At 33.7% G+C, this 288,358-nt stretch overlaps 3 protein-coding genes, 1 long non-coding RNA gene, 1 other non-coding gene and 1 pseudogene across 5 annotated transcripts in view; 5 read left to right on the top strand and 1 right to left on the bottom strand.

The window, feature by feature from the left end:
- The first annotated feature begins 80,590 nt into the window (after positions 1-80,590).
- Positions 80,591-80,664, top strand: TRNAT-AGU (transfer RNA threonine (anticodon AGU)). The gene has a single exon. It is a non-coding gene; the product is annotated as a tRNA-Thr (tRNA).
- Positions 80,665-105,618: 24,954 nt separating this feature from the next.
- Positions 105,619-225,184, top strand: LOC146995438 (uncharacterized). Its single transcript, XM_085824533.1, has 4 exons — positions 105,619-105,748; positions 211,051-211,170; positions 215,904-216,119; positions 224,893-225,184. The coding sequence occupies exons 1-4, from the start codon at positions 105,681-105,683 to the stop codon at positions 224,894-224,896; spliced, it is 408 nt and encodes a 135-aa protein (XP_085680659.1). The 5' UTR covers positions 105,619-105,680; the 3' UTR covers positions 224,897-225,184.
- Positions 225,185-236,978: 11,794 nt separating this feature from the next.
- On the top strand, positions 236,979-237,725 carry LOC118201778 (uncharacterized; annotated as a pseudogene).
- An 18,354-nt stretch (positions 237,726-256,079) lies between these two features.
- Positions 256,080-265,450, top strand: LOC146995437 (uncharacterized). The gene is made up of 2 exons (XM_085823849.1): positions 256,080-256,337; positions 263,120-265,450. The coding sequence occupies exons 1-2, from the start codon at positions 256,153-256,155 to the stop codon at positions 263,904-263,906; spliced, it is 972 nt and encodes a 323-aa protein (XP_085679975.1). The 5' UTR covers positions 256,080-256,152; the 3' UTR covers positions 263,907-265,450.
- Positions 265,451-276,516: 11,066 nt separating this feature from the next.
- Positions 276,517-285,022, bottom strand: LOC118201781 (uncharacterized). Its single transcript, XR_004760307.2, has 2 exons — positions 284,106-285,022; positions 276,517-276,722 (listed from the first exon to the last, which is right to left on the bottom strand). It is a non-coding gene; the product is annotated as an uncharacterized LOC118201781 (long non-coding RNA).
- The window catches only part of LOC118201780 (uncharacterized), a 17,474-nt gene continuing 7,581 nt past the window's right edge, over positions 278,466-288,358 (top strand). Inside the window, exon 1 of the mRNA XM_035373934.2 lies at positions 278,466-278,722. Within this exon, the coding sequence (XP_035229825.2) occupies positions 278,538-278,722 (185 nt within the window). The 5' untranslated portion in view covers positions 278,466-278,537. The remainder of the gene's footprint in view (positions 278,723-288,358) is intronic.

Genomic DNA, 288,358 nt, shown 5'->3' with positions numbered 1-288,358 from the left:
TTTAATAAATGTTCCGTTCAAAACTGAAGTTAAGAAATATACGCTATACATGTATTTTGAATTAGAAATGTAAAACAGGTAAGAAACCTAATTTATTGAAAAAGCAAGAAATGTTATGTCAAAATTAAACAAACAAAGTCAATTATATAATGGTTTTAGAATGCGTTTCAGAGAGTTACGTACATATTTTCACCGCCCACCAGCGGCCGAGCGGTAAAGTCGCTGAACGCTGGTAGTTCGGTCCGAGGTTCGAATCCCGCGAACGGGCTAGCTGCATGGGCGTTTTCGTGGTTTTCCCTATGTGTAACGTGTATACGAGCCAGTTTCTCTTAGAAAGTCCTCCACGAAGGCATCCCTCCTCTTAGGCAGATAGCCCTCGAGGCTTTGCCATAATCACACACACACACACGTACATATTTTCAACGCATAACAAAATGGTTCAATCTGAAATATTGAATATCATGAATGGCATATCATGAAATTTCACATTTGTTTTGAAAATATATAGGAGTGATCATATGGCAATGGCATTAATTCTGTATTAAATTTCCAAAAAAATAATAAAATGTTTTGATGTACGATATTCTAAAGATGGTGCTCTAGAAGATTATTTGATAGTTGTAATTCTCCCTCATAATATATTAGATATATACATGCATGGCTGTGTGTAAATGCATTATACATTTTTAAAATTAAACAAAAACAACTGAAATTGTCATCCGTGTGTGTTTCAGTTGCAAATTTTTCTCAGAATAATCAGATTTTGCTTTCGATGCGAAGAAATACAAAAGATATTCGAGTATAAATTTTTAAATTTGTCTTAGCGAAATACAGATGCAGCTTTAAATATATCAACACTTTATTTTTTAAATGATTATTAGTTTGAGAATTTTCTAATAAATTTGCATAAAACGAATATCAGTTATATGAAATAAAATAAAATAAGATATTAAGCGCCAGAATTTCAAAACATTCCTTTATTAAAATAGGTTTTTCTTTTCAATAAAATTTAATCTGAAAATGTAGAATTTTTATTTTAGTTATAATATAAAATTATTATTTCAGTTATATACAATTAATTATCAAATTTTTAAATAATACAAATTTTATGTACTCAAGCAGCTGTCAAATTTTGCTTTTGTAACTTTGTTAATATATTCTTCTGTATTGGCAACGCAAGTTAATTTTGGGCAGATGTTTTTAAAAAATTAATCCTCACTATTATTTGAATTTTCATCGTAATAAATAAACCACTTTATGAGAAATATTATGCAATAGAAGGAAACCAAAAGAAATCTTCATTGAGAATAAAAAAAAAAAAAAAAACTCGCATATTAAAAAAAACTGTAAATAAAAAAAAAATGCTGCAAATTATGAAAAAAATCTGTGGTTATTCATATATAACTCCGTTTCTATAAAATTTTGTATTGTTTCTCCTTCATTTTTACTTCCTTGTACGAAGTAAAAAGGAAATATTGTAATCACGAAAAGCTTCAGGCAGCATATTTCAACTAAAATATCCACTTTGATCGCTTTCGAATGCAATTTAACGAGGTTTTTGCGTGATATCTGTACGTAAGGACAGAATAAAAGACTCTTTTCCTCCAAAAAAACTAAAAAACTACCTGAAGAGAATTTTTCGTGACGTCTGTACGAACGTACGTGCGTACGTACGTATCTCGCATAACTCAAAAACGAGTAGCCTCAGAGCGTTGAAATTTTGTATATAAGACTACTATAACATGTAGATGTGCACCTCGTATTTTGGTTTCAATCGGCCGCGCCAAACGTATATAAATATATTTATAAATATATCCACTCTGTTACCCGGCTCAGTGATCTCAGTTTCTTTACTCTTATATGTTTGTAAATCGTACATTTTTTGCTTTAAAAATGATTGAATTATGTTGTTTTTATCTTCCGGTTAGGGGTTTTATGCCTTTAGTAAATCTGTATGCAATATTTTTAGAATTATCAACAATTTTAAAATTGTTTAAGTGCCGCTAAGCCTAATTTGATGGTGGCCATTGCTCTTGTTTACATTTGAAACAGCTGAGTAGCGGATTTATTGCCAATCTAGAGAAACGTAGCTTCGCAACAACAAAAATAATGCCTTCATTTATTATTTAAATCATGCTTAATCCTTTCTGGAATTTTTTCGAGGAAATAAGCGTTTAAGATTTACTTCGTAATTTTTAATACAGATATTTTGAGTTTTTATGTATTTTTGCCTTGTCGCGAAGTGAAAAATGAATTAATTGAATGAGAAATACTCAATCGTCTGTCAAAAACAGTTTCTTTTTTGTTTTGTTTGCTTAATTTCTTTTATACATCGTTCTAGCTTTGTTATAGTATTTGAATAGAACATGTGACAACGATAAGATAATTCTTTAAATGATATAAATTTTGTGCATTCTGAGTTATAATATGAACGAAATATAATACTGTTAAGCAAACCTAGCGCCAGAGTGTCACTATGGTTAACAAAGTGAATTTTAAAGAATGCATTTATTCTATTGTGGTTTATGCGCTGTCGGCGAAGTAGGTTTAATTCAGTCTAATAAGTTTAAATGAAATGCAAGAAGAAATGCGTATAATTTAATATTCCGTACAAGGAAGTCATATGGTCTACACATCAGATTTTTTATTTATTAATTTACTGATTTATTTAATTAATGTATTTTACACAGGAAGTGTTTATGTTTACTTATTGTTGATCTTGAATTTTAGGATATTTTTCATATTTACATGCGTTTCTTTCAGGTGTTATTTGTAGATCACGTAATTCTGAATCGAATGATGGTGGAATTAAATATAACTCAGAGAGAACTGAAGATATGGCCAAAGGGCTTGCTGTTGGTCTTTTGAGACTTTCTTCATGGATATGCGTGAAATAAAATCTTCTGCAAATGGCAGTCGATTTCAAATAATATAATTTCTGAGAAAGAAAATCTTCCAAAGAACAAATTTAGTAGCCCAGTACATGTAAAGTGCGATGGACAATCGTCAAATGCAGGTGGGGATGAATTATCGCTGGATTAGGCCTCTTCTCTGCCCCGTCCCCTTTAAGTGGGAGAGAATATAATGAATTCTCACCGATCTGCTTTTGTGCCTTCTTGGAGGAAGTGGCAGGATATTCGGATCACATACTAAATTTCCTGAGTTGATATCCTGGTGAAGGCATAAATAATATTTCCTGCTTCAAATAAATCATTCTTTAAAACTTTTCATTAAAAATATATAAATAAATATATGAAAAAGTATAAATATAACACTGGAAATGCTAGAATTTCATACGCTGTTACAATATGCGGTATTTCAGTTTTCTTCAGTTTACTTATTATGGTAAACCCTCTCTCGACCATCGACGGCTCCACGATTTTCTATGGAAGTGATCGTTTTAGAGATGTAATTATATTTCTTTATTTTCTTAGAGTAATATTATATGTTAAATGCATATTACGATACAATACGTTAAAGTATATATAACATATTAAAGAACATAATATAATCTATTAAAGAAGTAAATTAATTTTTTTAAAAAAAGTATCTTTAGGGAGATCTATAGAGGAATCTTTAGGCAGATATTTTATCTTTAGGGATATATTTGATATGCGATACTTAAAAATGCTTTTAAAGAGTTATAATAAACTCGTGTTGAAAAGAGGAATAGAGTAATAAATGCTGAGAACTACTGAATACTTTTTCTTTAAACATATATCCATCTCTAGCTAAAAGGGCAGTTAGTTACTGAAATATTCTTCTCATAGGCAATAAATAAATTTCTAACTTTGAAGCAAAATTCAACAACTATAGTCACTATACGTGTATGTCGATACAACTTCAATAACACTTTGAGACGGAAGTGAAATAGTTTAGTAAAAAACATCAACTAAGGAAAGTACGTGTCGGCAGGGAAAATAAAGCGAAAACGAGAAAGGACAAAACTATCGAAAAAACATTTTAAATTCTTCTTCCAATTCGAAGTCGGAACGTGACCTTTTCTTTCAATTTGCATCTGGAAAACGAAAGAACTGTTTAATTCAATCTCAGTTAAAAGAAACGATCGACGATAAAGATGTCGTTTCCTGAGGTATATTATCTTCTTTCTTCTTTACATTGCTTGTATTCCTATCACCGTTTCCTTCCTTTATCTTACTATTTGCGTGTCCAGCATAGTAAATAGGGGTTACGATCGGTTAAGATTAATTCTTTTCTTTTTAACGTCTGCGACGTGAGGCTTTTTGATGAAAAGAAAGAGCTGTGAAACTAATAAACTCTGAAGAATACGTTTGTCTGAGAAATAGTTTGGATATGTTAAATTAAGATTAAATTATTATGAAATGGTTATTGCCATCATCATTAAACCTGTTTTTGAAGAGAAAGTGGTAATGTAATTTTTCTCCAATACGAAACTATTCGAAGAGTTTGGTTGTTTAACGTTTATTTTTGAGCAGCGATTAAACGATATCGAAAGAGTTTCGCGACTTTTGTTTCCTTCATTTATAGTGATTAGATTGGTGTACAGAAAGCATTACAGAATACTAAAAGTAATACTAAATAAAGATTTAAAATTATATCATATTTAAGCTGAGAAAAATAATGTTAAAAATAATAGCATAATAATGAAGAAATTCAGCTTATAAGATCGATGTCTTTTCGCTATCATGCAGCTGTATCAATCTTAGTAGTAAACCAGACGACTTCTGTCACAGACGTGAAGAAATAGAACACAGGGAAAGGATGTAAATGCCCTTTTAATTTACTTAAAACTCGGTAACAAAAATGCATGTACTTCGCGCTCAGAATAACGCAGACTACTTGCGGAAGGAACTTGGGAATAATTTAACAATAATTTCAGATGGAAAAGAGTAGTGCTAGACTATACAATTTACTTAAACTAACAGTCTGATTATGCAACCTACACTGGTGATAAACCTTAACAAAGGCTTAGCCCCAAATACGATTAACAGCTTGAAGGATGAAGTAGCAATGTGCGCTAGACTAGCGAAATCACATTCTGTCTAACCTTCTCTTTTCGCACGTTTAAATATCATCTTGACTTAATTTGAATTTTGGCGAGGAAATGCTATGGGAATAAGGAGTTCAGAAAAGATTCCAAAAATTAAAATAATTGGTTAGTCTAACTAAGCGAAAGATTAGCAATTAATATAAATGAATAAACATTTATAACACTGAAAAATTGCAAATATGCATCATTACATAGTAATTAACACAAAGAACAAGGATTTGATTGCTACTAACATAAATAAGTAGAAATATTATCTATATGTTACAGTTAGTACTATGTGCAAACATTTATGATTAATGCAATAATTAGCACCAATAATAAAAGCTTTATTCCTAGAAAAAATTGGCATGAATAAGCAAAAATTTGTCACTTACTTAAAAATCAGCAAAAATCAATTATTACCAGCATAAATAAAGCAAATATATTATCGATATATTGGGTCATATACAAAGTCTCTGCGCTTTTTTGAAACTAGATGGTATTGATACCTATATATCCGGCAGCACTCACCGGATTGTCTCAAACGAACATGTGCTTAAAAGGTGACATTCAGCTTCCATTGTTTGAGAAAATAATTTTCTAATTTGTTGCTTGTTCCAAAAGTTACATTGACTTGAAAATGAGTGAAATATCTGAAGAAATGGTATATGATGCTTTTTTATTATAAAAAAGATAAAAACGCTTCAAAAATATGCCGAAAAATTTGTGAAGTATACGTTGAGAATGTTCTGAGTGAACGAAGGAACCAGCAGTGGTTTGCTTGATTCCATTCCTGAGATTTCGATGTCAAGATTGGAAGGGAATTGTCCATTATGAGCTGCTGCAACCTGGCGAAACCATTAATTCGGCATTGTACTGTACACAAGTCGAAAGTTTAAACGAAGCATTCCAGAAAGGGCGGGCGACCAAACTTGGCCAACAGAAAAGGAGTTGTGTTCCATCATGACAATGCGCGGCTACGCCCATTTTTGATGACTCGGAACAGATTGATGAAACTTGGTTGGGAAGTTTCGATGCACCCACCATATAACCAGGATCTCTTACCATCTGACTACCCTTTGTTTCGGTCTCTGCAAAACTCTCTTGATGGTAAAAAATTGGCCGATCGAAGCACCGCTGAAAATCACTTGACCAGGTTTTTTGACGATACACCACAGAAGTCTACACCGATGGATTGTGAAGCTACCTGAAAAATGGCCAAAGGTCATAAATAATAATGGTCAATATGTAGTTGATTAAAATTAATTTTCAATAAAGAAAATATTTTTTCAAAAATGTACTAAGAAAGCGCGGAGACTTTTTATATGACCCAATACTATATTAGTTAAAACACAAAGTAAACATTTATCGCGTACTTAGCAGCTCGCATAAATAATCAAAACATTATCCCTAACAGGTAATTAACATAAATAAGCGAACATTTGTCACTTGAGTAAAAATAATACACAAATATTTATATATATATAATATATATAAATATTTATAAACAAATATTTATGGCTTACGTAATGTTTAGCATAAAAATTCAAAACTTTATCTCTAAAAAATAATTATCAAACATTTGTCACGTATATAATATTTGTCACGTATATAATCACGAGGTATTCACCAAGGGAAGAGACTCGTATTCACGTTACGCATAGGAAAAGCTTGAAAATTTCAATGCAGCCAGCAAATTCACAAGGATTCGACTGTCAGTGTTCAGCGACTTTTACGGTTCTGCCGCTAATGTTATTGCGAGGTATTAATTAGGTCAAACTAGCAAATATTAATCTCTCTATAGTAATTAGCCTAAGTGCACAAAATTGTATTGCGTAAATTCATTGTTAGTGATAAAGGTTTTCTTGATTTGTTAATTATTAAATTGAACATTTTCAGTTATTTACTACACTATGTTTACTGGAGTACTTTGAGCATTTAACGAAATTCAGGATGAAAGGTTTGTTCGAAGCACAGATTCACTGAAGGAGCATATTATAAAATTAATTAAAATAAAAAGATGTCAGTGTGACAGCAATTTGTTGGCTATATTTTCATATTTACACCTGGAAAATATGCATTTCGGAAATACGTTGAAAACAGAGAAAGAAATAATATAAGAAACAAATACTTTTCCTTTACTTACGAAGAATAACATCAGAAGCAGAGAGACATTAGAAACAAGGGCTGCTATTAATATTTGATTAGCATTCCTAATAAGTGATAAAAGACCTAGGACATTTTGTTGCAAGGACCTTTTTTTCCGTTGTGGGGAGTTTAGTCATGTAAATGCTTTTCTTCTAAAGAAAGCCTAAAATTCAGGGCATTATTTGAGAGTGCTGGTTTTCTCATTAATGCATTATCTTATATCATTAAATAATTTTTCTAAATTTTGGTACCATTAATTTTCTGTCATTTGACCTTACCCGAGAATTGCTATCATTAAAAGAAGGCATATGGACTTTCTCGGCGAGTTATTAAGACACATTGGATGCGTGGTAAATTATCAAACGAAGTAATCAATAAAGGAAAAGTTTTATTTCAGCAAAATTAGAAATATAATGAGGGGGAATTTCTGCAGGAGTTTAACTAATTAAAACTTCTTGGTACTAAACATTACAGCAAACTCTAAGAATTTAATTTTGATGTTTGTCGAAGTATACTCTCTGCTAATTCTTATTTTAAAACACAAGATAAAATTCAAAGGTAAAGCTAACCCAAAACTTTATTATCCACTTACAACTAAAAGTAGTAAGAAAATAGGTAACGGAATTTCTCGTCTATTATCAGCTACCGCGATTTAGCTACAAATATTCACAGAACTATAATTAAAGAAAATCGCACTAGTCTGAGTTGCTACACCATTAGATGTACGGACAAAACTTGGTTCCTCGACTGACTTCCACAGTTCTAATCTTCAGCTGTTTGGGCAGCTTCTTACATCAGTCGGCAATGCAACCAACGACGAGAATTTTATTAATTTTATTTGATAGGCTAATTTTAATATTACATCCCCGTTCAGTATGCCACTTGCCGTTGGTGTAAACAACTATTCTGAGTGAGTGAGTGAACTCGTTGTCTTTTGGAAAAGGCTAGCTATTAATAAAAGTTGAATTATGAATGCCACAAGATTATACGCATAGATTTTTATAACAGATGCTGTAAATGAGAACAATCAGCGTTAACGCAAAATATCCATCAACGCTAAAATGTCGTGTTGGAAACGGATAATTCCATTTCGAATACTTACAAAGTCCTGAGAGTCCTTTGGAAAGCTTTAGGTTTGCTTTTTGAGTTCCTCTAGTGAAATACAATATAAAAGTCATATTCATGGAATTAAAGATGCCTATAAAATAATCATTCAAATAGATTCAAATCATGTCACGAGTAGATAATTTCATGGTGGCACTAGGCTCGAATGCTGCTGTAAGTGACAAGTGAAAATGCTTGAATATCGCAAGAAATACATTATGTACTCTAGCTTTAAATTAAGTGTTTGAAAGTGTAGCAACAGGAACCTCTTCCAGTAGCACCTTAAATTGCTTACTTCAAAAAATAGCTAGAGGAACATCTTCCAGCAGTAACAGTAAATAATGTTTTAATCACATCATAAACTGCGTTCTGTAAAATGTAACGAGAGGAATATCTTTCTCTAGCACTGGTAATTCATGTTGGAGTTAACGGTAAATTATGTGCTTCAGAGATAACGAGAACATCTTCCAGTAGCATTGGTAAACGATGATCCATTAGCACCATAAACTGCGTACTTCAAAGGATAGCGAGAGGGACATATTCCAATAGCATCAGTATATTATATGCCAATAGCATTGTGCATTGAATATTTCAAAGCGTAGAAGAGAGGAAGATTTTCCTCTCGTCGAATAGTCAAATAATCTTGTCCATATTTACTTAGCTCAGTGGGTCCATTGTTTTCTATCGCACTGTGATGAGATTGCTCTCACATAAACGCTGACCATCTGCTTGGAAATGACTTTTAGAAACAAACTCTTATCTTTTTCGAAGTATCATTCGCACATCAGTACATGAACAGGATGTAGACATATTTCTCTTTGAAAAAAGGAAGTATATGTTGGGTGGTTTAATTTATATGATTATGGCGTGTTTTACGCGCGGGTTATCTGCTTAAAGGTAATGATACATTCGCGGAAGCTTTTCTGAGGGAAACTGGCTCGTATACATGTTACATGCGGGGTAAACCACGAAAACCTTCATGTAGACAGCTCATTCGCTGGGATTCGAATCCGGATCGCTGGTGAATTGTGCTTGTGTCAGCAATGAGATTTTATCGCTACATTTTTAAATATCCTTTTCTGTTGAGAGATTTTATACTGCGCTATCTACCAACACGTTTTTAATGTCGTCTTCAGATGCGACATGAATTGTACACGAAACCATAATTAGTATGTTCATGGGAAACTCAGCACACGTTCACCTAGACTTCGCATCCCTGGTCCTCAACGTAACTCATAAACTTTGTGTTTTCCGATATTTGGGGGCAATCTATAAAAATAGTACAAAATAAACGTATAGAGAGAACTATTGAAAGAAATAATATATGTGTTCTGAACTTCAATAATACGCTTTGTGAGTAAACTAGTCAGCGACATAAAAATGGTGATGAGCGAAATTGCAGTTTCTGATTTGTGGTTAATTTTCAAGCTGTGCGATTGGAGTTATCTTGAATAAAACACATACTTTAATATTAATAATAACACGTTTTGTTGCGTTTTATATTTATTATATATTTTGACTTCATTTCCACTTTTTCTTCTGTCGGTTCCCAGCAAAATACAAATTAGGTAATGCATATAAGTACCGCATTCTAGTGTGAAAGAGCTTTAAGCAGTTGTCAGCTGACCTCTGTTATTTCTCCCAGCTGAGGTTCTTCAGTCAGCTTAGTTAGTAGTTAGCTGCAGGTGAAAGTTTAAGGATGTGAGCCGAAGCTTATAACCGTGTTTTGCCTTATAATTTAATATTTGAAATTTACTTTTGCTTCTGCTTTAAAGCAACTGTCGATATTCTTTTATGTTATTGCAAAGATTCTGTAACTCTCAGGCGGAAGATTTAACAAAAAGGTTTATTTTAAACTTTCGTTAGAATTGGAGTTATTTTACTTAAGAGTTTATGATGAAACAAAATGTTGTACGATTACCTTTACTATTCAACATTTAATATTTAAAGTAGTTTAGATTCGTACAATTTCATTGATATTTAGTGTATTGGATAAAAAGGAATGTCAAGTAGCCGAAGTTCGGATATTTGTGACTCTACTGCATTCTGGTGTAATTCCCGTGTGTAATTTGCTGTTTGTTATTAATTTGTATCTATTGTCGAGGAACTGGTTATATGGCAAATTATAAAAAATATAGTAATTTAGTATGAAAGTATGTTGAAATTTGACCTCAGCATCGGTTTTCTAACATGTTATTAAACGTGTCGTACTTTTATTATTTTGGTAACATTTCTTGCATTGATTGGGCCCTGTTGCAAGAAAATGTCACACAGACTGACTCTGTTAAACAAAAGGCATTTGAATGGAACTCCAGATTTGGTATTATTATTATTACATTAAGGCGGTTTAATCAAGCTTCTTAATCAAGCTTCGCATGTAATTAGAAATTAATTCTAAATTTTTTAAACTTATGCGATTTACAAAATAGATGTCTACATATCTATTTATTACATAGTTTATTTATGTGAGACAGTGATTAACAAATGGTTTCTGAAAATTTAATTATTCGTTAAGAATCAAGCATAAATACATTCTTTAGGTTGCATAGTAAGAGTAGTTAACTGAGAAAAATAATCAATAATTATGAATTTAATTTAAAGTGGTGAAACAGAAGAAAACGTATTTTCATAATTAAATATCCGAGAGTGAGCGAGATTTGTTATTTTAAACAGAAATATATGCACTAACTGCATAAAACAACAAAGAAAAATGACTATTTGAAGTTTCAAATATGTTTAATAATAAATGTTTGAATTATTCTACTAATTACATTGCATATGTCGTATGAAATACGAAAAAAACTTAGATTCATGCTTATAGCATTTTCGAGGAAAAGGTCGCTAATAAATTAATCATCATGTGTTCAAAAGAACTATTTTAGTTTTGAGGAAGGAAATAAATTTGTTATACAGATAGATATAATTAAGTTAACTATATAAGCAAGGATATGAGAATAAACTTCAAACATTTTCGAAGATGAACACATTTTTCATAATAAAGATCATAACAAATGAAAGATTCGCGATATGAAATAAAAAAATAGTAATAAATAAACAAATATTAAAAATCACAGTTAGAATAAAATAAGTGTAAGTTTTGTGATGCTTCTTTGGCGAAATGAAGCAACTCCAATGATGGAACACAGCAATAACTTTTATTTAACACTCAAAAAAATGGCGACATACAAACAAGAAGAAAAAACATATTCTAACATTTAAAAATAAATTACATTCTTCGTGCGAGAGTCGCACGAGGCACTCGAGTCTGGTTTCAAATATTGCCATTCACAAATACCTTAATGTTCATCTATTTAAATTATTTAAACTACTAGATTTTAATATTATTTAAATCTATTACAACCTCTCCCCCAACGGAGAGACTTTTACCGAAGGGTAAAGTTCTGTAAATTTCGAAAGTTTATACGCTCGGCTTGCTCAATTGCTTAAAGAGAAAAGATAACTTCTCTCATAAGTTTCCAAATTTTCAGGCCGAAAATTTTAAGTTTTAAACAAACATTTTTCCACCACATTTAAATAGGAAGAAAATGGATGAAGAAATCTCTTCCATGTTGGACCAGTTCCTCGGCTATAATTCACAACAAAACCTTTCCTCAGTTCATCTGTGCCTTTCGCAAAATATTCAATTGTCATTTGCTTTCGACAATTGTTTTCTTCGTCTATTAGTAGCGGCTTTGATATTAAATCAAAAGCCGAAAGATGATGATAACGCTGCATTGCAAAATGATTCTCAATATTAATTTCTTTATCGTTTTTCAAATTTTCGTGAACATCTTCCACGTCTAATTCTGGTGATTTAACTTCTTCTTCAAATACATCTCTGGATGCTTTATTTTCTTCCTTCATCGGTTCCAAGATCTGCTCTTCAGCTATTTTTGTTTTCCTTTGAGCTCTAGTAGACACGGCATTAAAATGGTATCACTAAGTTTACGTTAAAGTGATAAACTAATAAAATAAGGCAGTTCAGTGTTAACAGGAAGTAATAACCTGATATCACTAATATTACGTTCAGTGATGAACTAATAAAATAAGGCAATTCAATATCAACAGGAAGTAATAACCTGTTATCACTAATATTGCGTTCAGTGATGAACTAATAAAATAAAGTAATTCTCAACAGGAAGTAATAACCTGGTATCACTAATATTGCGTTCAGTGATAAACTAATAAAATAAAGCAATTCAATATTAACAGGAAGTAATAATCTGGTATCACTAATATTATGTTCAGTGATGAACTAATGAAATAAAAATACGCACGATTATTCGATCTTGGTCGGTGCCTCCAAAATAATTAAGACTGTGATGCTTCTTTGGCGAAATGAAGCAACTCCAATGATGGAACACAGCAATAACTTTTATTTAACACTCAAAAAAAATGGCGACATACAAACAAGAAGAGAAAACATATTCTAACATTTAAAAATAAATTACATTCTTCGTGCGAGAGTCGCACGAGGCATTCGAGTCTGGTTTCAAATATTGCCATTCACAAATACCTTAATGTTCATCTATTTAAATTATTTAAACTACTAGATTTTAATATTATTTAAATCTGTTACAGTTTTCACCTGGAAAACTAACATTATTCAAATTATAGCAAATTTTCGAATTATTAGGACTGATAACTGTAAGCAGACTCGTAGTAATATTTCTTAATTTCCAACTGTAAGCTTGTTATGCAAACGTATTTACATTTAGTAATATAAACTTGCAATGTAAATTTTATTAAGCTTACTAAAGTACCCCTGGCTACTAAAGTAGCTCTGCTTACTAAAGCTTACTAGCCCTGGTTATTAAGCTTACTAAAGTAGCCTCTGCATCAACGGTGGAGACGCCTGTAGTAATATCTGTTTTTCTTTGCGTCACGTTAATTTGCTTACTTATGCTATACTACATTGTTACAACATAAATCGTTCAAGCAATTTAACAAATAACTTGTTCGTTCAGCTGCTCCAGGCTTGAAACAGAAAAGCTGTAACTTTTCCAGCAAGTTGTTTTTTCTAAGGTTGTTGCCAGCTACAAAACAAAAAGCACTTAAATTCTAAGGAATTTTCTCCTTCTTTAATGCATGCCTTCCCATTTAATTTTAAACATATCCCGCTACCAAACTGGATAGTCTGTATTTCGAATTCCAAAGGGGCACTGCGAATTTTTTAATTCGGCAACATTAGTAGAGTCTAAACGTGGCACTTGGAACAAAAATTTAGTGCAGGATAATTCGTCTTCATTTGAATTTGGTGACAGAGTCCCTTCTTCAACCTTCTGCCTCGCTTGAAAGGGGGAAAATATAAGAACATTTTATCCTTCCTTAAGCACTTTCACGTAGAAATCGGGAGGTCAAGATTTCGAATACCTGCGAGGACATTGCTGATTTTTCATGTTTGTTGTTTTAAAATAAACCTAATAGGCTCGAAATATTTCGAATGATAAAAGTTTATTTTTTGATGTGGGAAGTAGTCAATGATTAAGTAACAATACTTTCATATTTCTAAAAATTTTGTATTTGTTTCTGTGTCTAAACTATCATAACTTATAAAGTGTCTAAACTATCATAACTTATAAAGTGTCTAAAATGTCATAATTTATAATGAATCTGATAATTTTTACAAATATTTACACCTATAAAATAAGGCAAATTGGATTTTAAAATTAGGCAAAATTAAGCCTTAAATTGAAGTTGTTTTCATAAAACTAAGTTTCATAAAGTACCTTCTTACCAAAGAAATTAGAAAATGCAAAACTAGGAAGGAATGATCGCAATGAATCAAAATGAAACATGAAAATAAAGATATAAGTAATAAAACTTGTAACATTAATTGCTTAAATTAACCAGTTATTTATAATTTCAGCCTTCACTATAACTTCAACTTTCCGTTTCCTCACCAGAAATGTAAATGAGTTTAAAAGTATTTAAACTGAGGTTTTGGGATTGTAAGACAGAGCGTGTTTCTGCCTCTCGAGGGCACGCTACTAAATTTCGCCAGCTCTGATGAGATTGAAATCATTTGGCTTTGTGTTATAGCTGTCGTCATTTAAATCGTTACACGTGGGAAAAAGTTCTGAACCTATTTAGATTGAAGTTAATTGTGTAGTCGGGGACTACTAGTTTATATTTTAAATTTTGACTTTGACTGTTACTTTAAATTGCATTGCCACAAGTTATGGCTAATTATACGAGCACGGGACGTGAATTTTATGTTCAAAATATGATTTAAATAAAAAGATTTGTTTCAAACATTTTCAAGATTCTGTAGCTCATTTCAGACACAGCGATAACTTTCTTAACGTCTGTTAGAAGTTTGATGCTAGTTTATGCTCCCAAAGATATCCAAACTCTACAAATCGATTCTAATTTTAAACAGTTGCACGTTTCTAGTTCCAGTACGCATATATACAACTCGCAGACATGGGTACTTAAAAACATAACATGAAAACAAGAGTTTCGTTATCAGGCGCAATGGTGTTTCAATATCAGGATCACTTAGAACATAGAACCTGTGTTCTGAGATAGAAACCTTAATTTTACAAAGATACGTTGAACTATTGGAAATGTTTGTACCTAATTTCCTAGATGATTTATTGTGAATCTATTTGTGGTCTTCATTATTCCAGCATATGAGCTATGACATAAGCTGGTATTGAACAAACGTACGGCTTGCCATTCAGAGAACTTAACGTTCTTCGAACCCCGTTTTTTCAAGCACGGAGAAATTCAACAAGCATCCATAAAATACTACAGAACATCCAACAAGAAGTTCTAACGCAAGGTGGCAGAGGCTTATTACTATCAGTAACGAAACATCGCTATTGAACTGAACGCAAATAGTACTGACATTTCCTAATTCTAGAACATTAATTCCCCTTTTATAATGCCATGTTGCTGCCTGCATTTCTTATCATAATAAATTGTACCTTGCTCAATATATTTCAATTTTATTAGTAAATTTACACCTACCTTACGAAGTCATACACTCGATTAGTAATATATTTATGCTAACTGGATACCAAGAGATCAGTATTTCAGGACTTGTTTTCATATGGCGAAATATTGAGCCGCAAGGTGCTGCTAGAAAAAAAATTGTAAATTAATTTATTACCAAACCTTTTTGATAAAAGACTTATAAACTTTTAAAACGTGAAACTTTATTAAATTCTAGAGATATAACTGAATTTTTAGAGCAACTTATTTCAAGGAGATAGAATCTATCTTTTTTAAATCGCTGTTCTAAAATACAGTTTGTTCAGGGTATACATTGAAGAAGACGTCGTGTGTCTATCTATCACAGGAACATAGTCTGCAACTGTTTGCTGCCGTAGAAACGAGCCCTAAATAGTTTTTTGAAAATTATCTTACAGAATTGCTTTTTATTTTGTTCTCTTGGCGTTAATGAAGTTCTCTAAACTTTATCTATCGCCGTGCCAACATTCGTCAAAAGCGAAATGACAATAAAACATTCACTTGGCTCATTGTTTTTGAGAAATGTAAGACTATGCTGGTATAATAACAACTCTCATTTCTTTCAGATTTGATGGTAAAAATTTGAAGTGATCTTTCCAGTTTGACCTATAAATTATCAATATGTTACGAGACCGAGCTACCTTTGGAAGCAATGCAAACTTAGCAATTTGAGATTTTGTCAATTGTTCAAGGCAGTTTATTACTAATAACGTATTACGCCCAAAGGGGCGTTTTTTAACGTTTTGTGTGCTACCTTTATTCATTAAATATCATGTTCTTTGTACGTAAACCATAAAATCAATTTTAACAGCAACATCACAAAATAATTTTAAAAGAGCATTTCTTTAGAATTTCCGATACACGGTCTCGCGCTAGAGATATTTTTTTTTTTTTGTACAGCGTTGCCATTGTTCGCTTAAAGTTTTACAAAATATGAAATTTATAATAAAATAAATTCCAAGTTTGCTATTCCACATGCACATATTCGAGTGGAGGATTACGTTATTCAAAATTTCATGCCTCTAGATACCGTTGTTTTTTACAGTGCGAGAAAGATACATACATTCATACAAATTCTTCATTATTTAATTTCCTTAAATATAATGCAGGGATCTAATAGTTGGTGGCAACAATTTTAAAAGGAAACGCCGCTTATAGTGAATCAGGGGAAAATGCCATAACGAAATTAATAGCTTCTCTGGGGAAATTGCCCCCTGGGAGAATAATATTCCTAATATTGTAATTTCAGAAATATAATCTAAAACAATAAATATAATATTAGGAATATATAAATTATTATATAACACTCCACAATAATAAACCAGTTAGCTAGTCTGCTATAAATATAGTGAGAAATAAAATGTGTTATACGTTTGGCAGATTTTCGTACTTTAAATGTATCTGACTCATTTAAATTTGCACTACTGGTAGAGTTAATAACAAAAAATATCTGAATGGTTTCAGATTTTAACGGTCATTTAAAAGGCCTTTTTTAAGGTTTTTATGCTCTCGCTGAGCTCGCTGACTACCAGTCCGCTGTTACACTCTTACTAATCATTTATTTTATGTTTAAGCATTATTTTCATCGCATTTACGCCATATGCAATTCAACAGCAAAATTACAGAAATTTTAAAAGCAATATAGCAGTATACGTTTAGAATTCCCAATGCAGCTTTAACTGTTGTCACATATGTTTCAGCTTTTTTCAGTATTTTTTCAGTTGTTCGTATCAATGTTAAGTTCTATTACTAAGACGACTTTAGAAAACATTTTTTTTGTCTTTATATTATTAAAGTTTTGTCTGTTTCCTTTCTTATTAAATATCACTTTCTTGACGGTCACGTCAAAAAAATTCGATTCAACAGCAAAATCACAAAATATTTATAAATAGCATATTTTCAGAATTTTCGATAGGCAGTCCCACACAATGGAGATATTTTTTTTTCGTACAGTGTTGTCATTACTCGCTTTGAAATCGTTGAGTTTGATAATCAAAAATTCGTGAAAGTGTAACAAAATATGAAATTGATAATAATTGATAATAAATTCGAAGTTCAAAATTCGGGCCTCCAGTTGCCCATGTTCGAATGGAGAGCTACGGTTTTCAAAACTAGATGGCTCTAGGTACTGTTGTTTTTTCACAATGCGAGAGACACGCATACCTTCATTCAGATTCTTCATTATTTAAATTTTTTAAATATAATGCAGGGCGATAATATTTGGTGGCAACAGTTATAAAAGTGATAAACCATTTATAGTGATTCAAAGTAAAATGCCGCTTCGAGAGTAATGTCCCATTTGGGAGTAACGTCCCTTTTGGGATAAAAAAATAAAATAAAAATAGTGATATCTTAGCTTAATTAGAGTTCTTTGGAAACTAGAATTCTGGAGAACTGTGTAGCGACTATTCCCTGAGTTCTTGCGCATAAGAAACAACTCCGAAGAAGGATTAAATTATTCTTTTATTCCAACTCAAAACATATTTACTGCTGGCCCCTCTTGGGCGTACAAGTAGCTTCTACTTGGGCTTTAACTCAAAATATACAACATAAAACTAACCTAATGCTAAATAAATTTAATTCTCGTATTCTGTCGATCTCTTAGTTAAGGATAACCGGCGTATACTAGCAGGCACGTATCAAGTACAGCCGTAAAATAGCAAGCTTTAACTAATAGCAACAACGTGGCTGAAAGGCAGAACATGCCCTTCCTGAAGTAACTCCAACATCAGCTTAATACTCGTTTTTACCTTATTAGCATAAATCATAACACTGAAAACTCATTCCGGCAGGGAAACATAGGTGTGAAATTTGAACATAAAGGAAATGCTTGTTCCAAAATTAAAAATAACTATTAGAAAAATAAAGCAAACCCTACAGAATAAAAGTAGAGCAATGATTTAACACAAGAAAATAACGTGTTGCTTAACACTAAAAATTTGATAATAACGTGTTGCTTAACACTAAAAATTTGATGCGCGACTTTGCAGTTCCTGTGCTATTTTCCGATACTTGCAGTATTCAGGTGATAGAATATTATAGTCTCTGAGATGCATATAAAAGAAATTTTACAAGAAAAGACATAACTCGTTTATACACAAATTGTAAAGCTTAGAAATGGCGCTTCTCTGAACAATTTGGTAGTTCTTTGTTTTTGCATAGTGCAGATGATACAGGTTCTCAGAATTTTGTTAAAACTCGGAAAAAAAGAGTAAACAAATAACATTTTCTATAGCTTAACTTTGCTTCACTAGCATTGAATAATTTACGTACATTCTATGCAAATATTCACATTTAGATGATTTTTTTCGACAAAAGTTTTGTATTTGCTGTAACCAGACATGAAACTTGGGCACATTATTAGTCAAACTTTGACGTTAATAGTCACTTGGGTATTGACGAGTACAAATACTAAAGCGTTCTCTGTCAGATACATTTTTCCACACTATCTGCATCATCTTAAGTAATCCAATGTCTTCTAGCAAGAAATGATAAGAAAAATATACACAGAGCATCTAAATAGCTTCTTACAGTTACATCTATGTAAGTTGGGTTTTCTTAAGTGTAAAATTTTGAATAAATGTTTTCCTAAAATTGTTTTCTGAGCATTTTATTGTTATAAAAAGAAACAATTTGATAACTTTATATCTTTTCACTGGTAACCATGTTTGCATAATGATCAGGACATACATAAATAACATTCGATAACTTTAGTATCTTTTGTTTTTTAAGATTTTGTTTATGCCATAATAAAATTATTTTCTTTCGTAATAATCAAAACAGATCCCAAAATTTAATGTGAAACTATTTATAGCAGTTGGGTTGGATTCCCAAACTCTTTGAAGATTCCCAAAGCTGTAAACAGTTAAAGTTTAAGATCTTAACGAGGTCGTTAAAGACCTTTGTTGCTATTATTTGAATTCTGGCAGGAAAAAATGTAAGGGTTTTATTTATTTAAACTGACCAGTGATTTTATATTCACTATCTTTATTGTCAATCCTTTCCTTCCTTTCTCCTGCCAGAATACAAATTTTAGTTCGCGCGTTTCCAAACGAGGTAGACCAGCGGCCGAGCGGTAAAGTCGCTGAACACTGGTAGTTCGGTCCGAGGTTCGAATCCCGCGAACGGGCTGGCTGCATGGGTGTTTTCGTGGTTTTCCCCATGAGTAACGTGTATACGAGCCAGTTTCCCTTAGAAAGTCCTCCACGAAAGGCATCCCTCCTCTTAGGCAGATAGCCCTAGTGTGCTTTGCCAGAATTAAATACACCACACCACCACCACCACCAAACGAGGTAGAAAGAGATAGTATTTAAAGTGGAGTTTTAGATTGCCAAACACTATTGTGCTCCAATAGTGTTTGGCTCATCAGTATAAATTTGAGTAATTCACACGTTAATTCTCTCCGTGTAGTCTTTAGGGTAACTTACGATTAAGCTTAGTTTAATTTGAGTTCTTTATTTTTCAGTTACACCATAAATGCTGGCTAGTTTCGTAAGCTTAAGAAATGTCTTCTGTTCAATTATTTGAGTTCTTAATGAAAGAATCTTTTACGTATTTCTAACGTTTCTGTTTGATTAACAAGACATAGCAATAATTCGTTTAGTTCTTCAAGAGTCTCGACTTAGTTCATGCTTCCCAAAAGACAGAAACTCTGTGTTCGCCCATGCACACCTGTCATATAATCCGCGCATGCGCATCTGTAATGTTATAATCAGACGAGTTTGGGAATTGCCATCGACGGTGTATGAAGGCTGGTCACAGCTATGAGTTAATAATGAGTGATTGTAATTTAAATATGGGAATTAATAAAGAAATAAACCAGCGTCCTTATTATAGTGTGCGTTATTTGGGATGATTCCCAAACACTCTGCAACATTTTAAGTTAAGCTATTCTTAATTGCCACTGCTGAGAAGTTTAACTTTTCTTAAAACGAACACATCATTAACATGTTTTGAAAATCCAGACTAGATTGCTAATGATTACAATGCGTACATCAGGAAGATGACATGAAACAAACATCAAATTTGCATGAACGGTACTACATACTAAGATATACATTCCAGCGTATGCGCATAAAGCAGGTATAAGTAACGCCATCTACATTACGTATAAATGGGAAGATTTCCCAGTGGATGTTTCCTTTGGAAATTACATTTAAACGTTGGTTTGTTTCGCCTCGTGTAAGAACAAGAAACTACTACCAGCACGTTTCGAATTTCGTCCGCGGCAAGGATTTTGAACTGTCAGAACTACGGTTTGTTATTCCTCGATGCTGCAGCTCGGGATTCCATATAGTAATTCAAGCGAATAGGGAATACATGGATGAAAAAGGGCCGTATTAAAAAAAAGGGTCATATGTAATTTCAGAAATCCCAAGCTTTTACTCCTTAGAACACAGAGATGTTGTTGTGAGTATCATATTTTTGAGTAACAGTAAAATTCCTTTAAGATGATCACTCACTATTCCAGCTGAGAAGATAGTCACCTAAAGTCAGCATGAATAGAAAACTTAATAGTCATATTTAATTATGTTTCACGAAATACTGGTAACTTCCTTTTGAGAAATCTTAGGTAATTGTCATAAAAGGTTTCACTTTGTTTTTATTTTCAACAATCAGAAAATATTTACGTATTGTTAAATTAAACAACATTTAGCGAGGCCTTAAAGTCGAAAAATGTTCTGTCAAATTTTACAACAAAATTTGCACCTTCCGAAGTTGATCTTCCCTTAGACGACCACTTAGTTTAGCCCAGGGTTTCTAAAACTGTGAGTTGCGACCCCCGAGGAGCTACCGGGACCAGAAGCAGGAGGTCGCCAAAACTTTTAGCAGTTTTGATATTTCTTTAACTTTTTATAATAATTTTACAATTACCAAATATTTTTACACAATGTATCTGAAAAAGATAAAGATAAGTCAATACAGATAAAGAAAAAATGAAAATCTTTCGACGCGTTCTTTTTACAATATAAACGTTCATTTTCCTTACTTTGCACGTGACGCTGTCATTTCGTCTGTTACTTATTTAAAATTTTCACATTGTTCTATGTCTTAAAATTAGAAATTAAAGTTAATGACCGAAATCTGCAGTACAAGTGTACAAAATATTACAGTACAAATGAAAAATTGACAGTTTCACTCACGCGTGTGTCGGATTTGCGCAATACTTTTGGGGTCCCATAAAAGTTTTGTAAATATTATAGGGTCCTTGGGGTCGCGCAAAAATCTCAGTGGTAAAAAGAGGTCGCGACTGAAAAAAGTTTTAAGAAACCCTGTTTTAGCCTAATAATAAACTCAGCTTTGTACTTAACGGAATTTTTGGTATACTTTCGATAGCTCGAGTTTTATCGTTCTGTGTAAAATTTATCCTCGCAAAAAAGTTCTGTAAGCCAAGATAGCTAAGATAACAAAATTATAGTTTTAAGTTTATTTATCTTTCAGCAATAAATACAAATTAGTTTTAGGTTCCTAAAATATTCCTTTTCAGTCTTCTTTTCTATTAATATAACTAATCGTACCCTTTTGAAAGCTAACTAACATAGCAATATATTTCCATTTTATAAAAACTCTTTAGTACTGTTTAGTCCTTTTTAGAACTTAAGTTAAACATTTTAAGAAAACTGTTAACAAAACATTTTGTGAAAACTAACTAATTCAGTAGAATATTTATTTATGTCTAATAAAACGTCAGCTTTTTAACAAATATCAATGATAAAATTCTAAGGAAAATCTAAAAATTTCAAAAAGTACTGTACATTAAATTCTACGACGAGTGTTTTCACATTTTCAGAACGATTGCGAGAAATAATATAAAAACGCAAATGTTTTAAAATAAATATTTCTAACAACAGATTATTTTATTATATAAAATAAGAAATATCGTCTGCTACTTTTAAATTAATTCTTTCAAAATGTCGCATGTAAACGAGCTACAGATTTAAGGATATGATTTTGCGCTTCCCGAAGGGAAGTAATAACATTTAATACTTCAGAAACGTTGTGAAATGCATAGTATTAAAATATCTAAACGCAAAATGCGCAACATTATTCATCGGAAAAGGAAAAACTGACTTCAAAACGAATAGCCGAAAAAGGCTGCTATGTCTAATGTTTCTAAAGTTAAATCGTCGGTAACAAGAGATAATTTACTGACGCAGAAAATCAATTATCTTAAAATACATCTGCATTATAAAATAAATAAAATTAGATTTACAGCTTAAAAAAGTTAACACAGTGTTCACTGGCTTTTGCTGAGGAATGTGGTTCAACGCAGAAATATTTGTAGACACCTCTCTGAAAACTACATAGCAGAGATAAATGGGAATATATTGTGACCCTCGGTTAAGCATGAGTTTACCGAAATGAATGCAATAAGACATGTCTATTTATTATCGAAAAAGGAAACCTTGTTTCATAAATGAGAAGAATGTTGAAGTAAGGGGCTAATGATTATCGTTAGATTCTCTTACAATGGATAATTAAAAAAAATCTGATGTGTGCACCACATGACTTATCATTAACGGCCTTTACCAATATATTATGACTTTTAAATGCTTGAAAAATCGAGTAAGTTGTATCCAATAATATGAAAGTAATTGTGCATATGCTGTGATAGAAGTCAGAGGTTATTAGCGACGGAGGCTCCTGTGCTGCCATCCGTAGAATAAGTAAACTTTGAACAAATGAGGTGCTCGTGAGGCGCCATCTATTAGTAGGGATGAAAAGTATTTTAGTTGATTGGAGCTCTAGTTGCGCCATCTCTTGCAGGATGTATTCTAAAGCATTTTTAAAATTTCATAAAAATTATTCTTCTGATAAGCAATAATTGGAAAGTAAAATGATGAAAAACACAAATTTGCAGTACATTGAAACGTTTCACAAGAGCATAAACTATTTACACACAAAGTCTACCTGCTTTGGCAGGATGAAAGTCCATAGCGCTTTGTAATTTGATAAGTAAAACTATAAGTAAAGAAAATGAAGTAAAATCTTTGCTAAATAAGAAGAAAACGAAAATATATACATTACCACCGACTATTATGGTGAATAGTGCGAGGCCTCTTGTGGCGTTGTTCAATTGTGAAATCATAATTTCCTAGACTTGAATTTGATATTCTTAGAATGACTGTCACATTTCATAAAAAAGTTATGAGAAGCTTTTAGAATTTCAGAATCCGTGAGTTTAATTTTTAAGTCATTGTGAAGAGTGCTGTTTTGTTTCGAATCATATTATAACTCAGAATGCAGAAAATTTATATCATTTGAAGAATTCTCTAATCGTTGCCACATGTTCTATTCAAATACTATAATAAAGCTAGAACGATGTATAAAAGAAATTAAGCAAACAAAACAAAAAAGAAACAGTTCTTCACAGACGATTGAGTATTTCTCATTCAATTAATTCCGTTCTCACTTCCCGACAAGACAAAAATACATAAAAAGTCAAAATATCTATATTGAAAATTACGAAGTAAATCTTAAACACTTATTTCCTCGAATAAATTCCAGAATGGATTAAGCATGACTTAATTCGCAATAATAAAAGAAGGCGTTAATTTTGTTGTTGCGAAGCTTAGTTTCTCTAGATTTGCAACAAATCCGCTATTTTGCCAAGTTTAAAATGTAAACAAACATGTCCGCCATCGCAAAATTCATTAGACTTAGCTGCACTTAAACAGCTTTTAAATTGTTGATAACTCCAGAAATATTGCATGCAGATTTACTAAAGGGATAAAAACCTTAACCAAAAGATAAGAACAACATAATTCAAATCCTTTTTAAGGCACAAAAGGCAAAATTTACAAACATATAAGAGTAAAGAAACTGAGCTCACTGAGCTGTATAACAGAGTGGATATATATATAAATATATTTATATACGTTTGGTGCGGCCGATCGCAACCACAATACGAGGTGCACATCTACATGTTATAGCAGTCCTATATATAAAATTTCAACTTTCTGAGGATACTCTTTGTTGAGTAATGCGAGATACATACATACGTACAGATACCACGAAAAATTCTCTTCAGAATTCATTTTAAAGCAGTTTTATAATTTTTTGTAGGAAAAGAGTCTTTTATTCTGTCCTTAAGTACAGATGTCACGCAAAAACATCGTTAAATTGCATTCGATAACGGTCAAAATGAATATTTTCGTTGAAATATGCTGCCTGAAACTTTTCGCGATTACAATACTTCCTTTTTACTTCGTACATGGAAGTAAAAATGAAAAACCTAGTTTCATCAATGCAAAGAATGTTGAAGTAAGGGGGTTATGATTATCGTCAGATTCTCTTACAATGGATAATTAAAAATAAAAAAGTGGAAAAAACTTTAAAATCAACTCAATGTACTTATAAGAGAAGATTTTGTGTCCGAGACCGTTTTATCTCAGTGACTTTCAAAGTTTGAAACTTCATCAAGACAAAGCAACGAGTCGTACTTGGAAAAGTGCTACTACATTCCTTGAAAAAAATGAAGGTATTGCATATATGCCTTTTCAATGTATTTCTGAGAAGTCTCCTGAAGTTTCATTTACGGACTCTTTGCGCCTCTTGTCTCTTGAAAAGAGTTCTTCCTAAGCACTAACCCACCACATTTGATGGATTTTGAAAAGTACTAGAAGAGAAAAGAAATCGGTACCCCCTGGAAAATTTACAAAAATCTCTTTTATCATAGAAATTACGATGCAGATTTAAAATAAAAAAAGACTATTAGATCAAACATTTAAAAAATGCTCTTTACATTTAAAACAATCAAAATATCACCCTGAAGTCGTTTTAAAAATACGTACGCACCCTATCTTTGTAGGCTAAAACGTAGCCTTAGCTTGGCGTATATTTTTAATAAATCTTTATAGATTTTTTAGAACTAACTTACATGGAGTTTCTTCAGGAGCAAGAAAAATCTTTTATAGAAGCAACTTTTTTTCCTTTTCTGCTTCTGAAAAGGATTTTTGAGTTATGTCATTTTCGAAATCGAGAGAGTTTTGCTCAAAATCTACGCTTATCTAAAATTCGTTTTTTACTTAATATTAATTTTTACATTTTTATATTTCTCTTGCAGTTTGAAACTAAATTCAGTTCAAAATAAAAATTTAGAAACTTTACTCAGCAAAACGAAAAAGTATAGCATTTCCCGCTAAACTGCGTTTCTTTTCAGTATACTAACTTAGAAACAGTAGACTCTATATTCGTAGAAATAGCGCCGTTTTTCTCATTTAAAAGGTAATTAAAAGCCATGTGCAGCTGATTTCTGTGTGGAAAGATCACCACTAAAATTTGCAACATATTCCCATTTTGTGAACAGTCATCACATTACGTTGACTTTCATATCTTCTCGTTATGTTTGCTAAGTACTTATTACAAGTATGGCATAACCGTGATAATGAATTCCGAATTAGTGGGTGTTTTTTTTTTTTTTTTTTTTTTTTTTGGCGTGTATGATGAAACAGTAAATGCTGTTTACGATATGATATAAAGAATATTATTTCAGGAAATATCCTTGAACTAAGACAAACAAATTGCCTTGCGACTTCGTGAAGCGTAGTCTTTCTGATATTTGTCACAAGAAGGTAGAATCATAAAAATTACCGTTATTAAATGAAATTAATTGATACATGGGTTAAGTATTCATGAAGAAGGAGAACAAAATGGTGCAATAAAAGCCTCGTTAAATTTATTAAATTAAATGTACACGTATATAAGATTTCCATTATAATCTTGGAAGTACGCACATAAGAAATGAATTTTTAAAGTAATCTAAACCGTGAATGTATGATAATTTTTAATTAATTAGAAAAATTCAGGACTGTTTAAAACTGCATAAAATATCATATCCTAATATTAATGCAAAACACGTTTCTCGTTAAATACAATATTTTATATTAAGTAAATAAATTTTAAGAAAGCAAAGTAATAAAGATGCCTAATAAAAGATATGTATAAGTAATTTCTTCCAAATATTTGCATAAATTAAAAACAAAATATTGCTTTTAAAAGAAGTTTTAAGTACTATACTACTCATATTTAGGGAAATTTTATGCCCGTTATAAAAATGAAATGAAAACGTGTGTACATCCGTACGAGAACAGTTTATCAAGGTATTTAATTTTAAAATTAGAGATCATATTTAGAGGAAGTACATAAATTGAACAGCTAAATATTTCCAGTTTTACACAACTAATATAAAATATCAGTATAGAAAAATACTTCTGATACTAAAATTATACTAAATACTAAAATTCCGGGTCTAGGACTTTGAGTCGTCGCCATTTCACTGTGATCGTTTCGTCGTCGGGACGTTTCGCCGCTGGGACGTTTCGCCGTCAAAAGATATTTTTTTTTACATCACTGTATTTTATCTTGCCATATTATACTCGTATTAAATTTATTTAGTTTAATAATTCAGTTTACGTTTTGTATACGTAATAAAGCTTGCTTATAATATATATATAACTATATATATACTTGTAATAATAAAATTCCATAATCAAGAATACACTTAAAATTCTAAATGTATGTCCTTTTCATTTTTAATGGCGACGGTCTCTTATTTGAAAGTACGCGGAACTAAATCCACAGCCCCGTAGTCAAGTTGTTTTTCCCGCCTTTTTCTACACGTACAGTTATAGAATGTTCTGGAAGTATTTAAAGCGAACTGGATTGGCTGACGAGGCTGACGTCATTTCTTGGAAGCTCCGCCTTTCCAGAGGCTATAAAAAGACTCGCAAAAGAATATCGGGGCCTTTTTCTTAAATGTCACGATGCAGTAAACCCTTCATACAAAATGTTATTAGTAGTTCTTTTTTATTTACTCCGGATATCTGATTTTCTAACTGCTATTTCTCCTGACCAATAATAAATGGATCCTATTTTTTAAACTTATCGTCTGATAATTTAAGCTACGACTACATTTATGATTCTTCAACAATCTATTCATTCCTGACAAAAGCTGGTATATCACACATGTATATATATAAATATTTACAAATATTAGATATAAAAAAATTGCACATAGTTAGCTAGAAAATTATGTTAGTATCAAAGAGAACTGGGGCTAAATCTCTGATGTAACAGAAAGTATATTACCGATTTTAAAATTATGCAGGTACAATATTTACATGATTCGTCAAAATTTCTTCAAATTTTAATCGGCTAGTTCACTATTATATACATACAATACAGCTAATTATCACATCGAGAAAACACTTCCAAATTAATTTTTTTCCAGGAAAATACGTCATTAATTCTAGGTAATATTTAGTAATTCTAGAAGATGTGTTTAATTGCAAAAGTTTTTTTTTCTTTTAAAATTTAAGACAGCCAGAGGTAAACAATGGGTAAACAGAATTCTTAAATTAAATAAACTTAATGATATATTATGGCAAGATATAGGCATCTAAATAAAAATATCTCTTAAATATATAATAGGTAAACATAATTATTAAACTAAATCAGCTTGATATAATACGGCAAGATATAATACTGTTATGTAAAGAATAATATGTATTGACGGTGAAACGGCCCGACAGCGAAGCGGCCACGGTGAATAATCCCATTCCCTTTCTTGCAGACTGTCATAAAATACTATATTGACTAACATAAAGGAAGTTTTATTCACAGAATCTCGTAGAATTCATGTTCTAGAAAGATATATCTGTTATCTTCAGTATTGGCGCATAGCCAACTCGTAACATTATTTTCCATAACTAAAAAATGTTTATATTTTAAATCTAATATTTACATAAATAACATTTTATGTAAATATTAGATTATGATACTAATATAAAAATAAATTTTCACTGGGATATTTGCAACGTAATTTTAAAATTTGTAAACTTTTAGATTACTTGTGTGAAAACTATTTTCGCAAACAATTTGTAACAAAATTATAAATTAAGTAGTTTTACACTATAGTAAAACGCAATTAATTTAATGCGGAAAAAGACCTTGAATTTTCCTAAATTATTTAATAACGACACGTAAGACAAAATGCGTTATCAATTATGGCTAAGCATACGAGGTCTATCTGCCTAAAGGGGGGATACCTTCGTGGAGGACTTTCTAAGGGAAACTGGCTCGTATACACGTTGCACATGGGGAAAACCACGAAAACGCCCATGCAGCTAGCCCGTTCGCGGGATTCGAACCTCGGACCGAACTACCAGTGTTCAGCGTCTTTACCGCTCGGCCGCTCGTAAGACAAAATGAATACTACGATAGATTTTATAGAATTCTAAAATTTAATACCTGGCTCAGTTTTTAGTGCACGAGAATCAATTCGCTTTTTTTAATTTTCATAATGAGTATAAATTTTCCAAAATGAAAGGTTAGGGTAGAAAATGTAAAATTTCGTACACTTTATAATTTTTTTAAATTAAAAATTGCGCAACATGAATATCTGAGTTAATGTAAATATTTTTGTAACTGGAAGTATATGTCTGCAATTAAAGGTTGCGAAATAAAGGCCGGCTGACGAAGTTTGCGAACACAGTGCGTGTACAATATATTTTGGATTCCAAACGCAAATATTTTGACGACCATTGTTAGAATATATCACAAATTATCTTCAGAAACAAAAATAAGTAGCGCAATTTGCCTTAAGCTCAGTATCATCAATTTTAACCCACAGTCCCCATAATCAATCAAAACATCGTAGAATCAGATTTCAAAACAGTCAACTAATGTTTACACACTAAAGCGGAGTTTTATTTAAAAAAAAAAACTCAAAGAACACATCTTTATTCCTATCACTGATCTTTGTATTCTCCAAAGAGCATATTTCACAATGACAAATGACCACTGATTCGATTCATTCATCCCTTTGCAGATTCCCAGCGGTATAAACATTTTTCAACTATTGTTCGAAAAAGAAAGACAATGATTCTGAAATAGTTACTTTAATGACAGAACTCATTCAAAAGTTACTACACTCTCCAAATTTACTTAAAAGTCTCAATTAATCAAACTCTGAAATGATATTGGGGAATGATGGAAAATTACACCCACAAAACAATCAGAATAAAACAAAATTATTTATGCAGAATAAGAGAAAGAACACTGAAGGCGTAAAACATCAGTGATATTAGATAGCATCTGCCAGAAGAACTTTGCCAAGAAATACACCTCAAACCGACTTTTGTATTTTGAATTCGATCTCAATGACATCATTCAAATTTACTTCTAAACATTGTTCTTTAATGCCATTTATAACTTGTTTCTTCATTTCTAATGACATTTCGCATTTCTTTATTTCTAGCGCATTCGTTTTTGAAAACCTGTTTGAAAACTGATTTAAATTACCAGTACTTATACATTTTCTCATCGATCTTTTCCAAGAAACAAAAGCTGTTGGCAAATAATGCGATTTATCGGAAATATTTTAATAAGCTTAATATCACAACATACTCGCAACAATATCTTTGCTGTGGTTCTTTCGCTCATCCGATTAATACTCGATATGTCAGTTTAGTTTATGTAAAGAAGGATGTAAGTATACTGCTGTATCTCTGATGCTAGTTTAGTTTATATAAAGTAGGATGTAAGATTACTGTGTAGGTATTTATATTATTTTTCTAACAGTACGTTTTTAGTTTGAAAACAGCCTTTCCTTTGTACCCTCATTTTCTTGCATACGCTTTCCTGCTAGAATGAGTTTTCCATTTCACACTTTCTGCAAAGCAACGTATAAACTACTATTTAAGCTAAGGTCTGAGCTACTTCAGACAGAGCGTTTTGTGCCTTTCGACCACGTTAAAGGTTGCTATTTTACGACCCGGCATATTAATTGTCTGTTAACCTATGTCGGTGATATTAGCCAAAGAGCCAATTATGCATTAAATATCTCTGTTCAGCTTCGGCTGATTATTTAGCTTAGAATAAGTTTAGTTTTAAGTTTCACAATTTTGAGTTAAAACCTATTTGTATGCGCGAGTGGGGCATCTGTGAATACATTTGAGTTTGGTATTTTGACCTTTTCTCTGTTGTGGTTACCGATCCAGTAGTACTTAGCGAATAGTAGCTTACAGTTGTAGTAGTTTCTAGCATTCAAGCAACTCTCTTCTGGTACATCTTTGCCCTCTAATGACCGAGTGATTAAGACCACCGAATACTGGGGGGGGGGGGTCAATCCGAGTTCCATCTGAGAGGAACAACCTGGCATTTTGGTTGGTTTTCATTGTTTTTCGATGTGTGAGTACGAACCAGTTTCTTTTAAAAAAAACCTCCACTACGAAGGCGTCCTTTCTCTTAAGCAGAAAGCGTTTATGTGCTTTGGCCTAATCAAATAATCTGAGGGAATCCGCATTTGTTTTTTATGAAACTGAACCACAATTTCATCAGAAATTTCATTTTATTTCATAAAATTTTATTATAATATTAAGTAAGGTCTGCAAATGGATATTAACTCTTGGAGACTCATTTCCGCATACGTTTTTTTCTTTGGGAAGTAAACGTATGGATGGGAGCAAACATGACCAAAGACATATTCGAAAACATGACAGTCCTTTACCATAAATATAATAATAACCATAAATAAATAATAAATAAATAACCATAATAAAAGCGCCTGCAGATATTCGTATCGAAGTGGCAAAATATGCTAAATAAAAGGGGTCACACTTACAGAATCTTGTGTTTGTCCTTAGCTTCTAATTCAAACCCCTGTTTTGGGAGTGTTTTTTTTTCCTGAAACACATACTAAATTATGTCTGCAGGGAATTGTGATTAGAGAGCATTTTATTCTTCTCTTTTTGTTTTCTTATTTGAAGTTTCTTCGTTAATATATTCAATATTTTCATATTATTTCTTGCATTCTGTTCTCTCTTTGTAATGACACTTTAACCGTCTACTATGTTTTCATTGGTAAGCTGGTAAAAGAGAGATATCAGTCTTATCAGTCTTTGAAATAGTATATTATATTATATATTAAGGATTTGAATTGAGCGGAAGCCATTTGAAGCTCTAAGTCGATACTTGGTTTTTGAGTGAAATTGTTGTTCAAGCCGAAGTAAACAACCGTGAATTTCGGTATTCGAATCTTTAACTATTTGTGGTTAATTTAATTTATTTCATTTTGTTTTCCTATTATATTTAATTGGTTTTAATTATTAATTATGAATACCATTTGTGCTTATAATGATCTTGTGCTAGTCTTGATCCTCACTTTTTAAATGGAAGGATCACTTTGCAGTATCACTTCTGTGATATAGACACAAAATCCGTAGTCACTTTTTCGTCCAAATCGCTTTTCAACTAGAGGATGTGTCACCAAATATTAGTTTTAAAGAGTTAATGCAGGGAATATAAAAATGCATTGCAACACAAATAAAAGGATACCGCCATATATTATTTTTAAAAAAATAATATGGAGAATATTAAAATCTGTGGTAACACTTGACACTCTATCGGGAAATCTACAGATACACTGTTTTTTACTATTTAATGATTTTTGCTGTTGGATTTGATTTGGCATAAGTATGAAGAAAATGTTGTTTAATAAGTAAAGTTAAAAACACAAAAAGTTAATAATTTAAAGTAAAAAAATCGTGTGAGTCATCTTGTTAAAAAAGCTGCACTGAAAAACTGAAAAAAATGCATGGCAAAACTTAACACTCTATAGGCAGTCATAAAAATATGCTTGCTTCTTTTAAAATTATTGTGGTTTTGGTGAATTCCGATTTTGAATATTTCCGATTTATGTGGCTAAATCCAAACAAAGCGATGTTTAATGATTTAAAATTTTAAAACAATATGCCAGCAGGAGATAGTTCAAGACCACAGTGGGAACATGTTAGTTCAGCGAGAGCGTAACCTCAACAAACCCAGCTGATGCTATGTTAAAATCTGAATCATTTCAAAATTAAAAAAAAAAAAAATACCTATTTTATTTATTATTTTTTCCTGTTTATTTTTTATAGTGCTTAGGCACTTCTAATTTTAGAAATTAAGTGCTGAAAATTTTGACGCTGATTATACAAGTGCGCATGCTTAAAAGATTTAAAGATTATGGGGCTCGTCAAAATGGCATAGTAAAAGTATAGCGCAACCGCGCCACACCATTTTAATTCGGTTTGGTTAATTTAATTGTGGCAAAGGGCTTGAGGGTATCTGCCTAAGAAGAGGGATGCATTCGTGGAGAACTTCCTAAGGGAAATCTTGTTTCGTATACACGTTACACATAGCGAAAACCATCAAAATGCCCGTGCAGTCAGCCCGTTCGCCAGGATTTGCGCCCCGTGCAGAACAACCAGTGTTGAGCAATTTAGCCACTCGACCGGTGGTTCATTTTATTTCGTATTTAAGAATGCATTTTATTCATGTTTAAGATGCATCCGGAATTCATAAAAAGGTGTGTATTTCATTGCTTCATTGCATTCATTAGGGAAATTTTGCCTCCCCAATGATTGGCATACATTTTGATGAATTGTTTTGTCAGATAATCTCGAATCTTCAGCTCATATTTATTCAGGTTTTAATCAACCAAGCAACGATTTATGTTTATCTGAAGAAATAAGCAAAAATAAATCAGTGTCTTAAAATTCCTCAGCAACGAATATCGAAGACTGGGCGAGCGCTCAGCTAACTTTTGCAATCAATCAAAGAATCAGTAATCACAGATATACATAAAAAAATTAGCTTTCTGTCCAAACTTTAACTGCTGGAAAATGCAAATGTTAATATTGTTTTTTTTATTTATTTATAATATGTGTTGCTGTAAGTAATATTAGTGTCTGCCCATTTTCTGTGCGTTTTTTACATCCTTGTACGAAGAAAGGAAGTACTGTAATCGTGAAAAATTTCAGGTATCATATTTCAAAGAAAATATCCCTTTCGATCGATCTCGAATCCGTTTAAACAATGTTTTAGCATAGCGTATGTAAGTACGGGCAGAATAAAGGACTTTTTTTCCAAAACGGATTGAAAAATTAATGTAAAATAGATTCAGAAGAGATTTTTTCGTGATGACTGTACGTACGTACGTATGTATATATCTTGCAAAACTCATAAACGAGTAGCCTTAGAACGTTGAAATTTGTATATGGGACTCCTATAACATGTAGTTTTTCCCCCACCGTTTTTGGTTGCAATCAGTTATACTCCAACTGAAACTTTTTGACTTCTTCCTATGAATTGTTGCGACACTCTCGCTTACGATTTTCTCCTGACGAGACGCATTGCGGCTACCTTCTTTGTTCACTGAATATGGTTGGAGCTAACAAAAGTGTAGGGCGCATAAGACGCCCGTCCGTATGTGAACCAACTACTGTGAATCCGCAATTGCTATCCTCGATAATAAAAATTATCTTGAAACCTGCCATATACCTATTCTATTAGCCGCCTCGGTGAGCTCAGTTTTTCTTATTCTTATATGTTAATGAATTGTGTATTTTTTGCTTTAAATGGGATTAAATTATGTTCTTCTTATACTCCAGTTAAAGTTTTTATGCACAGAATAGTTGTAGAATTATCAACAATTTAAAAGTTTTTTAAGTGCTACTAAGCCTAATGAAACCAGCATTTGTTTAGATTTGAGAAGTCTAAGTAGAATAGTGAATTAAGTCAGTTTCTGCATATTCGGTGCCTTTTTGTTGAGTGAGACCAAAAGTAAATTTAAGTTTTGTACACCGAAAAATCTGCTTTCTTGTACGCTGGTTGAATTGCTTGTTTTTGAGTAGAAACTCAAATTTTAATCGTTTTATGCATTTTTTATGCAAATTTTAATCGTTTTATTTTATTGAGTTTATTGAGTTTATATGCATTTTTGCCTTGCCATGAAGTGAGAACTGAATTAATTGAATTAGATATATATCTATAATGAAATTTGAGAAAAATAAATTTAAATGAAATGCAGCAAAAATGTGTATAATTTAAATGCCGTACAAGGAAGCCATTTGGTGTCCACATCAATGTTTTTTTTAAATGATCTTGGTCAAAATATTGCTCGAATGAATCGAGCTTGATGGTAGCTCAGATATAAATTCTTATGGCCTGCGCTGGGAAGTGATGTAGCATTTCTAAAAGTTCTCAAAATTGCTGTAGTCGATAAACTATGGAAATTTTCTTATCGTTGATATTTTACTAAATGTTGCTTAAATTGCATCTGCAATGGTTATAAAAGAATATCTCGTATTCACTATACATATTAGAAGCTGCACATTTCCCAACACAGAAAATATTCTATACTCAGTTCTCAAACTTGTATCAAAAATTTACATTGTATTTTACTTATTATCCCCTCGATCATGAAAACTGGCTACCATCGAACCATGAAATTTGGTGGATATCCTGCTAAAGTTGCATCAGTCGTTCCTGTAGGAACCTGAACTGCTTTTCTATTTGCAACTCTGTCAATAAAACATTCACCAGTTTCACTGCACACTCCGCCAAATAACCACTGCTGATCCAAATAACCACTGTTCGATCCACTTCGTTTTTAAGTTTTATAATAAGGCTTTTGACGATTTCTACAATTTTGTTAGGCCTTCTGATTTTTCCAGAAGCTCTGTTTACAACTTCCTGCAGGTGGTAACTCTAATCCGTTCCTGATTTGTCGGCCATATCTAGCTGTTATTTGGAGAATTAGGAACTGTTTGTCCTAGACAGATGTGGTCTCCTGGATCATAACCGAATAGTCTGTGTAAGCCGCCCGGGTATCCGGACCTGCTTTCACCTGTCACCTTTTCTCCATTCAATAGATGACCATCTGTAAATTAACTCTAGTGTAGCCACAAATGTGATCCTACAGCTTTTAAACTCATTTATATTTTTTATAAAAACAAACATGAATTATCGAGAATCAGTCACAGTTACATCAAACGAAAGCGCGTATGCTGTGTGTGTATTGTGATATTACGCCCAAGTAGCACACGACGTTGCAAACTGGTCCGAGAGATAGCAAAGTGGTCTTGGTAACTTTTACGACGTCTTTACAACGTTGCGAAGACGCAAAATATTTGCCGTTGCATCTTGGCAATTTTTCGACGTCGTTCAAACGTCATGATAAAACCGCTTTTAGACGTTTTAGCATTTCTTTTAGTTCATCAGCATTATTTTTAGAATGAAAAGAGTCTAAATCTGCCCTTTCAAGAATCTGAAGTCCGCATAAGAGTTACGTTGCAATGTTTGATTACTTTATTTCATCTAAATATATTATCTATAGGTTCATCTAATGAAATGTAAATTAATATAAATACTTATTAAATTTAATTAGTATTAAAAATACGTGCTAAATAATTGTTTAAAATTTTGTCGGTTATAATGTCGTGCAATGTATGGATACACGGATTCGGTTATAACGTCCTATTTGCTATACCGTATATCATTCATATTAATCGGTTATTGTGTTCATGATACAGGTTGGTGCTCAGACTTTGCGCATATAATCGAAAAAAATAGTGTTAAGGAAACATTAGCATTACTATGAAATATTGTAATCTATAATTATGCGATACTTAATTGTGTAGTATCGAAGAACACTAAATATTTTTTTCTTGATTGAAAACTGCAGTTTTATTACTTGTCGTTTGGTATCTATTCTTCCAGACACTGTGTAATTCGCGTTTTTTTAAATATTGCCATTATGTATGTCTATTAGATTATCTCAATAAATGAATGTTGGAAATTAGGTTTTGTTCTTTATTAAATTTAAGTATATTCATTATATTTAAATAAGTATATTAAGTAAGTCATTTAAATATAGTATATTAATAACTTAAGTATATTCTTCGCTTAGATTTAATTGCTTGTGATAACAAAGAAATTCATATTAAATAGAAGCAAAATTTTTCATCGTGTGCTGTTTAACGAAGAGCTTACTTTAACGTACATAGCTTAGTATACTATATTATTTAAATTATTTCTGTACAGTATCAAATGGATAGTTATTGATTATAAAAAGTGCCTGAAATGATCATTGTAATCTAGCACTATTTTAAAATGTAGAAATTAAAAATAAGTAAATACATTTACATATGATCGAAAGAAACAACGGCATTACTTGTTAATACTGCAATCCATAATTATTGTACTTTTAAACAATTGCTTACTATTTAAAAAACACAAATATTCTTTTATTAATTGGAAATTTTAGTTCTGTTACCTTCCTACTGTAACAGTTTTAAATATTATTAAAATATTTTAGTTTAAATAATTTAAATAGATGTACATTAAGGTATTTGTGAATGGCAATATTTGAAACCAGACTCGAGTGCCACGTGCGACTCTCGCACGAAGAATGTAATTTATTTTTAAATGTTAGAAATCTTTTTTTTTTTTTTTTTTTTGTATGTCGCCATTTTGAATGCTAAATAAAGTTTTTTTTTCTGTGTTCCATCATTGGAGTTGCTTCATATTGCCAAAGAAGTATCACAATCATAATTATTTTGGAGGCACCGACCGAGATCGAATAATCGTGCGTATTTTTATTTTATTAGTTCATCACTGAACATAATATTAGGGATACCAGATTATTACTTCCTGTTAATATTGAATTGCTTTATGTTATTAGTTCATCACTGAACGCAATATTAGCGATACCAGTGTTACATCTAAACTCCGAACTATCAGCGCCTCCACATCTAAACTCTGAACTATCAGCACCATTACATCTAAACTCGAGAATAATCCTACGGAAGAACGTAGTTAGAACTCTGAATCCGAACTCGATTGACTGTTAGCTGGAGAGCGCGTAATTTCATGTAATCTAATAATTGTATATAACTGTATCTAAATAGAATATCTTTATTTATACAGAAGTGTCAGTTTTTATGCAAAAGCTTGGAATTATTTAGATATTTCATCGAATAAGAATTAGAATGGAACAAGCTCGGCTCCCGGGTGAAAGAAAAGGTAAGAGATTTCTTTTTACCTTTTAGAATTCTATTGAGAGATACAACAAATTTTGGCATCCCTGCCGGGACGCCCGAGCTAAGAATAAGAATTTAAATTAGACAATAAAGATTAAGAATACAATTATTGATTACATTTTGAATTTTTGAACTGTTAAGAACATGTCTGAAGAGATTTTAAATAAATTAAAAAAGAAGCGCGCAGCTCTCCGAACATCAGTAACGAAATCGCTTAAAGATTTGGAATCGCAGCTTTCGGAAATTGATCCGAAAATCCATGATTTGGAAGAAAATTTAGAAATATTAAAGAATAATTTCGAATCGCTTAAAAGTGTCGATACAGAATTAGAACCTCTTTTTAAAGTCGAAGAATTTGATGCTGAATTCCAAAAATCTGAAGAATATCGTCAAAAGGTCGTTAAATGCAGTTTCCGTACCTCCAAAAGAATCGACGAATTAAAACGCAAATCTACTGAAACGGTAGTAAATAACCAGTTCAGTACTGATAGTCAAAGAGAACCAAAACATAACGAGTCTGTTCGAATTAAATTACCTAAGTTAACTTTAATGAAATTCTACGGAGATATAAACAACTGGCTAACCTTTTGGAACAGTTTCGAGTCTGCCATTCATAAAAATGATTCATTAGATAAAATAGACAAATTTAATTATTTGAAAGCTCATTTAGGTGGTTCTGCTTTAAATACAGTCGAAGGATTACCGATTACTGCTGCTAATTACGATTCCGCAATTGATCTTCTAAAAGAAAGATTTGCGAAAACAGATGTGCTCATTTACACTCACATAAATAACATTTTGAACACTAAACCGTTGAAAATTTCGAATGATGTTCGCGCCTTTAGAAAATTTTATGATAATATTTCTATCGAATTAAGATGTTTAGAAAATTTGGGTCAGTCTCTCGAGAATTTATCAAGTGTGTTATGTCCAATAATTCTGAAATCACTTCCCCAAGATATTTTGCTTGAGATTAACAGAATGAGTAATGGAAGTGCATATTGTAATATTAAAAGCCTGTGCTTGATTATAGGTCAATGTTTAGATTCACGCGAAAGGGCGGAAGTCATAAATAAGAATTCAGAGCATTCGACAGCGAATAGTGGGCGCCGTCAGTCTGCGTATGCAGTCCAGAAAATAAACACTCGTCATTTCAGCGATGGAAAGAGCAATAAATTAGAAACGAAAGCTTCTTCTGCTTCTGATTTAGTGTCCACGGGTATTAAAGAAAAATTGATTAAGGCATGTGTTTTTTGCGGAGATTTTTCCCATTCAAGCCATAAATGTCCTATTGCCCAGAAACTAACTAATGACGAAAAGGTTGAAATACTACGCAAAAATGGCACTTGTTTTAGGTGTTTACAAAATAAGGGTCACATCAGCAAATTTTGTGATTCTAACATTTTTTGCACCCATTGTCACTCTAAGCATTCTACGATTATGTGCAACAGAATTAATTCCGAGAGTAAAAAGGGAACGATCAAAACTGTCCAGGAAGTTGAGAATAAAGTACTTTCGAATCAAAGCAACCGTTCTGAAGTTTATTTACAAACTTTGGTCGTAGGGGTAGCTGGGAAAACCTTAAAGGGTTATTTAAGATTGCTAATAGACACCGGAAGTCAGAACACGTACATAAGTCAATATGCTGCTAAAACGTTGAAATTAGAAAAGATAGGAACTGAAAGGGGTTATTTGGGGGTGTAGAAGTTTCGGAAGATCATAATCGTTATCAAATAGATTTAACTAGTTTGGATGGAAAGTACAGGTGTAAAATCGAAGCACTAGACCAGAGGAAAATTTGTTCGTCACTACCTAAGATCAAAGACGAAAAATTAATTAAAGTGATGGAAAAAAGGGGAATCCTTATCAACGACAATCATGTGAATGGAAATCTCTGTCTGTTTCAAGAAAATCCGGAAGAGATTCATATGCTGTTAGGAGCGGACACCGCAGCACAATTGTTCACTGAAAGAATTGAACATTTTGCGGGGGATTACGTAGCCTTTGAGACCAAGTTAGGCTGGACTTTAATGGGCAAGATTAAAGAGAATGCGAATACGTCGAGTTCCCTGTCCGTTCTTTCTTTATCCTTACATGTTTCCGATACAAATTTGTCCAATCTTTGGCGTTTAGACACCTTGGGGATTTCAAGTGAGGAAAACAAAACGAAAAGTGTCTTGGAAGAAGAAACTCGAAAACATTTCTTAAAAAGTGTAAAACGAGATAGCTCAGGGAGATATGAAGTAACATTACCCTTTATTTTAGATAAATCCGTCTTATCCAGTAACCGTACTACGGCAGAAAGACACCTCGTCAAAACCGAAAGTAAACTAATTAACACACGCAGAAGAAAAGATTACGAAGAAATATTTGATGAGTGGGAAGCGAAGGACATTATTGAGGTAGTGACTGAGGAAAAGGAGGAAGGAGTGCACTACTTGTCACACAGACCTGTAATAAAAGAGTCTAGTGAAACTACAAAGATACGGCCTGTTTTCAATGCATCTGCACGTTCTAAGAATTCACCCTCTCTCAATGATTGTTTGAGTAAAGGACCAAATTTAATAGAAATTATTCCACGTATATTGAATCGTTTTCGAAAATATCGCATAGGAGTGTCATCTGACATCGAAAAGGCCTTTTGTCAAATCAAAATAGCAGAAAAGGATAGAGATTTTTTAAGGTTTCTATGGTTCGATAATCAACATAAGTTTAAAATTTACAGACATAACCGAGTTGTTTTTGGACTCACATCAAGTCCGTTTCTGCTAGCCGCTACACTTAGTCACCTTTTGACTACAGTCCCAGAAAAATTTGTAGAAACTTCTAATATTTTGAAAGATTCATTTTACCTCGATAATTCGTTAATTAGCTTAAATCACGTAGATGAAGCTGAAAATTTCGTTCAAGAAGCAAGATTGATTTTGGCTTCAGGGCATTTCAATTTGAGATGTTGGCGATCAAATTTTCGCATTGACATGATCGATGAGATAGAGAGCAAGACGAAAGTTGTCCCAGTATTAGGATTAGTATGGGATTTAGAAAAAGATAGTTTGAGTTGCAAGATCGAAGAAACATTTAACTTGAGGGAACCTATTACCAAAAGAAAAGTTTTGTCAATTACCCAGAAAATTTTTGATCCCATTGGCTTTACTGCACCGATAACTGTAATTCCTAAGCTAATTTTGCAAGAAACATGGAACGAAAAGATTAAGTGGGATGAAGATCTTCCTCTTCCCCTAAGTGAGCAGTTTGGGACTTGGTTAAACCAATTGCCTCTGCTATCTCAGATTGAAATTCCTCGTTGGTTAAATATTGATTACGAAAACGAAGATACCGTAGTGCTCCACGTTTTTTCGGATGCTAGTAAAAGAGCCTATGCCACATGTGCATTTTTAAGAGCTGAAACCATCGAAGGTGTAAAGGTTCAGTTAGTAAGTGCGAGAAGTCGAATAGCCCCTATTAAGGAACTTACGATTCCACGGCTTGAACTTCTTTCCTGTCTGATAGGTGCCAGGCTTGCCAAAACAATTCTATCAGATTTGAAACTTAAGAATTGTAGAACAGTGTTCTGGAGTGATTCTTCTACAGCTTTGGGGTGGATAAGAAGGGATCAAGCATGGGGTACGTTTGTTCACAATCGAGTACAAGAAATAAGATCGCTTACCAGAATATCTAACTGGAGGCATGTACCTGGAAGTTTAAACCCAGCGGATCTCCCATCGAGAGGATGTACTATTGAGCAATTACAGAAATCGGCATGGTGGGAGGGCCCATCGTGGCTTTACTTACCAGAAGACGAGTGGCCCCATGTAGAAGAAAAGCCTGATGAAGAACTTATAAACAAGGAAAAAAGGAAAACGATTCTGACTCTTCTAGATCATGGAGACAATTTGGACCGGTACTACAAATACTTCTCTTCATATAGAAAAACCGTGAGAATGATCGCTTGGATTTTCAGGTTTTATCACAATTTAAAGAACAAAGATAAAAACCTTACTCCTGATGTCTCAGTTGATGAATTGGAGAATGCTGAAAAGGCACTTTGTAGATTGGTACAGAAAGAATCATTTACAGGCATAAACGATCCCGCTATTCGTGCGCTGAGACCAATCGTAGACCAAAATGGAATTTTAAGAGCCAAAACGAACGTCCTACAGCGTCAAGATAATGAAAACTTCCGATATCCTATTATTTTACCTTCAAAACACCTTCTTGTTGAGAGACTAATTTACGAGAAACATCTAGAACTCCAGCATGCTGGTGTCAGCACTTTGATGACAAATCTTAGAGAAAACTTTTGGATATTAAAATCCAGAAAAAGTATTCGAAATATTATCAGAAAATGTGTAAGATGTAAAAGATTTGTTTCACAAAGAGTGGAAGTCGAGCCAGGATTTCCACCCGAAGATCGAGTCAGAGAAGGGGCGACTTTTGAAGTCGTCGGTGTAGATCTAGCGGGTCCTCTCTATCTCCGTGAGGGGTCTAAAGCGTGGATAGTCTTGTATACATGTGCCATTTATAGAGCCATTCACCTCGAACTAGTTACTTCTCTATCTACAGAAACTTTCATCCAATCTTTACGTAGATTCATTGCCAGAAGAGGTAGACCTTATGTGATATATTCCGACAACGGAACTAATTTTGTAGGGACTAACAGTGTTCTTAAGAAAGTTAATAGGAACGCCATATGTTCAGCTGCTTCTATCCAAAGGATACGATGGAAGTTCAACCCTCCGACCGCCGCCTGGTGGGGAGGTTGGTGGGAGAGGCTTGTGCGAATGGTGAAAGATAATTTAAGAAGAGTGTTAGGTCGAACGTCCTTAAATTATGAAGAATTATACACTATATTATGTGACTGTGAACAAGTGATTAATTCGCGACCTATCACATATGTATCAGAGGATAATCAAGATCCATCACCACTGACCCCTATGATGTTTCTGCAAGAATTGCCGTCATCTGGAGTTCATGATATGGACTACGTAGATTCCAAAGAACTAAACCGTCGAGCCAAATACCGACAGAGAATAAGACATGATCTACGAAACAGATTTCGTAATGAATATCTTGGTCAGTTGAGACAACAGGCAATAAAGAAGGGAAAATTTCAACAGTTGCAAGTAGGCGATGTCGTTCTATTGGAAGACAGCCAGAGACGACGCATACATTGGCCTTTAGCCAAGATAGTCGAGCTTTTCCCCAGTAAAGACGGAATAGTTAGACTAGCGAGGGTCAAGACAAGAAATGGAATTCTGCTTCGTCCAGTGCCCCGGCTTTTCCCGTTGGAGATCTCTACTTCCGAATCCGTTGGCCCTCCGTTCCCCGACAGAGCACCTCGAGATAGAAACGACCATGCAACTGGTCAGGCTGATCAGGCTGCTAGTATTCCAGAACCTGCCTCAAGTCCTCGAGTGATGACCAGAGCTGGACGAGTTGTTCGGCTTCCTCATCGACTGGACCTGTGTGTATTGAGTTCCTCCGCATCGTCGGATCTCAATGGTGGGAGGAGATGTTACATCTAAATTCCGAACTATCAGCGCCTCCACATCTAAACTCTGAACTATCAGCACCATTACATCTAAACTCGAGAATAATCCTACGGAAGAACGTAGTTAGAACTCTGAATCCGAACTCGATTGACTGTTAGCTGGAGAGCGCGTAATTTCATGTAATCTAATAATTGTATATAACTGTATCTAAATATAATATCTTTATTTATACAGAAGTGTCAGTTTTTATGCAAAAGCTTGGAATTATTTAGATATTTCATCGAATAAGAATTCGAATGGAACAAGCTCGGCTCCCGGGTGAAAGAAAAGGTAAGAGATTTCTTTTTACCTTTTAGAATTCTATTGAGAGATACAACAACCAGATTATTACTTCCTGTTAATATTGAATTGTCTTATTTTATTACCGTATTGGATATTATTTTTAATATTCATTTTAGTTGTCCAGACAGTAGATATATATATTGCTCTATGTTGTTTTTCTTATTTTAGCCACAATTAATGTGGTAGAGCGAATGAACTTCATATAATTTAAATATTTCATTTTTGAGGTATACGTATTTAACAGAGTGCATTTAATTCCGTGATTCCTGACAGCATTAATTAATTAAAGTATTTGATTTGAGCTATTTTGAGGAGATATAATCATGTGACTGCAGATTTGAAAATAGTCGATTTAAAACAGAAAATTGTTGAAAGTAGAGTTTATGATGAAGTATTTGTCAAAGGAGTCTTAGACACAATAATAGAAGAACGGAAAGAGAGGGAGGAAAGAGAAGAACGTAGGAGACAGGAAGAAGCAGAAGAGCGGAGAAGGAACGAACAGTATGTATTAGAAAGATTAAGACTTGAAGCAGAGACAAAGTCTCAAACTACCGGACAGATCCGGCCGAAAACGGACCTGCGTCACCTTATGCAGAAATTCGATGACAAGAAAGGAGATATCAGTCTATATTTTCTATTGTTTGAAAGGCAAGCAGAATGGGCTAAAATTGATAAAGAAGAATTTGTATCTCATTTACTAGGACTACTTCCTTACGAAGTAACCCAGTTAATAGCTAGACAACCCTCCGATAAAGCTAAATACTATGAACACGTGAAGAATTTATTGTTAAGACGGTTTAAACTAAGCCCGGAAAAGTTTAGGCAGAAATTTATGAAACATCAAAAGAGTACCGAATCCACATGGGTGGATTTCAATTATGAAATACAAAATTATTGCAAAGAATGGGTGACTGGTCTAGGAGTTAAGACTTTTGATTAGTTGATAGATTTGATGGTGATTGACCAACTTAAACGTCGAGTTCCTCCTGAAATTCGAGATCATTTTCTTGATGAGTGGGTAGAGATGATTTCATCTAAAAAATTAGCTGAAAAACTTGATGCCTATGAAAACGTTTGCGGAAACTTTCAAAAAAGGCTTGTAGTGGATCGGCAAAAAGGAAGATACAATGCACTAACTCAAGGTAAATTGAGTTCAGATAATAAAAATAAAACTGAAAAAAAATTGTCATCAGGATTTAATTCGCAAAGCTGGTTTCATAAACCTAGAAGTCCACGTCCAGATGATAAATATGAAAAACGAAAGACGCCACAATGTGGCCACAGTGTGTGTCCTATCAAAATTTAAGGCCCCAATATCCAAAACATAAGAATAGTACTGAATCTCCTGTTAATCTTAACAGAATTATTGCAAAACCAGAGGATAAATTTCTATTACCTTATACTAGCATGGGTTACGTAAATGGTCATAAAATTCCTATAATAAGGGATTCAGGTGCTAGTATTGATATAGTTTGTCGCAAATACATCACGACGGAAATGCTGACAGGTGAAAATGTCTGGGTGCAACAGCCATTAGATTTGAATCCAACCTGTTTACCATTGGCTGAGATCGAATTAAATTGCGATTTTGGGCGAGCAATAACTAAGGCTGCCATTATTAGAAATAAACTCGACAAAGGAAAGTATTTATTAGGCAATCGAACTTTTGCACTGTTGAATAAACAAGGAAAGGAACCTAATAGTTATCCTCACCAGGTTAATGCCGTCTCTAGTAGAGCTCAAAGGAAAAGAAAAATAGTTGAAAGAAGATCTTGGAACCGATGAAGGAAGAAAATAAAGCATCCAAAGATATCTTTGAAGAATCCAAAGATATCTTTGAAGTTAAATCACCGGAATTAAACGTGGAAGATTTTCACGAAAATGTGAAAAACGATAAAGAAATTAATATTGAGAATCATTTTGCAATGCAACGTTATCATCATCTTTCGGCTTTCGATTTAATATCAAAGCCGCTACTAATAGACGAAGAAAACAATTGTTGAAAGCAAACTTACGAGTAAAACCATCAAAATGTAAATTTGCACAAGATCAAGTGAGATACCTAGGCCATGTTGTGGGACAAGGACAACGAACCCCGGATGAAGTAAACATCCTGGCTGTAAAGGAGTATCCTACACCTAAAACCAAAACGGAAGTACGTGCTTTCTTAGGACTAGTAGGGTATTATCTCCAGTACATACCGAGATTTTTGGAAATTGCTTCACCCCTCACGGACGCTTTGAAGGGCTTAACAAAAAAAAAAAAAAAAAAAAAAAAAAAAAAAAAAAAAGGAAATATACAATGGTCTGAAATATGTGACAAAGCTTTTAAAAATTTAAAAGATTTGCTATGCTAGAAACCAATTCTGTATGCTCCCGACTTTGATAAAAGTTTTATTATACAAACCGATGCCTCAGACAATGGCATGGGTATAGTACTATGCCAATTAGATGATGAACAACATGAACTTCCTATCTTGTATATAAGCAAAAAATTTACTAAATTTGAAAAGAATTATTGTACTACTGAAAAGGAGTGCGCTGCTATCATCTATGCTATCAAGAAACTACATTTTTATCTGAATGGTCAGCAAGAATTCTTGATTCAAACTGATCATAACCCTTTGGTCTGGCTACAATCCAACGCCAAATGTAACTCTAGATTGATGCGCTGGGCACTCTCATTGCAACCTCATAATTTTAAGGTCATTCATCGCAAAGAATCTTTGCACAAGAACGTAGATGTTCTGAGAAGAATTAAGTAATATAATAACTCTTAGTGTATGTAACCACGTTTAGAATTTATTTTATTATTTAATGCATGCTCAACTGATGTATTTGAATGTTCTCCATTTTTTTTCTATTTAAATGTGGTGTAAAAGTATTTGTTTAAAACTTAAAATTTTCTGCCTGAAAATTTGGAAATTTATAAGAGAAATTAACTTTTCTCTTTAAGTAATTAAGCAAACTGAGCTTACAAACTTTCGAATTTTACAGAACTTTTTCCTTCGGTAAAAGTCTCTCCGTTGGGGGAGAGGTTGTAACAGTTTTAAATATTATTAAAATATTGTAGTTTAAATAATTTAAATAGATGAATATTAAAATATTTATGAATGGCAATATTTGAAACCAGACTCGAGTGCCACGTGCGACTCTCGCACGAAGAATGTAATTTATTTTTAAATGTTAGAATTCTTTTTTCTTTTTTTGTTTGTTTGTCGCCATTTTGAGTGCTAAATAAAGTTTTTTTCTGTGTTCCATCATTGGGGTTGCTTCATATTGCCAAAGAAGAATCACACTACTGCTATTTATACTTTCAAACACTACTAATTCATGTTTTTTCTTAAATAGTGCTGTCATGTATATTGTTTATTAGGTTATTATTTCATTTTAGATATGAATATGGGAAGTTATTAGATTTAGGTATATTTTTGTATGAAATATTTTTGGTCACATTTATTAACTACTTTATACTGTCTTTCATTTGCATATCTTGGAAATATAGAAGTTAATGGTTATATTTTTTACTATGAAACGCGAATAAATTTATACTTGAGTTCAGTTAAAATACTGATTATGTTACCTTAAGAACCACTTCCTAATTTATCATGACAGGGGCAATTTTCAATAGTTTAAAGTACTGAAAATAATTAAGGCTATTATTAATTATGCATATTTAGTCTAAAGAGAAATTTTATTATATTCTGGTTTTCAGGAAATGATAAAATAGTTAAACTTTAGATGAATACAAGGAATACAAAATTTTAAAAAAGAAGAAAAATGTATTAATTATTAAGCTTATTTTTCTGCCTAAATCAATATGTAACACGAGGACATAATAACGACATTTCCACAACTTTTGCAAAAGGTAGAATTTTGCGAACATTTAGGCGTCGTTAAGACGTGGTTATACGATGCTTTCACAACCAAAATATCACCTACGAAAGACTCAATAACGACGTCTATGCGACAGAAACCTCATCTACAAAGACGTAATAAAGATGCAAAACAGTTGATGTTCGTGGACATCTGGGCGTCTTAAAGACGACATATTGCAACGTTTTTGCAACGACATCCGCGACGAGTTTGCAACGTCGTTACGACGTTGCTGTGCTACTTGGGCACTTATCTATAATTGGCTCTAAATGGCCCAGCTTGGTAACAGTTTTTCGATCGACGGGATAATTAATACATAAGTACCCTTACATTATTAAGATAAATTTATAATAATATATAAATTGAAAGGAAAAGAATTTGTTTGCCACGTTGGCCTATGGACATTTCATTGAGGCAATAAAATGAATACTGACTTAATTTAATTAATATTTTTAGAGTTAGCGCTGTATTTCTATTCTAGACATCCATTTTTCACCCTATAAGGTATTTCTCCCACTTCCCTAGCATGCCTTCGTGGTGTAGTGGTTCTGCACACTGAGCCGGTATTTTAGAGGTCCGTGGCTCGATTACCGACGAAGGCGGTTGAATATTTTTCATCTTTTCTGCTTCCAATTAACCTAATGACTCTACAACCTAACCGTGTAGATAAATCTTTATCTCGAATTTTAAAATTGAAGCCATCTCAGAACTGCATTTGTATTTTTATTTTACACGGCAACAACAACGTTCTTGTTTTTTTTTATAAATTAAAAAAAATATTGAAAATGATGAGGAATCATTATAGTGAAGAACCATCACTCTCCAACTTGCAGTTATTCGAACTGCTCATTCAAGTGATCAATTCAGTTTCAAGATCAAGATCTCATTGTATTCTTGGAAAGCAGGAACAATCTCTACATTAAGAAAACCTGGAATCAAATTTTGAAAGAAATTAAAATATTAATGAAACATAGCTATATGATAATGAATATATAGATAGTAAAAATGGTGTTACAAAAAGCATCGAAAGAAATCTAAATTTTAAAGGAAAGGGAAACAATGAGCAGCTATAAGCAGACACAAATCATGCTAATCAAATTGTAAATGCTGATGATGAAACTATGCGTTCTCTTCCAAAGATTATTATAATAAAACTAAAGGCACATTAAATCATGATGCTTTTGCAGGTTTCAAAACCAGACATTTCCCTGCATTTTTAATTTTATAAAATTCTTGCAACTTGAATTGACCTTCCGTTGTTTATTTTTTCATTTAATTTATTTGAATTTATTTTTGTTAACTTCCTTCCGGAACATCCTTGTGTTATTTACATACTGCATTGGAAAATTAGCTTTATTTTTTGAAAATTATAAAATCCATCAAACATTTTAAACAGAACTATTGTTTCTCGTTATTTATTTTTCTCGTTTCATCCATCAAACATTGGTGCAATCTCTATTGCTAACCACTGAATAATCTTTATTTACGTATGTATCTACATATGTATTGATGTATGTGTATGTATATATGCGTGCATAATGCATGCACACATAATGAATGAATGCATGCATGAATATATGTATGCATGATTTGTGTGCATGTATGTATGCATGCATGCACACATAATACTTGAATGTACAATTCAGGCATGCATGCTTGTATGTATTTATATGCATACCTATGTATGCACATACATTGTATGAAACTAAATCTTGTGAATTCAGTTGCTGGAAATTTTTAAAGCAATTAACTATAAATATTTCAAATTGATGTTTTGCTTCAGTATCAGCTTCTAGTATCAACTGCTGAATTGCTATTTTGCTCCCAGTATGTATCTGCGTGTTTGAAGTTGTATTTATGCTGAGTGAAGTTATTTTTGTCACAAATTATATGCTTATTCGTTGTTAGAATACGAGTGCAGTTTTTTTAATAAGTGAACTTATTTTTGGCGAGAAGTGATCGATACAGCTAAGAGTGAAAGACAGGCTTACTTCCTGCACTGTTACTTCCGTGTCTACTGTCTGGTGTCCACCGATAACATTGTGGCAAAATCAACGCGGACGAAAACGTCGCGGAGAAAACAACGCAAGTCGAAAACGTCGTGCTACAAAACATCGTAGGAGAAAACATCGCAAAGAGAAAACATTGCAGATCTAAAACATCGTAGTACGAAATATTGTCGTCGTAAATAAAGCGGTTCAAAACTTCGCAGTTTAAAAACATCGACGTCGAAAATATCGTGGTAAAAAATAAAGTATCTACAAATCATCGCATGACGATAACATCGCAGATATGCTTTTTTCAAGCTTTAATAATTGCAAATGGGTAATTTCATGACGATTTGTGAGCGCAAGATGGAAAGAAGGATAATTTTTACTTTCATATTTTTTATTCATACTAATAAATTTTTACTGGTAAAGTAAGAAGGAAACTTAAACATAGAAAATTAATGCAACTTATAGCACTTAACAGAACTTTAAACCGACATAGTTGACTAACAAAGGTCATTAATAAATCATTTTTATAAAGTTTTTACTGGTAATTTTTCATGAAAAGTATCATCTAAATTGCCTGCAAGTCGGCTTCTGTTTTGTTGCCGTTTCAAGACTGTTTGACGGCACAGCCTTCTCTAGTATCGCTCAACGGGCAGTATTCATGACAACTGAGAATATTCGAAAGTCAGCTAGAATTTTAACCCGCATTAAGCTCAACCTATTTGAGGAATAATATCGCCAAAATTCTACAAATACAAACTTAAGTGAAGACAAAATGCAGCAGCTAATTTCTTTAAAAAAAAACCATAATTAAAACCACAATCTATATAAAAACTCCTACAATTTTTATAAATGTAAAAACTAATTTATCCTTCAAACTGAAACTTATGAGACTCCGCAATACGAAGAAATCAAAAGAATGTTTAAAAACATTTTCTTCTGCCCAAATAAAACACATTTGTCTCCAGCGCTCTAACGTGTTGAATTTCGGCAAAATGTAAGACACTTATCTTTCAAATTTATTTAAACAACGCAATTATTATATTATTTAAATACTGAATGAACGCACTCAAAGTATACAAATTGTTAATATATCATTAATAAAAACGGCGATGTTTAGACAAGTGATTTCAGTTTAGGTTTTCACCCTCTATTCTGGTCATTGGTATATCCTCTATACCAATGGGTAATAGTACATGATTAGGTTTCTTGTTATTCTATAACCATGAAAAATATTTAGAAGATAAATTTTAGTATTATATAACTTGTATTTCATTTTAACTAGAAACGAATGGATTCTAATCAGAACTATGCTCTCCTCGGATATTCATCGGCATTTTTGTTTTTAAATACTCGTATTTATCCTAAAATGCAAAAAACTGTCTTATAGCTCATGAGGTTTTATTTTCCAGTAAATGTGGTTATTATATTATTAAAATATAAAAACTATATTTTAATGTAAAATTTACGATATAGTTAAAACTTATTTCATCCCTTTTGTAATAAAATAACGATATTTCAAGACAATTTCATTCAGGTCTGCCCAATTTCGTGTTTTCTTTTTGCAAGTACAAAGGCCTAACGCCTTTAGCGAAAACTCGTCAGAAATCCTATTAAAAGAATTATCCCCTTCACCTACGGACATTTGTGATTGACAGAACTGTCTCGAGTAACGTTACCTCAATTTTCCCTGAGATGCATTTAGGAGAGGAGAATGTTTACCTCCGGGTGGCTTCGGAAGATCAGAGTAGGCCTTAGAGCTACCTTTCAATCCGATGAAAGATATTTATTCAAATTGCTTTTTGGGTTGTACATACATTACACGGTACACTGAGATAAGGAAGATGCTTTACATGCAGAGACTCAAAGCATACACCACTAGGAGTTATTCACCGACACGACGCATTTACTGATGCGACGCTTGCAAATCTGTAAAGCAACCATTTCCTGAGCTAAGTACTACTTACCTTGCAAAGATTGTCAGCATTAGGTGCCTTTTATAGAAGGTGAATAGACCACTCTGAGATGTTTGAAGCTGTAAACTCTTCTACCCGATAGCAATTACTTAACTTTTTCAGTCGTTATTATTCACTTAGTTTGTAAAATCCGATTTCCAGAACTACTAGTGATCTTTGACAATACAGCTTTAAACAGTATTTGAATGCGCTTTGATCTTCAATATTTTTAGATTTTGATTTATCTTAAAATAAATATAAAGTTGACGGGTTTCGTCGTTGAATCAGCTTATTTATCCCTGTCTTAAGACTTATCCTTAAGTCTTACGTCTGTACGTTCTGCCTATTTACACTGTTTTGGTTCACACTATTCTTAGACTTTGATAGTTGTTAAACAAATTAAATAATACATATTTCAAGAGTTTCTTCAAGGATAGTTACATATATATATATGTTATGTACCAGCTTTTGTCCGGAATAAATAGACTGATGAAGAATCATAAATGCATTCGTAACTTAAATTATCAGACGATAAGTTTAAAAAACAGGATCCATTTATTATTATTCAGGATAAATAGCAGTTACAAAACCAGATATCCGGAGTAAATAAAAAGAATTACTAATAACTTTTTGTATGAAGTTTACTGCATCGTGACATTTAGGAAAAGCCCCCGATATTCTTTTGCGAGTCCTTTTATAGCCTTTGGAAAGGCGAAGCTTCCAAGAAATGACGTCAGACTCGTCCACCAATCCAGTTCGCTTTAAATATTTCCAGAACATTCTATAACTGTACGTGTAGAAAAGGCGGGAAAAACAACTTGACTACGGGGCTGTGCATTTAGTTCCACGTATTTTCAAATAAGAGAACATCGCCTTTAAAAATGAAAAGAACATACAGTTAGAATTTTAAGTGTATTCTTGACTATGGAATTTTATTATTACATATACGTATATAATGAGATATATGTATATAATGAGATATAGGTATATAAAGAGACTCTATAGAGTATATATATATATATAGAGAGAGAGATAATCGAAAGGTTGATGACATAGTAGAGACCGTGGGTTACGGATTGATGGGAATCGCTCCATAAGTTTTGATAAGACAAGTTGTGGCTAATTTGTGTTTGAAAGAGTCCTACTGTAGAGCCATTAGGTTTATCGAAGCCAGGAAACTAAACAAAATGCCTTCGCCGCAATCTGAATCCATGACTCCCTATTCTTAACTAGATGTGGTTCCAACTACACAACGAAGGGGCAAAATACCTTACAAGGTGCTTTCGAATCAGTAATGCCTTTACATCAAAATATGATATTTTTCAAAGGTTATAAAACAAATCTCATCTAAAAATTCTCTCTCGTATCAAAGTTACCGCAAAATACAGTGATGACGTTTGCCATTTAAAGAATGTCCGTCGAAACTATCGCGGTCGTAAACGACGCGGAGAAAGCAACGCAAGGCGGAAACGTCGCCATCATTGTGGGAGAAAGGAAAGCAAGGAGAAAACATCGCAATTTTAAAGCAACGGGGTATAAAACACCATTCGTCGAAAATAAAATGGTTTTAAAACATCAACGTAGATAATATTGTAATAAAAAAAAGAACCTGCAAAATATCGCATGATGATAACATTGCAGACATGTGTTTTTCAGATTTTAAAATTTATAAATGCATGTTCGCATAATGATTTGCGAAAGTTAAAATGAGTGAAAAATATTTTCGACTCCGTATTTTATATTTTTGGATTAATTAATAACATTTTGCTAAAAACGCAAACAAAAGAGCTTGCGGAAAGTGAAACGAAAATAATTTTGCACTTTGATAATTAATTGAACGATTTTAATATAGGTAAACTCTTGCATTTACTCAGCTTTCCTAATCCTTTTTAGACTATATTTTACATGAGAAACTGACAATACAATTTTATAAAGGAAAGGAATTAAGTAATGATCTTTAAATGTTAAATAGATAAATTTAAAATTAAGTGCTATTTGTAGCATTAATTTTTTGATCATTTTCAGTTTTTGCATGCTTAAATTTCCTTCTTTCTTTTTTAGGAAAAAAATATTAATTAGTCCAAAATATGAAATAGAGGAAAAAAGGTTCCTCATTCGTTTTTTGCGCTCGCAAATCATAATGCGAATATACATTTACAAATTTTGAAGCCTGAAAAACACCTGTCTGCGATGCTATCGTCATGCGATGTAAGTAAGTCAGGCCATGCAAGCGTTTTATATTTTACCACGATATTATCTATGACGATGTTTTTAGAGCACGGTTTTTTGATTCGCTTTATTTTCGACAAAGGTGTTTCTCAACTTTGTACGCACACTTGAAATTTTCTGTTGAGTTTAATGTGCCAGAATAACTTGTTATTCATGTAACGTATCAAGTCTTTCGTGTATGATGAAAACATTTTCTGTTTCAAACTTCAGTATAAATTTAGCAGAGAAACAAATAAGGGGGGAAAATAAAAGCTCTCTTTACAGCGTACTAGTACCAGAACTCTTATGCGGCTTTAAATTTACATCTGCTTCGTAGTAGACATATACAGGTCGGTCATAAAAACTCTTCCCCGACATTTCCGGGGAAGTTTTAATATTGGTTCCCGATATCACCCCTAGCGACCTATCCGCTCAGTCATAGTTCTATCGGTTTAGGATATGTACCCCTAGCGGCTTATCCGCTCAATCAATCGAAATGAAATTTCAGATGTTGTTATTTGAAGGTATGTAATCGAGATTGTGAGTATTTAAAATAACAGAGTTGTCACAATTAAGGTTACCGTGAAAAAAAAATCAAATCTTTAGAATAGTAACACCCACCTTTTTTACTGTTTAAATTGATCAGCACATTGAAAAGCCATAAATGGCCTTGGAATGATAGACTTATGACGAAAATTGTTGACATAACATATTTGCAAGAAAGAGCATTGTAAAGAACAATTTAAAGCGCTGAGAGGAGGTACATTGACGCATTTTGTATAATTCATAGGGATAGACAGTAGAAGCATCCATCACAGAACATCATGTGCAAAGTATTGTTTGTGGAAATCCTTTAATATCTTGTGAAAAACCTTTTCAATTGCAAAAATGTTTTATTGTGAGACAAATATTCATGCTTTAGTGCATTTGAATTAAAAAATAAATCGTGTTGTAAAAATTACAAAACCTCACAAGATTTTTACGGTTATAGAGTTTAGCATAAGCTAACGAGCTCTGAAAGACTGTATGAGGAATTATTCTCAGGTCTTAGAACAACAAAGTTAGAAGAAGGGTATAAACAGCCCCTTTTTCAATCACATACAGATGCACAGAACGGTCCCACTTGGGCGTACATAAGCCAATACTTATGGCTTAACTTAAACAAGTAATGCTGAACCTAAAACAAAATGGAGTTAAATTAGCTTAATGGAGTTACATTAGCTTAAAACAAAATGTGAATGAAACAAATGTGAAACGAAATTGATGAGCTAATTTCTCTCACTCAACTCTGTTTGAAACAAACACATTTTGTTTTCCAAAATAAATATTACAAGCAAACTGAGGAATTAGCCATGGGAAGCCCCTTCAGTCCCATCCTGGCTGATATCTACATGCATTATTATGAATCAAAATTGTTTGAAACTTTAAACTTCCCGGCATGGTTCCGCTACGTAGACGATACTTTTACTCTGTTTAAAGGTAATAAAGATGATTTAAATAAAGTTCTTTCAACAATGAATTCTATTGATCCTGCTATTCAGTTCACTTTTGAACTTGAGACTTGCAATTCTCTTCCTTTTCTCGACATTCTGGTCACACGTAACACATCCAACTTCAGTACTACGGTTTACCGTAAACCTTCATCGGTTTGCCTTCCACCACACTTTAAATCATGTCATCCGACTAAACAAAATTTAGCTTCATTTTATTCCTATGTTTTCCGTGCTCTTCAAGTTTGCTCCTCCAAACTAGCCCTTGATGAAGAACTAAAGTATTTAAAAGCAATAGCTATTGACAGGGGCTTTCCACCCAACATTATTAATCAAGCAGTTAAAAAATTCTCATCTCAACACACTAAAAGGCACAATCTTGTTTTAGGAGATTATAAAAATTCTGTTGTCATTCCCTTCTTTCCATCAATTAGCTATAAAGTTGCACATATTTTGCAGAAATTTAACTTTCGGGTTGTTTATTCTCCCATCAATAAAATTCCGAGTTCCATACTCAAGGACCCCATTCCGGATATGAATTCCTGGGGTATTTATAGGATTCCTTGCCAGTGTGGTTTAATTTACATTGGCCAAACTAAGAGAGCCTTAAAATTTCGCGTCAAGGAACATGAGGCATATGTTAGAAAAAAGGAAACACAGAAGTCTTCTGTTGCTCAACATTGTTGGTCCGAAAACCACACTTTCAGTTTTTCTGCTGCCAAAATTATTCAAAAAACATCTTCCATTGGAGAACTGGATTTTCTAGAGGCATTTCACATTCATAAAAATCTTTCTGTTCTAGTTAACGATCCTAATTCCAATCCAAATTTGCCTTCGGCCTTTAAAGAAATTATGTTTTAGTTCTGGTTTTACCAACAGATGGCGCCACTTGCTTATTCTTGTCCAGGCTTTCTTATCTTATCTAATCATTATTTCCTATCTTGTTCATTTGCGGTTTTGCAGCTGAAGATGGTGGTTCGGTAAAACCATCGAAACTAGTCCTGTGAAAACTTTGTAAATATAACGCTGATTTTTGTTGTTTGACTTCTGAATTAGTATTTATTCGGCGTGTTATTAACCCAATATATATTTTCATAATGAAAGACAGAAGCAACCTCAAACTCCAAGCATTTTAATTAAAATTCCTTTCAAAGAACAAATCTTAGCTTGTTTACTTTTATATTCGGAAAGTCAAATTCAGAAAAATATTAGAATGCATGTAAATATATACCTGTAAGTTGAAACTTGCAACTAAAAAGAAATAATCGCCGGTGAGGAATTTTGTAAATATATATCTTTTTAAATTTACGCAAAGTAAATATTTGTCAGGATTTCTAAATCACATTTTAGCTAATTTTTCACTTTCCTTATTACGGGTTTTGAAAAATAATGTTTCCTCAATCGTGCTTATTTCAGGAACATTATTATTATTATTATTTTTTTTTTTGAATGAAAGGAGTTTTTTAAATACAGGTATATTTTTTTTCGTGGTGAGCTGATATTAACTTCCCAGCAAATTTTTTTGTAGATTAAAAATGAGATTAATTCCCAAATTTCTTTTAAAAGTTATATATATATATTAACATACTCTTTTCGGTGGTTGAAAATTTACACTTTCAATTAAACACATAAATGAGTTTAAGTAATAAGTACTGAGAAAGTATTCTGGATAAAAATATGATATTTGATATTATTTTTCTCATTGTCTAGAAATCCGACTTGTTTCCAACTTTATGATTTTTTTATATGATATTAGCGGTTAAATTTTGACTTCTTAAGTTGTGTATGTATTCTAAAAATATAGCTTTAATATACCAAAAACTATTAATATAATACGAGTAGTTCGCAAACTATTAACTGCTAGCAAAATAAATAGGTTTGTTCTAACAAAGAACATATGTACAGAATAAACTTGTCCTCTCCTTCTCTTAATGTCATACTTACAAATGAAAACAACAAACAAAATTACATAGCAAAATGGTTTTGATATTATAAAAACGTCTTAACGAAAATGCATTAACAATTAATTAGTCAAGAAATTTAATAAAATGAGCATTTAATTACTTTAGTTTATTATCAATAGTGTTACGAATTTGGTATTTAAAAAGCTAATGTTAGTTCAATTATAAATTAAATGGTTTTATTTCTCGCGCAGTGCAGCGCGTGACGAATATTAAAAGAAAGCTAAGCCGGAAAAATTTAAAAATACAAGAGCGCATGCGTTAAATAAATAAATATCTCTTTTTGATTTCGAGAAAGTACTGGAAAATTCTAGCGCGTGATTTTAAAATCTTATAAAAGGAGGAAAACATCTCAGTTTGTAGGAGTTGATTAGTTTGTTGTTGTTTAGAAAACTGCCGTTGTTGATTATAGCGAATTCGCGGATTAGCGTTCTTTAGCTGTTTTGAATTACGTTCTATTGGACATTTGAGTAGTTAAAAGATAACTACTGTGAGATATTGTGATACTGCATGATAATTTGAGAAAATTTAAGCATTTCTGTTGTGATAATAATAAATTTTTGTTCATTTTTCATCGGACTTGTGCATTCATTTCATAACGAACCCGTACGCACGCAACAATTTTTGGTGTCAGAAGTGGGGTTTGAATGCCAATAACAAGAGGGATGGAAGAACAATTGAGACAGCTCATTACTGCTTTTGCTGCTTTCCAAGAAAAGATGGAAGCTGGCCAAACATCTTTTAAAGAAGAAATTAAAGAAAAAATGGATGCTGGTCAAAGGTCCGTTAAAGAAGAAATGAAATTGGGCCAGGAATCCCTCAAGGAAGAAATGAAAACGGCACAGGAACAAATGAAATTGGGCCAGGAATCTGTTAAGGAAGAGATGAAATCTCTTAAAAATGAGATGAAAGCAGGTCAAGACGAAATGAAAAGAGAAATTACCTGCGTAATAGAAAATAAATTTGAGGCTATGGAAGGCAGAATAGACGCGGTTGAAACTAAAGTTGGACAAATAGAAGAAAGAGTTTCTTCGGTAAAAGAACAAGTAGAAGAAAGAATTTCTTCTGTAAAAGAACATATAGAAGAGAGAGTTTCTGCCGTCGAACAACAAATTGATGATAGGGTTTCTGCTGCCGTAGCCAAAGAAGTTGACAGCCTAAAGAAGTGCATAGCGACGGTAGGAAACAATTCTGAAGGTTTCAAATTTTTATCGATGCCTGCTCGTTCCGTTCTGAAACTATCTACATATGATGGGAAGACCTCCTGGCAGGTGTATAGGACACAATTTTCTATCGTTGCGGATGCGAATGGATGGGATTCCCAAGCTAAGGCCTGTCATCTCGCCGCTTCTCTGAGAGCAGACGCAGCGGATATCCTGCAGACGCTTCCCGAAAATCAAAGGCTAGATTTCGAAGCTCTATCCGGCGCTTTAGAGCTGCGCTTCGGCGAGAAATGTTTAAAAGACTACAGCAGGCTCCAATTAAAATCTCGTCAACAGAAGCTCACCGAAACGCTTCAGGAGCTCGCCACGGATGTTGAAAGGCTGTCACATCACGCCTTTTCGGAGTGCTCGACAGAAACAAGGGAAATCCTGTCCCTGCAATATTTCATCGATGGCATCCGGGACCCTGAATTACAGAAAGCACTGCGAATGGCGGATGTTAAAGATCTGAAAAGCGCTTTAGTGTATGCCATGAAATTTGAGGCAGCTCAGCAAGCCACCCGTCGAGACCGCCATCCAGTCAGAGCTGCTCAAGTCCAGGAGCCAGGGGATCAAGTCACTGCTCGTCTAGACGATTTAACTAGACAACTGAACGCCTTGAGACAGAATATTGGTGACAAGAAACCGACCGTAAAGTGCTGGAACTGCGGTGCTGAAGGACGCATCCGACGAAACTGCAGAACACCCCAGGGCACGGATGCTAAGACCGCTCCTAACAAACAGCAGGGAAACTAATTAGTGGCCATCTCGCGGGGCGGAGGTTGCCAGATCATGAAAAGCCCCAGTTTAAAGCGCTTCAGATTTCTGCAGTGAGAGGCGGCAGTAATGGACTTTTCATAATAGGACATATTAATGGAGTTCCCTGCAATATGACGATAGATACAGGAGCCAACGTTACCATCATCCGAAAAGATTTGGCTCAACAACTGGGAAGCAAACTTATCTGGACGCCGCCCTGCGTTACCCTACAGACTGTGTCCGGTGAGAAGATCAACATCGATGGAAAAGTAAATGCTAACATCACGTTTGGAAGTGCCGCTTACCATCACACGGCATATGTAGCAGAGATCACTGATTCTTGCATACTCGGATTTGACTTTCTAAGGAAATACAATTTTTCCTTGGACTTTAAAAATAACGAATTGCATTCTACATCTGAGGACATAGCGTTATTTGGAGTCAATGATGAAGTTAAATCTGTCCATAAAATCATAGCACAAGACAATATCACAATACCGGCAAGAACAGAAGTTTTACTTCCTGGATCCATAGCCGAAAACAGAAATTTCCGCTACGGCATCATAGAATATCCCAATAACTGTAATAGCCCAAAAGGAGTACTAGTAGCCTCAACACTCGTCGACCTATCCAGAACGGTTATCCCGGTGAGAGTCGCCAATGTAACTGAGAAGGGGAAAATTATTAAGAAAGGTGAAGTGGTTGCAGCATGTACTCCAGTAACCACCGTTGAAAGAAAGAGTAACATCCAAGAATCCATGTCCTCAGAGAGAATTACATCGGAGTTATTGCAGAATGTGCAATTAAACGATAAAGAGAGGAATGCTGCCGATCGCGTCATTAAAGATCTTCAAGTTGTTTTCTCCCGCTCGTCTTCTGACGTGGGTCGAACTAGTTTGACACAACATAGAATAGATACCGGCGATCATCCCCCGATCAAGCAACATCCAAGACGTCTACCGTTTGCTAAACAGGAAGAGGTGCGAACACTGTTAAAAGATATGAAAGAAAGCGATGTCATCGAGCCTTCAGTAAGTCCATGGGCATCTCCCATCGTCCTAGTCAGAAAGAAAGACGGCTCAACAAGATTTTGCGTCGACTATCGCCGGTTGAATGAGGTTACGAAGAAAGACAGTTACCCTCTTCCTAGAATTGACGACATTCTAGACACTCTTTCTGGCAGCAAGTGGTTCTCAACACTTGATTTAAAGAGTGGGTATTGGCAGGTAGAAATACAGCCTGAAGACCGAGAAAAGACGGCATTTACTACGGGACAAGGGCTTTGGCAATTCTAGGTGATGCCGTTTGGACTGTGTAATGCGCCGGCAACATTCGAACATCTTATGGAAACTGTTTTGAAAGGCCTTTCCTACGAAGCCTGCCTCATATACCTGAACGACATCATCATCGTCGGAAAGAGTTTTGAAGAACATTTAGAAAATCTTAGGAAGGTGCTTCAGAAACTGAAAAAGAAGCCAATCTGAAGCTGAGTCCCGCAATGCAAATTGCGGAAATAAATGCAAATTGTTCCGAAAGGAAGTGACTTACCTGGGACATGTCATCTCTGCAAAAGGTGTGCGCACGGATCCTGAAAAGGTATCAGCCGTTAAATCCTGGAAACGTCCCGAAATGTCCATCAGCTGAGAAGCTTCCTAGGGCTTTGCACCTACTATAGGAAATTCGTGAAGGACTTTTCTTCCATCGCAAGACCCCTACACAAGCTGACAGAGAGCAACCAAAAGTTCTTGTGGACAAAAGAATGCGAGGATGCATTTAACAACTTAAAGGAGACTTTAACATCTGCTCCAATCCTGACGTATCCTCAGCTTGACCGACCATTTATTCTCGACACCGACGCGAGTAATGAAAGTGTTGGTGCTGTTTTGTCCCAAGAAATAGACGGCCAAGAACGTGTAGTGGCATACTGGAGCAAGTGCCTGTCTAAACCGGAGAGGAATTATTGTGTCACCAGGAAAGAGTTGCTCGCCATAGTCAAAGCTGTAGAACAGTTCCATCACTATCTATATGGCAGAAAATTCCTGCTCCGCACCGATCATGCATCATTGACCTGGCTTTTAAATTTCAAGAATCCTGAGGGTCAAATAGCCAGGTGGATACAGAGACTCCAAGAATATGACATCACTATCCGTCATCGTAAGGGATCATCACACGGAAACGCCGACGCCCTGTCTAGAAGACCTTGCCAAGAAAGCTGCCGATATTGTTCTAGGGTGGAAGCGAAATACGAGCTGCTGACTCCGGTCGCAAGACAAATTACAACATCAACATCGGCTGATCGAGAACCGTGGAGTGATGATGAAGTCAGGAAAGACCAGCTGGAAGACCGCGACATTAAACCCATAATTGATTTAATGGAGTCATCAAACAGAAAACCTACCTGGCAGGACATTTCTATCTGTAGTCCTACAACCAAACAATATTGGGCACTCTGGGATTCACTTCACATTCGAAACGGCGTCTTATACCGGAAATTCGAATCGGATGATGGGAAGATGTTCCGATGGCAACTTATACTTCCAAGATCCCGCATTCCTGATGTCCTTAAAGAGTTACATAGCACCCCTACTGGAGGTCACTTTGGAATAATGAAGACCTTGCAGAGAGTTCGTGAGCGCTTTTACTGGAATAATGCAAAGGATGACGTGCAAAAGTGGTGCCGATCTTGCGATGCCTGTGCAGGTCGGAAAGGACCGAGGAGACGCAGTCGAGGCAAGCTGCAACGTTACAACGTAGGGGCGCCTTTTAAACGTATCGCCTTTGACATCCTGGGACCTCTGCCACGAACTGCTGATGGCAACAAATACATACTCGTTGTCATTGATTACTTCACCAAGTGGCCTGAAGCTTATCCTATTCCTGATCAAGAGGCTGTCACAGTAACTGAGGTAATGATACAGCACTGGATTTCCAGGTTCGGAGTGCCTCTTCAGTTACATTCCGATCAGGGAAGGAATTTTGCCTCGGCAGTAATCAAAGAACTATGCAAACTACTCGGCATTGACAAAACTCAAACGACGCCATTGCATCCCCAGTCGGACGGCATGGTAGAGAGGTTCAATCGAACCATCCTTAGTAACCTCTCATTAGTGGTTTCCAGAAACCAACAGGACTGGGACAAGAAATTACCACTCTTTTTACTGGCTTACCGCAGTGCTGTCCACGAGACTACCGGCTATTCTCCATCACAGATGCTCTTCGGTCGTGACCTTCGTCTGCCTTGTGATCTATTGTTTGGCCGCCCTCCGGATGCTCCTTCATCGTCTGAGGAATATACTCAAGATCTCCAGGCCCGGTTTGAAGTGATGCACAACTTTGCACGAGAGCGAGTCAACTTGGCGACGGAGAAGATGAAGACCCGCTACGACACAAGAGCTACTGAACATCAGTTCCACGAAGGAGACAAGGTGTGGTTGTGGAATCCGACTCGACGGAAAGGACTTTGTCCGAAATTACAGTCACCTTGGGATGGCCCGTATACAGTCCTAAAAAGGCTGAATGACGTCGTGGTTCGGATTCGTAAGTCTTCGAACTCTAAGCCTAAAGTCGTTCATTACGACAGGTTAGCTCATTACTATGGCCATAGTACGTAATGTAAATAATTGTAAATAGTATCAGACCATGGTCCTTTTTGTTTATAAATGTGTATTTGATTAGATTTGTATTTAGTATTTGATTTGTATTTAGTATTTGTTTTGTATTTAGTATTTGATAGCATTTGATTTGTTTAAGTTAGTTATTGCATTTATTGTTTATATTGTTTGATATTGTAATGTAATGTTTATGCCTCAGTTGCATTTATGCCACAGTTGTAAGTTTAGCTTCCTGTCCAGGGATTGTACTGCCCGGGACGTGCAGTCCTTGGGAAGGGGGCAGTGTTACGAATTTGGTATTTAAAAAGCTAATGTTAGTTCAATTATAAATTAAATGGTTTTATTTCTCGCGCAGTGCAGCGCGTGACGAATATTAAAAGAAAGCTAAGCCGGAAAAATTTAAAATTACAAAAGCGCGTGCGTTAAATAAATAAATATCTCTTTTTGATTTCGAGAAAGTACTGGAAAATTCTAGCGCGTGATTTTAAAATCTTATAAAAGGAGGAAAACATCTAGTTTGTAGGAGTTGCTTAGTTTGTTGTTGTTTAGAAAACTGCCGTTGTTGATTATAGTGAATTCGCGGATTAGCGTTCTTTAGCTGTTTTGAATTACGTTCTATTGTACATTTAAGTAGTTAAAAGATAACTACTGTGAGATATTGTGATACTGCATGATAATTTGAGAAAATTTAAGCATTTCTGTTGTGATAATAATAAATTTTTGTTCATTTTTCATCGGACTTGTGCATTCATTTCATAACGAACCCGTACGCACGCAACAATAGGTAATTTTAATTCCCACAACTTTTGCTGTTTCTTAAGAATCTTTTGTTTCAATTATACCTCTGTTCGCTTTAGAAGTTTAGAAAATTTCTGATTAAGTGCAAAGTGAATTTTTGGGTCCCATTAGGAAAAAAATACGTTTTTTTACTAAGACTAGATGAAAACATTACCGCATTCTCACATAAAGCCAAACTATCAACAGTAAATCCAAAAAAAACGAAAGAGATTTTCGTGGACAAAGCAATAGTGATATAGGATTATATCAATTTCTATTGTTTTTTTCTATAAATGCAAATAATTTAATTGCACCTAATGCAGAATTTATTAAGATTATTAAATCAACTCATAAAAATTTTTCTGAATTTTAGTAAATCAAGTGTACAGTCATTAATCTTCTGTTTCATGATGACTCTTATTGAAATACGAGAGTAATATTAAAACAAAAAAGTTCTTCTCTTTGTTTTGAATTATCTTATTTATGTTTTTTATGCTATTCAATTTATATTGTTTGAACGAGCTTATTCCGTAAGTGTAAACACGCTTAAATGTGAAAGCAAATTGTTAACACTATTTTACTGTTAATTATAATGCGAGTTCTCTTTCTTGTGCATTTTCAACTATGATTTTGGATTATCGTGATTATTTGTTTTCAATTAGTTGATTGCGTGATCAGCTGCCTTAAAGTTTGTACAAGAAAGAAAGATATACAATGATTTTAATGAAGATAGCTAGTGCAATTTTCAAAACAAAATATTTACTGATTTTAATAATGTGTTTTCCTTTTTTATTACAGTAATTTCCTCATTCGTCTCAGTACAATGATTCTAGATTTGAGATTCGACAGAAATTATACAGCTAAGGTGAATGCTACAGCTTATTTTACCTATGTCTTTAATGTTTTCTTTATAGTCAAAAAAGCACTGAAAAGAAGTTAAAGATTTTAAAGCATTTAATTTTCCAGAGCATAAAAGCATCTAACTGTGGAAAAATTAAATATGGATAATGAAGACATATCTGTTTATTTCTTTCCTATAGATGTTCACTACTATATTATTTCTGCTATATTACTCTATGTTTTAATATGTATCAGAAATACTGATGTTAGATAAATTATCCATCGTTTCATTTTTCTTTTGTTTTTATTATAGAATTCTATAATAAGGGAACACAAAAGTTGTTCTGAAGCAGTCATCATTAACAACATTCCTGTATCAAAATTCGTATTTTTCATATTACCTATGTAATGTAACCTGTTTATTTTTCTTTAAAGTGCCACGACAAAAATCAAGAAAGATGCGTAACTATAATATCATAAGTTATAAAAAGGCCTGACATGTTAAACATGAACACTGAAGAATTTCGCTGCGAATTATTAGCACAGTTTCAAACTAAGCAAGACTATTGGATCTGAGATCTTCAAACTGCAATGTAACACCTCAAAAAATAATTTTAGATTTTAAAAAGTATAAAAGGCTGTAAAATGAAAGAAAAGTATTCCAGATAAGTTACGTATCATGTAATACTTAAAGAAATCTTTGGCAAATATAACAAAGCTTCATGAAAATTATTTATTAGACTATAAATTATATCATGAGTTAAATAAATTTTTATCAATAGATTGGATTAAATAGTAAAAATCATTATTAAGAACTACATTTACTCCTTTTAAATCACTTTATTAATCAAAAATAGGAAGATTAAATTTGAAAGTTAAATAGCTTACCGCTTCGCGGAATGGCAACAGATCGGTGCCTAGGCAGTAGAAGCATTTTATTTCAGGCAATGGCAACATATATTGCTTCTAAAGAGCCGAGGTTGTTGGATAACTCTGGAATATAAATATGTTACGGTTTGCCAAATACACATCCGCAGAAGATAAAAATGCTCTATTTCGAGCATTGCTTTTATATCGTCAACTCTGCAATCACATACATATAACATTTGCTCAAAATTCATAAAATGAATTAAAATTTCAAAAAGTTGGCTTTAAGGAACACGTGTTTAGGTGAAGAATTATGTTTGCTCAAAATATTGTGGGTCATATTCTGGAAGGTATTGGTGGTGGGTCTAGGGGTTCAAAGTTTTGTCGTTTTTCCACAGCGAGAAGAAAAAACTTACATACAGTGCATACAACTTACATACATACGCACATATACACGTAAACATACTTCTTTATTTGATAATAGAGATTTATCAGAAAAATTTATTACTTTCCTCCATTACTATTAGTATTTCGCATACCTTCAGGTGTAGACGTATCGCAAATTGGAAAAAGGCTACTTATTTAAGATTTAAACTTAAACAACATGTTTATTCAGTTACTAATATTTGAATGCAATTATGTACATAATCAACTGAAAACGCTGCAAATCATTTACAAAATATCATTTTGAAATACTTCAAATGTCAACTGCAACATCAATGAATCAAATCAAAGTTCAAATCTTTGTCTGATTAAGTGCTTTTGCTATCAGAACCATTCACATGAATGGAATGTTTTCAGTTCGATAAAAACTTTGTGTTCTAAAGTATCACGTGCATCTAAATTCTTTGGAAATTTATTTTCAGAAGTCCATTCTCTCACATAATAGTTAACTGCTGTCTGTAAAATTAGAAAAACAGGATTTAGAATGATTTCCAGAAGAGCATTAACATAATTACTCGAAAATATGCCCACTTTGGATATAGAAATCGCTTTACATTTGAAGATTAATTTTAAGAAATAAAACAATAGCTGAATAATGTATAAAAACAAAACTCTAGTGAAAATACATTTGATTGGGATTAAAAAGAAATACATATTAACTAATTAAGTGCAATAATTTACAATGGTATACAAGCAAATAATTAGAAACATCTATAGAGTCGTCAGGTTCATTCATTTCATTTAAACTTATTTCCTCGAAATTCATTAGAGATATATTTCTTATGCAATTAATTTAGTTCTCCCTTTACGACAAGGCAATATATAAAAACCTCAACATATCTTTGTTAAAAATTTAAAAATGTAGAAAAATTCAAAACATAGATGCAGTTAAAACAATTTAAAGAACAATTTTTACATCTATAATTAGATTTTCTACGCAAAAACAAGCAATTCGGCCAGCAGGCAAGAAGGCATATTTTTCGGTGCACAAAACTGAAAGTTTACTTTTGGTCTCACTCGGGAAAAAGACACTGAAGGCGTAGAAGCTGACTAAATTTGTTGTAAAAGCTGAGTCAATATATGGGATAATTTAATAACTTAAATGATAATTCCAGAATGTATTAAGCATAATTTAATTTGAAATAATAAAAGAAGACTTTATATTGTTGTTGTAAAGCTTATAACGTTGCGCGCCTCTAACTTGCACGCAATCAAGAGGTGACTGTGAAAGCTTGTATAAACCACAGAGTCTTGTAAAGGGTTTAAGTCCCTTTTTATTCAACGTAATGAATTACAATTGCGTTCTCTTGACGCTTACAAACGGTGCCAACTCGGCAGTCAAAATAAAAATAAGAACCTGAAAAGAAAGTAAAGACAATATTCTAACTACGAGGCTCTCTAAAATAACTAACTCACCGCGTTTTACAAAAGCCGCAGCTAATTCAGCAGACTTGAAGCTCACTGGAACAATTGCAACTACTTCCCGCCAAGCACATAGGCCGCAACGCGGGGTTCTTCAATTCTCGATTTCTACCTCCGCGCTCGCTAAGTAAGAATAACTCTCTCACCGAACTCGTTTCCTTCTATTTAAATCATACTACTTCCGCTGATAATTTGAATGCTTGCGCGTTCTACTCAAATTTACATATTCTGGCATTGGCAGTTCCAGGGGAAAGTAAGGCTTGACAGGAAAGATAGTTTAAACTTAAAATAAATGTTAGTTAAAATAAATATAAACCCTACAAGCTTAGTTTCTCTAGATTAGTAAAAAATCCACTATTCTGCTAAGTTTCAAATGTAAACAAATATGGCTGCTATGGCAAAAAAATTAGGCTTAGCCGCATTTAAAAAATTTTTTAATTGTTGAGAATTCTACAACTATAACATGCAGGCAACTATAACTAAAGGCATAAAAACTTTAAACTCAAGATAAGAACAATATAATTCAGTCATTTTTAAGGAAAGAATGCACAATTTAACAACACGTAAGTATAAAAACCTTATATCAAGGAGTCCAGTAACAGAGTGGGTATATATGTATGTGTATATGTATATTTATGCATATTTTATTTGGTACTGCCGATTGCAACCAAAAAGGGAGTGCACATCTACATGATACAGCAGTCCCATACAAAATTTCAACGTTCTCAAGTTATTCGTTTTTGATTTACGCGAGATAATATACATAGGTACATAAGTACCTATGTACGTACAGACGTTACGAAAAAATCTCTTCTGAATCCATTTTAAATCAGTTTTTTAATTCGTTTGGGGAAAAAGAATCGTTAAATTGCATTCGATAGCGGTCAAAATGGATATTTTCGTTGAAATATGTTACCCGAAAGTTTTCGCGATTACCATACTTCCTTTTTACTTTGTACAAGGAAGTAACAAAATATATATATACTTCGTACAAGGGAGTAAAAATTAGGCTTAGGCGCACTGAAACAACATTTAAATTGCTGTTAATTGTGCAACTATTGCATTCAGGTTAACTAAAGCTATAAAACCTTAACCAGAAGATAAGAACAAGTTAATTCAATAATTTTTAAAGAAAAAATGCACAATTTACCAACATATAAGAATAAAAAAGTAAGCTCACATAGCCGAGTAACAGAGTGGGTATATATATATATACACGTTTGGTGCGGTCGATTGCCACAAAAAAAGAGAGGCCTTTTGATTACAAAGATTTTTTCCTTTCGTATATTGTGGGATACTTTATATTCATTTGCTTGCTTGTTTAATTTTTGAATTTTGGTTCATATTTTTAAGATTCATTCTGAGTGTAGTTGAATTTGGAGCCATATGATTCGGATATGAGTGTTAACGTTTCAAACAGTACTGCTGAAATTTCACTTCAGGAAAATGCATTTTCGAAGCACTAAATGAGATAGCTCTCAAATACTCCATAAACCCGTGCAAAGATATGTAAATACTACTCCGGGGTCCAGGAGAGGTTGTTGTTAATAAGATGTAGGAGTCAGCGATTCAAAGAAAAACTGAAGTTAATAAGAAATAAATGTTTACTAACAAAACACGTGGTCACAAATTCCATAAATCAAACAAAGTAATAACAAAGTAAAATCATTGTATAACATGAACTAAACAAATATGCAAATAAGTTCATTGTTAGAAAATTTTAAATTTAAATTATTAGTTTAAATTTAAATTCGAAATTCTTAGACAACTTGAATATTTTTACAGCTGAGGACCTATAACTTGCGTCAGATCTTCGTTTTTTAAGGCTAACATATTTTCAGAATGCAAAGTTACCTACTTCTGCAAACGAAGTTTAAATATTACATAAAATGTAGCACGGAAATCTACGTAGTCACTGTTGATAGAACTATAATTTTTACAGGTATTTCCATTCTGTGTCTTATATTGTGCAGGAGTTCTTACAGTAACAAAAGTGTATTTACAATAAACAGAAATTTTAAGCTCCTAGAAGTTGCTAGTTGGAGTCCGTAAAAATGCAAGTCAGCGTCCTAGTGTGTCCTGTACATTTTCTATCGGATGTAAATCAGGAGAATATGGAAGCTACTTCATCCTAATGATTCCTTAGACACTAATACGGATTCATAAAAAAATTTCAAGAACCTCATTTTTGCATAGTTCAACATTCGTAGTTGTCCTGGTAAAAATGCGTAGTGCTGCCATTCAGGCAACCCATACTATGATATCACCTTCTTTACCGATGATTTTCGAGTATGATTTCAGGTGTTTTGCTTAGGGCTTGCTACCATTATGTTGCAACATATTTGGATTTACTTTTCAACAAGAGATACATTAAGACAAAACTTCCTTTCAGTTCGCGGTACTCCAATCAAGATGGTTTCTGCAACTAATTGCATTTTTCAGCCCGAATCAGTGGAACTAAAAGCATGAATTTCCTTCCGCTACAGTTCTCTTTTATATATCCTGTCGGTTACGGTGTACCTGGATAATTTAATTCCTTAACCTGGAGCGCAACCTGGTTTTGCAATCCGGGCTGACGTCAAATGTCTATCGTTTAACAGTTGTTGCAGCATAACTGTTCTTAGAGTCTAATTTCGCACATTTCTGACTTTGAACTGGTTGTCTTCATATATCATCAGTTTCTTTAAAGCATTTTCAAATTCCTTATAAGACGCTTTTGACCTCTGCCAGTGTCTTTACTGCTTCCATTCTCCCATCGCGCATAATTTCTCAGAATCCGTGGAAAGCCTTTCCAACGCGGAATTTCACCTTGCTTCAATCCGTTAAATGCCTTACTAACGAAAAGTTTCACCTTCTACAAGCCAAGCGTTTATCCAGCTACTCTTACAATCCTTGAAATTAGATTCTGAAATATGAGCTCGCATTCCTTTTCACACGTGCCGGAGGATTAGATTCTAAAATCTTATAAATATTTCTGTGTAAAGAAGGTGAATATCATTAAACTGCATTATAGTTCTAACCTACATCTATTAACAAATTAATTAACTTACAAATAAAAATAACATAAGCATTTAATAGAACTTAATTATAGTTATTCCTTTTATTATACTTGCAGTTATACCTTTTTATAATTATTCCTTTTATTTGTGAAGAAATACAAATAATTACTCCTTTTATTTAACTAATTATTCCTTTTATTTTTGGAGAAATATAAATATTTACAGAAATTCAAATTATCAGCTGGTATTATAAGTATTTTGGGCTTTCTGTAACTGTGACTGAATTAACCAACTATCACGCATCTTGTATAGCTAACTGTAAATGCTGCTACACGGCACTGATATCATTAATGAAAGAAAGACATCCAAGTACCTGTAAAGGGATACGGATTCAATGCAACGCGTTCTCTGTAATTTTAGATTAGATCTTAAACTTTCGCGTGCGTTTAATAGTTAAAAATCATAAATGCAACACATCGGAAAAAATTTAAAATGCTACGCCATACATATGTAATTATGAAATATTGTTATTTAAAAGGCAAATAATCTTCAAATCTATAGAAGGAGACAAAGGTATTAGTAAAGATTAACTTGCAACATGAAAACGGCAACACTATCTGGAGTTGTTAGGCCTGTTTAATAAAATCACAAAAATTCCGCATTTTTCGTCAAATAAACAGCAGAATAATTATTTTAACGATATTCTTAAGAAAGTCCCTGATAATTTTTTTTCTTGAATTACTGCTATTTAATCATCTATTGTCAAATGCAAAAGAAATAATTAATATTCTTTCCAATAATGCATAACATTTTACTTGACCTGGCAAAAGTTAAATGGTCCCAAACCATAACGGAAGTAAAGCAAATTATTGCTATGTCTGAAAGTAACTACAGAGACTTGGAAAGGTTTAAAATAAGCGTTTTTATTTAAACATGAACTTTGAACATAAATGAATGTTCGTGTGCTAACAAATTCAACACAGGTAGTGGCGATATAACTAAAGTATAAGACAAATTCAAATTTAAAGCACAAAACAGTAATCAAAGATTACACAATTAAATTTTAATTTAAGGGGGCGCAGAACTTCTAACAGACGTATCGAATTCAAATGTCGGCAGCACAAATGCAATGCAGAATAATTACAAACTTATCAGAGCTGGCAGGAACTAACGTAGCGCGCCGCGAAAGGCAGAACAATCTGTCTTACAATGCAAAAATCTCAGCTTAAATACTACCCAAATGATTTGCATTCTAGTCAGGAAACGCAAAGCATAAGCTACAGTAAAGGCTAAAATCATGAATAACTGACTAATTTCACGTAATAAATTTTAAAATGTAAGCACAATTTTTATCTCTTTATTGAAATTTTTTAAAGTTACAAACTTTACAGCTAACATTATTTGAGTCTAGAAACAAAATCATGTAGAAAGTTTGAAATTAAAACTTTCGATAGCAATATTTAGCGTCAAATGCTTTGCGTAGAGCATGCAAATATTAAGACTAAGGTACTTTTAAATTTTGAAAGCTTGTTTTCGAAGCGCTTCGTTTGTGAAGTAACTTTGCAAGCAATATACAAAGCATTCGAAAACGTTTGAAATTAACAAACTGATAGTGTGTTAAAATGAGTCCGTTCTTTGATAGCTTATACAAGCAGCGATACATCCATTGCAACTTTTATCCACGTAAAAGGATACACAGATTTCAGGGAAACTTTAATTATATACTGCAAATGATAGTTCTGGAATACAAGAAGTCTTAATGGCGTACTATAGGAAATGCTACAATGAATAAAAAAAGAGCTTTTCGAAGATCCTGATGAAATGAATCTGAAGCCGTTGCGAACATAATCCAACGAATCAATCTTTGATATTTTACTGCTATTAAAATGTTTCTTAATAGTTTTTATTCTTATTTTACAATTATTTTTTAAATTGTATCAAAGTATTATATATCTAATGAATTATTCTTTATGAAAACCGAGTTGTCTAGCGAATGTCTTAGCATTTTAAGCTCTCATAATGTTATTTCATAACCAAATAATGAACGAAACCAAACTATCAAATTAGAAGAAAACTATTTTATTAATGTAAATAAAATAATACACTTACAGTAATGTTTAAATTCTAACTCAAATTGAGGCTTCATATTAGTTCATAAAAATAAGTATCCAGCCGGAAAATTACAAAGTATAAAAAGTGTGACTTTACCCTCACATATAGCTTAATCGTGTCATTTTTGAGGCATTTTACATAAACTTGCCACTACATTAACCCATCACGATAATTCGCAAAATGCTGTTGCCAGTCAAAATTCCAAAATATTTAGTTTATATGTGGGGAAATTGCGCTTATTTTGAAGCAAAAATCAATTGCAATGCCTTTCCCGGAACTGGAAATCCAGACCTCACAATGTTAGCCGGATGTACGTCCAATTACCCCAAGAAGGCATGATGCAAAAAAGAAGAAAAATATCTTACCTATAATTCAGATCAGCGGTCGTGAAATCTTAGAACTTCACGGACCACTACATATATAATTTTATATTTGGCGGACCCTATCAGGCTTACAAGAAAGCCTCCACTTGGGCTTTAACTTGAGATGGAAAATAAGGAGCTAAACTAATTATAACTAAGTCAAACGTAGCCAAAGCTGTAGAGAAATAACTAACCGAGTTGGCCATTCATTAAATCTCACCGGCGAATAGTAACAGGCACGTAAGATTACGGCCGAACATAGTAAGGTAGGCTTAAAGCAAGGATGGCTCGAAGGCAGAACACATGAACGGAAGAGGCTGAACTTCCCATTCAATACTGCTTCTACTTTATTTACATAAAACACGATACTAAAATCTCATTCTAGTAGGGAATTGTAGATTGAAAACAAGAATTTAAAGGAAAGGTTTTCAAAATTCAAAATAATTATTATAAAATTAATATAATCCCTTCATAGTTAATGAAAGTATGTGAGGCTACTGTTAGCTAAACTGCTAGTCTATATCACTAGCAGAATAAATAAAGAATAATACTTGAATAAATACTTGTCGCAGAATAAATACTTGTCGCTTCTTGACAGCGGTACATTACAACTCATGGTATTATTATCAATAATATTAAAAAGAATTTTTACTGTTTCTTATATTTTGAACTTTTCCTTTAATGACTCAGTCTAGTAACGCGTTTTCAAATTGACTAAAACCTTAGTATTGTTTACATTGCTATGCCTTTGGAATTCCAATCACTGCATTGTAAAGACAAAAACACCTTCATTAACATGACCTTCGTTTTTAGAAATCAAGCTCCTTTTTCCGATTGCCTATGAAAAGGTCTAATCATTAAAACATAAAGACATTTATTCCCTCATTGAGATGCTATATTTGAGGAAAAATAATCGTCAAATAAAACCGTTTCAGTTAGGTTGTCTAGCAAGTTAATCACCATGCCATTCTTTCTCAGTCCCTTTTCCGCCAAAGAAAGAGATGGAAAATTAACTAGTGCAATGTGGTTTCTATTAGAAATTGTAATAACGGTAATTCAGTTTAAATGTATTTTCATTAAATCTCAAAAAGTTTAATACAATTAACGACTAGTTTATATTATTTTATCCATAATCGGTAAACAGACACAGTCAACTCCAGATTAACCAGAAACAAAATAACCAAGTTTTCGAGTAATCGGGTCTTCTTTAATGAACGCTAAGACTGTTTACTAAAGAATAGTGGAAAACGTGTTACGCAGACCATCAGAATAGAGCAAAATTTCTATTAAAAATAAAAAGAAGCAAAAGAAATGCGTAAATAACAACAATGACATGAGATGATGTCACGGAATTTAGAAATTAATTTATCCTCAGTTGTACTCAATTTAATTGTACCTGATTTGGAGACTATAGACACTGGCATTCACATTTTAAGAATAAATTTCTAGATCGTGAAATTAAATTAAGTGTAGAAATATTTATCTTTTGTTTTAAATTGATTCCCATCGAAACGCAACATTGTTCTTGTTCTAACGCTAACTGGGCAGACCTATCAAGGTGCGAAATATTGTCAAATTTCTCATATTACCCAGTGAATCAGCAGATAACCTAAATAATTACTTACTAGGCACTAGTTTATCATCGTTCTCCTTTCCCAGTATATGTACGATTATTTCGTTGTCATCCTTACGGAGTGAGACGATAACATAATTATCTGCATCCAAGCATTCACCTCCTTTTCACTGATACTGCTTTTCTCCGAATGTGTACGTAAGTTCTAGATGTCTGTCGCGAGTACTGGACGTGTTTTAAAACCAACACAATCTTCGTCACGCGACTCGTCATATATGAACATGATCAAAGGCCACAATTTACACCAAAATGTTTTAAAAGTAAATTAATGCCTCATATCTTTATAAGAAACAGAAAAGTAAATACGGCTTTCTTCAATATGACTTATTTCTGAACATCGTGAACACTGTGAAGATTCGTGTTCTTTGGTAACATCAAATGTACGAAACCTCTAAGATCTAAAGTGACATTGGTAACACTCTGATTTACGCAGAAGTTGCTTTTGCGAGAGATTATGAGACAAACAATTAGAAAGGGATGATGACAACAATCATCGGTGAGAAAAGCTTTATAAAATGGAAAGAGAAAGGGGAAGAGAAGGGAAAGGTTATAATTACTGGAACATGGCATAATTCACAAGGGCTATCTTTCTAAGGTGGAGGGGTGTTTTCACAGACAGCTTTCTAAGGAAACCTGGACCGTACTGTAGTTACATATAGAGGTACACCGCGAAAATAAATAAATAATAATAATAATAATAATATACATTTTTTTCTTGATTTACAACATTCATCGTTTCTCAGTTTAATTATTTTTTGCTTACTGTCTTTACATCAGAAGTACTAAATAACTTCTGATTTAATAAATGAAAAACATTTTTTACATAAATTTTATATTTAAAATTTTTGGATAAAGAAAAAGGTATTACGATTATGTATTTAGTTCTAATTGATACCCAAATAAAACCCAGTTTTTATTATTTTTTTTATATAACAGAAATTGTTTGAATTAAGGAATTTAAAATTAGAAATATGAAGTTTTTATAAGTTAAAATAAATTTAAGTTAAAAATAATAAAAATCTAATAATATAAAATATTAAATACTAAAAAATAAAAAAGCTTATAACTAACATCTAATAAACTTAAAAAGAAGTTTATTAGATGCAGTCAGAGAGATTTGAATCTAGGCAGAAAGCGAATGGATAACATCTGGATAACCTAAGAAATTTATATATTTAATTAATAAATTATTGTAGAAACATGTAGTTTGCGTTATTTGATTCACATTTTCTGCCGTCTATTTTAGACTACAAAAATAAAAATGTGATTTTTAGAGTTTTTTGTGCCCTGCATCTTTTAAACATCCATGTTCTCTTTTTTTTTAAGGACATTACATATGTCTAATGGGTGTGGTCTCAGGTAAGTAAGTATAAAAGAGCCGCCGTGTTTGGGAATTCGTATATGCAGTGGGAAGTGTTCTTTGCGCTCTGACATTTGCACGGGAAACGGGAAACCGCATGCATAAATAGGTCATGACGTTACGTATGTAAGAACAGTATGCTTTGGAAAAAAGAGAAATCATTTCCCCTTTATCTAAAAGAATACCATGGAGGAGACGTATGAGTATAAAAGCTATTCACTGATTATAAATATTTATTGATTTGAAAATTTTACAATTAGATATATATCGTTTCGTTTTTGAGGGTAGGAGGCGTAGCTTGAGCTTCGGTCGCTAGGAGCGGTCTCTGAGTTTGCATTCTGAGGCGGTCCCTGAATTTGTCGCCCCTCATCGTATATAAACAATAAAGTATCAACAAGTAAATAATATTAAAATGATATGCAGAGAAGTAAATTAAAACTCTACATTCATTAAGTAAACCTTTGATTCCAATATTTTGAAATTATATTATCAATATGTCTGTCTTTTTGTTTGCGAAACCATCGATGACATCGTATAGATTTATTTCAGTACTCCAGTTACTGTTACGTAAACAGTATAGAACATTTTCTTAAAGAAAACAGAACCTCAATATTTATTAACTATTTTTTAAATGATTTCTATTTCGAAATCTCTTCTCACAACTACCAAAACTTATATCAGTTATCATAAAATTTCGCAAGAGTACTAAAAGTTTTGCAACTTTGTTCTGGAGACCGTATTTTAGAATAAATTTCGAAAATTCGAAAGGATCGCCCTCCCACGTTTCCGCTTGGTTTCCATTTCAAAAACAGAAATAAAATTTCGAAACATTTGTTTCTAAATGAGAAATTCATTCGTATTCAGTATAATTCTTTCTTAACGAGAAATGAATGTCACTGTAATCACAATGTAGTTGACATTCGCAATTTTCTTTCAAACGTTCAGACAAAATAAAAAAGATAATAGCGGAAGTACGTAGATGTTGAAATCTCGTTGCCATTTATTTCAGTATTTTATCTAGAGTGAAAACTACTTTTATTCTTAATTCAATTCTGTATGGCAATTTAGAATCTCGTTATTTTTCAACTGTCTTGACGATCCACTTGAAGGACCCCTCTAATTCTTCACGCGGAAAATGCCGCTTTTTAAAATGCGCCGACTGGGCACACAAGCTACGCCACTGGAGAATGGGGGGGGGGATTACTGCAGTAATTACAATTTAAAGTTTAAATGAATTGAAGAAAGTCAGAATGCTTGAGTTACATTTTCTCACCATGATTTCTGATCCTAATTTCTCTCTATATTAACGTACTCATGCATGCGCTATGAGGAATTTTGTTTAAAGTGATAGAATAATTTGTCTTGAGTCTCGTACCACTAAGCGATCTTGACGATTTAGTTTCATGACATTATTAAAGAAGCTTAGCTTTTTGCTTTCATCGACAGAATTTTGATATGAACTATTCCTCGGTACCATCAACTATACGGAGAAAAGTTATAATAATAAGACTACGTATTTATTATTAAATAATGAAGAATCGGTATCTATGCATATATTACGGTAAAAACCCGAAGTCTGGTAAATCCTAGCTCTTGCCAGACTTCGGAATTTTACCGTAACATATAGTATATATATATATATATATATATATATATATATATGACTGATAGTACATATGCGGGTATACATACATATACACATACAGGTATATGTGCATACGTATGTATTTCTGCAAAATATCAACAATGCTATGTTTTAGAAATCCGCTGTAGCTATTTTTATTGTTGAAAACTTCTCACAAAATAGTTTTATTATCCGTCGCATAATTTTGATCTTTACTCCGTGAGTCAGAAAACGATCTACAAATCAGATTTTCATGGAATTTCTAACGTGATTTGTAGAACTTTAGAAGTGTTCAAAATCGTATTTGAATTTTTAGCTACAGTGCCGTTAGAAGAATAATTTCTCATGTAATTTATCGAATTATGGCGATGGTGGATGAACAATTAAAAGAACAATGATGGACTTTTAAATCAAAAGAATTAGTTCTTCATTGTATAAGGTCATGATTCTAAGTAACGATGAAATCGCGCTTTTAAAATAAACAGAAATTTACATTAATTCACTGCATTTTAAAGCCAAATTGGAAAGAGTAATTTTCTAATGGGTAGATTTAATTTTCTTTCATTATTATTTTTCCTATCGCAAATTCTGAAAATTATTAAATAAAATATACAAAAAAGCATTTTTCTAAATTTCATGGCTTTCATCAAACATACTAGAATCCCAATAACTTCATTGTGACAAAAAATAAAATTGTTGAGCTTTCATATAAGAATTTCATTGAATGAAATTTCAAGAGTGAATGAAAATGATAATAAAGAAATGACGTACATAAGATTGTTATAATTTTATATGTTACATTAATTAACACATTATTTCCTGCACATAAGTCGTTTCTTCTTCTCCCCGAGAACATGTAAAGGGAATGAGTTTAAAATAGGAATGAGAGTCAAGAAAAATTTTAAAAAGTTTGGCTTTAAAGAAATTTGGCAGTCTGTGTTAATGCAACTCCATTGTTATAAACTTTATTGAAAGCTCTTGTTAACAACTGGTTTGCGCATCAGTTATGGAAAATTAAGTTATTCCACGAACAGCACAGATAGGTTGCTAAGCTTTAAATTTAAATTTTGACTCACAAATGCTTTGAATCATTGTCCTTTCTCAATCCTGCAAGAAGCGGAAGTTGATTTTATCAGTTAATTTAGCTTCGTATTTCAAGCATATCAATTGATTTTTTTTCACTATCTGTAACTACTTCATGTTTTGATAGGCATTAAAATGTAAAGAAGTGACAATAATTTTTCCAGCAATTTAGGAGTTTCGTCTCAAAACCTACTGAATATAAAATGAAATATATAATAAGAAGTATTTCCAAATGTCATTGTGACAATAATTTTTCCAGCAATTTAGGAGTTTCGTCTCAAAACCTACTGAATATAAAATGAAATATATAATAAGAAGTATTTCCAAATGTCATTGTTTTCGTCAAATGCATTAGGAAGTAAAATACAATTTTTAGTTTTATTCATTTAGTTCACTTACACACTTATACGTCATATATTAGTTCACATTTGCACATTATGTATTAGTTCACATTTGTACATTATATATTAATTCACATTTATACATTATATATTAGTGCAGGTAGGCATTTATTTATGTTTTTGAATTCTTTTAGGGAAAATTTGCCATTTTAGTAGTCCCATGGTTTTACTTGTAGTCTTCTTTCTATATGATAAAATATGTTATGACAGATAAAATTTCTGATAATAAAATATTCAATTTTATGTATCTTTTATTTTTCAGCATGTTTACACTACGAATTATCAAATACCGATTTATCTGAAAATTGAGGAAGCTAGGTATCCACTTACTATATTATATAAATATTACATTATACTAAATATTACATATTTAAAATCACCTATCATTAGCTTATATTACAACCTGTTACTTGCAGTAATAATACGTGAAGAGCAAAATGTGATAATCGATATACGTCTCTCAGTTTGGAAATAACACAAAAATGGTGGTCTCAAGTATTAAAAAAATATGCAACTTAAAGAAGTTTAATGTACAGCATCGATTTTATTTTCAGCTATCTAGACAGTTATTATAATTCTGAGCAAATATCACACTTACCAACATTCTGATAATGGTGTAAAGTAAATTTGCTAGCTTATGATCAGTTAGGAGATAATTATGGTACGGAGAAGAGCTTCAATATTGATTTGAATTCAATATTGATTTCAATATTGATCAATATTGATTGCAGTTTTGGCAAAATAACTGCAGTAGCTATTGCAGCTATTATTATTTTAAGGGAATACAGATAATTGCTTATTCTTAAGTATCAGTTTATTGACTACAGTTTTGGAGGATGTTTATGTTTTTGTCAGTTAGTCTATCTTTGCAAGCTGGCAATGACCAATTAGAGACCTGTCGACCCGCGATGTTTTCTGTAGAGTGTTTATGTAAGGTCTCATTTTAGCTTTGGAAATTGATGAACTATATCTCAGGGACTCTGTTCGTTCTAATTTCAAAATATTACGTCAGTCTTTTTATTAACATTCCGTTTGAATTTCAGTGGGAGAATATTAACTTTTACTGCGCCCATAGATTTACAAATTACGTAATGTATTAGAATGCAATGTGAGGAAACAATCTTTCTTTCACTATAAAACACCTTTACTTAACAATCACTGAAGGGAATAATGTGAAATTGAAATTGCTAGCCCCTTAAAAGAGTTATAAACTATATACGAGTGCATAATGCTTTTATTGGATCTAGAAAACTTAATTTCAAGAATCCAGCTAATGATTAACAATAATAGTCACGTAGCATTATTTATGCATTTATATCTGCTTTCAAATCGCTCAGCTTGTTAATAAATAAAAGACAGTTAAAATTTGAAAGTAAAATGAAATATCTTAACAAATGATACACGATGGCCTAATGAAAATAAAAATATTTTATTTCAGGTAGTGGCAACACATTTCCTTTAATTCATGGAGGTTGTTGATTAAATATATCAAACAAATATCTTACACTTTGACAAGTATATTATGTTTTATCTTACTAATTTTACTTTACTTATCTAATAGGTTTCGTTATTGCAGAGTTTTTCAATGAGATTTGATACATCAGTGTCTTATGCTTTTCTTCAATCCGCTGAGTTTATTAATGAAAATTTCATTGAGTTCGCAGGAAACATAAAATAAATAAAAGAATAAATTCAAAATTCGGACTTTAAGGCAAACAAGAGTGAATTCATGTCTACGTTCAAAACTTGGAGTCTCTAGGTGACGTAGTACCAAGAACATAAAACTAGTCATCTTTGAAATCTGTAATAAAGGCTACTACTGATTTCGGATCCACTTTCGATCTATCAATATCAGGTACATTTAACATTTTTTCCGAGATTGGGTTTCGGAAATTTTTTAATAGACGTAATCTTCGTCTTCTCTGCCTTTCAGGCCCTTCCTTAGCTCTCTCTCGAAACACTTTCATATTTTGAACTTTGTTGATAATCTCACCTGTTGTGTGAGAGCATACATCTGGTTCTTTCTTTTAATTTGAATTTCAGTGTCTACTTCCATTGTTATGCATTATTCTTTTTCACACGTATTATTACTATTATCTTGCGGTTCTAAATCAACGATTGATTTGAGGTTAGTGCCGTCGTCTTTTGTATTAACCATGCATTCATCACTAATATTTATAATTTTTCGAAGTCCTCTTCAGCTATGTTATTAATCAATTACGTGGCAAAACTCAGTTAAGAAATCCCAGTTTTCTAGAACAACCTAATATATTTTCGTAAGGTGAATATTTTATTTCCTCGTGATATGTTTGTTTTTCATTGCTTGAACAAATTTTAATCCTTTCGACCATTTTTCTGTCTAATTTGTTTCCATCCATGTTGTCAGCATGTTCTAAACATCTTGGTTCGTGCGTTCGACAGAATCTTGCTACTGACTGTGTCTCGGTTTACCGTCAGATATTTTTATATCACGCCATATTTCACATAAATTTTTTATGATTTGGTTGCAAAATTTTCTCCCATTATCGGAATGGAGATTGTTCGGGGGTCGAAAAGTTGTGAAAATATCCAGAAGGTGATATGCTATTTCATTAGCTCTTTTACTGTGTAATTATCGAAGTAGGACGAATTTTGTAAGATTATAAGGTATTTCTCCCTCTTTCCTAGCGTGCCTTCGTGGTGTAGTGGTTCTGCACGCTGGGCCAGTATTCCAGAGGTCCGTGGTTCGATTCCCGGCGAAGGCGTTGTTAATTTTTCATCTCTCCGGCCTCCAAAAATTATCCTAACGTCTCTACAAGATGATCTTTATACACTAAAATGAATTTCATGTCACGATCAGGATTGGAATGCTTATCTGTTAGGTCGACTTGGCATCGAGAAGTTATTTCGCTATGCACAATTGGTTTGATTACAATCTTCTTTTTCACAGTTTTTTGTTTTTCTGACATGGTTCATATAGTCTCAAATACGTGACGATAAATTCTACTGCTACATTACTGTACTTGCGTTTGAGTTCCTTAATCATACGAATTTTTCCACCATGGCCAACTGCGATATGAGCATTGTGTATGACGTTGAAAACTTCATCGATTGCAACATAATACATGATTTTTGCTTTTTCTGCAGATAATGGTGTTATAAGTTTGTACTCTCCTCCAATATTTAAACTATCATAGCTTTTCAACTTTCTGTAGTAAACTGCTTGTTTTTCCTTCACACATTTTGCTTCTTTCACTTCATTTCTCTAAGAAATGTATTTCTCATTCGTTAAATAAAAGCCGTTATCGTTCTTATTTTTTTACAAATTGAGACAAAATGTCGTAAAATGTTTTCCGCGTAACATCACTCATTTCCTTTCAGCAAAATAAAGAACACAATACATGTTAAAATGGAAAAAACACTGATTCGGTTTTATATCGTAGCTGCTTACACTTGTTTGAACATGCTCGAAGCTAGACTTCAAATGGCGCAAATAAGGAGGGGCAGAAACAGAAAATTGTCGTGACGGAATTTATATTTGCAGGCTTATTCAAGGTCGATTTAAATCCCACGTTTCGGACTTTTACCGGAAAGCGTTGGTAACTCCTAGGTTTTAAGGTAAAGGCTTGGTAAAAAGCCGAAATGAAATCATATTAAAGCACACTTTGGACTCTTATCAAGCTCCTTTGATAAAAGCTAAGTTTTACCGATAAAACCTAAAATTTACCAGACCTCGGGCTTTTACGGTAACATATGTATACGTGTTCCACTTATAACTTAATATGCACTACAGATATACTTATACGCATAGATATACGCATCAAACACGTATATGCATATACAAAAGCGAAAAGTTAAAGGAAATTTATTGCGGAGTAAGGGGTAAAATCTGCTTCAAAATTTCACACAAACAAACATAGAAGCTAAATAAACTATATATAAATAATATTTTAATTAAAATTTCTACAACAAGTTACAAGGCTAAACTAAATTTGATTTCATGCAAAACTGCTTTAAACGTCTAGCTTCCAAGTGAATTTTTGGGTCTGCTTTACTAACAAAATTAGAAAACAAAATAAAGACATCAGAATAAAAAGAATTAAAAATGCATTGCTAACAATTATTAAGGTATGTATCTAAAGATAAACTTACTTATGGTTCTTGCGGAAATAACAGATAAAATGTAATTCAGTTAGTCACAGTTCCCCCATTTAAATTTTATTCTAGCACGTAGATCCGTTAATTTCAGGAATTCCTATTCAGTGTTCAAATCAATGATCCATTCGTAGAAATATCGCTTGCGAAGAACGCAAAAAAGCTCCTTTACGACTGATTCAAGTCGTTAATTTTTTTCTCTTAAACTCTTATTTCTTCTAAAAACCTAAACCTTTTTCTTCTAAAAACCTAAACTAAACTAAAACTCTTCTCATTAGAACTCTCTCATCTCTGTGGTCTCATTGTGCATTTCTTTCATTTGCATACTCCTTTTTCTTTTCATTCTTAAACTGGGGGGTAAGGGGTTTATTTCACCATTTCTGCTTCTGGATTTTCAATGCAAATATCTCATTTTGTTTAGTATTTAAAAATGTTTTGTTTTGCATTTCTTTCGTTAATTTTTTTTTGTTTCCGTTCTCGTGTTTTTGCATTTTATTTAGTACGTTTCTGTTAATGGGGCACTACTCATCAAACGTGCGGGAAATCTAATTAGAGGGCCTCATCCTTAACGATACGCGAAGCTTCATGAAAAAAAAAATGGGCTTTTAATTACAGTAATATATAATATTATAAATTATATGAAATGTTTAATATGCACGGTGCCGAATTTGTGCAACTCTTCAATGTTTTGATGAAAATCAGATAACTGATCAAATTCGTTATTGTGCCCAGTCATGACATTGAGCTTATTAAATACTACACAGATATTAGTGACGAAATATAAACAGGTCATCCTAGTTTTCAAAGTCTGTCACTCGTTTCAAAAGTTAAACAACAAACGGAAAACTGAAGATTATTCAGAAAGTATAATGTGTGTGTATCCTTGCTAAATTCCATAGTGCGATGGGCGCAATACATGCATCCGGCCGGATTTAATACTGTTGTTACTTTAATATTGTTATGACAATGTGATTGACGAAAGAGAAGTAAAGTAGTATATTCTTTATTGTGCGTATGTCTTTCATCAAACATATAAATAAACTGACGAAATCTATGTGTTATTACACAATTATTAGTTCATTTTTCACTCAGCCACAGAATTGTAATTAACCATAGATGATAGGAGAGGAACTGGTTAGTTAAAGGTTTCAGTTTGCAGATTTTTCATTACTGTTGGATAAAATGTTTTACATATTTTTATCGTCATTTAGGTGTGTGAGTTATTAAGGGGGATTAATTCTGAAAAGAGGGAAATATAAGGCTTAATTTCTCAAATTTGAGCATTTGAGAAAGATTTATTATAGAAAAAAATTATAAACTTTAAAAAAATAAGAAACTATTAAAAATTAAAATATTATCTAACATGCATATTCTTCGATGGTATATAAGACAGTAAATTTATAAGCAAATTGGTAATGGAAGAAAATGATTTACGAAAATGTTAGGATTCGAAATTCTTACTAAATGTCTTATTAACAATCTTCTTAAACCTCTGTATGACATCTTAGTCTCATCATGCAGATTTCGAATAATCATTTTATGAGACATAGCCTTCGAAACGTCTTAGGCTATTTTTATGCTTTGTGAATGTCAGAACATGAACTGGATTAAGATACAACAACATTCTAGGAAATTTATCACTTTTATACATTCCTACTAAAACCCCCTCTTTGCTTTATAAGCCTCAATCACCTATTTACTGCGCACTGTTTCAAGAATTTCTAGATCAATAACCTCTGAAAATATACTGGCAGTCGATGTCGAGAAACGATTTGAATATTGAAGAGAAGCGATTTAATGCTGAAAGAGATATAAAAGGATTTCGTATTTGTGAGATCTCAACAAATATGAAAATATAGTGTCTGGCGCAATCAATTCGAATTTTAATATCGCCCGCAGATTTTCGCGAAGGAACACAAAAATAAAATTTATTAAAGAAAACTTATGTAAATGATATGTTAACAATAATGTTCAGGCGTATGGAAAATATTACTCACACAGAATCTAAGGCACATACTTATGTGTTGGTTAAAATTTTTAGTGAAATTGCAGATTGTTAATTACATTTTTTAAAGATAAGAAAAATATCATAATCACCCATTGTTTCAATATTGGGAAAAAAGTCAAATAAAATGTACATATAGAAAACAATAATGTGTCCTTTCTAAATATTGTTGCGTGCGTACGGGTTCGTTATGAAATGAATGCACAAGTCCGATGAAAAATGAACAAAAATTTATTATTATCACAACAAAAATGCTTAAATTTTCTCAAATTATCATGCAGTATTACAATATCTCACAGTAGTTATCTTTTAACTACTCAAATATCCAATAGAACGTAATTCAAAACAGCTAAAGAACGCTAATCCGCGAATTCGCTACAATCAACAAGAGCAGTTTTCTAAACAACAACAAACTAAGCAACTACTACAAACTGAGATGTTTTCCTCCTTTTATAAGATTTTAAAATCACGCGCTAGAATTTTCCAGTACTTTCTCGAAATCAAAAAGAGATATTTATTTATTTAACGCACACGCTCTTGTATTTTTAATTTTTCCGGCTTACCTTTCTTTTAATATTCCTCATGCGCTGCACTGCGCGAGAAATAAAACCATTTAATTTATAATTGAACTAACATTAGCTTTTTAAATACCAAATTCGTAACAATATGTTTCTTCTTCTATTATCTTCAGCTACTCATTCTTATTTCATAACAATAGATAGAACTGTAAAATTGAAAATTTTAAGTTAAAAAAACACGCTTCATTATGCTTTTGTTATTTTTTCTACCTCATTAGCGATCAAACTCTGTCCGAAAATATGAAAATTTGAATGTCAGACTACTCGAATAGATACATTCGATTTTCACTCTGTATACCATATCATTAAATAAAATGCAATGTCAAGATGCAGTTAAATTTCAACCAGAGCTGCTTAATTAATTTGACTTCGTGGAGACTACTAAGATTTATAGAATGAGCAAAATGAAAACTCAATCGTGCCCTATCTGGGATTCGAAGAGTGGATCTTTCAGTTGCTAAATGAATGCTCTAAACGCTTACTCAACAACAGGATTCCTTGCATTTTCCTGGACATAAAGTGCGAGGGCTGAGAGACCAGATACCCAGTCTACGCATCCACTTGAGGACAATTCATTGTGAATTATGCTTTTAGTGCGAGTACCACTATTGAGACAATTAGGAATTACGAAGAGGGAAACATCAAAACTCAATCGTTCTCTCTCAGAGATTCAAACGATAGGCATTCAGGTTGTTAGCTGTACTTTCTAACTACTTGCATAACAATGGCACAAATGGAGAATGCGATAATTCTTTATGTTCTCTCTCACTTAAACGACGGTTGGGAAGAAGCATGATATTCACTAGAGCAAACTGAAATGATACGGAGTTATTCCATGCCTGAGTTCTATTTAAGGCGAAGTTGCGGAGATCATTAGGACTTTGCAATCATTTTTTCAAAACGAGGAAGCTTGAAAACGCAATAATAATTTTCCCAAGATTTGAGTGGCAGATCTCTAATTGCTAACCACATACAATACAAAGCACACATAAGGGAATGCGATTGTTACTTACATTCTTCCCCACCTGAAAAATGACGGGAAAGACACAAGAGCGAGTCAAGTCAAATCAAAGTGGTGACAAGTTATAATGACTATAGTTTTACTGTAGATCATTAAAGCAACTTGAAGCATTATAACAATGTACACTGCAAAAACGAAAGGGAGGACAATATATTTATATCTCTGGTTCTACTGGACCGATTGACGAAATTCAACTTGTGTTTTTTCTATCTCGAAAGCGCTTAATCTCTAAATCTAATACTTTAGGATATGTATTAGATTCCCATATAACATTGTTATAACATAGGTATTTTGACACAAAATCGGACTTTTTCTGAAATAGCACGTCGGTTTTTCTTCCATATTTCGATTCTACGAAAATTATGCCAAACTGCCAAGTGTTATGAAAATCGCACGAGTAGTTTTTAAAAATTTAACTCGTAAAATTTTACCTCTTCAATATTAATATTTGGTATATATTTATTAATCTCTCTTTTTAACTTATTGGATTCTTCCTTGCCCATTTCGAAATTTAGGTTCATTCCAAATAAATTTCGCCCATTTTTTAAATTTGTATTTTTAAATAATTTATATAATTTTTTGAAAAAGTTTTGAATTATATTCTATAACATTTTCATCATCATCTTAAAGTAGATGTATTTGTAAGCATACCGGCAAAAAATTAGAGTTTTTATTCAAACTTTTCTAGATATACGTGAATTTATATATTGGCGCGTTTTGAAATTTGGCATATTTGTTGAAAGCGATTATAACATCAAATGTGGTTTAGGCACTTTTTTAAAATTATTTGAAAGCAGGAACGAACTTATTTTTCCCCGCTCATGCACAATGTAAAAAGGGAAAGGAAAATAGTTTGCCATATATCAAGAAGTTCATCATGTGAATCATTCTTGGCAGAAACTGAAAAAAAATGTGCCAAGATAAAGTTTTGAATTTCTCCGTAAATTTCTCACCAAATTTTACAAAATGTAATATTTTGGCATAATTTGAGTAGTAGAATCGAAGTATGGAAATTGGTATGTCATTTCAGAAAATGTCCGATTTTGTATCAAAATCCTATATTAGAACAATGCTCTATACAAATCTAATATATATCCTACGTTGTGCTTTCGAGACATTAAAAACGCAATTTGAATTTCGGCTATCGGCTCTTTAGAACGGGAGGCATATAATCATTCTGTACCGCGCCACGCACATATGGAAAAATCTCTCCTCGTGTCTCGATATGGTTTCCGATTACATCATTTCCTATACGCTTAGGAACGCCTTGAGTTTGCTTGAGCTCGAGGGTACACCACCATACCGTTTGTTACATTTTGATAGGAGTACCGAAAAATTATTACGTGCGTTGTATTTTTGTCGCTATGAGATTATACCTCTTACAGGACTGTAGTGTGGTGAATTTAATATAAAAAGCGTAGTTCTGCTTTTCGCATGGAGGGAAAAAGTATTATTTCTTCTTATGCTACTCCGTAAATGTGCATTCATATTAAGTGCAGATTTTTTTAATAAATGTATTCTTAATTTAAAAATAAGTGTTGTGGTTATTAATTTTCATGATCATTATGCATCCATTCTCTGCAGTTGCTATCTCGGAAAGCATGAGACAAGTCAGTTTCCGGAAATACCGAAAACGACGTCGGGAGCTTACATGGTGCACAGTAAATTCACAATATTTGATAATCATACTTTGAATAAAAGTAGTGTTTGTAAGAGAAGGAAGTTTCTTTTCTTATACAGGTGTAAGCGTAGAAGTCAGCGACAAAACTGAATGCACTTCTCAAAGATTTTGAAACAACATTTTGAAAGAAACAGAATACAACAAAATTGCAATAATAATAATATACCTACTAGCATACGATGCCTTTATAGTTGGATCGAGATCGTCATGTTTTGGTTTTTGCGTTAAATTCAGGAACACAGCTATTTATATAATCTAAGTGCTTAAGATTACTTCTGATATAAATAGCATCTTTGAAAGATTTTATATTTCCATGAAACAGGAAGCTATTCATGAAAGCTACAGTTAAAGTTTTTCGTTTGAAAGAAAACAAACGATAATGTTCACGCCTCCGTATCACTCATGCGTGTCATTCATCGAAACCAAAACCGTATGAATCCCATCTTAGCTTTATTACTCCAAGAGAAAATGATGTCATCGAAAAAGTATGTCAAATCACAAGTACGGATTTCTCATTATGCGCGTGGCGCGGTACAGAATGTTAATATGCGAACGGGAGCTATAGAACTGTCCTTTTTTGAGCTGTGTACATGAAGAAATAACATATTCATTATTTTTATGAAGAATTTTAAAACTGAAATTCTCTAAATTTGAGCAGAATTTTAAATAAATGAAGTTGGAAGTCAAACTTCAAAATTCGAGCTTGAAGAGAAACATCACGTTCGGGTCCAGGAATATTAAGTTGGCAGCTCTAGATTCCACCCTCTTTCCATGAAGCGATGAAACCATATACTCACTTCAAGGATTCTTTATTTTTTTAAAAATAGAGATAACTGGTTGCGTTAGTCACCCTTCAAATGCATTTACTTTTTCTGTAAAAAAACTTATATTTGTAGATACAGTAGATTTATTGAAGTACGAACTTCTAGTAACTACCTGGATGTGCTTACATCACAAGAAGACGCTCAGGAAATTATAATTCCTTATAAGTTTCTCTATTTTAAGCGTGACTAGGGAGAGGCAGAAAGCCTAATCAATCAAATCTAGTTGTTGTCGAATTATCATCTGCTGCATTTTTAGTGTAGACTCCAGAGCTGGGACATTATAATATACGAAGCTAAAGAAAACCTGAGAAATGAAGTGTGGGTGGGCTTATTATAGATTATTAATATTAAGCAAATAGCCAAGCCATTGAGCAGCAGTAGCCGACGAGTTCTTCAATACTTTTAGCAATGCAATCCATTATTCATTTAGCGCAGAACACACGTCCAGATGAGCAGTAGTCATGGCTTGTCCGTTTATACGTGAGATTCCGTTCATACGGACGTCAACATCACAACTCAAACGACGCCGACTGCTCTCAAACTTCAACATGGAGAGGGATTATAAGAGAATAATATCCATCACCCATCAATCTCGAAGTTCGACTTTCCCACTGCGGAATCAAATTAACTCTTGCAAAACTTATTCTTTTAAAAATGTTATTTCTGTTTGCTTTTATTGTTTATACATTTTTATATACATATTCATATTATAGTAAATAGTCTTGCATGGTGGTTTCATTTATAAAATAATGCTGTACACTAATCATCTTTAAATATTGCAATTTGTTGTTCACCTGAAAATTTCCAAATTTCGATTAACCTAAAACTCAAGTTACGTAAAGTTTCTGGCCATTAATTACACAAATATGAGACTATTGTATAGAGAATTTCAGTTATTTTAGATTTCTTTCCTACAATTTTCCATTCTCACTTCGATTTAATGCTACCGATTTTCACTGCGGATCACGATTGAGATCACTATCGAACCTAATCTTTTGGGAGCTTATCTTCCATAAAGGAAATAGGTTAATGTACTTAGAAGCTAGGTGAATAAAATTCCACCCCCTTCCTCATTCAAGCTAAAAGCATTTGATTCGCTTTGTATTTTGGCGATTCAGAAAAGAGGGGATTGTTTAAAATACATTTGTAATTTAGGTTTACTTCTTTGTGCTATGAAAGCAAACAGAAAATGTCGCCTAAATCTCATATCGTACGCATGTGTCTTTATTCAGTTACTAACCAAGGTAGATTTATTTGTTCTAGAAAGTCATTTTTTTACTTTTCTTTTACTTTAGTCTGTTTCAATTTTTTTCTTTTGTTTTCCCCACACGGAAAGCAATTTGTACATTTTTGCTAATAATTATGTTTATTTGGATGTATTTTTATTTTCATATGTGTTATGTGTTGCTTTTATTTATTTATTTGTTCGTTTGCAGTATTTGAAAATTTTTGCTGTGTAGAGGAATTTGTGACTATTTATTTAAATTTTAAGTATTTATTTCGTTTAATCTTGCAATTCTGAACTAATCGATAATTGACAATGAATTGAGTTCAACTTGACTATGATATACAGGTTCAAACTTACCTTTGTAACAATTTTTCTGTTGTAAAGGGAAACCACTTTGTGTTATAAAAGGAAGTAATGTTTGGTTGATTTTCTATAATTTGGAACATTTCAGAAGTTTTCAGTAACTGGATACAATAAAATCATTGTAGCATTGATTTATTTTTCTAATAATGAGACGACTAGCCACGCAAGTGCTTAATATTACAAAAATGCAAAAAGTGCAAATCAAGTTTATAGAGACCAGGCGTGCTTGTTGCGCTAATTTAGCTCTCTTTGTAGGAAAAAAGTTAAAGAATAATAGGCAACAGTTTCAAGTATCTCTTCATCGGCTTTCATCGTTAACAATCATCCTCCAGACTGCAGTTCTATAACGTAAGTCCTAAATTATTAAACTCACCCTTATTTCGAGAAAGATAATTTTATACTTTGGACAAAGTGCTTAATTTTGATGAGAATAAATATAAATAAAAAAACCTGTTAGCCTTTTACTTCCTTGTACGAAGTAAAAAGGAAGTATTGTAATCGCGAAAAGTTTCAGGCAGCATATTTTAACGAAAATATCCCATTTTGACCTCTTTCAAATGCAATTTAACGATGTATTTCCGTGATATCTATATTTAAGGACAGAATAAAACACTCTTTTCCTCCAAAAAAAATTATAAAACTGGTTTAAAATGAATTCTGAAGAGAATTTTTCGTGGCGTCTGTACGAACGTATGTACGTACGTGTGTACGTATCTCGCATAACTCAAAAACGAGTAGCCTCAGAACGTTGAAATTTTGTATATAGGACTGCTATAACATGTAGATGTACACCTCGTATTTTGGTTGCAATCGGCCGCACCAAACGTATATAAATATATTTACATATATATCCACTCTGTTACCCAGCTCAGTTTTCTCAGTTTCTTTACCCTTATATGTTTGTAAATTGTACATTTTTTGCTTTAAAAATGATTGTATTATGTTGATTTTATCTTCCGGTTAAGGTTTTTATGCCTTTTGTAAATCTGTGTGCAATAGTTATCTTGTAAGGATCTTAAGTTTTACTAACGTTTATTTTTATTTTAAATCTTTACTATCACTTCTTATTTTCTACTTCCGGCCAGAGTTAAAAGCTTTAACTTATTTATGCAAATTTGTCTGGCGAACGCCAAGTACTTAAGTTGTGGCTTTTTGCCAAGCAAGAGAGGAAGGAGTTAGTAGAGGCAGGCCGCGTGCCTTAGCAGTTTACTCGGTTGCTGGTTGCCTTCCAGGCCAGAGGTTTAATCCTCTTGATAATTTTAAACGTATTGTAGTGTTAACAGTTCTCTGTACTACATACGGCTTCCTGTTAATATACGGCCAATCTTCCACGTAGGCCCTTGTTTATTATTCCAAAGTTAAGTTAGAGTTTAGTTAATATTTTTATATTCTTACGTTCAGACAAGTGGTTGGTCTCTGTATTCCGAAGTTCGGAAATTATTGTAAAGAGTGAAAAATAAAGGGTTTCGTATACCCTTCCTGTGTATCTTGTCTACTTCCCACGTTTATTGAACATAGCTTTAGTAAGCTCCCTGTTCCGAGTCAGGTCCATGAATGTTCCCCAAGCAAGTAAGGTGGAACACAGAACCTGATAATCTAATTGCATATTCATCTCTACCAGAGCCTGATTATTACCTAGACATGCAAGTCCGAAGCGTAAGATCCTATACTTTAGTCGGACTCCAAATCGTCCAACAGTTATGAAAAGTCCTCATAACTCTGCCTTTGCCTCATGGAAACTACAATAGTGGGCATGCTGTGCATCGGGTCATCTAGTTTCTTAACCAGCTCGTGCATGTAATAGTATACAGCCAAAAATAAATAATATGTTCCTCATATTCATACTCAAAATTTAATAATTCAGCAAAACGTACAGTTGAACCACTGTCAAGGGACACCCAAGTTTATATTTCCCATTAATGGAATGTTTTTAAATTAAGAGGATAAAATATTAATTAGTCATTTTCTCAAATATCTGCCATTTAAAATAAAAGCTTACAAAAAATATCAGCAAAGGAATTATCTACTTCTACCAAAGTTTCAAAAGGAAAATACTGAATTCACAAAGATAAAGGTACCGTCTTAAAACTTGAAGAACTGCGAAATACGAATAGTACAAGTAAATTAATGGTGAATTAGAAATCCCAAAACTCAATTTCCAACTTTTCCTCCGTCTTCTGTGAAAATGAGCTTTTATATCCGCTTTACATTTATGTCCTAATTTTGAATAATTCTTTTCTAAATCGTGATGAGATCGCTTGCTTTTACAATCTGCCACTGAATATAGGATACGTATCCCTATTCTTTCGTTTCATTCCTTATCGTTAATGTTAATGACAAGTTCTAAAGTGTCTTTATTCTTAATCTGATTATTCGACACAGAATTCGAAAGAAAAATCTGAAGAAATCGATGTTGCAGAAAAAAAGCAATGCATGTTTACCCAAACTTTCAGAATGCTTTTTTAGATGGAAAGGCGCTGATTAGAGAATGAATCAAAAACAAATAAAGAATGGGATAATTTTGAATTCCAGCAGCTACAAAAAGGCAAATTCTCGAGAAATTTTGGATCCACAGGTAATATCAAAAATGCAAAAAGAGAAGAATTTGATGAAGATAAATGATGTTCATTCGTTCTTATATGATTGGTGGTTTTATTCTGTATTCGCACGCAATATTCCTTTCAATAGATCTTTGTTGTAAGAAACTAGAAATATCATAGAAATATTGAGAAAATCTAACTTCAATATTTCGAACGTTTGTTTTGCAAAACTTTGAGTTAAACTTAAATATGTTACTAACTTAATTAACCAGAAAGTCAATGCTACACTACATGAATTTTCATTATGACACCAGAAAACAATTAATATGTTCTAAACGCTTACCAGACACGGTGGAAAATATTTAAAAAAATTAATTTCTTTGTTAATGGTTATATTATTTATCGCTATCGCTTGTTTTTAATTGACAGCAACATGCATTCACTGATAACTTATTTATTACACTTAGTATACATTACAATATAAACTTCAGACAAAAAAATGGATTTATAAATAATTTTTAAGCAGCAACAGAGAGTTTCCATGCCCAATATCTCATCGGGTAGACATTTTCTCCCAAGAAAAGGTTTTCCATGTTTTCTATGTCTTCTGTCTCCTATAATACATTTCAACACAGCGAGAAGCATGCATACATACATTCATATATACATACATATAGATTCTTAGTTATTCTAATAACACAGACTGAGATTATCATCCTGCATATTATTGTTTTCATAGAATAGGTAATCAAAAATAAGCAAATCTCCACGTTAAGAATACTGAATACACGATTTAACGTTTCGATATAATGGAGGCTGTATTAAAATACCGGAGAACGTTGATTGCTATAACGTTAATGAATAAGTTCCGATAAAAGCCATGAAAAAAAGTGACCTTTAGTACGAAACAAACTTCATCAAAATTGAATTAAGACGCTATTAGTAAATCTTATTAGCTGTAAAGTTAATTAAATCTCTCATTAATGACTTTGGTAAACCTCCAAAGCTTATTTTGCCTTATAAAAATAAATAAAATGAAAAATGCATTACGGTTCTACGCTGAAAAAAAAAGAAAGATTTAAGTCTGAATTTCCGAGAAACATTTTCACACAAACGATTAAAAGATAATAAAAGAAATTATTATGCAGTTACAAAAAAAATATTACGATCTTAATAATAACAGCAAATGTTTTTGTTATTTCAGTCAATATTTTTTAACTGGATTTCACAAAGAGATCGAGTTCTAACATAGGTTGATAGGGGTTGCAGGAAACGTCATTTATATGTAATCTAAATTATTCTGCCGAAAATGTATTGTATTTGTTTGAATGCATTTAATATACAGGGTGTCCAGGAACTAAGAACTCTGCTTTAAAGCTGCCTGGAGAAGAAACCAAACATTAGAAAATCCTTTAATTTAGTGGCGGTCTTTATGGGGGGATGGGAATGGCTTTCACCGATAAGACAAATTATTTACAAATAGCGTCGCTAGAAAGTGTTTTTCTTTAAACCTTAAATTACTGCTCTTAAATCTACTACTGTTTAAACAACTATGTTTATTAATATTTAAACTTGTAATATTTAGTTTACTACTAGTATTTTAACTACCGTCTTTGCTAATGAATAAAAACTACAATATTTGGGCAAAAAACTAAGTACTACTGTAAGGTATTTTCACCCTCCTTAGCGCTTGCCTTCATGGTGTAATTAGAAGCAAGTCTGGCTAGCAGTCCGGTTAATATACAGTTGCTTTAGAACTAAACTTATAGTGGTGAACGATAATTCGTCACCACTATAAGTTTGTGATTAATTCTCGTCTTGGAAAAAATAGGTGTAATTGTCGCAAATAATTCCATTGTAACACCTGATATAGTAAATAAAACAAGAGTTTTTGTAGTTAATCTCCTTTTCCTGCCCCTCAAAGAGTTAAAATACTAGTCTTTAGAATAAAAATTAATATGTTTAATTACTATGTAGGATCATAGAATTTTTCGATGTCAAGAAACTGAAGAAATCCGCAATGTCCTCGCAGGGATTTGAAATCCGAACCTCCCGATTAAGCGTCGGACGGGTTATCTTTTACGCCACGAAGGCAAGGTAAGGAGGACGAGTGTAAATTCCCTATAAAGGTTAGTTGAACTACTAATGTTTAAAACAATTACTGGTTAATTTTAGTTAAACTAACTTTAACTCTTTAAGTCTACTTCTAGTAGTTAAACTAGCATATTTATTATTAGTTAAACTATTAACATGTAAGATTTACTATTATTGTTTAAATTAGTGTGTTTATTGTAGTTAAGTATTAGCTTACGAATTTCCTACTAATGTTTAAACTACTGTGTTTACTGCTAGATAAAATACTCTTGTTCTGATTCCTAGTCAAATTAAAAATGCTTAGCTTCTAAGAAATGTGTTAATTGACTATTAGTTAAATTTCTAATATTTATGCAAGCTACTAGTTATTATTAGGTAAACTAACTGCATTTAAGTTCTGAGAAATATGCGAATTTACCATTAGTTAAACTATCATTAAACTTAGAAACTATTTATTAGTTAAAGAGTTGGTATTTATTTTCTAAGAAATATGGGGATTTACTGCTGTAACTAGTAATATTTACACTAATCACTACTTCTTGCTAGTTAAAATACTAGTACTACTTTTGTCTTTACGTTGTTTCAGTTAGTATTCTGGAACTGAAAGGAAAAGATGGATTGTTAATTTACCCTTTAAGACTAATTAATATTTCGATTAAATATAATTGAGTTTAACCATATAGAACGAAACGTGGAAAAAATCAATAAAAGATCATTATTAATAAGAAGAAATAGCATATTTATGTTACCCATCTGTAAGACTGCCAAACATCTGGACTATTCAGGACTGGAAAAAACCTCGACCTTTAAAGGTGAGAGGTTATCCATTTAGTTAGTCAGGTTCACTTTTCTCTACTCAAAAAGAAGTTTTTCAACTATGAACATTATTTGGTCTCCAGAAAGTGGTCGATTACGCATGGAAACAGTAAAGGAACATTTAAATTCAAAGATGAATTTCAGATTTTTATGTAGTGATTTTTATTAACGTATAAAATTCGATAAAAATAAGTCTAAAAAATGTATTATCTAGTGCAAAATATGCAAAGAACAAGAATCCAATCATCCGTATCAGACTAAATATTCTGCAAAATGTAGTGTGTGCGAAACCATCTGGCTTCGTATAGGCCAGGCGTGTCAAACTTAGTACATCAAATATGCCAAATAATCATTAGTATATAAGGTATTTATCCTGCCTTCCTAGCGGGCCTTCGTGGTGCAGTGGTTCTGCACGCTGGGCCGGTATTCCAGAGGTCCGTGGTTCGATTACCGGCGAAGGCCCATTTTTCATCTCTCCAGTTTTTCCAATTAACCTAATGTCTCTACAGTGGCGCCCAGACTAAAAGGGTTGTGGATGATGATTCTTCACACCCCGGATTTGTAGATTGGGCCCCCTAAAAACACCAGTCACCCTTTGAAAGGGGAGTATATAAGGTATTTTTCCCGCCTTCCAAGTGTGCCTTCGTGATGTAGTGGTTCTGCACGCTGGGCCGATATTCTAGAGGTCCGTGGTTCAATTCCCGGCGAAGGCGTTTGCCCATTTTTCATCTCTCCGGCTTTTCCAATTAACCTAATGTATCTTATAATTATAAATCGTGTGGACCGAAACAAAAAAAAATTTTATTTTCATATTTAATTATGAAGTGAATGAAAAAGAGAATAACTACATAAAATTTTATCTAATCTGTAGTTCTTTAAAAACAACATAAGGAAAGATTAGCATTTTGTCTTCCTTGATTAACATTTTGTCTTTCATTAGTTTTGGTTAACATTGATCTCGTTGGGATTTGTTTCTTTTCATTTATTGAGAACAGCTGTTAAGATGATACTTACTTTCAGCTATCAAAGTTTTTATACGTCTTGATATTGGATAGAATTTCACAATTTATTGATATATTTGAAATTATATTATTTGTACGAGCTGAACGAAAACCAGCACAAAAATGAATCAAAGATTCGAGTTTGACATGTCTGATGTAGAAAGTCAGGCGTCTTATTGCCCGGTCTTATGCCTTTAAAGACAGTAACTACGAACCCAAATCAAGGTTTACAATAAACCTTTTATTAAAACTTTCAAACTTAAAAAACTACGTATCTCGTGTATTACAACGTAAATCACCGCTGTCTGCGCATTTTAGCTAACATAATTCGTTAAGGTAAACTTACCTAATTATAGTATGAAAGTCACAAGGCAAAGACTTAATGTGAAGCGTTGGCTCAGGCCCTCTAGTCCCTACAGAAACGCGGCTAGCAAAAGTGAGTAAACACGGCAAGACACTCTAGGTAATCGAGGGGCTGGGTTTAAATGATATATAGGAAGGTTATGGGTTGAAGATAAAGATTATATGCGTTAATTTATTTGCATCCTATTAAGAGCCGAAGAATGTAGGAGTGACAGGAAAGATACAAATAATCAGTTATAAACATAAAAGCTTGCAAGTGTGCTTTTCAATATCTAACATTTTGTCTTCCTTGTCACACGATTTCCTTTTGCTCCTTCATGCCAATTGCTGTCTGTCATCCAAGCTTGTACAACTTATACATTTTAGGATTCTAACTACTGATATTAACTTTTCAAACACTGTTCTTGGATATGGGTGTTCGCAGAGTACGAGGGTAAGTTGAAAAATAAGTTTCCCTTGTCGACTGTGGTCAGAGTTGTGTATGAAAGTCAAAAAATAGAATGAGACATTAAAGATATGACATACCTTCATTTTTCCACATAGGTACCAAGTACATTGAGACATTTGTCATATCGCTTGATAAGCTTCAAAAAGCCCTCCAGGAAAAAATAAGGGCTTTGCATATGGAAGAAGCGTTGAACGGCTTGTTTCACTTCAGTATTGCTTCCAAGGCGCCTTCCCCCGAGATTTTTCTTTAAAGCCGGAAACAGATGGAAGTCGCTTGGTGCGAGATCAGGACAGTATGGCGGATAGTGTAGGCGCTCCCAACCAAGAGTTGCAATATGGTTTTGCGTTGCCGTCCCCGAATGTGGTCTGGCATTGTCATCCAACAGCAGAATGCCAGATGTGAGAAGGCCAGGCCGCTTTTTCGGAATCCCCTCTTTCAATTTCGACAGGGTGTCACAGTAGCGCGTAGCATTGATGGTTCCAACCTCCAAAACGTCCAGCAACAAAACTCCTTGGGCGTCTCAGAAAACTGTGAGGAGCACTTTACCTGCAGAGGGAGATGTCTTGAACTTCTTTTGGACAGGTGATGACGGATGTTTCCACTCCATAGATACGGCCTTCGATTCTGGCGTGAAATTGTGGACCCATGTTTCATCCCCCGTCACAATCCGAAGTCATTGCCATCTTCATGGTAACGCACGAGATGTTCTAGGCTGACCCCCATGCGTTGTTCCTTGTGTATCGAGGTCAATTGTCGGGGCACCCATCGTGCTGATACTTTTCTGTATCGAAGAATGTCGTGGATGATGTTTTGAGCTCGGTCATGTGAGATTCCAAGTTCTTCCGCTACTTCATCGATGGTGATACGTCGGTTCGCTCTAATCATTTCATCCACCTTCCTGACATTTGCATCTATAGTGGCTGTGCGCGTCCGTCTAGCTCTCGGTATGTCCTCCACTTGCTGACGTCCATCACTGAATGTGCGACACCATCTCCGCACCATTTGCTTCGACATCACACCTGGCCCATATACTTCCACGAGGCGGTTATGAATTTCTGTTTCTGATACTCCACGTGCCCATTCATAGCGAATAATCGGTCTCACTTCCTCCTTTGACCACGAATTCAAAACGCACCTTCTCTCCATACCTACCGGGGCTCAAATGAGAGGCTGGTCTCCACTTTGCGCAGGCACTGCAATAGCGCCATCTGCTTGATTTGTAGCGACCTCTACCCAATGGTGTATCGGTGATTTGCGCGTTTTCCTGCTGTGTCGCCTTTCGCCCATAGCCGTTCAACGCTTCTTCCATATGCAAAGCGTGAATTTTTCTTGGAGGACTTTTTGAAGCTTATCAAGCGATATGACAAGCGTCTCAACTTACTCGTACGAGAATAATAAAATAAAGGTATGTCATATCTTTAATGTCTCATTTTATTTTTTGACTTTCATACACAACTCTGACCACAGTCTACACGGGAAACTTATTTTTCAACTTACCCTCGTATTTCAAAGATGTGAAAGAGAATGAAAATAAATAATTATATCATTACATTTTTATTTAGTTTTTCATATTTTAGGGGGTGTCACAAGCAGATATAGAACAGAGCGGTCAAATTACACATTATCAAGAGTCGCTGATGGTGTTCAGAAACGTTCGAGCACTGCAATTAGATTTTATAAGCCCACATTTGGATCATTTTAAAAGCAGTAAAATAGGTTTTAAATTACACCAGAATTGTAAAAATTCTGAATTCAACAAGACGACTTTGCTAAACCTGCTGACTTATATTTCTCATAAAATAATGTTTTCTTTTGCTTTCGAATAAAAGAAAATATTTACTTGCAAGTAAAATTAAAATGTTAAAAGTGATTTATTTTAAAAGCTTGGGATCCTGCTTTGAAATTTTCAATGTAAAAAAAATTAAATAGAATTTATAATATCTAAACAAAAATTTAAAAATACATTATCTTTTGAAAACGTTAAAGAAAATAAATGCTCTGGAATCTCTAGTTTACCAGACAATTTTTTTCGGTTTCCATTAGATTTTACTTTTAATGCAGGCGACAGTAACAAGAAACAGAATTATAAATTTTGTAATCATGATATAAATTACAAAGAGCAAGAAATACTTATTATACTAATGGAATGAGAGTAGATAATACTTGTAGGAAAATGTTATTAAGAATTCGGGTTGCTTTTAAATAATTCACGATGTTTACCGCATTTTTATAAAATGGTAAAGAAATAGAGTATCTTGGGCCTTTATCAATTGGAAACAGTCTTTATTTTCTCAGGTAGTGAATTTTTACCTATTGAGAGAGAATATCAATCATCATCCAAATTCAGATATTTTTTATTTTGCGTTGTTGTGCTTCTTTATCTGTGCATAGACTAGATCAGATCTGCGAATTCGCCGCGGCCGAGAGAAAATGTGACGCGTCAACCGTTAACCAAGATCAAGATTATCTTTGAGGAGACTGATCGAGTTTACTCAGCTCTTTGGCATTTTTTACGAAGAATAGCCCACAGACGACGAATTCACATATCTGCTGCATCTGTTGTCCTACCATTAATCTCTCGATAAGGCTTTTGGGTTGTCAAATTTTAAGTGCCCCATCCTGGAAATAAAGCGGTGCTAACAATTATGCCTAATATGACTGCTTACAGAAACTTATCTTAGCCCAAAACTACTTAAACTACTTATCTAGCACAAAAATAACAAGATTTAATTTTCCTACTTGGTCTCAAGTTATACAAATTAGTTTTTAAAATGAGGTTGAAAACACCGAACACCTATGCTACAATTGAAAGTTGATGTGAGGCGCAGATGCCATCATTCTGTCAAGAGGATAGTTAGTATTGTCTTGCATCCCGCAAATCTAGCATTAGGGGAGATAATGTTCCCGTTCTGACTCAGGACATACACTGGTGTGCAAAAATTAAGGACGAGACGGTTTTTTCAATATAACTTTGTACAAAAGCTTTCCAAATCAACACATTTAATACCGTAAGATCCCCAATACATAAGGACATAAGTAATGTAAGCAACACTTACTAAAACAGAAATCAGAGGGATAAAAAGAAGCTTTATTGAAAAAGTAGCATAGAGCGCAATGTAAGATCAGTATTTCTGGCAAAGAGATTGCACGCCGTATAGCAGTTAAAATCACACCGATTTGTTGCCTCAGCGAGAAATGGCGAATAATTAATCTGTTAGACGACATCTGGATGCTTTTACTCGAGGTCGAATCATTGGGAAGTTGGAGGAAGGCCGCAGTGTGACAAGTGTGGCTGCAGAGTTCGGAATTGCTCACAGCATCGTTTCACGTCTTTGGAGACAACTTCAAATTACAGGAACAGCTATCCGGGGGTTTAGTAGTGGTCGTCCACGAGGAACCACACCCGCAGATGACCGGTATATTGCCTTACAAGCCAGAAGAAACAGACGGCAGACAGCGGGAGAAACATCCCTGTGATGGGTGTCCAGCAAGAAACATCCGGTCTTTAATAGGGGATATGATCTCCCCTGACTGCTAGGCAGGTTTCACAGCGTCTGCCCATGCTGGGAATGAGGGTGTCAATGAGTTGTTGAGGCATTGCTGCCCATTCGTCTTGCAGCGCCAATCGAAGCTCCGGAATCGTTACTGGTGGTAAGGTACGAGCTGCCAAGCGTCTGCCTAGAAAATCCCATACATGGCTGTTCGGCAGCTACTGTGCGATGATATAGTGCATTGTCGTCCATGAAAAGGAACTGCGGACCCATAGCGCCTCTAAAAAGACGCACATATGGAAGAAGAATCTCGTTACAATAACGGGTCCCGTTGACTGAACCTGCGTCGAAGATGTGAAGGTCTGTACGACTACCAAGCATGATGCCTCCCCAAACGAGAACACCGCCACCTCCATACCTGTCCCTTTCAATGATGTTCCAGGGATGATTGCGGCTTCCCCGCTCTCCCCAGATGAGTATGCGATGAGAATCGCTACTCAGACTGAATCTGCTCTCATCTGTAAAGAGTACTCGTCCCCATTCATTGTCTCTCCAATTCCGGTGTTCCCGGCACCACAGAGAACGCCTTCTCCGATGGGCAGGCGTTAGAGGTACACACCGTACAGGGCGTCGTGCAAACAGACCACCACCGTGCAGTCTTCTGGCCACGGTAAAACGCGATATCGGTCGTCCAGTCGCCTGTGTCGTGTGTCTAGCGATTTCTCCCGTTGTCTGCCGCCGATTTCTTCTGGCCTGTAAGGCAATATACCGGTCATCTGCTGGTGTGGTTCCTCGTGGACGACCACTACTAAACCCCCGGATATCTGTTCCTGTAGTTTGAAATTGTCTCCAAAGACGTGAAACGATGCTGTGAGCAATTCCGAACTCTGCAGCCACACTTGTCACACTGCGGCCTTCCTCCAACTTCCCAATGATTCGACCTCGGGTAAAAGCATCCAGATGTCGTCTAACAGATTGATTATTCGCCATTTCTCGCTGAGGCAACAAATCGGTGTGATTTTAACTGCTATACGGCGTGCAATCTCTTTGCCAGAAATACTGATCTCACACCGACAACATGCTTTATACTACTCAGACACTCCCCCATTACGTCTACCTGCATATCTGCGCATGTGCTACCGTACATCACCTTACTTAATCTCCTGATTGGTCTTTCTGTCCGCTCTGCCTCTTCGTTCAGCTGATATGCTAATTTTTCGACTTCGTCCTTAATTTTTGCACACCAGTGTAAATGCATAGTATTAATAATTATTACGTAACTTCAGGCACTCAAAATACTTTACAGCGGAAGACTATGTCACAAGTGTTATATCTGGAATCGTGGCATAAGGCTGTGTCCTGACCTAGACAAAACATTCTGCTTCTCTGCTGAGAGGAATTATAGCATCCCTCTTGCGCTTTTCCTTGGGTGTGTATGAGGTTTCCACACCCAAAAGTTGGCAAACTGGAAGATTCGGGGCTCCATTCAAGCGAAGATGCAATTAATTTTAGTGTTTCCCCAAACGAAACCCTAATATTTTCTGTACAGAAGTTCAAAACGCACGAGATAAGAATACATGAATTTATAAGTAAAGTTCGTGTAGGGTTGAAAGAGTATAAATATTAAATGGTTACCATTGTTGTGTGTTGTAATTTTGAAAGTATTGTGAAAGGTTTAATATCTGCTGCACGTAAAGAGTAAATCAAATTTGAACGTGGAAGGATCGAGGCATGTAGCAAAGCCTTTTGGAAGCTGTTACGATTTTTAATATTCCTTGCTCTACAATAACAAGGCATATTGAAAGTACCTCATCAAAGGAAAGTACCACCAAAAAGGACTGCGCAGTGGTCATCAGGTTCACTGAATGATCGAAAACACTTGCGTCTTAGCAGAAGTATCCATGTTAACAGACAAACGACACTGGGCGAAAAATCAGTGGGGGGAAGCACAAAAGAGATGTCTGTGAGGAACTCTGGTTTTGTTGTGGTATGTAATACTATAATCAAAGACCTATAAGGTATTTCTCCCGCCTTCCTCGCATGCCTTCTTGATATGGTGGTCTGCATGCTGGGCGCATATTCCAGATCTCCGTGGTTCGATTCCCTGCGAAGACGATGCTCATTTTTCATGTCTTCTGCTTCCAAAAAAAATCCTCATGTCTCTACAGTGGCGCCCGAACTAAAAGGGTGGTGGATGATGATTCTCCACACCCAGGATTTGGCGATTGGGTCCCCTAAAAACACCAGTCGCTCTTTAAAAGGGTTTATATATAAGGTGTTTCTTCCACTTTCCTAGCATGCCTTCGCGGTGTGGTGGTCTGTACGCTGATCGCGTATTCTAGAGGTCCATGGTTCGATTCGCGGCGAAGGCGTTGCTCACTTTTCAAGTCCCTTGCTTCCCAAAAACATCCTATTGTCTTTACAGACCAAATCAAGTACTTTTTCGTTTCTTAAGTCACGGCTTTGGATTCCGAGACTCGTCTAATCTCATTATCGTATACATTGTACCCTATATGAATGGAAGAACTATACCTAGATGAATGATTTGTTCCAATGTATCATATTTCCAGTCAGTTCGAGCTTAGTGCATTTCTTGTACTCGTTTCCGGTTGCTGACATTTTTGAGAGTAGAGATGAGTACGATTGATTAACGATTGAGATTTGTTGAAGACGTTTCAGAGTTTCCAACTGAGTGCATTCCTAGTTGATAATATTTCTGATAATAGGTTGAGCAGAATTGATTAACGGTTGAGATATCCTAATAATGTTTCCAATAAAGACAATAATGCTTCAAGTCATTGAATACAGACTATTCGCGAATAATTTGAAGGGCATTCTGAATGAGGATTTGGCTAACGGAAACTGCTGAAATAACTTGAAAAGAGGTACTCAGTCTTTACCAAGTTTTTCACTTTTTGTTTTCACTTTTCCATCTCCAACATTACTTTGTTTCTTCAGGATCATAAGTAAACATCAAGTCTCATCTTATAGTAGCAAGTATTACAGTTTGTTTTTACATTTATTTTTTATAGTCTCAGAATAGAGAAACTTTTAATATAATATTTAATTAAAAATCAAGTTTTACTTTATAGTAACAAGTATTAAAGTTTGCTTTTACATTTATTTTTTAACGTCTCAGGGTAGAGGAACTTTTAAAATAATTTTCCATCTGAATTCGTAGAGACCATTACAGTTCTTTAAGCCGGAAACATGAAAACTCAACTGTGCTTTCGATAAAAAGTGATAATCTGTCGCATTCTTCTCCGCCTAAATTGCGACAGGGAGAGGTTTGACTCCTAGTCGGTTAAATCCAGGTTGTGACAAACTATCGTCCACTATATTTAGTTATATTTATTTATATATATAGCCACAGTGAATACAATCAAATTTTTTGGAAGTAAGGAAAGTCAAACATCAACTATGGCCTCCCAGGAATTGAACGATGATCAAAATCTGTTAAGTGGAAGGGATAACCACCTATAAATTGAGAGCCCACACAGGAGAATGCAATAATTCCTCGTACGCTTTTCCAGTTAAAGGGAGACTGAGGAGAATCGCGAAACTGAGTCGATCAAATCAAAGTGATGACAAACTGACGTTGTTCTTACTTTTAGTTCTGGCGCCCCTGTACAAACTTTTAGAACCTTGGGAACTGAGAAACGTCGTAAACATTCAGCTATAATGTAACCGATATCCCATCATATATCTGGAATTTGCGAATGTCCACAACTGGTTCTCTGGGTATTCGTTCTTTTGGTTTTCGCTACACTTTTCATAAAGCGTAAAGAGCCTACGTGGAGAAAAGTTATAATTTTTATTTAAATCTTGCGAAATAAGCATCTAACAAAAACTAAATCAAATTTATAATGGACAAAATTCGCTATTTTCTTTCATTAAAATGGCAACTGATTTATGCATTGAAGTTCTTTTAATTTAAGAAATAGTGATTTTGGAAGTGAAAAGTTTTCTAAATTTATCTTTAATGAAAATTCTTTTCTCTCGCTTTCCATTTCATCTCATTTGTTAAAATTTTAAATCAAATATATCAGAAATTAAAAGCAATAATTACAATTACAGCGTGTTTCTCATTTCAGATACGCTTAGGTTACTAAAGGTAATCAAAATTAATTTATGTTACGAAAGATAGCTTCGTGAAAGATTTTCGAATTCAGCTTGATTGGTACTCATGTTATACATTGGAAAAACTGCTAAAATCTCGAAAGCTATCCTGCTAAGTTACTCAAATGTGCATGGAAGAATTATTAGCGATCTGCTATCTTACCAACTCAACGTCTGGTGAACTTTTATCAATAAATTAATGCTACTGTTTTGTCTAGTTTTTAATTGTCTGTAATGTTTAAAATTAGGCAAAACCAACCTTAGATTGGTTTAGAATTTGAAAGAAATTCTTTTGATTTTGAGGACGATCAACAAGAGTCTCTCTTTAGTGAATATTTTTCTTCTCAAGAAGAAGGCCCTTAATCTCTGATGTGATTTTTAATCCTGAAGAAAAGAATTCTCGAATTTTATAGATAAATTTTCAAAATCTATATAAATGTGAGGTTTCTTTTTTTCGAAGTTTTCCATGGGATGTTTTGCTTCCAGTCAGAGTTTTTTTTTTTTTTTTTTAATAATAATGCAAATTTATGGAACATCATGCAAATTTTGATGAATCTTACAGAATGTGAAAATTTTGAGCAAAGTATACTCAATTTGTACTTTAACGTGACTGTTTCTAAATTAAAAAAATTCTAAAATTATAATCATTAGGTCATAATTTACGATACGATCTCATTCTGTCGTACTCGTGCTGTATAATTATCAAAAATATATCCGGTAACAACTTCTGATTTTAACAAATCTTATTACAACGCCTTCACGTTTTTAGATAAAAAAAAGTATTCAGTCTCTTTTACATTTCAGTAATACCCCCCGCAGTATTATAAAACCGTATAAGCTGATGAACGATGCAATAAAAGCCGAAAGGGCACTCCAGAATTTAGCGGAGGCGGAGCCCGTAAAACCTAGTTTCACTTTCTATTGGACAATACGAATCTGTTACGTCACGGACACTTGAGAAAACTCTGGTTAAATGCGAGAGAGCTGAGCATGGTCTTTGAAAGCTGACATCAAGAAGCAAAGCTTATACAGAAGGGCTCTGGAAAAATTTGCAATGTGCAGAATATCACTTGCGGTCACTATTTTTTGTTTTCTTGTCACATTAGTGTCCTGCCACTTTAGGTAAGCAAATTATTTAATTATTTTTTAGTTAATATATTAAGTAAAGCGCTACCTAAATTCTATATATTTTCGTTCATTCTTTTCCTGAAGCGAAAAGAGTAAAATGATATAAAAAGATAAAAATGAAATGAAAGTAATTTTTGCACATTTCGTAAATCTGTATGTGCCGTTGCATAAACTTAGCTTAGATGTATGTGTTATTTTATGAGTATAACTCTGACTTAATGCAAAGGTTATGCACCTTTAAAAGTAACTGTATAAAAATGTAATAATTTATTTTCGAATACTCTCGTTCCTTTTTACAAAAATAATGCTTATTCCTATGCTCATCAAGCAATAATTTTGTTTTCCCAAAACGACGACTTTTATATAATGTTAACAAGAATAGCGTAAATAACACTAATTATATTCTCCCTTTTTATACGTAAATAAAGGTAATTTTAGTTTTTGAAAACCGATAAAAGATGCGCGTGTTATTTCTCTTTTTCATGTTAAAATAACAATGACCTGTAAATTTAAATCAAATTATTTAACTGAAATTATTATTCTTTTAAAACCATTTAATTCTAATTACATATATACGTCAAAATTACGAATAATTTTAGCAAATAATATAAAAGAAAAAAAATCTGAAATGTTTCAGATTTTAAATTACGTCCAAAGGGGCGTTTTTTAACATTTTGTGTGTTACCTTTCTTTATTAAATATCATGTTCCTCGCACTTAAACCATAAGATCCAGTGCAACAGCAATATCGCAAAATAGTTTTAAAACGAGCATATCTTTAGAATTTCCGATACGGAGACTCACGCGCTGGAGATAAAAATGTTTTTTCTGCACAACGTTGCCATTGCTCGCTTTGAAATCCTTGAGTTTGTTAATCAAAAATTCGTCAAAGTTTTAAAAAATAGGAAATCGATCATAAAACAAATTTCAAATTTCAAATTTGGTCTTCCACATGCTCATATTCGTTGGAGGATTACGTTATTCAAAATTCGATGACTCTATGTACCGTTGTTTTATCACAATACGAGAAATATACATACATTTATGCAGATTTTTCATTATTTAATTTCTTCAAATATAATGCAGGACTCTAACATTTTGTGGCAACAGTTTGAAAAGTGAACCGACATTTATGAGTCCGACGCATAATGCCAAAACGAAACTAATAGTCCTTCGGGATTCAAATCCCTTTGGACTAATAAAAAATAACACAAAGCATATTAGCTCCCTTACACTTGGTTTTATTTATAAGATTATGCAAAGCACTCGTGGGCTATTTGCCTAAGCGAACGGATGCATGCTAGAGGACTTCTAAGAGCAACTGGCTCGTATACATGTTTCACATAGATAAAAACCACTAAAATAGCCATGTATCCACCCAGTTCTCCAGAATTCCAGTTGTGGACTGAACTACCAGTATTCAGTGACATTACCGGCCTACTTTAAACTAGTTCTTTGGCAAGAACAGAATGAAATATTATTGTTATGCGAACTGATTACACCGAAAATACAAAATAAAATTATTTTTCCCGTTCCTATTTAATCACTCAATTAAATTTATTAAGCACATATTCTTAGTTTTTGTTTCATAGCAAGTAATTAAATTAATAAAAATGTAAACTAAATTAAACTCAGTTTTATTTCAGCTGTGATTAACCAAAGCTATAAGCACCATAAAAAGTCAGTAAAAATACGAAACAAATGCTTCATTTAAAAACATATTTTCATACTGTAACAGAGGAATATTAAAATAACGAGATTTAAGATTTTTCGACAGTACTTACTTTTTTTCGAAGACGTATGTTAGTTGCTTAGATCATGTAAATGTATGTATTATTTTATGAATACTATATTGACGTATTAGAATATTACATTCTGTAACAAGTAATTATACAAAAATATAATAATTCGCATGCAAATACTTTCTTTCTCTTACAATAATCCTCTTCATCGATTAACTATAATAAATCTTATGCAGGTAACAGGTGACGGAGGACGGGGATGCCTGGCGTATAACATAGGTAAACAGGCATATGTCCCACGTCCTCCACTATCTCGAAGAAGCAACTCGCTGGAGCCCCGTGAGGCTGCACCGGGAGTTTACATGGCCATACATAAATCTTATGCAAAGGGTTTGGTTTCGTTTGGTTTAATTAATTATGATAAAGCATTCTATCGCTATCTGCATAAGGAGAGGAATGGCTTCGTGGAGGGCTTTCTAAGGGAAACTGATTCGTATATACATTACACACGGGGAAAGCCATGAAAGGCCCTACGTCTGGAATCGAGCCCAGGTCGGAACTATTAGCGTTGAGAGATTTTTCCGTTGGCAGGCCTTATGCAAAGGCCTGCCTTATATAGATTATGCTAACACATATAATATGGGTAAAATGATAATTATAATTTTCTTCTTTAAAAACGAAAAAGCTGATGTGTATGCCACATGACTTTCTTGTGCAAAATATTAAATTACACACATTTTATTCTGCATTTCATTTAAACTTTTTTCCTCGGATTCCATTAGAGATATATTTCTCATTGAATTAACTTGGTTCTCACTTCGCGGCAAGGCAAAAATATATAAAAAATATATAAAATATAAGTATTTTCATTAACAATTGAAACATATAGAAAAACATAAAACACCAAATACAATTAAAACAATAAAAAAATTAATTTTTGCAATTAAAATTATAGTTTCTAGCAGAAACAAGCAATTCGACCAGCAGGCAAAAAGGCAGATTTTTCGGTGCACAAAACTAAAAGATTCCTTTTGGAATTAATTCATTGTTATGCTAAGATTCAAATGTACACAAATATGGCTACTATGGTAAAAAAACATTACACTTAGCCGCTCTTAAACAACTTTTAAATTGTTCATAATTCTACAATTATTGCATGCAAATTAACTAACAGCATAAAAACTTTAACCGAAAGATAAGAACAGCATAATTCAATCATTTTTAAAACAAAAAATGCACAATTTACCAAGATATAAGAATGAAAAACTGAGCTCATGGAGCCGAGTAACAGAGTGGGTATATATATATTAATATACTTTTGGTGCTGTTAATTGAAATCAGAGTACGATGTTCACAACTACATGCTATAACAGTCCTACAAGTTATAGTAGAAACTACATGTTATAGTACTCCTCCTTACTTCAATCTTTCAACGTTCTGAAGCTACTCGTTTTTGCTTCATCAAAGATAACAAGATAACGTATGCAAGATACATACGTACGTAGAAACGCCACGAATAAATCTCTTCTGAATCCATTTTAAATCAGTTTTATAATTCGTTTTGAGAAGGAGAATCCTTTATTCTGTCCTTATGTACAGATGTTACTCAAAAACATCGTTAAATTGCATTCGATAGCGTAATCGTTATTCTAGTTAATCCATTTTCTTATGATTTGGAACTGTACTGCGATTTCTTCTTTTCTTTAGCTCCCACCGGGATATAAAAGAGATATGAGTATTACTTGGAAGTTTTGGAAGCGACCTTGACTGTAGTATTGTTTTATTCTTTCGCCAAACTCCGCTGCTTAGTTATCCGGCGTTGGACATTTTGCTAGTCGGAGTCAATCGCGCGCTTTGTAAATTTGAGTCGACTCCTTTTAGTCTGTTTCCACTGTAATCTCCATAATCTAATTACTTTAAATTTTAAGTTCATATTTCTGTTAACTAAGATTTCGGATGCTGTGAAGGCGTAATCTAGCGCTCCTTGCCACAAGGAATTTCGTGGGCTTGGAATGACTACGTCGACAAGTGGACATATGCAACAACAATAATAAGAGTAATTTAATTTGCGAAGAAAGTGGTTATAGTAAGAATATAACAAATGGAATGGAATGCTCGTAACTATCACAATATTACTTCTTTAAAACAAAACGATATTACAATAAGAACACATAGTAATATTGACAGTATAATATCTGAAGGACAGTGTGTGGATATCTGACGATAATTGAACCAGACACGTCGCACAACGGGCACCTCAGAGGGCACTTCACATGAATGAGTTTTGACAGCAGTTTCCAAGACGAACAATGAAGAAGCAGGGGATGAAAAGACTCGTATTTCAAAATATCGAACCCATCGGCAATAGGCAAGGCTATATATAATGAGCTGGAACGTAAATAACAGGAGTAATGTGAAATCACATGTTTGGAAAGTTTCTTAAGTGTGAGAACACTTTCCACGTCCGAGTAGTTTAACGAAGAAAATGCACAAAATGTGTTATAAATAATAAATGCAAGGGGAAAAAAAGGAATGAAAATCTGATACAAAAATGTTGATACAAACTGATTAGTCTAAATAAATAAAAATAAAAGTAATACGGAAACATGATTTATTAATTAACTAGCCTTCAGAGGGAAAAGCTATATACAACACACAAAGGGAAAAATTAGGCGAATATTTTTAAAATTTCAGAACCTAGCGCTAAAGCTTTAAAGGGGGAAACACGGTACTTATTAATTCAGCATTAATTTACTTAGTTAATGTTTATTTTCACAATGATTACAAAAATAAGTAGTATATTAATCTAATGGAAATGCATGTCCTATTAAATTTTATTTAATACATTTGGGAGACGCTCAGTTTGATTTCGACAGTAAACAATAAAGATGATAAAAATTAAAATTCGGTAAAAGACAGAAAAATCGTGTCGCATTGAAAAAATACAGTTACATACTCGGTATGTAACAGCGTGATATGATTTGATTGGGTTTGTGTAATTATGGTAAAGTATCGAGGCCTATCTGCCTAATGGAAAAGATGCATTCGTGGAGGACTTTCTAAAGGAAACTGTCTCGTATGCATGTGCACACAGGGAAAACCACGAAAACGATTATGCAGCCCTCCCGTTCACCGAATTCGAACCTCAGCCCGAACTCGGTCCGAGGTTCGAATCTCGCGAACGGGCTGGCTGCATCGGCGTTTTCGTGGTTTTCCCCATGTGTAACGTGTATACGAGCCAGTTTTCCTTAGGCAGATAGCCCTAGTGTGCTTTGCCATTATTAAATAAATCAAATAAATAAAATCAACGAGTGTTCAGCCTCTTTATCGCTTGACCACGGGTGAGCGCAGAGTGATGTGGAATGGAAATAAGAGATTTTTAGAGAGACTAATTTTTGTCAAAGCTCCTTAATGATATATTTTATTTTAATTCTCAATATTATTTGTTATTGTGAAAAGAAAATTCAAATATGAAACTCCGTAAATTACAAACACTTCATTCCTAAGTAGTATCTCGAAATGTAAATGGTATAAAACTCTCCTGTAATGTGAATAAAATGTTGAATCCATATATGTAAAGATGATTGTCCTTTTCTTTGTAATTCACAGAAATCTACAAGTTATTCTGATCTTGATGAAATTTGGCATACTTGACCTTCAAAACAAGAGGAATATACCTGCTTACATAACATTTTACAAAACAGCCCAACGGGGTTCATACTCTATATGTATACAACATTTCTGCTAATTGAATGGAATTTTTATTAAAAATTCAGCGATTCACTCTGCAAAGCGCAAAGTGTTCTTGTTTAAATTTTAATCAAAAAACTGGGCGACATAAAAGAAGGTATTGCAACTAGCAACATATTTGCCTTTGGAGTTTAATAAATAAACTAACGATTTAAAAGAAATACATTACTACTGCCAATATAAAAATATTTTTATCTTCCAAGCATCAGTGTATTATCTTTTAGCAAAACATACGGTATTTAATTTTTCTTTTAATTTTATTTTATTAACAATTAAAAAACTAAGTGATTTAAAAGCAATAAAGCAGATTCATTTCAGTTACATTCAATAACTAGTTGGAGCCCTGAAATAATACTAGCTGGATTCATTAAAACATCTATCTATATAAAGAGCGTACGTTTGTTATGTGATCATGATTCATAAAAATATCCACAGTTATATTCCTATCTTGATTAAAATTTGGGAAATTGACCTCCGAAATAAGAGTAAGCTTGATTTTAGGTAAGCTAAACAAGTATAAGAAAATGTTGAAATTCATGGTTTTTTACGAACCTCAATTGTTTAATGATGGATTTTAAAATATTTACATAAAAAAATGACTCATATTTTAATAGATTGCTCAGCTTGTTCTAGGCAGAAGCTTCCAGCCTTTTTACGTCATGTACTCATTAATAAGGCTTTGCAATTTTAGAGTAACCCTAACGCTTTTCCCTTTCTATTTTCCTTCTTAGGCTACTTCCAGCATTATCGCAATATGTTTTACTATTATTTTAATACATAAAAAATTGTAATGAAAAAATTCAGGAAAATATAATCAGTAAGTTGTTCTTTCGCAGAAAATAATAAATTTGAGGCTGCTTTAAAGAAATCATTAAGACATATGAAATTCAATTGCCCCCACTTCGTTTGAACGACCTTTAGAAACATTTTGAGAGGATTATTATATTTTCTTTACTTCCTTTCTATGTTGAATCTCATTTTCTGACAAAAGATTGCAAATTCTTTAAATATTTCGATCTGATGTTTTTTCCTCCCCTTCTTCTTCTTCTTCTTTTTTTAATTGAAGCATTGATTCGTAAAAATTTAACTTTTGGATCTCATAATTAACATGTCAAGAACATTGAATAGAGTTATGGAATTCTTTTATAATCCTGAACTGTGTTTCTTTAGTTTTGAAAAATTAGTGGATACTTACGCAAGTCACTGAAGTCATTTATCATTGCGAAATTTCAAGCTTACGGAAAATGAGCGGTCTTCAGAAAATGCAGAAAATGCACAACTCAAAAACTTAATATCTGGTAGAAGTTGGTGAAAGTATTGGTATAAATAAAACTAAAGGCAAAATAATGAAATAACTTATTAACACTAAATCTTACAGAAAGGGTCTTAATTCAACTTTCATTTACAAAAATTTATTTCCATACCCAATATATTTCTTTAAAACTTTAAAATCCAGATGAACCGACACATAGCCATCAGCAGCAGATGAATTTTGACCTGTACATTCATTCTTTAAATGAAACTATGCTGTATCCAGCTTTTTTACTTCCAGTAAATTCACATTTATCATCGCTGTAAATCCAGCTGATTTAACGCATATCTCATTACGAACCATACGGTCTTCTCTCTGCACTTCATCATTGGATGATCTTTGCTCAAGTGAATTTTAATGTATTTTTAGGAGAAAGATGTCTGAAGATAAGCACACTTTTTTCGAATGCTTAACAAATCCTCAGAAATCAGAAACAGATATTTATTCAGGCAAGCAAGGCTGCATTCACAATACGTGGGCGTGTATCGGTCTGCTAATAAAGTTCCTTCAGCACTCGAATTGCATTTCAGCAAAAATATCTAGTCAACGGAAACATTCCCTCTTACATAGTCAACACATTAACATTTTGATAGAGTTTTGTAATTCTTCCCTATCCAGAAATAGCCTCTTAAACACATGAGTCAGTTTCCATTCAAAGACGTGATGGCCCAGATCTCCAGCCATTTAAAATATATGGATGTGTTCTTCCTTGAAGCTGATGGTGGTGTATTGAGAATACGGCAAAGCACACTAAGGCTATCTGCCTAAGGGGATGGATGCCTTCGTGGAGGACTTTCTAACTGTAATTGTCTCGTATACACGTTACACATTCCTTGAAGCTGAAGCGTTGTAGGTAATTTGGAATACGTCCACACCATCAGTGCAAAATCCGATAGCAGAAATATAGGTAAGGGTGACAATCCTAGAGAATTCAGATGGAGTGCTAAGACAGGTTGACCACCGTTTTTTGCTGAAGTGAATGCCTAAGATATATTGTTAAAAGCACATAGGCGGATACTAAGACAGAGTGGCCACTGTGTTAACGGTACACGCCAAATAATTAATGCTCGATATGGCCGTGTATCGTCAAAAGTTCCTATTAAACTCCTGACATAGCGCTTCTGTAGCGCCAGAGAGATCTTGCGTTGTATAATTGCGGATTCAGGACAATACCCGAATAGTCCTAATAAACCGCTCGGGTGTGCGGGCCAGTTTCCATCTGTCACCTGTCACAACTGGGAAAGAAGGAACACCGTCGTCAATGGTGATTAACTGGTGCTGACGAACCTTTTAGTTCAGGAGCCATTTAAAGAGTCAGTTGGTTTGGTTCAAGGTAAAAAACGCTAAAATTCTGCAATGTCCTTACCTGGACTCGAATTCCGGATCTTCTGATTACTAGATGGGTATTACTTTCAAAGAAACGAAGACAGGGGTAAGAAGATGCAAATTCTTGACATTCTTCCTCCCTTACGGAGATTAGGGAAGGCGAAGGACCCAGTCTAGAGATCTATTGGTAGAAACGAATAATAAATAATACAAAGAAATATGATAACTACGTCATTTTATAGTCAGTCAGTAGCATAGAGCTATTTAGAATTTTTGGAAGCTAGGGACGTGAGGAAAAATCAGTTATGCTCTGGTCAGGTTCGACTCAGCTAACTACGTGATTCTAACTGCGCCGTGAAGGCACGCGGTGAGGAAGGAAAAAGGTGTTCTATAATGTAACCATTTTTATCGACAGAGCACACTCGAGAAATGCGGTAATATTTACATAGTAGCAGATTTAACAGAACCAAAGAAATCAAATACTAAAATGGCTGTCTGTTCTAATGATACTTCATTGAATCCCGGAATAGATTCATAATGCACTGTTCTGGTTATTGTGTGGTAAAGTTTATTTTAATGAACCTTTTCGTATGTTAAAGCTTTTTCACACTTCTACTGTTTAGTCCACTTCATCTGAGAAAGTAACGGAAGGAAATTTAAGCAACGAGTGAGAATGTAAGTTAAGAAAGAGAATCTTTGACATTTGAGGCTTGCAACGCGTTTTCAAGTCTCACGTTGTTCAAGTCCACGTTCACGAATGTGAGTTCAAGTTCATGGACCTGAGGCTTGAAACCCGTAACTTACTGGAATGTTGATTGTTAGTGTGAGCTAATCTAACTTTCACAGGAAAACGAGTTAACACAAGAGTCAGATTTTTATTCTTACATGTTTCGATTTGTGGCTGCAAAGCTACTATTGTATTCTGAGGCTGAAAATATCAGAAGTTATGTTAGTTGCATTATCTTCAAGCTGAAGTACCAATGAATATTTGAGCTGTTTTTATATGTTTGTTGCCAAGTCTGGGTTGTAGGTTTCGAAGTCAAGATGGCATTAAATTTCATTCGCAATGTAGCAGGGAGTTAATCATAGTTTAGTTTAAGTGCATTCCTGTGTAACTAACTATCCCAAAATTTCAGAACAGATGCTTTTCCCACACTACGTACTACGGCAACATTTTGTTGTTTAATAACTTGTATCCCTCTACTTTTTCCAGTTTTTCTGTTTTGTATTAATGTACTACACTCTCAGACAGATATTTGGATAACTTTGCTAAAATATGGGTTGTTTCTAAAGTGACTCCCTTTTTTAGGTTAGGTTATTTAATTACGGCAAAGCCTCGAGGGCTATCTGCCTAAGGGAAGGGATGCCTTCGTGGAGGACTTTCTAAGGGGAACTGGCTCGTATGCACGTTACACATGAGGGAAAACCACGAAAACACCCATGCAGCCAGCCCGTTCGCGGGATTCGAACCTCGGACCGAACTACCAGTGATCAGCGACTTTACCGCTCGGCCGCTGGTGGGCTTCCCTTTTTTAAGGATAGAGAATGATGGGTATCGCGTGTTTCGAATCAGAAAAGAACGGCAGTAAATAATGCAAGTTTAGATACAAAAATTAACGAATGGCATTTATGTTTAAGTGAAGTGTTAGTTAATTTACTTTTGCCTCATTTCGCTATAAGGTTCTTTCATTGCCGACTATGTAGATCTAAGAAGGAAGCAGTTTTACTATAAAGTTTAAAGATTTGCGAATAAGACTGATTTACGAATAAAGATTTACGAGTACGTTTAAAGATTTACGAATATTGAGTGCTTGACCTGCGGTCCACTGCCTTGCCGAATTAAAGCAAAGTCTGCCGGCGACACTAATATTAGTCTTAGTACAGTAGACAGCAGTTAGATCCCGTTTTTGTAAGCGTGTGTTGGAATTTCTGTCACGGTCCTGGCAGGCTTTTTGTTTCGAGCCAAATTAGAAATAAATTGTTAAATTTATAGCCATTGTGATAGGAACCTTTGAGTTTTAAATTAAGTCCAAATTGACTGGTAATTTTATTTTTGCATATTTTAATCACTCACAAGTATTGAGGTAGACTAAATTTGAAGTGCTTTAATTCTGTTTTTTTTTTTTTTTTTTTTTTTTTTTTTTTTTAATAATCAGATAATCTGGTGGTGATAATCACCTCACAGAACATACGTACCAGCATATTGTCATTATAATTTGACCTAGCTAAGTTATTTGAAAACCGTAGCAACCATTACAATGTAAACCGATTTTAATTGTTCAACTATATTCCATTTCCTTGATATTACTTGCTCATGGTTAGTTATCCGAGAACTCAAATTCAAATTTCTCAAAACTCTTCTTTAATTTTTCCGATAAGCACATACATACCTCCCATTCATTTTCATTGACATTGAAAAAAAGCATTTCAAACTGTTCCCAAGAGGTAAAAATAAGCCCTCGTTTAACATTTCCTTCTAATTTAATTTAAAACTTAATCTTGCGCCTCTACTTCTATTAATGCTTTGCCGTCCTACAACTTTGCAATTTAAATCTTTTATCATGTAACTTTTAGAATTGTGTTTCTGCTTTAATTCAATAAAATGCAAGCGAATTTTCCCTCAATGCATGTGTCGTTTTCTACTAGATAACCATTATCACCTTTACCAAAATTAAATTAGCGACCTGCTCTTACGGCTTAATCTGAAATCCGATATATTGAAGCTAAGCATCGAAACTTGATTTTCTATTTCACGTACAACTTTGTGTCTCCATGTAGAATAATTTAGTAACATAATTTGCAGATTTACTAAAACGACACCAAACATGTTCCCAAAATTCGAGACATTAAAATTTCAGTTTATTGCTCATGTATTTCCAATTTAAAGGAAAGGGACAAAAAGAAAATCCATATTTAAACTGAAAGTAATATTTTATGAGCTAACAAGAGCTAACAAGTTGTTTCTTTCGGCAGAATTTTAAGTAACGTTATCTACTGATTTCGAGATGAAATGTAACTGTAAATGTAGTTTGTGTTAAAAACGATATTGAGACGGGAAGTGTACAGGAATGTAATGTTGCATGAAGAACGCCACATTACATAATATGCATGTGAAATGTGAAGCGTTCTCATTTCGATTATTTTGGGGTACCTCTCTGTACGACTACCTTAAGAGCCAGTACCTTTTTTAGCTAAAAGAGAGTTAACCCAGAAGGGCTATTAATTTCGTTTTGGAATTTTGCGTTGAAAACTTCAAATGTCCGTTTCACTTTTCAAATTGTTGCTACCTTAAATTATTTTCGCCCTGTATTATATTTAAAGAAGTTAAACAATGAAGAATCTGCATAAATGTGTGTACGTTTCTCGCATTGTGATAAAATTACGGTACCTAGAACCATCAGATTTTGAATAACGTACGCCTAGACCCGAATATGGGCATCTGGAAGCCCAAATTGGGAATTTGAAATTTATTTTATTATTGATTTCATATTTTGTAAAATATTTATGAGTTTTTGATTAAGAAACTTGACGATTTCAAATCTAGCAATGGCAATAGTGTACGGGGGGGGGGAACAATTTATCTTCAGCGCGCGGAACTCTGTATCGGAAATACTAAAGATATGCTCGTTTTAAAATTATTTTGCGATATTGCTGTTGAATTGAATCTTATGGTTTAAGTGCGAAAAACATAATACTTAATAAATAAAGGTAACACACACACAAAAAAACACTAATGATAAAAATAAATAAAAAAAATCTGAAAGGTTTTAGGTTTTAAATTACCTCCACAGGGGCGGTTTTTTTTAATGTTTTGTGTGTTACCTTAATTTATTAAAAATCATGTTAAAAGAATTCGTTAAAGTTGCCTAAAATCTGTATCATATCTACTACCTAAATTCAACAATTCGTCGGAGAAACATTTCTGGGAATTTTCGCTCTCGGAATATCTGATTGGTTGACTCACGCGAAAAACCGTTCTTTGAAGGAAATGTACGAAGGGAATAGCTTCGATGGAAGCATTTTCATCTCAGCTTCAAAATTGTACGCATAACTAGCCTGAATATAGGTTCCCAGTAATCAGCTAGGAATCCTCCGGTGGTAGGAGAAGCTTTTTTTCCGGAAGAGGTATCTCCTAGTTTCACGCGTCATTAGGTGGGTTAACCCCACAAAACCAATATGATAACTGTTTTCAAACCGAATTGTGAAACAATAGTGAGAAAATATGCCTTGATGTTCTTTGCAGGAACTAGATTAAAATTCTAATCTTCCTTAAATATGTCTATCTCATTATCTTCTTTTTATGGTCTAAAGGGCAGTATAAGCAATATTATGTTGTAAATTTTGATGTAAGGGTTAGCATATACAACTGGTAACTTGAAGATACGTGACTGTGAGGCAGAATTGATTTGTAAAATTTCTTTCCTTCCCAGAAACATCATGACTTTTACATAGCGCCGAGTGGGTTTCGTGAATCTCCCCAGTCATCCTTAAAGTGTGAAAGCATGCACGGAATTGCCGCATTCTTCTGCTGATGAAAGTGCTTAGCACATCTAGCTAACAAGGTGAAGTTTCCTGGTTTCGGAGGAAAGCTTTATATTTATTGTTGGTGATTTATTTCTAAGATGAGTTAAAAGAACCTCCTTCCTTCGCTTTCTCTTAGCCTCCCATAATTCTACTCCACAAGCCCGGGAACCCAGCAGTAAAGAATACGATAACTACGGTTAAATTTAACCTCAGGACTTTAACAAGTACCGGATTCTTTGTATCAGAGAAAGTTTCTAATGATGTTCAGCTTATATAAGAAGGAAAGTGAGTAGTATATGACTCGTTCAGATGTTAGGACAGATCGTGTAACCATCTGCCCTATATTTGGTCACCAGTTGCAAATGCTGTCGCAAAAAGACCAATTATTTTTGAACCATCTGTATATAGAGAGGTTCAACTGTCATATTCATATCTGTGCTCAAGAAAAAATTTTTTGTATATGATCTCGTTAGTGTTTCTCTTCTCGTGATGGTGGAAGACATCTAGAAGTTCGATTTATGCACTCTCCCAAGGTGGAAGTTCAAAATGCTGCACTGATTGGATGTACACATCAGACATATGAAATTCATGGATCATGGAGCGAACCCTAAGAGAAAAAGAAGGCACACAAGAAGGCCTAGCTTTAAACAAAAGATCACACTTGTCACCAAGCGAGGACATTTTGCAAGGATGTTCGTGGCTGGGATAGTATGTTTAAACAATAGTGAAGAGACAACTGTTCACGTTTCAATTGGAGTAATGATTCACATGAGTCAACATACAGACTATGGACAAGAGACGTTCCAGAGGCTCCAGAACTAATTCTCAGAGCCTGATCATGGACAGGATCTAACTTCAACAAAACTGAAGAATGTGCTCATCCATAAACAACTAAACCACAATCTAGTTTAGATCGTATATGCGCTCTATATATATTAGAAGCAAAGAGTATCTCTCATTCCCCCAGGATGTATTCGAAAGGACTTCCTTAACATTTAATATTTTCAAACCTTTCTTCCCAGATATAAGACATGAGGAAGGAAGATTAGTTTTAGATCAAACACACCTAAATATTTCGCTTCAAATTCAACTGGAACCAATGATCCACTAAGATGTAACTCAGATTAAGGATGGAGTCCTCTCTTTCCACAAAAGTGTACGCAAATAATCTTTTGTTTCGAAAACTAAGAACTATGAAAAGGGTTTGATTGCTTTCATCAAAAACATTATTAAAAAATAGGAGACGGTTTGCTAGTTACCAGATATTATTTGTAAGATGTTGTCTTTTGAACCGACCAGAAATTTTATTTTTTATATGAATTAAATACAGTTCATAAAATATCCTCTATGCTAAAGATTATCGAAAGATTTTAGGGTATTATCAAAAGCAAGTATTCAAGTAAAATTAACACAGTTCAACAGAATTTACTTAAGAAATCCAGTGTGTAAAGAAACAGTACAGATTGCAGGAAAATTAAAAGAAATATTCGTAAGATGGGTCAAAAAGTAATTTAAGTAGAAATTTCAATATATGCATTGTAAAAGAAATAATTGAATAAAATTTTGATGCAAGTTTTAGTTATGTATAAATAATAGTCTTTGTTAAAGCTCGGTAAATTTATAGCAGTCAATTTAGGATCGTCTTTCAAAAGGATAATAAAAACATTACTGTCAGGCTTTTAAAGTTAATCATTTACGTATCAGACTTTAAAAAATCTCCTCAACTTTCTTTTGCTTTTGTTCGGGACATTTTTAATTTTAATCATTTCTCTTTATTGATTTTTTTATTGTTTTTATAGAAATGCTTCAAGTATGTTTGGCTCCGCATGTGTCATTTTTCCCCCTGTCTATTATGCATGAAAAGAAAAAAATTGAATGATGATTATTAATTACACTTCAGTTTTTTATTTCGTCATAAAAACATTTTTAGCAACATTAATGTTGTCTGCTCTGACTTTCTTATTTGTTTAGTTTGCTCTTTTCTACATTTCTGTAAAATGAGCAAAATAAAATTAAAACAAAAATCCTGATTCTGGAACTGATTCAAGACAGGAATGATACTATTGCTCCCTATGGGTGCCTGACTTTCTCTTTAAATTATCGCTCTGGATGAACTGGAGGCAATGAGTAATATCTTGCAAATAATATAAAATACAGCGAAAACAATAGCTGTAAGTAAATAAAGATGAATGCAGGTATCAGGTAAATTCTGCTTAACTTTAGAGAAATATCGTAAATTTCGGATGGTACTCATAGAGTAAATATAAAACGCAGTTCTGTTAACTTCCTTTGAACTGCAAGTCCCGCAGCTGATTACCATCAGACTAATTCTGGAGAAACCGCATTTATATAGTATTGCACGAACTTCTGAAGGAAAAAAAGCCACTTTTCTACAGTTTCCAAAATCCATTTTCCGTTATTTCCAGAGCGTCGCCAGGTTGGTGGCAGATTTTGTTATGAAGACACGTTAGGAAGCTTTTTTTATCGTTAGAGGCTTTATCTATTTTGTAATAAATTTATATAAATTTAGTATTAAAATTTATATAAGTTAAATGTAATAAATTTACATAAACTGACCTAAAATAACTTACGTAAATCTTTAAATTTCTTACTAAGACTCTCAATAAAAATACATCATAGGGATGACTGAATCTGTTTGATCTTTATAAAGATCTATGGTCGAATGTCATCTCCATGGAGAGTAGTGTAGAATATTAAAAATTCTGTGATTCTTTACAGGAGGGTCAAATTCAAACAAGGGGCATTTCATAAAAATATTTAATGTGTCTAACTAGACATCTCATGATTTAAAACAGCATTTTAAGTTAAACCTATCCGATTTAAAAACAGAAAATTTATTTTTAAGACCTGCGTTTGTAGAGACATTAGGTTCATTCGAAGCAGGAGAGATGGAAAATGAGAAAGGCCTTCACCAAGAATCGAACCACGAACTCTAGAATACGCGCCCACCGTGCTGACCAGTACACTACGAAGGCATGCTAAGAAGGTGGGAGAAATACCTTATACGTTTCTAGCTTTACAATGAATCCCTTGGCTTTCCACTCAGTAAAAGAAAGGTTAAATTCGAAAGTTCAATATATTACGCTTTACTGAATGATAATACCCTATTGCGTGGAGATATTAAATGGCAATAGCAATACATTCCTTTCTAGTAGCCGAAAAGAGAGTTTTATTTTGAACAGTAAAAGCCTCTTCTTTCAAATTGCTTAGTTTGTTAAAAAATTCCCAAAATTTGTATAAAAATTAAATAAATTAAAATAAAATTCTAAATTCAAAATTCGGGTTTCGAGATGCTACGTTCGGGTGGAAAATTACGTGCATTAATCATTCGATGGCTCTAGGTGCCGTCGTTTTCCACAATATGAAGAACATGCATGCATACATACAGATTCTTCAATAATTACTTTTTTAAATAATGCATCTCGATAATATTTGGTAGCAGCAATTCGAAGCTATTCTGACACAAAAGTCATGCAGAGAAAAGGGAATTTTAAGACTAATGGTACCTCTGCTTCTAATAACTGCATAAAAATAATACAAAACATAACAATATAGTGAAATGAATATAAATATGTATAGAAGTGTGCAACAATATTTACCGATATAGTTAACTTTAATTGATTAAGAATTCTCTTATAATATCTAATTTGAGTTTCTAAATTTCATGTCACTAGCAATATACTAAATATCGTAATTTAGGAACATAAAAAAATTTTCTTCAATTTTTATCCTTCACATGTTCATTTCTCACCGCCCATTTCAATAATTCTAGGAAGAAAAGGGCAAGTTCTGGTCCTTCTTCATTCCTCTCATTCTTCTTAGAAGTGCATGGTAAAAGACATCATTATTTCAGGTTAATATGTCTTAAAAGAAAGAAGCTTCTTTCTGAAAAACTTGCCAGAGGGCGATTAACTGGTTAATAATACTTGGATCAGCTTTTAGATCGCATGCCCTGGTAGAAGTCGATAACGAGCGGAAGGAAATTTCTCTACTTCTAAAAATAAATTGCCACTTGAATTTCTTTCTTTTGATGTAACAGGAGAAAGGATAATAAAATGCTCAATAATTTTCCTGTTTTCCTTTAGATTCAATAATTTTATTTATAAAGGTCATCCCAAAAGTAATGAGGTTTACAGACACGAGTTGTTAAACCATGTTAAATTACTAATATATAAGATGTTTACGTAGATGTACCACTGAACAAAGACTCATCTGGATGAAGGTTCACCCATATAAATTGCGGTTTGCTAGCGCCGCCGGTACTAAATTTTTGTTTCAGTCGCCCCTCATAAAAATGGAACAGATCATCCGACATATCATGTTTTATGAGGGCACAAAAGGCAGAAGTTCAGCAAACACTGTAGAAAAACATGAAGGAAGTGAATGGAAAATCTCTTTTGAATACTCGCAAGGGCCAATACAACCTTAGCCTGAAATATCTTTCTTGATAATGATGTATTGAGAGCTGCTGTTAAAAGGCATAGCTGCAAATCTTGAAGTATGGAAACGAGATTCTCGGTGGAAAATCTGGAACTGCCGATAGATTTTCCTGTTGCACTGCGACGCCATTATAAATTGGTGTGAATTGAAGACTCTTGATATGCACACTGCCATAAAAGATTTTGGACCAATGCAAATTTTTCAAAATATAGATCTGAATTAAAGAAACATAAGATTCCTATTCTAGAAAAGCAGCAGCAAATTTTTAAGTATTAGCCCATAAAGTATTAATCCCTAGTCGTTTTAAGTATTAGCCCTAGTCGTGTGACAACTAGATTATGATTCCAAAGTAATAAACTAGCATGCGATTAACACTTAATACATTTTAGACATTGAAATCTTATTAGTTACTTGGCTGCAAATGCTTCTAAGGTACCAAAATCATATATTAAAGGATGTTATACACTGAATGAAAATAAATGGGAAAGAAATTAGAAAAGAATGGCTCTAAATAATATTAAATGGGGAAAAACAACCTCAAATTATTCCAAAGTCTCAACCAACCCCACAAGTGATAAACAATTAAACAATTATTAAAAAATTTAAATCAAACATCTCGATTAATTTTTATCATACGGGAATCACATATTTTCAGTTTAATTATTAGAACAAGTATAAACAGTTATTAAATGTACACAGAGTTAGATTTATTTAAGTTTTATAAACTATAAAAATGCTATAATATTGTTGCAAACTATAAATTCGTGACTGTCTCTTTAAATAAGCATACTATATGAACATTTACAATTAATTATAAATAATCATACTCATGATTGGTTATTTGCCTGACAGTGACATCAACAAGCCCACAAAATTCATCATAGTAAGGAGAACAAGACAGCGCCTCTCATTAACAAAGCCTTGAGCACCTCACAGGTGACAGTACGACTTCGGTTTTTTCAGCCCTCGATTTTGACGGAGAGCACCCCAGGGCGGACGGATGCTAGGGTCTTCCACCTCTCTTCCCCTATCACCAACCTCTTGAGAGAACTTTCGGCTAGCCGCATATTTAGACTGCCCCTATGCCTCACAGACACTATACTTTTACAAAAATCCATTCCTTCTCCGGGATTAGAACCCAGGTCCTTCGGCATCCCAGTAGGCTCTCCTAATCACTATACCGTTTGAGCGGATCGTAAATAAAAATGGCATGCAGTAAAATAAATAGCTACAAATAACTCAAAGAGAACGTTGAAATCGCAGTAAAATAAATAGCAATAAATAACTTGAAGAGAACCCTGAAATTAAGAAAATCTTCCTTAATGCGCAAGAAATATCACAAGTTCCTGAAATACCACACGCAATGAACTCTAAAATGCAATTTAGCTAACTTTCTTTAAACTACTAACTCACAAAGCTGACTTTAACCGACTCGTCCTGAATCTCAACGCTCCCTTATCTATATGGTGTTGAGTAGACTGCTGGAAGGTTCGAGAAAATTCGTTTCTAAAGCTTCAAAACCACGTTTTCTAGTAATTTGAAGTTGCCAGAAATTGCCAACAATTTCTTTGGCAATAAAAATTGTTTCTAAGGCTCTTCAGCAGCATATTTGCCTATATTTTGCTTTCTACTTGAGCTATTTTTTACAATTTTAGCATCGTGAGATTCCTTGTTGAAAGATCTATAATTCTGTACTTAACTTACTGTACACTTACATACAAATTATGTAACCATAGTGTACAAATTAGTACAAATTATGTAACCATATACAGTGTAAGATTCTCTTAGTGTATTTCTCAGTTACCGTAGAAAGTGACGAATGTTAAGAACGAATCTTAAACTTTAACTACTGTGACTTAAATTGTCGCATAACTAATGTGAGCGGTCTCTCAGACCACTTCTGCTAAAAACAAAAATATTGTTTTATTTTTCTTATTTGAATAAATGTTATTTAATTTCATATATTTAACTTTTTCATAAAGATATAAAGCAGTTTTTATACTTAAATCAGTTCATTAAAATAAAATATATACTATGATAATAATTCCTTCGCTTACGTATCTGGATGGAAGAAGTAAATTTTAAAATTCAACTTTTTTATTTTACATTAAAATTTGCGATAATAATGCTTTAATAAGAATATAGAAAATTAAATTTTCTTTTAAAAATTATCATTCCAGCTGCATTTTTAACATACTTTTCTACTGCATTGTAGACAACCTGGTTCTTTGCATGCTATACATTTGTAAGTTGTTTTCCTTTTATCGCTCGGTGGACAAATATAGCACGTTCTTTTTTTATCTAATTTATCGTCTTCGATAGCAATGTTTCCTTCATCATCATTTATTCCGAAAACTCTTCTTACTGTAAGTTTGGGTTCCTTAGGTAAAAACCATGAAGTTATCCTTCGTTTTACATGAGACTGCACCAACTGAATTGCTAATGAAATCTTTTTGCTTCATTTTCGGAGCCAATGGGATAAGATTAAAATAATACGAATGCATTTATTGCATAGATATCCAAGTTTCTGAAGACTATTGCCATAGGCCAACGTCGGGTTCGACGAGCAGTTGAATAGATTGAAAGAATAATATTGTGACTACGAGTTCGAACACCCTTGTTGGACTCTTGAATAGACCATTTGAATTCATTTTTTCCAATAAAAAAAATCTCTTGTTGAAGGAGAACATGGATTTTCATTTTCATCGGCAGATATTTCTGAATTTGTGTCGTGGTCGCTCTCAATCATTTATAATGGGAAGTTTTATCAGAGAACTGTAAGTTAGACCAATTTCAAACTATTTATTCAATTTGGTCTTGGGTAAGATATATAGAACGTTTCCTGCACGCATTTGAAGCCATTTCAATAATATTTATAAAAAATCGAAATATATAACAACAAAGAAAAGTGAACTTTATCGGCCGAAATTTGAATCGTATCTGCTGTGATCGGTCCCACAGACCGCTGAGGAGGGGGAAAATTTTATAAAATAAAAGAAGAAATAGAGCTAGCCAAATGGAACTTGGTATGCGACCTTGGACAACTGGTTTAGGAAGGTACTAAGAATGGCAGTATCCATTAATTATTCTAAGGGGTAGAAGCATTTAATAGAAAATGTCACGCGGCTCTGAGAGACCGCTCACAGCAGTTAAAGGTTAAGAAGTTAGCAAATAATCGCTTAAGTTCGGGTAACAAGAAACAACAAGATGGAAAGGTAACTAACTCTTTATTATTCCAATAAGATTTAACAAAACTCCGTCTTGGAGTGTACAATCAAAGCCGACACTTGGGCTTGAACTTAAGAGACTGAAAATTAAACTAAAACTAAGATTAACTAAAAAAAATATAGCCGAAGCTATCAAGATTCTAATCGAGTTGGCCCCTTAACTCTATTTAACTACGAAAGTTATCAAAGGCCTGAGTACGGCCGAGCGCAATAACAGCTTTGAGATAGAGAGTAGACAGAAGGCAGACGCGAGCAAATAAGAAACTCTGATTCTCTCTAACTCTGCAAGTAGATTTCGCGGTTTAAATACCGCTCCTACTCATTAAGTATTCAGACTGCTTCCAAAACTACGTTCTGCCCGGAAGTAGTAAGGTGAAGTTAAGAATTTGACAGGAAAGGAACTTTGACTTCAAATTTAACTGCTAATAAAATTAATATATAATCTTTACAACAGGAATCTTAAAACTCTTTCCTTAAATGGAAAAACTAAATAAATAAAACAATATCACCACAATACACCGAAAACAACAATTCAATAAAAAAGACTTAAATATTTACAGAAATTGAAAACGCTATAATAATAATTGTGACATTTAAAACAATATTGGGACTGAAAATTTATTTCCTACGACTAACAAGTGGAATAAAAAGCAGCGCTAATACTTCTGTTTAATAAAATTCAATATAACTTTATTTTTTAAGACAAAAATATTGGTAAAACAGATCCATAACGCTTTAATCTCAAGGAAATGCACAGCATACATACATTGCACGAAAGCTCACAAACCCATACTTAGCAGGGTTTATGCAACTAACCATTCGTTAGAGTTCAATGAACAGAAAATAATTTATTACATAATTTTCAAACTTTTTCTCCTTGGCTTGAAAAATAAAAAAATCGCAATTCATTGTCGCTTTAATAGGCGCATCGGGATTAAAATAGATTAAGTTCTTCTCTCACGACGTGAGTATTATAGTGAACCCTGTTTCCATCAGATGATGATCCTTCTGTCTTCCTTTCGATACGATCACGAAAATTAATTATGACCGTAACTCTGAACTCTTGGAAATATGTCGTCGGATATGATCCCTTATCTTAAGAATCTATAATGTGGATACAAGCATCGGTATCTTATTAAACGAGAGCTTTATGAAAAGGAAATTTACATATTTTAATGAATTTCAAATACCTATAACTTAAGAGCCTTTGGAGCTAATTAAGATATCAAAATACCTATTATAAGATAAATAAGTGTATTATTATTGTCTTAAACTGTCGATTATCTGTGCTAATTAAAGCGCGAATACCTGAATTAAAGGATAATCCAAAAATGATCTTCTCAAGTGTAAAATTGAATTCTACGGAAGTTTTGAAGAATGACTGCTTAAATATAGTTTTATTAAAATAATAACTGTCAAGAAAAATAAATTAGATTGTAATTTAACACATTTATCGCGCAGTCATATCAGTTTACTGTCTGTGCGATATTGCACTACAACTTTTACTTGTAAGGCAACATTTTTGTAACTGAAATAATTGAATAATAATTAGATGCTTATGTTCTAATTCTAATGGAATTACACTCCATTAAATACGCCTACATTAATGATAATAAAATTTATACAGGTTTTCAATTTTTAGTGTGGAAAAGCTGCAAAATAATTTAACACTTTTATTATTATGACTGTAATTAACAGCAATATATTATTTTATGAATAACGAATATATTCTTTCGGACAGTATGCAGAGTATTGTACAAAGCTGTATAAAATTCAATCCAATTTTCGGTTTCTTCAACTTGACATCTTCTTATTGTTATTCATATCATTATTATCACCATTATATTACTGTGCGATAATGATGCCATTCTATCAGACAAATGGAGAAACTTGCATCAAAAATCTCGAATTCAATTCCTTGATTCTTCAGTTTGTCATCTTCAAATTTTATCATTATAATCATCATCATTATTATATTACGTTACAATTATTTGTCAGCAATGATAACATTCCTTCAGACAGTATTGAGAATTATACGCATTATGAAACTGGAATCCAATTTCTTGATTCTTCAGCTTGGGATTTTTAAATTTTATTACAATGTAAGGTTTATCCTAAGTTTATAACAGTTAATTAAGTTAAATCTCCTTTCCTATCGAACCTAATTTCAGCTTACAAATTCCTTACCAGAATCTGTTTTTAGAATCGCGTTTAATACAAATGAGCAGGAGTAGTATTTATATCGAAGTTCCGCTGACTTCGACAGAGAGAATCAGAGTCTCTGACTAGCGCGTTTGCCTATTGGCCACATCTCTCTAAGCTGTTACTAGCTCAGCTGTATTAAGGGCCCTTGATAGCGTCGCTAGCTAATTCGATATTTAGGAGTCAACTACGTAGAATTGTGTTAGCTTCTACTAAATCTTTTTATTTAGTCAGTAGTTAAGTTCTTATTTCTTATAATTTTTAGTTTAAGCCCAAGTGGAGGCTTTGTTATACGTCCTGAGAAAGGGGCCATCTGTTAATCTTTATTATGAGCAATAAAGAGTAATTAACACTTTTTGAGTGTCACGTTTCTGTTACTGAACTATAACGATTATTCGCTTAGCTGTTCAATAGGTTCCTCCACACTTAGTCATTAGATAAAAAGATAGAACATCACAACTATCAGCAACATCATCATCGTATTATTTTGTGAAAAGGATGAAATTCTTCCGGACAGCATGGAAAACATTGTCCAGAGCATTAATATCATAAAACTCAAATACGATTTCTCGTTTCTTCAGTTTGTTGACTTTATTATTTGTATTTTTATTATTATCATCCTCATTATGATACTGTGTAAAGAAAATGATGACTTTTTAAGACAGAATTGGGGAATCTTGTGCAAAGTTATAACATTATGAAATTTGAATACAGTTTACTGATTCTTCACTTCGTCACCTTTAAATTTTGCTATTATTGTTGTTATTTATATCCCATCATTACTTTATTTTTTGAATAATAATGATGTACTCGCATTTCTGGATAGCATGGACAATTCTCCGTGAAGCCACAACAGCAGGAATCTCAAATGTAGCTTATGATTCTTCATTTTCGATAGCCTTTAATTTTATTTCCATCTCGATCAATTTATATTTCTTCTTGAACATTGAAGACGTTCTTTCCAACAGTATGAGGAATATTTCTTTTACTTTTTTCAGAAATAGACGACTTTGGATATTGTAGATTTTTAGGCTTGACAAAATAAAGATCTTATGCAAGTTCTATGTTTTTTGTTGCAAAATAAGTGAAGATGAGATTTTAGAGTCTTTTTATTTTATTTTGTTTTCCTTTTTTCCTCTACTGTATTTTCAAATTTAGTTGTATAGTATCAATCTGAAACGATATGGCTCTCTACTACAACCCGGTATCTGTAAAAGGTAAGAATTCCTGTCAAGTGGTATAACCTAAAGATTTATATCAATACCCATATTTACTGGGAGCCATAAAATAAAATATTCTATAAAATTTAAAACCATGTACTTTAAAGAAGTTCTTCTCCATCAAAATTTATTGTTTCCCAAGACCAAAATCTGCTTTATAGGCTCCTTCGAACGCTCGTAAATTTTCTAGGTTCTATCAACAAGGGTTGTATCAACTGATGCCACAAAAGTAGTCGAAATACTATTCTAAAATTTGCGAAATAGTAGGGATTCAGCGAAAAGGTAATAAAGTTTTCACTCATTTTTAAAACAAGATAGAATATGATAAGCAAGCAAATCTAAAACTAAATTAATTTTAAGAATTTTCTTTGTTACGCTGCTGATTGATTTAAATTTATTGGTATTGATGTTATAAATTTCGTATGGAAATTTTCAGTAATCTTCATGTTTAGTTCGTCTAGTGTATTCTAGATCATGAGATAATATTACACTTCTCCTTCCTTGATCTTTCTGGATGTTCTTAGGAAAAAATTCGCAATTTTTCGTTGCAAAAATAGTAGACACAAACGAATTTGACTAAATATATATATATATATATATATATATATATATGATAACTGCTACGAAACGACCATTGTATTCCTCATTATCAAAAAAAAAAAAAAAAAAAAAAAAAAAGACATAAGCCAAACTAAATAGAAATATCCATTATTTGAGCTAATATCAGTAGCTACAAAATATGCCTAGTATGCCAATAATAATATAAATATAGTTAGAATGATATTAAATAAATCCACTAACACAGTAAAATGTTTTCATGTGCAAAAAAAAGGATAATATATCTGAAATAATGTTAGCAAATTACTGCAAATAAACAAAACAGATTTTAAAAGAAATCTTCTGTATTAATTAGTGAAAATATATAGATTGAGGTACTCTCAAAACCAAATTGTTTTGTACAACAGGTGTTTATTCTATGCATTTTTCAAATTTCAATCTTTCAGGCTTTAGATCGTAATTAACGCATCCATAATTATAACAGTTGTAGTGACATTATTGGAAAAGCCGTAGAGATGAGAAAAAAGCAATCGCCTTCGCCGGGAATCGAACCACGGACCTCTGGAAGACCGGCCCAGCGTGCAGAACCACTACACCACGAAGGCACGCTAGGAAAATGGGAGGAATACCTTATACAGTGCGTGTGCGGAAATAGCATACGCGTTGAACTGGCAAATTGCTTTAAATATAAAATTCATTAAACCTGCCCAAAAGATAAATTTAAAAAATAATTCAAAATTCAAAATTCGGATTTTTGCGTGCACATACTAGTGGGCAGGATTACGTTTATTAAAAATCTGCTGACTCGAGATGCCTCGATTCAAACTGCGATGTTGATAGCGACAGCTATACTCTCACGGTGTGTTTGTGTGAAGCCTGTGATCGCTACCCAGATGCATTCATTCTTCCCATCTATACTCCTCGTGGAGCTTTGAAATAGACTCTAGCTCAAAAAATAAGCAACAAACTCCAAAAGAAAAGGTACGAATGTAAGAAAGGAAATTATAACATACAATTCACATATGAGGTAGAGCTGCATCACCAAATGCAAGCCAAAATTAGCATAAAACGCAATCCCGCAATCACACCACGACGCCTTAAAAGGGTGCAAGTCGAACTATATGCGTCAATTCGCAAGCAGCAATAGTTCTGTATAATCCAAGGCAGTAAGTGGAAAGCGTGGGCTGAAGACACCATTTTCACGATGAAATGCATTGGAGGGCTGTAGAGATGTTGAAAACATGTGCAAGACAATCTGCTGTTATGAGAGAGTTGAATGTGCATCGTAATGTCAGCAAGAGACTATGTAACCGTTTCCAAAGGTATCCGAATCACTGTAAAAGACATGGGCCTGGACGCCAGAGGATTGCCACAACGGCAGTCGACTTCTTCCTGTTGCTATGTACAAGACGTCATAGATCACTAGCAGCACGACAGAAACCGTATCATCTCTCTGCTGTTGCAAGACGTCCAATATCCCGCTAAATAGTGCTGCGTAGACTGCATAAAGGTGAACTGCATGCCTGACGATCTGTAGTTTGTGTTCCTTTGTCCTCATCGTATATCAGAGTGCTTCTGAATTGGGCTGGTGAACATCGCAGTTAAATACCAGAGCAGTGACTCTTTACGGATGAGTCTCGATTTAACATCCAGAACGATTCCCGAAGGGCAATGACATGTGATACGCTACTGGGCGTCAAACGTCGTCGAAAGAGACCATTACAGAGACGAATGCTTACTTGTATGTGCTGGAATAGCAACGAACGACTGCAATGACCTCTACGTGATTCCTGTTGGGTTCTTTAGAGACATCCGATATTGCGACAAAATTCTACAGCCCCTTGTGTCCTTTTATCGCTGCAATGAATACCGAGGCGATATTTATGAGCGATAACGATTAATTGAATGAGAAATAGTGAAGCGTCTGTGAAAAACTGTTTTTATTTCCTTGTAGGAAGTTAAAAGGAAGTATTCTAATCGCAAAAAGCTTCAGGCCGCATATTTCAACGAAAATATCCACTTTGACTGCTTTCGAATGCAATTTAGCGATGTTTTTGCGTGATATCTGTACGTAAGGACAGAATAAAACACTCTTTTCCTCCAAAAAAATTATAAAACTGCTTTAAAATGAATTCTAAAGATAATTTCTCGTGGCGTCTGTACGAACGTATGTACGTACGTGCGCACGAACGTACGTACGTAGCTCGCATAATTCAAAAACGAGTAGCCTCAGAACGTTGAAATTTTGTATGTAAGACTACTATAACATGTAGATGTGCACCTCGTATTTTGGTTTCAATCGGCCGCGCCAAACGTATATAAATATATTTATAAATATATCCACTCTATTACCCGGCTCAGTGATCTCAGTTTCTTTACTCTTATATGTTTGTAAATTGTACATTTTTTGCTTTAAAAATGATGGAATTATGTTGTTTTTATCTTTCGGTTAAGGGTTTCATGCCTTTAGTAAATCTGTATGCAATATTTTTAGAATTATCAAAAATTTTAAAATTGTTTAATTGCTGCTAAGCCTAATTTGATGGCGGCCATTGCTCTTGTTTACATTTGAAACAGCTGAGTAGCGGATTTGTTGCCAATCTAGAGAAACTTAGCTTCGCAACAACAAAGATAACGCCTTCATTTATTATTTAAATCATGCTTAATCCTTTCTGGAATTTTTTCCGAGGAAATAAGCGTTTAAGATTTACTTCGTAATTTTTAATACAGATATTTTCAGTTTTTATGTATTTTTGCCTTGTCGCGAAGTGAAAACTGAATTAATTGAATGAGAAATACTCAATCGTCTGTGAAAAACTGTTTCTTTTTTGTTTTGTTTGCTTAATTTCTTTTATACATAGTTCTAGCTTTATTATAGTATTTGAATAGAACATGTGTCAACGATTAGATAATTCTTTAAATGATATAAATTTTGTGCATTCTGAGTTATAATATGAACGAAACATAATACTGTTAAGGAAACCTAGCGCCAGAGTGTCGCTATGGTAAACAAAGTGAATTTTAAAGAATGCATTTATTCTATTGTGGTTTATGCGCTGTCGGCGAAGTAGGTTTAATTCAATCTAATAAGTTTAAATGAAATGCAAGGAAAAATGCGTATAATTTAATATTCCACGCAAGGAAGTCATGTGGTGTACACATCAGATTTTTTACTTCCTTGTACGAAGTAAAAATTAAGTATTGTAATCGCGGAAAGTTTCAAGCAGCATATTTCAACGAAAATATCTATTTTTACCGCTATCGAATGCAATTTAGCAATGTTTTTGTGTGCCATCTGTACGTAAGGTCAGAATAAAAGACTCTTTACCTCCAAACAAAATTATAAAGCTGCTTTAAAACGAATTCTGAAGAGAATTTTTCGTGGCGTCTGTACGAACGTATGTACGTATCTCGCATAACTCAAAAACGAGTAGCCTCAGAACGTTGAAATTTTGTATACAGAACTGCTATAACATGTAGATGTGCACCTTGTATTTTGGTTGCAATCGGCCGCACCAAACGTATATAAATATATTTACATAGATATCCACTCTGTTACTCGACTCAGTGATCTCAGTTTCTTTACTCTTATATGTTTGTAAACTGTACATTGTTTGCTTGAAAAATGATTGAATTATGTTGTTCTTATCTTTCGGTTAAGGTTTTTATGCCTTTCATAAATCTGGAAGCAATATTTGTACAATTATCAACAATTTAAAAGTTGTTAAGTTTTAAATAGTGTTAAATGCGGTTAAGTTTTAAATAACATGGCGGACATATTTGTTTACATTTGAAACAGCAGAATAGTAGATTTTTTGCCAATCTAGAGAGACTAAGCTTCGCAACAACAAAGATAACGCCTTCATTTGTTATTGCGAATTAAATCATGCTTAATCCTTTCTGAATTTTTTCAAAGGTGGTGTGGTGTGGTGTATTTAATTATGGCAAAGCACACTAGGGCTATCTGCCTTAGGGGAGGGATGTCTTCGTGGAGGACTTTCTAAGTGAAACTGGCTCGTATACACTTTACACATGGGGAAAACCACGAAAACACCCATGCAGCCAGCCCGTTCGCGGGATTCGAACCTCAGACCGAACTACCAGTGTTCAGCGACTTTACCGCTCGGCCGCTGGTGGGCGGATTTTTTCAAAGAAATAAGTGTTTAAGATTTACTTCGTAATTTTTAATACAGATATTTTTAGTTTTTATGTATTTTAGCCTTGTCGCGAAGTGAGAACTGAATTAATTGAATGAGAAATGCTAAATCGTCTGTGAAAAACTGTTTCTTTTTGCTTTGTTTGCTAAATTTCTTTTGTACATTTTTCTAGCTTTATTATAGTATTTGAATAGAACATGTGGTTACGATAAGATAATTCTTCAAATAACATAAATTTTGTGCATTCTGAGTAATAATATGAACGAAATATTAAATGAACCAGAGTGTCGCTATGGTAAACAAATTTAGTGAACTTTAAAGAGTGCATTTATTCTATTGTGGTTTATGCGCTGTCGACGAAGTAGATTTAATTCAATCCAATAAGTTTAAATGAAATGCAGGAAAAAATGCATATAATTTAATATTCCGCATAAGGAAGTCATGTGGTTTACATATCAGATTTTTTGGTGTGTGGTTTAGTAATGCCATCCAACTTCTCGGATCAATTTCACACATATCTATTAAATAACTTTTATTCTATTCTGTGTTTGGCCATTTTGCTTATTTTTTAGCAGGAGTGTATAAGAAAAATATGCTAGTTATCCAGATTATTGCTCTTAAAATCGATACAATTTAATTCACATGTAGGATGTTATTTTCCGAAAACGATAGAGTCATATCCCATAAATAGATAGAGTTTGTAGCTGTATTCTTATTAAAACGTAAATGAAATAAAGTAAAATATATAAATTTTAGTGAATGTTTCCATGTACGCCAATCAAAGTTTATTTTTGACTTATTTTACATTAACCAAAGAAATTATTTCAAGAAAACCATTAAGAAATACATCCTAAGCACTTAGCCAAAAATAAAATAACTCTTGTTATGAAACCTTTGCAATGTGTTATAGTTTTACGTATTTAAACGAATTCTTCAGGTTTTCTCTCAGGCAAGTAATACTTCTTGTGAATATTCTATAACAAACATACTCATCATAAAATTCATACGATTAGCATCTATCAAGCGTTTTGTGCACGAGTAAACATATTTATCGTGCTGTTTCCATGGAAACATCGTATTACACAATAAATTAAAAGTTGTTTACGGAAAAAGATCTTTAAATATCCTTCCACCGGAAAAGCAGTTTCCTAGTATTGCATCTGCAACGCATTCTAATGGGAAAGAATCTGAAAGAAGAAATTTTTATGCCACTGTACGAATTAACTTATATTTGTAGAAATTCGAAAATATCCGAATGGTTCAACTTTGAGCACTTATATCATATTCAACAGATTAAATGGAAATAAGCTGAGTTTACTTCGTACATTTTGCTGATATTTCCCATAATAAGTGGTAGAAATAAGAGCAAGTCTACTGAAGGAATTCGTTGCTGAAACGTGAGTGTATATGAACTATCCTTCCGGCCAAAAGCAACAGCACCGCAATTTTATTGAAATATAATTTAGAATGCTAGCCTCTTGAGCGGTCAGCCGACCAAAATATGCATTATAAAAAAAATATAATGATTTTAATGTGTCCAACTTGCGTAATTCCATTGCTACTCCTGATAATAATGGCAATGAAGAGCTACTTTTATTGCGTTTAAACAGCTTAGTTTGTTAAGTATTTAGTAACATTTCTCAAAGCACATCAAAAAAGCTCAAGAAAGGAACTTCTTGATAATATTGTAAGATAGGATAGATAATGTACTAAAAATAGAGAACACTGAAGAATTTCTCTGAGAATTATTAGAAAGGTTTCTGATTAGGCAAAATAATTACATCTAATTCCTTCAGATTGTACTATAGCACCTAGAATAAGGATTTTCCTTTAAAAGCATGTAAATGGTTAAAATTGATTTAAAATTATATTCTTTATTAATTACGTACTATTAGCATTAGAAACGTTTTAACACATTAAAAACATGTTATTAGGTAATGAGCTTATTACATTTTAAACGGTTAGTTTATGAATCCGTATCAGATAGATTAAATTTAAAAGTTAAAAATCCTAGCCTTCGCCGAATGGCGACACATTGGTGCAATAAATGTATTTTATTTAAGGCAGTAGTAACACATTTCTTATATCAACATAGCAGATTTCAATAGCTGTGTGTTGATTAAATTTGAAAGATGAACATATTACGATTTGGCGAATGGCAGCACATTGCATTAAATATCAACCACTTGCACCACATGAATATGTAAGGGAAAATGCGATATTTCCTTTTTTATCCACCACATAGAGGGTAACTAGGGAGAGACACGATACGCCGTAGGACTAATTCATTTTGAGAACAAACGAATGGTCTTTGCTCTTGCAGGATTCGAACCACAGATTTTTCAGTATTAGTACTTGTTGGACATGCTAACTGCTTAGAGCACGAGAGTAAGCTTGGGTATGTCATAATTTCTAGTACTCAAGTTCAAAACAAATACAGTTGCAATATTTTACCTCCACTGTAATAGAAAATTGCTATTCATTCTTATTGGAAATATTTGCAAAGTACAACCGAAACCTCTCTCCACAAACAAACGCTAAAAATTAAAATACTTAGCATCGTTTCCTCTCCTTCTTCGCTATTTTGTCTCTGTTTCCCTTCTGCTTTTCTCTTTCTCTCACATTCTTCATTTCACTTCTTTTTTCTCTTCTAATACTTGAATTTTTTTTATTATTTTTATGGGTGTACGGCATTTTAGATTTGCAGCTGCGAGAATGTTTTATGTGGTTAGACGTAAGAACAGTATTAATTCACCTAAGGAATTCTTTATAAAGGAAGGATAACATTTGATAGCTGTACATATCAAATGTTATGTTCTATATAAATGTATACGCACTACTAAATCGTGGTTACTACAGAGGAGCAGTCATTAACAGTGTTGCAGATTGTACACCGATAGATTTGGCGGTACATAACAGACGTAGATTGCAAGACATCAATGCAGGGAATATTTGTGCGGTTGATATTACATTTAATAGTCATTCGCGATGTATATTGTCATCTGTCTACATTCATCCTGGAATAGATGCAAATGGATTTAAAAAATGTTCCTTTTTAATGCGCACATAATATATTCAGAGACAAGTCTGTTAATAGATGAAGCGTTTCATGTCGACAAGGATATATCAATTATTATTATAAGAAATTTTAATATCGATGTTAAAAGAAATGAGAATGGGTTCAGTTTTATGAAACATCATTTTAAACTTAACATGGTACTAATCAATTATCCAAGTGTTTTAGGTAATTCATATACAGATCTTGCTTTTACGCAAAACTTCAGTGCTGAGGTATTGAATTATGTTTGTTGGTTTCCGTATCATCGATCCGTTTTACATAAAGTTTTAAATACTTTCCGGTGTATTCAGGACTTATGTTCAGAAATAAATATTAATGCATTATTAATGATTTCATTTTATATTTCTCCAAATTTTCTTACTTAATTCTTTAAAGTAACAAAATAACATGTAAAAACAACAAAAAGAACTCTTGATTAAAAAAAATTAAGAAATATTAAAAACCTTGGGAATTAGTCCTACGCGTCTAAATCCAGCGGCCATTTAGGACAAATGTAACACATAGCCATCATTAATATTTTTTCCAATACATTTTGATGCATACTCGCCACGTTCTTCAGTTGCTTATGTTTCTTGTATGAAGTTACACATCTCTTTTTAAACACCATGTATTATTTGGAAAATGGCGGTATTATGATCTTAACTAACCTAATGATACGAAAATAAGACCCGCATGTTTTACTAAATTTTTGTGAAATAAATTGGTAGAGTTTTATAACCATGTAAAGAAAAATTGCGGAATAGGATAAAGAAACTTAGTTAATTCACTTTGCAATGCTTAATTCAAGTTTTTAAATTATTTATAATATGTTTCTGATATAAATTATATTAGTATATTTAATTAATATTTTAAACTTAAGTTCTCTGGTTAACTTCAGTTTATACTTTTCTTACACGTTTATACTGATAAAATACCAAGTATGGAAGAAAAGCTTTTATTTATCAAAGAAATTTTAAATACGACGAAAATAAAATCAAGGCACATACCATTTTCCGAATAAACGCAGCAATGTAACATTTTTTGTTTAAAACAAAATTAAGTGCAATGCAATATTAACTATCAAATTATTATATTATTAATTAAACAAAATTAAGTGCAGTAAGGTACCTTGAATCAAATCTCATTAAATACTATATTTTTGCGTAGTGTAGAAAGAAATATTATGAAATGTCAGTGGCGCATTACTTCTTACTTACTTTTAGGCATACCAGTGGCCTGCACAATGCATGCAAGCCTAAACTGAAATCATCCACTATACATGCAAATTATAATTAGCGGTAGCTATGTAATTTATAAACTGCGAAAAAAAGAACAGTTCTATATCTTCCTTTCTACTGGGTGGATTGACGAAATTCAACTTGCGTTTTTCATGTCTTAAAACCTCGATTTAGGATATGTATAAGATTTATATATAGCATTGTTCTAATATAGATATTTTGACACAAAATCGGGCTTTATCTGGAATGACATGCCAACTTTTTTTCATATTTCGATTCTACGACTCAAGTTATGCCAAACTGGCAAGTTTTATGAAAGTCGCAAGAGTAGTTTTAAAATAATTAGCTCTCAAAATTTCAGCTACTCAATGTTAATTGCATTTGATATCTATATAATCTCTCTTTTTTTTATCAAACTTATTTGATTCTTCATTTCACATTTCGAAATTTAGTTCATATCAAGTAAAATTCGCCCATTTTTATGATTTATTTTTAAAATTTGTATTTTTAAATAAAATATATAAATTTTTCGACAAAAATTTTAAATTATAATCTATACAATTTTTACCATCATCTTAAAGTAGATGTATTTCTAAGCATATCTGAAAACAATTACAGTTTTTTATTCAAAATTTCCGAAGATATTCGTGAATTTATATATTGGCGCGTTTTGAAATTTGTCATATTTGTTGAAAGTGATAACTTCAAATGTGGTTTAGGCACTTTGCTAAAATGATTTCAAAGTAAGAACGAACTCACTTTTCTCCCGCTCATACATAATGTAAAAATGGAAAAGAAAATAGGTTGCCCTATATCAAGAAGTTCGCCAAGTGAATTATTCTTGGGGCAAACTAAAAAAAAAAAAAAGAGGCAATATAAATTTTCTAATTTCTCCATAAATTTCTCACAAAAAATTACGAAATTTAATATTCAGGCATAATCTGAGTCGTAGAATTGAAATATGGAAAAAACTGGCATTTTATTTAAGAAAAAGTCCGATTTTGTGTCACAATGCCTATATTAGAATTATGTTATGTATATATATATATATATATATATCCTAAGTCGCGCTTTCGAGAATGAAAAGTGCAATTTGAAATTTGTCAATCTGCCCAATAGAACGGGAGATAGGGCACTGTCCTCCCCCCCCCCGCATTGTACATACTGTTGCGTTCTATGGGTTTGTGGATTTGGAGTAATTGATGATAACTCTTGATGATGAATCAAAGCATAATTTATTCGCCAGTAAGCACTGTACTAAAGATTTTTCCAAAGACACGCCGGAAAACTACGGCAAGCACGCTGAAACAATCAGGCACCCAGCCCAAATTTATCAGGTTACATCGGTAAAGATAGCTTCACAACAAAGCACTAAAGTACATCTCTCCACTCGGTTGATAGTTATCAAGATAATTTCTGAAGTCAAGTCACGGCTACTCTACACACTACTACTCCGCGTACAGGCAGAGTATATATAGCTTTAACCTACCATCGAGAACATTCCTGAGAAAAAACGTTAAGAATACTTTCTAGAATGTTCTTGCTGTATCTGTGGCATATCGCCAGTTTTTTCGCCAAATATCGCCAAAGAAGCGATTCTGAGGCATATCTGGCAACCTTAACCTCGCTTCCAGGGAAGCTATCGTAACGCAGCTGGACTTTTCGCAACAATACGGTAATTATCTCTGCGTTACATTTATTACATAAATAGCTCAATTATTCTATACAGTATGATAATTAAACTCCATCCTGTTACTTCTTCAATTTCATTTCCCAAAATTTGCCTTTGTAAGACCCTACCAAATTTGACAACAAAATATATCAGTAAAAGGCAGTATTATTTTCGTGCAAATATGCTATTACTTACACTTTACTATTGTGTTATACTCGTTCGTTTGTGAAAACTCAAAAAGATTAGATAATTCAAATTACTCAAAATTATATGCAATAAATATAATGCGTGTGTTTTTTTCTAACTTTTCAGTAGCAAAGTGCATATATAAAAAGCAAACGTAAAAGTATTTTGAGATAACTGCAATCATAAATAATATAAAAACATGCAAGTAACAACAAACTGGCTTTTATTCTATGAGACTGAAGTATTTTATGGAAAAAATTGAAATCCAAGTATACAATTACAGCCTACTTTCTATTGAATTTCAGCTGAATAGAGAGAAAGAAGCTTTAAGAAACTAGAAATTTTACGTTGCTCCTTACTCCAGTAACAATGCAGGTATGGTACGGGGCGAAAACGTCAACTTCGTTTAGTAACAAAGAATAAGCTGCGCAGCAGTCAGTTTCCATCTAATAATATTTCTTCTTGAAGAAATATAACAAGAGGAAAAAATACTTTGAAAACAAGGCATAATATTTAGTCAAGCATATACATAAATACTGTGTTTTCAGAGTTTAATTCGCCTTATTATATTGAAGATTATACTTAAATCGTCTGTTTTCTCAAATTTAATATTTGATAAATACCGCAGTTTCTATTTGAATATATGATTTCGGAGAAGCTTCTTTTAAAGATTAGTTTGAAGTTATATTTTAAAATTTAATATCGGATAGATACATTTATGGACATGATACAGGTGATTGCTAAAGATGTTTTAATGTACTCATCGATTTCAAACTCTTAATATTACGAGTAATGCCGTTCCCGGGACTCGAACCTAGACTTTCCAATAGGAACCGAGTGGACTACCGTAACCCCACGAAGACATGCTGAAAGGAGGGAGAAAATACCTCATAAAACTGCGATGATGTGTTCTTTTATATAAGATGATGAAAAAAAGAATATATATCTTGTTAACTTGCTAAATTCATATATTATGAATTGCAGTAGCTAAACTGCAGTAGCTAAATTCATATATCATGAATTTAACAAGTTTAGCTACTGCAATTTCACGGTACAGTTAGTAATTAATAATAATACAGATGAATAACTGTTTTCATTGCCCTGGAAATACTTAATTTTATCTCAGTAACAAGACAGTTTGATTTAAAAAGGAAAATTATTACGCTTTGAGAAATGGCAACACATTGCATTTAAATTGCTGAGTTCATTAATCAAAATTTCATTAAGTTTGCATAAAATAAATTTTCATAATTCAAATAAGAATTCAAAATGGGGTAACTCAAAGTGTATGTTCAAAATTTGGTGGCACTAGGTGTGGCAGCTTTCCTTTTAAGGCAGAGAATAAACAGGCATGCCTAAAATCAGATTTTTAATTACGTATAACAGACACAGAAATTAAAGCAAACAAATTTTCAAACAAAATACGGCAGGATAAAAAAGAATTTTTTTTCTGAAATAGCGATGAATATTTATTTATAAATCCCTACTACTGACTTCCAACAGAAATAAGCGAAAATAAGTAAAATTTGTCATTGGGATAAATATGATGATTATCTTCTCAATCGATCTGCTTAACAGCATACTATCTGCGCAATAACACGTAAAAAAATCTGATGTGTACACCCCATGATTTTCTTCTACGGAATATTAAATTATACGTTATATAGAAAAACATAAAACACCAAATTCAAACAATTAAAAATGTTTTTACAATTAAAATTACTGTTTCTGCGAAAAAACAAGCAATTCGGCCAGCGGGCAAGAAGGCAGATTTTTCGGTGCACGAAACTGAAAGTTTAATTTTGGTCTCACTCGGCAAAGTCACTGAAGGCGTAGAAACTGACTTAATTTGTTGTGGACGTTGAGTCATTATATGGAATAATTTAATAACTTAAATGATAATTTCAGAATGGATTAAGCATAATTTAATTTTTAATAATAATAGAAGATGTTGTTTTGTTATTGTAAAGCTTAATTTCTCTAGATTGGCAACAAATCCACTATTCTGCTACGTTTTAAATGTAAACAATAATGGCTGCTATGGTTAACAAATTAGGCTTAGCCGCTCTTAAACAACTTTTAAATTGTTGACAATTTACAACTATAACATGCAGGTTAACTAAAAGCATAAAACCCTAACCAGAAGATAAGAACAACATAATTCAATCATTTTTAAAGCAAAAAATGCACAATTTACAAACATATAAAAATAAAGAAACTGATCTCACTGAGTTGAGTAATAGAGTGGACATTTATATACATATATTTATACACTTTTGGTGCGGCCGATTGCAACCAAAAAGGGGAGTGCATATCTACATGTTATAGCATTCCCACATACAAAATTTGAACGTTCTGAGGCTATTCGTTTAAAAGTTATACGAAATACATTCATACGTACGAATTCATACGTATGAAAATATCCATTTCTTTATTTTGTATTTACGTACAGAATAAAGGAATGGATATTTCCGTTGAAATATCGTACCCGGAATTTTCGTGATTACAATACTTGCTTTACTTCGTACAAGGAAGTAAAAAAGAAGTCATATATGCCCTTTAAATAATCTATACACAAAATAAAACTCTAAAACCATTTCTTTCTAAAAAAAATAAATAATAATAATAGTAATTAACTTTTCCTAGAAATATTGCATTCATTTTTAAAATACTAAAGCAAAATAGTTGCCTTTGGGATAAATATCATCCGCATTCTTTTAGATAAACTAGTACATACAAACATTAGAAACATATGATATTCAAAACGACTCTACTCTTTCAGTAAACTCTTTTCCCAATTGCATTCTAAAAGAGGGTATATTATTTCCCAGAATCTTGTATTACGGTCTCGTGAACACTTATTTCTTCATTTTTTTTACATGTTATTGGATAGATAGTACGAGTATTATGCTAACCAGACCTATTGAGAAGAAAATCGTCGTACTTATCCAAATGACAAATGTTACTTATTTTAGATTATTTCTGTTGGCAGTCAGTCGCATTTTATTTATGAACAATGAAGTGATGCTACACAAAAAATGCAAATTTTCAATTTAGAATTTAAAAACATATACTTTTAGTAACACTCTGTGTCAGTAATGTTTAAACTGGGTTCCAAATAAATCGTGTTTACTAAGAATCAGAAAATTTTCTTTTAAAATTTATAAAGTATTTCGCCCACCTTCTTAGCATACCTTCGAGGTGTAGTGTTCAGCACGCTCGACACGTATTCGAGAGGTCCGTGGTTCGAGTCCCGGAGAGGGCATTGCTCATTTTCTCTACAAATTTAGGTATTTTTTGTTTAGCGGTGGTTAATTATGCGGCTTTATTACACCCTTATTATAATTTTTCTTATTCAAAATTTCGATAATTATGTCTAAAGTTAATAAAACAATCTACAAAACGAATGCACATTTTTATTAAAACATACTGTATTTTAGAATTTATCAGTTGCATTATTGGAGCATGAATAAATTTTTAGGGAGTTTAATTTTTACAATATTATTTCACGAAGATGGTTTCTTTTCTCCTATGAAGCAGGGTTTTAAAGTAAACATTTAAACGAAAATAAGCAATAGCCTACGTAAATTCGAGTTGCTAGCTATTTTAAATCTATTTCGTAGTCGATTATAAACGTTTGAAAGGACGTCAACTGTGACGTCGGGGATGCTCCATTTGTAATGAAAGTAACACTGGTATTGGTGATGCATCACTTTTTATTCACAGCACATACCACAGATATAGCATTTAGTTAATACATTTAGAAAACTTTAGTAGATATCCGAGCTGGTGACACGATCAAAGACGTTAACGAAGATGGCACTCGTCATCACTGGACAAATAAAGTCTCCACACCTCAGCTCGCTGGCGGAGCTTCCCAACTCTCTCTCCGACAGGCGTCCGATCGGACGTCTCTTCTCTTTACGCATGCGCATTACTCAGTTACGTTTTTGCCATTCACAGTTCTTTAAAATAGGTATTAAAAATGAATTATAGTCCTCGTAGTGTGAAAAGTCTGCTAACGAAGTTCTCTCTAGTCGAGAGCATTGTAGGTCTCTCTAGTCGAGAGTTCAGGAGCGTTCTTTATAACACATCCATGAAAAATACGGACTATGTACTATGTAAGAAATTATCGCATTTCTCCGTGCGTGCTTTAGTTATACATGTGCACATACCCAACTCGGTATTGGAATATCTGTGTTTCATATCCGGGCAATGGCACAATTTATTTTTCATGGGTTCTTGCTCAATATTCCTAGTTTCTACGTTGGGGCCAGAACTGAAAGGGGAGTGCACGGAAATTCATCACCTGGATATTGTCAACTAGGTCGTAAGTCTATTACCAGTCGTCTTTTATGAGGGTAGATGTTAAAAATCATGGTATTTTCCCGAGAGTGTAAATAGTTAAGCAAACTAAATCTGTGGTTCAAATCCAGGAGGGGTGTAATTTGTATTTTTTCACTTAGTTTTCGAAATTATGTATTGGTCTCTACCATGAGATTTGATGTACATAATTTGGAATTTTAATTGTATTATCAGGTTCAATGTTTCTTCTTACCTTCTTCGGAAACATACAATGACCTGACTAGAACAGAGAGCTTACTAAAGCTATGTTCACTAATTGTAGTAAGTAGACAGGATACAGACGAAGGGTATACAAAACCCTTTATTTTTCTTTATATACAATGACTTCCGTACTTCGGAATACAATGACCCTCCACTCGGGGTCTAACGTAAAAGATATCAAAATAAAACTAAACTCTAATTTAACTTTAGAATAAGATTGGCCTTATAATAACAGGAAGCGTATGTAGCACAGAGACTGTGAACACTACAATACGTTTAATTTATCAAGAGGATTAAAACCTCTGGCCTGGAAGGCAAATAGCAACTGCGTAACTTCTAAGGTAAGTGGCCTGCTTCGAACTCACTGCTTCCTCTCTTCTGCTTGGCAAAAAGGCCACACTTAAATACTTGGCGTTCGCCAGACAACTTTGCATAAACTCCTTCACGCTTATAATTCTGGCCGGAAGTAGAAAATAAGAAGTGATAGTAAAGATTTAAAATAAAATAAACGTTAGTAAAACTTAAGATCCTTACATACTTCCCGCCAGAGTTAATTTGTTTGAAACTGAGGTCTAAAACGACCTTGTTGAAAACTTTTAACTCTAAAAACTAACGCGAGGCCAACCTTTTACAATCATAACTTAGCTAGAAACTAGAAAATTTAAAAGAAAGAAATTTGTTACAATAGCAGCTCCCGGGATATACAACAATCTTTTTTTTTTCTTTTTCATCTGTACTGCATCTAAACAGGAGCTTTATTCAATTCTGGTTCCTTCCAGAGATCTGGAAGAAAAACTAGTTTAATGAAATGTTACAGAATGACATTGCAAATAACATATAGAATAAATATACTTCTCTTAACATTCTTATTTCATTCATGACTATTTTAATTATCTCTCCCCGTGCTCTCTGACATGTGTTGTAAAAGAACACCAACCACGAATGTGTTTCTGTCTACGTGTGCCACACTTCCTCCTACAATCAAAACACTAACGTGTTAAAATTCAACATACGAGACCTCTTAACACACCCTAATTTCAACTCTAGACCCTGAGGTACTATTCTGAAAGTGGCTAACTCTAAAGTGTAGCGTCAGAGAGCCTAACTACATCATTCAACCTTTAACATATATTCGTCATGATTTAATCTTTACAGTCACACGAATAACAAATTTTTAACATTACTTTCACTTTTACCATATCACGGTATTTCTTAACATTCAAAATAACAGTTCACATGTATACAAGAACATATCAACATGCCGTTAATTTTACACATTTGAAAACATACATTAGTAGTACATTGTTAACTTCTATTCTTTTCAAAGCAAGTGCCAATTCTTTCTACATTGAAATAATACTACATTTCAAAAAGTCTTTCAGACTAAAACTTCTTTCTTGCTAGAATGTTTTAAATAAAATTTATACAATAACTTTTTACAATATTTAAGTCTTTACACAACGCTATTATACATCAACTTTAGTTTTACGCGCGAGTAATTGAAAATCATAATAAGAAAATCGGTCACAACTCATTTCTCGCCCTTTTGGCGATAAAGGTAGACCTCGCATGAGGTAAAACTTCTTGAAATCTGCCACTTGCAGTAAGAATGAAAGATTAACTTAAGTTTGTAAAGTAACATAAAATTTTACTTATCTTTGTAATATTCAGACATCCTTTTCTGGGCCCAGTCTTTAAAGGTATAGCTGATAGTAGCTTGGTTGATCCTCCTTCTTGTACGGGCTCGCCCTTCAGTGCTTTCCTCTGGAAGCTTCCGTTTTTCACCACTACGGCCACCCTTGAACATCTTCCTTCTGTCCTCTGCTTGTGGTCTTGGCCGTTTGAAGGCAGCTGGTCTTGGTGGAACCGGGAAACTTCTGTCGTGATCCTGCTTGGACCTCGTTGTTGGCCGTTCAAATTTTTCTTGTACTTTTTCCTCCGCCGCTGATGGCCCTTCCGCAGTTCGGCGACTTTTGCTGCGGAGAGTTCTGTCGGATTAGTCAATCTTCCGTTTCACAGCCGGGTTATAGTTGCCGTCCTTTCTCCCGGTCCTTTCCACATACGTCGTCCTTCTCCCTTCTTCATTCTGGGGATGTTCGTGAACTCTGTTTTCTGGACGGTGGAACGGCTTCTTTTTCTTTTTACCTTCAGTTTTTCCGCGGGGCAATTTTCTTTTCACTTGCTTCTGTCTCTCATTGGCTTGCCCTTGTACTTGTCGTTTTCCCACCTCTGGAACTTGTACCTGCGGTGTCTGCCGTACCGGATCCTGCAAAAGATCTGAAAAGATTTTCATTTTATTACGATCGAAGTAGGGTTTAATTTGATCCATATTTGCGGAACAGGTTTCACCATTTCTTGCCTTTAACACTACAACAGCGTGAGTTATTTTTTCTATAACATATGGTCCTTCAAAGCGTGGAAAAAATTTGGCAGTTTTATCTTCTGGTGCTGAAGAAAGTGAATGCTTAATTTTTAAAACTTCATCCCCTACTTTATAAGTTACTCCCCGTCGTTTCAAATCATAATAGAGCTTCTGTTTTCTTTGTGCTACTTCCGTATTCTTTTTTGCTTCTTTTATTAGTTTTTCTATATCACCCATTTTAAATTCTGGGGCTCTTTGTTGCACATAAAATAGTTTATCTAACGGTGTTATAACCTTTCTGCCTAGAAATAACTCAGCAGGAGTTTTGCCCGTTGTATCATGTTTTGCGGTCCTAAGGGCGAAAGCAAATTCATTGACATAGTTATCCCAGCTTTTATGAAAATTTTTAACATAACTACGGATACTTTTCACTATATTTCTGTTGACCCGTTCCGCTATATTTGATTGCGGCCGATACGGGACCATTTTTAAATGACGTATGCCCAGTTTTTGACACATGTCTTCAAATATATTACTTACAAATTGAGGACCATTATCCGATATAACTTTTAGGGGCGCCCCGTATTTTAAAATATATTTATTTAAAATAGAATCAGTAACTAATTTCGCGGAGGCTCGTTTTAAGGGAACAATTTCGGTCCATTTACTAAAATGATCAACCATAACAAGGAGATAGCGATTTTTATTTAACTGACTTTTTGGGAAAGGGCCCAATAAATCGATGCCGATTATTTCATTTGGAAATTCGGATTTAATACTATTTAGAAACCCGGCCGGGCGGAAATTAATATAATTAACGGCTTGACATGTTGGGCAGGACTGGACATACGCCCTTGTTAACTTTTGCAGTTCAGGAAAGTAGACTGCCTCGCGTACGCGTTGGATAGTTTTTCGAATACCAGCATGAGAAGCTAAAGGGCTGTCATGGAGCTCTTGCAGGATATTTAATCTAAGACTAGCTGGGATAACAGGTCGAAATTCGTTGTTGGAATTCGTAGTTTTTGTGTAGAATAATAGACCATCTATTAGTTCGTAATGGGCCGCCCTATTTCTTATCGCCACAATATCTTGGTGGCTAAAATTTTCAGGATCCTTCAAATACTCATAAATACTTCCAAACTCAGGATCCTTACCCAGTTCGGTTATTACAGTTTCTCGGGAATTTATTGTACACGCTGTCAGCATTGCAACTTTTACGGTATTACCCTGTTCGTCTAATTTAATTCGTGATAGGGCATCTGCTACGATATTTTCCTTTCCGGGGGTATGCTTGATTACCAGATTATATTCTTGCAGCTTGAGTGCCCATCTTATTAACCTTGGGGATAAATTTTTCCCTGAGTACAATCTAGTTACCGCCGCATGATCAGAATATACTGTTATCGGCGCCTTTCCAAAATAGACTCGGAACTTTTGTACTGCTAACAGAACTGCAAGTGCCTCTCTCTCGGTCGCGGAATAGTTTCTTTGTGTTTGATTTAAAGTTCGGCTAAAAAATGCCACGGGCTGCTGATTTTGCGAAAGTACCGCTCCTACCGCATAATCCGAAGCATCCGCTGAAATTTCTAAATTTTCATCCTTTTCAGGAAATTTCAACACAGGGGCTTGCGTTAATGCTTGTTTTAATTTTTCGAAAGCACTATTGGCTTCGGCAGTCCACGAGAATCTTGCCTTTTTCCTTTTTAATTTTAACAATGGCTCAGCGATAGCCGCAAAATCTTTTATAAAGGACCTATAATATGAACAAAGTCCTAGAAAAGAAGAGAGCTTCTTTGCCGTGTTTGGAGTCGGATACTTTTGTACAGCGATTATTTTTGATTCATCTGTCTCGATCCCTTTTTGCGATATTTTGTAACCTAAATATTTTAATTCAGGGGCTGCAAATTTGCACTTTTCGACATTAACTTTTAGACCGGCCTCATTTAATAAAGAAAACACCTGTCTTAAATCCTGTATATGTTGGTCGAGATTACCACTAGTAATAATGATATCATCTAAATAGATAAATGTGGACTTTCCAAGAACAGGTCTTAACACAATGTCCATGCATCGCTGAAATGTTGCTGGGGCGCCTGAAAGGCCAAACGGCATTCGCAAAAATGCATAAGTGCCAGACTTGGTTATAAAAGCAGTCTTAGGCACGTCCTCAGGCCTGACCCCTATTTGAAAATAACCATTCGTTAAGTCTAAAGTCGTCATAAATTTGGTTGATTTTATGTTCCTTAAAATTTCTTCTATGATCGGTAACGGATATACCGGATATTTCGTTATGGAATTTAATTTACGGTAATCAATAGCGAATCTCCACCTTTTTGGATGCTCCAAAGGATAATCATTATTTTTCTTACATAAAACCACCGGACTAGCATAACTACTTGAGATAGGCGTTATGATCTTTTTACGTAGCATATCGGTAATATGCCATTCTATAATTTTTTCCTTATTCTTATCATACCGGTATGGTTTTTGACGAACCGGCAATGCATCTCCGGTGTCAATACTATGGTTAGTAACCTGGGTAAATCCTGGAATATCACTAAATAAGGAAGCAAATTCACTTACCACTTGTCGGATTCTATCTTGCTCGTCATTAGGCAGGTGGTCAAGATTTAACCTTGGCGGTTCAACCTTTTCTACACGCACTGGTTTCATCGTCAGCTTAAGGGACGCTGCATTAAAATCCAGTGTAGCTTGTGCGTCTGAAAGAAAGTCCATTCCTAGGATTAAATTTGCTTGCAAATTCTTTACTATAAAAAACATCACCTTTACTTGTTCGTCCTTGATACGGATGTACAAAGGTACTTTACCTACGCACTTACATTGTTCTCCTTGCGCCGCTAATACTGTTGTATTATCCGCATTATATATGCGGTATTTGCGAAAATACTTTCTAAAAAAGACTTCTGCCACACAGGAACACTGCGCGCCGGTATCCAGGAGTGCGGTGGCCGGGATATTATTTACCAAGACTTCAATCTTCGGAAGAGTTAAATTTTTCACCATTACTGTATTTAACTTGTAGGAAGAGGGATTTTCGTGGCCTTCGGATTTCCGCACCCTCTCGTCAGCAGAAATCCGTTTTAGTTTAAATTATTTTTCCTTTCGGTGCTTTCCTTCTTTCTCCACTGGCCTTGAGACTTTTTTCCTGGGTTGCTATTGAATTGTCGACGTTCGCCGGCTGTTTTTGAATGCTCGGGTTTCCTTGCCCACTGATTCGCTTTTTCTCCGTAGCCATGTGCTTGAGTTTGCTGTAGTCTTGGCGTACCAAATTGGTTTCGCTGTTGATATTGGCGTCTTCTTTCGACGTCCGCCGTTCTTCTACTTTCAAACTGCATTGCTAGCTCAAATAACTTTTCCAGTGTAGTCGGATTTCGTAATTCAATAAAGTCTTGCACTTGGGGTAGTAACCTCGGCAAAATCACTTGAATTATTTCAGGATCCGGACGGTTTCCATACAAGAGCTTGAAAACGTGAATTTTTCTTAAAATAAAGCTCGAGAGGTTTTCCATTCTTTGTTGATATATACTGAAAAGTTCTGTTTCTAATTTCGCACGATCCCTTACAACAGGGAAGGCTTTTAGTAGGGCAGTCTTGAAATTTTCGTAAGTATAGGTGGGACTTCCTGCTTGACCCAAGAGACTTCTGCCGATACATTTGAACCAGTTAAGCGCTTGGCCCCTCAAAGCGCTGGTAGCTAAGGTAACTTTTTGAAACTCGTGCACGGGGTAGAGCATGAAGTGGTCATCCAATTTTTCCAAAAAACTGGTTACCTGTGAGTTTCCATTAAACGTTACTTCTGGTTTCATCGAAGCGCGCATGGTCTGGACGATGTACCCAAATCCTTCCAGGGCGGCAGCTGGCATTTCTGGATTCTGAGCCGTTTCTGCAGGCAGCACAGGTTCTTCCTGAAACTCGGCCATGATTATTCTTCGTCGGGCGCCACTATCAGGTTCAATGTTTCTTCTTACCTTCTTCGGAAACATACAATGACCTGACTAGAACAGAGAGCTTACTAAAGCTATGTTCACTAATTGTAGTAAGTAGACAGGATACAGACGAAGGGTATACAAAACCCTTTATTTTTCTTTATATACAATGACTTCCGTACTTCGGAATACAATGACCCTCCACTCGGGGTCTAACGTAAAAGATATCAAAATAAAACTAAACTCTAATTTAACTTTAGAATAATATACGTGGAAGATTGGCCTTATAATAACAGGAAGCGTATGTAGCACAGAGACTGTGAACACTACAATACGTTTAATTTATCAAGAGGATTAAAACCTCTGGCCTGGAAGGCAAATAGCAACTGCGTAACTTCTAAGGTAAGCGGCCTGCTTCGAACTCACTGCTTCCTCTCTTCTGCTTGGCAAAAAGGCCACACTTAAATACTTGGCGTTCGCCAGACAACTTTGCATAAACTCCTTCACGCTTATAATTCTGGCCGGAAGTAGAAAATAAGAAGTGATAGTAAAGATTTAAAATAAAATAAACGTTAGTAAAACTTAAGATCCTTACAGTATATAATTTGGAATTGCATCTTTAGGAAGAGATGTAATTGTAACCTGAGCCAAATTCATGCGTTAGTCTGTTTCGGACAAGTAATTGTTTTTTTTTTTTTTTTTTTTTTTTCCTCTACTGAATAATAAATAATGACAACAAACATAAAATAAAAATAATGAAAATCTTCTTTATACATAGCATAATCTTACATAAAAATAATATCATGTGTCTCGCCTCGTGGATGAAGCGCCACCTAGAGAGAACGAATTGCGAATAACCACAGTCGTCCACCCAGACATGTGCATCTTGAAGCTCGAATTCGTTTTCGATTTTCAGCATAATTTATTCAAATTTAATTATCTGAATAGAAGACTTTTCACATTTTATAAATGCGATTTTGCTAATTATATTTTATGAATAAAGTGTGTATTTCTTGTATTGATTTCACTCTATAGCCTTGATTCTTGACAATAGCCATGGCTCAAATTTTGCCTAAAAGTACACTTTTTCTTGGTTCCTTAGAGTACTTTTTATCCCACTAGGCTTGGGTTGTTTCCCAAAATCCTTTCAACGTTCTTAGATGCCATTTTGGCTGCCTTGAAAGCAGTATCGCACACCCTGATGAGCTGAGTTCTATGCTTTACAACAACTAGTACGAAATACCATCTATTATACGTAGAAATATTCTTTTGGAAAATAATCCAGAAAAACAAGAAATCGAATAGAATTATTAAAATTTCCATGCTTTACAGGTAGCCTTTGACTGGCTACGTTTGCCACTCCAATTGTCTCGTCAGATTGAAGTCTGAGATATGACTCTTGATATCGTTAATAGTATTTTTATAAATTAGGATTTTATTTAGCATAAAATGGATACCCAAATGTATAAACGTACATAATGTATTAAGGTAAAACAACTCGAGGGTTATTTGCCCTATGACGACGGATGCCTTCGTTCGTACTGTATACTCATTTGTATACATATACATATGCCCTACATACAAACGCATGTTATGTAAAATTAGCACATATTCTTCCTTGAAAATAGGTAAACAGTTTCCTCGACGATTTTCTATCAAAATTTGTATTGAGCTGACCATATTCGTTCTGTCACTTATAACGTGTCCAAGGCGACGGCCAACGGTAAGCATAACTCTTTCTGACTTGGTCATGATGAATTCGTAAAACTGATCTAGACTACTTTGACATTAGAAGACTTAGATGAAGTTTGTTCACTAATATTCAGAGTCAGAAAAAACTCAAAAATTTATAAATTATGTAGTTAATCAGAAATAACGCGTGTTTTATGCTTACTCATCTGAGTGATTCTTTGTTCTTAAATCTGAATTAAATTATTTTGAATCTTTGTGCCTGGATATTTACAATCAAGTTCACAGAACAAACTTGTCTTTATCGGTTGATCCTCGAAATTAGTTTCAATTTGCTTTATAATAACAGCGGTTCTGAAATAAATAGTCTCCAGGAAAATTCTTTATATATTAGAAATGTACATATATACCGTATTTTTTTCGCCTAGCTTTTAAGCTCCAGGCTGTGATAATTTTAAAAATGTTGCTGTAAATTTCCGCTTCCTCAATGAGTTCAGAAAAAGAGCTCCCTTAAATTTTAAAATAGATTCGTCCATGCACTGATTGTTTTTGTCTTACTAACAAAGACAAATTACCAGCGAACGTCGCGCAGAAACATTTCCCTCCAAATTGTTGAACTTTATACCAATTTAATACAAAACATCGACGCATCAGTGTGAAGCATGCATGAATTAATTGTTAGTCTATGGTTTCGCAGACTCAGCTGTATACTCAACTTCTCTAATTATTTATGAACGATTTGCGGTCTAAACAAGTAAGAAGAACAACAATAAGTACGGGCTAGATTCTAGTTACTGGGGTCCAAATTACTGTTATAGTTTATCCATGGATACTTTATATTTATTATTTTGTCACTATAACCGCGTCCTTCGGAAATTAACCCACCAGCGACCGAGCGGTAAAGTCACTGAACACTGATAGTTCTACCCTTGGATTGAATCCTGGTGAACAGGTTGACTGCATGGTTGGTTTTCGTGATTTTCCCTGTGGATCGTGATTATGATCCCATGGTCTAATGGAGCTGAATTTCCACCTGGATACGAGCATGTTTTCTTTAAAAAGACCTCCACGAAGGCATCCCTCGCTATAGGGCAAATAACCCTCGAGTTGTTTTACCTCAATCAGTTAACCTAACTTAATTTAATCTAACTTTTGAAAATTAAGTTATTCGAATAACTTTCCTCCTCTCGATTTTTGGGGGATAGCTGTAGCAATAAAGAAAAGGTAAAAAATACGGAAGGAAATACACTACACAGGATTTCATAGGACACGGAAACATCAAAGTACCAAAATATTTCTGAGAACTCATCACTTGAACCAATAATCGATAAAAACCCGCACTGAGTACCCTTTCTTCTTGAAAGAAAACGTTTTAGTTAAGAATTATGATGCGAAATGTTATTTTTATCTGTTTTGCGCTGTTTCTTCCCGAGGCATTTATCCGATGAATGGAGTAGTTATCTGGTTCGTCTACATTAGTTTCAGCGGAAAAAGGGTATATGCGGATTAAGGGTTATTTTTAAAATTCCATGAATGAAATGTAAAGGCTATTTATTCCTCTTCAATTCTATTTACGATGGGTATTTGGAAATATGCAACGTGCCAAAAGCCTATGGGTTTTATTTCCTTAAATATTAATCCTAGATATATACTTCTAGTCACAAAGTTTCCAAATAAATTTTCAGAATATCATGGAATCAATTTCGTTCCTATGAGTTGCAAAGAATTTTAACTTTTATTTGGTCCTCGTATAGTAAAATTTCTGAGTATTAGAATATTCCTTTCCTTTAATGAGTTACAAAAATTTCACATAGTTATGGGTAAAATTAGGTGCTCAACCGCTATACCCTTGATCCCCTGTTTGACTTTTGGAGAAGGTACGGATGTTGAAAAATATATAATGTTATTGCAGTATGTGGCACTTAAAATGCTATCAACTGAAAGTCCTCTCAAGAGGTTGGTGGAAGGTAAAAATGAGTGACAGACCTTCAAAACAGTTTCCTCGACGATTTTCTATCAAAATTTGTATTGAGCTGACCATATTTGTTCTGTCACTTATAACGTGTCCAAGGCGACGGCCAACGGTAAGCATAACTCTTTCTGACTTGGTCATGATGAATTCGTAAAACTGATCTAGACTACTTTGACATTAGAAGACTTAGATCAAGTTTGTTCACTAATATTTTCAACAGGTTCAACTACATGTTTAATATTGAATGCTGTTCCGTTAAAGGATCAACTTTATTTATGCACTTGCTCTTGAAATTTGCTTTGAAAAGTTTTTAGTAAGAAATATGACAAACTGACTTGAGTCCGTGTGTGTTTTCTTGAATATCTATGCGTGCTTTACACTTGAACGTATGGAAACTTCACAATTATCATTAATTATTGAATAATAAATTTGCGAAAAGTGGAGTTTCCTTTGGTTAATTCGAGAGTTTAAATTCAAATTGTTACATTACATTCTGTGCAGGTAATATAGTTGAAAAACTTTCCCCTCTCTGTGTAAAGATTTTTTTCGGTACTAAAGGGATATCAAAATTGTTTCAGCATTTTTATGATGAACCATTGATTTTGAAATGCATTTCTAAAATCGGAATCTCTCCGTAGCGTCAAGGAGAATCTACTTTTTGATGCCCGTTCAAGTGAATAACGTAAAGCTAAAATATTTTTAATTCAGCTTCATCAAATATATTCTTAGAAAAGTAGTAGAGGAAAAAAATTTATTTCGAATTTACACAAAACTTAAAAGGAGACGAATTCTGATTTTTTATATCTGTGTCCCTCAAAAGACAAAAACTTTCTTGAAGACGTAAAGAAAAAGTCTTTTCCGCTTCCGAATTGATTTAAAATAGACTTTTAATGGCAGAATGTTGGCGTGAACATTAGTGTTTTGAATCAGTCTTCTATATCCTACTACTTATAACTCAAATTATCTTAATTGTATAATCTTTTGGCCACACTTTCTGTGTGGAAGTTAGTGGAGCCAGCTAAATGGGTTAGAACAACTTTTGAATCCTATTTTGTTCGCTTATTATTCCCAACCACATGTGCGAATTTTCGTTCGAATGTAATGCGGGGTTTCCAAGCTATTGTTTATGGTAAAACACCCGAAGGTTACCTAAAGCAGCTGCTTCAGGTTCAGCAACTGCTTTAGGTTGTTGCTATTCAGCTGCTGCTTTAGGCTGTTGCTCTAACTGCTTTAGTCGATTGCTGCTAGATGTTTGCCTATCATCCCTGAGTATGCGTGGGAATTTACGCGTAAATCTATCATGTGATTACTAAGATATTTAGATGTCCAGTTTTACCGGCATTTCCTGTCGTAAAAATTCATGATTTGTCTCAATCTAAAACATGAATACGAGTCATTTTCCCTTTGAAAATATTCTCCGAGGGCGTTTTTCTCTTCGCCGTCGAAAGGTAACTCTCAGCGTCTGTTATATTCGACCAAATAGAAAACGAGACTCAGCAGAAAGTGTTTTTTTTTTTTTTAACGGAAGGAAAAGTACTCTAAACTGTGAACTAAAAACCAAAGTCGTCAGTTAAAATAAATAATAATTCTGTCATATTTATTCATTTGTTAACGATTTTTGTTCTCTTTAAGAGACGAAAATTAAGAGGATATCTGTCAATATTCCTTTCTCATTGGTTAGAAGAACAAACAGAAATTCGCTTTCATTCTTTGTCTTCTAAGATATTTCTCCCGCCTTTGCAGTGTAGTGGTCAGCAGGCTAGGAGAGTATTTCAGAGGTCCATGGTTCGATTCCCGGCGAAGGCGTTGCTCATTTTTCATCTCTCCTGCTTCCAAAAAAAACCCTAATGTCTACACAGAGGCGCCTGAACTAAAAAGTTGGTGGAATCTCCACACTCAGGATTTGGCGACTGGGTCTCTTAAAAACTCCAGTCGCCCTTTAAAAGAGGGAGTATATAAGGTATTTCTCCCGCCTTCGTAGTACAGTGGTCAGGACGCTGGGCGCGTATTCCAGATGTCCGTGGTTCGATTCCCGGCGTTGCTTATTTTTCATCTCTTGTGTTTCCAAGAAAAACCTCTATACAGTCTAATAAAGAATTTCTTCAAAGTCTGTCCCTTCGGTGGCTGCCGTGATTTTCTTCAGAAACTGGCTCTTTAATGGTTGTCGACAAGTTGGCCCTTCAAAGGCTGCAGTGATTTTCTTCAGAAACCGGCTCTTCATTGGCTGTCTATGATTTTGTTTAGATATTGCCCTTTAGTAGCACTCGCTAAGTGAGCGCTAATTTGTATTGCTCTCGTGATTTTGTTTACAAGTTGACCTTTGGCCTAGCTACTAAAGATTCGAAATTCTGGTTCTTCTTCCGGGAATTAATTTCTAGCATTAGAGTAAACTATGTCGAAGGGGGAATTGAAATTTTTCCGTATATAACGTAAATACCCTGCAGGTTTTCTGAAAATACTTCAGGAATCATCTCATGCAGTATCCATCTATTATTTTGCTATAATTAATCAACCGGTCGCACATTTAGAATTTTTATTTATAACGCATATGGAATTTGTTTTTAATTTATTGAGGATATTCGGATCCCTCCATGCCCTTCTGGTGGTGTAAGTGGTTGGCACGTCCAGCTAGCATTTGAAGACCTGTGGTTCAAATCTTGGCGAAGGCATAATGAATTTTTCATATTTACTTCCCCGAAATAGCCAGTTGTTCTCTAAACATCCATTTTGTGCTTGGACAAATAGTGGCTTATGCTTGAGAGATATTTATGCCCATTTATCTGCAGTATCAGTTATTCTAAAATCTATGTCTGTAGATTATTTAGTGGACTTACTGTAAGACGTTTTCTAAGAGCGCATAGAGTGTCGATATCATCTATCGTTCTTGAAAAGAAATTATTTAAATATAACCTCAAGAGCCCATGTTTCATCAGAGAATGAGATATTCGATTTAGTAGTAAAAGCAAAGTATAATATTGGAGATATTTCGAAATATTTTATTGCATTTGAAGAAATTTTAAACGTTTGGAGTAATATTTTCTAGGATGATGCATTTGCCATAGGGAATATGTTGCGGCGCATTTAGAGTTTTTATGAGAAAAATGGATATGAAAGGAATTTTTTATGATATATCTTTTTCCATATATATATATATATATATATATATATATATATCTTGGTAATATTTCTGTTGAGTACATTCCTTAAAAATTCATTAAAACAGCAATCATTTCGCAGATTAGCTCAAGGATTTTGCGTCGTAAGTTTTGTAATGCATTACACTAAAAATAAGTTTTTATAATAAAGATGAAACAGAATTTTTAAAAAAATTCATAACTTATTTTTTCGCATATAGATTCTTACTACAACAATTTTCATAAATAAAGTCGTAAAATTATTAAACCCTAATGCTTAAGAAATAACAACAAGCTTTGCTAAATTCTTGCAGCTAAAAGTAGAAATAAATCTCTGAATGAGTTAAACTGAATACTCTGAATGAGTATAACCTCGGAATGAGTTGAAAGACAAATTTTCGCCTTTTTTAGACTTTCTGAAACTTCTTTAATTCTTGCTAAAAATACCCAGCACTTTTCATTCATTGATTTAAAATCTATACTTCAATCATTTTTGAGGGCATTTTTGAAGTGTAATGAACAATATTGGAAAGTAAGCGTTATAACATAGGATTTCATTTCATATGTACTTAAGCAGAATTTGATTGTGCGCGCATTTACAAGATACACACTTGTCTCACAAAAACGTAAAATATCGAAAAACTAGTATGACATTAACCCAATTTATTTGATGTAATAAACTACATTGTGATAAAACATCAATCAAGATTATTTTGAAAAGTGTATGAAAAACATTTCCTGGGATAAAGTGTAGAGACATTAGGTTAATCGGAAGCAGGAGAGATGAAAAAGAGCAACGCCTTCGCCGGGAATCGAACCACGGATCTCTGGAATACGCGCCCAGCGTGCAGACCACTACACTACGAAGGCATGCAAAGAAGGAGGGAAAATGCCTTATAAAAGAAGTTTAAAGTTTTAAAGTTTTTTTCACTATAAAAATCATCCTCATTATCATTTTATGGTATTGACTGATTTTATTACAATCCAATAATTCAATTCAAGTGTTTTTCATGTATTTTGAAAGAACTATGGAAATACAGTGCAGATTCATAAGTAGGATGAAATTTTTTTTGCACTAACATATGAGCGTCACATATATTTTAAAAGTTTATTATAAATTTTAATCATGCGGAATTATCTGGTATGTATCTTTTTAGGTTTTTAATAATATCTACTAAACCCATAATGTTAACATTTTCACTCGCGCTTAATAAAATATGAGAAATGTAGTGTATATGTATAAATTCAAAACAATTATTTTTATGAAGGCTTATAGGCCGTAAGACTCCATTAATATGCAAAGATACTGCTCTCCAGAAAGACAAACGATAAATTTACGATAGATAATCGTTATTCTTTTGGTTACTGATTTATTACTCTAAAAAGAAATCTCCTATAAATAACTTAATTCTTTATAATATATGCAGTCCTTTCACACATCTATTTAAAAAATAAGCAGAAATGTTCAGATTATAACATAATTTTTTGTTAGGTCTTGAGAGTCCGAATAACATTATGCAAGGTCTCGTATTACCTGAATGAAAATTTCAATCTTCTCTTTTCTGTGCTTACTTCGCGACTGCTGCAAAAAGTCAGAATATGAAAAATTCCTTTCTCGAATTTTATTAAAAGAAAACCCCGTTCAATTTTTCTTGAAGGTTTCTGGTCTATATGGCACATGGGGAGTTTCTAATATTATGTTTTTCAGAGTCACATTTATTGAAAATACTTATATTGAGTTTTCTTATTTACTCGAAATATCGCGTACAGAACTCTGTGAGGAACTTGAAAATATGCGAAGGGTGCACCAGCTTTTTTATGCTAGTTGACTATGCAGCCAGTTACCTAAAATAGTTAATATGAAAAAAGAAAAATATATATAAAATATATATATTTATTACAATAAAATTTGAACACATTCATAAAACAACATTAATGATTTTAACAAAAAAAAAACAAATGTATTGCTTTTCGGATATTATTTTAATCAATAGTTCTAATTCAAAGATTCTAGACCCTATATTCAATAACAAAGATTAGAATTTTTATTACTATGACAAATATTGTAATTAGGCGATAAAAAGATAGGTAATGAATAATTACTGTAATTTATTTTTCAACGCAGAAAAGCACCTCATTGTTTAGAAAAACAAATGTGAAATGTGTTTGTTTCTTTTGTTTTGTTTTGTTTTCATTTGTTTGTTTCTTTTCATTTGTTTCATTTGTTTCTTTTCTTCAGACCTTCCCAGCTATATTTAAATTACTTAGGTATGCTATTCTAGTTTTCATTATAGATTTTGCACATTAAAAATTCACACCGATATAATATATAATTTAAACTCATTGGCTTTTGAGGAATTATCACATTACCTCATGCGCGCTTCCATGGCATTAGTGGTTATGTTCATCCAATTAGAAACTGGAAAGACCCTTGGTTGAATCCCGGCGAGGGTACTATATACTATACACCGTAAAAGTATGCGCTTTGAACTCTGGCGAGAATACACTTGATTTGTCACCTTTCTGCTCTACAGTGGTGCACGAATTAAAATGAGGTGCTCAATAATTCATATTGGATCTCGTGCCTCTTGCTTATCGCTCTTTATATAGGGCTCAATAATTTCTACTGGATCTCGTGTCTCTCCTTTATTGCTCTTTATGTAGAGACGAATACAATAAGTTATCAGAATCCCTCATAATAAGATATTATGATAAGAAATTATCAGACTGCAAGCTTTTTCGATGTCAATGATTAAATACGTGCAGATTGCAAACAAGCACCTCCGTAGTTCAAACCCGATAAGGGTATGACATGTTTTTCACGATTTCTGGGGCATAGTCTTACCAAGCTAATAAATAAATTGATCAAACATTGTACAAACTTGCCCATTGTACAAAACTTAAAGTGAAGTATTTGCTACAATCGTTACTGGATTCCTAATCGCAATGATATATTCCGACTTGCTGTTAAAGTATTTATATGCTCGTTTTCGGCGGTTTGAAAGTATACTTAGGTGCTCATCTAAGAGTAGGGAGGTTGTGGAATGTTATTTTAAACATCGCACCGTGGGTGTATGCTATGCCATAGTTATTCGTGTATATCTAACATAATTACCTAGAGAATATGAATTTTAATGGTACTTCCAGGTGTGTGTTATGTCTCTCAATAATGACAGCAGTGAATGTCTTTCACCCGTGCAATTTTCGTCACTTACCACGGCTTTACAATTTAGCTTTCTTAATATAGGTACACAAGAGCTTAATATTAAATCTCAGCATTGGGCTTTGAAATCATTTAATTTATTCTGCATAGATGTGACTTTCTACGCATCTTGCAAACTATATTTAGCCATAACACGCTCTCTAAGCTTGCACTTTATTAACCTTTTTGACATATGTTAAATTATTATATTGAATATGAATATGAATATGAAATATTCAATATAATATTTTATATAATATAATATTTATATATCAATATATTAAATTATCTGTACGTAAGAACAGAATAAAAGACTCGTTTCCTCCAAAAAAATTATAAAACTGCTTTAAAATTAATTCAGAAGAGAATTTTTCGTGGCGTCTGTACGAAAGTATGTACGTACGTACGTACGTATCTCGCATAACTCAAAAACGAGTAGCCTCAGAACGTTGAGATGTTGTATATAGGACTGGTATAACATGTAGATGTGTACCTCGTATTTTGATTGCAATCGGCCGCACCAAACGTATATAAATATATGTATATATATATCCACTCTGTTACTCGGCTCAGTGATCTCAGTTTTTTTATTTTTATATGTTTGTAAATCATGCATTTTTTTGTTTTAAAAATGATTGAATTATGTTGTTCTGGTTACGATTTTTATGCCTATTTAGTGAACCTGCATGCAAATTTTGATTACCATGGCACCCATGTTTGTTTACATTTGAAACTTAGCAGAATAGTGGATTCGTTGCCAATCTACAGAAACTAAGCTTCGCAACAACTAAGTAACGTCTTTTATTATTGCGAATTAAATTATGCCTTATTCGTTCTGGAATTATCATATAAGTTATTAGCTTGTTTTTGCGTAGAAACTGTAATTTTAATTCTAAAAATTGTTTTTAAATAATTTTAACTGTGCTTGGTGTTTTATTGTTTTCTATGTCTTTCAAATTTTAATGAAAATATTTTGAATTTTTATGTATTTGTGCCTTGCCGCAAACCGAGAACTGAATTAATTAGTAGCGCATGCGCATTAGGTAGGCGTCGCTGAATCATCTGCGAAAAACTGTTTCTTTTTTATTTCTTTAATTTCTTTTATACATCATTTTAGATTTATTATAGTATTTGAATAGAACTTGTTGTAATTTTTCAGATGATATAATTTTTGTGCACTCTGAATTATAAAATGAATGAGATGTAACGTGTTATAGATGTAACTATAACACGTTACATCTCATTCAATGAATGAGAAATGAATGAGATGAATGAGTATTCTAAAATGAATGAGATGTAACGTGTTATAGATGTAACTGTTAAGTGAACCTAGCGCGGAAGTGTCGCTGTATTAAATAAATATAGTGAACTTTAAAGAGTGCATTTATTCTATTGTGGTTTATGAGCGCTATCCACGAAGTATATTTAATTCAAAATTCGTTAAGTATTAATTCAATATATTTAAATTAAATGCAGGAAAATTGTGTATAATTTAATGTTCCGTACAAGGAAGTCATGTGGTGTACACATCAGAGTTTTTTAAAATAAGTTCACAAATCTGAATGTGTCATTAATTTGCGAATATATTTTATAGTAATTTCTTTGATATCATTTGTTTTGCAATTTTCTCTATAAGGTTTAGTAGTATTACATTTAGTTTCTTGGAAGTCTAATTCTAAAATTAGCAGGCCTTTGGTAACAGCTTAGTATAAAATCATTTTGGGAATTAAGGATGACATCAACATATAAAAATCAGACTGCCTTCTCATATAAGTATCATAATTTTTATATTTTATAGTTTTTATTTGTTTTAAATTTTTTGTGATTTTAAACTTGATGTGAACTAGAACATCAGATTACAATCCCACGGTTAGATTGTAATCTGATGTTCTAGTTCTTTAATCTTACATTTAAACCAATTGCAAAAATTTTAATAGGTTAGAAAATCGACTACAATATAGGAGTCTTGTTAAGCAAAAAATATCTTTAAATAAATGCCTTGAAATTCCTTCATTTTTTAATCGTGGATTCACACAAAAAGAAAAATGAGATAGACAGGCCTTGGAAAGATTTTATGAATATAATTTCGTATGAGTGAGATTTTCTGTAAAAATTTGAATCATATAACAAGATATTTCGGGCAATCAACACTTTGCCACAATTTTTCTGGTTTCATTAGAAGTGAAAGATTTCCAGACGTTACAAAAAGCTGGTGGATTATCTTGTACAAAATATAGTTTAAAATGTATTTTAAATGTTTTAGGGATTCCTTGTAATTAAGTAATTTATCTTTCCTTGTATTTTAGTTGCCAGTTTGCATAGCCATTCACGTTCGTACCTTAAAGAAAACTTTCTTGTCTTTATGTTTAAAATAAATATTGTATTACACTAACGCTAACTTTATTGCATTATTCGGAAATCAAAAAATAAAATAATATAATCTCAGATTAAATCCTTTAGATTCTGATCCTCTTGTAAACGAACCCATTATCTGATTTCATCTAAATGTATCCAAAACATTTCATTTCTTTAACATTTTCCTTCATTTTATAAATCTAAACTATCAGAATTTTCCGAAAAGTATATTGTTAAATTTATAATTTACAGTTTAATTTAACTATAAAATAAATACAATTAAATTAAATTATAAAGAACGATTTAATTTAATTATAAATGTTCTTTAGATTTATAACTTCAGCGATTTAATAGTAACCTGTAGCCGCTCGGAAAAGTGTAAGATAATCCCGTTTCAAATTTTATCAGAAAACTTCGAGATTTAAATTGCATAAATTGAAGAACGTAAGATACTTGTTTTTTCAATTTAACCACCAAACTCAGTAATTTAAGAGAGGTATGTTGCTATATCGTTACCTAAAACGAAATATTTTATCTTAGACGCGCAATTGTGTTTCTTTTCGCTGAAGTGTCTAACTTTTCTTTCAAATTTTATATGAATGTTGTTAATGAACTAATAAATCTGTTTAAAAGCAATAAACTTAGCCCTTGGAATGACACTAGCTGGACTTCTTAAAATCATTATCTATTTTCTTTTTTTACACTAAATAGTTTAGGAGGCTGGTGCGAAAGTAGGTAAGAAAAGAGAAAAAAAGTAGAGAAGACAAGATAGGAAACTGATGCGAAAATCCCCCCAAAATTGCTTTTACCAATTTTGAGAACGAAAGTAACAACATAAATAAAGCAAAATTTCACCCATCCTAGAATTACGTTATGAAAATAATAAATAAACCTACTTCTCCCTTCCTAAAAAAAAACCTAGAAAATGTTCGTCTGATCTATTAAATTCTTCTTTGTAAAGATCATATCCTGACAACGTTGCAAGCTCTACAACAAAAATGTTTTTTAAAAAAATTCTGAACAAAATTATTATAGCTTCTTTGAAGCGGCATATCATAAGACAAGCTGTCCGATACTTAACTAGTATTATCTTACCAAATAAGTTTTTGCTTAGAATATAAGAACAATAATCGTTTACCTCTCAACCCCCATACAAGTCTAAATTGCATTCTGTGCATCTTCCTCGTACCAGCGATAAAATAAATTAGGTATTGATTGATATTATTTTAGCTATCATGGCTTTGGTTTTAGAAGCTTTAGTACATGGCCCTGAAGCGATGTTTTAAAATGAATTATTATAATATTACACTCCCTAATTTTATTGAGTGCATTATAGCAGAATCTCCTTAACCTCTTCACTCCCAAGGTACCATATGATACGGCGCAGTTTTCCTCCGTGGGCCAATGCATCAAATGTGATGTGTCACTGACGGCCCTCAGTATCATATATAATATGTTTGAAACTAACGTTTTATTTCCAATTTTAAATGCGTATAAATTTAATCGGAAATCTGTGAAAACTTATTGAATGGAATATCTAGAGTGTTAACATTGTTGTGATGAATATTATTATTATTTTTTCTATAATTATAAAATGCGTCGTATAGTGATAATAACGCGCGTTTAAAATTTAAAGCCGCCAAACCGGTATAGTGGTTAGAATGGCTGCCTGTCGTGCCAAAGAACCCGAGTTCGAATCTTGGAGAAAACATAGATGTTTGTAAATGTGTAGCGTCCGTGCGGTATGGAGGTACTCCAATATGCGGCGAGCCGAAAGACCTCTCGAGAGGTTGATGGTAGTGGAATAGGGGGTAAGAGACCCTTGGACCCGTCCCATTAGGGTGTTCTCCATCAAAATTGGGGGCGGAACTGAGTAAACCACACTGTCACGTGTAAGGTGCTCAACGCTGTTGCCAATGATAGGCGTATCTTGCACTCCTTGCCAAGAGGAATTTCGTGGGCGTGGGCTGAATAAGGTCAGACAAGTGAGCATTAGTCAACAACAAGAATTTAGAAAAGTTTTGCAATATAAACGGCTTACAATTTTGTATGTATGTATTCCTCCCTTTTATTTTAAACTAAGTGCTGAGGAACCTAGTGAACTACCGAACGAATAATCGCTTAAGTCCAAGAACAGAAACGTAAACTCAAGTTAATTACCCTTTATTTGCTCCATATTATTATTGCTTTAGTTAATTACCCTTTATTTGCTCCATATTATTATTGCTTTAGTTAATTACCCTTTATTTGCTCCAAATAAAAATGTACAGATGTCCCCTTTCTCAGGGCGTACAGCAAAGCCTCCATTTGGGCTTAACTTAAAATGTAAGAAATAAGAACTATCTAATGACTAACTAAAAAGGTTAGAATTAAGGTAACAATTAGGTTAGAATTTGTATTAGCCGAAGATGACACAAATTCTAACCTAATTGGCCCGTAACATTAAATTAGCTAGCGAAGCTATCAAGAAAAGGCACGTAATACGGCCGAGCATATAAAAAGATGTAGCCAAAAGGCAAACGCGCGCTAATTAGGTCTCTCTCTCTCTCTCTCCAAGGCAGTGGAACTTTGACTTAAACACTTTTTATTTTTCATTTGCATTTAACGCCATTCTAAAACGTCATTCTGGTAAATAACTGTAGGCTGAAGCTAGAAGAGATAGGAAAGTGCTATAAACTTAAAATAACTGCTATAAAATTAGGATATACCTTAACAATGTAAATAGGGTATGATAATAAGGTAGAATAGGCACTATTTTTATTTACTTATTTATTACGTTTTCTGCCATTAGACACTATACAGAAAGGAAGGGATGCCCGGTGGAGGACATTTTGAGAAAAACTGGCTCATATCCGCATTCATGGGTGGTGGTGGGGGGGGGGGAATTCCACGAAAACCCTAATGCAGCCAGCCCATTAGCCGGGATTCGAACCTTGCAATAAACTACCACTGTTCAACAGCTTTTAACGCTCGACCGCTGGTGACGCCTATACATACGCAGGAATAGCATACTCAAGAATTCAAATACTTAGGTAAAAAGTAGGATTTTATAGAATCGTTTTTTAATGTTGCGATTAAATGCAAAATGCACTTGGGCACACAATGACGCTCAGCGCTCTAGGGTCACGGGCACTTGAGAAAATTTGATCTCACGACGACGGGAACGAAGATTTTAAAGTCGTTATCATGATTTTTATGAAGAGGCAGTGATCAAAGAAAATGATTGACTTTATTTAGAAGCTATAAAAATATTCAAATAGTTTACCCGTTAACATGAATCCCACACCACGATAGATTTCATGATAAGTTAAATGCTTTGGCAAGTGAATGCATGATTTGTTTTGCAGATATTTGTTGCTAAGAGTTTCTCTAAAGACAATTCTATATCTTCGATGCAAATTACATAATAAAATTATCTTTGAAGTTGGTACTATGATTTTGTTTCTCAACACTTTTAATGCCTAGCAATTGTAAAGTTTTCCCCCTTATGCGATTTAAAAAGAGGCGCTTTTCATATGCTTTTAACTACACCACTGCGTGCCTTTGTAATGTAATCACAAGCACGTCCGGCTAGCGTTTGAAAGGTCCACATTTCGACCTCCGGCGAGGATATTTCCATTTCACAAATATGGCTGATATATGACTATAGCAGATATATTTGTGTGCTAAAACATCGATATATAATATTAAAGCTAAAGTCTCCTTATTTTTAAGAAATCAGCTGCCTGAACTAGTTATTGTAAAAAAGCGTTTAATGACTTCAGTTAGTGTAATTTTTCGGTATCAGCTGCGATTAGAAATAATCGAGATGAAGAACAGAGTTTATTACATTTATATCGAATTTGGTTTAAGATAATGCGTCGAATAAAGGTTATTGGAGACGTGAAAGCAACAGGGCGTCACATATTTGCAAGGCTAGTTTCAGAGGTTTAATTATAAAACTTTCTTTTTCAGCTGCAGAAGTGCAAATGAAACAGAAGCAGCTGCAAAAGTGCTTTTGCCCTTCTGCAGTTGAAGAAAAAATTTCTGTATTTAAACCTTCGAAACTAGTCTAACAAATTTATCAATGTTAAGCTAATTCTTGTTGCTTTAAATCCTCCAATAACTGCTTTTATGTCAGTCATTTTGCACAAAAACAGCAACGTATTAAATCTGAAAGAAAAATAAAATACGTTACGCTCTGCAGAAAGGCAACATCCCAGTGCGTGAAACATGATATTATTTTACTTCAAGCACAAGTAAAATGTTTTTTCCATATAAGCTACTGAAGTTGTGATTAAATTAGAAAGATAAATAGCTTTATAGAATGGCAACGCATTTCTTTATATAGCTAAATTTTTCAATCAAAATTTCATTAAGTTAGCATAAAATAAGTGAAATCCTCCTCGTACCTCCAGGTTCGAGTGGAAAACTGTTCAAAATGTTATGCTCTAGGTTCCGCCATTTTTCCACTCTACAAGAAATTCCACTATACAAGGATTCATACATACATACATAATCGCGGTTATATTTTATCACGTTGGTGCTGCAAAAGCCAGAAGAAAAGACAGCGCTGAGCGTTTCGATAATAGTAAGTGCACATCGGTTCCTTCTTCGCTCATTCCAAAAAGAACTCTTTTGCTGTTCAAAAAGAAAAATAACACAGTTACTGTTCGAAAATATAAACAGTTCCAAGAGACCTTTCTCACATGAGTTTGAACTGAATGGCATTATTGGAATTCTCTTGCGCAAATGCTGTTTCTTAGTATCATCAGTGACTGGGCGTTTTTTTTTTTTTTTTTTTCATATCTATTTATAGTTCTATATCCATTATTTAAAATACGTTGCTTTTATTTTGTATACCGAAAATCACCATATAAGGCCTAAAGAAGTACAGCATTCAACCGGTCGTACTGTCTGCACGTAAATAATTAGCATATTGAGTTGGCATTTCGATTATCCATGGTTAGACTTCTGATGCCAACATAGTTGATCATCCGAGTTTCCTGGCTTTAAAAATGCTAATCATTTCTACAAAGCTATTCATCATATCACTAGCGTTTTTAAATTCCGATGATGGAATATTTAAGATTTTTTCAGGTTCTTTTTTCAGAGTCATTACATTTTTTTCGGAGTACGGAACAAGAAAAATCACCCATATAGTCACTTAGATTAGGACTGCAAACTTTCCGATCACTAGCCTGCTGTGCTACCAATAACATCACAATTAGAAAGGAAAAGTTTTTATTATATTTTTCCCCACTTAAAGAACAGTTCGAGAGGATCAAATCTAGTCCTTAATTATTATTAACCTACCTTTTAATCGGGCTTCACTGTCATCTGCAATTTTTCAAAGCCTGTGGTATATAAGAAATCAGCAAAGGTTTCGACGGGATTTGAGCTCTGGACCTCCCGATCGCCAGTGAACGTGCTTCGAATTATACTACGAAGACTAGTCGCAAAGAATGAGAAAGTTCCTTACAAAGAGTGTGGCACATCGTTCATAAAGTGATTTAGAGCTCTCTCATATGTATGCAGAGTGTCTCCTTAGTATGTAGCTGTCTCATAGGTATATTTTATACATATAGGGCATAGGGAAACTTACAAGTCTTAGCTTAATTACAAACAGAATTAATTAAAATTCACAAAAAAATTAATTTTACCTGGGCAGATGAGAGGTTTTGTATTTTAAATTCCGATCTTTTTAAATAATTTCACCAGTACTGTCAGATAATTTTCGCAGGTACAGGAAATATTGAATGTCTCATGAAAACCTGGTTCGATTTATCGTCAGTTATCTGATATTTTCATCCGTTAGCCAGAGAAGAACAAAGCTTATCAAAAACAAACTCATCAAAATATTATATATGTTCAACTGATCACTGACACTTTTTTTTTTCGGCCTTTCATTAAATTGTCACATGCAGAGTAATTCTATTCAGCAATCTCTATCACTCTTATTAAATAAAGAAAAATCTATATGCATGTATATATATTCTTCTCGTTTTGTAAAAACAACACCACTTAGAGATACGAAACTTTATACGCATATAGTCCTTCATTCTAGCATATTCAACTCAAACACCGAATTTCCAATTTCCAATTTTAATAAATTTTTACTTCTTTGTACGAAGTAAAGGAAGTGTTGTAGTCACAAAAAATTCCCGGTATCACATTTCAAAGAAATTATTCATTTTCACCCGCTATCGAATGCAATTTAACGATGTTTTTGAGTGATATCTTTACCTAAGGTCAGAATAAAGGACTCTTTTGCCCCAAACGAATTATAAAACTGATTTAAAAAGGATTTAGAAGAGATTTTTTTCGTAGCGTTTATACGCAGGTTTGTATCTTGCATAACTCAAAAACAAAATTAGTCTCAGAACTTTGAAATGTTGCATATAGGACTGCTATAATACGTAGTTGTGCACCTCCCCTTTTGGTTTCAATCGGCCGCACTAAGGGTATATAAATATACATATATATATGCCCACTCTGTTACTCGGGTCGGTGAGCTCAGTTTTTATTTTTATATGTTGCTAAACTGTGCACTCTTTTGCTTTAAAAATGATTGAATTATGTTATTTTTATCTTCCGGGTAAGGTTTTTATGCCTTTAGTTAATCTGCATGCAATAGTTTTAGAATTACAGACAATTTAATAGTTGTTTAAGTGTGAATAAGCCTACTTTTTTACTATAGCAGCCATATTTGTGTACATTTTAAACTTAGAAGAATAGTGAATTAAGTCAGTTTCTGCACCTTCAATGCCTTTTTTCCGAGTTAGACCAAAAGGAAGCTTTATGCACCGAAAAATCTACCTTCTTCTCTGTTGGCCTAATTGCTTGTTTTTACGTAGAAAATCTAATTTTAATTGTAAGATTTTTTTTTAAATTTTTAACTGCATTTGTTTTTTGTGCTTCTTTATATGTTTCAATTTTTAATGAAAATATTTTGAGGTTTTATGTATTTTTGCTATGTCTCGAAGTGAGAACTGAATAAATTAAATGAGAAATCTATCTCTAATGAAATTTGAGGAAATAAGTTTAAATGAAATGAAGCAAAATATGCGTATAATTTAATACTCCACGCAAGGAAGTCATGTGGTGTCCGCATCAGATATTTATTAATAAACCAAGCGCTTTAAAAGTGAGCAGTAAGTAACACGGTTCGAAATGAAACATTTTTATCTCCAGAGCGCCAGATTTTTGCTATTTAGAACGAAGTGTAAGACATTTTTCTTTTTATATAAATTTTAATTACAAACTCGGCAATTTAGAAGTAAAATGTTGCCACTTCCTGAAATAAAATACTTTTATCTTTCACGCAATGGGGTGTTTCTATTCAGTTTAAGGGTCGGATGTTTAACTTTTAAACTTAATCTCTCTGTTATTGAATAATAAACCATGCGATTTAAAGGCAGTAAACATAGTTCTTAAGAAAATTTTTTCAAGTTATTAAGCTAATTGATTTAAATAAAAATGCATTGCAATGACTGAGATATCCAATTAAAATTCCTAAACATTTTTTATGAAATCACATTAGCTGGACTCTCTAAAATTACATATATATATATATATTTCTATCAATGTGGAAAAACGTCAACATCTATAGACACCAAATTTTAAACGTGCATTAAAAGAAATGTGTTGACACTGCCCAAAATAAAATGTTTATCTTTCAGCGCCTGCAAAACATAGGAAAATAATCCGTAATTAAACATGGAATTCGAGGATGGACACTCCTTAGCGTAAGTGACAAAGTAATTAAAGGAAAATTAGCTTCCATTTTAAAAGCTGCAAAACATTTCGGATGAGCGAATATAGAAGCCAAAATCGCGCATGAGTGTTAAAATTCATTGCTGTAGTTCCTACAGGCAGTCTGCAGCTCTTATGCAAAATATTGTTTGGCAGAAAAGTAATACCTAATGCTATATTAATTTCGATTACGTTTCAGCGACATTTGAACTTTTTTATGGCTTCCTTGTACGAAATAAAGGAAGTGTTGCAAGACCGAAAAATTTAGGGTATCATATTTCAACGGAAATATCCATTTTGAAGGTTCTCGATTGCATTTTGACTATATTTTGCGTGATGTGTGTACTTTCTGACAGAATAAAACACGCTTTTTTCCAAAACAGATTGTAAAATGGATTTAAAATGTATTCAAAATTATTATTTTTGTATGTACGTACATATGTATCTCGCATAAAATATTTATTAGTAGAAAGTTGAAAGTAGTGTAATTGTATTCAATTAATAGTTGAAATTTCGTGTATGGCTCTGCTATAACATCTAGTTGTGCGTCTACATTTTTTATGTTATTGCTTACGCTTAGTTATCTGACATAGTCAACCCAAACTTACAAAATTTTCTCGTGGCAAGGAGCACTAGTTTATGCCTGCCATTCGCAACAGCCTTGAGCACCATTCAGGTGACAGTGTGATTTAGCTCAGTTCCGTCCCCAATTTTGATGGAGAGCAACCCGGGAGAACAGGTCCTAGGCTCTCCTATCCCTCTCCCCTTTCCCCAAACCACACGACAGGAATTTCGACTCGCCGGATATTTAGGGTGCCGCCATGCTGAACCGATACTATACATTTACAAACACCCATGCCTTCTCCGGGATTCGAACCCGGGACCTTCGGCAAGGCAGCCAGTGACGCTAACCACTATACTGGTTGAGCCGCACTTTTTTTATTGCAATCGACAGAACTAAAAGAATATATATGCATCCTTACTCCACCTTTATTTCCGATATCATTCGTTGCAGAATGTACTTCCATTTATAGAACTATTTTAAGTGCCGAAAGTATTCATGTTTGGAGATGTCAGTTTTTTTTTTTTTTTTTTTTTTTTTTTTTTTTTTTTTGGATTAATTTTGGACAAATAATGAAATCTATTTTTAATGTGGTCCTGGTTACTATTCTTATATTTAGGATAGCTTTACACTTATTATGAATAAACAAAGTTATAAGAAGTTCGACTTCCGTATAACAAAAATTAAACGGAGTAATTAATTGCAAAATTTGCAGTTTTTGCATGATGTCATTTTTCAACTTGCCTAAAGGGTTGCCGCTTAATTAAGTTAGAATTATTGAAGGAAATATGTTAAAATGAAGTGCAGCAAAACAAAATGTGTGTAACTTAATAGGCCGTATAAGGACGTCATGTGGTGTTCACATCAAATTTTGTTATAATAAGCTAATTCTGTTAACTTTCTTCCAGATCCTCAAAAATGGTTTGATGAAAGAATTGGTTTTATAACAATATAAGGTATTTTTTCCGTCTTCTCAGCATGTCTTCGTGGTGTAATGGTAAGAGCACTCGTCGCGTATTCGAGAGGTCCGAGGTTCGAGTCCCGGCGAGGCTATTGCTACCTTCTTCAGTTTCCTGACACTGAAAAATGCTAAGTTATTCTACAGTAGCGCCGTACTAAAAAATTGTGAATGATGATTCTTCACCATCAGAATTTGGCGATTGGATTCCCCAAACTCGAGTCGCCCTTTAAAAGGGGAAGTAATGATCATGGCTTTGTAATGTAACGGTCAGCACATTCGGCGCCTATTCGAGAGGTTTGAGTCCCGGCGAGAGCACTGCTCATTTTTCATGTCTTCTACTCAGAAATAACCTTATATCCCTACAGCAAGATCTAAACTTTTTTATTCTTATCGTGTTTTTAAGGAGTAATGACTTTTCACACTAAGAAAGGGTTACCATCTTTTAAATATTTCAGTTTGGCAATTTCTAAATTACACCTGCATAGTGTTGAAATAGAGGGCAGTCGTGCTTTATATTTCTAGTTCAGTAGGGAACGTAATAGCAAAGGATATTTTGTATCTAGTATTATTAATTAATTATTTTCAATTAAATTATAATCTTATGATAAATCTGTTTTCTTTTTATGGATAACAAAAAACCATTTCTCTTGAAAACATTCCTCAAAAAAAAAAAAAAAAAATCTTTTGCATTCTTTGCAAATGGCAAAAGTCTGACAGCCACAATCTGCGGCTACGAAATTGGTTTTTTAATTTCCTCCGAATGACTAAATTGCCTGAGTTCTGATATTGTGAAAATGGCAGAGAAGTGATAAATGTCTCCTTACATACAAGAAAGATTATTTTGATTTTATGAATAACAGAAGTTGGGAGTCTGATGCCTATTATTGTTCACATTTCGTTTGAGAACAGAGTGAATTTACTAACGGATTGTAATATTGCCGAGTTGGAAAGTAGTTATCTTGGAAGAAAAATTCATTCAACTGAATCTTTTTATTAAACACCTGTCTTTTCTTAACATGTTAAGGGCAATTTTAAACCCAGTTTCTCTCGATTTGCTTTCTGGTTTCCACTTTTATCGATATTCATAACAAATCTCTAACTGCGCACATAACAAAAAGCATTTATCTTTATAAAATACATCCATGTGTATCTATACTTTTATACATAATGAATAAATACAAAATATAAGAGTAGTTTAAAATGTAATCCAATTATGGGTTTCTAAGTTATTTTCTCTTTCTATCCGCATGCCTTTGTGGCCTAACTGGAAGCACGCTCAACACTTATTCGGGAGGTTTTAAGTTCGAATCTCGGCGTGGGCAATGCACAGGTCTTCAGTTTTCTGATTTCCGAGAAAATTCCTAATGATTGTACAAGGTGAAGAATTACGTAGTGTTTTGCCGAGACTCGAATACGCGTCGAGCGTGCTCCATTTACACCACGATGGTATGTGAAAAGGAAGAGAAAATACCTTATACGTTGATAGCTGCGCCACATGGGGATAATATTATAAAGAAAAATAAAGCATTTTAATCCATCCCACATTTAACCCGGAATACACCCTTAGAAAAAATAACTAGAAACATGGTGACATATTGCATGAAAGGTGCAAAAACAATGTGTACCAATAATGAAAACAGCAAAAGATAAAAGGTTTTCAGGGCATTTGTGTAAATAAAGAATAAATAAAGCAGCCTTTTTTTGCACTGATAGTGCCACAAGTTTATAAATTAGAATTTAATACTTCAACTAACAGTACAGAATTAATAATTAATGGCTCTCTACCGCTATTTTGGTGTGAAAAATCTGGAATCATTCTTATTTTAACGATCGCCCAAAAGGATTTGTTAAGGATTCGCTGAGCTCGCAGGGTACCAGTCTGTAGTTGCTTTCATTCTTGCTAACTTTATTAAATACTATTTCCTTGGCACTTACGCCATATACGATTGAACAGAAAAATTACACTAATTTTAAAAGCAGCTTGGCAGTATATGTTTAGAATTGCCAATGCAGTATTAAATGTTGGTATATGTTTTTAAATTTTTTCAGCCTTTTCTCAGTTCATCATGTTCAAGTTTCGGTTAATAAGATGTTTACGGTTAGTAACGTAAACATCTCACTGGCCGAAAACTGATGTTTACGATTAGTTTAGTTAGTTTACGGTTAGTAAGACGTATTACAAACCTTTTTTTTTTTTTTTTTTTTGTTGTTGTTGTCGTTGTATTTTTATTACTAACGTTTTGTTTGTTAACTTTATTTATTAGATATCACGTTCTTCACACTTGCGTCACATAAACTTCAATTCAACAGCAAAATCACAAAATATTTAAAAACAAAGTATCTTTCGAATTTCCGGCAGACAGCCTTGAACGCAGGAGATAAAACTATTTTATTCCGTACAGCTATAAGGTTTATCCAAAGTTTACAACAGTTATTTTTAAGTTAAATATCCTTTCCAATCTCTCATAATTTAAGCTTACAAATTCCTTGCTAGAATGTGTTTTTAGAATCGCGTTTGATGCAAATAAGCAGAAGTGTATTTAAGTCGAAGTTCCACTGACTTTGACAGAGAGAATCAGACTAGCGCGTTTGCTTTTGGGCCGCATCTCTCTAAGCTGTTACTACGCTCAGCCATATTACGGGCCCTTGATAGCGTCGCTAGCTAATTCGATATTTAGGGGCCAAATACTTAGAATTGTGTTAGCTTCTGCTAAATAGTTTTAATTCAGTAGTTAAATTCTTATTTCTTATATTTTTTAGTTTAAGCTCAAGTGGAGGCTTTGTTGTACGTCCTGAGAAAGGGGCCATCTGTTAGTCTTTATTATGAGCAGTAAAGGATAATTAACCCTTCTTGAGTGTCACGTTTCTGTTACTGAACTAAAACGATAATTCGCTTAGCTGTTCACTGGGTTCCTATTCATTTAGTTGTTAGATGAAGGGGATTAACACCACACAGTATTGCCACTGCTCACTTTCAAATCGTTAATATTCTCAATTAAAAATTCACTGAAGTTTTACAAAATGCAAAATGTAAAATTTTATATTCAAAATTAGGACTTGGCTTCCAGGAGCACATATTCGAGTGGAGGATAAATTTATTCAAGAGTTAATGGCTCTAAGTACCGTCGGTATTGTTCACGGTAATAATTTCAAGGAACACACATACATACATACATATTCTTCATCATTAATTTCTTTAAAGATAATACAAGGCGATAGTATTTGGTGGCAACAATTTAAAAAGTGATTCGCTGTTTATAGTGGACGCGAGATAAATCCCGTTTCGAGAATAATATCCTATTCGGACTAATACTCTTTTGAGCTAAAAACACAAAACGTCATTCTATGAATTGATTGCATATTTTTAATTTGATAGATCATGAATTAAATGCATTTTTATTATTTATCGATCCGATTCAAAAGTAAGACACAAATATCTTAAGAATTGAATCTATTGCTTTCAAATAGCTAGTTTGTTAATCCACATGAGACAAATTCAACTCGAATGTCTTATATTTTCCGACTGGCAGCAGACTAGAATGAAAAGTGAAAAGATGCGTTAAACAAAAAGTAAAAAGTTGTGTAGGTCGTATAATTAACAATCTGAACACCGATACAGTTGATATAGTAGTTGAGGAAGGAGAAAATATGGCTGTCAACAAAAAACGGAATGGCACGACGTCCGTTGAGCTATACATAACTATATAAATTTATTATTTTACTCTGTATGGGAAACTAGAATGACACATCTAAGCAACAGCAGTGAGTCCAAGAACAGAGTGATAAAATGGGGGCTCAAAGAGAATCCTGAGCAATCAAATCACTTTATGGTTGTGAGCCAGCTTCGCTGCATACTAGTAGCATGAAGGAAAAAGAAACCTTAGAGTTGCCTTTGAATGTATGATGGCATTTGAAAGGAAGTGCTTATGAAAATGATACATCTAAAATCTTCTTTAATATTATTGTAGAATATAGCCATATGCATGTAAAAGTATCACGTTTGATGATCAACGTATCAATATAAAATGCGAATAGTAAGTTGTTTATGCAAACGATATCATTCCTTTGATACTTCTTTCGTTTTATTAATCTCCTTGTATTCCTGGACGATTTAGGAATAATTAGCATTGAAACGCATAAGAATTTTAATTGTATTAACTAAAAGCGTCCGAAAGCTTTAAAGCTTTTCGTCTTTTTTAAAATAAATACTAAATGAATGAACAATGTATCAATGAATGTATAAACAATGAATGACTAAATTTATGAGCAATAAATGAATCAATCAGTTTGTGAATAATAAATGAAGGAATTGATGTAAATGATCTGAATGAAAGAATGGGTGAATCAATGAAATTCAAATGGGTAAGTGTTAATTGTGTAGCATTCATAAACAAAAAAATTCTTATTCAAAATTAATATTGACTGACCTAGTTTTACTTACAAGTTTTACTAGTATCTTTCATGATTTTGAGGAAAAATAATGTCTCCCGTGAGGAAAATTACTCTTTCTCATATTATCCTACCCAGGTCACCTAACATTTAATTTTAAACTTTATAAGTCAGGACTCATTAACTGCTTTATTATATATGATACATAAATCTTCTAATAATATTCAGCTCTTAAGGAAATTCCACTTAAAACTTATCATTAAAGAAATTCATTATGATTAGTGAAATCAGTTCTTCTCTTTTTAAGACAGTTAAGTTATAAAATACTCTTGTAAATTATTATTCTTTATTTAAAAGAGAAAAAATTATTATTATAAAATTCTCTAAACATTATACTCTGGCTAAAAAGGGAAAATATTTTTGTATTGTTATCAAAAAATAATTTTTGTATTCCCTTTAATAAATAATACTGACAACACAGCTCTTAATGCTTTCTACAATTTCTTTCTTTTTTATTTTGTTTATGCAACAATATATATTAGCTCTAAACCAAGCCACAACTGTAATCCAAGGAAAAACTGGTTGGTTTATGTAATGTCTCCTTTTTCTGTTTTTTGATCATACGCAAACCGGTGTAAACCTCTTAAGGCAAACTTTTATTGTACTCCATGGTAACGAAATATAGAATATGCAGAAATAACTGTCTTTTTAGTTACAGTAAAAAGATAAATTTTTCATATTTAGAACTTATCAAAATCTGTCCGGAAAAAGGAATATGAACTAGGCTTAGTTAATTTTTCTTGAAATCAGGTCTCCTCCTTTGTTTATAAAAATTTCAAAACTTGATGAAACAAATCTAATGTCGTTTCGTGAAGTAATTTAAACCAAAATTAAATGTTTTCTTCCTTCATCTTTTAAAAATATCGTGGTCACAATTCTTTCTGGCTCCACTAGTGGCTGAGTCATTAAGATCGCAAAATACTGGTAGTTCTACCTGGTTTGCGTGCAGTCCCGGCCAACGGGTTGGCTGCATTGTTGGCTTTCCTGGTTTTTTCCATGTGTAACGTAAATACGTCTCAGTTTGTGTTCCACGAAGGCATCCTTCCTCTTAAGCAGACAACCCTTGTGGCATTGCAGTATTCAGTTAACCTAACCTAACCACTTTTCGCTATGTTGTCAAAACATAATGGTTATATGTGCGGAGAACTGATCCAAAACTCCTTCATTAAATGCTTATCTGACAAAATGCCCTTCCTAAAAGTTTGTAAGCTTTGGAATTTTGAATGAAACGGTTTTGTAATTTTAAACTAGCTTTTCCACCCTCGTGAAATTATTTCAAGTAGGGGAAAAGCTTTTGAGGAATTGTATTTTCCAACCGTGCATGCACTTGTGGGGTAAATGGTTAGCATATCCATTTAGCAACTGGAAGGCACACAATTCAAATGCTGAAAGTATGCTCGGGATTTTTCCCATTGGTTTTTCAAGCATCAAAATGAGAGTGTGAACAAAAAGGAATACTTCTTGTATAAAATTTACAATTTTAAGTGATACGCCCTTATTTCGAAATTCATATTCACTAGAACAATAGCCTAAATCTCAAACCTATAAATACTTGAATCGAATCTGATACTCCTAATTTCTTGGTCAATTTATAAAACTCTTTATGTGTGTTTCTCACCTATTGCAGGCGCTTACTGAGGAAGCATGACAGCGGTGCAGTTCAAACTCCAGTCCGACTAAACTTACACAGCTTACCATTTAATGTGGATAAACATAAACTTTCATGTCTAAACGAATAATGTGATTAAACACAAACGTAGAGCAAAGTTTATCTCAGAAATAACTTATAGTAAAACTCAGACATAATAGTTACTAATCAAATTCTTGCAGCCATTAAAAACATAATTTCTATGCATTAGCAGTTGCGATATTGATTTAGATACTGGACGCCTTTGGGAATCATGTGCTTTATATAAAAGGAATGGGAACCCAGTATCTGAGACAATAGGAAGAATGTCACATTGTTCAGAATAAGGAAAACTTTCATCTGCTATCCTGCGTGAATGGAGCATCCTGCTGAAAGCTAGTTTTCAACATTTTTGATGCATTTTGAAACATAGTTAGGGTTCAAAAGAACCTACGACGTTTTCGTAGTTCTGGCAGATTAGCTGATATCATTACTTTATCATATTTTGTAATTTTTAATGTGTTCATTTAACTAACAACTGCTTGTTTCTAAACCTAACAGCTTATGGTAAGAAGTTATATCTAATGTTTGTTGAATTATTGCCTCTGTTAATGTTTACCTGCTAAGACATAAGATAAAATTCTAAGTTCTATATTAGCCACTAATTGTGGTAATACAAATAAACGTAATGCAATTTCTTGTAGGTTTATCAATCACAGCGCCTTCCTGAAAATCTACAGTTATGAAGGAACTGCAGTTCAAAAACCTAGGCAGAGTTTTAATTTCGTTTCAGTTTGATAGAAAAACCAACTAAAGCTTACTGAAAATGCTAACTTTAGGTTCTCTAACCTTCCGTTCTGGAAGCGGCTGCCTTGCAGCGGGAGAATTCCATTGAGCTACCACTTAAAATTCACTTAAAATTATATCTTAATTTTAATGTGTGCCGCCTGTCGTATGGGATACATACCTCTTCGGTCTGAGGGAGTAACGTAAGGGCAAAGGCATATACGAAATAAATTAATATGAAGATAATTTTTAATTAAATCTAAATCATAAATCTTTATTTTTAAATAATGAAGTATGTATATTTCTCATACTGAAAAAGATCGGTAGCACCTACTACCACCCTATTTTGAACACAAGCTAAAAGCCTGACTTGTAAATTTCGAAGTAGTTTTTTTTAACTTATTTCATGTTTTGAGAGATCGTAATGAAATTTTGATTTAAAAACTCAGTGATTAAAAGCAAAGCGTTTCAATTGTTCTAAATAAAACTTTTTACCTCAAATAATACAACTTACATTCCCACAAATAATACAAATATAGTTGAGAAGGTCCAAAACTGAAAAATAAAATTATTTAAAACACTTTTATTCATTTCGCAACTTTTGGGAACAAAATTAAAAGTAGTCGTTATTTGAAAGAAGCAGTAGAAAAAAACTATGAAAAGTTAAAATTTTAACGGTCACCTAAAATGGTTCCTTAAAATTTAATATAGTTTATCAGTAAAGATTACGAATAAAGAAGTCCCAGATGAAATAGCGGAACATTTTAGAAAATACTAGATAAATATATATTTAGACGAATATAAGAACATTCTATATCTTTTGTATATTTGAAAAGTGAAATAATAATATGTAATACAATTCTATTAAAATACTGAAATTTTTAATTAGTTATATCATGAAGTAATGGAATTTTTTTAAATCAATATGATAAAAAGCAATATTCTTAAAACTACATCTATTGCTTTCAATAGCATAGTTTGTTAATCAGTCACAGACAGATTAATTTTGAAAGAGTAACAAAGCAAAACAACGCAAAATTGTATTTCGAGACTAATAGTACTTTTGGTCTAATAAGCTACGGCATTCACTAAAACTTATTGTGTAATTTTTATTTTATCTAAAATCTAGAATATCTGGGCCGGAACTATTTATTGAACTAGTGTAATACAAAAACAATTCTTCCGGTTTGTTATTGAAATCTGTACTATGAAAATCTGTGCGCGTATGACTGTTTATGACATCATCTTCTCTGAAAAGGCGGGGAGTTGAGTTTCAAGAGTATTACCTCGGATCAAAAAATTTGTAGGAAGCCATTTCGACCATTCTCATCTTCGTGCGACTTTAATCAGCCGAGATATTAATTAAAAACTCTGAAAACGTTAATTTTTTCAATTATTTTTCCGAGTGGCAACAGTCTTGCGCACTTGGAAATAACCATCTGCTTTATTTCTAAAAGTATTGCCACTGCTCGCTTTCAAATCTTAGAGTTTGTTAATAAAAAATTTGTATGTTTTACAAAATATGAAATAAAACTAGCATTGCCAAACATTAAATATATTATTATTACATAAGGTCATAGTCTGTTGTTGAAGAAAGCATGCGATTGCATGTGACGTCATTTTATACCGAAAATGTTTCGTTAATATCAGCATTTTAAATAAATAGCTACTGTCGACAACTTTTTTGGTTAAGGTTAGAGTAATCGACGCGGTATATTATTGCCATGCTAATTCTTTTATTGAAAAAGGTTTTTATATTACATTAAATTTAATTGATGACGTTTTACATATACCTATTAACCTGATGCATTAGAAGTTTTTGTTTCTTGGTTTGGCAACAAGAGATTATTTAAGAATTGGTTGTTGCTTGGAAAGAATAAAATGGTTTCATTTATATTGAAACGTTTTTATACATTTTCATTTCAGTTGTACATAGAACTTATAAATTTTGCTTTGACCGCAGCCCGCTCATCTGGCAGGCTTGCCTGCTAGTCATTAAATATTTTATGCAACTATGCTAGCTGGAGGCAAAGATATTCTAACGGAGCTCATTAAAATTCATTACATCGTTTATCAATTTTATAATAAATATTTTATGCGGCTGGTTGCGTAAGTTGCTAGTACAGGAGACCTCATTCACGAAGAAATTCACCCTTTGGGGGCAAGAATTTATATTTTAAGGGGAGAATACGGTAGGCCTTTTTTTAGCTGTTGAATACTTAGCTTTAGTTTATAACTATACAAAACAAAAACTCCTATTATTCGAGTTTGGTATTTATCACCATTTTCTTTGATTTTTGTTGCTTAACTTATAAGGCACATTTAAAAAAAATCTAGGTCTAGATAACTGTACGTAATTTTCGAGTTTAGGAAAAAAAGGGGGGACGATTTTCGTGATGTTTAAAGGTGTGCATCGCAGGAAACAGGTTGAGAATCGCCGCTGGGATAAGATCGAAAAATAGAGAAAGCGTGTGTTTCTGCTGCCATCTGTTACATAACTAGGTACAGAAACGTTCGGTTTCTTATTAATGAAAATAAATGCCCAGTTTTACAGTTTATTTAAATCAATTTTCAGCTTGCACGAATTTTTTTATTGTATTTATGTTTGAAAGTGTAAGTATTCTTATAAATTTGCATTAGGGTGTAGCTTAAGTAATACTGAATGATATTTAGATTTATAGATATTATTTTCATTGAAAATATTTTTATTTATCTGTTGGCAACCGCCGTTGATTCCTATGACGCACACCCAAGTTTCGCCGGCCTTGCAGCAGGAGACGTCCTTTTGTATAATCCTTTAAATAAATAACGCTTATGAGCGAGAAACGCATTGCGCTTTATTACCAAATATTACTGTGTTTCTGCTCTATTTTTTAATGTCTTCATGGTCAAAATACATATTTTTCCTATTACTTATTTCACAATTATTTTTCTGATTATAAAACAATCTATCTTCAGTAAAATGAATTATTAATATTTCCATAGTGAATATAGTGAACATTCATGACAGAACACTCATCTAAAACTTAAAGAAAATGAAGAATTAATTCCCTGATAGTGAACATTAATGAACATACTAAAATGGTACATTAACAAATAAGGAATTAATTTTATCAGTTATTTTATCTAGTGAGCAGGCTAAAACCTAACATTTTATAAAATTTTAGTGAACATACCAAATATTTTTGCAACTATACGAAATTAAAAGCAATTTTCCAATTCATTTTTATGAATTCATTTTTATGTTGCGTGCGTACGGGTTCGTTATGAAATGAATGCACAAGTCCGATGAAAAATGAACAAAAATTTATTATTATCACAACAAAAATGCTTAAATTTTCTCAAATTATCATGCAGTATTACAATATCTCACAGTAGTTATCTTTTAACTACTCAAATGTCCAATAGAACGTAATTCAAAACAGCTAAAGAACGCTAATCCGCGAATTCGCTACAATCAACAACAGTAGTTTTCTAAACAACAACAAACTAAGCAACTACTAACTGAGATGTTTTCCTCCTTTTATAAGATTTTAAAATCACGCGCTAGAATTTTCTGGTACTTTCTCGAAATCAAAAAGAGATATTTATTTATTTAACGCACGCGCTCTTGTATTTTTAATTTTTCCGGCTTAGCTTTCTTTTAATATTCCTCATGCGCTGCACTGCGCGAGAAATAAAACCATTTAATTTATAATTGAACTAACATTAGCTTTTTAAATACCAAATTCGTAACACTGCCCCCTTCCCAAGGACTGCACGTCCCGGGCAGTACAATCCCTGGACAGGAAGCTAAACTTACAACTGTGGCATAAATGCAACTGAGGCATAAATGCAACTGAGGCATAAACATTACATTACAATATCAAACAATATAAACAATAAATGCAATAAATAAAACAAATCAAATGCTATCAAATACAAATTAAATACTAAATGCAAATCAACTAAATACAAATCAAATCAAATACACATTTAAAAATAAAATGGACCATGGTCTTATACTATTTACAATTATTTACATTATGTACTATGGCCATTGTAGTGAGATAACATGTCGTAATGAACGACTTTAGGTTTAGAGTTCGAACACTTACGGATCATGACGTCATTCAGTCTCTTCAGGACTGTATATGGACCATCCAAAGGTGACTGTAATTCAGGCCTGACTCCTTTTCGCCGAATCGGGTTCCACAACCACACCTTGTCTCTTTTGCTGAATCTATGTCCAATAGCTCTCGCGTTGTATCTGGTCTTCACTTTCTCCGTCGCCAAGTTCACTCGCTTTCGTGCGGAACGGTGCATCACTTCAAAACGGGCCTTGACATCTTGGATGTGTTCCTCAGGCGATGAAGGCGCATCCGTACGGCGATGAAACAGGCGGTCACAAGGCAGACGAAGGTCTCGACCGAAGAGCATCTGAGATGGAGAATAGCTGGTAGTCTGGTGTTTCTTTTCGACACTAGCATGATTTCGGCTGTTTCTCGAGCTGGTTCTTTCGGACAAAGCGTCGGCATTTCCAGGTGAGGATCCCTTCTTAGGATGGTCATGTCTTCAGATCCTGAAAGCAGTTTGTTGTTTTTCAAGTCTAAGGAAAAATTGTATTTCCTTAAAAAGTCCAATCCGAGTATGCATGGATCTGTAATATCCGCCACATATGCCGTGTGATGGTAGGCGGCACTTCCAAATGTGATTTTCACGTTTAACTTCCCAGCTATGTCGATCTTTTCACCAGACGCAGTCTGAAGGGTAACACAGGATGGCGTCCAAATAAGTTTATCTTTAAACTGTTCAGCTAAATCTTTCCTAATGATGGTAACATTAGCTCCTGTGTCAATGATCATATTGCAAGGAACTCCATCGATATTCCCATTGATGGACAGTCCGTTATTGTTGCCACTCACTATAGAGATCTTGAGCGCTTTAAAACAGGGTTTTTCATTATCTGGCAACCTCCGTTCCTTGATATGGTCATTAATTTGTTTCCTGCGTTGTTGCTCAGAAATTGTCTCAATTTTCGTACCCTGGGGTGTTCTGCAATTCTTTGGTACGTGGCCTTCAGCTCCACAGTTCCAGCACTTTGGTTTCTTGTCAGTCCTTTTCCTTCCCGTGGCATTTAATTGTCTGTTTAAATCGTATGCCTTATTTTCCGTGCTCTGGGGAGTTCTGCAGTTCCTTCGTAGGTGGCCTTCAACACCGCAATTCCAGCACTTTAGGGTCGGTTTTGTTTCACCACTATTCCGTCTTAAAGCATTCACTGGTCTTGTCAACTCATCCGTTTCATTATCCGTGCCCTGGGTGTTCTGCAATGCCGTCGTAGGTGACCTTCAGAACCACATCTCCAACATCTTACAGCCACTTTGTTCTCACTGCTACTCCGTATCAAAGCATCGACTTGTCTGGATAAATCATCTAAACGAGCCATCAATTGGTCCCCTGGGTCGTGGACTCGCACAGCTCTGACTGGGTAGCGATCCCTAAGAGTTGCTTGCTGGGCTGCCTCCAATTTCACGGCGTACAACAGAGCGCTTTTTACATCCTTTACATCTGCCATTCGCAGTGCTTTCTGTATTTCAGGGTCCCGGATGCCATCGATGAAATATTGCAGCGACAGAATTTCCCTCGTTTCTCTCGGGCACTCCGTAAATGCGAGGTGGGACAGCCTTTCAACATCCGTGGCGAGTTCCTGGAGTGATTCGTTGGGCTTCTGTTGACGGGATTTTAATTGAAGCCTGCTGTAGTCTTCTCGCCAAAGCGCAGCTCCAATGCGCCGGATAGAGCTTCGAAGTCAAGCCTTTGATTTTCGGGAAGCGTCTGCAGGATATCCGCTGCGTCTTCTCTCAGAGAAGCGGCGAGATGACAGGCCTTAGCTTGGGAATCCCATCCATTCGCATCCGCAACGATAGAAAATTGTGTCCTATACACCTGCCAGGAGGTCTTCCCATCATATGTAGATAGTTTCAGAACGGAACGAGCAGGCATCGATAAAAATTTGAAACCTCCAGAATTGTTTCCTACCGTCGCTATGCACTTCTTTAGGCTGTCAACTTCTTTGGCGACGGCAGCAGAAACCCTATCATCAATTTGTTGTTCGACGGCAGAAACTCTTTCTTCAATTTGTTGTTGGAAGGCTGAAACTCTTCCTTCGACTCGTTGCTCCACAGCCGACACTCTATCTTCTATTTCATCTTTGACAGAAAAAACCTTTTCTTCAATTTGCCCGACTTTATTTTCGACAGCTCCTATTCTGTCTTCCATAGCCTCAAATTTACTTTCTATTACGCAGGTTATTTCTCTTTTCATTTCGTCTTGACCTGCTTCAATCTTTTCTTGTACAGCTTTTATGTCTTCTTTAAAAGTTACTTGACCAGCTTCCAACTTTTCGTGAACGGCTTCCATTTCCTTTTTAACGGATCTCATCTCTCCTTTAACGGAATCTTGGCCCAATTTCATTTCTTCCTTAACGGATTCCTGGCCCAATTTCATTTCTTCCTTAACGGAGTTGACGGCCCCTTCCATCTTTTCTTGGAAAGCAGCAAATGCAGTCATCATTTGCCTGAATTGTTCTTCCATCGCTCTTGTTATTGGCATTCAAATCCCACTTCTGACGCCAAAAATTGTTGCGTGCGTACGGGTTCGTTATGAAATGAATGCGCAAGTCCGATGAAAAATGAACAAAAATTTATTATTATCACAACAAAAATGCTTAAATTTTCTCAAATTATCATGCAGTATTACAATATCTCACAGTAGTTATCTTTTAACTACTCAAATGTCCAATAGAACGTAATTCAAAACAGATAAAGAACGCTAATCCGCGAATTCGCTACAATCAACAACAGTAGTTTTCTAAACAACAACAAACTAAGCAACTACTAACTGAGATGTTTTCCTCCTTTTATAAGATTTTAAAATCACGCGCTAGAATTTTCTGGTAGTTTCTCGAAATCAAAAAGAGATATTTATTTATTTAACGCACGCGCTCTTGTATTTTTAATTTTTCCGGCTTAGCTTTCTTTTAATATTCGTCATGCGCTGCACTGCGCGAGAAATAAAACCATTTAATTTATAATTGAACTAACATTAGCTTTTTAAATACCAAATTCGTAACAATTTTATAAAATTTTAGTGAACATACCAAATATTTTTGCAACTATACGAAATTAAAAGCAATTTTCCAATTCATTTTTATGATGTAACATTCAACGCATCAAAGTAGTAATTTAACGGCTTCGAATTCCACTCCATCCAGTGCATACTCTTTTGTTCTTTGCTGAAAATTGAAAAATAAGTTTTATAACAACTCTCTTCATCGGCCCGGCTTATGGCGATTTCGATATTTAATCTCATCTTTCCTCGACAAGCTTCTCTCAATCGGATGTTTCTAGTTTTATACAAAATTTTCTTAAGAACTTATCGAAATCTTTAATAAATCCGTCACTATGTTTGGTGTTCATGCTTGAACTTCTAAGGAGTGAAAAACTAAATCTTTTAAATTGGAAAACTTTAAGTGAATACCGTTAAGTTCCGGTTTCGGTGTGATTGATATGAAAAGGATCAGAGGTCCAGAAAATTGGCAGCAGAACCCGAAAAGTTTCGCAAAACTGGGATTAGGTGGAATCTGTGGAAACGTTTCTTGGAGTGGAATGTCCATTTAAATCCGAATATCTTCAAATTCCTTGCATTGCTGAATTTTTTAAGTTAAATAATCCCGACAATTTTTAGAAATATATAGCAGGTGTTTGGTGTGATAGTATTCTAATGTTAAGAACTTCTATATCGTAACTTTTTATAATTTTTCTGTGTCATGTTACGTTACATTGTTAGATTTCTTTTCATAAAGTGGTTAGTTACCTCTAAAATGTCAAAATATGCCAAAAATGTAACATATTTTAAACCTCAATAACTTTAAAACTAACTGGTTTATGATCGCGAAATTTCATGTGCTTAACTCGGTTTCTTTGATATTCTGTTTGTTTGCTTTTACTTTACATTCCAACTGTTTAAATGTTTCAGATATAAAAAATTAACATTGTGACCCTGTATAAAGAATGTATTTACCTAAAAAACAAAAAAGATCCATTTATTATCACAAACGAGGAGAAAAAAGTTCAAAACTGGTTCTGTCAGTTCAAAGAGAGTTTTAGTAAAAGGTTTATGGTTGTAGTAGGATTCTTTTAAAACGGGAAATTAAAACTAAAATGAGTGAAGATAATGTTAAAATCAATTCGACGTACTATCATGAGAAAGTTTCACGTCCTATCTTTACAGAAAAGGTTTCATTTCTTTATCCCAATGGCTCTAAAAGAGTGAAACTTCATCAAGACAGAATACTAAAACATACTTCAAAAAATATTACATCATTCCTTGAAAAAATGGAGATTGATACAAGTATTGCACACAAACATTTTTAACGTATTCCTGCAAAGTTCCTTGACTATGGACTATTATGCATTTGGTCTCATGGAAAGAGCTCTTTCTAAGCGGAAACCCATCACGATTTATGGACTCTAGAAAGGAATGGAAATCAGAATGGCTGGAAATTTAGGCTTCCTAACCAAGAAAATCACGATGCAGACTTATACTCCAAAACAAAAGTCTCTTAAAATACTTAATCATTTAAAAAAGGCTCTTTACGTTTTAATTAAACATTAATTAAAGAGTTCTGAAATCGTTCTAAAATGTGTAAACATTCTCTGTATAAGGTGAAGCATTATGGAGAAATAAATTGTTATTTTTAGCTGATTATTGTCTTGAAATTAGGAAAATTACGAGTATTTTAATGTTCACCTAATTTAACAAAACTACATCTTTTAAATAACAATATTTTTTTAATGTTTGAGACCCAAAATCCGCTGTTTCAAACATAAAACTAAATGCAGGTTCTAAGAGTTTTATACGATAAGAAAAAGAGTTGTTCATTTTATACTAATATAGAGTTTATATAATTTATCATTTAAATTTATCAGTATGCGTATTTGCATATTTAAAGAGTGCTGTATACATAATCATTATAATTTTATTTTAATAAAATGAAAAGGAGTGAAAATTCTCATATCATTTATAATTTAATTATATTTTTAAATTTTCTTCTGTAAAAGAAGAGTAATTATTCATTTTATATAGATGTAGTGCTTATGCAAATAAACAAAATTTCTTGATATTCTAATCATGCACACAAGCAAGAAATTTACGTTTTCATGAAATTTTTAACTGAAAACTGGATTTACATTATTAGTTTTTAAATCTGATAAGCATATTAATTTCTTAAAATTAATAAATGGATTTTTAGACATACTAATGCGTTAACTTTTTTATAATGCGTAACTATACATTTGCATTACGTTTCGTGTATTAATGTTTTATATACAGTTCAGGGAATTTAATAATAGCAGGTTGCTGAAACGGAAATGCTATCAAATGAAATGGCTGCTTCAGTCGCAAAAGCTGGGAACTAATTTTTACCAAACCATTGGTTTTATCACGAATTTTAATATTGGTTTGTTTCGAAATGCTTTTAAAAAATCGAATTTTAGTATACAAGCATAAAATATTGCCAAACTATTGGTTCTTAATGCCGAAGATAATTTTAAGCTAAAACCGCAACGATTAGATAAAAACCTTCCGAAATTAACTGAACCCTTAAAAAACCTTCCGAAATTCAGGATATCGAAAATGTTAAAAAGTATTGAATTGGAAGAGGAACTTACTGATGTAAAATTTTAAATTAAGCAAAAAACGAAGTCTTAATTTCGCTTATATTATGGATAAAAGGATTTTAAAATTTATTTTGCTTTTGAAACGGAGGAACCTGTGTCAGCTAACCATTGAAAAAATTAGAGTGTTATTGAAAATCTATACCGATCTTAAGTCTACATTTTCCGTAAATGTAAAATATTTAAAAAGTAAAATTTTAAAATAATGCATCTAATGAACAGCAGTACTCAAGAGTAAGTAGTAAATCTTGCTATAATAGTATTTCATTATAAATTATGAAGCCGCATGCAAACATGTGCGCTGGTTTTACTGAATGATTCAAGTCAGAATCATAATGTGTAGAGCATAAGACACTTAACATCAGTAAGAAGACCGATGACCAGATTTCGTATTCTGTAATTCTGTGGAGGATTAAGGCTCACGCCACTTAGAATGTAACAGTAGATGCACGTTATTTCCCTGTGAATTTATTTCCCTAGCATGAAAATCACACATTCGATTATTTTTTACTTTCTTGTATGAAGTAAAAGAAGAATAATAATCGCAAAAAGTTACGGGTATCACATTTCAAGAGAAATTCCAATTATGACTATTCCCAAATCCGTTTGAACGATTTTTTGCTTGACGTTTGTACATGCGGCTAGAAAAGGATTTTTTACCTAATGGATTATAATACGGATTCAAAGGGATTTTGCTCGTGACACCTATGCGTACGTACATGTTTATACACACATGTATGTATCTTGCCTGACTCAAAAACGATTAGCGGAAAAACGTTGAAATTTTGCACATGGGACTACTATAACACCTATTTGCGCCCTTCCCTTTTTTACTGCAATCCACAGTAATATATGCGTGTGTGTATACATACACATATATATATATATATATCTGTGTGTGTGTTTATATATACATATTTATGTTTCTATATATATAATTTAATAAATGCAAAAACATTATCTCATTCATATAAAAGTAATTAAAATTTTAAATTATGAAAATTTAATTGTAAACAAATAAAAGATTAATCATTGCTGCGAACTAATTTGCTATATCATTCCAATTCAGAAAGCATAAGTAAATTAAGGACAAGCATCATAACACATGGAAAAAATATTTAATAATCCATAAACCAAACCTAAAAACTTTATAGAATTTTTTAAGACTAAATTATGTTGCATAAAGTGAATAATTGTTGAGCAGGCAGGTAAAAGATCTTTTTAGCGGAATGTTGCCTCCAAACCTAAATCTTCAATTATTCAATTCGTGTTTCGTCAACCATGTAGGCATGGGTAAAGAAATAAACAAAACAAAAAGTAGTGAATTGCCTAAATGAGAAGTTTGAGTAGTTCACTTATAATATAAATTATTAATAAAAAGTGCATTGTTAATGTAATTAAGAGCATAAATCCAGAGTAATTTCGAAACCCCAGCCTATTCTGGTACTTCCCCGACACGAATTATGCAGAAATAAACTATCTAGACATTTTAAAAATTGAAAAATAATATAAAATATAATAAATACAATCAATTAAATTTAATATAATACAAAAAAGGCAAGTAAATAGTTTTAATTTAACTTACCTTGTAACTATATATTTTTGTCGGCGAGGAAGTGGGGAAGCAGTTGCTAAACAATGTGAGGTTGAGTTTCTTGTTCCTGCTAAGTGTGAAAATAGAGGGCGCTTATACTATATAAAGTTGAGTAGAGCAAAGTTGCTACCTGTGTAATCTATTGCGAAAACATAGCTGCAAACCTAATGTAACGTAATATGTGTTTTCGTTTTGAAGGAAAGAAAGTTGTTGCCAACTGTAATATTGTAGATATATAAGTAATGAGTGAAAATTTTTAGATATGTAAAAAATTTTAATGTTCCAGTAAATGTTTCCAAATTTTGAATTAAAGCTCAAAAAGATTAAATAAACACGAATTGAATAATTGAAGAGTTAGGTTTGGAGGCAACTTCTCCTTGAAAGGATCTGTCACCTGGCTGTTCAACAGTTATTCACTCATAATTTAGTCTTAAAAAATTCTTTAAAGTTTTAGGATTGGTTTATGAATTATTAAATATTTTTCTATATATTAAGATGCTTGGACTTAAATTACTTATGCTTTCTGAATTTGAATGATATTGCAAATTAATTCACAGCAATAATTAATCTTTTATTTGTTTGCAATTAAATTTTCATAATTCAAAATTTTTAATTAGCTTTATATGAATGAGATAACGTTTTTGTTAAATTCAAATTTCAAAATTTCATTCATTACAGCAATGGCGCAAGAGAATTATTTAATTATATTTAACTTTATGTTAATTTCTTATGTAACAATATACAGGGGTTGGACAAAAATATGGAAACACCTTTAAAAAAACATGTTTCTTTGCTTAATATGGTGAAGGAAACCCGTTCGCATCCAAAACAGCTTGCAGTCTTCTCGGAATGAATAAATACAGTTCCTGTAGGTTTGCCAAGGGAATATTATACCATTCTTCCTGCAAAACGGTGGCAAGTTCAGACAACGATGTTGGCGGTGGATAACGAGAACGCACTTTCCGTTCCAATGTAGACCACAAAGGTTCGATAATATTCAGGTCTGGTGACTGTGGTGGCCAGGGGAGATGGGACAACTCATCCTCGTGCTCAGAAAACCAGTCCTGGACAATGTGAGCTGTGTGAACAGGGGCTTTGTCGTCTTGGAAGACACCATTACCATCGGGGAACAAAGTTTGTACCATGGGATGAACTTGATCGGCCAAAATGTTCACATAAGTCTTGGCAGTCATGTGCCCTGAAACAGTTATCATAGGGCTAGCAGAGAACCACGATATGGCTGCCCAAACCATAACAGAACCCCCGCCATGTTTCACTCTTGGCAACAAGCAGTCTGTATTATAGGCTTGAGATGGCGTTCTCCGGACGTAAACTCGGCCAGAAGTGGGAAACAATGTGAAAGAAGACTCGTCAGACCATATTACTCGCTTCCACTGCTCTATAGTCCAGGCTTTATGACTTAAACACCACCTTTTCCTGTTACGGGCATTAGCATCACTGATGAGTGGCTTCTCAATTGCAGCACGGCCAGCAATTCCCTGTTGATGAAGCTCCCTTCTAATTGTTTTGGTACTCACAGGGTTCGGTAACACAACATTCATTTCAGCAGTAACTTTTGCAGCTGTGGTCTCCTTATTTTTCGTCACAATTGCCCTTAATGATCGTCTGTCACGATCACTCAGGACACACTTTCGTCCGCGCTGTGATTTAGTAGATGATGTTTTTCCGCTTTTCAAATATGCGGAATAAATCTTCGATACAGTACCTCTTGAAACACTAAACACCTCGGATATCTTGCTTACGGAAGCACCTACCATACGTGCTTCAACAATTTGCCCACGTTCGAAGTCTGTTAACTCTGACATAATGCAATGACAACCTTACATAACAGTACTCCGACAACAACTGAACTGTTTAGCACATTTACGAAGTTGTATAGGTGGCGTCAGCAGTCAAAAACGTCAGCGCCACCTACATATTTCATTAAAATCAATCTTTCTTTTCAAACATGCATTTCACAAGGTGTTTCCATATTTTTGTCCATCCACTGTATATTATATATATATATATATAACCATCCTCTTACAAGGCCTTCCCTTTCGCAATTGTTGGTCGCAGTTATGTACTTCCAATTACAGATGTCTTTTAAAGGACAGAAATATTCATGTTTTGGCTATGCCAATTTTTTTTTTTTTTTTTTTTTTTTTTTTTTTTTTTGATATATTTCGGCAAATAATGACATTTAACTTTTAATGCGATATCCAGATTTCTATACTTACATTTGGGAAAGTTTAAACCAGTTATGCAAAATAAGATTATAAGAAGTTTGACTTCCGTACAAAAACAATTGACTTGGATATTTAGTTTCAAAATTTGCAGTTTTTGAAGTCATTTTCAACTTGCCTTTAGGGATCGGTTAAGATCGCTCAAGGCAATGCCTTGAGAGCTAGAATAATTCGAGAAAATAAGTTTAAATGAAGTGCAGCAAAAAATGTGTATAACTTAATAGGCCGTGCATGGAAGTCATGTGCTCTCCACATCCGATTTTTTATATTAGTCCTTCTTTATTATAATACCACAGATATGCTCTTTTTAACAAAATTGTGGAAATTATTGGGCTTTCCCAGGCAGGAAACGTGTGAAATCATCTGTACATTCGCAGGCATTTGAACTATTGAAATTCCAACCGAGCTTAACATTACACCTCCAAACAGTACGGTGTATGTAATGGGCTAAGTACTTGCATTCCAAAATGCAAGTGGCAGAATGTCAAAATTCCTTACAAACTTTTCCTTAATTTGGAATCATTTCATTCGATTTGTAGGCTAACAAATGCATTCCATTTCGAACCTCAAACCTTATAGAATCGAAATTTTCAGGAAGTGCACTTACTCAAGCAAACACTTGCTATGAAATTTTCGCATGTGGTGCCTTAATATTTGACAATTACCCTTAACAACGAATACCTAAATCAATATTGAAAGAGAGATTGCTATCTCAGAACGAATTTCCGGTGAGTGGGCCTGGTGATTGGCCGTTATGGCCACATCATTAAAGCATGGAATCAGAATAAAATTTTCTACGCAATTGGGAGTAAACTTGCTGCAGGGATTTTGAAGTTTCTTATGCTGCTAATTCTGGTTAAAATTAATTTGGAAAATTAAAATTTTATAAAACCTTTAAACCAAATAAGTCAATCTGATTTAGTTTTCACGCATTTATTTATTTAAGGAGGCAGGTACTTTTGCCATGTCAAAATATCTGAGACATTCTTAAGGCTCAATATCTTAAAAGTAATGGTTTAGTACCGTGAAATGTTTTATAATTATTTCAATATCCTAGACATTCTAATGAATGTTTTACTTATTTTATTTAATAAAGGCATAGAAACCTTAACCGGAAGATAAGAACAACATAATTCAATCATTTTTAAAGCAAAAACTGCACAACTTACAAACATATAAGAATAAAGAAACTGAGATCACTGAGCCGGGTAATAGAGTGGTATATAAATATATTTATATACTTTTGGTGCGGCCGATTGCAACCAAAATATGAGGTGCACATCTACATGATACTGCAGTCCTATATACAAAATTTCAACCTTCTGAGGCTACTCGGTTTTAAGTTGTGCGAGATTCGTACGTACAGACGCCATGAAATATTCTCTTCAGAATTCATTTTAAATCAGTTTTATAATTTTGGGGAGAGAAAGAGTCTTTTATTCTATCCTTACGTACAGATGTCATGCAAAAACATAGTTAATTTGCATTCGATGGCGGTCAAAATGGATATTTTCGTTGAAATATGATGCCTGAAACGTTTCGCGATTACAATACTTCCTTTTTACTTCTTACAAACACAATAGACTAAATAAAATCTTTGAAACATAGCAAGCAGCTACAGATTAGGTTTAACAGAAATATATTATAAATTATTACATAAGAAGAATTAAATAAATAAAAAAAATAACTAAAGGACTACATAAATATTGAAGTACAAAAAAAAAGCAAAATGTACATAGATATTTACAAAATTTTCGATAGTAATTGTCTACGTGATTCATTTTTTATCTAATGCAAGTATTTATTCATAAATATGTATACAAAATTAGAAAAAGGAATTTTATGTAGAAAAACTTTATCTTTCTCAAATATTTGGTCTTATGGTTCATTAACAAAATTCAAAATAAGTAAGTTCATTTACAATTCCTTCAATAATGAACATTTGAAATAATTTCCCTTTAAAAACATAATTTGTAATTCGCTTGTTCAATGTTAATGACAAGTTATCATTAAATACTCTGCTCTAGCATTTCTTTTCTAGTATTACTTGAAATAAACAAGAGCCGGAAAAGTTCAAAAGTTTAAATTTTACGTCAAGTTTCTGAATTATTCAAACAATGCAAATGTCACAATTACAATATCCCCTGCAAGATAAGTAAAACTAAGTTTGAAATTGTTTTAGGGATTTCAAAATCTTTCATTTCCAAGTGCGAAACGACTTCACTGTAATTAACATCTAATAAACCTGAAAGTTACCTGTCTTTCTTTAGATGACTTGTAGCAAGATATCCCAAATGTAATAAGATTTCTTCACATTTTCTAGAAACTTACTAGTTTAGTATTATACTAAAGATTTCAAACAATTCGTACATATAAAGTTAAATTTACACTGTAAAATATATTGCTGTTCCTAGTATGATTTGGGCAGCGTGACAAAATTTGAAGAAAATAATCATACTAGCTGATATTGGAGAAAATATAAAGACGAATTTATTTCGTAATTATTGTGCCATAAAACAAATAAAACGCTGTCAGAGAAGCTAACTGCTTTAAGAACTCGTCATGATGTAAGATGCTAAATTTAATTAACCTGCTGCTCCATTATCTTTTGCTATCCCAAAGGGACGTTAGTCCTGAATGAGATATGAGTCTTGTAACGGCATTTAGCTTTGAAACAATAGATACGGTGTCTCACTTTTCAATTCTTGTCACCACAGATTATCGCCTAGTATTATATTTAAATAAATTAAGTAATGAAGATTCTGCATGAATGTATGCATGGTTCCTGCAATGTGAAAAACGAATGCTACCTAGAGCAATCAAATTTTGAATAACGTAGTCCTTCATCCGAACATGCGCAGCTAGAAGCCCAAATTTTGAATTTCGAATTTGTTTTATTATCTCTTTCGTATTTTGTAATCTTTGACGAACTTTTGATAAACAAACTCAACGATTTCAAAGCGAACAGTGGCAACAATGTATGAAAAAAGACGTTTTTATCTCCAGCGCTTGAGACTGTCGATCGGAAATTCTAAAGATATGCTGGATGATGGATCTGAGGATCTCCTAAGCCTCTTTCCTTACCACTAAACCACTCAAGAGGACTTTAGCTTCACCAGTATTTGGAGTACCACCACGCCGCTTGTACACTTGTATACTATGCACTTACAAGCAATTCATGTTTTCTCCGGGATGCGAACGCGAGAACAAGAACACTGCAACCAGCATTGCTAACCATTATACTCACCAGGACGGCGCGAAATCTTACATTAGAACTTTGTTTTGAGTATTTATACTCTAATTGCTTATATTTAACTTAACATTTGTGTTCCATTAATCCAGCATGACTTATTCTGTTATTACACGAGTTGTGTAACTTTGCAAAACTGAACTGCTAATAAAAAGGTTTATTTTATTAAACCATTTTCTGAGATCGGTGTTATTTCACTGGAAGTCTAACTGTCCACAGGAACCCAGAATTTAGCATTAAAGTAGTTAGATTGCGTACAATTTGATGTCTTGCAAATGGTCATTAAGATCACATCGTATTCAGAATCTGGAGTATACGTCGGTCTAGACCTACTTTTAAAGAAACAAATTCTCAGGATGTCTGATGATCTGGATACAACCGCTAATCTTATTTCTTGCTAACAACCGCTAAGGCAACCTGATATTCAGGTATTGTAAAATATTTTGTCTATAAACTTTTATCGAGGTATCTGTGTATACGCCACTTCTACTTTGAAACTTTCAAGAATTTCGACAGCATGCCCAGACATCATTAAATTCGTCGATGTGGACTTGTTCCAAAGCCTATGGCAAATGATATTCACATATGATAACAGGTTGCTTTACATGGAACATTGTTTAGATACCGTAACATTTAGAAAATTGGTAAATTTTGTGACGATAAATAAATCGCTGATATTTCTTCTGGAGAGCTCTTATTATAAATAAGCAAATTTATTCATCTTGAATTAAAATGATTAATTAATGTTGTTTTTATACGTGGAGAGTCTAAATTCCACAACGTTTCGTCAATTTTGGTCCCAGTAAAATAACAGGTTCATTTGATGAATACATATCCTTTATTTTCTTCGTTGCAATCTTTAGTATGTACACATAAATCCTAAATTCACCGTCACCACCGTTCAGCATAGTACTGGCAAATAGTTTTTCCTTTTTTATCTTTCATAACCACATGTCTACCAACTATTGGCAGCTCGAGATCACCTCGCGCAATGACACTATAAACAAATTCCTAACACTGCATGAGTATCAAACAATATAATATGTGTTCTCTTTGTTAATATCTGTTTAGGTTGCCGCTATTCAATCATTCTAACATGAAATGGCATACATTTGCTCAATAATAAACCGATTACTACTCCGTTCTAAATACTTCTTCTTCGCCATTAATATCGAATTTCATCGTGAGCGAAAATATTCTAGATGCGTATGCTTTCGTTTCAAAATAGAAGGTTATTGCATAAACAGCTGCCTTTGATGGCGGGATCAGCATTTTTACAGAGACAAAAGAATAGTCAAGACTTAAAAGGCGGCAGAAGAAAGACGAAGTGGTGCTTCTTAGATTTCTACATGGCTATCTCTGATAAAACTGGGATATAAATGCAATGCAGAAATTGTGCACTGTTACGATTTATGTATATGTGTAAATATCTTCAGTGAAATTATACATAAATTGTAGTATCTTGTATAATGCAACATGAAAGGTCTCTCAATGAGAACATCGCCGGAAAAATAGGGTTAAGGGTAAGGGGCTAAGTCCATGTAACATTGAGGTAAATGGGGGCATTTTTGAGCCGATCCCTGTATAACTGTAACTGATTCGATGTTTATGTAACTGTAACTGTATCTAGTCCTATGTAACTGTAATTTTGCATGCCTTCCAGCAATTTCGAGATAATGAAGATCGGATTTCGGAAGAAAACTACATAAGATCTGAGAAAGCATCAGCTTTCAGTTTAATTCCGAATTTAAATACAAAGTATAGAGAGATCACTGTATGAGCTTATACATTTCAGGCCTTTTGTATTGCTTTGCTCGTAACGTTTGTATTAGTTTGAAGTAGTGACTGCTGATTGTGCTCTGTCATACTAGGAACAGCTGTACAAATACTTGTGTGAAAAGTTTCATAAGTGTAAATTATTTTTGGAAAAATAAATTTTGTCATGCTATCATCGGTTCTGTGTGCATTGCAACCATTAAGAACCCCTACGCACGTAGATGTCCACCTTTCCATTTCTGAGTCCTCAACGTTTGAAAAATTACCTAGTTCTTTAAGATAATTAACTAACAGATATATCTTCAGTAAGTAACTCTGGTAAACAGCGTATCGAACCTACTGAATAGTCAATCAATCCAACAGTTTGGTAATAATTACGCAATGTCTCGAATGGAAAGCAGTGGACGAAAAGTCATCGTTACACCCGTGAAGAGAAAAGAGATGAAGAGATAGTTCAGAACGAAATATTAAATAGGATATTCTGAATTTGCTATACTTTTTTGTAAAAATTTGCTAATTTTTTCCCCAGAGGTAACCAGATTAGTTCAAAAGGAGCTACTAGTCACGAAATGGCATTTTGCGTCGTTTCACTATAATTGGGTATCACTTTTCAAATCATTGCCAACAAATACAATTGCCATATATAATTTTTTAAGAAATTAAATAATGAAGAATCCTCGTATATGTATCCTCGCATATTTAGTAAATGTCGGCTCTACCAAAACAATGTGTTGCCGCGGCCAAAAATAAGATACTTTTTATATTCCACACGCCAGCGTACTGTGATTCAGTAAAACCTGAGATACTTTCGAATTAAATCTGGAAGGTTATTGAATAATAAGCAATAAATACTAGACTTATTAAAACCATTATATACTTTTCCCTTCTATTTTAGGTGGCTGCTCTCCCGAACGGCTAGTTTCTAAAGAAATAATATATCGAATGCAAAAATATGTAAGACAATCTCTAAGATTCTGCCGGGAATTTTAAAGATACGCTGTTTTCAAATATTTTGTGATTTTGTTGTTGAATGGAATTTTATGTACTTTAAGAGCGTAGAACGTGATAAATAAACTTATCACACAAAACGTTAATAAGCTTTTAAACCATCTTACTAAGAAAACTGAACACTGATTTGTTAAACTGAGAATAGAGTAGAAAAATAAAAAATGTTCGCCAACACTTAAGATGCCATCGGTAATTTTAAACATATGCTGCTCTTAAACATTCTGTGATTTTATTTTTGAACTGTATGTGGCGTGAGTTAGCAGGAGAGAGTAGAAAAGCAAACTGGTAGACTTCGAGCTCAACAAAAGCATAGCAAACCTTAATAAAACTTTTTTGGCCAACAATTAAGATCTGAAATCTTTCAGAGTTTTTTTTTTTTTTTTTTTTTTTTTTTTTTTTTTTTTTTTAACCTCTGAAACCCTCTTTTGTTCTTCCAGCTGCATGATGTTTTTGAAACCATATGCTATATTGTAGAAAATAAAATTCCCCTCAATCTCTTAATTGTAAGTATTAACAGTAAATAAGTGTTAAAACCGCAAAGAAAAGATTAGGAATACTTTTTAAAATTCAAATTCTTTTTTATGTCCGCAGCCATCCCAGTTTCTTTTTTAATGTTATTATCTGAGGGAGTTACAACTAGACCTTTAAATAGATTGCATAATCAACTCGAATTGTTTTATTTATGAAACAGCAAATAACGCAAATTTTTAGCAGTGTTTCAGTTGCCCCAAAATCTAATTACGTTCTCGACCTAATGCTCAATGTCTGCTTTACTTCTAACACGGTCGCTGCTTTTAATCTAACACCACAGAAGAAACAACTTTATCCGAAGCTAGTCCGAAGGGTGCCTGCAGCGTTATCAACACAATAGCCATCCTAAATCAATAATAATTAAATGTTCCCTAACACAGGTTGTTCTCGTTTCGCAGAAGAACAGCATTAACACTTTAGTAAGCCAAAACCGAGAAAATAAAAGAAACATTATTGACCGAAAAACCATTGTTAAGGTCTTGAAGCATCTAAACAAGACATTCTTATAAAGCATACCAATTAATATCTAAAATAACACTAAGAGCAAGAATGATATAAAATATATACAGACAAAATAAGAAGAAACAACTCATATGAAGTATCAGTATCGGAGATTGAGAAAATAGCAAATGTATTCCTTTCGCTAGGTTTCAAGAATTCAGGCAATTCCTTCACACTTTACAGTGAATCCAAAAATTGAAAATACACTTCTCATTTTTCAGCAAATTTTACTTAATAAATTTCAAGCCAAAGTTATAAAATGTGTAAATTTTTATGATTATGCTTAAAAATACAGACATTTAATTTTTGTCGCACAGTGTGTCTCAAAAATGTAGCAACGAACTTTTAGGGGTGCTAGGGCACAACATAAAGATTCAGAATTGCATAGTGACCCGTGACCGGAAACATCAAGGATAAGTGGTAGCAGAGGTAGAAGGTCGTAAAGAACACAGTGTGATTAATTTGAAACATTTATCGGACATCATGAGTACAAATGGCGTAAGATATGGAATACAGCTCCAATGTTTTAACAGATGCTCGGAGTTTGCACCATCAGACGCCAAGCATGCCTGACATCGACGGAACATTGTTTCCCGAACACGTTAGAAGTTTCTTTGAGTGTAGCAGCTAAGCAGACTACTCTCGCTATGAGATTCATTTGAGACTCCACATGATCGCGATACACGGTAGCTTTGAGGGCTCTTCACAGAAAGAAATCAAGGCTTGATAAATCAGATGAGCATGGGGGCCAGGGAACTGATCCACCCCGACCAATCCATCTATGCGGTAATGAACCTGTTCAAATGCCTATGAACAGCCAATCCAAAATGAGCAGGCGCCACATCGTGTTGGAACCACATATAGCGCCTTACATTTGCTGGAACGTCGTCAACTAATCCAGGAAGAACCTGCTCCAGAAAGATCCTATTATTCGCAGCGGTCATACGGGATAGTAAATAGTACGGCCTGACTAAGCAGTCGCCGACCAAACCTGTCCACACATATACTGCGAAGAGATGTACCGCGGGGTGCCAGATACCGGGGGGGAGGATTCTCTTGAGTCCACAAACGTGCGTTGTGCTGAATGAATACGTCATCCCTATTAAATATGGCTTCATCAGTGAACAACACATAAGCTAGGAAATTCTCATTTCGGACACTATGTGACAGGTAGCACTGTGCGAAACGCACACGTGCAGGATGATCTTCGGGGAGCAGTGAACCATTTTCAGATAAAAGGCGTGTGAGGACTCGGCGTTCAAAACACACTGTACTGCAACGAGCCACTTCAAGGCAGAGGCAGCAGAACGTATGCTGGTCTCCCCGGCATCCAACATACTTCCTTCCATAACAACCGAACGAGTCAATCGTAGCCTGCCCTCACTAGTCCTACTTCTTAATTATTCGCACTTGCCTAGATTTCGATGCACATGTGACACCCTGTAGTACGATTGATGTCTGTCTGGGAAGCGTGCCCGATAAATTCGTTCAGAGTTGCTTTCAGATATTCCGTACATTAAGTGCATGTCTGCAAGCTCACCGTTCGCAAACCGTTGCATGCTCTTCGTATGCTGACTAACGTTCGAATAAGGAAATCTTCACTTTCCCATCCAGCGCTCTTATGCAGAGCGCCACCTAACGGTATATGATGACGCGTCCCGTCATGAGTTTCTATTCAATTCGCAATGCTTATAATGTGATCTACCTCATTCAAAAGTTTATCGCTACATCGTAGAGACACCCTGTACATAAAAGTAAAAACATTAGGTTAAAATATGAAACCCAAGAACGTTGTTACGTACACTTTAAGATAGGAAGAAATTGAGAATAATATGTCTTCGGAAAAGTGTGCTTAACTACGTTTATTTTGTAAAATCTGCAGACTTAACCATAAATTCGTAGCATTATAAATATTGTTTATTCCTCAATAGACGCTCTATGATATACTTTGATGCTTTTATGATATACTTTAGACTCCAGTATAAGTTAATATGTGATCATTTTACATATGCAGATTTAATCTGCGACACTGTGAAACCTTGGAGAGAAATCAATTTCGATGTGAAGGAGTTTGTTTTAAGGTTATAAAAGTTTATAACTGTTATCGAGGGATCACTGAAATTCAAGTGCGAAATCATAGGTGTATCGAAAAAGTAAATGGAATGCGCAAAAAAGAGGGGTTAACGTAAAAGAAGCAGAAAAGGAGTGAACACAATTGCGAAAAGAAAAATACCCTAAAGAAATCGAATTGGATCCCAAAGTAAGCGCCATTAAGCTTGACTTAGAAACTTCTGTAGGCGTATTTGTGCTACCGTATAAAGCATAAAAAAAGGTGATTAAAACGGTACAGTATTAAAGCGTCGTCAAAATCAGAAAAAAAGTTTAGAATTTTCTAAATCTCATCACTTAAAGACATAAAAATTCTGATTAAAAGCCACTTTCAACTGTGAAAACAAAATTTGACATATTTGGTAAGGAATGGTCTTCGCATTATTTGCAGAAAGCTTTTTCTTAATTTTAAAAGTTTATGCCGAACTGTAAAATATAAGGACTGGTGGATCTCCTACGTGTTCGGGTTGTATGGTCAGAAAAGGAGTTGAGAAACTTGTTTTCATCGATGACTTATGAACCACATAATGTATACTCAAAAATAATTTGAAGGGAAGTGATATTAAGCTTGGGAGAAAATTTCGTATCTCAGCAAAGCAATGGCCTCAAACGTAAGGCGTATAATTTGAAAATTTTTTGTAGTGTCGTAATTACTGTAAGTAGCAACTACATACTGATTCCTCCATACTGATTCCTCCATCTTTAAATATCAAACTGAAAATATATGATCCAAGTCAAAGTATCTCTACAATAACATAATATTCCAAGCAAATATTAACTGAAACGTATTCTGCAAGAAGAATGAGACAGTGCGTCTTCAGATACAATTAAAAGCTGAGTCTTGTTTGTGCCATGACGTTTGACAGTAATAGTTGAAGATACCGGCATTGTAACAAATATTGACATTTCCATATTTATTAAGAAGACAGAAGTCTATGATCTATTTTTAAGGCAAAAATATAGTAATTAAAATGCTATAGTAATAAGGCTATAGTAATTAAAATGCTACATGTAGTTTCATTTTCAAAGAACTTTCTTCCAGTTTTCTATATTATCATCAGAAATGAAATTATTCATTAAGTCTAAGAATTAATATCTTTGCACTTGTTAGTAATTATTTATTTGATTTGAAAACGCATTAATCAAAAGAAAGTTGATTGTATTCTTCATATTTGAAGTTACTATATGTGCAGACATAAGAAATAATAAGCTATCTTGGATTTCTTAAACCTAGTCCAAGCCCACTGCTCTTCAGTAGATGCCTTCGTACTACGGTGTCATTGTTAATAAGACGGCTGAATTTCTAGCAAAAACGGGGACAGATACAGCAGTCGTTTTTAAATGCAATATTGTTTTCGACAACGCTGAAAGTTATATAAAACACAACAAATGGAATAAAACAAAGGAAATTAAGTCAGAGAAATTATTGGAGACAAGCGTTCGATAAATTTCCTATTTTCCAAAACCCCGAGGATAATTTTACCATTTCAAATTGCTTTTGATTTTAAAGAAAAATATTTAACGTGTTTTAATGTTTTTTCTTTCTTTTTAGTATATTTTTAAATAGTTAATGCAAAATTGCCTCTGTTTTTATATTATATTTTATGTGTTTCTTCAGTATTTGGACTCTTTTGGAAATAGTATCAGTGATGATGGTATATTGAACTGAGCTGCTTGAGATTTGATCGTGAAATAAACAGGCAGACTAAATTACATGATTTTTTCTCGGTTGATAATCACTATTATTAAACAATAAAGACTTTGTATGTATGTATGCTCTTCGTACTATGGAAAATTGGAGGCACTTAAAGCCACCGAATTTTGAACTCCACAGAGCATGCGCATCTCGAAGCTCGAATTTTTAATTTCGAATTTGCCTTTTATTTATTTTATATTTTGCGCGAAATTAGTAAAAATTTAATCAATAAAACTCAGTGAAAAAGAAAAGTTTTTAGGCTGCCTGAAATAAAATATTTTAACATACCCCAATGGGTTGCTATTTGGCAAAGCGTAAGCTAGTTCATTAACTTTCATATTTAATCTGTCTGCTACTGATTAACAAATTAAACTATTTAAAAGTAATAAACTCAGTTCTTCATTCTTACTTTTAATTACTAGCTGAAGCCATGGAATTATACTATATGTATTTATTATTTGCATTTTTAAGTCATTATTTGCATTTTTGTTTTTATAGTAACTATTTTCAGCGACTTACCGCATAAACTCGCAAACGTCTAGTACGTAGTAAATTTCTATAATTCGACGACTGAAGATGTGAAAGCGACGTACTTTATTGTGTAACCTTCAGTAGCTACTGGACGAATCTCTGTGCTTTCTTAACTTAAAACTCTGACGCACAAACTGATAACAATAAGAATATTTACTCGTTCTTCCACCTGAAATGACAACTTAGGCGCTTAACAAACCTTTGTCGAGACATTTAGGCCTTTTGTGGAGGGGGGATTGAGAAACAGGAGAAAATTAGCCATTTTCTCACTGGGATTTGAACTACATTGGAGGAAAACATTAATCATATCCTCTCCAGGATCTACACGCAGTGGAAACGGCGAAAATTCTTTCCATTTTTCCGACTTAAAGGGCAACTGGCGAGGGAAGAGACTCAATCCTCAAAAGCTGTTGGTAACGAATATCATAATACCATATTTTAGTCAGGCACCATTACATTTTTTGAAGCAAGGATTACGTGAGAAAATCAGCAGTCCCTTATCAAACTCCGAATTTCTTAACTGCTAGTCAGACCTGCTACTAGTCACACCATATGAGTAAACAGTAGGAAAGGCGGAAACTTCTCATTACTCAATTCTTGTTTCTTGGGACTTGAGACCATGGGTCTTGAACTAATGCCTTTTCACATTAACTGAGAATGAAAGTTTCATTTACGAACATTCAGTAGTCCAGTTACAAGAAGCATAAGCGACACTTTCCAGACCTCAGTTGTTAAAGCGCTCTCTCCTAACTTAAATTCTCGATCGATATTCATAGTCACTTAATTTGTATCTTTTTTTTTTTTTTTTTTTAATGCAGAGAAAAAATCAGAAGTGAAGATATGATTCAACGTAAAATGTAACGTATTAATAAAAATAAGCCTAACAAGATTAGAATGATTGTTTCAAAAAAATTAAATGTCATTTCGAAACTGTGAACTTAAAAATTTTGCGATAAAGGAAAAAGTATTTTGAAATATCTCTTTAAACTTTCCAGGAAAAAAAAAAAACTTAAAATATTTTTCAAATTTGATTGAAGATATTAGAAACGATGTATATGTCGTTTCTTTCTTACAGAAAAGGAAAAAAGGAGGTTAAAATTATATTACACTTTGCTACTATGTATCACCTTTGCAAAAAAATATATATTTTATGTACATTAAAAATATCTGTCACAGAACTTAAGATTCAAGCAAATAAATTCACTTTTTTCATTTCGAGAAAGTTTCAAAACTCAAACATAGCTTTTTTCACTTGATTGACTAGCAAATACCTAGAAGTAAATATTCGGCTTTTCAGTTGAATACCGAAAGAATGCAGTTTGAATTTTCAGTTACTTTTCTGTCATCAAAAAGTTTTCCATTGGGTAGCTTTCTATATAAAAAGAGAAATTTTCGAATGAATTGCGTATAAGCAAAAGATAATACCTGAATTTCTAATTCAATTGAAAGAGGAAGTATACACTTGAAACAACACATTTATTAATGATGGAATCCATTAAAGCAGTTCTGTAAAGTTTTGTATTTTAGTTTAAATAGAGAGGTGCATAATTAGTGTTATTATTCAAGCTGCTAATAGACCTTCTTGGTTTTTTTCTTGTTAGCAATTAGAAACTTTATAATGAAAAATTTCCTCTCCAAGCAAAATATAAAAATTTCAAATTTATGCATATTTTTGAAGACACTAAATTTTAGCACGAACTTTACTCAATGTAAAAGAATTATTCAGTATTTTATGTTCGAATTAATTTTTCAATTTTCTCTCCATCATTCTGACGCAACGAGCACACACCTATTTTTTTAATGTTCTGAACCCGCTGTGTGCTTTAACAGTTTATGGAGTGATTCAAGACTTTCTGGCCACCATGCTGGTGATAAAGGAACCGGCTGCCATTGACTTGGGCTCGAGTTCGAACCTGTGAAAGGCGCAGATGTTTACTTAAAACACGAGTGGAAGGGGAGAAGAATGGGTAATTCTTATCTCCAAGTTCTCTTATAACGTTTTGGTGGATATGTTAAGTTCGTACTGTCATCCGTTAGTTGCCTTAAGCCTAAGCCAAGGACAAAGCGCAAAGTTTGCGTCTTGTCCACAAGAAAATTCGTTGATTTTATCTGATATTACTGTTAGACGGATGAAATAAATCACAGTACCAAGCAATGGCTCGCCTGAAAGAAATTTTTGGGAAATTCCGTCATTTCTGTATTTTCGAATTGTAACTGGTCATCGAGATCACCAAATTGAACGATCGTATTTTTGTCCCTCTGGGGACAGTTAAAAAAGGATATGAGGATTCATTTATTTATTTTGACTAAGAGTTAAATTTTAATTAAAGCTACCTTCCTTTCATTCTGTTTTTCACCCATGTTTTCCATGCCAGAATGTAAATTATATAACGCGTGTTTATTTAGATTAAGGGAGAAAAAATGCTATTTAAACGAAGGTTTCGCATGTTGAATTTAAATTATGTTCTACTTGTTTGAGGCCACGTTGTTACCGTGATTCAATAGCGATTTGATTCTATGGCGTTGAGTGTTTCTATCCATTAAGCTTGTCCCGCCGGCTTCTACGAGCCAGAGACTTCCTGCGCGTTTAATTTATCCTATGAACCGTTAGACTAGTCTGATTACATTTTATATTATATTCAACATTAATTGTTTAAGTTAAGCCAGAAGTGTTGGCTTACATAAACACAAGTGGGGTCAACTGTCAGTTCTTTTTGATCGAATAAAAGGACTTTCTACACACTTCTTTTGACTTTGTCTGCCTACTCTTAAAGACCCAAAGATAATTCCTCTACAGTCTTTGTAGAGCTAGTGAGCTTATGTTACCAAATAATGCGAAACTGTATAAGGACAACGTATGCAAATAAGTCTCATAACCTATAATGACTTAAAACCAATTTTTGTCAAGCAACATGCCCCGTCAGTGGCCGAATGGTTAAAAACCACTTAATGATGGGCGTTCAAAATGGGTTATATCCTATGCGAACAACTTGGTTTGAGTTTTCTCATAAGTGTAATGTGAATACGAGTCAGTTTACCTTATGTTATTTATGAAGCAACATCCAGCTATACAGATAACCCTCATGTGCTTTGTCGTACTCATCGACAAGATGATCCCGTACTATGGGTCGAGTGAACAAGACCGCTGAATATTTACACTTCAGCTTATGTCCCAGCGAACTGCCTGGCTCCATAGAAGTTTCCATATTTTTTTCACGTGTAAAAAGAAAAGAAGCCGATTTCCCTTAGAAAGTCCCCCAAAAATTATCTCTTTCCTTAGGCTGTTAGCGCTGCTGTATTTTGCCATAGTCCAAATAATCCAGTTCAAGACTAAGGACCGAAATTCTAACAAAAACTATGTAGAACTTTCTGGACTGAGCATGTCTATTTCAGGTTTATAATAGCCAGCCTTTTTAAATTATTAGCATAACTATTTTCCATAAAAAATAGTGTACTAAGAAAAAGTGTTATTCATTATTTTAAAGTTAATTACGCGTTATTCTATAGCTATAAAATAACTCTCGTATTAAATAGAATGTGTTGCTGCCTTTGCTTTAAACGTCGTTTATTATTATTAACCATAAAGATTTGTTTCATTAAATTATTTCTTTAAATAAATTTTACTTATTTCCTTTAAACTTATTTTCATTTAAACTGATGGGAAAACTCCTTTAAATATCAATTTGAGAAGTAAAAGTATTAGTTATCCTTTAGCATCTTCGCCAGGACTGGTTGAAAAACTTTTGTCTTGAAACTCTGTGTATGAGCTTAATTTCAAGAACAATCATCTCATCTTCAAGATTTTTAAACAAAAGTCAAAACCGCTGCGTAAGAAATTGCTCTAGGGAAAACGTGTGCAAGATTAAGCGTTTCCGCCAGTTTATTTTGTTTGTATTCGTGATAAAACAATACTTATACATCTGTCTTAAAAATGTATAACTTGCGTCTTTTACAAAATTCTCCATAAAATGCTTTTCAATAAAATACACTTTGCTTGTGAAGTAAGAAACTACATTAAGGACGTGTGTTTACCTAATAAATCTCATTTCTGTGAGCCATGAAAAGGTTAAACCTCTTATGAAGCAGGCTTTGTCTTTCCTTATTTGCGTCAAATGCTAAAGTGTACTTATATTCACTTCGCATCTTTTCTTGCTATTTTAAGTTTCCTACTTATCAGTTAGCGAAGTTTATTGTTAATTCGTGGTTATTTTGAAGAGGCATGAAAAGTATTTTGAGACGAGATTACCAAAATTCAAACGACAAAACAGCAGAAAGTATTCATTTCACACTGTTCAAGTATAGTGCACAGAACTACTCTCTGCATTAGATATTGTCTGCTTAAGATATACTAATATTAAAAATATAGAAATAAAATGTGATTAAATTGCATAAAAGCGACTCTTTCAGTTTGATAAGTGATAATTATTATTCGTTATACAATTAAAAACGAATAATATGTGTTTCATTCATACTCGATTACAACGCTTTCCAAATCAGCACTTCCAAAATCCCAAATAGATTCGAGTTGTTGTTTGAGAAGTACTTTCCAAATCTTTTGTGGCGACGAAACCCTTGAAAGTCTTTTGATGGTCTTGAAACATTTTTCAAATCTCATGAAACGTAATTAGAAACGCATAAAGCTGTATTTCTTCGTAGTTTGTCATAGATATTCTCATACCTTTTATCCTTGATGAGAAATTCCTATACCTTTTCTTGTATCGACCCCTTTAAAAGAACTTTTTTTCCCCCATCAAACCCTGACATTTTCGTCTATAATATGCAGCATATATCACGATCATATTGATGCAAGTAATTGCGCATATATATTTTAGAGATAAATATTGGATTAAAAATATAAACAAAAGCTTTTGAAAGATGTTTATTAGACTTATGTTTTATTATTGTTAATGTTGCAAATATAAACAAGTTTTAAGAAACAAAATCACAGATTCTAATTACACAGAAGTTCGTTTTTATTTAGTGTGATGGCTGCCCTTGATGTATTGATGCAATTTTGTTTTATGTTTGGCGTAAAGTTTCTTAATTAATTTTAAAATCCTCTCGTTCATTCAACTAGTGTCTTGCTTTCTATAGTAAACAATTGGCCAAATCTTCGCTTTCAGCTACAATGAATTCAAGGTTTGGCTAAAGCCTTGCGTTGATTATTGCACTTACTTAGTAGAAATTTTATATTTAAAAAAGTACTAAATAAAATGATCATATTTTGAATAAATTTAAATTTTGGTGCACCAAAAACTATGTCTTGTTGCAGGCTGACCAAATGTCTTGCTTTGGAGTAGAAACACTAATTTTAATTGTAAAAATCATTTTTTATCTCAAAGGAACAATTTGCCCAAAAGGGTATTAATTTCGTTTTGGCATTTTGCGTCGGTTCACTATAAATACCGGTTCAGTTCCCAAATTTTTGACACCAAATATTAGGGCTCTGCATTATATTTAAAGAAATTAAATAATGAAAAATCTGCATGAATATATGTATGTTTCTAGCATTGTGAAAAACCAACGGTACCTAGAGACATCTAATTTTAAATAACGTAGTCCTCGATTCGAATATGAGCATCTGGAAGCCCAAATTTGGAATTTGAAATTTATTTTATAATCTATTTCATATTTTGATAATTAATTACATACATTCTGTTACGGTACTGAAAGCTAAAGAAGCGCAGAGTCGGACGTGGATGTTATAGTACTTGGTAGAAAAAGAGTGAGGATGGCTCAGAATATGTTTTTTTCCACGGCTTTTAGGGCTTCAAGTAAAAGAAGGAATACCAAAATCTTCATTCATAAGGCATTTATAAAATTCCTCTTAACTATGGTTTTGCATATAGGATAAAGCCGCAGATCTTTAAAATCCAGAATAAACCAACAAAATGCTGTATGTTAACAAAACGGAAGTGAGAAAGTCTCCAGTGGCATCCCACTATTGAATAAAATATCGCAAATTTCACCTTTCGATAACCGAAATTTTTACTCGCTACTCCTTCCGCCTCATCTAGGTGATTCACATCTGGACTCCTTAGACCCCTTCCGAAATTTTCCTGCTATGTTATTTCGTCAACGAAACAATTTCCATTCGTTTTTGTCGCAAGCATAGAAAATACTTGTACAGCACCCATACCTCTTTTTCTTTACCAGTCACTGAAACTTCTACGTGAAACAGTACCCTATTTCCACGTTCATTATCTTACCAATAGCGCTTTGATGAAATTGGACTAAAGCTCCAACGGTAAAATGTTTGCTTACTTTTTCTAAACATTGCAATGGGCTTTTTCATATAATTTTCACTATTTATTGTATGTGCTGTTAGTGCTGTTATTTATAATTTTTTCTTTCTTTCAGGGAAAGAAGGAGTGGTATTTCCGATCAAAGACTGGCAGAAATAGAAACTTTGCTGGCCATGGAAAAGAGTCAAAGCGGCAGCAACAATGTTGCTTACGGTCTTATCGATCCTTTCAGCCTGTAAGCGAATTTCGTTACTATTTCTCTCTGAAAAAAAAAATTAGCATCATTAATTTTAGTTTTGCGAAAGAAATGTTTAACCAACTTTAATATATAAAACTGGTAAGTAATTGCAGTAATTCGATATTTAGAACAGTTGAGCAGAGCTTGAGAGGGAAAGTGATCAAGGAAATATTAAATAATGGTTTTGCTTTTATCTTCCTCTAACTTATCGGTTTAGCTTATTAAATTCCAAAATGAGCTCATACTATAATCGATTAGAGAGTTCATAAATGAAAGATTTCGTTGGAATCGTTAACTAAAAGAAATAGCAGATTCTTTCTAACATTTATTTTAACATTAATTTATAGTTTCATATGCGCAGGTTTCTCTCATGCCCTGTAAGAGCCAAAAGGTACACCAATTATTAATCAAACTATAACCAATATCGAGCCCCAAGCAGTATGTAAATTGTCAAATATTATACATCTTGCATTTCTGAATTTTTTTCCTAATATGGGAGTTTTTAATGTCATAAAATTAATCTAATAACTGCAAAATAAAATTTTATTTTTAACAAAAAATTAAATTTAAAAGAAATTATAGTTAATTAATCGGAAATCTACCGCTTTAAAATAATAATTTTAAATAGAAGAATATAGAGAAAAAGGAACAGTAGTGCCATCTATTGAATAACACTGAAAGGAGCAGATAGCTTCATGTAACAATAATCAAAAATCTGATGTGCATACCACATGACGCCCTTGTACGGAATATTAAATTATACGCATTTTCTCCTACATTTCATTTAAACTTATTTCCTCGAATTTCATTAGAAATATATTTCTCAGTCAATTAATTCCGTTCTAACTTCGCGGATAGGCAAAAATACAAAAAACTCAAAATATATTCATTAAAATTTTAAAGATATAGGAAAACATGAAACACTAAATAAAGTTTTAAAAATTTTAAAAATTAAAAAATTAAAATTACCGTTTGAGGCTATAGTTTTGGAGTTATGCGAGATATGTTCGTAAGTACACTGCAGAAAAAAAAAAAAAAGGGGGCATTTCTATATCTCGATAGGCTCTACTGGGTCGATAGGCGAAATTCAAATTGCATTTTCCATGTCTCGAAAGCGCGACTTAGGATATGTATTAGATTTATATATTGTTCTAATACAGGTATTTTGACACAAAATCGGACTTTTTTTGAATTGACATCTCATTTTTTTTCCACATTTCAATTCTACGATGTAAGTTAGGCCAAACTAACGAGTTTTGCAAAAATTGCAAAAGCAATTTTTAAAAAATCAGCTGTCAAAATTTTAACTCCTCAGTTTTGGTTTATATTTATTAACCTCTCTTTCTTTTTTTTTTTTTTTTTTATTAAACTTGATTCTTCCTTTCACATTTCAAAATTCAGGTTCATTCCAAATAAAATTTACCCATTTTTTCATAATTTATTTTTTAAATTTGTATTTTTAAATACTTTTTACAAATTTTTCGAATTTTTTTTTTATTACAATCTATAAAATTTTTACCATCATCTTAAAGTAGACGTATTTCTAAGCATACCTGCAAAAAATTACAGTTTTTTTATTCAAAATTTCCGAAGATATACGTAAATTTATATATTGGCGCATTTTGAAATTCGGCATATTTGTTGAAAGCGATAAAACATCGAATGTGTTTTAGACATTGTTAAAATTGTTTGAAAGTAGGAACGACGTGACTTTTTTTTCCGCTTCAGCATAATGGAAGGGAAAGTAAAAAGGGTTGCCATACATTAAGAACTTCGCCAAGTGAATTATTCTTGGCGCAAACTGAAAAAATTTGCACGAGATAATTTTTTGAATTTCTCCGTAAATTTAGAACCAAATTTTACAAATTGAATATCTAGGCACAGTCTGAGACGTAGAATCGAAATATAGAAAACAATTGGTATGTTATTTCACAAAAAGACCGGTTTTGTATCAAAGTACCTATGTTAGAACAATGCTATATGTAAATCTAATATATATCCTAAGTCGCGCTTTCGAGACATGAAAAACGCAGTTTGAATTTTATCAATCGGCCCAGTAGAACAGGAGATATAGAACTGTCCTTATTTTTTTCCTTTCGCAGTGTACGTACGTACGTACAGACGTCACGAAAAAAATCCTTCTGAATCCCTTTTAAATCAGTTTTACAATTCGTTTGAGGAAAAAGAGCCCTTTATTTTGTCCTTGCGTACAGATGTCAAGAAAATACTAATTAAATTGTATTCGATAATTATCAAAATGAATATTTTCGTTTAACTATGATACCTGGAATTTTTCGTGATTGCAATACTTCCTTTACTTCAAAGACGGAAGTAAAAATGTTTCACATTAGACACTTTTAAATATTTCATATAAATAATACATTTTAGAATTGAGTAAATTTTAAAAATTTTAAATTACTTCAGAATTCTATATTTATTAATCCGTATAAAAGATAACATTTGTAATTTAAACAATGAAACTTATTAATATAATGCATAATTTTAAAGTATGTTCATTTTTTTTACACTTTTTAAAGTATGCTGCCTAATTTGCTTTCAAGTTCTGAAGTGTTTATTTCATTGCAGCGTGTTAGTACAATTTTTATCCACCACCTTACCTTGGAAAATTAGAAATTAATGTATTTTTGATCGTTCAACTTATTCATCCCTTAATATATTATTCTAATTTGTCTTATTTCTTTTCTTAGATATGTTCAAAGCACTCTATAAACTTCTTCAGTTGGTCAATTAGTATACCTTTCAACTTTAATTAACAGTTTTAATTCAATCCAGTCCTCTAAAAGTGTTTAAAAGTTTATTTTAAAAGTTTCTCTATCCGAGCTCAAAGGTAGCCAGCAAAGTATATCTTTCGAACATCGAACCAGGCCATCCTAGATTAAAGTGAAATGTCTGAATTAGTAAGGTAAATACAAACACAATCAAAAAGTAAAACAAAACAAAGTTCACTCATTTTCTTGAAAATATACTGAAACGCAACTGTTGTTTCATGCTAGATAATTCCATAAACTAAAAACATTTCAGTTAAATAACGAAAATCTCTCTTTATCTTTGCTTTAAAAATTATAAATATATAGTGTAATTTAATGACATTATTTGAAAATGAGAGTGCAGGACAATGGCATAATTATAAAAAAAGTCATGGTAAAGTAAGCTATGAAGTTTAAAAATTTACTTTAAATCTAGAGTTGAAATTTTATGTATTTCAAGTTGGACCTGGGCAAACCTTTTTGGTGAAAGACCCATGTTAAGATTTGAGAAAATGAAGGGCAGCAAATTAAATGATACTTTGTGACGTAAATTGCTATTATCAAAGAAAGTGAATTCTGACATAAAAATAAATAAATTTCTAATAAAATTCTGATGAATGATATTATTTGACGTATTTCTATATATTTCAAAATTAAGGTTATGATTTTATAGTGGAGAATCTTGAAGCTTCCTCCTACATTTCTTTACTTATATTTTTCATTTACATTTTACTTTTCTTTTTATGCAAAATTTATGTTATTTCATTCCGCAATTTGCGCTCACTGTCTTCAAAGTTATTCACGGCTATTTGTTAGTATTAACTTTATGATAACTTTAAAGTATGAAAAACATATTCTTCAAAATAGCAATGGTATTTAATTAATTTAATATAAATACATTTAGAAGCATATAAATAAGTATTATAAATACATTTAGTTAAATTAAGAAAAGTTTGTTTATGAATGCTTCATAATGTTTTTAATGCAAAAATTCATTTATAAACTGTTCATAATATTTCTGCAAATTACACGGCAAGGGCCTTAATTAAAGCCTCTGTCACGTAATTTTCAGAAATCTTTAATCTTAATTCATTGGAAGAAAACGCGCCAATATAAAATTTGAAATTGAAAAAAAAAAAAAAAAAAAAAAAAAATAGCCTTAGCCTAGCGCAGCTGGTTTTACTGCATCTACTAAAATTTTCCTAGTTTTAAATAGTTGAGTGAAATCCAAACCAAGTTGTTTGGCGACATTTCTGTGTGACTTAGCAATTCTTGTAAAGCTATTTTGATTTTAATTTTTATCTGACGACTTATCTGACGAAAAATTATTTTGCAGTATTTTAATGGCATTAACCGAATTGTTGTTTACAATAAGCAATGTGTTTTCCGTGTTTTCGCATATAAACTGGAGAGACTTCGGCAATTCGATAACAATAATCAGATGTTGATTTTAACCTCGATCACAATAATAGACGCTATTGTAACTATTGAAATGCTGTTTCTAACAAAATTAAGTACTTAAATCAAACTCCCATCCTTTCAAGTTTACTTTAAATCTAGGATGCGAATTATCGCCTAGCCATGGAACTACAAACACGCAAACAATAAAAGTTTCATTTAATTTGATTTCGAAAGATAATTCGTGAGAACTGAATTAATATATTATAACAGGATGTCGTCGCAAGTCATCATATAAACTTTAAATTTTACATATTTTATATAAGTTTATGATAGGTCCAAAATTTGAAAGCCTACAATATTTTATGCTTTTCTTAAAATGCAACCATAGGCCTACGATTCTTTGCTTAAGAAATACTTAATCGTGCAATCTTTCTGAAGCACATAGTTAAACTGAATCAACTCCAAATTCTGAGCGAAAGCGTTTTTGTAAAAGTTAAGTATTATCATTTCTTATACTGTGCAAACATTCTCCATCCTGATTACTTTTCAATTCCCTCCTAGAGGCAAGAGGAAACGTAGCTACGACAAGGATATCTTTCCCGTGCAATTGGAAGAAGATTTCCCAGTGGACTATCTTCGTGAATCGAGATTGAAGTTGCCCTACTTCAGGAACGAAGCTTTGACGTATCCTCGACGATTTCTAGACAGGGTATACAACAGATTCAGACCAAATGAGTTGGAAAACAGAGATTTACAGGCTGACGACGATTCATCTAAGTAAGCAAGTTCATTTCAGTAAATAACTGTTTCTAGATTACGATAAGGAAAAGATTTGCTTTGAGAATGAAAACCATTTTCAAGTGACAGTCTGGATTTCCAAATGGCGCATCAACAGAAAACATTTTGTATTTCTGTATTTTGCTTTCAAGCTTTTATTTATACCCGAGATATTTTATCCGGAATTAGTTATAAAGAAAGGGTTGACTTTTAAAAGTTTTAAGAATCCTAAATTGTGCAGCTCACCATAAACTATACCGCCTTTGTAGATGCAAGTGTTCGTGCTTTGAATGTATACATATAAATAAAAGCAATCATCTCAGCTTAAAAAGCAAGCAAAATTATAAATTTCGTTAAAAATGTAAAACATATTTCAAGCAGTATTGTTAAGCTACTGAATTCTTAATTTCGTCAGTTAATTCTTAATTTTTAACATTGTTAACTACGAAGGAATTTAAAAAGGAAATGATAGTGATAACTTTTTTATGCATACTCAAACGTTTTCTCTCAAAATATGTAAATTACTAATAATATGTTTAAATTTTTTCTGGTTAGATGTTCTGAATCATGTTTAGAATATCATAGTAAAACTTTGAACTGTAATATTTTCCCTACGAATTCATGAATTGATATTATTTTTAATTATTCTGAAAAAAATTATCTTCAATGTGCTATCTCTTTTAACTCTCTACATTTTGAGCAATTACTTGATTTTTAGATTTGTATTTGATACCCTCTCCACACACCAATGGAGTAGTTTTTCGAATTTCATCTTCAGTTAATAACTATATAACTAACTACAAACAGAAAAAAGAGATGACATGACCTCCGACCAAAACCAAACTCTTCCAATGCTGATGCACTGGAGTTGGAATTACGAATAGCTGCAGGAATAATGCCTTCGCAAGATTTCAGACTTTCTTGTGTGTACTAGGTAGGACTTTGTTTTAAATAAGCTTAGTTGCCAGTCAAACTTAAAATAAGTGTCACAAAGTTGTTAAAACTAAACAACTGTTGTTTTATATATAGTTCAGTTTCTATTTGCTATAAAGGATATTCTGAAACATAATTCAGCTTTACTCAGATTGATTGACTCCATTTCAAATGAACTTATTATTTCAGTATTTCGTTAACAGCATATTAATTTGATAGAAAAGGAAAAGGTTCTTCGGGTTTCTCTGCCTGTGAAAATATCGCTACTAAAACATCGCAAACGGAAACGTCTCAACGAACACATCGTGGTAGAAAAGAATGCCAGAAGAAAACTTCTAAGTTCTAAAACACGGCAGTGCGAAACATCATCGGAGGAAACAAACTACTGAAGAAATCTTATAATTTAAAAACATCTTTATCCAAAACATCATGGTAAGAAATGCTACAAAAAAATGACAAAAAAAAATCGCAGAAATATGCATTTTATGACGTTCAAAATTCCATAAAACATATTTTTGAACACATTTATTTGTGAATCTTCCCTAAGACGATCACTCGTTGCTTCAGATGCTTTTATATTAAATTTTATTAATTTTTTTATATTTTATTATAAATTTTTTATTGATTTTTTATATTTATTGTTTATTAATTTTTTATTTTAATTTTTTATATTAAACCTCTTTCACTCATTTTTTATATTAAACTCTCTTTTTATTAATTTTTTTATATTAAACTCTCTTTCACGGCGACCATCTCTTCCAGACGACCACATTTGAAAGTAGCTTTTACGTTTGATCAAACAGTGAATGGCAGTCTTAAAGAGGGTTCGTTCAACTCAAAATAATACTGCACAGGAAAAAAATATTTCACATAATTCTGAACGTCTTAAATGCATAAAGGTCATGCGATATGTTTTTGCTATTCCATGCTTTATGGGTGCTTTATTTTATACCACAATGTTTTGTACCATGATATTTTCAAATTGCGAAATTTTATCACTGCTCTATTTTCTATGAAGCTGTTTTATACAACGATAGTTTAGAACTGCGATGTTTTCTCCTTGCTTTTTCTACAACGATGCTTTGTGCGAGGATATTTTTTCCCATTGTTTCTGCTGGACGTAAATATCGGCGATAATTTTGCCAGCGATGTTTTTGGCGGACACCCGTTTTAGATTGGAATCGTAATATTGTAGTGGAGTAGCATGTTTTTAATGGGTTCCACCTGGAACTGAAGGGTGTACTGTACAGAGTCTGCGAAAAGTCCGCATACCTCTAGGTTTGAATATCCCCAAAGTTATATGACAGTGTAATTTTAGTTTATTTATTCCGTAAATCCAGCAGTTCAGTACTTATATATACGAAATGTGTATCCTGTGAATCTTTATGTGATTCAATGTCCTGCACATAAAGATTTATGCAGAACCATGTCACTCTTGAAGTATCGCAGAGCATATGAGTAGTTATCTTCCGAAACGCTTTCTCCGGAATTCTCAGTTTTGTTCAATTCTCAGTTTGTCCTGAACGACGATTATGAGTGATGTAACTTAATTATTCCCCGCAGTGAACTGTCTGATGCTCAAACGTCCGAGTTTCAAGGGGTCATTTTATTGGGAATAGAGATGTAAGAAATCGCACATCTGAAGAGCAAACTGGGCTGAAGAACTGTCGTATTGTATACACATACAATCCACCATTCTTTCTTCTTACAGCTGAGGTATTAACCACATTCGCATACATAAATAAGGATGTCCGTTCATATAGTCATCATGAAAGCAATGTTATCAATACCACAACTAAAATTACACTGACGTTGATCTCTGTGATACTCCGATTTTGGGCTGTGGGGATATCCCGGACAACCTGTATGTCTCAATCCAGTGATTCAGTCGATGATAACACTTTGGTATATTCTAACAGTTTAAACCGGAAGTATTATAAAGATATTTCTGGTTACAAATATCTTTAAAATGTTGCTTTCTTGATGCAAAACTACATAATTTTAAACACTACGTTCTTAATATCCAATCGATCTGTCGATCGACTACGATAGCGGTTAGTGACGCTGACTGCCGAACCCCTGGGCTCAGATTTGAATCCCGGACAAGGTATCGATATTTGTAAACTTAAATGCCTGTGCTTCAAAGCGGCACTCAAAATACAAGGTAAGCTGAAAGTCCTCTCGAGAGTTTGGGTGTAGGGGAAGAGATTTGGAAAACCCTCGGACCGCCCTTTTTAGAGACCCTCGGACTTCCACAAAATTGGATGGAAATCTACAGTTACTTGGACGGGACTATACCTGTAGGACCAATGGGGAATTTCTAGTGTCCCTTTTATCTGCACCTGCAGTAGAGAGAATAAATGCTAGAGATAGGAGATCCTAAAGCAAATACGGCAAGAGTTCGATTGTTTTTGCGGCATTTTTCATTGATTTATTATAACAAATGCAAAAGTTTTTATTGGTGTTACCACCATTGCAAAAGTCTTCTTTACTTATGCCTGCCTTTTGATGTGAATAATCGGATTTCAGAGTTGTGTTTCTTAACGTTTTTTTAATCTTTTGAATAACATAAAAATGTATTATATTTCGTCTAATTGGTTACTCAGTTTATTGTATGTTGTATTTTATTTAATCCTGATAATATAACCATCAATTTCCTGAACGAATTCATGGCAGGAAAGAAAACATACTACCTACTGATGTACGCTAAATCTACTATCAAGGTCCAACATAATGGCCATTACGTCATTAACGTGTATGGCCTAAAACTTATTAGAATTTATTGCAACGCTGTAGATTAAGAGTTATGGTTCATTATTTTTCGGGGAATTCTTCCGCTAATGTTTTCGTATACATCTCCGATTCCCGTAAAAATTGAAAGCTGTAAGAAGCTCTTCGTTTGATTGAAGAAATTTTTATTAAGTGTGGCGGTTATTTGGCAAATGGCGGTAGACGCTATGTAGAATGTTTTTGAATTCTGAGAATAATTTAGTACATAGGCTGCAAAATTTTACAGAATTTTTGTTAATTTTTCCGCTGATTACGAAACATAATTTTAAAAAAGAAATACATACTGAATGCAATTTTGATTACATACCAATGCATATCTGTACAAGATGACATATTTGATTACATAGCCACATACCTACATATCTATAAACTACATGTGTATATACCCGCGTAAGCCCCACCAATGGTCGAGAATTTAAAACCGCTGAATACTGTAACTCGACCCTGGTTGGAACCCAGGCGAACTGGGTGCATAATTGGTTTTAGTGATTTTCCATGAATACTAAGCCAATTTCCTTAGAAAGTCATTAAGAAAGTCATCTCTACGCTCAGGCAGATAGCCCTCGTATGCTTTGCAATATTCAAATAACCTAACTTAATAATATAACTGCCGTCAGTATTCACAGTCGTATGTATTATATATTACTTGTTATGCTTCACACATAAAGCATAATTAGTTAACCGAAATGCATAAAAACACTTTATCGAATTTAATACTTAGTATGTGAGTATGCATTTTTTTATTCTTGCCAAATCTTTGGTTTTGAATTCGGGAGTTCTTACATTCATTGTATAGAATTTTTTTTCTTATGCGCTAGATTACAACTCTAAAAGACGTAAATAAATATTCACCATGCCTTGTAAGTACCCCAGAGACAGGGAAAGAGTGTAAAGAACACTTTATTTGAATAAAAATAAAAGTTTAACAGACGGCACCAAACCGTACTTACAGACGTCAATAGTTATTGCTTAAATTCAAGATATATCTTAACTAAAGTTAAGAGAGTGAGTTAGCCTAACGGCTACACACTTAGAGTAATGCGTAAGCTGACTCTGATCTAAGGCCGGCGTAGCCACCCTAATGGCGAGAATAACTCAATGCCACAGAATACTATTCGCAAGAGAATCAAATTAGCAACGTGGTCTTCAAGCAGGCAATATACTTGAAATATTGACTTGAATTGAATTCATCATTTCAAATCTGCTAATAACCTAATGACTCTACAACCGTGTTTTGCCGAAAATAAGACCGCCTCTTACTTTAACGTTTGCTCCGAAAGAGGGATTAGAGCTATCTTTAAGGAAATATAATCTTTATCCATTCAAAAAAAATTAACATTTATCCATTTACAACGATCAACGTGTATTCGCATATTCCAGAATCAATACTTATTCATTTACTCTTTTATAAAAATTTATATTTATACAAGTACAAAGATGTTGTCTCTTCTGCAACACTGTCATAAAGCTCTAAACCGCGAATTCCGGCCTGAATTACTTGCGAATCGATTTCCTCTAAAATATTGGCCCTAATCTATCATGTCTATTCATACGGCTTTCCTTAATGAGCATTTCTTTTTCCTGTAGCTAGCTGGTAGTATATTGACAATACGACTATCGGTGATTCTATGTCAGGAATTCAGCACCCAAGTCTTACAAATTTTCACACTTACAGGTTTTTATGGCTTTCGACAAGGTTTTATTTACAAGTTTCTGTCGTGGTTTCTTACAGTTCTTTTACAGGTTTTTGCCGTTTTCGGAGATCTAACTTCTCTTTCTACGGCGGTCAACCCAGAGAACTCTGTGAAGCTACATGATATGATCTGTACCTGGGCAGTCTTGGGCACGGGGGCACTTAATCATTGAGCTTGGCGGTCCCCCCCCCGGCTGAGAGATACCTTGAGACTGAACTTCATTGGCCCAGTCACATGGTGGCGTAAGTCGTAGAATAAATGGTTCTGTAACTCAGTCTGGGATGGCACTGAGTTTGCTAGGTAATGTCCTGATGTGTCTCGCAGCCCGCGTAATACTGGTGGGAGCATTTATACCACCAGTCAGTCTGTCAGGTGTTCAGGTCACGCCCTCACCAAGAGCCGAGAACAGGGAGTTATGTTATGTTATGTTACGTAGACGTGAGGGGGCTACCTAATATTTACCCTAAGTAAACAAGTATTAACCCCACACACTAACTAGAAAACTAACAACATTCTGGCATCATTCCTCGAGTCGTGATGGAAATTGTGACTCTATAAGTACTGCTACCGGCGGCGGCATCAACGGTACTCCTACCTTTCAGCGTTAAATTAGCTCAAGTAAAAGGGATTAAATTACATGATATACATATATGATGATATTGAAATATATAGTTGTGCAGGTGCACATTTTAAGATGTTATCTGTTGTGGAGAGTACAGGCAACATGTTTCAGGACATTATATATTGCATTAGAAACAGGCGTGAGGTTCCCAAGTTACAAATCATTTTGTAAACATGATCTGTTTACTATCAGAATTAATTAAGAACTATAAAATTGTTTGCAAAGCTTACATTTAAGTGCTGTTGTAAAGTTGTGCTGAAACTTTAACAGCTCAATTTTTACGATTCATTATGTGCTGTAACGTATGTTTGTGTAAATTGATTTTCAGAAATTACATTATTGTCTAGCAGTACATTGTTATTTGCATGTAAAAATTGATCATGATATTATAAATTGAGGTGGCTAGAAGCAACTTATTTCTAGTATATAGATCGTGTCCACAATCATGACTTGTTTACATGATTTTTATTTACAAACAGCTGTCAAAAATAGAAAAGAATATAAAATAATAAAAAAAGACATAAATAAATAAGTCTGAAAACAAAAGAATAACTTCATCTACATACTTATGCTTACTACGTACTTTTAGATATATCTGCATACATATGCTGATACATTGCCAACTTATTTTTGTCAGTTCATTGTATGCAATTACGTGTGTTTTTACAATAATTAGTTTACATGAATTACATACTATGATACATTACATTGTTGATACTTTACCAACTCAATGCTGGTTACTTATTATATGTGTTCGCTTATCAGGTAATGTGACCTTATGTTACATAGTAATGTACGGGTCCTCTATTATTTACCCGAAGTAAACAGATAGGAGCCCCTTACCCTACTTGTGAGTGAGCCCCTTACCCTACTTTTTCTATTTTGTGCTTCATATGGTTTGCGATGCTTATTTCTTTCCTGTAAAGGTACGCCCGCGTACATTATATCTGCATTTAATTGCTTTATTTTGCTATTGCTGGAGCATTTCTTTGAAGGTTAAATTACACTACATAGCTCTTGACTTCTAGCAGCCAAAAAGTCAATAACCTTCGTAATTTTATTCCTCAGGTGCTTGTTCTTAACTGCATATCTTAGAAATGAGAATAAATCCTCTTCTGAATGTGGCTTCTTTAGATGAAGGGAATCTGTAAACGGGCAGGAAAATAGATAATGTTCGGGGTGACTCTTTTCACCACATGCACAGGAGTGTGATGAAGAGAGATTTCTTGCATAGAGGTATGTGGGAAAGGGACCGTGCCTCGTGATAAACCACGTGATATGTCTGGAGAGAGGGATTGAAGGAGAGTCAACTTTGGAGAAGAGGTTGTAAACTCTTCTGCCTGTATTTGCAACGTCCCACCATTGTTGCCATAAGTCTTTAGTTGTGACCTGTAGTTTTAGTTTGAGGTGGTTTGGTTTACTTAATTATGGCAAAGCACAATAGGGCTATCTGCCTAAGGGGAGGGATGCCTTCGTGGAGGACTTTCTAAGGGAAACTGGCTCGTATCCACGTTACACATGGGGAAAACCACGAAAACGCCCATGCAGCCAGCCCGTTCGTGGGATTCGAACCTCGGACCGAACTACCAGTGTTCAGCGATTTTACTGCTCGTCCACTGGTGGGCCTTTAGTTTGAGGCGAGAAGCTGGCCAGGGGATGCTTATTTTCTTGGCATTAATTCCCTGTGCTGCCTCCTTGGCTAAAATGTTAGCCTCTTCGTTTCCTTTATGACCAACATGGGCCTTGATGGACCCCGGCTTGTCGGTGGGAGTTTAAAGTGTAATTATTTCTGTCTGCGGCTAAGAGTCGGTGTGAGACACGGCTCTCCAGACATAAAAGAGTTTGTTGCAAATCCTAAGCGGAATTACATTAGTCCGGGCTGCGGCCTAAGTTTTGGAGTTTGTCGCCCAGTACTGCAGCCCGCTAAGAGAGAGTTCAAATGTGTCGATCACGCTGCGACTTACCCTTGCCTTTTATGGGGGTTTTCAAAAGGGAGCAGTGCATTGTTGCATTGAGTTACACAGGAGAGGAGTTCAAAATTTAGTTAATTCTCTTTGGAGAAAGCTGTAAGATTCTTGCAGGCATGGCAACAAAAAAGGATTAAGAATGGTAGACTACACAAGAGACCGAAAGTTTTCAGAATTCAGGAAACTTTTGTTTATTTCAAACAAGTACGTCCTTTATAACACACAGCATAAGATTCTAATAATCACAACCATTTCGCTTGAGTATCAAGAGCGTACTTGCTTTGAGTCTGTAATCCAATTAGCAATTCTGCAATTCTCTGGTCTGACGACCTTTATTAGGGCTCATTTTTGGAGTAGAGTATACGCTATGAGAATGATCATGTAAGGATTATTTTCCGGTATAAGTCTTAATTTCGGGGAAACAAGGTACTCACAACTTCAAATACATGTTTATTTATTCAATGAATTATGATTATGTTAAACTCTTTATAAGAACGGGGCATAAAACTTCATGTTCACATCTGAAGTTTTGTATTTGATATAATATACGTGATAGCTATATAATGAATGTTGTACGATAAAAAATGCAAACATGTTGTTTTGTTTGTGATATTGTATTAACAAAACAGTGTCACAGTGTCATTTTTCAGAATTCCTCAATGCTTAAAATGCGTATCATTTAAATTGCAATTCATATCGCAGTTTATGAATTATCTGAATGTTACTTTGTTGAAATCTAATCAATCGTTCTTTCTCTTTTTATATAGGTAAGGAAAAAAATTGATGGGAAGATCTACAAAATCAACTTTTTGAAGTTTTCATTCTGTGCTACTTCTATGTTTTAAAGAACTCTATTCTATTTTTTAAGAACCACTATATTTACAATATTCCATTTTTCAAAGAACTTGTATTCTTTTTCCTGCAGTTATAGAAAGCATTATGATATAGTTCAATGTATGTATCTATCAGCAAATCAACTCAGAAAATGTGAGCACATCTCGTGTGTTACCTTGTGTTGCTACGTATTTGAATTAGAATAAAAAGTTTATTTCAAATGTATGATGTAAGTGTCTAAAATAATTAATGACTACACATGAAAATAATTTATATCATAAACACAAATTCACAACCTGCATTCCAAAGCAAAACTTACAATGTAACGAATTTTAATGGATAAACTATTTTAATGTACATTAGGTAATGCCTATGCGATAGTATAGCCAACTCCTGGTTAACCGAATTATGAATTAATCTGATCTTATCTGATAAACGTTACGTTTGTTTATTGCAAAATAGGGAAATATAAGGTTCTTAAATTTTCAGCGAGAAACAACACTATATTGATACATGGAAAATGCAAAGAGTTCTCGGGATAACAACACTGATATATTTACGTTATGATGGCATAGTATTTAGAAGTTGTCCATATTCACAACAGTGCCCAATACATAATATATAAACACTGCACTGTAAAGAAAGAATATATATATATATATCGCAAGCTTGAATTCGCTGGCATTGTTTAAGCTGTTTTGTAAATATTATTTTTTCATGCCAGTTATTACTCAACTTCTTTATTTCTAATGATGCTTTTTCTCCGTTATTTATAGTGTACTATTTTTATACATTGAAGTGCTACGCAAAGTGTGTAGTGCTGCGCCGCATTTATGCTCCCGCGCGTTGTGGTACCTGCATATACAGCTTTTACTATGGTTGTTATTAATCAGTCGCAGTATGAATAAAACTTGTGATTTAGACACCTTCGATCGCGATCAGATAGTAACCGTGGACTGTTCAGTTTTCGTAATCGTCAGAGGGCTAGGAATTTCCACGTCGGCTACGTCAAGTTTATACTGAGAATACAGCCATAGACCTGAGAGCCATAGATTTACGAGTGTACCATTGGTCAATGCATGCCGTCCAGCTGCACGTCTTGCCTTGACAAGAGAACACAACGAATCGACTCTAGAGGACTGAAACGAGTAGCAGCATGGAGTGGTGTGTCTCGATTCCGACTACTTAACACCAACGGAAAGATGATAATATGGCATCAGGCTCATGAAGAGGTGGATCCTGCATGCCAGGTTGGAACTGTACAAGACCATGGTGGCTCAGTTATGGTCTGGGATGTTTTCTCTAGACAGTGTGTGAACTCTTTGGTACTTGTACCAATCCCCCTTAGTATGATTCAGTACGTAGAGTTGCTGGGCGATCATCTCCATCCATTTATGTTGCCCTGTAATACACACGGAAATTTAGTATTCCAACAAGATAATTGCACCTCTCACGAGTCCCGGTTGGATACTGCCTGGTTGGATGGACATTCCTCTGCTTCTCTGTCACGAACTGGCTACCTAGAAGCCCTGGTTTAAATCCTGCTACCACCTTTGAAATGTTTAGGAGAAAGCTGTGAAACCGCGTCACACAATACTAGTCACCTTTCCTGAATTTTGAACAGCTCTATCCGATATTTGGCAAGCCATTCCCGTAAAATTCTTCCACAAACTTATAGCATCTATGCCTCGTGGCAGCCATTATCAAGGGAAGAGGAGGCCTAACTAATCGTTTACTTGCTATCCCTAATTCAGCGTATTTACTGCTGACCTAACTAATGGAATCAAATACATTTCTGGCTAAAAATTTTACGTAAATTGTTAATATTAGGTGTTTTTTCCCTGTAACTGTTGGTATGCATATAGTGATGGACTGTCGCCAATAGCGCGATAAACTGTATGAACTGGAAACCCTGCAAAAGAGTTAACTGTGTAACTCTCTTATTCTTTATACTTACTTTTCTCACTCCTTCAGGAAAGGACAGTGACTCTCTATAATATAACTCCTTTTTCAATATGTATTTCGAATACTAACGAATTTTTATCTATTTTTCATGTGTTAATAAAGAATGTGTTTTGTGATCTTATAATTTCCGTCTACACCTATTTTGGATTACAAGTTAATTAGGTATGATCTCGCTTGATGCTGCGCTGGATAGAAGGTAAGAAGAATCATTTTGCTCTATTTTTTATTAATTTGTTGTGAAATTTCGGGGCTATAAAATGTTTTACAACAAAATATTATGAGTCCTGATGAAAAGATCATAGCTAATTAAATGATAATAATAAAAAGAAAAAAAGGAACTATTCTGTGGGAAATGTTATGTCATGATATTCCCTAATCCCCTACTGCGTGACGTATGCATTGCGTCAGCATGTGTTTCCCGCCTTCGGGAGAAAACGAGGATTAGCTGGCGAGCGGAACGGACGTCGCTCTATCGCTCGTATACCATTTTCATTAATTGTAATCCTAATGTAATCTATATTTGTAAATAGTAATAAATGTGTGTTATCAACTATGGTCGTTGCCTTTCCCCACATTTTGGGGGCTCGACCGTGCCTTTTGTGCATGCGTTATAATCGAACCCTAGACACCAGCAATCACTAAAGACGTTCAGAAAGCTAACAAAGGCAAGACGTGCCTTTATGACGATTTAATATTCTTCTTCAATCTAGACGACGTATGTGAATGAAGATGTGCCTTTATGACGATTTAATATTCTTCAACCTGGACGACATATGTGAATGATGTTACATGCTACTTGTCCATTCTTCTGATTTTGGACGTTAAATCGAAATTCGATTTTGGATTACATTGGATTGGCCAAAATATATATTGGATTATAAGGACTGCCCCGAAGTTAGGTAGGCCCATTTTTCCATAATTCGTTCATAATTTATTAGTATTACGATTTTAAGCTGTGTTTATACTGTTTAATTCTCATTCATACATACCCTATTTCATATTCATATTGTCCTATTTTACTGTTTAAAGAACTATAGCCCTAAAATTAGGTGATATCCCATTGATAGCGAATTCTCTTAAATATGGCACAACACGAGTTATTAAATTATTTAATACCGTGCTCGGATATTCCGATTTTGATCATTCTTCGCGAAAGCGAATGCGAAATTTTGCCGCGTTCCCGGACAGTTTCGATTTGGCAAAACATAAAGAACTTCTATTAAAAGATTTCTCTTTATCAGATTTTATATCAGTGGCGAATTTATTACATTTGGAAGCTTCTACTAATAAAGATGTTTTATGTGAAAAATTTTTCATGCGCTCACTAATCTGACGGGTTTTCACAATTCCCTAGATGTTAGTTTTTTATCCGATGACGATCATTCAATTTCAAATACCGACAGTGGACCGACGCCTGTAGGTCTAAGTTCTTCTGTTCCCCCTTCCCCTCCCTCCACGGCGCCAAGCCCAAATCGCGTTGTTTCTTCTGACGCGGAAGTAATAAATTTGAATTCGAGTCGCTCCGGTGTTTATATGACGGCGAACACCAAGATTCGCCAGATGAGTCATGATTTATGGTTTATTTTGAGAAATCTTTCAAACACTTGCAGAAACTTTTCAGGCAATGATTCCTATTCCGTCCGTGCTTTTTTCAACGATATAAAGGATAATTTCCAATTATTTCCAAATCTTACCGACCAGCAAAAATTAGTTTTTGCGAAACGACTTGTTGTGGGTACTGCTAAAACTTTTTTGTTTTCACAACGGAATCTCAATTCATACGACATGTTTAAAACAGAATTACTTAATGAGTTTTCCGATAAAATTACGTCTATTGAAATTCATAAACAACTCGAAAGAAGAAAAATGCGCTCGAATGAAAGCTCTTTGCAATATTTTATCGCCATGCGCGAAATTGCGAATCGTGGTGACGGTGTTATCGACGAGGCTTCTATCATTCAGTATACCATTCAAGGAATACTAGGTACCCCATCCGATAAAATTATTCTCTACGGTGCAAAATCATATTCTGAATTCAAGGAAAAGCTACGCACTTATGAATCTGTAGTTACGACTAGACATACAAATATCTCTCATCCATCAAATTTTAAAAATACGAATAATGGCCCCAGACGTAGTACTGGACGAAAACATTCAGACCAACAACACGACACGAAATTTAATAATACTGGTCTATCTAAAACTAAACCACAAACTTGTTTTAACTGCTATGAGGTCGGACACCTCTCACGGTCCTGTCCTAATCGTTCTCTTGGCCCAAAGTGTCTAACTTGCGGTCGTTTTGGACATAAATCTATGGCTTGCCGCCCCACTACATCAAATGAGACTTCCACTCCACCTGCCGAAGTAAATACAGTACAAACTTCTCACGGTAATATGTGTAAAACTGTCGTTATACTCAATAGCACAGTTTCTGGATTAATTGACACTGGAAGTGAGGTCACATTACTGAACGAAAACACATGGATTCAACTTGGTTCCCCACCACTTTCAAATAATTCTGGAGTGTTAACTGGTTTCGGATTCTCGAAAATTCCTATTATTGGCTATTTTCAAACCATTATCAACATTGATAATCAGGACTTTCCGGCTAATATTAGAGTTGTTCCAAACCATTCTATGCAATTTTCTCTTATTGTAGGCTGTGACGTAATTACAAATGATAAATTAACTATTACACCAGACGGTATATATTTTTCAAAACCTTCCGAGCAATGCTTTGAAACTGCTCCTGAATCTTTCATTTTTGCAATAAATGACGATGTTCCAGCTTTCGATATTGGTTCAAATGTTTCCAAAGAAACTCGTGCTGCGGCAGAACGTTTGCTGAATTCTTATGTCCCAAATAAAACAAAGACGACAGATATTAAACTTAATATCACTCTATCCGATGATAAACCGACTTTTCACCCTCCTAGACGCCTTCCTTTTGTTGAACGGGAAATTGTTGACAAACAAAGAAATGAATGGTTGAAACTTAAAATTATTGAACCTTGTTCATCTCCATATGCCAGTCAAGTTCTCGTGGTGCGTAAAAAAGATGGTACACCCCGTGTTTGCATCGATTATAGAAAACTTAATCGACTTTTAATTAAGGATCATTTTCCTCTTCCTCTTATTGATGACATTTTGGATAAACTGCAAGACGCCCAAATTTTTAGTACTCTTGACCTACGTAACGGCTTTTTTCATGTGCCAGTAGCGGACGAAAGTAAACCATATACAGCTTTTGTAACTCATAACGGACAATTCCAGTTTCTTCGAATGCCATTTGGTCTTTCACATTGCCCTTCAGTATTCCAGCGCTTTATAAATTATGTTTTTCGTGATTTAATTGTCAAAGGTTATGTTTTACCCTACATGGACGATGTAGTTATTCCCGCCAAAAATGAAAATGAGGCCATTCATCGTCTCAACCAAGTACTCAAAGTTGCTAGTGAATATAGTCTAGAAGTTAATTTTCGTAAATGTCAATTTCTTCACAAAAAAATCGAATTTCTTGGACATATCGTTGAAGGTGGTAAACTTTTTCCTTCCCCTTCGAAAACAAAATCTGTAATTAACTACCCCGAACCTAAGAGTACGAAAGACGTCCAACGCTTTCTCGGTCTCACGGGATATTTTAGAAAATTCATCCCATCATATTCTAGCATTGCAAAACCCCTTAGTGATCTCCTTCGTAAGGACACCCCCTTTCAATTTCATGCTGATCAGAAATCCGCATTTCACAGATTAAAATATTTACTTTCTCAACAATCAGTTTTAAGTATTTTTAATCAAAAGAGTCCTATCGAAATTCATACCGACGCATCCATTGATGGCTTGGGGGCAGTCCTACTACAAAAATCTATGAACGATAACAGCTTTCACCCTGTCTACTACATGTCAAAGAAAACATCGGACAATGAGCGTAAATACACCAGTTATGAACTCGAAGTCCTTGCAATTGTTGAAGCTTTAAAAAAGTTCCGTATTTACGTCCTTGGTTCACATTTTAAAATTATCACTGACTGCAACGCTTTTGTACAAACTTTAAATAAAAAGGAACTCAATTCGAGAATAGCCCGATGGGTTTTATATCTCCAAGATTTTGACTATGAAATTGAGCACCGTACCGGCTCAAAGATGGCTCATGTGGATGCCCTCAGTCGCAGTCCATGTTGCATGACTATCCAAGACAGTGTCCTTCTCCAATTTCGCAAAGCACAAGAAACCGACGAGCATATTACGGTTATTAAAGCACTCCTTCAAACAACGCCTTCGTATGATAACTTTCTCGTTAAGAACAATCTCCTGTACAAAAACGTCAATGGCATTGACTTACTTGTGGTGCCTGAGGATATGCAGGCAAATGTCATTAAAACAGCTCACGAACGAGGCCACTTCGCCGTAATCCGCACGCAAGAACTTTTAAACAACGAATATTTTATCCAAAATTTGAAAGAAAAAATTGAGCGGTGTATCCATAACTGCATCCCATGCATCCTCAATAATCGAAAGCGTGGCAAGCAAGACGGACTTCTGCACCCCACTGACAAAGACGACGCACCCTTGCACACGTACCATATCGACCACTTAGGTCCCCTTGCCACCACATCAAAGAAATACAAACATATTTTGGCAGTTATAGACTCGTTTACTAAATTCGTGTGGCTTTATCCGACAAAGTCTACAGACGCAGATGAAGTTATCAGTCGGCTGGAATCTCAAAGATCAGTCTTCGGAAATCCTTCACGGATTATCTCTGATCGAGGCCCTGCATTCAAATCCACTGCATTTGCAAACTATTGTGACACACAGAGAATAAAGCACGTTCTTATTACAGCTGGCCTCCCACGATCGAACGGGCAAGTTGAGCGTTTGAACTCCATTATTATTGCTGTCCTTTCTAAACTCTCCATAACCAACCCTGAGCAATGGTACCGCCATGTTCCCGCCGTGCAACAAATTATTAATTCAACTTTTCAACGTAGCATCAATTCTACTCCCTCTGAACTTCTCTTTGGGACTAAAATGAAATCGCAAAACGACATAAACATCGCTGCTCTAATCGACGAGGAGATCAAATCTGCATTCATTCAGCAACGTGACGATCTCCGTAAGGACGCAAAACAGCAAATCTCTAAAGTGCAAGACGAAAATCGCCGTACTTTTAATTTGCGACGAAAACAGGCACAAAAATTTCAACTTCATGACCTCGTGGCTATCAAACGAACTCAGTTTGGCCCTGGTCTAAAACTCAAACAGAAATTTCTCGGACCTTATAAAGTCACCAGGCTCAAACAAAATGACACATATGATGTGGAAAAGTGTGCATTTTTCGACGGACCATCCAAAACATCTACTTGTGCTGAATACATGAAACCCTGGTCCAACAATATTGAACGTATCACTTGATTTTTATTCAACTGTCAGCATTATAGGTCCTCCTGAGTTTGGACAGATGACACCTGAGAACTTTCTAATAATTTCTTCCTCATATCAACTTTTTAATTCATTTTGTCATACTAATGTTCTTTTTATTTTTAGTTAACTGTTGTGGTGTGTTTAATCTATTTTTTTGCTCTATTTGTGTAAGTATCCTCAGCTTTGTATCTACAGATTATTTTTTTTATTATACCAATGTTACTATGCCATAATAATTTTTTTTAATTTGATGATATACTATGTTGCTTCAGGCGAGGTCGCCTGTCCGGTCATGATGGCCGAATGTGGGAAATGTTATGTCATGATATTCCCTAATCCCCTACTGTGTGACGTATGCATTGCGTCAGCATGTGTTTCCCGCCTTCGGGAGAAGACGGGGATTAGCTGGCGAGCGGAACGGACGTCGCTCGATCGCTCGTATACCATTTTCATTAATTGTAATCCTAATGTAATCTATATTTGTAAATAGTAATAAATGTGTGTTATCAACTATGGTCGTTGCCTTTCCCCACAATTCTGATATGCGCCCTCAAGTCGCCAAATATTTTTGGCGGGAAACTTTACGCTGCCATATTACTATCTAAATTTTTTTTCTACATTTCGAACTTTTAGCCTAAAATGTCTCCAAAAACGCGGTTTTGCACATGCAAAAACTACGTTTTGAACACACAATTTAGCTAAAAATCCGAAACAAAAACAAAAAAATTTAGATAGCAAAAACGTAAAGTTTCTAACCAAAAATATTTGACAAGAATCCATGTACACAGCGACATGTTTTAACTTAAAAAAGACATCTAGGAATGGCACAATGTAGGCAACGAATTAATCTACAAACTACGCACACCTCGCTTTAATAAATTAACACAACAACAATAAATTTCAAAGAATACCATGTACACAGCATCCTGTTTAAACTTTAAAAAAAATTCTACGAATTGCACAATTTAAGCAAGGAAGGAATCTGCGATCTACGCACTCCTCGCTTTAGTAAAATAACGTAACAACAATAAATTTCAAATAATACCATGTACACAGCGTTCTGTTTCAAATTTAAAAAACATCTACGAATTGCAAAGTCTAGACACTAAACAACAAAATAAACTAAAATATATTTCAAACAATTTAAAAAACAACAATAACGACAGAAATTCATACTAAAGAACCAATGAACATAACATTCTACAAAATAAGAACAAGGATAAAATAAAATGCACTTACCATGAATTAATGCGTTTTCGAATAGCAGAAATATAAATTTCATACCGCCTTTAACATGCCGCCACGTAATCACTGTCGTATTTACATAACAGCCAGACACACTATCCAGAAAATTTATACTATGGTTCACAAATAAATAAAATCACAAATCCCTACTTCCATCATGCACTGCCATTAAAAATAATCTCGCAGACCCTCTTTCCACACTTCCAAATACCCACTACCCCTCAACAGGATAGCCACAATATTTCCTTTTGCCGAACTTCAACAACTACCATTTTATCTTTCCCTTCCATCTTCTCAGACACAGAGGCGAATCAACGAGCTCCAGCGAAAGATTTTTCAACGTCAACAGGGTTGCCATAGAACACGAAATCGCGCCAAAAACCAGCGCAGAACACATATCGCCACATTTGGTGAAATTAGGGCGTATATTAGAGTTGTACCGAAAAAAAATTGTAAAAGCTAAACTGTAGTTTCATATCAAAACCGAAAATAAATTTTTTCGACGATACAAAAATGTTGAATTCAAGTCAAATGCAAATTGCAAAACTGAATTCCAGCAATTACTCAACATGGAAATTCAAAATGCAAATGCTACTAATAAAGGAGGATCTTTACGATGTAATCGAAGATGTACCTCCAAGCCCTATTACAGAACAATGGAGTAAACGAGATCGGCAATGTCGCGCGATGATAAATTTATTTATCGAAGACAGCCAAATAATTCACATTAAACATGAAACTACTGCTAAAGCCACTTAAGAAAAACTCAGGAAGGTACATGAAAGGTCTAATCTTTCAAGTAAACTATTTCTTTTGCGAAACCTTTACATTTTGAAGCTTGAAGAAGACGGAAATATGCAAACACATATAAATACATTACTGGAGTTAGTTGATAAACTCAAATCAATAGGTGAGAACATAAAAGACGAACAAGTTTCGGCACTTTTGCTTTGTTCAGTGCCTAGTTCTTACGATACGCTCATTACGGCTCTTGAAGCCAGAGCAGAATCGGAACTGAATCCAGAATTCTTGAAAGGGAAATTAATTGACGAATTTAACAAGAGAGTTGAAAATAATTCATCAGGTTCAAAGGCATTTAAAGCCTCATTTCAAAACAAGACAAAGAGAGAAAAATTTTGCTCATATTGTCATAAAAATAACCATTTTAGATCAGAGTGTTATCATCTAAAATCGAAACAAAGAAATGAACCGCGCCAAAGCTCAAAGAAAACATACGCGGATTCTAAAAAACGCCAAGCAAAGAATGTCGGTAACCTCGCGATGAATCAACAACAAACAAAAATTAAAACGCCGGAAATCGAATCCAGATGTGACAGCGTCGCTCTGTCTATTAACTTACATCAATTATCCGAGAGTTTTATTTTCCACAGTGGAGCAAGTAGCCACCTGGTAAATAATAAGAAATATTTCACGGAATGTAAACCCATAAATCCGTCAGATATTATAACTGCGAATGAGCAATGTATTAAATCAACGGCGATAGGAACTGTCCGTTTTAAAACATTAAATGCTAAACAAAAAATAACTGAAGTTCTCTTATCGGAAGTTTTATACGCTCCTGAATTAGAAACGAATTTAATCTCAATTAGGAAAATAACAGAAAAAGGACTTTCGGTTCTGTTTGAAGGAAATAAATGTATGATCGCGAAAGGAGATCAGATTATTCTAGAATGTCATGCAACTAATAATCTTTACCAAATTAAACCAATAGACAGGAATAATGAACCATCAGCTCATGTAGCATTTCAGTGCAAAAATGAGAACTGTGTTCAACTTTGGCATAGACGCCTTGGTCACAGAAACGATGATGCAATCAAGCAACTTGTAAACAAAGAACTCGCTGAAGGAATTAAACTAGATAATTGTAAACATGATATCAAATGCATTCAGTGCATACAATGTAAACTAACTGATTTTCGTATCCCAAAGAATCGAAATTCAGAGCATCTAAACCGCTAGAACTCGTTCGCACCTTCACACAGTACAAACACCGTCTGTCAGTGGATACCTATACTTCGTAACTTTTATTGATGATTACAGCAGGTTTACAATGATTTACCTAATGAAAAAGGAAAATGAAGTAATTTCTAAACTAAAACAATTTATTGCTCTTACAAACAATAAATTCGGGAGAAAGGTAAAAACGTTAAGAAGTGATAACGGTGGTGAGTACACAAGTAAGGAACTTAAAGAATATCTTATAAAACATGGTATAAATCACCAGCTTACTGTACCGTATTGTCCAGCACAAAATGGAGTCAGTGAACGCAAAAGTAGGTCTTTAATGGAGATGACAAGATGTCTTTTAGCTGACTCAGGTCAACCTCACAGATACTGGGCCGAAGCAGTGCTGACTGCAAATTATTTACAGAATCGTATGCCTACAAAACCAAATGCAAAAACTCCATACGAACTATGGAATAACAAGAAACCCAACCTCTCTCATCTGAGGACTTTCGGGTGCAAGGCTTTTGCTTACATCCATAAATCTAAAAGAGGTAAACTGGATGATACTGCTATAGAAGGAATACTCGTCGGCTACGACAGCAGAAGTAAAGGCTACAGAATCTTAATTCCTGGAGACAAAATTATAATAAGTCGATCTGTGCGATTTATTGAAGACACTGAAACTGACGAGCCTGTAAGCATCTATTTAAACGAGGATGAAGAAAACTCTAAGGAAGAAAGCTCAGAACGGGAAGAAATAAAAATAGAAGAACCCGAAGAGGGAGAAATATCAGAACACGAAGAAGAACCTTTGGAAGTCAGAAGATCGAACAGACTCACAAAAGGTAAACCTCCTGATCGCTACGGATTCCATGCCAAATATCCAATCTCCTCCGAACCCAAAACCTGGAAGGAAATTCAAAGTTTGGAAGAAAATGAAAAACGAAAATGGCTAACAGCTGTTCGAGAAGAAATTAATTCACTAGAAGAAAACAACACTTGGGAATTAGTTGATTTACCAAAAGGAAGAAAACCAATAGGATGCAAATGGTCTTTCAAGACAAAGCTCAATGCAGAAGGAAAAATTGAAAGATACAAAGCCAGATTAGTTGCAAAAGGATTTAGCCAGAAGTTTGGATCTGACTATGATGAAACCTTTGCTCCTGTAGTAAGATACACAACGCTATGAGCCTACCTATGTGCAGCTTCGTATAAAAACATGTCTGTCAGACATATCGATGTCAAAACAGCTTTCCTTCATGGAGAACTAGAAGAAGAAATTTACATGACTCAACCCGAAGGATACTCAAAAGCTGAAAATGAAAATAAAGTTTGCAAGCTGAAAAAATCCATATATGGTTTAAAAGAAGCCGCTAGAGCTTGGAATCTGAAAATTGGAAAAATACTTCTAAACATGTCATTTAAACAAAGTAAAGCTGACCCATGCTTGTTTTACAAAAACATCAATGGAAAATTAACGTATATAATATTATATGTAGATGATATGCTTGTAGGAAGTGAAAGAGAAGAAGATGTAATGGAAACAATCCAACAATTGAACGCTAAATTCGAAATCAAAAACCTAGGAGAAGTCACCTACTACCTCGGCATAAACATTGAAAGATTTAAAGATGGAACTTTTGCCATAAACCAAAAGAATAAAATCGAAGAAATAGTTCAAAAGTTTGGACTTCAGAACGAGAAACCAACATATACGCCAATGGAAACAAACTACTGCAAACTAGAAGCTGAAGATGATCTTCTAGAGGATAATACAGAATATAGAAAAGCAGTAGGGGCATTATTATATATTGCAACAATCAGCAGACCAAATATAGAACGTGCAGTCAATCTACTGAGTAGAAGAAACGAAAAACCTCGAAACACAGATTGGAATGCTGTCAAGAAAGTCATTCGATACTTGCACACAACTAAAGACTTTAAGTTGGTCTTTAACAAAATTCAAGAACCTATACTAACTGCATATTCGGATGCAGATTGGGCAAATGACAGAACAACAAGAAAATCCATTAGCGGATACATATTCAAACTAGGAAATAACTGCATTTCATGGAGCAGCAAACGTCAAAACTGCATTGCACTATCTTCAACAGAAGCAGAATATATTGCAGCAGCTAATACAGCACAAGAAGCACAATGACTTTTTAATTTGCTTAAAGACCTAGGACTAAAACAAAATCTGCCGATTACTCTCTATGAAGATAACAAATCATGCATCAAACTATCACAAACGGAGAAAAATAGCTCCAGAACAAAGTATATAGACGTGAAATACCACTACTTGCGTGAACTTCAACAAAACGGGATCCTGTGCCTAGACTACTGCAAAAGCTCCGACATGATTGCGGATCTACTCACCAAACCAATAGGCAAACCTGTGTTCGAGAATCGCTGCAAATGGCTATCCTACCCATCAAGTAGGGGTGTTGGTATGCATATAGTGATGGACTGTCGCCAATAGCGCGGTAAACTGTATGAACTGGAAACCCTGCAAAAAAAGTTAACTGTGTAACTCTCTTATTCTTTATACTTACTTTTCTCACTCCTTCAGGAAAGGACAGTGACTCTCTATAATATAACTCCTTTTTCAATATGTATTTGGAATACTAACGAATTTTTATCTATTTTTCATGTATTAATAAAGAATGTGTTTTGTGATCTTATAATTTCCGTCTACACCTATTTTGGATTACAAGTTAATTAGGTATGATCTCGCTTGATGCTGCGCTGGATAGAAGGTAAGAAGAATCATTTTGTTGTCTATTTTTTATTAATTTGTTGTGAAATTTCGAGGCTATAAAATGTTTTACAACAGTAACTTGTATAATATGGATTACCCTCCTTTACTTTTTTTCTCACCTTGACACTGAAAACCGTGATTTTTTATAAAACTCTGAAGATCATCCTCCAGATAAGATTACGTTAGGTTATTTCATGGAAACTATCTGCTTAATGGGAAGGATGTCTTCCTAGAGAACTTTCTAAAAGGAAAATGGCTCGTATTGACGTTACACATGAGAAAAACCAACCATGCACGCAACTGGTTCAGCTGGGTTTGTATCTCGGTCGAACTACCAGCATTCAGTTGTCTTAATCATTCTGCTACTGGTGAGGCCTAAACAGAAAAACAAATATTTATTAATTAATTATATTAATTACAATTTTTAAATAAACATCAATTGCTTTCATATCAGAAAAATAATGGGTTTTTAAGATTTGTTCAAAATACACTATGATAATTAAATTATAATTCAGTATAACTAAATTTAATATATTAACTACAATGAACTGGAATGAACAGTACAGTAATACAGGGTGATGAGCGAATAAGCCCTGATCTCAAAATTAAATATCTCTACAACAAAGATCGATAGAATTATGCGGTAAACGTTTATTAGCAAAACTGTAAAAATGGTGTACAAAAGTTTAGAAAATTTAGTTACGGAAATTGTTAACAGATGGCGCTCTAATCGCAATGACCTATCAATAGCTTTTAAAATGTGCTTCCAAGTCGAAAGTGACTAGTGAAAAAAAGCTATCATAAAAAGTGAAATAATGTATTACATTGAACAACGTGTTTTTTGTTCTGGAATTTCACCAATTAGAACACAGTCCTACGGCAACACGTCGCAGTTTTCCAAACCGATTCAATGTTCCAGTTGGACCCGATGCGAAAACCATTCGCATGCTCTTCACGAAATTTTAACGGACTGGCAGTGTGGCTGATGATCGAAAGGGAAATGTTGGGCCTAGGCAAACTGTAGTCACTCCTGAAAATGCAGCCAAAGTTTCTGGAATTGTTCAGCAAAATCCTAGGAAAAGCATCCGACGGATTGCATCAGAGACAGGTTTAAAGTATACAAGCACGCAAAAAATATTAAAAAATATCCTACGGCTGTTTCCATACAAAATTTAAAGTCATCAGGCCATACCCATGAAAGCTGTGCAACAAAGGGTTGACTTTACGAATCAGATTCTAACAATGATTGACAACGACAGATTTGATGTGAGCTGCATCTGGTTCACAGAGGAGGCACATTTTCATTTGAATGGAATCGTTAATAAACAAAACTGGAGATTTGGGGGTTCTGAAAATCCTCATTTGTGTGAAGAGAAAGCACTGCATTCGCTTAAAGTTACTGCATGGGCTACGGTATGCGCCAGAGACATTATCGGACCGTTTTTTGTACGAGAAACGATAGCTACTGAACGTTACGTTACAATTTTGGAACAATTTGTCAGCACTCAACTAGCGTTGGAGGATCGACCACATCGAACAGATAAAGTTTCTCGCTTTCTTCATGAATACTTTGGAAATAGAGTAATTGCGTTAGCTTATCCGCAATTTACTGACACAGGAATAGTTTGGCCTCTATATTTTCCCGATCTAAGGCCTTGCAACTTCTTTCTGTGGAGCGCATTGAAAAACACTGTCTCTCGAAACAATCCCTCTACTCTAAATGACCTTGAATCGTTGATTGGTGTTGCATGTGATTCCATTTTCGTTGAGACATTGCAAGACGTGATGTCAAATTTCATTGTTCATTTACGCCACCTCATTGTTTCGAACGGTGAACATTTTGAAAAAATTGTATTTTGATTGCAAAGGCTGCTTTATTTTTTATTTTTATTTTTTTTAAGACTTCTTTCAGAGAAAGTCTTCAGCGCAGCGCGCCATCTGTTAACAATTTTAGTAACTAAATTTTCTAAACTTTCGTACACCATTTTTACAGTTTTGCTAATAAACGTACAGTTTACCGCATAATTCTATCGATCTTTGTTGTAGAGATGTTTAATTTTGAAATCAGGGCTTATTCGCTGATCACACTGTACAATATAAACTTTAATTTAATAATATAATACAAGTTACACTACAATAATTGAATTTTATAAATTAAATGCAATGGATTGCAGTGAGGTGAAGTGGCTCCAATTTTGACAATTTTTACTATCTAAGGAGTTTTTTTTAATTAATCAGTTGTCTCGAAAACAACGAGGAATTATCTTTTTTTTTTAAAAAAAAAAAAAACTTATTTTGTAATAAAAACGAAACTTAAAATTTGTTTTAAAGTATTTATTTTCTAAATTTATATACAACTCTCTGATTTTCGACGCCACTCCCTAGGTGCGGTTTTTAATTCAGTTAACTCTAGACGACATATTGACAACTTGACTGACATAATCCATAGTTGAGAATTTCTAATTTAGTAATTGGCTGGGCCTACTTGTGTTGAATCAAAATGATATGCTTAAAAAGAGAAGGAAATGTTTATGTTGAACTCGTTGTTAAATAAAATTCCTGGAAAGCATTCCGTGAAAACACAGAATATGTTGTTTCCCTAAAGTTACTTTGGAATTCATGCTTAAAGACCTAACAAATCAAACAGCTTTAAATGAGAAAATTAAGCATACTTTCAAGTGTCATATAAAACAGACAAACACAGATAGCTCTCGAATTGCTTTGCTTTAATCAGTTAATCTAACTTAGCCTATTAATTATAGCGAGTTACTTCCCTTTTGCAGACGAACCGAAGAAAGGTATTTCCGAGTTAATCGCGAATGAAGTCCATGCTATTATTCTGAAGGACAGGAAGTTGGTTGTACGTGAAATGGAATTTGTTTAGATTTCTAGAGCGAAATTAAGTCCCTTGAGATCGATGTCAGAATTTCCGTTTGTAACCCCTGCCCCCATATTAGTGTACAATATTGTGGAAATTTTCCATTCATGGTAACTTAACAAAAATGTGGTTACTCATTCAACAAAACAAAGCACAAAAACACTTTTTTTTGCATTTTTTGGACCTATCAGTCTTGATCCTCACTTCTGCATTCGCATCACTTTTCATTTAAATGGATGTTTCCGCCAAATGTTATCGTCAAGTAATATTTTTAAAGGAATAATATACTGAACAGAAGAAAGGTATGGCAACATTTAACATTCTGTGGGGAATTCTAAGATATGCTGCTTTAACTATTTAGTGCTTTTGTTGTTGAATTTTATGTGACGTAAGTGTGAAGAAAGAAATGTTTAACAATAAATTTTTAAAAACAATAAATTTTTAAAAACATAAAAAATATCTGTAAGTAATATTGTTAAGGAAACCTATTACTGGTACGATCAAATGAGAAAAGATATATAAAAAAAAAAAAAAAAAAAAGGATTATCGTGCATATATCCCTTTTCAAGAATTAAATATATATTTGGGTATAATACAATTACATAAATTTTTAAAGGCATTATTAAATCATGTTATGAAGTATAAAGTACAACAGAAAACTTATAACATTCATGAAAATTGTTTGAAAATATATTTCTTAGTTACATAAAACATGTTATTTATTTGGCCTAATACAATCTAGCAAACTTTATCGGCGTAAAAACAGTTGCGAACACAGCGAAATCACCTATTACTACATTCCGCAGATTAGCGCACTATTTTTCAAAAGTCATTGTTACCGAAGTAGCAGTCGAGTATTGTTTTATTCGTGTGCGTATTAAGACATGGACGTACTATATTGATTTTAATCTATGTTTAGTTTACACATTCAATATTAGATGGCAGCACTATTAAATATGATTCAGCTTCGAAACAAATGAAGTATTTTGAGCCCATCGGTTGTAGTGTTTACCCAACAGTTAACTTATGCAAGAGCCTTGAAAAAACGTAAAACAAATGAAGTATTTTGAGCCCATCGGTTGTAGTGTTTACCCAACAGTTAACTTATGCAAGAGCCTTGAAAAAACGTTCATATCTTGTATGATATTATACATGATTATTAATAATGCTTAACCTATTGGGGTGAAAGACCGAATATTTGCACGGTTCTGCAAGTTACTTCGCCTCTACTGCTGGATCACGTTGACAAAGTATTAAATTCACCGAAATCTTTATACTCAGAATTCTAACTATCCACATATTATTAATTTGATAAATTATGATCCGACGATTCTGCACCCTTAAAAGCCTTCAAGAAAAATTTTTTCAATGTAGCTAATTGGCTCATCCATATACTGTAGTATATATTTGTATATATTCTGATATTAATTCAATTCACTCTGTATTTTTTGTCAAAACAGGATATATTCTTTGCTTTATTATTTCCCCTTATTATTCATGTATTTTGTTCTACGCTTCAGAGGTAATCACTACTTTATTTATTTTTCCAGTTTGTATTAATTTCCTACTGCCTTATACGCTATTTCAAATTTCCATTTCTCTACTCATCACCAAGTCAAGTCCTCATTCGTCACTAAATGGCGACACAGAACAAACACATTCGCAAACCTGCTTGTTTTTTACTGCATTCTTTCTCATAGCTGGAATATGCATCAGATTTTCGCCCCTGTGTCAGCGCCATGGAGGTAAGAAAGGCCTACCTCCATGGTCTCCTCCTTTACTTCCTACCCTCCCTTACTTCCTCTCCCTTACTTCCTATCTCCATGGTCAGCGCTAATTAGCGCTTATTTCAAAATAACTGCCAAATGCCTTAGAGTACCCGTCAACTGTAGGTTAAAGACTTCAGTGGCTAATTCCCTAAGAATTATAATGGTCAACGTACGCAACGGTTATATTCTGTGGTCGATCCGAAAAAAAAGCTGGTATCACTGACACCCTAACCCTCAGTTTTGTTTCTATTGTACTGGTAAGTTATCTTGCGCATAGTATCGCCTGAGGATTACACATGCTGAAAATGTCCTTTTTCAGGACTTCCGTTAATAATGCTTACAATAAATAAAGTGATTATATGGACTCTGATATTTTGATGATATCACCTGCCTGTTTGTTCTTCAAAACGAAACGAATTCCTGAAATCCTTTCCCGTAATAAACAAGAAATCTTTCAAGACTTCAAAGCCATCAAATTCAAAGAAAGCATTTTCTAATTAAGAGAAAACGATAAGCTCAGCTAAGAAAAGAAAAAGAAGAACTCCGCAGTGAACATCGCCATGCGTAAAGCTATAACTAATCCAGATGAAAACGGTGAAAAAATGACCTGTCTAATGCAAATGATTAACGAGCACGGAGTCCTCGACATATTAAAAGGATTCTCCCGCCTTTTTAGCGTGCCTTCGTGGTGTGGTGGTCTGCACGCTGCGCGTACTCTAGAGGTCCGTGGTTCGATTTCCGGGGAAGGCGTTGCTCCTTTTTCATCTCTCGGCCTCGAAATAACCTAATAACCTCAACAAAGAAACACAGGAAATTGATGAAAAAAGAACATAACTCCAAATCGAAAAAGTCTAGTACCGATGATGGAATTATTCAAGTCCCAAAAGACGACGAATGGAAAATGTCCAAAAGTGCGGTTATCCTTGAAAATCTCTGAAACCTTTGAGCCCATGGAAATAGCTCAAGAAAATCCCTTCCAGCACTTTGAAATCTTAAAAGAAAGGGAACTAGATAATAATGAAATGAAGAAAGAGGAGAAATTCCTAATCCTGATAGTTTTTGCTCAAAACTCAGCCGATTGGCTGAAAGTTTATGCAGTGTTTAGGGAAATAAGGATTTTCGCACTTATGCCACATAAAATTCAGTTCAACAGCAAAGTCACCAGATATTTTTATAAAAGCAAATGTTTTAAATTTTCGATGGACAGTCTCGCGCGCTGAAGAAAAAAAAAAAAAAAGAAAAGTTTTTATTCCGTACGGTGTTGCCACTTCTGGCTTTAAAATCGTTGAGTTTGTGAATCAAAAGTTTATTAGAATCTCAGAATATAAAGTCTCAGAATATAAAATTTTTATTTGAATCTCAGAATATAAAGTCTTACAAAATATAAAACAGGTAATAAAAGAAATTCGAAATTCAAAATTTCAACTTTCAGGTGATGCACATGGTCTGGTATAGGACTGCATTATTAAAAAAACTGATGGCTCTGGGTAGCGTCATTTTTTCACGTTGCAAAAAAACATTCATACATTTATGCAGATTCTTTATTATTTAATTTCTTTGAAAATAATACAGGGCGATAGTATTTGGAGAAAACAGTTTCAAAAGTGATACGTCGTTTACGAAAAATTCCGTTTCGAGACTAATAGTCCGTTTGGGCTAATACCCTTTTTGTCCTAATAACTGGAAACTATACATTCCATCCAGTAAAAGCTTTTCACCATAGAAAACAAAAATAAAGGTTGGTTAAAAAATATCTCACAAATACCCTAAACTATTTTAAGAAAGTTTTACGGTTTTCAAATCTTAATCATTTCTAATGACATATTTTAAGCGAAAACATCTTATAAAAAAACAAAACAAAACAAATTTACATATTCGTTCTCACTGATTGTTTCTGAACAAAAGCTTCGGAAGCATAATACTTAAAATCTCCCCAAGAGAAACTATTCCAACATAAAGCTTATCAGTTGCGGCTATCATTTTAGTCTCTTTATATTCGTGTTAAACTTTTGTGCAAGTCGAAATAAGCCAAGATGTGGAGGTGAATGTAGATAAGCTCATAAATTTATGATACTTCGCTAGGAGTTATCACTACGATCCTCTGAGACCTCACAAGGTATTATAATATAGATTCAATATACTAAATTTCTCTAATCAGTTTCTAAAGGCTGATTAAATTAACCAATGCATTAGCAATTACAATTGTTTTCATTATCAGCATTATCTCGATTGAATTCAACTTATTATTAATTTATTCGTATTAAATTAATACACAAAAGTACATTACACGGAAAATGTTTGGTGTTCGTTTCAAAATTCTGATATTTTCCTTGTTCAAAATTGATTTTTTTGATAATTAAGTTTCTGTTAAATAAAGGTAAATTTTAAACATTTTTAACGATAACTTTTCAACAGTTTGAAATTTATATATTCATTTATTTTAACTTACACCCTTTTTAGATTATTTAAAATTCTTTAGTGAAATATTTAAGATGTGTTGCTTCAAAACATAAACTTAAATGAAGGAAATTTCATTTAAATTTGAAATTAAAGAAATGTGTTAAAAAAAGCATTATTCGTTCTTGTCCTGATGCTTGACGTTCATCTTCGCATTTTTCATCAATTTATATAGCGACTTAGTTAAAATGAGAGGCCTAAATGCCTGTTATTTTAAACGTAAGTTAAAGGCTTCCTATTTTTGAAATTATCAAATGCCTATTTTCAAGTATCCTTTTACTTTTTCAGATAGACGAAAACGTATCTTCACTGTTTCAGAGTCTTTTTGCGAAAGATTATGAGTATCATGTAAGTTGTCTTTGTTACATGTCTTGGTCTTCGCTAAAATGCGCATTTCTTAGTATTTCTTTTCACGATTTTGAAACTTGTTATAATAATACCGTATACAATAAATAAACGAAATATTTAAAACTTTTCATGACAGTTGCGTCTCAATATCGGAGAATATCTTAAAAATCATTAACTGACATGCCTTATCGTTCCAAATGAGAACAAAATGAATCTTGTAGCTCTAAAGTTGGGTGACAGGTAATCATCTAGCATCCGTTATTTGAATCACTGCTAAATCCTTCAATTGGTGTACAAAACCTAGAAGATTTTCTTATGACATATTTTTAAGCCACCGTAAAGTTGGTTTGTTTTATGATAGCCACCATGATAAACACTTGCTTCAAAAATCAGGCTATGTTCAGTCAATCGAATCTACAAATGAATCTTTTAATGTGAAGTTTTAGCAGCTTGTTGATAATAGGTAAACGTATTTCTTAAAATTTAAACTTCGAGCGAGCGCTTCGTAAGTCAAATAAGAAATTAATCACCAAGGATTCAAATTTGCATGCTTAAAATAAACCAATATTTGGCTTTTGGCAATATTTGTGTGATGTATGATACTTGAAATATCACTGCAATAATTTCGTGAGAAATTATTACAATGATATTTGTATGATGTGATGACAGAATGTGATGGAATTTATGCAGAAAGAAGTTACAGTATTCGTGGTTGGTAGAAGGGTTTTTTTTTTTTTTTTTTTTTTTTTTTCAAAAATAGAGTATTTTTAAAAACAAATTGCACAGCTCGTTTGACTAAAAATGTACGCCCATTCCTCAGTGATAATTTTATGAATGAAATCTATATATCTCTACTCGAAATCACATAGTATCTTATCGAATATGACACTGATGTAGTACATACATCTTACATTCATGCTTAAGTTTCACAAGTCCTCAATTTTATGAACTTTTTATTTCGAAAACTTTAGCAAATGTTTTACATATTTGATTAAATAAATATACATATATTATCAGTTTACGCTGAAACGTAGCTTCATTAATCAAGTAATTTTTAATTAGGTAAATTATAGATAAACGCTAATTTTGAATTACCGTATTTGCCGGGGTATAAGACAGACTTTTTTTCCTTTGAAAATAAGTCTGAAAACGGGGTTCGTCTTGTACGTCGATACTCAGGTTTTGATTACATTCATTTCTGAAAATTTTTTGTATTCGGAGTTATGCGATTTTTTCCTTGTTTTCTTCCGGGAGTGGGGGAATATTACAATTACGTAGAATGCGCATGTGGTTTCATCGACGGTCACAGCTAGGTTAATTTAAACTTTCCTATTTTTGTGAACGACTTTTAAGTGTAGCAGCTGGATGCTGTATCCAGATTTTGAGGTTACTCCATCAGGAAGAAGGAAGAGGCCTAGCATTTCGCAAGTTTGTAAATGAGTCAAAGCTTCATGAGATGCTGTGAAAACAGAGATACTGGTTAAATCATTTAAGAAGAGTGAGATTGCATTGGCTGGTGCGGAGGACAATTTGTTGTATGAGGACTCAGATGCTGACTTAGAAGATGTTTCAAGTGACTCTTCGTTTAACTCTGGAGATAAGTGTCTGGATTTTCAAGAAGATTAAAAGATGTTCTTTCCCAGATACCTTGGGTATTTGCAGAAAGCATTAAGTTATATTTGTATTACTCTATATTTAAAATACTGTAAATTTATTATAATGATCAGTAATAAAGTTTTATCCTTCAAATATGTGTATAAAAAGGGGGTGAGTCTTATACCCCGGCAAATACCGTAAATTTCACGAGTAATTAACTACGATGTCAAAAACATTAAATATTCAAACATTAGCTTCATTAGCTTTCTATTAAAAACTTAATGTGTAATTTTTTTACAATAGTTGTGGGTTTAATTTAATGCAAAATTTCCAAAATTCCTTCAAAAAGGTTTAATGCAAAAACATTTATGCGAATAATCTACGACTGAGCAAAACCATATGGAACCACGGACTGTCAGTCACTGGTTAATAAACATTCACTGTAATTTCTTTAAAACTCGGCCTTTCCAATTATGGATATAACTCTTTAAATGCATATAATAGAATAAAAAACTTCGTTTTACATTCTTAGAATACATTGCTGACAGAAATGAAGTAAACTTACATCTGAAACGATTGTAGAGTGCTTTTTTATTGATGGGTTATGCCAATTAAAACTTGAGTTTTAATGACAACTAGGTGGCAGTGTTATACACTACTGGCCATCAAAATTGCAACAGGAAGGAATGAACTGAAAACGTCAAAATCACATGAAGAAAAGAAGAGGTTTGGATATGCAAATGATTAGTATTTCAGCGCATTTAGATGTATTAGATGACGTAGGAGGGAGAAACGACATCTGAAGCACTGTATAAAACAAAAGTTGTGTAGTGGATTTCTCATTCGGAAAGCGCTTTGTAAAGTCGGAGTTTGCTCAGAATATCGTGTTAGGCCTCGAATAATAATAAGAAATGTTTTTGCCCGTTTTTGTCATCCAAACCCAGTTCGACTCCATGCTTAACCTGGTAAGGGCCGTTATAGATGCTAGAGGTGACAGTTGTTTCTACTAATTTTGCACCTCTGTAAACCTCCAAACTGCTTAAAAATTTAATCATTTGGTCTTCATCCCCTTCTGCTTACGTACAATAAATATCTTCTTTGTATTTGCTTTCCTTCATGGTGTTGCAATTTTAATGGCCAGCAGTGTGTATTCCAAGTCCATTTTTACATTTATACGAAGAAATTATCAATGCTCTGCAATTAGAACTGAAAACCATCATCAGTGTTGAGTCCAGAATATTTCTGAGTTTGAGAAACTGACATTTCACAAATATGCTGGTTTTGATTTTAATTTGACTTCGCTACAAAAACTAAAAAGTTTACCGAAAGGCATTCCTTTTATTACGTGTATTTCTATTTTTACAGATGAGTCTTCTAGCGTTTCAAATGATGAATATATTTTTATTCTTTTAAGTACACAGCGGCATTAAAGTGTGTTTATAGCGTTTCTCGTCTAAACTGCGGTATGTCACATTTCAGTCAAAATAACTTCTCACCTATGTATTTAGAAATGGGTTTTGTCATTTTAAGAATTATCCATCGCTTAGCCTTTTAAAAGCAAACCTATTAAAACACGCCTTTCTCTTACCTATACAAATTTTAGCAATGATTTAGCAATTTTGAAAAGAGAGCTTTTTTTAGGAATTTGTCATTCAGCCTATCACCAATAACCACCTAAATATTACTGGCCTTCCTAGTTTAATCTAAAACCTTTCTAGTTTAATATTTTTGTATTACCCTCGTCAGTTAAAAGTCGTTTGTCTTAATGACAGATCTTCGATATTTGATGAAAATGCTTTCATGAGAATGGTTAGGCATTTGAAATATGTCAGACACAACAGGAGGATTGAGGTGACTACAATGTTATTCAATGGTAAAGTAAGTTGATTTTTTAATTCCTAATTAGCGGAGATTTAGAATATACATTCAATTTCATGATGCTTGCATTTAAATTTTAATTGTGTAGATAATAAATTTATGGAATAAAAGCTCTTTACCGTTACCGTAACGTACTGAGTATTTTAATTTGGAAATCCAACAAATGTACATTTTTTAAACCCAGCCTCATGTGGTTCTTATTATTGAGAATAAATATAGTAGCAAAAAGGACATACTTAGGTTACTTTGCTCGGCCTTTAAGTTAAAAAAACAGTCTAATTAGTGTTTAAATAGATTTAATAAATAAAAGCTGATTTTGTTCATATAATTCTGTTCTGTTCAAAAATCTGGAAATTAATTGATCTGAAGAATTTCATTCTTTCAGATACACCTTTTCAGAGCTTCATAAGATCTCAGTTAGATCAAATTGTTATCTATTAAATCTATTAAATCTTGAAATTAAATCCCTGCCATTTTAACCCAGTTATCACTTATGAAAATTCACCATTCCGTGAATCTGGGTCTATCCAATGGCAGCCGAGTGGTAAAACTGCTGAACATTAGTTAGTTCAATTCTAGACCAATCTCTGGGCTTGCTAATTGGAAGTTTCCATGGATTTTTCACGTATAACGAGAATTTGATCTAGCTTCCCATAGGAAGTCCATCACGAAGGCTTCACTTCCTTTTGGAAGATAACTCTCCCGTCTTTTTCCATGGCTAAATAAAGCAGCCCTGTTAACACGCAGGTAGGGAAATCAGCTGCCTCAGATTTCCTCGGATTCGAACACCAAAAGAGACATGGATGTTTGTAAATGTAAAGTGCTTTTCTAGAATGAAGGCACTTAATATATTGTCGACTCGGGTGTGATCGTGAGAGATTGATGGAAGGGGAAGAGAGATGAGTGACACTTGGATCTTTTCCCTGGTAATTCTCCTTGAAAACTGGAACGGAGCAAAGCGAATACATAATGTCACTCTAAGTTTCCAAAGGCCTAAGCCAGCTACAGGCGCAAGCCTTGCGTTCCAAAATCATATAACTTAGGAAGTCGTACTATGCCACATAATCCAAATACTAAATCAATGAATCTGAGTAGTTTTAAAATACTGTCGCATCAAAACTTTTGAGCGTAAAAGCCATAATTTAGGACCCTCATTTTTTGCGGTTAAACCATTTTTAATAACTAAATCATTCCTTATCACAAAGTTGTAGTACAGTTGCACACTTTATTCACTAGGAAAATCCCCTTTTAGATTTGCAGAATTGTAATTTTTCTGATGGGCAGAATTGTCATTTACAATGCGAATGGGCTCTAATAAGACAATTATGATTAATTAATTATAGATCACGTTAATTCTGAAGACGAGTGAGCAAATAATATAAGCAGTATAACCAGAGGGCCATGTAAACTTTACATTTAACCAAGCAAATAAGAAAGAATTATAATTATAAGAAAAACACTACATGGAAGGATTACATGTCAAAAATAATAAAGGTAACATAAAGCAATTACTCTTGGATAAGAGGAAAAGTTATGTCCATGCAAAAATCTGTCGAATCTTTTTAACTAACGGTTCAGATGTTAGATGTTTCAATTTTTTTTTTTTTTTTTTTTTTTTTTTTTTTTTTTTACTGTTGCCATTTACCGTTAGGTTATAGACCCCCGCTCGGGCTCTGATGACGTCTCGACGAAGAGTCCGCAAGATATTTCACATTCATCTCTATGAAGCGAACACTGGTAATCTTTTGATGACGAGTTTGAAATGATTGATTTAACAGCACAGAATCAGGATAATTCTCCAAAACATCAATGAATCGGGATGATTCATTTAACATGGAATCAGGGTTATACCACTCAAACTTCACAGAATCGTTATGATTCATTTAACATGGAAACAGGATGATTCCCTAAAACTTCACTGAATCGGGCTGATTCATTTAACATGGAATCGGGATGATTCCCTAAAACTTCACTGAATCGGGATGATTCCCTGAAACATCACTGAATCGGAATGATTCACTTTACATAGAATCAGTTAAACTAGAAGAGAAACACGCTAATGTGACAATCAAAATCGTAAAAAACAACCTTGTATTTAGCGTAGGTATAATGAAACACTCAATCGATTTCGAGGGCAGCTAAAGGTCCCTCCTCATCAGGAGAAAGAAATACATAGAAAGAAGAAAATAGGAGAAGGAGTCACAGAAACACGTGATCCTTATCAGCACTGCACGTGGTTATAACTAGATTTTTAATCAGAGTTGTACTGGCCGTCTACTTTTACTGAGCCAGGCTATCTGATCAAGCATAAAAAAATATTAGCGAAATTAAAATAGGGAGCGAGGGGCAAATGCACCTTACGCTCAAAATCTGAACTTCAAATAATGGAAAGCAACCACTGAAAGGATTTTTATACCCTCTGGTAGTACCAAACGCGAGGAGGTAACGCCATCTATCGGCAAAAATAACTGAATTAAGATAGTAGAATTTTAAAGGCATTAGGAAGGACTGGATTGGACTTCAAATCATTAACTAAATTTGCTAAATCTTTGTGAATGTGAAAAGCCTCAAGAAAATCCAATTCACCTATGGAAGAAGCCTTTTGGATGATTTTTGCAGACCCAAAATCAAAATTATGGTTAAAAGTCCAACTATGATACGCTATTGAAGACTTGTTAATTTCGCCTTTTTTGACATAAGATGACATGACTTGGCCCCCATGCCAATGACAGGGTGGCATGACTTGGCCCCCATGCCAAGTCATGCCACCCCGTTAAGCAAAAAATGGCTTCTTTTTACTATTATGTTTTCCGCGTGCTTAAAATTTGTTCATCTGAATCTTTGCTTACCAATGAACTTAATTATTTGAGAGCAGTTGCGATTGACCGTGGATTTTCTCCCGTGATTATTGATAAAGCCGTTAAAAAATTTTCAGATTCCCATCAAAGAAGAAATTCCACTGTTAGAAATAATATTAATGACCTTGTCGTGCTTCCATTTTATCCTTCTGTTAGCTATACCAGAAATTCAATTTTCAAGTCGGTTTCTCCCCTATTAATAAAATTCACCCTTCCATTCTAAAAGATTGCGTTTCTGTCTTGAATTCTTGGGGAATTTATAGTATATCGTGTCAGTGTGGTTTAAGATATATTGGCCAAACAAAAAGAGCATTCAAGTTTTCGTATCAAGGAACATGAATCTTATGTCAAAAAAGGCGAAATTAACAAGTCTTCAATAGCGTATCATAGTTGGACTTTTAACCATAATTTTGATTTTGGGTCTGCAAAAATCATCCAAAAGGCTCCTTCCGTAGGTGAATTGGATTTTCTTGAGGCTTTTCACATTCACAAAGATTTAGCAAGTTCAGTTAATGATTTGAAGTCCAATCCAGTCCTTCCTAATGCCTTTAAAATTCTACTATCTTAATTCAGTTATTTTTGCCGATAGATGGCGTTACCTCCTCGCGTTTGGTACTACCAGAGAGTATAAAAATCCTTTCAGTGGTTGCTTTCTATTATCTGAAGCTCAGATTTTGAGCATAAGGTGCATTTGCCCTTCGCTCCCTATTTTAACTTCGCTAATATTTCTTTATGCTTGATCAGATAGCCTGGCTCAGTAAAAGTAGGCGGCCAGTGCAACTCTGATTAAAAATCTAGTTATAACCACGTGCAGTGCTGATAAGGACCACGTGTTTCTGTGACTCCTTCTCCTATTATCTTCTTTCTCCTGATGAGGAGGGACCTTTAGCTTCCCTCGAAATCGACTGAGTGTTTCATTATACCTACGCTAAATACAAGGTTGTTTTTTACGATTTTGATATAATCAGTTCTTGAAAAGTTCATTATATGGGGTTGGATCTCCCCCTGGTTTGAAGCGACTCTCGAATTCTAAAAGCCAAATCACAATATCAGATCCACCCTACTATAAAAGGAACTTTGAAAGTAAAAATTTTGAAAATGTCAGAATAGTTCGAAGGCAACTTTGACAGCATCTGTGGAATTACTATTTTGTTTATCTTCATTACTTTTGCTAGACGACTGCACTTAATGCAACACATTTTTGAGCCACTTATTTTCCTTTTCTAAATTTGAACTTTGTTTCTTATGAGAATATTAAAAAGTTTCTTATGAGAATATTAAAAAGTTAGAACAATCATCTGTTGTAGAACCAGAGCCTTTCAGCTTTTAAACTGTTTCCTCCATCTTCAAGGCCTTATATTTCTTTTTCCAAGCCTCTGATGAGTTGCTCCAGTTTTTCGCAGGTTTATCAAATAGAGTTTAAGATTTCTTTTCTAATCAATGATAACCGAGACTAATAAGATTGAATTTAGGATCTGGAGAATTTGCACATTTATTCTTTGGTTCATCCGTTCCAGTAGCTTTGACTTTTAATGACGTATTTTCAATCATTTCCTTCTGTTGATTCATTTCTTTTTGATTCTCAAATATTATTTCTTTTTATTTACAAAATTAAACATGCTTTTGCTGTATGTTAAACTATCATAATCAATTTAACTTTGTATAAAATACAATTCCTACTTACTGCATGATTGCTTTACAATAAACGCAAGGACATTGGATTAATCCTTCACTCCTAGGATGGCTGTTAATTTCCAGATCGTCAAAAATCAAAATATTCCATATCACCAGGGTGGAAATTTTCTTCTTTTAACGCAGGAAGATCTCGAAGAAAAAAATTTGCACTCCGCTTTCGGTAATAAGTTTTAAATTTTTGAGGCTTCGAGCCCACTGTTGGGCTGCCAGTTTATAACCAGAGGGCCATGTAAACTTTACATTTAACCAAGCAAATAAGAAAGAATTATAATTATAAGAAAAACACTACATGGAAGAATTACATGTCAAAAATAATAAAGGTAACATAAAGCAATTACTCTTGGATAAGAGGAAAAGTTATGTCCATGCAAAAATCTGTCGAATCTTTTAACTAACGGTTCAGATTTTAGATGTTTCAATTTTTTTTTACTGTTGCCATTTACCGTTAGGTTATAGCAGTATTTTTGTTTAATTTTACTGTAAAACACATGGAAGAAAACAATGTCGTGGGTACAAAAAGAGTTTAAGGGCCACAGAGCTTTAAAAACTCCACAGCACTCTTGCTTAGAATCGAATTCGGAACCTTAAATACGATTGTAGTACATAAGAGAAATGCTTTATTCCTTTGTACTCCACGATTCTAAAGTTGACTGAAGAAAAATTGCCAAGCGACCATTACAAATCAAATGAGAAACTATACAATGTGTGCAAGTAGCTCGTTATTTTAATTTACGAATCAATGGTATGAATTAAGGAACTTTTTGAAAACATGTGGATTTGAAACCTTTGTGAAGTGATTTCAGTAACCTTTGTGAAGAAAAGAGGAATCTATAAGCAGACTGAAAAATATTTTCCGCGTTTTTCTGTATTCGAAGTCGAAGCGATATTCGAATTGAATAGTAAGATGTAAGAAGAGGAGCCTACATGAAAAATGGCAAATTTTACGGGAGCCTTTTTTTTTTAAATTTTAGCACCAAAGGTATTATTAATTCCGATCCTCAGTTTTTTTGTTCATAGAATGGTGCGATACCAAGATGCTTGTGCTCGAGGCACTACCCTTGTCAAATAAAACTTAATGTTGTGAATTATGCCTGCTGGAAGAATGTTCATTGTCACAAATCCACAAAATTTTCAAAACAATATTTATACAGAGTTCCTTAGGAGAGTCGGCACAAATACACAATCGAATAGTAAACACTCATAGAAAAGAAGTAAGATGAACTAATATCACTACCCTCAAGAGTATGCTCATTAAGAATCGTCTTGATGCATTTTACAGCATTTACATCTTGTACAGTACAATCAAATGAAGTTATGAATTCATTTTCATTGAAATGAGATTTTTCAGGAATTCTTTGGCCAGTTTATTTACATTAATTTATAATAAACGTCATTAAGAAAACTGAACCTTGATAGTATAAAGTGATAAAGACTGAAAAAAAATTGAAAAATTTATGGTAGCACTTAATACTATATGGGAAGTTCTAAAAATGTGGTATTTTTAAATATTTTTGTTTTGAATTTTATGTGGCGTAACTGCGAAAAGCTCTGTTTGATAATAAATTTAAAAAGACAAGGAAAGAAGAGTGAAGAAGTTAGCAGGAGTTCGAGAGCAGATTGATGAACTGCGAGAGCATAAAATCTTAACAAACCGTCTGCTACGACTTCAAAATCTGTAATCCTTCATGTGTTTCTTTTATATATTCCTTCCCCATAAATCATCTTCTGTCAAATAACATGAATTCTCACTATACTATTTCTATCTTACTACACTATTCTTACTATACTATTTTTTGTCTTTTTAGAAACTTCACCTGCGCTGAAAATAAACGTTAACCAAAATATGCTATTTCGAACTAAAAATTAAAAAGAAAAATATAGTTTTAGTTTGCATTTGTTTTCATTAGCAGCTTTTGTCATCGATCAAGTGAAGCGCAAATCATTACAGACGAGCAGATAAAGTTTAAAAACTAAAAGCGTGACTCATTCTACAGCTAAAATCTGTTCCATATGAAAACTTAAAGTATCAGTCATGTTACAGCATTTGCATTGACTATTGTTAACATAATATTGGTACATCTGGTTCTCATCACGCACAAATTCAGATATAATTGTTTTCTTTCAACTGCCAGTGTAAATAATTACGATTACATATTCATTTTCTATACAGGAACAAAAAGAGTAACCAATTGTAAACCTAAACCAAAGAGACTGGTATCTTATCAGCACCCAATAGCAATGCTGATAAAAATGCGTCAACTGAAAGTATTTATTACTTATGTTTTGTTCGCCAAATGGTATGATTGGACACGCAAATGCTCATTTGAAACAGCTGGAAAAGTTTCACGATGGAAATAGTGCGACTGGCTGTACCTGTTGAGAACAATTTTAGAAAAGTGATGACGGTTCCAAAAAACAAATTACTTGAGTGTATTCAAAAATATCCAACTCTGAAGGTATTAAATCCAACTAAGGAAGGCCGGGACGTTGTGATAAGGAATATAACTCCGGATGCACTTCTCTGCTTAATCAAGTAAGTTTATTCAATTTGATAATAAAACTTAATAGTTAACTTGATAGAAGTTGATGAAGGATTCTCGGGATAAAGTTGGTTTATAAAAATTAGGAAGAATTAGCATTTCAATTTCATTATTTATTAAACATCTATACAATATAAATGAGGGATTAAGTTTGAAGCTTGTATTGAAGATTAGATAAGAGAATTTCACGCAATTCAACGCACTGGAGGGAATTCCCGGAACTGAAGGTTGTCCTTCTTATGTTTATAAAACTACTTCGGACACTTTGATGCCTAAACTAGTACTGGATGGAATTCACGGAATTGAAGGTTAACTTTTCATGTTTATAAAACTAACTACTTCGTACACTTTGATGCAAAAAATAGCAGCTTGGTTACTTTATAAGTACAAGATTTCCACCGCCACATAATTGTTGAATAATATTGTTTGTAGATCATTCCCACCCACCTCATTTCCTAAGCTTGAAAAATACATATACGCATTCATTTAGATTTAGAATATTTTTAAACTGTTTCATAAATTGAACAAAAATTATAAAAATGTTCATAATTCTAAAACTGAGTAAAAATAGTTTTTTATACTCATAAACTAAAACTAAATATCCCCCCTGGTTTGGAACCATTGCTCTAAAGAGAGGATGCATGCTCTCTTTCAGTTTCAGTCTTTCACATGCTTTCCTTCGGTTCATCAGGTTCAGTAAAACTTAATTCTTCTGTTTCATTACAGGAAATAGCGTTTCATGTCCCAGTGGATAAATTTTGTCATGGCCTTAGTATTTCCTATCCAAAAATAATAGAACAACAACACATTGCTCTAAAGCTAGCTTGATAAATGCGACTCGTATTATAATAAACAGTATTTTTGTTTTTGGAATATAATTTCAAATAAATATCACAAGGTTACTATTTCAAGAACAGTGACTTAAATTTTTAATGAATTAAAAAAAACTGGAAACTTTTTCTTTTTATCTCTTTCCAATTAATAAAATATTGTAAGCATAATTTTGTGCTAAATTTCTTTTAATTACAAAATATAAAACATCTTGTTTAAAATATGCTTTTTGTCTTGCTTACCATTAATTTTTGTAAATGTCTTTAAATTGAAATTTAAATTAAGACAAAATTTCATAAACAAAGATTGAAAAACAGTTTTATTTAAAGCACGTAAACTACCTCCTCATTATGGAACTTCTATAGAAGTCTGAAAAAACAATACACATAATTTTTCCCGAGAAGTTTAAATAGCTAGAAAAAACAATAATAATTCACGATGAAATAGTTACAGGATGTTGCATATTTTCAGCATGACAACCGAATACTTTTGGACTCAAATATTGTTGTCGCTATCCTTAAATAGAAAAGATCAAATCATAAACATACCTTAATTAATTTAAGTACTTTCTTTCACTTTGGGAAACGAGCTTTACTGCAAACAAATTTAAAATTCATGGATTTCGTACCGAGTTACAGCGCTCTGAATCTTAATGCACTGGTGACTGCTTATTTGTTACTTTTAAAATCTCACTATATGCTGCATCACAAAAACTTGAACAGGGGTTCCCAAAGCGTGCGCCGTAGAGAAGGCCAGCAGCGCTGCGAGGCACTCCTAGCCTTGCATCACGGAGAGACAAGACGCATTGAACGCTCGGTCATATTTTTCATTAATTATACGTTCATAAATAGGTTTCATTAATTATACATTTCATTAATTTTCATCTATTTCTTGAAATAATAGTTTTGTAAGTTTTGTTCAATACTTTTATTTAAGTTGTTCGTCTAATGCCATTTATATTATGTTTTTAACATTTTTATTTCTCCTTTTAATCTAAAATAATTCTTGTTTTCAATTTCATTTCTTAAAGCGTCATTTTATTCTATCATTCAGTTCTTTCAATTTGAAAATAATTCTGAGTTATTGCATCAGATTTGTATTCAATTCTTTTTGCACAGTTTTCGCACTTGTTACTTCTACAAGATTGCTATATTAGTCTTCTCAGCATTGGCATCTGTTGACATTTCTTTTTTCCGCTCTCGACCGTTAGTATCGAACTCGTAAGTGCGTGAACGTCGTACAGCCTAACACGTCTATAAAAAAAGTCCTGATCTCGACGAAAATATGCAATAAATCGAAAATCCTTACTAATATTTCACAAAATGAAGATCATTTTATTAAACGGGCAAACCGATAGTAACGACAGTTTGAGTGATAAGGCATCTATAATTGGCGGAGAAGAAAAGAAACAAAAATTTGGTAACTACATATCAGCAGTTCAGTCAGTCCCATTTGCGGGATTTAAAGCGAATTACCACTCGGCCACCGGTTGTTCCTCATGCATATGTCCTACAAAAAGGTTTTGGCCTAAAAAACACGGTTGCATTTTCTATTAATTTCTGGATGTCTAATTTAGTTCTAATTAGACATAACAATTACATATAGTGCACAGAATGGAACTTTCAGAAGGCATTCTAGGAGTTATAGAATAGATAGGAATGTAGCAGCATCTACCAAGGTCACCAAAATAGCAAGTATGCTTTGACAGTGATAATGTGCATCAGCATATCCTAATCTGGTGTTTCAAAGAATCAGTTAAAGAATGTCTTGTATTATTACGTATTTGATTTGATAGTCTTTGTGTTGCCTTCTTTATTTAAAATTTAGTCAATGAATTTTTACGGTATTTTCTCTTTCCTTTCTGCATGGCTTCGTAGTGTAACGGCAGCACACTCGGCGCGTATTTTAGAAGTCTAGGTTCGAGTCCTGGCGATGGCATTGCTCATTTTTCGTGTTTTCTACTTCAGAAATAACTACATTTCATTTGTTCAAATGAAAAGTTATTTGTTAAAAAATTTGTTCAATTTATATTATACTGATGTGCGAAATTATGCCTTAGTCATGTAAGGATCTTAAGTTTTACTAACGTTTATTTTATTTTAAATCTTTACTATCACTTCTTATTTTCTACTTCCCGCCAGAATTATAAGCGTTAAGGTTTTTATGCAAAGTTTGTCTGGCGAACGCCAAGTATTTAAGTTGTGGCTTTTTGCCAAGCGAGAGAGAGGAAGCAGTTGAGTCAAAGCAGGCCGCTTACCTTAGACGTTACGCAGTTGCTGTTTGCCTTCCAGGCCAGAGGTTTTAATCCTCTTGATAAATTTTAAAACGTATTGTAGTGTTCACAGTTCTCTGTACTACATACGCTTCCTGTTAATATTAGGCCAATCTTTCACGTTTATTATTCTAAAGTTAAATTAGAGTTTAGTTTTATTTTTATACTTTTACGTTAGACCCCAAGTAGCGGGTCGGTGTATTCCGAAGTACGGAAGTTATTGTATATAGAGAAAAATAAAGGGTTTTGTATACCCTTCGTGTGTATCCTGTCTACTTACCACAATTAGTGAACATAGCTTTAGTAAGCTCTCTGTTCCGAGTCAGGTCCTTGTATGTTCCCGAAGAAGGTTAGAAGGAACATTGAACCTGATAGTGGCGCACAACGAAGAAGAATAACCATGGCCGAGTTTCAAGAAGAACCTGTGCTGCCTGCAGAAACGGCTCAGAATCCAGAAATGCCAGCTGCCGCCCTGGAAGGATTTGGTTACATCGTCCAGACCATGCGCGCTTCGATGAAACCAGAAGCAACATTTAATGGAAACTCACCGGTAACCAGTTTTTTGGAAAAATTGGATGACCACTTCATGCTCTATCCCGTGCACGAGTTTAAAACAGTTACCTTAGCTACCAGCGCTTTGAGCGGCCAAGCGCTTAACTGGTTCAAATGTATAGGCAGAAGTCTCTTGGGTCAAGCAGGAAGTCCCACCTATACTTACGAAAATTTAAAGACTGCCCTACTAAAAGCCTTCCCTGTTGTAAGGGATCGTGCGAAATTAGAAACGGAACTTTTTAGTATATATCAACAAAGAATCGAAAACCTCTCAAGCTTTATTTTAAGATAAATTCACGTCTTCAAACTCTTGTATGGAAACCGTCCAGATCCTGAAATAATTCAAGTGATTTTGCCGAGGTTACTGCCCCAAGTGCAAGACTTTATTGAATTAAGAAATCCGACAACACTGGAAAAGTTATTTGAGCTAGCAATCCAGTTTGAAAGTAGAAGAACGGCGGACGTCGAAAGAAGACGCCAGTATCAACAGCGAAACGAATTTGGTACGCCAAGACTACAGCAAACTCAAGCACACGGCTACGGAGAAAAAGCGAATCAGTGGGCAAGGAAACTGATTCGCTTTTTTTTCGGGCAAAAAACAGCCGGCGAACGTCGACAGTTCAATAGCAACCCAGGAAAAAAGTCTCAAAAATAATTTAAACTAAAACGGATTTCTGCTGACGGGAGGGTGCGCAAATCCGAAGGCCACGAAAACCCCTCTTCCTACAAGTTAAATACAGTAATGGTGAAAAATCTGACTCTTTCGAAGATTGAAGTCTTGGTGAATAATATCCCAGCCACCGCACTCCTGGATACAGGCGCGCAGTGTTCCTGTGTGGCAGAAGATTTTTTTAGGAAGTATTTTCGCAAATACTGCATATATAATTCGGATAATACGGCAGTGTTAGCGGCGCAAGGAGAAAAATGTAAGTGCGTAGGTAAAGTACCGTTGTATATCCGTATCAAGGACGAACAAGTAAAGGTGATGTTTTTTATAGTAAAGAATCTGCAAGCACATATAATTTTAGGAATAGATTTTCTTTCAGAAGCACAAGCTACGCTGGATTTTAATGAAGCGTCCCTTAAGCTGACAATGAAACCAGTTCGTACAGAAAACGCTGAACCGCCGATGTTAAAACTTGACCACCTCTCTAACGACGAGCAAGGAAGAATCCAACAAGTGGTAAGTGAATTTGCTTCGTTATTTAGTGATATTCCAGGATTTACTCAGGTTACTAACCATAGTATTGACACCGGAGATGCAATGCCAGTTCGTCAAAAACCATACCGGTATGATAAGAATAAGGAAAAAATTATAGAATGGCATATTACCGATATGCTACGTAAAAAGATCATAACGCCCATCTCAAGTAGTTATGCTAGCCCGGTGGTTTTATGTAAGAAAAATAATGACTATCCTTTGACGCATCCAAAAAGATGGAGATTCGCTATTGATTACCGTAAATTAAACTCCATAACTAAATATCCGGTATATCCGTTACCGATTATAGAAGAAATTCTAAGGAACATAAAATCAACCAAATTTATGACGACTTTAGACTTAACGACTGGTTATTTTCAAATAGGGGTGAGGCTGAGGACGTGCCTAAGACTGCTTTTATAACCAAGTCTGGCACTTATGCATTTTTGCGTATGCCGTTTGGCCTTTCAGGGGCCCCGGCAACATTTCAGCGATGCATGGACATTGTGTTAAGACCTGTTCTTGGAAAGTCCACATTTATCTATTTAGACGATATCATTATTACTAGTGATAATCTCGACCAACATGTACAGGATTTAAGACAGGTGTTTTCTTTATTAAATGAGGCCGGTCTAAAAGTTAATGTCGAAAAGTGCAAATTTGCAGCCCCTGAATTAAAATATTTAGGTTACAAAATATCGCAAAAAGGGATCGAGACAGATGAATCAAAAATAATCGCTGTACAAAAGTATCCTACTCCAAACACGGCAAAGAAGCTATCTTCTTTTCTAGGACTTTGTTCATATTATAGGTCCTTTATAAAAGATTTTGCGGCTATCGCTGAGCCATTGTTAGAATTAAAAAAAAAAAAGTGTGTATCCTGGGAGCTGCTATTGTAAAAAAAAAAAAAAAAAAAAAAAAAAAAAAAAAAAAAAAATTTCTTTCTTCTAAATTTCTAGTTTCTAGCGAAAAATATTTGTAAAAGATTGGCCTCGCGTTTGATTCTAGAGCTAAACGTTTTCAACAAGGTCGTTTTAGACCTCAGTTTCAAACTAATTAACTCTGGCGGGAAGTATGTAAGGATCTTAAGTTTTACTAACGTTTATTTTATTTTAAATCTTTACTATCACTTCTTATTTTCTACTTCCCGCCAGAATTATAAGCGTTAAGGTTTTTATGCAAAGTTTGTCTGGCGAACGCCAAGTATTTAAGTTGTGGCTTTTTGCCAAGCGAGAGAGAGGAAGCAGTTGAGTCAAAGCAGGCCGCTTACCTTAGACGTTACGCAGTTGCTGTTTGCCTTCCAGGCCAGAGGTTTTAATCCTCTTGATAAATTTTAAAACGTATTGTAGTGTTCACAGTTCTCTGTACTACATACGCTTCCTGTTAATATTAGGCCAATCTTTCACGTTTATTATTCTAAAGTTAAATTAGAGTTTAGTTTTATTTTTATACTTTTACGTTAGACCCCAAGTAGCGGGTCGGTGTATTCCGAAGTACGGAAGTTATTGTATATAGAGAAAAATAAAGGGTTTTGTATACCCTTCGTGTGTATCCTGTCTACTTACCACAATTAGTGAACATAGCTTTAGTAAGCTCTCTGTTCCGAGTCAGGTCCTTGTATGTTCCCGAAGAAGGTAAGAAGGAACATTGAACCTGATAGTCAAGCATGGCCTTTTATTTAAATTATTTGAAATCAATGGCTAATAATTATAATCTACTGTCCTGTATAATATGCTTTAAAAGTCTTTTATGTGATGCTTTTCTAAGTATTGAATATTTTTTAGATACTAGAAGGAAATAACTGATTACCTTACTCCTCAGATTGCATATACTAGTCGAGTGAATGCACAAGGAATTCCTTTAAACTATGAACTTAGAATCATTTCAAGAAAATCTAATAAGTGTTTTTCATTTTACAGGTTTGTTTCGGAAGACACAGTCGAGCTTAGCTCATGCAAAATAGCGTTAGAAACTTATTGTGCAGCTCTATTGTATCAAGTAGAGCCTTTGCAAAGAATCTGCGAAGAATTCATTTCGGAAAATCCAATAACTTTGGACAATGTGAATGAAATTCATCATCTAGCTAAGACGCTAGAATTAGATGAAGTTATGAAAGTTGCTGATCTCTACAAGGAACACTTTTCAAAATCCAGAAAACTGAACTCTGATAACACTACAGAACCTATGGTCGGGTATTGTTTTATAAAGAAAAATTCCCTTCTAAACCCGATTCCTTTAAGGTTTCCGCTCAAACAAGTTGAATATAAGGATCTGAATGATGCATTTCCATGTGATCTCAAGAACGAGATTGTGGTTAACACTAATGGAATTCTTAGAGTCCTGGGCATCCAAATTAGACTACAACCAGGTGAATTCGACAGAAATAAACCTTTGCAAATATACTGTGATATGTCAACAGATAGTGAGGATTCCGTTCATCTGGAAGAGACTAGACACAGAAGTTTAGAACCAATAATAGTTATCTGTTTTCGAGATGAATTTTTAGTGCCCCTAGGACAGAAAGGAACAATTAGTGTTACTATTGAGGACATAAAACCTGTTATGTGCTATGGAATTGAAACAGAATCATTTTGTACTAAAACGGGAATTAACTTTACTTATCGAAGCAACAGAAAAACATCTCAATCTGATTTGAAAAGGGTTTTCATTGACAGAATATTTTACTATTACACTGATAACAACTGAAGTTTTAAGTTAGTTAGAAACTGCTTAAAATAAATTCCTCTATACTCTACCTCTTTCCGATACAAAAAGAATTGTCTGTTGATTAGACGTTTACACGTCCTATCATTAGAAGTGCTGTCACAATGTATTCACGCTAGTGATGAAATTCCTTTATCGTAGTTAGAAGTACATAATCACCCAGTTAAGCAGTACTGAAAATACTAGTGTTTGTGTATATGAATGTTCTTAAATATATCTAAAATGTAAATATAGTGTATTTAAACTCACATTTACCGAATGTTTCTTTCATTACGCAATATGATAATGTTCGGTCTTTATGTTATCTATCTTATCTTTATTATTTATTAGCGAAAGTACCCGATGCCACTTAGATTGAGAGTAATGTATCTAACAACAGAGAGAATGATCCTTCTCTAATGACTGTCTTTGATATAACAAAATCATGTGAGGGTGTTTTCTTCTGTTAGAAGTTATTTTTATTAAAATCATGACAATATTAATATCCGCTTGCGTATTTCACCTATATTCAATTTTAGTCGATTAAATGTGGCAAAAAATGGGTCATAATTAATCAGAAATCAATAAAACTATTCGAAAAAATAATCGATGTTCTGTGATCACGCTTAATTCGATCGTAATCGAAATTAGTTGAAACAACGGATACAAATTCTGCTTTGTATATTGTTGCTTCAAAACATAATAGAAATCGATGAAAATGTATGCTTTTAATTGCATTTCCTCCATAGCGATTGATGTTCGAATCTTGAGTTGTTCGTTTCAGATTCAGCCCACATTCCTTCAAAATTTTCCTGCCACTGTATCTCCTTTCCTTTCTGTATTTGTGCATGCTTTTTTTTTAGATTGATTGTGACATGCAAAAATTTCACAAATAAAAATCAAAGAAACAGAAGATTTTTAAATTTCTAAAATATTTGCAAAAGGGCAATTTGAAGAAGCCTATATCCACTCAGGCAGGGAAAATGCAAATAAAGTATAGATAAAATATGTGAATGCTAGTGCATGTGCGTTCAAACGGCCTTTGGCCGCCTTCGCTACCGATTAATTGTCTTGCAATCCTATTGATCAGTTCCATAAACTGCCTGTAGCAAGCGAAGGGTTTATTTAATTTATTTACTTATTTTGTAAAAAAGTGGACGTAAAAAAGTCAACCTTTCCGAGAACCTAGAAAAGAAATGTAGAAAGTTTGATGACGATAGCTATAGGAGTGACTGAGTGTATCGTGAACAAACACACACACAAACAGACATTCTTCTTTACATATAAAGATTTTTGTTCATCTTATATTTTCGTTTAATGATAAATTAAATATAAGAATTATAAAGTATTGTCAAATATTATCTTCATAATTTATCCAGAAATTATTTCTTATTGTTTACTTTCTTAGTAGCAGAATTAAAGTTGTTACATACATATATAAGGTCTATCTCTGAACTTGTGAGCATAATATTTTTTAAAATGTATAAACTCTGTCATTGAATTCAAAATCTAAAAAAAAAAAAAAAAAAAAAAAAAAAAATCTAAAATGTTTTAGATTTTATATTACGTCCAAAAAGAGGCGTTTTTCCATGCGTTGTGTGTTACCTTTATTTATTAACTGTCTGTTTTTCGCATTTAAACCATTAAATTCAATTCAACAGCAATATCATAAAATATTTAAAGGAGCATATCTTTAGAATTTTCGATACACGGTATCGCGCGCTGGAAGGGTTTATTTTTATAAATAAAGTTTAAATTTATAAAAACGTTTATTTCTTTTCGTACAGTGTTGCCATTTCTCACTTTGAAATCATTGAGTTCTTAATCAAAAACTCATAAATGCTTTACAAAATATGAAATAGATAATAAAACAAATTCCAAATTTGGGCCTCGAGATGCCCGTATTCGTGTGGAGACGTACGTTATTTAAAATTCGATGGCTCTAGGTACCGTTGTTTTATCACAATGCGAGTAACATAAATACATTTATGCAAATTCTTCATTATTTAATTTCCTTAAATATAATACAGGGTCTAATATTTAGTGGATATAATTTAAAAAGTGAATCGCCGTTTATAGAAAATCAGCGCAAAATGCCAAAATGAAATGAATATCCCTTCTGGGCAAATTGCACCTTCTGGCCTAAATATTCTTTCTTTTTCCCTTAACATACATGTGATAGCAGTTTATCATCAACAAGTTAAATACCTTGTCACTTAGTATGGCAATTCCTATTTTGCTGATCTCACTCTTTGAATCAGTGGAAGAAATCGTTATTTCAGATGTTCAAACATTTATTATAACTGCCTAAACGTTATCAACTATCCAAAAATCATGCCCTTTGAACGTATGTTTTGAGCTTTGGGAACTAAATAAATCTTACAGCACAAAAATAGGCATATAAACTCAGTATCGCAAGGCTGCCAAATAGTCATTAATATTCTTTTCAAAGTCTTGGTGCAAATAGTCTTCGGTATGGGACTCAAGACTGAAAAAGCCATTTTCATACTAAATGATGCAGTGAGTATAAAAGTGAAACATATGAAATCTTAATCTAATACTGCAATTCTTTACCCCCCCCCCCGAATAAAATAGGAGAATAAAAAAGTCCGCATAGCACATGGATATCAGTTGTGTCTCTCCTGACACCTGACCTCTTTTAGTTGCAGTTCAAGAAACTGATCATGTTTAGATCGCTGAGAGCTTTCTTGTTAAAATAAAATCTACATTAATCAACATTCTGTCTTCTTATACTGCATAAAAATTTTTCATTTAAATTTTATTTCGATATATGATAGAATACTGAAGAATTATAATAAGCGTAATCATTATTGGTAAATGAGTTTTATCGACGTATTTGTTTCCTTTCCAAATTTTAACTGTAAATTAAAACACGTGTTACAAATTTTTTTGGTTTTTAAAATTTTTTTGCTAATCACAGCAAATTTATTATTCACATTTGCGGTGTAAATATAGAAACAACTAAATATACAAACTATTTATAGAAACAACTAAAAAAAAAGGTGTTTTATGTTGAGTCTGTAAAATGAAGTACAATGAAAAGCATATTTAATTGGCAGCTCAAGGCCAATGTTATCATATAATCCAAAAGGATTCGCTTAACCATAATCAGAATTATGCAAAATTTTGTGCCCGTTCTTTCAGCGTACGTGAAAAGGAATGCTTCAACTGTAATCTGTATAGATTAATGATTCATGGTAAAATACTTCTAATCCATATATGTGCAAAGAATATACAATATAAGTTAAAACAGAAAACTTAACAGCAGATTAGGTTATTCAAATTTGGCAAAGCACACCAAAGCTGTCTTTCTTCGTAAATAACTTTCTAAGAGAAACTATTTCGTATTACGTAACTTATGTCAGGAAACTACGAATATCATCTATGCGGCCGGCCCATTCGTCTGTGTTAGAACCCAGATAAAATTACCAACATTCAGCGGTCTTAACCATTCGATTGGACCAGACTGAGCAACAAATCTGCTACTACGTATAGTATCATTTAATGCGTTGCATTTTGCTTTATGCTACCTTAAACTGCATATCTCTAGAGCGCTGGGTTTCCAAATCGTCTTCGGAATCTTGTACCCAAGGGTGCAAGATACCCAATCTTGTACTCCGCTCCCCCACCCCTCTGAGGTGGAAGGATCCGTGTGTCAAAATAAAAATTCAAGAACATTTTTTTTAAGCTGCTTGGACAACAAAATTAACCATTTGAAGTAATCAGTTAAATTCCAAGAAGTAAAATAATGTCTTAGAGGTTTCCTGAACGACTGAAGTTCGGGAACTGTAACTGTAAAGCAGAGGCCTTAAAATTGTGTTCCGTGGAACCTCGGTGCTTCGCCAGTCAAAATAAAAATTTGAAAAGAAAATTATAAGCCACTCACACTAGTTGACTAATTTTTGTTAACAAGTAAATACAGCTGCAATTAGTTATCTTGAAAATTATTAAGAAGTTTCGTGTGGGGCTGTGGGTTGTCGGCTTCCATACCGCGACATTATCAGTTACGTACTTGCGAGAGTAGCTTCGTTTTTAGCATGCAAAATTGAATTTTTTCGTTGCATGCAAAATTGTTTTTCACACGCCTAAAAAATTTTTCATGCTACTCAGAGCAATGTTATTTACGTAAAAAATCTTTCTCAACGTATGTGGCAACAAAAACAAAATATAGAAATGGATTAAATGCAGAATACGAAAGGCGACTTCAGATAACATCAATACAGCTAGACTTCCTCAGTTTGTGTGAAAAAAATGCAAGTAAAATCTTATCACTAAATATAATGCAAGGGTGAGATAAGAATCACGAGTTAATGCTGTTAATGACTGAATCACATTAATTTTATGTTAAAAAGTTTTTAATAAAGAATGAAATAATTTTCATTAACTATCTTTACGTAAAGTAGCTATGGCATATTGATCTACTTTAAATATTGCTTTAAGATATGATTTTCTGAGGGTGAGATGGTCTTCTTCGAAAAGTTCGTATATTTCTAAGGATTACAGACGAAAACGTCGCAGAGGAAACATTGCAAGTCGAAAACGTCATGGTACAAAGCATCGTGGCTCAGGCAAACTCGAAGAGTATTCGCAAAATGGGTCCCCGCGTTATGTCGCTATCCCGTCATAATGCTTCCGACTTTCGATTTCTTGAAGTTTCGAACAGTTTATGAAAGTAACGAAGCAAATAAAAGTTCAGAACAGTGATGAGCTGGGAGAATACAATAACAGAGTCCACAGAAAGTACCCCTGTAGTGAAGGCCGTAACGAAGGTAAGTGCGCATGTATAAAGCAATGGCATATAGAGAAAACAAGAAAAAAAAATGCATGTCTCACTGAATACTAGAGCGTCCACATGTGTGTAGTAGTCATAGCAATAGAAATTAACATAAAATAACGAAAAGTAACATTAAATATAAAACTTAGTGAGAAGTAAAAAAAAATAAAATACATACAATATTTGCAGGTAAGGTATTTGCAGCAAAACAACACCAAAAAACAAACACAATCAGTAAAAGAGGGTGTAGAGGAGTATTTAAATTTGACAGTTGGGTGTATATAGGAGTTAGCAGGATATTTACTATTCAAGGTACCTGAGGACCGCAAGCGGTCATTTTCTATTTACTACAGCATTGAAGTCATATTTGAGCACTGGAATGGTGCTATTGTTTACATTAGGTATGTTATGGTAAAATTTTTCTGCAAGGAGAGCAAAGTAAGCATCAATAGTTGGAATTTCAAGCTCCTGGTGAACTGCCGTGTTTCTAATGAACCATCGACAGTTCGCCGCTTGTCGCAGTATTACGTTTTGTAGTATTTGGATTTTCTTTACATTTGTTATACTCGCATATTCCCAAACAGGGCAGGCATAAGAGAGTATGGGACGCAAAAGGGTCCTGTAAATGAGCAATTTGTTATCTATAGAAAGAACGGAGTTCCTGCCAATTAAGGGGGTAAGCGTTCGTTTACGGGCACGGAACTTGGCAATAATCTGTGTAATGTGTAGGGTCTAGGTGAGTCGCTATCCAAAGTAATACCAAGGTATCGGGCATGCTTAGTCCGCTGAATAGGGGTGCCGTACATATAAACACATTCTTCATTATCGATGTTGGTCCTTGTTGTGAACCAAATGGCCTCAGACTTTTCTACGTTTATCTTGACTTTCCAGGCGTTAAAAGCCAAGACGCAAGTGTTTGGATGTGTGTTTGGAGTGTTTGTATAACCGGGCCAGGAGATGCGTTTTTTCAGAGAATTGCCGTGTCATCGGCGTACATTGCCAGGGTGGTGTGTGTTGATTGTGAGAATCGTTCGTGTAGATATTATAGTAAATGGGCCGAAGGAGGCTCCCCTTGCGGGACGCCAGCCCAGATAGCCCGTGGAGTAGAGTGTGTGTTGTTAACACGAACGATAAAGTATCTATCCTTAAGATAGGAGTAGGTAATGGCTTAAGATAGTAGTGGGTGATGATTTTGTACATAAGGCCCTCCAGCCAAACTCGATCAAACGCTTTAGCTACATCGAGGAAGATGGCACCTGTGGTATGTCGTTCCTGAAGTCCTTGCGAGATCATTTCAGTGACTCTGTAGAGCTGGTGGACAGTTGAGTGCTTCTCACGAAACCCATGCTGCTGTGAAATAATAATGTTGTTAAGCTCAATATAAGCAAGGGTTCTCTGGAGAATGATGTACTCAGCTACCTTGCTAAGCGAAGATAGGAGGCTGATGGGTGTATAAGAAGCTGGCTCTGTAGGTGGCTTTCCAGGCTTTGGGACTGGTGTTATAATGACTGTTTTCCATGGCGTAGGGTAGTGGCCCAGGCGAAGCATGTCGTTGATGATAGCAACCAGTTTGAGTAGCATGAGGATCCCCAAACACTTTATCATCTTATTTAAGATCTTGTCCAGTCCTGGACTCTTGTTGACAAGTAGTTTCTCAATGTAGCCGTAGACCTCTCAAGGTTTGACAGGAGTAATGTTGTTCGTGCGTGGCTTTGAGAGGAATTCTGTTAGTGTACTGTTAACCAAGTATTCTGTTGGAGGGTGGGAGATGTTGTTTGTGCAGAATTGAGAAGCATAGTGATCAGCTAGTGACTCAGCTTTCTTAATTTCGATGATGGCAATTTTCTGTTGGCCGTTTAAGGGCGGAATGTTGGTGTAGCATCTTTTTAATTTTGCAGTCGCCTTCCAGACAGAGCTTTTCTCTGCTGAAAGGGAAGAGAGATAGTTGGCCCAATCGCGTTATGTATGTTGTGTGTGAGAGTCCTGACCTGGTGGTTAAGTCGATTAAGCACAATCTTATCCGCAGGATACCTGTACTTTTGCCATTCCTTGCGGGCAGCATTTCTTTCTTGAATGAGTTTTTTGAGTTCTGGGTCTGTAGCTTTTTTCTGTGAGAGACAGGAGTGCTGTTTGCATCAAGAGCATTTGTTAGTTCAGAGGTAAAGCTGGTAACCAGTGCGTCTAACTCATCACCTGTGTGTGTTGTTGGAATGTGTAGTGTGGTGTTATTTAAGGCTTTGGCATATCCTTCCCAATTGGTAATAAAGGCCTTTTTGTGTGGTGTGCTACTTTAACCATGACCCACTTTAATTATGACCGGGTTGTGGTCAGAGGATAACTCATTGAGAGTTTGGATGGATCTTGAGTGGCAGCCTTTGAGAAGGAAGAAATCCAAAACATTGGCTGATCTGTCGTTGCAGCGTGTTGGGGTATCTGGAGCTGCAATAGTAATTCCTGCCTCATTGTCAAAGCGGTAAATTACAGTACCTAGGTATGAGGAGCGATTGCAGTTCCATGCGCGGTGGTGTGCGTTGAAGTCTCCGCCTATTGTTGTTTTTCTGTTGAGTTGGAATAGCGCCTCAAAGTCACACGCAATATTCGCTTGAGATCTTTTTTTGCTTGGGACATAGGCAGAGATAACTGTGAGTGGATGTGATGTGAGTGTGGTGACTGTGATAGCTATGGCCTCAACGGCTAAAAGCTGTGGCAGTGTAGTGAGGTGGTAGGTGATGGAGCGCTTAATGATGATGATAAGTCCTCCTCCTGGATGTCTGATACCTGTTCTCTCTCGGTCATATCTGTACAGGCAGTAGTTTGCAATGTGAAATTTAAAATGTGAACTAAGCTTGTGTTCTTGTAGGAGTAAAATATCAGGGCAATGCTCCTTTACAAAGATACGCAGTTCGTCTAGTCTGTGGAGTAACACTTTAGCGTTCCATGTTACAATTATAAGACCATTATCCATAATCAAACATTATTAGCTAGCCCGTGAATTTCTTCGAGTATCATATGCAATACTTGAATTTTATCTAAAATATTGTCACATTTACGAAGTTCAGGTAGCTTACTTTTATAAATATTAATAATTTGGCTGATATTACATCCAAATATATTTTCAACTTCTTTCATAACATTAATTCATTCGAATATCTCATTTGTGCTATTTTTTTGGACAGAATTCGAGTTTACAGAAGCTAAATGTTGACTTTTGACATTTGCAGAAGTACTGGTACTCTTGTTAGCATGAATAGGAGCAACATTATTTTGTACACTTTGCTTAGTAATGTTACCCGCATCCGCAGAGACATTAGCAGACGCATTGCTTGAGTTTGTTAAAGGTTTAATTGCCTGGGCATAACTGACTCCTGGCTTGACAGTAGATAGTTTATTAGCCTTTTTGTAGGTGGGGAACCTAGGGCACCCCCTATAAGAAGCGACATGTGGCCCAAGGCAAATTAGACAAACTGGGTTATCAATTCTACCAGGTTTGTCACAATTGCCAGTTTTATGAAAGCCGGCACATTTGACGCACCTAGGTGCAACATCGCAATTTTCTGATAAATGGTGCCATTTCTGGCAATTGTGACATTGTGGTACCTGATTCTTAGAGACATATTTTTCTATAGTTACATTAAAATACATAAGTTATCAACGACTATTGCCAGCTTGCCTCGTCGTTGTCAAGCAGGCGTTTCAACTAAAAAGGTTTCATACCCGTTATTAGTATCATACCCGTTATTTATTTTAAATATATTTATTAGTATAATTTTTTTAGAATTTGATTTTATTTATTTAAATTGAGTTTCTTTCTGAAGAATAGACTACGATGCATCTGAAAATTAAATATATTAAAAGAGAAAATACAGTAAAGCACAGTTAACACGTCTTTCAGTGTTCCGTTCAGAAAAGATATATAAATGAGAAACATGTATAAGCGACATTTTAACTTAGGATGACCTTTTACATATAGTATTGTTTTAAATACCTTTAACATTGTGCTCATTGCTTTACACAATTTTATCGTTCTACATTTAGTTTCTTAAAATGTTATTCATATTTTAGTCAAATATTTTATTTTTGAAATAGGAAAAATCAAATATCATAAGATTAAAATGTTTTAAATTAAAAAAGAAAAAAATACTAAATTTTGTGCAAAAAAAAATTTTTTTTTTCTTTTTAATGGCTTGCTCTTTTTTATCAGGCATTCTGCAAGTGTATTAAAAAGCATCCAACTTTTCGAAACATCTTGGTATTTCTGACATTCAATTTAAATAACGTTATCGCCTTCCATTTCAAAAAGGCCCACAAACGGCCTAGCGGTAAAGTCGCTTAACAGCGGTAGTTCACTCCGGGGTTCGAATCCCGGTAAATGGGCTGGTTGCATGGGCGGTTTCGTGGTTTTTCTCATTGTAACGTGTATGCTAGCTGGTTTCCATTAGAAAGTTCTTCGCGAAGGCATTTCTACTTTTAGGCAGATAGCCCTGCTTTGCCGTAACTTAATAATCCAATTCAATCAATTTCATCAGTGTTTAGTCAGTGCCTTTATCAGTGTTCAGAGGCTAAACATTTTGAAGTGGTTTCATCGAGAGAGAAAACGTTTCTAGGTGACATCCACATACATTACTGGATAAATTCCTGAATATCCAAATAATTCGTTTAAGAAATCATGGGATTCTTTGTCTATTATGATGATATGATGCTCTATAACGTAATTTAAATTTATACAAACATATAGTCGAAAGCCAGTCGCTTTTCATTTTAATCTGCAATGATATCGATTTTGTCTTTTACGTTAGCCCAAGCTCAATTGATGGCATTTGCTGGTGTACGCGTCCAAGTGTTTTCTCTTTGAACACCCAAACTCCTTGAAGAATTCTGAAAGTATATTCAAAAGCATCGAACTTTTCGAAGCACCTTGGTCTTTCTCACAGACAAATTCCTCTTCAAATTTTGCTTACTTTTCTCCCTAACTTTCTTCTTTTCTTCTAAATTTATTTTCAGTGCTCACCACAAGAAAATTAAGATTTTGTTACACTTCCATAAATTTTGCATTCTTGTCAATTTTTTTTAAATATCAATTACATCAACTGAGTTTCAATTGAAGACAGCTTTTCATTTTCTAAGCATTTTAACTATAAATAAAGTTTAAAGCAAAGTATAATTTTTAAAGCTGGGACTGTCATTGTCCTGTTTGCTTAAAAACATTGTGAAAACATCAAACGAGCTTTCTCGGTTTTAGACAATTCAATTTAAATGCAAAGTAAAGTAGCAGACGGATTGGATTGAATTATTTAATTATGGCAAAGCACACGAGGGCTATCTGCCTAAAGGGAGGGATGCCTTCGTGGAGGACTTTCTAAGGCAAACTGGCTCGTATACACGTTACACATGGGGAAAACTACGAAAATGCCCATGCAGCCAGCCCGTTTGCGGGATTCGAACCTCTGACGGAACTACCAGTGTTTAGCATCTTTACCGCTCGGCCGCTGGTGGGCCTAAGTAGCAGACGATAACGCGGCGAAGGTAAAAATTTACTCTTACTAATATTTAAAAAAAAAGGTAGAAAGAAAGAATTTTTTTTTAATTTTAATTTGAATAATATACTCTATAATTTAAAAAATAGCTTTTTATATAGTATTAATAAATATTTATTACGCATCACTGAGCTGAAAATATTTTATATAATTAAGTCTCCGTAAAAATTTATTTGAAATTTAAGGTTTAAAATAGCTGTGGCAATTTACTGTAGCAAAAATCCATAAACCACATAAACCACATTTATTTTCGCTCAAAAAAAAAGATGCCAAGTTTCAAGACTCGAAAATATGTAAATTAGTGTATATCTTATAGAATTTTGAATAAAAATAATTTTTTGCAGGTATGCTTAGAACTGCACCTACTTTTAAATAATAAATAAAATTTTACAGGTTATAGTTCAGAATTTTTTTCGAAAAATTTATAAAAATTATTTAAAAATAGAAATTTTTAAATAAAATACAAAAAATGGATGAATTTTATTTGGAATTAACCTAAATTTTGAAATGTGAGAGGAAAAATCAAAAACGTTTAATAAAAAAAGAGATATTAATAAATATATGCCAAATTCAATTAACATTGAGGAGCTAAAATTTTAAGGGCTCATTTTTTAAAAACTACTTACTCTTACGATTTTTACAAAACTTAGCAGCCTGGCATAATTTGAGTTGTAGACTCGAAATATGTAAAAAAATTGGTATGTTATTTCAGAAAAAGTCTGATTTTGTGTCAAAATACCTATGTTAGAATAGTGCTATATATATATCTAATATATCCTAAGTCGCGCTTTCGAGGCATGAAAAACGGAATTTGAATTTTGTCAATCGGCCCAGTAGAACTGGAGATATAAAACTGTCTCATTTTTTCCCGCAGTGTACGTCTTCATGTGTATATGTTATACACTGACTACCAATAAGTATTTGGACACTTAAGCAAATGACGATATCTGCTGTCCTAAGGTACGTCACGGACTCCGCCGGTATATATCGTGTAGGAAACAGCATCGGCTTTAGTCGCATGCAAGATGCCTCGAAGTTCGGAGCTCTCTGATTTTGAGAAAGGTATAATTATCGGGTATCACAAATGTGGCCGATCCTTAAGGGACATATCTAGTGATCTGAAGTACCCAAAATCGACAGTGGCCTATGTGATTAAGAAGTGGAAGGTGAGCGGTGATTGTCGGAATGTGCCCCGAGTGGGCAGACCAACGAAACTGGGAGATAGAGACCGACGAGTGCTGTCCAGAGAGATTCGGAAGAACCGCATCCAACCGATGGCCCTCATCCGCGAGGAGTTTCAACAAGCATCCGGGAGTATTGTTTCAATGAATACCATCCGTAAGGAAGCACATCTGCTTGGTTTTCATGGTCGCGCTGCTGCCCATAAGCCTTTGATCACAAAGTCCAACCGCGCTGCTCGGTTAATGTGGTGCAAAGAACATCGAAATTGGACCGTAGATCAGTGGAAACGGGTTCTTTGGAGTGACGAATCAAGGTTCACCCTTTACCGTTCGGATGGCAGGGTCTGGGTCTGGCGTCTACCTGGAGAACGTCTCCTGCCAGAATGCATTGTGCCAACAGTCAAGTTCGGCGGAGGTGGAATTATGGTCTGGCTGTGTTTTTCCTGGTATGGGCTGGGACCCTTGGTCCCCATTCATGGTAAGCTCAACTCCGATGCCTACTGCACTATTTTGGATGAGAATGTGCTTCCTACGTTGTGGCAGTTTTACGGGTTGGACCCCTGTTACTTTCAGGACGACAATGCCAGTTGTCATGTTTCGACGTTAACCAAGGCTTGGTATGGTGCCAATGGAGTTCAACGAATGAACTGGCCTGCCCAGAGTCTAGACCTGAACCCTATCGAGAACCTCTGGGACGAGGTGCATCACTGAATTCAGGGTTGCACTACCCGTGCAAAATCGGTGAAGGAACTTCTATGTCTTCTCTAAGCCGAGTGGAAAAAAATACCACTAGCTGTCATACAAAGACTTGTGAAAAGTATGCCCTGGAGGGTCCACGTTGTAATTACCTCTTGTGGAGGCTCTACCAACTATTGATTTTTGAATAAAGTTAGTTTTTCTTTTCTATCACAGGTGTCCAAATATTTATTGGTAGTCTTGTGTATTTCATACTATTAAGTTTCTCTTCAATGAGGAAAAGGAAAAAGAAGAATCCAGAAAATGCTAAATTTTATGTAACACAATACAAACTTCTCATATTTCTCAAATGCTATTGTTAATTTTTTCCAGACACAGGTGTGGAATCTTTTTAATTAAAGAAAAGATTTTAACAGAAAATTAAGTACAATTTATTCAGTTATCTTTAATGAAATATACAAGCTTTCAATGATCATCCACAAAGCTATTCTACATAACCACAATTAGGAGATGGCAGGCTATATATACCATGAGATACTGTTTCTAGTGTTCTAAAACCAAGTTCAGAATTTTCTTTGTTATAGTTTGATCCAGAGTTCATTACAGATAATACCTAAAATATAATTGATTTAAAAGAAACATGCATTCATTAAATTTATACACAATTTATATACAATTATTTCAATTTTATGCAAATGTCCAGCAGTTATAGTGGTTAGTGACCCTGACTGCCGTAGCGATGGAATCCCAGAGAAGGTATTGTTGTAACTGTCCATCCCTTCATAGGAGGCAACGGTGGCCACTTATTAGGTACCTCCATAATAAAATTGTCCTAGTAGTGGCAAAAGCCTAAAAATGGCTAATGCCCGCCATTAATATATACATATATGTGTATATATGTACAATTACATTTTTGAAAAGCATTGATTTAAAATAAAGAGCTGTATGTGTTATACCAAAGGAAGAATGAATAAGTGTAACTTATCCATATCCTACAAAGACCTAAAACATTTACATTATGAAAAAGGATAAATTATTTTTAAAAAATTAGGAGAGTGGAAAACTGTGATGCAGTTTTTGTTAATATTTTACTTTTCTTAAAATTTTAATTGCATAAAAATTTAAATGCAAACAGTATTTGGTGGAAAAACCCGTGGTATTATGCTGCAGTTTAGGAAAAAGTCTTTCTTATAGAGAAACATGATTCAATTAAAGTAGACAAAATTATGTTTGTGCTTCTGCAGCTGGCGACGTTTAATGGCCTAAATTTATTTGTTGAGAATTGATCAAATAAATGATTCATCAAACATTCATGTCAAATGGAAATAGATCTTAAGGAAAAGAAAATACATTATAAATTTATAATATAATAAGAGCAGAATATTGAACATAATTTATGAATTCTCTTTGTGTACATTACATTAATATCACATTAAAATTAGCACTTATTACAATTCATGTTTTTGTGTACTATTTAATTAATGATATTGTTTAATAGGTATCAAAATAAGATACCTTTTACTTCATTTTTATATTTTTACACCATCGACAATATAATTCATAAAGTCCTAGTAACTGTTGTGTAGGTAAATAGTTACGTAAAAAAAGCTGTTTATATTAATGTTTACACACATGCAGCCAGCTTATTTGCATATATTTGACCAAAGATTGACCTGTTAGTATTCAGCAGTCTGATTTGTTTGGCCGTTAGTGAGCTCATTAATTACATACTTTAAGAGATGACAAATTTTCATATGTTAAATATTCCTACTGTCACTTAGGAGTTATGTAGTCGGAGTGAACAGGAAAGTAATATAAGAAATTTGAACTTCAAGTTAAATTTACCATTAGATGAATGAGCATTAAAACTTAATGATTTACTCTGAAAGTAGGGGAAAATATATTGTTATATCTATAAAAAGCAAGAAATTTTCTAATTTTCGGAGAAAATACAATTATTAAAATTCTAAAGAATGATTTAGATAATTTTGTGCACTTTTCTATAGTATGAAGTAGATAAAGTTCTGCACATCCCTAGCAAACATTCAAATGAAAATCTCAAAGGTCTCTAATTCATAGGCCAGTGTGTGTATAAAAACCTGAAGTATAAGACCTGTTATAGCATTTTTACTGACGATTGTTAGCGTAACATAGGTACATTTGTTTTCATCACGCACAATTTTTGATATAATTCTTTTCTTTCAAGTGCAGTGTAAATGATTGTGATTAAATATTCTTTTTCTGCATAGAAATGCGAACCTTAACCAATTGTAAACCTAAACAAAAGAGACTGATATCTTATCAGCACACAGTAGCACAATGCTGATAAAATGCACCCAACTAGTATTCTGTTACTTGCTTTTTGTTCGCCAAATGGTGTGATTAGACACATCAAAGGCTCGTTTCAAACAGCTGGAAAAGTTTCACGATGGAAATAGTGCGACTATCTGTACCAATTGAGAATAATTTTAGAAAGGTGATGAGAGTTCCAAAAAACAAATTACTTGAGTGTATTCAAAAATATCCAACTCTGAAGGAATTAAATCCAACTAAGGCAGGCCGGGACGTTGTGGTAAGGAATATAACTCCAGATGCACTTCTCTGCCTAATGAAGTAAGTTTCTTCAAATTGATAATAAAATTTATCATTTAACGTGATAGAAGCTGATAAAGGGTTCTCAGGATAAAATCGATTTATAAAAATTAGGAAGAATTAGCACTTCAGTTTCATTTATTAATCATCTATATACTTTAAATGAGAGATTAATTTTAAAATTTGTACTGAAGACAAACTTCAAAATTAGTTGATTAGCGGAATAGAGAATTTCATGCAGTTTAACGCACTGGAAGGAATTCCCGGAAATGGAGGTTATCTTTTTATGTTTATAAGACTGCTTCGGACATTTTGACGCTAAAAATAACACTGGAGAGAATTCCCAGAATTTTTAAGGCTACCTTTCTATGTTTTTAAAACTACTTTGGTCGCCGCTGTTTCGGATGACATACACTGTCCTTTCACCATCGATGCGAAAGAGCTGATATACTTTGCAGTTTGTAATCGATTACGAAGTCTCCATGCTTCGTTTACGTTTTATGCGGAATTGTGGTAAGATTTTATAGAGAAAATCCTGCAGAAAATAAAATCTTCCTTCATATTAATTTTTTTTTCTTGTTATATACGAGACTGGGTGCAATTTTAAATACTTCTCCATGATACAGTCAATCTTTTCCATTATTCGAATTAATTCATCATGAGACCTGTCTTAAACTGACTCATATTGCTGATAAAACGATCAAAAATATTGATATGCTTAGTTCTCCTGTTAATAAAAGAACAGCAAATATGCATATAATGAGTCTAAACAATAATAAAAATTAATGTATGTCTGTATTGTTGTCTAAGCAGAAATAATGCATGATTATAAAACAAATATTAGAACTAGTAATTGTATACGTACAATTTAAGATAGTAATTAAGTATGGTAGAGCACGGGAGGAAAAGAATGTTGAATTTTATTAATTTGAAAACTTCGTAATCGATAAACAACTCCCACTTGCTTATCGCTGATGCAAGTCTGTCTATTAATGATGAAAAACAGTCTGTGCATCCGAAAAAGCGGCGAACAACTACTTTCTACACTTTGACGCTAAAAATAGCAGCTGGGTTACTGAATCGTATTGCGTATAATCATGTGCATAATGTCAGAATTATATTTTTTTAAGCCTGGTTGATACGTTTTATAAAGATAGTTGATACGTAGGTTATCTTATTAAACTTTTTTATACAGTTTGATAAAACCTTATAGAAATCCCTATAGTGAATTACATGTAATCTTCTATAGAAATATTCTATAAAATTCTAAAGAATTTTTAAAAGTTTTCACACAAAAGGGTTCTATAAAGATACTGCTTTGAAAAATCAGTAAAATTGTATGGTTTCTGTTATAACTGAAACCTAATGTCCTGCAAATAGACTAAGAGCGAGTTATCGCTACTTATCGTTCTTCTTAAAGAACTCACAAAATACTAAAGGACGTTAAAATAACCTTTTTATTTGTCCTAAAATGTAACAGAACAGGTACAACTTGTGATACAGACGAAACTTCCACTACCTTGTGGATATTTAAATTAACAAAACAAAATTCAAATTCAAACTTATAAAAGTATATTATAAAATTCTATATAAAAAATCCAATATTCAGCTTTTTCAGAATCCTTCAGAATTATGGCTCAATTTTATATAAACTAGGTCAAAAATATTTCATAGAAGTCTATAAAATTCTACATATAAAATTATATATAGAGTTATGTATAAAGATTCCGTAGAGATTTGTGCAAAAATTTAAAAAACATTTTCACAATTTATGAAGAATGGATAGAATAAAGTAATTTAAGTTGGCTCAGGTATTTTACCGATGCATATTTTGAAAGATTTGTTAGCAAGTTGCTAAATTCATAGTATGACTTTTAAACAGAGCTGGCGGGAATACTAATAGCAAGGCACAGTTGCCTGATGTAAAGATTCTGCTGTGATTTGAAATTTAAAAAACGTCAGCTTAAATACACATAAATATAATTTGCATTCTCATGATTAATACGGGAAGAAATTATACTTAAGATTTAAATCATAACTGGTTAATTAATATAAGATACGTAACATAGTATTTCTAGAATGGCATTCTGTAGAAATCTGCACTGGTTTCTCAAGCTATAATCAAAGCAAATTTTTTTCTGATGTAATCACATGAGATAGAGAAGAGAAAAAAATAAACATTTTTATTCCTTTATTTAAACATTTTTATTTAGTTCTATATTTATTTATTAAAGTTTTCAAAATATTTTTAATAGGTTTTCCTCCCCTTTTCCCTCTCTAGCTTAACGTTGTTCAGCTTCTAAATTTGTGTAATATTTTGTGCAATTTTTCGAGCAATACTGCATATGTAATATAAACATTCAATCTTGTAAAAGCGTAAATTTAATTTAAATTATAAACTTAGTTGAAGTACTAAATTTGTATAATTAATTATTCAAAAATATAATTTCTGAGATTTTAATGGTAGTAATTATTAAAAATAAATATGCTACTGACAAAATTAATCGTTTTCGAATTTTAATTAAACTTAACCATTATTTAAAATTATACTTATTTTTAATAAAAATATTTTTAATTAATTTGACATCCTCATAATGAAGATGTAATTTATGTGCGTAATGGCGCTGTGCTTCTATGGGAGTCTGAAAAACAATACACATATTTTTTCCCTAGAAGTTTAATAGCTAGAAAAAAAATTAATTCACAATGAAATAGTTATGGATTCTTTGCTTACAGGGTCTTGCATATTTTTCAACATGACTATTGATGACTTTTGATCGCAAATACTGTTTCCGGTGGCCTTAATCGTCTAGTGGTGCCATCTGTAGCTGAACTTCGATATTTTTCTATTTATAGAGATTATTATAATACTTAGACTTTTATATAGACTTTTATAAAGTAAAAATTCATAAAAAAAATTTTTTTTTAAAGATGCAATCATTCAAATCTTCATTAATTTAGTTATTTTCACTTTGGAAATGAGCTTTCCTGCTTATCAATTTTACTAAAAACAAATTTAAAATTCATAGATTTTATTCCATATTACAGCGCTCTGAGTCTTAATGTACTAGTAACTGTGACTACGGGGCTGTATTTCGTGCGTATAATTAGACAGTTGCTAACTCTGAAAGTTTGATTTACGCATCGGTACTAAGCTAGGTCTATTCTAATGGCGGCCTGTTTAAGCAAAAAAATTACCACTTTCATTCGAATACGAAACCGATTACTTCTTTACACTGGTAAGGACAAAAGTGTGTGCTATACAAGAGCATCAGTTAGGAAGAAAGGGAACGTAGAATGTCACTTCAAAACCGTTCAAGCAGAGATTGAAAAGGATCTCCCACTGAAATTCTGATCTAAGGAAGGAAAATGTAAGGCAGCTAAAATCTAAACTTAATGCTCAACAATCAACTGCTTAAAAACTATTAAACAAGAATACAGCAGCAACTGAGGCGTCATTCCGAGTTTCAAATATTATTGCACAAAATAAGAAACCATACGAAGGCCGTGAAATAATCAAAACTGGAATTTTAGAAGCTGCAGATGCGTTTTTTAATAGTTTCAAAAATAAAACTGAAATAATGTCTGCTATTAAATCTGTGCAGCTTTCTGGAAATAGAGTAATGAGGAGGATTGAGGTTATGAAAGTTTTGACATTAACCTCACAGCTTAAAACTGACCTATGTCTCTGCTGCTATTTCTTCTTGCAACTTTACGAATCGACTGATTCAGTTGATACAACTCAGTTGTTATTCTGAAAGTTTTACCAGCTGGTAGATGTATGAAATATTTGTAACGAAAAGACTGTATTGAAATTATCTATCTCTGTAAACTAAAAATAAAATTTGTGTTTTACTAGAAAGATCATCTGTTATTTTGTTAAATACTGCAAAGTATGTTACACAAAACTAATAATAATTTTTTTCAGATTAGGGAAATGAATTCAACAAACGCTTTCAAAATTCCAAAAGGATTTCAATTGTTGCACAGTTTCTCAAATCGCCTTTTATAGAGTTTGATACTGAAGAGTTCTATACTTGTGTCATGGAGCATTTAGATTTTCAAGAAGACAGTGCTGCAGTGGAGTTGGAGCTGATTGATTTTCAAAATGATTTATCTGTAAAATCGCTTTCTTCAAGCTCTGAAAATATTTAGACTCTTGTTCCTAAAGAAAAATACCCATATTTTCTCCAGGTTTGTCTCAAAGTGAAGGCAATGTTCAGCTCTAACACTTGCGTGAGATTTCATTTTTCCCAGTATGAAATTTATTAAAAATATGTACAGAAACAGACTCACTGAACGCTTGGACAACTGCATACGAATGGTAAACGCTATTTTACTCTCCCAATATTAAAATACTTGTTAATGATAAAAAAAGGAATTCCGTCCTTCTCATTAAAGTTAATAAGTCTGAGAAAAATTCTATTATTACATTAGTTATTTATTGCTAACTACACTTCAGTTTTTTTCTTATGTACAATTGTCCCTTAGAAAGTCCTCAACGAAGGCATCCCTTCCTTTAGGTAGATAGCCCTCGTGTGCTTTACATAATTAAATAATTCAATCCAATCCAATCTTATGCACAATTCAATTTCAGTTCTTCTTTTTAGGTACAGCTTAATTAAAACTGATTTCATATTTACTAGAAATGTAAGTTTATAGGCATAAGCTAAGGAAGATATCTTTTTAAAAAGTTGGTAGTTCTTTTGGTTGTTAGCTTACAGTAGGATTTAAAAACGGTATGGTAGATCAGAAGCTTCATAAGTTTGGCGACCACTGGTGATAAATTAACCGCTTAGGCGTTAAGTAGATCTCTATAATTTTATTAATGTAAGTCATTTGTAATGCACACTATTCTGTTTTACAATATAAGAAGAAAATTCTACAAATATCTTTTAAAAAATGCTGTTTTGTTTACATATTAAACAACAGGATGTCCAGTGTTTCAATGCGGTCTTAAAGAAATTCGAGAAAAAATTATTTTTAAAATTCCTTTAAAACGCAGAGTTTCCCAGACTTCCAGACTTTCAACTGATTTACATTAATATGATTTTACATGTTTAGAATGAATGACATCAGTTAAAATTAGTAATTAAAGCTTTAGGCAATTAAAAAATGCTAAAAATGAATATTTTTTTATCACAAAAATTTGGCAACATTCTAAAATATCGATAAGTGATAAAAAAGCTCCTGTTCGGCCGTCAGAGTTGCTTTTATAGTTTAACTACCTAGCATATAATTATTTAACAATAACTTGTTTTTAATTTAACATTGCTTGTTTTTAAATGAATAGAATTTGTTTGAAAGTTTTCAGCCTGATTAGTTCATACTGATAAAAAAACATCATAAACTATTATATACGTGACTGAAAGCAATTATATTGGTAACCAAAAATTACAAATACCTTCTATAACATCAAACGCTAACAGTATCATAGGAATTGAATGCTTTTTCAGAAAATGCAGCTACAATAGCGAAACGAAATAAATAATGCTTTTGCCCATCTTGGTCCTGATGCATGCTGTTATCTGGCTGCGTATTGACTTTAAAGTTGGCGGATGTTCTCCTACAAAATTATTTCCTATACACATTCTAAATGGAGCATTAAATTGCCGCATCCAAGGGAATGTTGGAGACGCCCCTTCGTCATAGGCCAAACGTGCTCTTCTGGGAAGAATTCGGCCAAGAAAGCAGTGAAGAGACAGGAAGATAAGCATTAGAAAGGTGTGCAATGTGAGGCTGAACATCACGTTGTTGATAAGCCCGGAGTCCATGAAAGTAAGCGTAATACTACAGGAGTAGAATCTCGTCAACGTACCGCCGTGCTATAAGAATATCACGGATGACAACCAAAGGGATCCGGCTATCAAATGAAATGATACCCCATAACCTAATTCCTAGTTGTTGGGATGTGTATCGAACGACAGTCAGGTGAGTACCCTACCACTGTTTTGCTCTTCTCCAGACTTGTCTTCCCTAGTCATTGGGTATCTTTTCGAAACGAGATTTATCGCTGAAAACAGTTCTATTCCAGTCCGTGAGATCCCAGGTATAATGCGGCCAGAATTACTGAAAAGGTGGCTGAGGGTCTGTTATGGTGAGGGGCAATCGGCGAAATGGCCTCCGCAACTTCAGTCTCTTTTCTCTGATTTTGCTATCAATGGTCATTTCAGTCACTTTTATCCCTGTTACATCTCGGATCGTTGATAAAGACGCATCAGGGGCTGTGAGTGCCGATCGGATGATTACTCCATCCTTATGTTCTATCGTCGTTCTCTTTCAATTACTATTTTCTTGACGCTCTGTACGACCCTCGTTCACATATTCTTGCCAACATTATCGAATGGTAATATCCCTCCGACACACATGTCTAGCGATCCTGCAATTTGACCACCCTATTTCCTTTAGCCCAACTTCACGCTCGCTTTCAAATGGTGACTTCTACTCATACTGTTCGCGGACATACTGTTGGTTCCAATCCACGTGGGTCGACAGAACCACATTCGCATGGAAGGTATGCCTAAAGTTCCTATCACATATGCTTTCGCTACGCGGGAATAGAAGTTGAAAGGGACATTTCTCAGAACCCGCACATTTCCACGTAGTTAGGTTACAATTTTCACTTACTAAACAGACTTGAAGGCCAAACAGTAACCGATTATCGCTCAGATTGGGATCGTGTGATCCTTCAGAAGAAGAACTTTCGTCTGATTATTTGATCTCTACTTGGGACAGAGCTGCAGACGGAATATTTTAGGCGAAGTTTCAAAATATCCCGCGTAGCCGGAAAACCGTTTCCGTAGCTAGGTGAGACTTCGCTTCCAGCGGAAGACATTGTTTCCTATTTTCTCTAGGAATCCTCCCGTTTAAACCAATGCTACCAGAATCTAGTTTATAAAAAAAGTTCCGTCTAGCGAAGACAGTCGCTAGATGTGATAACCCCTTTGGACTTTAGTGGGTTCTTTTTTATGCAAGATATGGATGCTCCAGCTAATCAATTACTGGCCTCGAAAAATTAATCATTTGCATACTCTATCGTAAAGTATAAACATACGCAGTTTCGTCCCATTCTGATAATTCCTTCTTAGTACATCCCTTTTATATTATAGAGTGCATAATATGTAAGTAAAATTCATAAATGGCTAGATTATAAAAATTAAGATTTCACATGTATCTGTTCAATATAGCGAACCCATGTCGAAAGCAGATTTGTAGAACCCGATTTCGCATGGACATTAAGGCAACCTTAATTGTTTCTATTTATTTTTCCAACGCTGGAATTTTTTTTCTACACGGTTCAAAGTTGCATATCAGTTACATTGCAAACAAATATCAGTAGTGAATGCTTGCTGGAATCAGCTCTGGTCAGAATGTATCAACAGTTTTGGAGGATTCCATTGATCGGAAATGAAGCCAAAGAAATCGTACAAACTGCAAAAGCAAATGACATTGAAGAGAAATTTTCAGATGCAGGAAAAGAGAATTCAAACAATTAATCGAGAAATGGCGATTAAAGTATTGGATGATATAATAACACCAGTCAACAGTGAAAGCAATCGTAAAAAGATAAAGCGTCTTTAACTTACAAAAAGTTCTGTTAAAAAATGGACGGTATCGTCTGATTTCGTAATGGAGATTGACCCAAATGAAAATAGAAAAAGTCAGTTATGAGACACAGAACATTTTGCTCTTCATACCAAGAAACTTTTAAAAAATTGCGGCAGTCATTATTCCAAGCAAAAATCACTAACGTTTTAAAAATAATTGTATCATGCATTTATTAAGCAGTAATAAAATTCCCTTCAATTAATGTTTTTCCCTTTTAATTAAAACAATATTGTTTAATAATAATATATATGTAAATAATTTTAGTGAAATTGTAGTATCTTTCGTATAATGTAACATGAAAAGTCTGAAGAGAGATGAAGGCTCTGACAGAAAATTAAGATTACAGTGGCAAGTCTATTTAACATTGAGGTAAATGCCTATCTCGCGAAAATGGCGAGATATCATAAAGCTGTTAATGGTTTTGGCAACTACTTTTTGCTACCAAATGTGGTGAAAAGTCGCCAAAAGACGCCAAACTTGGAGACCATTTGGAGACATTTTGGTTCAGTCCTTGTGTAACTGTTAATTGGTACTGTAACTGAATAACTCCAATAGGTACTGTAACTGAATAACTCTAATAGATCCCTATATGCAACTGTAACCGTATCCAGGCTTATATGTAACTTTAACCATATGTGCCTTCCAGTAATTTCGAGAACTGTAAGATATTAAAGATTTCTCGGCGACCGGGGGAAAAATTGCCCGAAGAGAGCGTCAGTTCTGAGTTCGTTATTCGTTCAGAGCTGACTTCGAAGTATTGAGATATCCGTGAGAGCTTCGCCTTTTAAATCCGCTTTGCATTGCATTGGGTTTAAAGTTCTTAACAATTTGAAGTGTAACTGCTGTTTGTGTGGAGAAAAACTGTGTGAGTGCTTTTGTGGAAAGCTCCAGAACTGTGAAGTGTTTCTTTTGGGAAAATAAATTTTATCAAGCTCTCAGCGGTTCTGTGTGCATTCATTCCATTACGAATGAGTACGCACGTAACAGTATTTAGGTTTGTTTAAATTACACGCACGTCCTTAATTTGAATTATACCTAACACGTTTTCCCATAGAAAGTTAACTTTGCGAAACGCTATTTTAGAGTACGTGCAATATTTTAATGATGTAAGCCCTACGTTCGAACAAGTGTTTACTGTATTTAACACTTTTGCTTCGAGAATCTGTGGAATTGGGAAGCTGAAGTTTGTAATGTTGGAAGTCACAAAATAGGGTTATACCGCAAAATTTAATTTTAAATGTTTTAACTACAGTGTTTTAGCAGCTAATTTTTAATCATTGTGCATTTTTTGATAAATAAATTAGATTTCATTTAGATACATTTTTCAGATATATTGTCTGGGGCTCAAAATGATTTTTCTAAACTGCATACCTGATTTTTGTGAACTTGTTTTTAAATTTACTTTCTTCGCACAGTGTTTTCGTGGATTTCCCCATGTGTAACGTGTATACGAGCCAGTTTCCCTTAGAAAGTCCTCCACGAAGGCTTCCCTCCCCTTAGGCAGATAGCCCTAATGTGCTTTGCCGTATTCTCCGTGCTGTGCCGTCTTCGCACAGTAGACTGCGACGTATAAAGCCTTCATGACCGTCCGAATAATGTACTATACTATTGCAATATTTCTAATATATGCAGCTAAGTGTCCATAGCACATAGCTATATATTTCTGCTCTGCACATCTATGAAAAAATGTTAAGGAAATACTGATCAGAATACGTAAAAGAATTTAACATAATGTGTAATATATAATAAACAATAAAAAGTATTTTGGGACGTATTGTACAATATATTAAGACTGAGCAATATATTACAACAGTATAACATATTATTACAAATAACTTACATTTACTTAATGTAATTATTTAAAATTCGTAAAATAATTTTTTGAAGTTTCTTTTTCATGCTAAAGAGCAATTAAGCTTTTATTTAGAAAAACTTGTAAAAACACAGCGAACCTTCTTTGAGTAATTCATTAAGGCAAAAATCTATGGAAGTAGTAATATTTCTCAAAATATAAACAAACACTGATTTTAAGCGTAACCTTTCTATTAC

This window comes from Stegodyphus dumicola, chromosome 9, assembly GCF_044657685.1.
Source record: "Stegodyphus dumicola isolate Sdum_Otavi_A_Nest chromosome 9, ASM4465768v1".
Classification (NCBI taxonomy): domain Eukaryota; kingdom Metazoa; phylum Arthropoda; class Arachnida; order Araneae; family Eresidae; genus Stegodyphus; species Stegodyphus dumicola.
The sequence above is the reverse complement of the archived record's forward strand: the minus strand, read 5'-3'. Positions and strand labels throughout refer to the sequence as shown.

Coding starts and splice junctions, on each gene's coding strand:
- LOC146995438 (XM_085824533.1), top strand. CDS start 105,681: ATGTGCAGAATATCACTTGCGGTCACTATTTTTTGTTTTCTTGTCACA. Junction 105,749..211,050: donor TTAGTGTCCTGCCACTTTAG/GTAAGCAAATTA, acceptor TCTTTCTTTCAG/GGAAAGAAGGAGTGGTATTT. Junction 211,171..215,903: donor CTTATCGATCCTTTCAGCCT/GTAAGCGAATTT, acceptor ATTCCCTCCTAG/AGGCAAGAGGAAACGTAGCT.
- LOC146995437 (XM_085823849.1), top strand. CDS start 256,153: ATGGAAATAGTGCGACTGGCTGTACCTGTTGAGAACAATTTTAGAAAA. Junction 256,338..263,119: donor GCACTTCTCTGCTTAATCAA/GTAAGTTTATTC, acceptor TTCATTTTACAG/GTTTGTTTCGGAAGACACAG.